At 44.3% G+C, this 288358-nt stretch overlaps 2 protein-coding genes across 2 annotated transcripts; one reads left to right on the top strand and one right to left on the bottom strand.

The window, feature by feature from the left end:
- Positions 1-48335: 48335 nt before the first annotated feature.
- On the bottom strand, positions 48336-229364 carry SYN2 (synapsin II). The gene is made up of 13 exons (XM_075550038.1): positions 228892-229364; positions 93039-93096; positions 91928-92019; positions 89825-89981; positions 84013-84102; positions 73749-73811; positions 73271-73413; positions 67134-67208; positions 66606-66708; positions 65742-65891; positions 55866-55926; positions 51281-51548; positions 48336-49156 (listed from the first exon to the last, which is right to left on the bottom strand). The coding sequence occupies exons 1-13, from the start codon at positions 229263-229265 to the stop codon at positions 49021-49023; spliced, it is 1770 nt and encodes a 589-aa protein (XP_075406153.1). The 5' UTR covers positions 229266-229364; the 3' UTR covers positions 48336-49020.
- TIMP4 (TIMP metallopeptidase inhibitor 4) lies at positions 76484-82417 on the top strand. The gene is made up of 5 exons (XM_075550755.1): positions 76484-76704; positions 77721-77818; positions 78225-78339; positions 80882-81006; positions 81600-82417. The coding sequence occupies exons 1-5, from the start codon at positions 76566-76568 to the stop codon at positions 81795-81797; spliced, it is 675 nt and encodes a 224-aa protein (XP_075406870.1). The 5' UTR covers positions 76484-76565; the 3' UTR covers positions 81798-82417.
- Positions 229365-288358: the final 58994 nt, after the last annotated feature.

The raw sequence follows: 288358 nt of genomic DNA, 5'->3' as shown, positions 1-288358 counted from the left end.
GAGCCCTTGGTATCAGCTCCTCATCCCACCTTCCCTGCGCCCCCTCCCTCCCTCACGAACCCTTCATAATTTATACATTATTATTATTTTTTCATGTCTTACACTGTCTGATGTCTCCCTTCACCCACTTTTCTGTTGCCCATCCCTGAGGGAGGAGGTTATATGTAGATCATTGTAATTGGTTCCCCCTTTCTCCACCACCTTACCCTTACCATCCTAGTATCGTTACTCTCATTATTGGTCCTTAGGGGTTTATCTGTCCTGGATTCCCTGTGTTTCCCGTTCTTATCTGTAACAGTGTACATCCTTTTGTCTAGCTGGATTTGTAAGGTAGAACTGGGGTTATGATAGTGGGCGGTGGGGGTGGGGAGGGAGCATTAGAGAACTAGAGGAAAGTTGTATATTTCATCAGTAAAATACTGTACCCTGACTAGGTTGTTTCCTCCCTGTGACCCTTCTGTAAGGGGGTGTCCAGTTGCCTACAGATGGGCTTTGGGTCTCCACTCTGTACTCCCCCTCATTGACATTGATATGATTTTTTGTTCTGCATCTTTGATGCCTGGTACCTAATCCCATTGGCACTTCATGATCACACAGGCTGATGTGCTTCTTCCATGTGGACTTGCTTTGTTGCTTCTGAGCTAGGTAGCTGCTTGTTTACCTTCAAATCTTTAAGACCCTAGATGCTGTATCTTTTGATAGCCGGCCTCCATCAGCTTTCTTCACCACATTTTCTTATGCAACCAGTTTGTCTTCAGTGATCGTGTCCAGAAGGTGAGCATCATAGAATGCCAGTCTAATAGAACAAAGTATTCTTGCATTGAGGGAGTACTTGAGTGGAGGCCCAATGTCCATCTGCTACCTTAATACTAAACCTATAAATATATGCTCATAGATCTATTTCCACATCCTCATATATAAATATATTTACATTTGTACATGCCTTTATTTAGACCTCTATAAATGCCCTTTGCCTCATAGTTCTTACTTCCATTTCCTTTTACTTTCCTCTTGTCCCACTATTAACATTCAGCCTTCATTTGGGTTTCAGTAATTCCTCTCAGTTACATTACCCTTGATAGAGCCCTACACCCTCCTCGCCATTGATTTTGGATCACTTATTGTTCCCTTGTCCCTGGATTTGTTAACACCACTTCCTTTTCAAACTTAAAAAAAAATTAATCATTTTATTTGGGGCTCATACAACTCATCACAATCCATACATCCATCCATTGTGTCAAACACGCTTGTACATTTGTGGCCATCATCCTCAAAACATTTGTTTTCTACTTGAGCCCTTGGTATCAGCTCCTCATTTTTCCCCACCCTCCTCACTCCCCCCTCCCTCGTGAACCCTTGATAATTTGTATATTATTATAATTTTGTCATATCTTGCACTGTCCAATGTCTCCCTTCACCCATTTTCTGTTGTCCATCACCCAGGGAGGAGGTTATATGTAGATCCTCTCAGCACTAGTACTGAAGGGATCATATGTCCTGGATTTCCTGTGTTTCCAGTTCCTATCTGTACCAGTGTACATCCTCTGGTTTAGCCAGATTTGTAAGGTAGAATAGGGATCATTATAGTGGGTGTGGGGTGGGGAGGAAGCATTTAGGAACTAGAGGAAAGTTGTATGTTTCATCATTGCTACACTGTACCCTGACTAGCTCATCTGCTCCCCACGACTTCTGTAAAGAGATGTCCAGTTGCCTACAGATGGGGATTGGGTTCTCAATCTGCATACCCCCTCATTCACAATGATTTGATTTTTTTGTTCTTTGATGCCTGATACCTAATCTCTTCGACACCTGGTGATCACACAGGCTGGTGTGCTTCTTCCATGTGGGCTTTGTTGCTTCTGAGCTAGATGGCCGCTTGCTTGCCTTTAACACCTCAGATATTATATCTTTTGCTAGCAGGACACCATCAGTTTTCTTCACCACTTTTGCTTATGTACCCATTTGTCTTCAGTGATCATATTGGGGAGGTGAGCACACATTGTTATGATTTTCTGTTCTTTGATGACTGATACCTGATCCCTTCGATACCTCATGATCACATAGGCTGGTGTGCTTCTTCCATGTGGGCTTTGTTGCTTCTGAGCTAGATGGCCATTTGTTTACCTTCAAGTCTTTAAAACCATAGATGCTATATCTTTTGATAGCTGGTCACCATCAGTTTTCTTTACCACATTTGTTTATGCACACATTTGTCTTCAGCGATGAAATGGTACCAATGTTATACAAAACATATGGGCAATTTGTCACTCTTTTTTCAGCCTATTGGTGATTGATTAATGCCCATCTGTTAGTCAGCAAAGCTTGTAGTTGTGTCATATCCTTGTTTCCCAAAGGTAAGTTATGTGACATTTTACTGAAAAATCAGTAATCCAAAGAAAGAATTGATCCAAATAGAAGAAAATACACAGAGAAATGAAAAGCAAGAGGCCTGGAATCAAGTTCTGATCTCATGTAAATGGAAAGACCATGGGGATGCTGGCATTGCCACAATGTGAGAAACACCAGTGATGCAGCCAAAGGAACAACGCGAAGGCAAATGAACCAACATAAATGAGGAAGGAGGCCGATGACAAGGATGAAGAGGACGGGAGAAGGGACACTGATAAAAAGCTTACACGAAAGGGACTCTTAGAGATAGTTCATGACATTGAAAGTGCAAAGGATGAAATGCTGAAGCTAATCTAGACGTAGAAAGCCCCCAACCAAGCCTATTGTTAGCGAATTGATTTCAACCCTCAGCTCCTCTAGAGAGGGCTTTCGAGATGCCACTTCTCCACAGGAGCAGAAAGTCTCATCTTTTAATCCACGATGTTTCCGATGGTTTTAATGACAGTACACAAAGGGAGCTCCCAAAAGTTCCTGGAGAGACTTTATTCTACTTTAATTTCATTTTTCACCAACTTTTTTGAAGACTTCTGGTTTCTCTAAAGGACATGAGGCAAGGTGTCACCATTCTTGCTTCTAAGGAACAGTCTGGCTGTACTTCTTCAAGGACAGCTTTGGTCTTCTGGCACCATATTTCAGAGCATCACTTCTTCTCTGGTCTTCTTTGTGTCACTGCCCAGCTTTCACATGCATATGAAAATACCATGACTGAAAATACCATGGCTTAGCTCAGGGGTAACTTCATCTTCAATGGACATCTTTGTTTTTTAACACTTGCAAGAGGTCCTTTACAATGGATTTGCCTCATCATCGGATTTCTTGACTGCTGATTTGGGGAGCATTGATTGTGGATCCAAGCAAGACAAAAGCTTTGGCAATGTCCATCTTTTCTCCATGTATCATGGATGCTACCTATTGGTCCAGTTGTGAGTATTTTGGTGTTCTTCACAAAGTTGTAACCCATACTGAAGGCTACCATCCTTGATCTTCATCAGCAAGCGCTTCAAGTTCCCCTCGCTTTCAGCAAGCAAGGTTGTGTCATTTGCACATCAAAGATAATAAGCCTTCCTCTGATCCTGATGCCAAGTTCTTCTTTATATAATCCAGCTTCTCTGATGATTTGCTCAGTATGCAGGTCACTAAGTATGGTGAGAGGATACAACCCCGATGTGTACCTTTTCTGATTTTAAAACCTGCAGTATTCTCTTGTTCTGTCACACAACAACCTCATGATCCATGTACAGGTACCACATGAGTACAACGAGGCACTCTGGAATACCTGTTCTTCTCAAGCCTTCCATAGTTTGTTATGATCCACACAATCGAATGCCTTGCATACTTGTTGAAATAAAACTAAACACTTGTCTGGTATTCTCTGCTTTCAGCCAAGATCCATCTGATGTCAGCAATGATCCTATGTTCCACATCCTCTTCTGAATCCAACCTGAATCTCTGGCATCTCCCTCTCAATGTACTGATACAACTGCTATTGAATGATCTTCGGCAAAATGTTACTTGCATGTGATACCAATGATATTGTTCTATAATTGGAGCATTCTGCTGGGCTACTTCTCTTTGGAATGGGTTCAAATATGAAACTCTTCTAGTCAGTTGGCCATTTAGCTGTCTTCCAAATTTCTTGGCAGAGATGAGTGGGTGCTTCCAGTGCTTCATCAGCTTGTTAATGGTATTTCATCAAGTCCTGGAGCCTTAGTTTTGGCTAATGCGTTCAGTGGAGCTTGGACTTCTTTCAGTACCATTGGTTCTTGCTCATATGCTACCTCTTGAAGTGATTGAATGTCAACTTGTTCTTTTTGATACAGGATTTTGTGTATTCTGTTTTCTTTTTATTTTACAGTTTTATTGGCACTTAATTCACATATGCAATTCACTAGTTCAATCATATCAAGAAATTATACAATCAGTACCACATCAATTTTAGAACCTTTTCTTCTTCATTGTACTCATTGTTATTGGTGTAATTTTTTAAATTGTGGCAAAAATATACACCATTAAACATTCTCCAATGGAGTCCTGGTGGTGTAGTGATTACCCGTTGGGCTGAGATCCGCATGGTCAGCAGTTCAAAATCACTAGCAGCTCTTCAGGAAAAACCTGGGCTTTCTACTCCAGTGTACAATTAGTCTCAGACACCCACAGCTGCTAGGGATGAAGAGTCAGCATTGACTCGATGGCAGTGAGAAACATTTTCCAATTCAGCAACGTCTACATGTATAATTCAATGCCATTGATGATCTTCTTTGTGTGTGTAACTCTTTAGATACCCTCTTCAAAATTATTCCAGAACCATGAACATAAATTCAATGCTCTCTAAGTAAAAACTCCTTTTCCACCTTCTTGTGTGCTTGTGGTGCTTCCTGCATCATTCAATATTTTTTTCAACTTGTTGCAACTTGAGGCTTGAATTTTTTTTGAGTCCTTTCCATTGAAGATATTCTGAGCATGTTCTTCCTTTTTAGTTTTCTTTTTTAAGTAATTTTATTGGGGGCTCTTACAGTTTGTATAACAATTCATACATCCATAGTGCCAAGTACATTCATACATATGTTGCCATCATCCTTTTCTAAACATTTTCTTTCTACCTAAGTCCTTGATATCAGATTCTTTCTGCTGAGTTTGCTAATTCTAGGTCTTTGCACATTTCCTTATAATATTTGGCTTTGTCTTCTCAAGCTGCCCTTTGAAAATTTCTGTTCAGCTCTTTTACTACAGCATTTCTTCCCTGTGCCTTAGCTACTTTGTAACAAAGAGTAAGTTCAGAGTCTCTTCTGACATCCACTTTAATCTTTTTTAAATTTTCCTTCTTTTTAATGAACCTTTGCTTTCTTCATGAATGATGTTTTTTTACATTACCCCAAAGCTCCTCAGGTCTTCTGTCAGTTATGTTTAATGCAACATATCTGTTCTTATGATGTTCTCAAAACTCAGGTGGGGTAGAGTCACGGCCACATTTTTTTCTCATATGGACTGGTTTAACTTACATAAGAGGAATTAATGGTCTGTTCCACAGTTGACCACTCGCCTGGTTTTAGCTGCTAATATCGAGCTCTTCCATTGCCCTTCCCTCAGATGTAGTCAATTTGATTTCTGCATATTTCATCTGGAGAAGTCCATTTGTATAGTTGCCGTTTGTGTTGTTAAAAAGAAGTATTATAGGTGAGCAGATTGGTTTTCTTGCAAAATTCTATCATGTCATCTCCAGCTCTGTTTCTATCACCAAGACCATGTTTCCTTACTAATGTTCTTTCCACTTTTGTTCCCAACTTTTGTGTTCCAATCACTAATAGTTATCAATGCATCATGATTGTATGTTTGATTAATTTTAGACTGAAGACTGATAGACTTCTTCAATATCTTCATCACTAACTTCAGTGGTTGATGCATCAATATGAATAGTTGTTTTGATTGGATTTGTCAATATTTGAACTTGAGGTGTGAATTTTTCTTTAGTTCTTTCAGCTTGAAAAATTCTGAAAAGATTCTTCCATTTGGGTTTTCTAACATTTCATTTCATTATAATAAGTTTATTTCTCTTCTCAAATCAATCTTTGAAATCTTCTGTTTAGTTATTTTACTTCAAATTTCTTTCTTTTTACTTTTTTTTCCCAGAGTCTCTCCTGACCATCCTTTTGGTCTCTTCTTGTTTTTGAGTGACATTCGCTTTCCTCGTGTCTGACGTCATCGTCCAGCTCTTCTGGTTCTCAATCATTAATGTTCAGTGGGTCTAATCTATTCTTGAGATGCTTTCTAAATTCAGGCGGGGCATATACTCAATGCTGTGCTTTGGCTCCCGTGGACATGTTTTAATTTTCTTTACCTTAACCCTGAACTTACATACAAAGCATTATTATGCCTGTTACACAGGTGGCTCCTGCCTTGTTTTGACTGATAATATAGAGCTTCTCCTTTCTCTCTGGTGTGTTCTATCCTGTGAGGGCTGGAACACTGATGATAGTAACAGGCTTGAAAAGGGACCTCTTAGCATAGCTGGAGACAATAGGCCCAGAAAAGGCCCTGCTGTAGAGTCAGTGGCAGATACAGGGCTGAGAGGAGGCCTCTCCAAGGTGAAAGAGCTACCCTGCTATAAAGAAGGGAGATTTTGCATACATGAGTCTTAATCTTGAACTTGGGCTGTAGCTTGTTGATCTCAATGTTGACTTGTACTTCTTTAATGAGCCACTTAACTGTAAGCAGGGTTGTGAGTCCTGTGCCTTGTTGCAATGGATTATTACATCCTTAAGAAGTAGAGTGCTGTAGAAAGAAGTGCTGGACTCAGAATTGGTAGAAAGGTTGGAAAATGGAAACATGTTTGGGCAGATCTTGGTTGTCATTATCCCCTCAGAAATTAGACAGGTTTTGACTCTCGCTACTACCACTGCTTTACCCGGAGCTCTTTGCTTATATATTTTAATAAGATAAATAACAAGCGCTTCTTCTTGTTCTTTTTATTGTTTTGCTATTTATCCATTTATACTTTGCAAGTTTCATGCCTGGATTGTGAAAGGGAAATTTTGGCAAGATGACCTCTGGAATCTTTTCCAATTTTAAGATTCAAATATTTGAGATGTACATGCATATTAAAAATTATATTTTTACTCTGGGTCTCACATCTAGATGGATTCCCAGGCATATAGGAGTAATGTCAGTCATATAGAAAATGTCTTAAGAAAAACGAGAGAGAGAAAGAGATTGCCTTTATTCTTAGAAGATATAGACTGAAACCTTAGAGGGTGAAGCATTGTTGATATCTATAATTTATTACAAAAACAAGTTACACATTCAAATGACAAAGAAATGGTGAATATGGTACAATGTTAACTATCAAACTTAAAAAGTGAAGTGCTTATAGGCATTTGTGGTACTTTTCTTTCAATTTTTTTTATAGAATGTTTAAAAGAAAAAGGAATAAAAATTAGCAAAAATACATGTTTCACTGAGTACAACGCCACACATTCCTTTAAGTATTCTCTCATAGGGATACATAGTTCTACATTGGCACCACATATTTGCATCTTATAAAAACCATATCTACTTTGCAAATATTCTCGATATTTGAAACTACCTCACATTATTTACCTTTCAGTGCTAATGTATGAATAGCATTATCTTACATATAAATCAAAACACGTCAGTACCTAGGTTAAATCTGAAACAGTTCGATGCAGGTATAAGGCTCAATGAAGCTAAACTTTTCAATAGCTTTTCAACAACTTCTTTTTTTCTTCTTTTTCTACAATAGCTGGTTTTAAACTTAAAACAGCATCATGAAATCCACGATTTATGTTTAACACTTTCTTGAAATCTCTCCAAAGCCTATCAAAATATCCTAGCCTACATAATATTAGCCCCCTATTATAATGCAGAGCTTCAAAATTGAGTCGGGCTTCTAGGGCAAATGTTTAATCACCATGGCTTGGTAAAACTCAACCAGGAAGCACGTCATTTTCCCCCTGTTGTTATATGCAGTAGACAGTCCCTGAGGGCAGCATTTGCTTCCAGGACCTGGCAAATGTGCGCGGTGTACAGCACCCCAGCCTCTGCACGTTCGCCTGTCCTGCGCTGATCATGGGCGAGTGGCAGGGTTGCCTGGCTTCCTAGGCCCTGTGGTCCAAAGTCCTGCTCTCATTGTTGAACGTGGGTTGGTTTCAGAGCGATTACAGGTGGGTCCCTGGAAAACAACTGGAAGGTACAGATGGCAAAAGTGAGGAAAGAGGAAATGCAACTCAGGTCGCCATCACCAACCAGAGCCTTTCCCGGCTCTGGGGCCTATGTTAAGGGTCACCTCATCACAGGAGAGGGGTGTGACACCAAGCAGGAGGTATCCAATGAATGCAGCCAGTATCCCAGTTGTCGTGAGGTGATTTATCATAACCGCATGTGCGACAGAGCAGGACTGCCCCATCGAGTTCTCTTGACTGTAACCTTCATGGAAGAAGATGGCCGGGTGTTTTCTCCTGAGGTGCCATTGGGTAGCTTTGGAATTCTAACCTCTGGTTCAGCTAGCCATCACAAATGGTTTGGGCAGCCCAGGCTCTTGGCACACATGTCCTCAGAGTCAACGTCCAGGGCTTTTGCTATTGTAGTTCAGCTTCCACACCGTACTCACCACACCGTTTTCTATCCTTGTTTTAACATGGCCTTCAAACACGGTGCAGTATAAAATAGGTGCCCTGGTGGTGTGCTGATTCTGGGTTGGGCTGCTAACCACAAGGTCCGCAATTCGAACCCCCGGCCACTCTTCAGGAGAAAGACAAGGGTTTCCAGTCCTGTAAAGAGTCATCTTCTACCCACAGGGACACTTCTCCCCTGTCCTACAGTCTCACTATGAGTTGGCATCAACTCCTCGGAAGTGAGCTTAGCTTGAGACATTAAATCATTTCCTTTCATACTGAGTTGTGTTGCTAACTCACTGCACTGATGCTTTTGAGAATTTGTTAGAAGGCAGTGGCACCCAGTAGGGTAAAGGCAGAAACTCCAACTGAACCCTACTTGTGGTTACAGCAGGCGACACTGGGAAACCACTAGTGCAGCGGTTCTCAACTTGTGGGCCGCGACCCCTTTGGGGGTCAAACGACCCTTTCACACAGTCACCCAGTTCATAACAGTAGCAAAATTACAGTTATGAGGTGGCAACGAAAATAACTTTATGGTTGGGGGAGGTCACCATCACATGAGGAACTGTATGAAAGGGCCGCAGCATTAGGAAGGTGGAGAACCACTGCATTAGTGAGAAGTTTGATTCCCAACTTGTGGTTATCTGCTATATTCTACTTTTTCTCTCATTCATTTCCATGTGGAATTTGGCAGGAGGAATGTCTCTTCCCACAATGCTATTCAAATGCTTATTCATTTCTAAGATCCCTTTTCCATGCAAGGAAAAGTATATCTATGTTGTCATTCAAGGTCTCACCCATGGAAAGCTTGGGCATCATTGTAGAAAAGAGAGACCTTGGGAAGGATGTTAATGACAAAATGGCAATATGAAACATGCTTTTAAACAATCCTTACCCTAAGTCTTCTTTGCAACCTTCTAGAATGTGGCAGCTATCACTTAGGGTAGATATTTTAATTAAAATGATATTTCAAATATCCAGCAGCCCCAAGGCTCAAAGCAATTGGAAGGAATACAGATCCTGCCAAGGAGCCAATCCCATTTTCCAAGGAGCTCCACCTCCCTGCCTCCCTCGGGCTGGAGGTCTCTGGCTCTGATCCAGAGAGACACTGAACCACTTTGCTCTTCACTCTTTGGATACTTTTGTAAATAGGATGTACGTAATACTAATGAACAGTCCCTAACTGACCTGTGAATTTCAATTTGAACAGTTTCCCCCTCATTTTGATAATGGTGATGATGCAAATTCAGCCAGGCATGGGGTCTAAGATCTTATATTTAAAGGAAAAAAAATTGCCTTCACACTGACTCTGACTCATGCTGACCCCATGTGCGTCAGAGTAGAACTATACTCCTATTTTGGAAATAGACTGCCAGGACTTCTTCCACAGCACCACCGAGTACATTGGAACTGCCAAGTGCCAAATGTAAACCAATGGTAGCACCCAGAGACCTCCCTGTGTGTCAAGCATAACTGCGCTCCACAGAGTTTTCAATGGCTGGTTTGGGGGAAGAAGGACACTGGCCTTTCTTCCCAGGTGCCTCGGGGTGGACTCAACCCTCCCACCTTTGATTAGCAGTCAAACGTGGTATGTGCTGCATCCCCTAGGGATTTCACAGTTAAGGATGGACCAGTGACATTGTAGATCTACACTGGACCTTGAATCCCTGGGTGGCAAGGTTGTACAAGACCAATGAGAAGTGCTTTTTAGGGACTTAGTATTTTTTTTAGGGATTGGAAAGGGTGCAGGGATCACTTCTAGGTAAAGAGACACAGAAGCTTACCCAGTATAGTACAGTATAGTACTTGGCCTGTGGTCCTGCTTTACGTGGACATTGCTGTTTGGATACATTGAGATTCCAAGCAAGACTTTTAAAATTTTATTGAATACCTTTATTGGAGGCGCTTACAACTCTTATCACAATCCATACGTTCATCCATTGTGTCAAGCACATTTGTACATGTACTGCCATCATCATTTTCAAAGCATTTTCTTTCTCCTTGAGCCCTTGATATCAACACCTCATTTTTCTCTCCCTCTCCCACAATCCCTCCCTCAAGAACCCTTGATAAATTATAAATTATCATTTTCATATCTAACATTGTCCACCTACTTGTCTGTTGTTCGTCCCCCTGGCAGGGGCTTATACAAGGATCCTTGTAATCGAGTCCCCCTTTTTCCCCTCCTGGTATCTCTATTCTCATTATTGGCCCTGAGGGGTTTGTCTGTCCTGGATTCCTATGTTGTGGGCTCTTATCTGTAGCAGTGTACATGTTCTGGTCTAGTCAGACTTTTAAGGTAGAATTGAGGTTGAGATAGTGGAGGGTGCGGAGACATTAAAGAGCTAGAGGAAAGTTGTATGTTTCATCAGTGCTATACTGCACCCAGACTGGCTTATTTCTTCCTTGTGACCCTTCTGTAAAGGGATGTCCAATTGTCTACAGATGGGCTTGGGGTCTCCACTCCTCACCTCACCCCCATTTCATTGGTATGATTTTTTGTATGATTTTTGTTCTGGCTCTTAGATGCCTGATACCTGATCCAATCAAACACCTAATGATCACACAGGCTGGTGTGCTTCTTCCATGTGGACTTTGTTGCTTCTCAGCTAGAGGGCTGCTTGTTTATCTTCAAGCCTTTAAGACCCCAGATGCTATATCTTTTTCTTTTTTAAAAAAAACATTTTATTAGGGGCTCATACAACTCTTATCACAATCCATACATATACATACATCAATTGTATAAAGCACATCCATACATTCCCTGCCCCAATCATTCTCAAAGCATTTGCTCTCCACTTAAGCCCTTTGCATCATGTCTTCTTTTTTTTCCCCTCCCTCCCCGCTCCCCCCTCCCTCATGTGCCCTTGGTAATTTATACATTGTTATTTTGCTATATCTTTTTATAGCTGGACACCATCAGCTTTCTTCACCACATTTGCTTATGCACCCATTTGTCTTCAGCAAACATGTCAGGGTGGTGAGCATCACAGAATGCCAGATTATTAGAACAAAGTGTTCCAAGCAATACTTTTTTGAACAGAAGTGTTTTATTACAAAACATGACTGGAGGCAACTGAACTAATGCTTCTAGTTTATCTTTTAGACCTGTAAGACTTGCTTTCCCTGTGTCAGGAGAATACCTGATCTTTACTGAAACTTAGGCTCTGGAAGGATTGCTTGAGCAGCAGTCATTACCTTATAAAGGTAATGTTGGGTGTTAGTATTTGTCCCTAAATTCTAACTAAATTAATGGCAGCGTAGTTAGTTAGCATTTTTGGAAATGAGTCCGACCTTATAGAATGGGCTTGAATGCAAAGTTTATCTATTCACCTTCTGCTCAAGTGATTCAGCAACTCAGGAAGTGATCATTATACTGTTCTCTGACGTCATTAAGTCAGGCAACACACCAAACCAAACCCATTGCTGTCAAGTCTATTCCAACTCATGGCAACTCCATGTATTACTGACTAGAAGTGATCTCCCCACGGTTTTCTTGGCAATAATCTAACAACAACAATAGCAACAGCCAACCTGTATAGAAACAAATGATGTCATTGCTGGGTGACTTTAAACCACAAGTTTCAAAAAGCCGTATGCCCTATTTCCACTGTCACAGTCGCGGGGTTAGAATGGCTTATAATTGCATTGGCATAGATAGCTTCAGGTTTGAAATGTGACTGGGGGTGGTGAAGGCTGAGGGTTATTTGGCTGAGCAAAATAGAAGTGGATAATATCGGTCTAGCCTCCTGAACGGAGGTGAAGAGGCGAGCGAATGTAGGTGTATTTGGTGAATAGGGAGTAGAGGGTTGATGTAGGGAAGTGCTACAGAGGTGCTTGGAGTTAGGTTTGTAGAGGCTCTGAGTGTAAGGCAGTTTGGCCTTTATGCTGTAGCCAGTAGGGAGCTATTCTGAGAGTATGAGTCAGGGGTATGTTAGGCTGGAAGTGGTATTTTAGGCTTTATCTAGCTCAGCTTTTCAGCACAATGGGAGAAGCAGGCCAATGCCACCTGGAACAGCAGGACTATAAGGAGTCTGTCAAGTTAGGGTACTTAACAAAGGCAGTTCTGTAAGGGCAGCATGTAAACAGCAGCATGACCCAGTTAAGAAGGTAGAAACCCAGGGCTTTGTTTTATGACCCTCAAACCATTCTTATTCATTGTAGTTAGTGCCCAAGGTTCAGTGGATTTTGTGGCGGGCATTCTCCACTCCATAGGAAGAGGTTCTTCTATGATTGCCCTTGATAATTTTTTATTTACTTATTTTTCTAATCTTTCCCCCCCAAAATCTGCTTACCTGGGTCATAGGGGGGAAACTACTGTATACATGCATTCCTGGGGTGAGGTCCAGGTACTATGGCAAGGCCAAACCCAATCCAGGGCTACATCCCGCAACCAATTAAACAGGAGGGGGAAATAAAGAGAAAAAAATAAGACATGGGCAGGGGGAGAGCAGGCCACTAACCCAGCCAAAAAGAAAGTATTGTTTATATCTCCAAAGGAGAGGGAGAGAGAGACCAGGCTTCAACCCTGTGTGCCAAGATGTGAATGCAACATACCAGCATGTACCAGGGAACCAATAGAAAGGTCTTTGGGGCTGGCCCCAACCCCAAATATGTGCTTCACCCCCTACCCCAAACCCCCGAAGAATGCACTTCAGAGGATAGCACTGAAACTACAGCTTGGGGAGAGGGGCATGTCTGATTAGAGCACACAGGAGAAACAAATAGGGATGGAGAGTGAAGGGAACACATCCTGGCTCACCAAGCCCTGAGGACAATACTTCTGCTCAGAGCAGACTATGCACAGAGAGGACCATAAGGCCAGCCCCACCATGAAACACAACGTCCCTCACTGAACCATAGCACTACGGGGGACAACACTGGAAACACGGTGCAGGAATTGTGCCCAATCTGACCCCATCACACTGGGGCGAAACACCAAGGGTATGCAACAGAGCAGCAAGGGGAGCATAGTGATGAAATCCCCAGGGAATACAAAAAGTAGACGTTAGAGACAGAGCGTGGCACCCCATCAGACTCAACTGGAAAATGCTCCTAAAAGTCAAAAAGCAGACCTGGAACTATTTATAGGCTTTTCCTTTTTTTGTCATTGGCTTTCTTTTTGTTGTTGTTACTTTGGTTTTGATTTTTGTTGTTGTTGCTATTGTTTTGTTAGTTTTGTATTCCTTGATTGTTTTCTTTGGCTTTGCCTGTCAACCACCCCCCCCCCCCCCCCCCGCTTATTGCGGTCTCTGCATATCTATCTAGATAAGATAGGCGAGATAAACAATATAGAGACAAAAACAACAGAACTAATGGTTCCAGGGGAATACGGGAGAAGGAGAGATGGGAGAAACAAGTGCGGAGCAACCTAGGGACAAGGTAACAACAAGTGAACTAAAATCAATGGAGAGAAGGGCATGGGCTGCCTAGTGGGGCTTAATCAAGGGTAATGTAACAGTAAGGAATTACTAAACCTGAATGAAGGCTGAACATGATGGTGGGACAAGAGGAAAGTAAAGGAACTAGAGGAAAGAACCAGGAGGCAAAGGACATTTATAGAGGCCTAAGTACAGGCATGTACATATGTAAATATATTTATATATAATGAGAGGGAAATAGATCTATATACTTATATGTGTATGTTAAGAATTAAGGTAGCAGATGGATATTGGGCCTCAATTCAAGTACTCCCTCAACACAAGAACACTTTGTTCTAATAACCCGGCATTCTGTGATACTCACCTCCCCAACATGTTCGCCGAAGACAAAATGGGTGCATAAGCAAATATGGTGAAGAAAGCGGATGGTGTCCAGTTATCAAAAGATAACAGCATCTGGGATCTTAAAGTCTTGAAGATAAACAAGTGGCCCTCTAGCTGAGAAGCAACAAAGCCCACGTGGAAGAAGCACACCAGCCTGTGTGATCATGAGGTGTAATGGAATCAGGTATCAAGCATCTAAGACCCAGAGCAAAGTCATACCAATGTGGATTAGGGCGGGGAGTGAGGGGCGGGGGGGGGGGGGAAAGGAGTGGACACCCAAAGCCCATCTGTAGACAATTGGACATCCCTTCACAGAAGGGTCACAAAGAAGAGATGAGCCAGCCAGGGTGCAGTTTAGAACCAATGAAACGTATAACTTTCCTCTACTTCTTTAATGCTTCCTACCCAACCCCAACTATCATGACCTCAATTCTACTTTACAAATCAGATTAGACAGGAATATGTACACTGCTGCAGATAAGAGCCCACAACACAGGGAATCCAGGATAGATAAACCCCTCGGGGCCAACAATGAGAATAGAGATACCAGGAGGATAAGGGGAAGGTGGAGTGAGAAAGGGGGAATCAGTCACAAGTAACAACATATAACCCCATTTCCAGAGGGCCGAACAGCAGAAAAGTAGGGGAAGGGTGGCAAAGGGAGATGTAAGATATGAAAATAATAATCTATAACTTATCAAGGATTTATGAGGGAGGGAGGGGGAAAATGAGGAGCTGATACCAACAGCTCAAGTAGAAAGAAAATACTTTGGAAATGATGATGGCAATCTATTTACAAATGTGATTGACACAATGAATGAAAGTATGGATTGTGATAAGAGATGTAAGAGTGCCCAAATAAAAGTATTAAATAAACAACAACAAAAATCTGCTTACCTATGTTTCTGTCTGTGTGAATATGTGTGTGTATTGACATCTATATCCTATTTTAAAATACATTTTATTTAGTTTCTTTCCCTTCTCTACATTTCTTTCTCTCCCTATCATCACTGTCTACTTCTTTAGGTGTGAAAAACATTTTTCTTGATTTTTTCTTTTATAAAAGTAGTCTTATACAGTGCTTGCCTTTGTGAGATTGACTGACTTCACTCAGCATAATATCTTCCATATTTGTACATGTCATGAGGTGATTGACAGTTTCATCATTATTCTTTGGGGATGCATAATATTCCATTGTATCTACCATGGGGTATTCCTTTACCAAGGGGGCATTTTCGTTGTTCTCATCTTCTTGCTATGGTGAATAATGATGCAATAAGCATAGGTACACACATATTTTTTTCTGTTTTTCTCTTTATTTCTCTAAGTGTATACTGAATAGAGCGATTGCTGTGTCATATGGTGTGTTGGGCCAGATTGGCTAGAGAAACAAATCCATTGACATTCATGTATGTATAAGAAATAATTTTATATCAAAGAGTAATTGGATATCAAGAAAACATCCCAACCCAGTCCATATCAAGTACCTAAGTCCAATATTAGTCCATAATTCCAATACATGTCCATAAATTCCTCTTCAGACTCATGCAGCACATGCAATGATGCCGACTGCAAGAAGATCACTGGCTGGTAGGTGCAAATTCTTGTGACTCCAATGCTGATGGAAGCATCTCAGTGCTGATGCGGGTCTCTGCGGATCCTTCAGCTCTCAAGATGACATGAAATTATGTCACTACCACATATGGTATTTTTATTCCTATTTCTTTAAGGACCTACCATATCACTTCCCACCATGGCTGTACAGTTCTGCAGTTCTACCAGAAGTTTATAAAGGTTATAATCTCTCCAAATCCTCTCCAGGATTTGTTATTTTCTTGTTTTGTTATTATTAACTTTGTTATCAATGGTGGTATAAAGATGTATCTTTGTTTTGATTTTCATTACTTGGTTACTGTTTGTGAACATGTCTTCGTATGTTTATTGACTTTTTCTTCCCATTTTTAAATTGTATTATTCATTTTTTCTTGTTGAGATGTTGGAATTTTTTTATAGATCTTAGAAATTAATCTTTTATTCAATGTATCATTGTCAAAAACTTTTCCCAGTCTGTGGGTTCTTATTTTATTTTTTTGATGAAGTCTTTGATGCATATGAATGTCATACTTTTAGGAGGTCCCTGTCCTCTATTTTGTTTTCTATTGTGGGGTGTTTTCAGTTATGTTTGGTAGGGTGTTGAGGTAAGGTATTAAGGCCATAGAGTTTGCCCCTATTTTTACATCGATGATCTTTATAGTTTTAGGGTTTACGTTTAGGCCTTTATTCTTCTTGAGGTTGTTTTTGTATTTGGTGTGAGGTATGGGTCCTGTTTCATTTTTTGCAAATTTTTCCAGCACCATTTGTTGAAGAGACTCTATCTTCCCCATTTATTAAATCCATAGATGCATGATTTTATTTTTGTGTTCTCTATTCTGTTCCATTTGTGTGGTAGTTACATAATCTCATGTCAGCTTAAAGATATTAAGAGTAAAAGGGTGGAGTATAGCCTGCCAATCAGGTCACAGCCTGATGTGGGCATGGCCTTCTCATGAGGATTCTGGGAACTTCCTCTCTTCCTCCTGGAGGTGGGACACACTCTGCTTCACCTTCCTGTGGAGGAGACGCTCAGAAAACTGGAGGAGCCAAATGGGACCTGCACTAGCATTGAGATTCTCTCACCACCACTGGATCCTGAAGACTTTCCACCCACTGACCTGTGATCTTCCTGCACTCAGCATCATTGCATGTGTTGCATGAGTCTGAAGAGGAATTTATGGACTACTAGCTGACATGTGGGCTAATATCGGAATAATGGACTTGATCTGCACTGGTCTGGAATATTTTCTCAGTATCCAATTGCTCTTTGATATAAAGTTCTTTCTTATACATATATGAGTGTCTCTGGATTTGTTTCTCTAGTCAACCTAATCTAACACAATTCATCTGAATGCCTATGGATGTACCCAAACCAGCCTGTTTTGGCTACTGGGCTATGTAATCAGTTTTTAGAAGTGAGAGGCTTCCTACTTTGTTTTTTTTCCTAGTAGTGCTTATTCATCATGACTTGATTTCTTTTTCATATAAAGTTGGTGACTAGTCTTCCATTTTTTTAAAGAATGATGCTGAGACCTGGATGAGAATTGCATTGTATTTCTAGATGAATTCTTTAGTGATTGGGGTAGTATTAAAATTTCCACTGTTTTAAGTTTTCCTACCCATGAACATGGAACATTCTTCCATTTATGTGGGTTTCTTGTAGTATTTTTTGTCAATTTCATCATACGATTTTTTTTTGTTTGTTTCTGTGGTTAGGTTTACTCCTAAGTATTTCATCTTTTTGGATGATTATAAAAATTTTTGTTATTTAATTTTTATTTTCAGAATTTCCTGCCATATTGCTCAAGAATCCTATTGATATTTATGTGTTGCTCTTGTAGCTTGCCATGTTGTCAAATTTTTCACTTTATTCCAGCAATTTTTGCTTTGTGAAACCTTTAGAGTTTTCTACATACAGAACCATGACATTTACAAATAGTTTTACTTCTTTGTCAATTTGGATGCCTTTCGTTTCTTTTTGTAGTCTAATAGCTCTGGTCAAAACTTCTAGGACTATATTTTAAAAAGAGTCGTGATAAAGGGCACCCTTGTTATGTTCCCATTTCCAAGGAGCAATCCTAAGTTTTTCATAGAGGATATTTGTCATCTGTAATGTTCTATTCTTGTAATGTCTTTGCCTGGTTTGGGTATCAGGGATATGCGTACTTCATAAAATGAGTTCATGCTTCCCATCTTTTTCTATATTCTGGAACAGTTTGTATAGAATTAGTGTCAGCTCTTCTCTGAATGCTTGGTAGAATTCCAATGTGAAGTCATTTGATCTTGGATTTTTAAAAAATTTTATAATGAATTGATCTATTTGTTCTTATGTTACAGGTTTGTTAAGGCTTTCTACATTAATCTACATTAGTAGATGTGTTTCTAGAAATTTAGAGTATTTCTTGAGATCCACCCATTTCTTCTAGATTTTCAAATTTGAATACAGTCCTTCAAAAGATTGTACAATTATCTTTTCATTTCAGTTAGTTCTATTGTGATATCACCCATTTTATATTCATGGTATTTGTATTTTCTACTTTTTCTTTGTTAAATTTGCCAGTGCTTCATCAGTTTGGTCAATCCTTTCAAAGAACTCTTTGCCTTGTTGATTTTTTCTATTGTTTTTATGATTCATTTGTTTCTGCCCTAATCTTTACTTCTTCTTTTCTCTGGTGGGTAAGGTTTATTTTGTTGCTCTTGTTCTAATTGTTGAATTAAAGTGTAGTTTTTGGTTCTTCTTTTATGATGTGTATGCTTTTTGCTATAAATATTGCTTTGCTTTTGCCCCCAAAGTTATGGTATGTTATATTTTCTTTCTTTTTTTGGTATATTTTCAATCTTATTTGTTTTAAGGACTTTTAAAAATTGTCTTTCTTATTTCTTTCATTAATCGGTAGTTTTTAATGCATGGTGTTGATCAATTTCTTTGTATTTCACGGGAGGGTTGTTTTGTTTTACATATTGATTTCTAATTTTATAGCATTGTGATTTGATAAAAATAGTTTGCTGTAGTGTGCAATGTTTTAAAAATCTATTAATTCTTGTTTTGCGACTTAGTCTCTTCTGGTGTATGTTCCATGTGTGCCAGAAAAATAATGTACATTATGTTGTTAAGTTGAGAGTTATGTATATGTCTAAAAGATCAAGTTGATTAGTTATACTGTTCAGTTCTATCTTTGTTGATTTTCTTTCCAACCGATCAATCTTTCCATCAGAGTGGTGTATTGAAATCTCCTACTATTATTGTGGTATTGTTTATTTGTCTTCAACTCTGTAATAGTTGTATTTTGAGAATTTTTAATTGGGTGCATAGATGTTTATTATGGTTATATTTTCTTGTTCAATTGTCTTTTTAATCATTGTCTTCTTTGTCTCTTACGATGCCTTTTACTTTGAGGTCTCGTTTTCAGAAACTAATATCGCCACTACTGCTTTTCTTTTTTAAATTGTTAGCTTGATGATATATTTTTTCTGTCCTTTGATTTTTAGTTGTTTTTTGTCTTTGTGTTTAAATAGGTTTCTTGTAAGCAGTATATTAATGGGTCCTGTTTTCTTATAATGATGCTTGTCTTTGTCTCTTGACTGCAGAGTTTAATCCATTTAATTTAGTGCTGTTATTGATAGATTTTATTGCTGTGATTCTGTTGGTTTTTTTGGTTATTTTATGTTTTAAGGTGCTTCTGATTTCTTTATTCATCATAATTTTCTGCCTTGGTTTCCTTTGTGGACTTTCTTCTAATTTTTCTTTACTTTCTTTGTTCTTGTGTTGATGTTTACTAGGTTTTAGTATTAGCCTATATGTCTGATACCAATCTATAAAGTCCTCTTCAGACTCACAAAATACATGTAATGATGCCAATGCAGGAGGTTCACAGGTCAGTGGGTTAGAAGTCTTGTGGATCCAGGAGTGTAGCAAGCATCTCAGCACTGGCAGGGGTCCCTATGTGGCTTCTCCAGCTCCAGAGGTCTGTTGGCATCAGGGTAGGTCCATGTTACTTCTCTAGATCCCAGGGCAGAGCACCATGTGTCTAGTCAGTAAAAGTCAATCAGGGAGTGAACAGAGAGAAAAAGTGTGTCTCCCGCCTCCAAGGAGGAAAATCCAGGACTTCCTAAAATTCTCAAGAGAAGGCCATGCCCACACAGAGACCTCATTGGCTATGGCCCAATTGACAGACTAGACCCCACCCCTTCACTCTTAATCCTCTCAAGTCCCAAATTGACACCAGATTATGCAACTACCACAATAAATCTTTCTAATGCTTTTATGTTTCATTTATTTCTGTTGTTATCGCTACTATTTATTTCATTCTGGTGGTGGTAGACCTATTTTGTTTCTCTTTTTCTAATTGCTGGAGATATTGTATTATGATGTTTAATTTGCTTTTTTTTCCTTTTAGGAGTGTGAGTTTATTGCTATAAATTGATACTTGAGTGCTGCTTTTGCTGTGTCCCAAAGGTTTTTGTATATGGCATTTTTTGTTCTCACTTGATTAACAAAGTTTCTTATATCATTTTTATTCTAGTATACAAAAATTTTAAAGTAGAGTGCTATTCAATTTCCATTTTTATGGTATCTTTACTCCTTCCCCATGATCTTCCTATCATTGATTTTTAATTTTATCACATTGTAATGTGAGAAGATCCTTTGTAGTATTTCAATGCTTTTAAATGCATTGCCTTCATTGTAACCTAATATAAAGCTTATTCTGGAAAATGTTCCATGTGTCCTGGAAATGAGTCTATATTTTATTGTTGTTTGTTGCTGTACTCTGTATATGAGTATGGTTGAGCATGTTATGTAGTTTTCTATGTCTTGATTTATTTTTCGTTGTTTTGTCTTCCATGAAAGTGATACATTAAAGTCTCCTATTATCATTGCAGTGTTGTCTATTTCTTCAATTCTGTTAGTTTAATTTGGAGGGTTGTTATATGTTAGCATCAACTCTATGGTAGTTTGATTTCTTTTTCAATTACTATGGTTCTGTCCTCTAATTCAATTGACACTTCAATCATTACATAAAGCTTTTTTTTGTTTTCATGCTGGTTTTTGCCTTAGTGTCTATTTTACCATAAATTAATATTGCCACTCCTGCTCCTTTTGTTTAAATTTGCTTGCTATATATATATATATAGAGAGAGATATAGATATATATCCTTTTGTCTTTAGTCCTTTTTTGTATTTGTGTCTAAGTTGTGTCTCTTGTAAAAATCATATTGATGGGCCCTAATTTCTAAAAATTCCTTTCTGCTACTCTATCACTTGACTGGTGCATTTAGTCCATTCTTATTCAGTGTAACTATTGCTAGGTGTAAATTTACTGTCTTTCTCCTATGTGCTCTACAGTTTGTTTGTGTTTGATTGTTTTTTGTGCTTCGTGGTGCTGCTGGTTTCTTCTGCAATTTTTTTGTACTGAGTTCATTGTGTGTGTGTGTGTGTGTTTGTCATTTTCTTTATTGCTGTTGTTTTGAGTTTACTAAATATGCTTTTTTCTTTTTTTAAATTTTATGAGCGTCCTTTTTTTTAGATTACCCAGTAATGTATTTCTTTCTTCCCAAGTTTAAAATAGTATGTTCTATTTTGAAATCTACTTGACTTCCTCACCATTGGGAAGTTCTGTAGCTACACTATTTCCTCTTTTTAGTTCGTAATTATCATTTTTACACTTTGCTATCTCTGGTTTTCTACTTTTAGTCTTGTGGGTTTATTTTATATGGAATACTTCTATATATGAGTTGACTTTTGAGTGTTGTTTCATATATGTTAATCTCAGGTTGTTGCCTGGAATTACTAGTTCTCTGTTCAAAGAATTCTCTTTTGTATTTCTTGTAAAGCTAGTCTGATTTTTACAGATTCCTTTAATTTATGTTCTTCTGGAAATTTCCTGATTTCTCTATTGTATTTGAGGGACAGTTTCTATGGGTATATAATTCTTAGTTTGCAATTTTGTTTCTTTCAGAGTTTCATATGCTATCCAATTACTTTCTTGCCTGCATTATTTCTGATGAGAAATCAGGGTTTAGTGTTTTGGGTTCTCTTTGTAAGTATCTTTTCATTTTTTTCAGGATTCTTTCCTTGCCTTACTATGTAAAGTTTAATTATACTATACTGTGTTAGTCTGGGTAGACTAGAGAAACAAATCCATAGAAACTCATATTGTATAAGAGACAGTTTTATGTCAAGGGTAATTGTACATTAAGAAAGCACCCCAACCCAGTACAGTCCAAGTCCGTAAGTCTGAAATTAGCCCATATGTCCAATACCAATCTATAAGTCCTCTTCAGACTCACAAAACACATGCAGTGACCCCGAATACAGGATGGTCACAGGTCAGTGAGTGGAAAGTCTTGTGGATCCAGTAGCGTTGTAAGCATCTCAGCACAGTCAAGGGTCTGTATGTGGCTTCTCCAGCTTCAGAGGTCTGGTTGCATCAGGGTCTCCCAGGGAGTGAGCAGAGAGTATCTCACATCTCCAAGGAGGAAAAATCAGATTTCCCAGAATTATTCTCAGGAGAGAACACCCACACAGAGGACCTTTCTTTTCTTTTTTCTTTTTTTTAAACAATTTATCAGGGGCTCATACAACTCTTATCACAGTCCATACATATACATACATCAATTGTATAAAGCACATCTGTACATTCTTTGCCCTAATCTTTTTTTTCTCCTCTTTTCTCTTTTTACATTTTATTAGGGACTCATACAACTCTTATCACAATCCATACGTATACATACATCAATTGTATAAAGCACATCCATACATTCCCTGCCCCAATCATTCTCAAAGCATTTGCTCTCCACTTAAGCCCTTTGCATCAGGTCCTCTTTTTTTACCCCTCCCACACCTCTCCCGCCTCCCTCATGTGCCCTTGGTAATTTATACATTGTTATTTTGTCATATCTTGCCCTATCCGGAGTCTCCCCTCTTCCCCCCTTCTCTGCTGTCCCTCTCCCAGGGAAGAGGTCACATGTGGATCCTTGTAATCAGTTCCCCCTTTCCAACCCACTCACCCTACACTCTCCCAGCATCACCCCTCACACCCTTGGTCCTGAAGGTATCATCCACCCTGGATTCCCTGTACCTCCAGCCCTCATATGTACCAGTGTACAGCCTCTGCCCTATCCAGCCCTGCAAGGTAGAATTCGGATCATGGTAGTTGGGGGGAGGAAGCATCCAGGATCTGGGGGAAAGCTGTGCTCTTCATCGGTACTACCTCGCACCCTAATTAACCCATCTCCTCTCCTAAACGCCTCTGTGAGGGGATCTCCATTGGCCGACACTTGGGCCTTGGGTCTCCACTCTGCACTTCCCCCTTCATTTAATATGGTATATATATACATACATATATACATACATATACACATATATACACATACATACACACACATATATCTTTTTTTTTTTTTGCATGATGCCTTATACCTGGTCCCTTGGCACCTCGTGATCGCACTGGCCGGTGTGCTTCTTCCATGTGGGCTTTTTTGCTTCTGAGCTAGATGGCCGCTTGTTCACCTTCAAGCCTTTAAGATCCCAGTCACTATCTCTTTTGATAGCCGGGCACCATCAGCTTTCTTCACCACATTTACTTGTTCACCCACTTTGGCTCCAGCCGTTGTGTCGGGAGAGTGAGCATCATAGAGTTCCAATTTAATAAAATAAAGTATTCATGCATTGAGGGAGTGTTTGAGTAGAGGTCCAAGGTCCTTCCGTCACCTTAATACTTAACCTATAAATATAGACACATAGATCTATTTCCCCATCCTCCTATATATATTTGCATGTACATGTCTTTGTCTAGACCTCCATAAATGCCCTTTGACTCCTAGCTCTTTCCTCCATCTCCCTTGACTTTCCTCCTGCCCTACTACCATGCTTCGTCGCCACCTGGGCTAGAGTATACCTCTTCTCTAAGCAACCTTACCCTTGAACATTCCCCACCAGGCCTGCCACTCCCCCCTCTCTACCATTTTGGGTCCTATGTTTTTCCCTTGTCCCACAGAGGACCTTTCACTCTTAATCCTCTCAAGTCCCAAGCTGACACCAGATTATGTAACTATCACATGTGTCTTGGTTATTATGGTATGTCTTGGTGATTTTCTTTGGGGTCTAACTGGTTTGCTCTACTTATTGAATGCATATCTTCTAATCTTTTATGCAATTAGGGAAGTTTTCATCCTACAACTCATCAACAATTTTCTCTGAGCTTTTATTGTGTTTCTACTGTTCTGACACACCAATTACACATGTTATTACTCTTAATGGTATCCCACATAAATCTTAGGTTTTCATTATATTTTTTGTTGCTCTAGAGCAGTGATTCTAAACCTTCCTAATGTTGTGACCCTTTAATACAGTTTCTCATGCTGTGGACCCCCAATTGTAAGATTGTTTTTGTTGCTCTTTATAACTATAATTTTGCTACTGTTATGAATTTGGTGACCCCTGTGAAAGGGTTGTTCAACCCTGAAAGGGGTCGAAACCCACAGGTTGAGAACTGCTGCTCTAGAGGGTTAGTATTCAGAGATTTGTCACCAAGATCAGTAATTTGTCATTTAATTGATCAAATTCTACTCCTTTGCCCCTTCAATGGATTATTTATTTCTGAAATTTTAGAATTAGTCTGATGGGGTTCCATACCCTGGCTCCTAAGTCTATTTTTGGTATTCCCTGGGGAATTTATTGCTCTGTTCCCCTTGCTGTTCAGTTTCACACCCTTAGTGTTTCACCTTGGTGTGGTGGGGTCAGACTGGGCACCGTTCCCATACTGTCATGCTGACCTTCCCGACACAATAGCCAAAGACAAAGTGGGTGCATAAGCCAATGTGGTGAAGAAAGCTGATGGTACCAGGTTATCAAAATCTGCTGGTTTTGTAAGGTTTCTAATTTTTTATTTGTTTTATCAGTTTGTTCTTGTAGTGTTTCCCGGAATTAAACCCCCCCACCCCCACCTCCAAAAATTCTTCTAGCATGTTTACCTTCATTTCATTTGCAGCTCTCTCCATGTTTTCCTCAATACTTCCAAAGTGCCCAAATATCATTCTTTTAAAATTCCTTATTAAGTAGTTTCAGTGCTATTTCTTCCTCAGAAAGCCTTCTTGCTATGCAATTTGGTCACTTTTATTAGACACTGTGTCTTGTTTACTTGTGTGGCCTGAAATTATCTTTTGTCTCCAAGACATTGTGGTGTGATTGATCTCAGTGATGATTGTCTGTTGTATTCTAAGGCACTCACCATGTATTGCCTAGTGTGGTCTGATAGATTCTGTGGATGTGTGTGTCATTCTTGTTTCCTGTTTGTGTGGCACAGTTGTGGGTGGATCGGTCAATGTTATCTACTGTTTACCTTAATCTGATGGTGCAGGAGTGGATGATTGCCCTCCCACAATTGTTAGGGTTCAAGAGGTGCAAGTATGGCTGCTCCTGGTGGATAATATTGCTGTCTCCATTTGGATGAGACAAAGAAAAAAAAGCAAATATAAAAATTAAAAGAAAATAATAAAAAGAAAACTGTGGAGTAAGTAGGCAAACAACATCAAGAATAAGTATTTCATGGAATGCCAGTTTAATAGAACAAAGTGTTCTTGCATTGATGGAGTACTTGAATAAAGGCACAATGTCCATCTGCTACCTTAATATCAAACCTATAAATATGTGCACATAGATATATTTCCCCATCTTCATATGTAAATATATTTACATATGTACAGACCTGTGCAGACCTCTATAAATTCCCTTTGCCTCCTAGTTCTTTCCTCTATTTCCTTTTACTTTCCTCTTGTCCCACTATCATGTTCAGTCTTCATTTGGGTTTCAGTAATTCCTCTCGGTTACATTACCCTTGATCACTCCCTACCAGGCCTCCTACACTCTCCTCACCATTGATTTTGGATCATTTGTTGTTCCCTTGTCCCTGGAGTTGGTAATACCCACTTCCTTTTGCCAGTCTCCCACCTACCATGTCCTCTCAGAACTGTAGGGCCCCTTGTTTTCTCCTCCAGATTGTTAATCCCACCTATCTTATCTAGACAGACTTGCAGAGATAATAATATTCACAAAAACCAAGACAGAGCAAAACAAAGCAACAAAATAAAACAAACCAATAGCAAAGAAAAGCCTGTAAATAGTTCAAGGTCTGTTTGTTGACCTTTAGGAGTCTATTCTGGTCAAGTCTGATGGTGGGCCACACCCTGGCCCCAAAGTCTATTTTTGGTATTCCCTGGAGACTTTGTTGCTCTGTTCCCCTTGCTATTCTGTTGCACATCCTTAGTGTTTTGCTTCAGTGTGGTAGGGTCAGATCAGGGTGCAATTCCTGTACTGCCATGCTCACCTTCCTGACATGATTGGCCAAGACAAAATGGGTGCATAAGCACACCTGGTGTAGAAAACTGATGGGGCTCGGCTATCAAAAGATATAGCGTCTGGGGTCTTAAGGCTTGAAAATAAACAAGAGTCCCTGTAGCTGAGAAGCAACAAAGCCCATGTGGGAGAAGCACACCAGCCTGTGTGATCATGAAGTGTCGACAAGATCAGGTATCAGACATCAAAGAACAAAAAATCATATCATTGTGAATCGTGTAGAGTGGAGACCCAAAGCCCATCTGTAGGCAACTGGACATTCCCATTCAGAAAGGTTGCAGTGAGGAGATGAGTCAGTCAGGGTGCAGTATAGCACCAATGAAACATACAACTTTCCTCTAGTTCTTTAATGCTTCCTCCCCACCCCTCCACTATCATGATCCCAATTCTACTTTACAAATCCTGCTAGACCAGAGGATGTACACTGGTACAGATAGGAACTGGAAACACAGGGAATCCAGGACAGATGAACCCCTCAGGACCAGTGTTGAGAGTGGCGATAGCGGGAGGGGAACGTGGAGGAGACAGGGAGACTCAATCACAATGATCTCTATATAACCCCTCCTTTGGGGGCAGACAACATACAAGTGAGTAAATTATCAAGTTATAAAGGCTCATGAGGGAGAAGAGGGAGGGGGAAAATGAGGGGCTTATATTAAGGGCTCAAGTAGAAAGCAAATGTTTTTAGAATGATGATGGCAACAAATGTACAAATGTGCTTGACACATGGATGTATGGATGGATTGTGATAAGAGTTGTATGAGCCCCCAATAAAATGGTTTTTTAAAGAAAAAAGTATTTAACGAATACAAGGAAAAAAGAAAAGGTAAATAAAGTCAAGAGAAGAGTAAGAGAAAAGGAAGTAAAACAATAAACAATATTACAGGGAGGGAGGAAAAAAAGAAAAGATGATAGCTTTAAAAGCTAAGTGAAAAATAAAGAAGAGATGGAGACAAGAAATGGAAGGAAAGGAAAGCAATGAAAAAATAAAAACAAGGAAAGGGGAAGAAAATAAAACAAAGAAAGGAGAAAATAGGGAGGCTTATCAGGACTCAGAAAGGAAAAAAATGTGGAGGGGACAGGGCACTGATGTGGGTCAGTGCCCTCTGCCAGTCAAAGAGCTCTTAGGGGAAAGGAGGGGGAGTATAGAGAATGTGGGGTGTCCAGTTCTAGAAGGAGTTCCTGCCACCCTAGGTGGTGTCTGGTTTAGGGCACCTGATCTGGAAGTGGTTTGTGCCAGCTCAGAGGGTACCTGAGGCCAGGGTACATGTTCCCAGAATGAACTAATTCAGGCCCCGAGGGCAGCTGTGGGCAGAGTGACTGCTTGTGGAAGGGTTTCTTGCCTGTGCAAGGTGTGTGGGGACAGTTCGTTCATTCAGCATGATGTGTTCTGATGATCTGGTGGGGTGGAGTGTAAGCACCCTCTGACATGGGTGAAGCACCTGGAGCTAGATCAATAAAAGAACAGCTCTGATCTCAAGCAGAGTAGGGGCTGGGAGAGGGGAGTGTGTGTCACTAGCTACTGGGTGGATGAGGGTGATGGCTGGTATCCTTCTGGCTACCAAGAGGGAGGAGGAAACAGAAGGAGAGGCAGATTTTCTGGTTGACTCCAGCAACCAGTGGGAGAGTTTGTGTTATCTGATGGGACCCTGTCCTGGTTGAATGCTGCTTGCCAAAGTTCAAAATGGCCATGCCATCCACTCACCCAACTGGCCTCCTCTCATGCTGCTTTTGTTCAGCTTCTTCTAATCAGTATTCAATCCATTTCTCTACTCATTTCTCAAAAGCTCAGCACTGTAGGATTCTCACCCGAATCTACTCCATTTGCTCTCTCATGTCTTGGTTACACACAGCCTGGGTAACCATGTCTGCTTAGTCCACCATTTTGCTCAAGCACCATTGTTTCCCTTCTTGATTGTTTTTTTTAATAGGAGTTGATTGTCGATCTAAGAAATATGAAATCCTTGTCAAATTCAATCTTTTCTCCACTTACTATGATGTAGATTATTGGTCCAGTTTGTAAGGATTTTTTTTTTTAAGTTGAGGTAGGATACACACTGAAAGTTGTAGTCTTTAATCTTCAACAGTAAGTGTTTTGGGTCCTCTTCCCTTCCAGTAAGCAAAAGGTGTTGTCTGCATATTGCAGGTTGTTATTGAGACTTCTTTCAATCCTGATATCATTCCTCTTTATATAGTCAAGCTTCCCAGATTTTTCACTCAGCCTATAGATTGAATAAGTACAGGGAAAAATACCTACTTGACCCTCACCTTTCCTGATTTTAAACCAGATAGGATCCCCTTTTCCTGTTTGAATGACTGCCTCTGGATCTGCATGAGCACAATGAATTTTCCTTCAGTTGTCAGTCTGTGCAATGTTATCCATAATTTATTATGATCCACAGAGTCAAATGCCTTTTCATTGTCAAAAAAAACCTCACAAGTAAACATCTTTCTGGTCTACTCAACTTTTAGCCAAGATCCATCTGACATCAGCAATGATATCTCTCATTCCACATCCCCTTCGGAATCTGGCTTGAACTTCTGACAGTTCTCTGTAGGCATAATGTAGAACCTATTTTTGAATTATCTTCTTCAAGTCTTTACTTGGTTGCGATCATTTTCACATTTTGAAATGGGCACACGTCCAGAACTCTTCTAGTCAATCGGCTAGGTAGCTGACCTCCTAATTTCTCGACACACAGGAGCGAGCATTTCCAGTATTGCACTGTTTGTGAAATATCTCAATTGGTGTTTCTTCAATTCCTGGAACCTTACATTTTTCCAATGCCTTCAGTTTAGCTTGGGTTTCTATCATCGTTTTTTGTTCATATGCTACCACCTGAAATATATGACAAAATTCAAAACCAAATTCACTGCCATTGATTTGATTCCCCAAAGCAAAAATTATTAATGGTTATCAAGGGTGGAAGAGGGGGGGGAAGGACATTTTTGTTGAGGGTGCATTGAGTCTATGTTGGTGGTGGTGGGGAATACTTTGGAATATGATAGTGAAAATAGGGGCACAACTTGAAGAATGTCATCAATGTCACTGATTTATGTTTCTACAAAATTGAGGTCGTTAGTTTATTGTATCAACCTGGCTGATAAACACATGTGGAGTTGATTGAAGGGTGGAGAGATAATGGCTTGGTGAACCTCACCTTTCTAGTTTTCGGGTCACTTGCTTTCTGATGGGTGGACCAGGGTGCAGGTGCCTTAGCCAGTTCCCTGCTTCAGCTGGCAAGGCTCACTTCCTGCAAGAAATCCCTGACAAGACGCCACATGGACCTACTCTGATGCAGCCCTGGGTGCTGTAGCTGCCAGCCCTGAGATGCTTACACGCTCACTGACTCAGCTTTCCTCCTGCAGTCGGCATCGTTGCATGTGTTTTTTGAGATGAAGGAGGATTTTGTGGTTTGGTGTCAGACATATGGGCTAATGTTGGACTTGTGGGCTTGGGCAGCACTAGGTTGGGATGTTTTTTTGATGAGCACTTAACCTTTATATAAAACTCTGTCTTATACATGAGTTTCTGTGGATTTGTTTTTCCAAAGTACCCAAACTATTTGAATGATCTTTTTGTTGTGTATATCTTCACCCAATAAATTTTCAATAACCTTTATATAAAACTCTGTCTTATACATGAGTTTCTGTGGATTTGTTTTTCCAAAGTACCCAAACTATTTGAATGATCTTTTTGTTGTGTATATCTTCACCCAATAAATTTTCAAATTAATTAAAAACCAATATCAACAGGTCAAAATTAATATTAGAACACAAAGATAAATTAGATACATACATTTAAAGAAAATTGCAAAAGCTCTCTGTAATTTTCAAGTTTTGGGCTGAAAGGACAGAGAACAGCATGAGCACTGGTGAGTGAAGGAAGACGCCATGGAGTGTCATCTTAGCTGGGTCTTGACGGAGACGTAAAGTGTGGACAAACAGTGAGACTAAGGAACTGTTAAGGGGCCAAGGATAATTGAAAAAGATAAAGTGAACATATGTCCGGAGCAAGAGCCCCCAAGCAAGGAGGGTAAGTTTAGCATCAGCTTAGTTGCCACTTAATTGGAGGTGATAGGCTGAAAGTAATAATGGATCTTCCTTATGTATATGAGGTGCCTGAATATAGCACTTTCTATGCGTTCTCTCATTTTATCTGTAGAGCCACCATGATGGGGACTATTGCTACTAAAAGTTTGAATAACGAGGAAACTGAGACTTAGAGAAATTTACTCATTTGCCCACCACGATCACATAGCTGGGAAGTCATAGAACCAGTATGACACCAAGCTGGTCTTAACTGATAGACATATAGCTAACTTGCTAAGTTGGAACTAGACTCTAGCCCAGTGGTTCTCAACCTTCCTAGCCACGACCGTTTCATACAGTTCCTCATGTTGTGGTAACCCCCCAGCCATAAAATTATTTTCATTGCTACTTTGTGACTGTTATGAATCAGGAGACCCTGTGAAAGGGTCGTCTGACCCCCAAAGGGGTTGCGACCCACAGGCTGAGAACCTCTGCTCTAGAGAGACTTAAATAGCCAATTAACATGTTTGGGTTCCACTGTGTTCATGGGGAACTGCAGAACGAGTTTGAACAGGTTGATGACATACTCAGAGATTTTAAGATTAGTGTATTTAGCAGAAATACACAAAAGTCTGGAGGCAAGAACTTAAGTATGAATAAAAGTTCTAAACGAGAATGATGGCTCTGCGGAATCAGGTGCATCCCTAAAAAGTAATGATGGAACTGCTGAGCACTGTGCGACACTGATAGATTAGAAAGATATTACGCTAAGTGACAAACACTGTATGAGACAATTATTATTAAAAAGAAATGTAAAAATTGGTTTTCACACTAAAAGAAGCAGACCATGATGATTATGGAGTTGCCATGGAAGTGGGGTCAGGGAAGAAAGGAAGCAGGAACACAATACATAAATTTTATTTTAAAAATTAAAATAAAGAAAGAATGGAAGCCAAGGGTGTCAGAGGACAGAGGTTGTCCTTCATAAAAAGGAATCTACTAATCTTCTCTTTCTACTACATAATGCTATACTACTATCCCCTCACATCGCTAGGGGCTGATCCCAGGACTCAACAAGTATGCCCAAATCTGTGGATGCTTAAGTCCCATAGAAAAAATGGCACCCTATTTGCATGTCTACCTCTTGTACACTTCAAATCAGCCCTTCAGACCCAGATTACACCACCTCACTCAACAATCCAAGCTCACTGCCACTGAGATGATTCGGACTCATGGTGACCCTATAGGACAGAGCAGAACTGCCCTCTCTGGTTTCAGAGACTTTAAATCTTTATGAGAACAAACAGCCTCATCTTTGTCTTGTGAGTAGTTGGTGAGTTCAAACCGTTGACCTTGTGGTTCATAGAAATTTAATGCACAGCCCGCTAAATCAGTAGCACCTTATACAAAGTCAATGCTATGTAAATCGTTCCCTTTGGCCACTTTAGGGTTTGTTTGTTTTTTAGCCATTTCTCCATACTTCCACCCCCATTCAATCTTCAATTGGTTGACTCTGAGGACATAGGACTTGTGAATACAGAAGGATGGCTGTATTGAAATTGTTATGGATTGAATTATGTTCCCCTAAAAGTTATGTTGAAATCCTACTACCCACTACCTGTTAATGTGACCTTGTTTGGAAATAGGGTTCTGGAAGATGCTGTCAGTTAAGCTAAATAGAGCATGTTGGAGTAGGTTAGATCCTAATCCAATATGAGTTGTGTCCTCTAAAAGAAAAGAGACACATAAGATATAATAATTATTTATAAACTATCAAGGGACCAGGGGTGGGATCAGGGAGGGAGGGGGATGGGGGGAAAAAAAGGGAAACCGAGCTGATTCTAGGAACCCAAGTGGAAGGTGAATTATGAGAGGGACGAGTGCAACGAATGTATAAGGGTGCTTTGCTCAATTGGTGTATGTACAGATTGTGATAAGAGCCTTATGAGCCCCAATAAAAAGATTTTAAAAAAAGAAAAAGAAAAGAGACACAGATGAACATAGAGCAGGAAAACACCATATGACAATAAAGATTCATGCAGCTGCAAACCAAGGAACTCCTGGGGCTATGAGTCTCTTCCCCCCTTTGAGTGAGCATGGCCCTAAGGCAGACTTAGCGCCTGCTGAACTGTGAGCCAATTCATTTCTCTTCTTGTAAATTGCCCAGTTTATAAGCTTTTGGAAACCTTAGAAAACCAATACAGAAATATATTGAGCAATTTGTTGCTCATATGTTAAATATTCAAACCAAAAATATCTTTAGAGCCAAGGACACAATAGTGCCTATAAATCTACTTGATTCTTTACAACCCTACAAATGTCAGGGAACTATACTCCAGTGGGTTTTCAATGGTCGGTGTTTCAGAAGTAGATTAGGGTTTTCTTCTGAGGAATCTCTGAACAGATTGAAGGATTGAACTTCCAACTTTTCAATTGGCAGTTAAGTGTGTTACATGTCTGCACACCCCAGGGTTTTCATCCAGCAAAATTCTAAATCAATGGAGAAGCTCAAATATCACCCAGTACACTGCTGAACCACATAGATCTCTAGACTGTTTTTAGGCTCCTCGCAGTGTCCCTAAGCCAGGATTTGCTGAACCAGCTATAGGACTCACTTATTTATCAATGCATATGGATTTAATGCTTGAGAATTTTCCAATGGCAAAACTGGTTTACAGTCTTAGATTTATTCATCTTTAGCATTTATTGACATGTAAATTTGAGTAATACTAGTTGTACTAACTAGTCTTCCTTATACAATTATGGACATCTGATCACTGACAGCTTTGCACTTCAAGTGGATCTTGAAATGTTCTTTTTGACAATGTATCTGATGCCATTCTCTCTCAATTTGTCTTTCCAGGCTGGTAGATTATATGAAAAGCCAAGTAAGTGAATTTAAAGAGAAATCTCTTAAGCCCAAACTACAAGAACAATCTATTTTTTAAAAAGTCAAAGAAGACCTAAGAATTCTATCAGACACTATCAAGAACAACTTACATTTGATGAACATTCTAGATCAGAAAAAAATGAAAAAATAAAGAAAAAATAGTTTAAGAAATACTTTCCTGCTAGCATCATAGCAGAACAGAAAACAGTCCTTTAATAAACTGAAAGAATGCCAACAGAGTTGACCCCAAAAGAAATTTATATATCATAGTTAAAGTTCTAGCATGAAAGAAAAGAATCCTGAGAGCAATGTGGGAAGAAAGAAATAAAGGTGAACCAAAAAGAATAAGCTTTTATTTTTCAATAGAAACCATGCAGACAAAAGAATAATTGAATAATATACATAAAACCTTGAAAGAAACAATTGCCAGTCAGGGATTCAGCAAAATTATTCCTCAGACATGAGGTAGAAACAAAGACATTTTCAGACAAGGAAAACTAGCAGAATTTGTAAAAACAAGACCAATCTTACCAAAAAAAATGCTTAAGGGAGATTTATAAACTAGAGATCAGGTCATTTAAAGACTCCTAACAACAAAGAATTAAGGATAAGATTATTTCATTGGGAAATCTTACCAAGCATTTAGAGAAGCGTTGACAGCAATTCTACACATATTATTGCAGAATATTGAAAAAGACACCAAACAACCAAACTCATTTTATAAAGTAAGTATAAGTTTTGATGCCCAAAACAGACAAAGACATCATCAGAATAGAAAACAATTGATCAGTATTCCTTGTGAACATACATGTAAAAATTTCAACAAGGGGAAGGGGGAGAAAGGGGGAACCCATCACTTATAGCCACCCCCCCAAAGGGGACGAATAGCAGACATGTGGGTAAAGGGAGATACAAAACAATAATAACAATATATAATTGATCCAGGATTCATGAGGGTTGGAGAATGTGGGAGGGAGGGGCAAAAAAGGAGCTTATACCAAGGGCTCAAGTGGCAAATGTTCTGGAAAGGATGATGGCAACATATGTACAAGTATGCTTGCTACAATCGATGTATGGAATTTATAAGAGCTGTAAGACCCCCCCCTTTAAAATGATTTAAACAAACAAAACATTTTTAAACATTAAAATAATACAACATGGCCAAGTGAGATTTATGCCAGTTATGCAAAGATAGTTCACTATTAGTAAAACAATCAATGTAATCCTCTCTATAAATGAAATAAGTCCTGGTGGCATAGTGGGTTACATATTGGGCTGCTAGCTGCAAGGCCAGCAGTTTGAAACCACCAGCCACTCCAAGGGAGAAAGGTGAGCTTTTCTCCTCCTGTAAAGAGTTACAGTCATGGAAACCCACAGGGGCAGTTCTATCCTTTCCTATAGAGTTGTTATGAATTGGAATAGACTCTGTGGAAATGAACTTTTCATAAATAAAACAAAAGAAAAGAGACATGATGATATCAATGAATACAGAAAGGGCACTGGACAAACCCAACGTTCATTTATGACCAAGCTCTCGAGAAAATCAGAATGGAAAGGACATTCTCAACATAATAAAGGACGTATATGCAGAGTTGATGGCCAGCATTTTGTTTGATGGAGAGAAACTGAATGTGTCTGCCCTTTGAGTGGAAGCAGTGTTGCCTTTGGCCATCACTCGCGGTCAATGCAGTCCCGAGTTATTCGACACCAAAAGAGAAATCAGAGTGCCAAAACTGGCAACGAAGCAAAAACTCTGTGTGTGTGTGTGTGTGTGTGTGTGTGTGTAAATGATAATATTTTATATATAGAAGACTCAAAGGCTCAAAATACTGAGACTGACACATTTAGGAATGTAGCAGGCTATAACATCAACATACAAAAATCAACAAGTTTCTTTTATATTAAGGACGAGATCTCGGAAAAAGAAATCTTAAAAAGCAGTATCATTTATGAAAACCATGGAAAGATGGAATATTTAATAATAAACCAAACCAGAGAAACCAGAGACTTGTACAAGGAAAACTATAAAACACTCGTACAAGAAACCAAAAGACATATAAATTGAAGAATTTTTCATGATCATAGATGGAAGGCTTAATATAGTGAAAATGTAAGTATCACCAAAAGCAATCTATAAATACAAGGCAATTCCAATCCAAATCCTATCACTAGTCTTCATAGAAATAGAAAAATTAATCCCTAATTTCGTATGGAGAGAAAAGAAACCGAGGATTAGCAAAAAGAAATAATGATGAAGCACAATAGCATCAATCAAAACAAGACCACGGCCAATTGTGAAATAGCCCAACAATTGCTCAAATGCAAATTCAAGTTGAAGCTGAAGCAAAGTAGAGCAATTCCACAAGAGCCCAAGTATGACCTTGCGTGTATTTCACCTGAATTCAGAGATCATCTTGATAACAGATTTGAGACTTTGAACACTAAGGACCGAAGACCAGATGAATTATGGGATTACATCATAAATGAAGAAAGCAAAAGGCCATTAAAAGAAAGAAAAAACTAAAATGATGGAAAAAGAGGCTCAGAAACTTTTTCTTGAATCTAGAGTAGTGACTAAATAAATGGAAGAAGCAATGAAGTAAATGTGCAGAAGACTCAAGAAGATAAAGTAAAATATTAGAATAAAGGGGCAAAGGTGTGTAGTTAGAAAATCAAGAGAAGAGCGTGCTCAGCATTGCTCAGGCTGAAAGAACAGAAGAAACTATTAAAGCCCCAAGTTCAATACTGAAAGAGCCTATGTGCAAAATATTGAATGATGCAGGAAACACTACAAGGAAATATAAGGAATGCATACACTCACTTACATTCGACCATTTCAGGAGTTTGCATGTGATCAAGAACTGATGGTATTATACGACCAGGACAGGACATCCCTCACTGAACCATAGCTCTACAGGGGACAACACTGGAGACAGTGTGGAAACTGCGTCCACTGTGACCCCACCACACTAAGGCAAAACACTGAAGGCGTGCAACAGAACAGCAAGGGGAGCAGAGCAAGGAAGTCCCAGAGGGAGTACCAAAAATAGACTGGGGCCAGGGCATGGCACTCCATCAGACTCGACCAGAAAACACTCCTAAAGGTCAACGAACAAACCTTGAACTATTTACAGGCTTTTCTCTCTCTTTTTGTCATGGTTTTTGTTGTTGTTGTAGTTTTGTTTTCTTTTGTCGCTTTGTTTTGCTCTGTCTTGGGTTTTTGTGCATATTATTATCTCTACAGGTCTATCTAGATAAGATAGACTGAATAAACAATTTGGAGGAGACAACAATGGACCGATATTTCCAGGGGGACGTGGGAGAGGGGGAGGTGAAAGAAAGGAAGTGGTGTTAACCAACCCAGGGACAAGGGAACAACAAGTGATCGAAAATCAGTGACAAGGAGGGTGTAAGAGGCCTGGCAGGGATTGATCAAGGGCATGTAACCAAGAGGAATTACTGAAACCCAAATGAAGGCTGAGCATAATAGTGGGACAAGAGGAAAGTAAGGGCAAGATATGACAAAATAACGAGGTATAAATTACCAAGGGCATATGAGGGAGGGGGGAATGGGGAGGGAGGAGGGGGAAAAAAAGAGGACCTGATGCAAGGGGCTTAAGTGGAGAGCAAATGCCTTGAGAATGATTGGGGCAGGGAATGTATGGATGTGCTTTATACAATTGATGTATGTATATGTATGGATTGTGGTAAGAGTTGTATGAGTCCCTAATAAAATGTAAAAGAAGAAAAGAGAAAAAAATGATTAGGGCAAAGACTGTACAGATGTGCTTTATACAATTGATGTATGTATATATATGAACTGTGAAAAGAATTGTATGAGCCCCAATAAATTGTTAAAATTAAAAAAAAAAAAGAAGTAGGAGGCAAAGGGCATTTATAGAAGTCTAAATACAGGCATGTACATATGTAAATAGATTTATATATGATGATGGGAAAGAAGATCTATGTGTATGTATTTATAGGTTTAGTGTTAAGGTAGCAGATGGACATTGGGCCTCTACTTAAGTACTTCCTCAACGCAAGACCACTTTCTTCTACTCAACTGACATTCCATGATGCTCACTTTCCCTACATAATTGCTGAAGACAAATGAGTGCATAATCAAATGTGGGGAAGAAAACTGATGGTGCCCAGCTATCAAAAGATATAACGTCTGGGGTCTTAAAGACTTGAAGGTAAACAAGTAGTCATCTAGCTCAGAAGCAAAAAAGCTCACATGGAGGAAACTAACCAGCCTGTGTGATCATGAGGTGTTGAAGGGATCAGGCATCAGGCATCAAAGAACAAAAAATCATATCATTGTAAATGAGTGGAGAGTGCAAATTGGGCACCCAAGACCCATCTGTAGGTAACTGGACTTCCCCTTACAGAAAGGTTACAGGGAGACGAGCCAATCAGGGTGCAGTGTAGAAAAGATGAAACATACAACTTTCCTTTAGTTCTTAAATGCTCCCCCCCCCCCACAGCCCCTATCATGATCCCAATTCTACCTTACAAATCTGGCTAGCCCAGAGGATGTACACTGGTACAGATAGAAACTGGAATACAGGGAATCCAGGACAGATGATCGCTTCAGGACCAGTGCTGAGAGTGGCGATACCAGGAGGGTGGAGGGAGGGTGGGTTGGAAAGGGGGAACCGATTACAAGGATCTACATATAACCTCCTCCATGGACGATGGACAACAGAAAAGTGGGTGAAGGGAGATGTTGGACAGTGCAAGATATGACAAAATAATACTAATTTATAAATTATCAAGGATTCATGAGGGAGGGGTGAAGTGAGGGAGGGGAAAAATGAGTTGCTGACACCAGCGGCTCAAGTGGAAAGCGAATGTTTTGAGAATGATGAGGGCAACAAATGTACCAATGTGCTTGACACAATGGATGGATGTATGGATTGTGATAAGAGTTGTACGAGCCCCCAATAAAATGATTTTAAAAAACTGATGGTATTGAAGGAAGAAGTCCAAGCTACAGTGCAGGCAATGGGCAAAAACAAGCCTCCAGGAAATGAAAAAACAAATTGAGCTGTTTCAATAAGCAGTTGCAACAAGGAAGTGCTCACTAGTGTATGCTAAAAACAAAAATGGTCAGATCTGTCTGACTGACTGGATGATGCCCCTATTTGTGTCCATTTCAAAGGAAGGTGACCCCCTAGGAGGCAGAAACTGCCAAACAATACTATATCAATACTATCACACATGAGCAACATTTTGCTGACGATAATGGAAAATCAGGTGCAGCCATACATCCACAAAGAATTGCCAGAAATTCAAGCACATAGAGCAGAGGACATTATTGTTCACATTAGATGGGTCTTGGGTGAAAGCAAATAATACCAGAAAGGTGTTTACCTGCCTTTTATTGATTATGCAATACTAGGGATCGAAACAAATTATGGGTAACATTGCAAGAATGGGAATTGGAGAAAACTTCATTATGTTCAAGCAGAATTTGTACATAGATCAAGAAGCAGTCAGTGTGGATGGAACAAAGAGATACTGTAAGGTGTAAATCAGAAAAGATGTGCTTCAGTGTTGTATCCTGTCACTGTATTTATTCAGCCTGGAGGCTTAGCAAGTAATCCTAGAAGCTGACATCTATAAAGAAGAACCTGATTGGATATCTACCCCCACAGAAGGGTTATAAGGAAGGGTTGATTCAACCAGGGTGTAGTATAGCACCGAGGAAACACACATCATTCCTCTAGTTCCTGAATACCCCCCTCACCCCCCCAACTACCATCACCCAGGTCTACATTACAAATCTGGCTGGACCAGAGAACACACGCTGGTACAGGTGAGAGCTCTCGGCACATGGAATTCAGGACAGATAAACCCCTCAGAAACAGCAGTGGGAGTAGTGATATCACGAGGGTAGAGGGATGTTTGGGGTGGGGGAAGGGGGAGAAAGGGGGAAGCCATCATAAAGTGGGATATATAGCCCCCCTGAAGGGAGACCACAGACAGTGTAAGATATGAAATAATAATAATAATATATAATTGATCAAGGATTCACAAGGGTGGGAGGGTGAAGGAGGGAGGGGGAAAAAAAGAGGAGTTTATACCAAGGGCTCAAGTAAAAATGTTTTGAAAATGTGATACAATCGATACATGGAATGTTATAAGAGCTCTAAGAGGCCCCAATAAAATAATTTTATTTCAAAAAGAAGAAGAACTTGGTATTAGGATGAGAGGTAGTCTCATCAACAACCTGCGATGTGCAGATGACTCAACCTTGACTGCTTAAAAAAAAGAACACAGAAATAATTTACTGAATGAGATCATCAAAGACCCCATTATGAATTACCCTGCGACACAAAGCAAACTCCACACAACGGGACCAGTAAGCAGCATCATGATAAAGACAGAAGAGATCAAAATTGTCAGGGATTTAATTTACTTGGATCCATAATCAATTCCCATGGAAGCAATAGTCAAGAAATTGAATGATGTATTGCATAGGACAAAGCTGCTGCAAACATACCTCTTTAAAATATTAAAAAGCAAAGATGTCACTGAGAATTAAGGTGCACCTGACCTAAGCCAGGATATTTTCAGTCACCTCATATTCATGCAAAAACTAGACAATGACCAAAGAAGAACTAATAGATTTGCATTATGGTATAGGTGAAAAATATTTATTATACCATGGACTGCCAACAGAAGGAACAAATGCGTTTTGATAGAAATACATCTAGATGAAACATAAAAGTCTCCTCTAGTTCCTAAATGCTTCCCTCCACTATCATGATCCCAATTCTACCTTACAAGTCTGGCTAGACCAGAGGATGGACACTGGTACAGATAGGAACTGGAAACGCAGGGAATCTAGGGCAGATGATCCCTTCAGGACCAGTGGTGAACGTGGCGATTAACAGGAGGGTGGAGTTGAAAAGGGGAACCAATTACAGGGACCTGCATACAACCTCCTCCCTGGGGAATGGACAATAGAAGAGTGGGTGAAGGGAGACATCGGACAGTGTAAGCTATGACAAAATAATAATTTATAAATTATCAAGGGCTCATGAGGGAGATGGGGTGGGCAGGGAGGGGTGAAAATGAGGAGCTGATGCCAAGGGCTTAAGGGGAGAGCAAATGTTTTTAGAATGATGAGGGCCACAAATGTACAAATGTGCTTGACACAATGTATGGATGTATGGATTGTGATAAGAGTTGCACGAGCCCCCAATAAAATGATTTTTTAAAATCATAACTTTCTAACAGAACAAAAAATTACAAATAAAAAATACATCTAGATGTTCCTTAGAATCAAGGTTGGTGAGACTTTGTCTTCTGTACCTGGACAAGTTATCAGTCCTTGGGAAAGAAGAAGAGGGAGACTTTCAGGGCAATGGTTGCAACAATGGACTCAGGTGGAGCAATGATTGTGGGGCTGGTACAGTACTGGTCCATGTACACAGAGGTGTTGTGAGTCAGAGCCAGCTCCAAGGCACTAACAAAAGTCAGTATGGTCAGTCCCAGAGTGGAGCCAAGAAGTCCAACCTGAATTCCCCCACCCCCAAGTAACAACTCCTGTGATGCTAGAGCCAAATGCCCCTTCTCCTAGGCACCTGAGCTAGAAAAAAGAGAGTTGGTAAAGTGGTCCATGAACTGAGGTGGCTGTGGCTCTCTGCAGAGCACTGCCCGGAGGAGTCTGGTGGAGAAGGGTGGGGATTTTTATGTGTATATGGAGGTGACTGAAATGGCCAAAGGGGTGGTGTTTCCTGGGGAGCTTTCATTCATTTACACACAGGGTGGGGTCCTGTAACAGATCTCTGGTGCTCCTGCCTCCCTCTCTCCCATGTTACCTCCCTGATAAGGAAGGAAAGTTGAAGACTAGGCACCATGGAGCAAGAGGAGAAAAGTGTTCATAGAATATAGACACATGGACAAACACATATGTGCTCACATGTACACTCCACTGATATCCAAGTGAGACAGGGAGCATGCTTTCAACGGTAATAGGGTATTATTGAATTAGAGGGAATGAATAACTGATCACCCCCCCACCCATCTCATCAATTTACAACCAATAGACTTAGAAGTCAGAGAAAAAGTACCATTCAAATGTGAGCCCACAATTCAGATACTAGCAGGCTACCTCTAATAAGGTACAGCCTCCTGGGTGTAACTGTGAGACCCAAACAAAAGGATAAATGAATCCGTGTTTGGTCGACAGTAATGTGCCTTCAAATTGCAGTGTTATTAACCCGTTTAATGCTATATGAATATAAGGGATCGTGAAGGGTGATTATTGGAGAGGAAACACTATTTGGAACGTAGTCTGTGACCTGAAAATAAAACAATGATAAAGTTGTTTTGTTTTCTTTTTAATATTTTATCTTTGGGTTGTTGAGAATACGCAGGGCAGAAACATGCAGCGCTTAGGGTTTCTGCACGTACAATTCAGGGACGCGGATTTCCTTCTTCGAGTTGGCCTCCCTTTCTCGCCCTCCCTCCCTGTGTCGTCCCTCCCTCATTAACATGAACTCACTGTCCCCGGAGCTTCCTATCAGCATCTTCAAAGCTGCTGTTGTCGGTTTGATCTCACACAGATAAATCTTCTTTTAAAAGAACACACACCGCTCCAGGCAGACATTCTTTACTTGTTAAGTGAAACTATTTGGTTTTATGAGGACTTCAGGGGATATTTTTGGTCTAAACTTTAAAGATCATTAAGAAACAAAACAAATCTCAAGGCAACCGTTTTGGGGGCTGATCCAGCTTCCATGACTCCAGAAAGTCTAGAGTCCATACAAAATTGAAATTTTGTTCTGCTTTTGCCCTTTTTGATCGGATTTCTTCCATGGGCTCTGGTCAAAAAGTTCAGTCATAGTAGCTGGGCATGTGACTATCGGGCTTTCTTATCTGCAGTACAGAAGAGCGACAAAAATCCAAGGCTCAAGAAAACAGTCTGAAGGACCAATGGGCCGTGTGAAGCCAGTCTCCACGAGCCTGCCCAGGAGGTGCCCAGCCACTTCGAAGCTCCTGGACAGGGCAGGAGGAAAAAATGTGGAGCAGAATTCCAAATCATACAAATGACTAAATGTAGTGGTAGGATAGCATCTAGTCGACCCCTAGAGACACTGGTCCTTACACATCCTTCAATCCTGGGATTGAGCACATCCTCAGACATCCCAGCAGTGTGGACATTAGCATCTGTGAAGGACATACCCCTCCCAGAGATCAGTGGATGAGCTAAACAGGGTAGAATTTGCCAAAACCAAACCCAACTTCAGGAGGCTGGAAGGGGCAGGAAGGAAGGACGAGTGGACAGGAGAAACGCAGAGAGGAAGAGTGTTGTTACATGGATTGCAACCAGTGTCACAAAACAAAATGTGTTACAACTTGTTGAATGGAAAACTAATGTGCTCTGTAATTTGTTCCCAAATCACACTTTTATGGTAAAAAAAAGTGGGCACCATCCAGTTTTTCTGGTCTGGTCTCAGACCTGGTCTGGTCTCAGGGCAATTGTTTACAAAGGCAATTAGGCATACATCTCATTTCTCTTCCTCTCCCTGACTCTCCTTCTTGGGTTGCTCCAGGTTAAAAGACTAATTGCTATGCTTTGGATGGCTGCTGGAGAGCTTAGAAGACCTCAGGCACTATGCAAAGAATCAGGAAGCAGAGCAGATGCACCGAGAATATCGGTAGGCCGACTAACTGGAATATTCCACTTTTCTGTTTTTAGCAAGCATGAGACTTTGAAATGCCTCTTCTTCCCTTTGAAACTGATCGCCTCGATAGATCTAGACGTTTATTTCAAAGAGAAACTTGTCAAAACAGATCGAAGGCTTGTTTTCTGGGATTTCTTTCCTTCAGGATCAGTTTACAAACCACACGGAATTCTCTCAGTAATTTACCCACTCCGTGTGTTTCAGATCTTCTAGATTCTTTCCTAGATTAATCATTCAATCTGACTCCAAAGGTATTTTCGGTGCTTCAAAAAAAAAAAATCAAACTTCATTCCCTAAGTCATGGTTCTTCACTGTCTCTGTGTTGGGAACCTGCTGAGATACATGGTCAGGACAGCTTGCCTGGGAGTCTCTGCAGTCCAAGGTGAAAAACATTCCCTCCCTTCCAAAGTTAAAGAAATTAAAATCCTCTAACACCGACCTAAGGAAGATGCTTTTCTGACCCAGAGCAGCAGCCGGTTGGAGTAAATGTTTTAACTTTCCAAAGGAATGGCTTTGAAGGAAACCATGCCACTGTAGCGTGCGTGCAAGGAGTGTTGAGACGCTGCTAGCCTTACTGCCACGCGGGGCGTGTGCTGTTATTACGACAGCTATGGTGGTGTTCTCTCTCTCTCTCTCTCTCTCTCTCTCTCTCTGTTCCCATTAATAATGGGATGCTCAGGAACCGTCTTGATCTTCATAGGGGTGCCCTTTGCTCTCCTCAAGAGTCAACCCTCTACTCAATTTAACCAATTTCATCCAAAGGAGACGCTCTCTTAGCTGCCACCCTGCTGGACCCTGACTCAGGACCGCCCCAAGCAAACGTAACCTGAACCGCTGCTGCCGAATCCTTTAGCATCTCCATTATTGGCTGAGAACCAGCCTGTTGGAACCCTTAGGTGTTCACTGGCTGATGTTCAGAAGCCGATCACCAAATAATTCTTCCTAGTTGTGCGTAATCTAGCTACACACACCTCTGCTTACAGGTAAGTGAACCCCGTCTCAAGAATGGAAGGTGAGAATTCTACCACTGACCCACCACTGGCGACTCATAGACAAGAGCAAAGGCACCCAAGGGCTTGAAGGTGCCCTAAAGGGCCTCCTGGTTGCAAAAGACCACCCGGTTGGTGCTTGTGCTGCTCCTGGAGGAGTCCTGGCAGAGGCAAGCTTAGCGTGGTGTTTTCTCTTGAGACAGAGTGTCCCTGTGACCCGCTCACTTGTCAAACACGTGAGGCTATAGGAACCAGCTCATTTCGTTCTGGAAAGCACCTCAGAAAGGTACTATTGTCCTCATTTGAGAGATGAGCAAACAGACACAGAAAAAGCAAAATGACTTATAATTAAAGTCAATCCACTCATAAGTGATAGACACCGGACTTGAACTCCGATGGGATTAGAAAACGCAGGCTCTTCTACTGCCTGCTTCTTCTTCCCACGCTGCCTTCTGGGAAGGGCTACTCCCTCCCCATGGCACTCCTGGGCATCAAAGTCATTTCATTTCTCTCATGGAGGACATGGCCCCAGATGGCCCATCAGACACCAAGGGTTGAAACTCGTTTGCTTTAATTACTTTCTTCATGACCTTGTCAAGCTCTGTAAGCTGTCTGAGCCTCCGGGTCCTTATCAATAAAATAATGGTCTAGAACTAGAAGAAACTTCCTCGTTGCCCAAAGTCTTCATCTCTGAATTCTGTACAGCCACCCCCGCCCCTCAACCCGGAAGGCCTTCTCCATCCTACTAGCTGCTCATCTCTGGGGTGCAGGCTTCTCCGGCGACCCTGACTGGAAGCGTACCAGACGCTAACGCTGCTTCCTGTTTCTTGTCCATTGTATACTTAATTGGCTGATTGGCTCCTGATATTTATTTTTCATTTCATTGAGTATTATGAACTGTTCTGAAGCCTCAAGTATTTTATTAAGTGCACTTAGCTCTTACCAAGTATCCCAGTTTATGAATAGTGCACAGTTCATGTGTTAAATGCCATGAAAGACAATTATGTATTTCCATTTTCATAACAGTGTCACAACCAGTATTCTTCTCCTTGGATGCCTGTGTACATGAGCAGAGGGGTGTCCAGAGTGGACTCCAGAAGTGGAATTGCTGAGTCCTACGGATAGGGTGTCAGGTATTGCAAGATGATCTCACAAGTGGTTGTACCAATATATGCTCTATGCGTGGGAGTCCTAGCTCCCACACCCTCAGCCCAAACTATCAAACTTAGTCACCCCCACCTCTCCTCCCTTGACCCCCCCAAGTGGGTATTTTAACTGCCTTAGTCTTATGGCACTAATCATTTTCTTCTTTATACCTGCGTATTTATATTTGCATATCTGCTACCTCCCCTACTGGCCTGTAAGCTTTGTAAGGGCAGTCCTTGCCGACTCCATTGTCAATGAGTCAACCCCAACTCAAAGTGACCCCATGTGGGCTAGAGGAGCCCTGTGCTCTGTAGGGTTTTCGAATGCCTGATTTTTTGGAAGCTGATCACCAGACCTTTCTTCCGTTGTGCCTCTGGGTGGATCCGAGTCATCAACCATTTGATTAGTCGTCGAGCGAGTTAAGTGTTAAAACCATCCAAGGACTCTTCTGTAAGGTCAGAATCTTTGTGTAATTCATTTTTACATTCCTCCCACAAAATGTATTGTGCTCGGGAAGTGCTTGCTAAAGAGCTGTGAACACACAATGGAACACACTATGCATCGCTAAAAAATAATGGTGAGACCACGAGGTATTTCGTGGCATGGAGGGACCTGGAGACCACGATGCTGTGTGAGATGAGTGAATCAGAAAAGGCCAAATGTCGTTTGAGATCACTTAATCAAGACTTAAGGTTTTTTTCATAGCAAAGGAAACTGGTGGGGTGGGGGTGGAAGTGAGGGGAGGGATGGAAGATGAAGCAGTAGCTAGAGAGGAGACAGGTGTTAATGTATGGGAAGGGGACGATCGTATTCCACAGAGGGAGAAATCTAAGGTAGGGATAGGGGAAGCTATTGGGGGAGGGAGGTGTGATAAATAGCTTTAGTTCTTGAATACAAAATTGATTATCTGAAATGTAAACTCAAAAGAATGTTTGTGTCCCTCAAACTCACTGCCATCGAGTTGATTGTGACTCCTAGCGAGCCTGTAGGACAGGGTAGAGCTGCCCCTTTGGGTTTCCAAGACTGTATAACTCTTTGTACAAGTAGAAAGCTTCTGTTTTCTCCAATAGAGTGCCTGATAGTTTCCAACTGCTGACCTTGAGGTTAGCAGCCCAATATGCAATCTCTACATCACCAGGGGCTCCTGAAATGTAACCCCCTACCTAATTCACAATAAAAAAGATTTTAAAAAATTTTCTCATAGAGTGGAATTTTTAAAAATCTGTGACCAAATGAGTAGATACACAGAATTAATTTGTTCCTAACACCTTCCCCCAAGCTGGTGAGTTCCAGGAGGGCAAGACTGAAGTTCTCTCTCTCTTAATTTGGGGTGAGGATGTGGGTGGGGAATCCCCTGGAGACGCAAAGATGGCAGCACTGTGGTCACAACTGGACTGCGGACCAAAGGCTTCGAGATCTACAGTGGACTGTGACCGACCTCGTGGAGACTCTGACTGTAGATTATCTTATCGCAGTATTCACTAAATATTGATCGATTGTTGTGAGTGGCTGATTTCCCAGTCTCTGAGGCCATGTTTACTAAGTAGCATGAAAGCTGTTTGTGAATGGAACTCCCAGACCCAGCCCCACCCCATTACTAAGGGTTGGCTGGGAGCCATGTGTCCTTTGGACTAGGTGCTGCATGACCTATGGTAAGTGCCTCCCCGTTTTTGCTGTCCCGAAGTTCCACGCTGACTCATTTTCTAAATAAGCCATTTGTGGTTTCTGGTCTGACATCACATGTGGAAGAATGAGTAATTTTTCAAGAACCTGAATTATATTTGATCAGAAGAAGATACATGTGGATGTTACTCATGACTCTGGGATCAATCAGGGGGCAAGTCCCCTAACTTTGTACCACTCTCTTTCCTTGGGGCCAACAGATAGAGAGAACGTGAGGGAAGGGGGTAGACTTGGGCGTGAATGCTTGTGTCCATCTCCTGCGTTATCACCTCTCACATAAGAGTCAACACAATTGCATTGTGTTGCTTCTGCTAAAGGAATACAGCAAAGTCGCTAAGGTGATGAGCTCTGCTGTTGCCCCGTTTGGATTCAAATTTTGGCGCAGCCACTTACTAGCTGGGTGACCCTGAGTAAGTCATTCTACCTTGGTGTGCCTGGCTCCTCATTGACAAGACGGTACCAGTGCCTGTCACATACCGTGGTGGTTGGGGAGAATCCACGCGTTGATGTAGGTCACATGCTTCAGACAGTGTCTGGAACACGTAGGCACAATGTAGGTGTTGGTAGCTATTCCTCTGACTCCGACACCATGCTCAGGGTCATAGGAAAGGGGGAATAAATGCGTTCAGACTAAATGAGTGTAGACTAAGAGTCCAAGCGGTTGGCAGTAGAAGGAGCCTTAAGATCAAGTACTTTGAGTCTGGGTGTCACTCTCTTTTGTTTAGTTCATTTGTTCCTAGGTCGTGTGGGCTGCAGCACGAGGAGACTGCAATGCCCACGTGTTTCTCCAAGGGAGTCTACTTCCTGCTTTTCAATTGACCCTTGAACCCTGAAAACATGGCTGAGTTCCTTAAGAAGGAGACCCTGATGCCCAATTCATTCTCTGACCTCTCAGCATTGTGGGGAGTTGGCAAGTCAGTGATATTTGGACCAGTCTTATTTTATTGAATTCATGAGAAAGCAGGAGATGAAGTGTTGGTGTACTGACTGCTTTTTATCAGCGTCAGATATGTACAGATGTGTTTTCTGTGAGCACATCATTTGTCGTCTTTGATTAGATAACTCTTGAATGCTCCAGAGTCCCACAGAAGCCCGGGTAAAGCCCCTGGGGCCCACCCTCAATTGCAATGCTTGGGGACAGGTGTGCTGGGGACCCCATTCAGCCTCTCTGACACCACAGCTGAGCTTCAACTGAAGAGCGAGCTTGGAGGACCAGACAAGTAGGTCCAGCTTGGGTGCTCATGGAGCACGGGCGCCACGCTGATTCGAAAGGCTACAGATGGCATCAAGTCAGTAGCCATGCTGCGGTGCTGAAGGATGTCCCACTGTGGAAACAGTCACAGGGGGGCATCTGGAGGCCCTGCATGCCAACAGCTTCCAAGGACCAATCGCCGAGATCCTTCAACCACTCGCCCAGCCAGCCATTCACCCGCGGTCTTAATGCCAACATACTGACACGTACTGACACCTCCACGCACCCCTGACACATACAGCTTCTCTCGTGGAAACGTGCCACGTGGCAAACACACGCCCAGGTCACTGACACAGCCTGTCTCCAGAGTGGCCTGAGGGAGCACTCGTCGTGGAAATGCAGAGCCAGTCGATGCTGCTGCTTTTATGACACCAACGGTCTGCACATGTATCATTTATTTGGAGTTGCACACAGAACCCGGCCGCCTGAGCTCACAGCGTCATGCATACTCCTGGACAGGCAGCCCCACGCACCCCCCAGCCCCCGGGAGTGGGGGAGGGACAGCTTGCTGGGAAATGCCTCCAGACGGTGCATCTGGTGCATCGTGCCCTCTTGACCATCTGCAGACTCGAGTTGCTTGCTAGGGCTGCTGTCTCGGTGGGAAGCCTGCGTGTCAGGCGGGTGTGCTTTCGCAGTTGCACAGGTGTGATGAGGGCACTGTGGGTGGCGCAGACGATTGGGGTGGGGGACCATGGGCATGAGGGCACTGCTTTGAAGCTAGGCTAAGTGACCAGGTGTCCTCACGATGGGGCTCCTGGTGTCACAAGGAAGAGTAAGACATGATGGCGCCGTCACAATAAGGCCACTAAATCAACTCACAGCTAACGAGGAGCTCAGAAGGAAGCTTCCAGAACTAGGGAAAGCAGCTCTCTCCTCTGATGCAGGTGCTGCTTGGCTACCAGGCCCCGGCCCTGAGCCAGCCACAGTCACGCGCCCATTCTGAGCTGCAGGACATCACTGAGCACGACGGAGCGGAGCAGGGGCCACACAGGGTCAAGGGACATCAATCGAGGGCTGGCTGCTGGCGAAGGCCCCCATGCCTCTGTGTTGAACGGGGGGCCCCGTGCGTCTGGGGCTAATCCGAGAAGAGGCTGGCGAAGGACTTCCTCAAGCTCCGGATGGTCTCCGCTTTGGCTTCATCCTCGTTGGTTGAAGACCGGAAGAAGGAGGACTCGGAGAAGCTGAAGGCATTTGTCAGGGACTGCGACTTGCTTGAAGATAAAAACCAGAGAGAACGTGAGAGGCTGGTGCTCTGCTCGCAGCCCGGCAGGGAGGGATGGTGGCAGGAGGACCAGGACTGCAGCCCCCCACGCCTACCCCAAGGAGGCCAGGAGAGAGCCCACCACTGGAGAGAACAGTGCTCCCCAGACTCTGGGAAGGTCCTGTCCTCACCACGGACAGACAAGGGAGACAGGGAAAGAAAGGGAGAAGAGGATGGGGTAAAAAGAAGGAGGGCTTGCTCAGGGGCTCTGCCATAGCTCATGCCAAGGGCCCGAGGGCTGAAGTGTAGCGACTCCCAAGGGGAAAGCGCTCATCTGGGAACCTCAGATGAGCTCTTGACTCTTGCCATCCGCAATCACGCGGTGCTCACAAGTCCCCGCTGGGTCTGCGCTCTGCCCCTTGCTCTTGTTGGGACTCAACCTCCCATCTATGGAATGCACACGTTTGGTGAGAGGGCAGCTAGGCCCTCTCGGCTCCGTTGGCTTGCTCTTCTCTCAGATTCCAGGAGAACCCTTTGCCTTGGCTCAAACCAATGCCCCGGCCTGCCTGTGTGTGAGATGAGAAGAATCACCCCAGGAGCTGTCCTTAGAGGTGCTCCAATATAGAGTCTGCCAGTTCCAGGGAGTCCAGGGGCCAAAGAAATGCCTACCGGGCCCCTGTGGGACCCAAACCGTACGCATTGTGGGGGCTGATTTTCCCTTTGGAGTCTAGGGCTAGGTGGAGAGCCACTGGGAAGGCAAGAGAACCCCGGGGAGGTGCTGGGAGGCAGAGCCCAGCAAGCCACAAGAGGACCGGCTCTCTGGGTCGCTCAGGTCACCCGTCTTGTTTTTCCCTCAGCTGCTGCTCGGCTTCTCTTGTTGGTTTCTGGCTCCAGAACGTGTCTTCGGCTGTCCTGGAACTCCTGATCCTTTCTTCAATGCTGGCTGCAACCCAGGAAACTCCCTCTTCCAGGACCCTGGACCGTGTCCCTCCCGCCTCATGGGCTTGTGAACAGATGCCCCGCCTTTCCTAAGGGCTGGGGACGGGCCTGCACATGCTGGCCTCGGATGAGGGCCTCAACGCGCGCAGAGAGAGGGCACTGGGTGCATGTTTCCAGCTTGCTGGTCCAAGCTGGCTGAGTTTAATTCTTCAGCTCAGAGGCTGTGACCAGTCAAAGACCTGCCCTCTGACAGGGGCAGGCAGGGTGGTGACCTCCCTTCCCACAGGAGGGACAACCCAGAGACAGCAGTCACTAGGAGCCCTGAGCCCTCACCCTGGATAGGCCTAACTGGCAGGGTAGCTTTGAGAGAAAACATTAGTCACAGTCTCTCTGAGCTGCGTGTCCCATTCGTGCCATGACTAGAGTGCCAAGTGGCTGTTTGAGCTTCTCCCTCCTTGAAGACTCAATCATCGCCCATGCCTGACACAGGACTGGGCAGGAAGGGCGTGAGGGGGTCTCTCCACCTCAGAGGCTGCCTCGGCTGACTGGGGAACCAGAGGGTGGCCACTCTGGTTCAGGAGGAGAGCACGTGGGATGGACCACCACCCACAGCCAGGTGCTGTCTCCCAGGTCCTCTGAAGCAGGGAATGGGTGGATGGGAAGGAGGGGCTTCAAGAGCACAGCTGAGATGAGGGGCCCAGGGGACAGGGCTGCTCTGAGTCCGGGACTCTTCGGAGGCCCCCATGGGAAGCTGGCCTCCTTTGGACAGAAAAGTTGAAATGGATTTAACTACTTCTCCCTTTTCCTTCTGGGCAGTCTTGCTGATGGCACCCCCTCCACTGTGAGTCACTGGCAGGAAAGAGGGGGAGCGGGAGGGAGAGAGCAGAGGAAGGCTGGGAAGAGTCGTGGGAGGCAGAGGAGAGGCAGGCCGAGCGAAGTGCTGTCCTTAGGGAAGCTGGTGCAGGAACTAGTCGGCCTGATGCCTCTCTCTGGGAAGAAGGGGGCAGGGTCTGAGCTTCCGGCAAGACCTTCCATCTTTCACTTCCCTCCTTCCGACGCCCCAGCCACCCCCACCATGCCCATTTCAAAAGCCCCACTCTGGCATCTGTAGGGTGCCAGCGGAAGGTGCTTGCTAGCAGCTGAGCCCAGGCCTGAGCGAGGAGCGGGAAGGGGCTGTGTCGTGGTCATCTCTTACTTGAGCTGTGGGTGAGGCTGGGGCTTCTGTGCTGGAGCGGCCGGGGCTGGCTGCGCCTCTGCCAGGGAGTGGCTGCTGGAGGGTGCATCTCCGTGGGTGGTGGGGCCGCCCGGCCGAGGTGGAGCCGAGAAGGAGGAGGAGGAAGAGGAGGAGGATGATGAGGAGGAGGAGGAAGAGGAAGAAGATGGCAGTGATGGTCCCCGGGGGAGCCGGCGTGGAGGCAGCACCTTGCCTGGGGGATGCATTCCTTGGGGTTGCCCAGGGCCCCCTAGGTTCAGTACAAGAAAAACTTCATAATTTAACCATTATCAAAAGGTTTCCTTATTAAAACCTATGTTTCAAAGGGTGTGGTTAGTTAATTATCCGCAGGATAAGCTCTGTTACAGGAAGCAAGCCACAGGGGCTCGGACGGGCTCTGTGGGCATCCAGGTGTGTTCACCCACTCAGACTCCTCTGCCGCATGCCCCGCAGACACGCACCACCCCAGTCCCAGCCGCAGTCAGAGGGCCGAGAAGACACCCCAGGGTGAACAGGCCTCCCTCCGTCAGAGGCCCCTCAGCCTAGAGGGAGTCCTTCTTCCCCAGAGGTTCCGGACACCCTGTTCCAGGGCCCACTAAGAAGCCCTGAGCCCGCAAAGAAGATGTAAGCTGCCGTCAAACTGCCCCGACTCACGGCTACCCTCTGTACGCTGGGATCAGACCATTGTGATCAAGAGAGTTTCTCACTGGCTGCTTTTCAGGAGATAGATTCCCAGGTCTCTCTCTTTTGTCTGCCTTAATCCGGAAGCTTCACCGGAACCTATTTAACATCATAGCACCACGCAAGCCTCCACTGACAGACAGACGGGTGGCAGTGGCAGCCGCCGAGGTGCACTGGCTGGGAACCAAGCTGGATTTCTCACCTGGGAGGCAGGATCTCTACCACTGATCTGCCAGTGCTCCTAAGATTCAGTACCAAAAACCGCAGCGTTGTGAAGTCGGTGGGTGCAGACTCAAAGGGATGCTATGGGACAGGGTAGAACTGCCCCACAGTGTTACAGATGCAATCTGCCTGGTCCTCCTCCCCCGGAACCAAGTGCTGGTGGGTTTTGAACCCAAGACGAGGGTGGTGGGAGGAGCATGGGGTTGGTACTTAGAAGACCCGAGAAGGGGTCCCTCAAGGGGCTTAAAGAGAAAGTCACAAAACGCTTCTGGGATTTGGTTTTCCCAACGGTGACCTTGTTAAAAAGTAAGTCCTCCGCTTCGATATTGTTCAAGACGGGCGCTAGGTTTCTAGGACAATCATGGATGAGAACGTGCTTCCAAAGCATCCCGTGCGTTACCATCCTAAGCTACCCATCCGCACGAGCTTCCCTGCCACACACCACACCACACCACACCACACCACGACCAAGCCTCTTTCCCAGGAACCCTTGTGCCGCTGGGTAACATCCTCAGGTGGTTCAGCAGGGAGCACCTTTCAGGTGTGTGTGGTGACAGTCCCCAGAAAGCCTAACCCCATTGGCCCCTGGGGACTCAGTGGGCACCCTGTGGAAAGGCAGAGCTCCAGAAAGACCCAGCCCACCTTCCCCCAGCAGGAGGCACGACACCATCTGGAGGCCACCTGCCCTCCGGGGGTTGGCAGCAGTTGAGTGTGGCAGCAGGTGGCTTAGATTTCACGGGAGTCCAAAGCCACCTCTATTAGCACGCTCTGGCTAGTGGGCCCGGTGTGCCACTGGCCAGGGAGACCTGCCTTCTCGGGGAAGGAGTGGGCTTCTGGAAGCTCAGCAGCAGCTAGAAGTGTGTCCAGCACAGTTTTCTGGGAACACCAGGGCACGTGGACCCTCGGTGACAGAGAATTGTACACCTGTACCTCCTGCGCTGTCCCTGATTGTCAAGCTCCCTTCCAGATCTGTGACTAAATCATACCAAAGTTAGGGACACGTAAACAAATGAGCGAGTACACAAATACATGGCATTTTCATGGTGAAGAGGTTAAGGTTCAAATGCTTAGTGAAGAGGGCTCTTGGTAGATGAACAGATTATTTCACATCTACTCATCTCCCTCCCCGCACCCCCACGTCCTCCCGAAGTTTGCCTCCGTCATATGAGGGCAGTGTTTCTTGTCAAGCACGCAGCTTGAGAGCACAGTCTCTTGTACCGAAATCCTGATTGCCTTCCCACTTGAACAGAGATACTTGAGTGACCAGAAACTTTACAACTTAACACTGAAGACAGATATAACTTTTCCTTTATTGCACATGAAGCTGTACAAGAGAGTCACAAAAGAGGAACTCCAATCACACTTCCAGCATCGGCTGGGGTTCTCCCAGCTGGATAAGGTACAAAAAAAGGGGACGACATCAGAAAAGAAATGGATACAAAACACCTGAACAGCAGCCCCAGACTGTGACACGGGAGTGCTCCAGGCCACAGAGTTGTCCCTTGGCATGCTGCCTGGGGGCATGGGACAGTCAGGACCTGCTGTCTGCTTATGTGTGGCCCTGGGAGCTATGGCTAGTGCCTCCCCCCACCCCCGCCTGAGAGGCCCTGGCGGGTGCCACACAGCAGCCTAACTGAACTCAAATGGCGACTTCTTATTTGTGGCTCACAGAGGTCACATGAAAAGCACCTGATGTTCACACTGATCACATGCAGAGAAGCAACACCACCATCAGCTCGCCACTGTCACTTGGACGAAAATAAAGTAAACAGAACAGAAGTCTTCCTCCAATTTAAGACCTGTTTCTCTAATCCTCTCTATCACTGCGTCAGACTGGGAGACCATTAAGACCCTGATTCTTTTGGAAGTGCATATATGCATCTATGTATATATTTACAACAGCTTAACTACCGTTATCCTCTATGGGAGGGACCACAGGTGAGAGCATTCACACCCTGTGCATCCCCTGCCTGCAAATTTTCCAACAGTCACCAGAGAGACCAGGGCACATGTCCCTGGAACTGTCATCCCTGTGACCTCCTGCTGACACTCATTACTGTTCAGACCTGACCCCCAGACCAAGTGACATGCCAAGACAGAGGTGAGAGGGAATGTAGAAGTAGAACCGGAAGCATTTCTTCTAAAAGGCAAACTGCTGGCATGAACTCCCGGAGGGCAGCTGGTGCCAGGAGATGGCGAGAGGAGGCCCTGAATGAGCGCCCCCCGCCCCCCGCTTGCTGGAGTGAGGAGGGCTTAGCGGGGAGGGCGCTCGCGGGCCATGGCCAAGGCCTCAGCCCCCAAACAAGACCCCACACAAGTGAAGGTCTGAGGAAATGCTCCCCAGGAAGGGCCCCGCTATTCCTCCTCCGGACTCCAGAGAGCTTTAGGAATGGCTGAGAGTAGAAGCCCCACGGAGTCCACCCCCAGGTTTGGTCAGCAGTGGACCCACTGGGGCAAAATGGGCATTCTAGATTTGGTCTGGAGTCAGGATGCCTTGGGAGAGGCCCAGAGCAGAAGATCAGGCCCTTCCCGGACTCTGAGTGGCTCCCTGCCTTCTAGGCCCGGCGTGGCTAAGGAGTGACTTCCACACTGGTGAGGCTTTGGGGTGAATACAAAGCAGTCTCGGTCCCACAGAAGCACACGGGTGGCCAAGTCAGAAACAGCAACGGAGGAAAAACACCTTGCGGGGGACAGAGGTCAGAACACAAAAAATACTCACATCTTTACTTGATATTGCACATCAGCGGCCCCACTTTTATATATATATATATAAATATCGTAGCTAAAGAGTCAGTAATAAGAACAAAGGGGTACACCAGAAGGTAGCGTTCGGAACATGTTCCTGGAAACGGCTTTGCTCGTTACGTTTCAAGTCATCACAACACACACAAGCGCTCCACGGACACAGCAGCCTCATCACGTGAACTCACACGGCACCACTGCGTAGCAGGAGGAGGCACAGGCGGACGGACGCAGGCCTTCAAATTCAACAGATGGAGCGATGGAAGCAAGACCTCACGGGTGTCTTAGACGTCTATCTATTTACCCTAGGCATGCAGAAGGACGCAGAAAGCACAGCTTGTGGGCGACCCCAAGCACACACGTGGAGGTATACAGGGCCAGGGGGCTGGGGGCGAGGGTGTTGATCTGAACCTGGGGAGAGAGACCCCGAGGGGAGTCTGGTTTTCTCATGGTGGTCCCACTTCTCCCCTCCCCACAGCCCCCTGACTCCTCTTTCACCCCACGTTATGTCAGACTTCCAAAGAGACGGTCAAGGCACCCCGCCCGAGCAGGGATTCACTCTGTCCTCGGGAGAGGCCCAGTTCTTTTGTACACGATTGACACACAGCCCTGGAAATCACAAGTTACACAGAGAAACGTCAGTGAGCGTTACAAGCACGGACAGGAACAGGTAAACGACCAGACAGAGGAGCTGATACCGCGTCAGGGAAACACAGTCCATCAGCATCGAAGGGGTGCAGAGGCAGGACCGGCAGGAGGCTCCCCTCCCCGCCCCGCCTTGCTTTTCGTCTTTTCTTTCTTTGTTTGTTTTTGGCTTAAATTTTCTGCTTTGAAAAATTAAACACCTATCGCTTTTACGAAGCTTGGACTTGTTTTGGCCCTACGGCCATGCCATTACAGTCGAGAATATACTGTAAACAACCTTGGGGGGGTGGCCGCTGAGGCGGGGTCTTGCTGGAGTCCGGGTCCTTAAGCGCTCCGCTCTGGAAGACAAAAAGGCAAGATGATCACAAGTCCGGCAGGTGAAGTCCCAGGAGAAACCCAGCGACTCTGTGGTCCAGCCTCAGCTCAGGGACTCAGCCAGGGTGGGCCCTCCTGCCTCCCTCCCACCAGAAAGGCCTCTGCAGGGGAAAGGAGTTTGGGGCTTGGGACCACCCTGCTGGCAGCGTCTGCCACCGTAGGGGCTTCAGTTTTCTTTCAGCTGGAGTCTTCTCCTTTGGCACTGGCCCAGCCTGGAGGTGGCCCTGCACAGACCGCGCAGGTTTCCCGAGGGGAAGGAAGAGCTACACGAGCTCCCAGGCTGAGTTGGGGGCATCAATGCTCCAGGGGGAGGCAAGGCAGTGGGGCTGGAGTTCACTGGGATTGGGTCAGTCCTGGGGCTGACTCGGGGGTCCCAGCCACTCGATGGGTTGTACCGCTGGGGTTCCCACAGGGAAGACCTGGAGGGAGGGACCAGTAGTGTGTTTCCCAGAACCCTCCTTAGCCAAAGGGCAGGTAAAAGATGCCAATGTTTGTGAAAGCACTCAAGGCCAGGCTGCTCTTCAAAGGGCCCGTACATGACTTTACCCAGCTTGAGCCCACTCCCCCATCTCCTCCCTCTCTCCTCCCAGTGCTGACTGATTATGCTCTGATAGCATCAAAGGCTCTGGCAACAACATCATTGGTGTGTCCAACATATTCGAGGCAAGGAGACTTGAGCTGAGCTTGCATTCAGCCAAAGGAAATGCTCTTGTACAAGCTGCCAAGTATGCCAACAGTGATGTCACGGGCAGGGGGGTGAGGCTGGGGGTGGAGGGAAGGGGGGCTTCCGAGGAGGGTGACCAAGTGGCATCCTCCCACTTCCTCTTCCGTGCTACTTGCCCCTTGCGACATGCCCCAGCATCCTTCCCCCCTCATCCTGCTCCCCTTTCCTGCTCCTTCTGCTGCTGTTCCCCGACCTTCAAGTCTGTCTAGACCTGTTTTCAGCTTCGCTCCAGAGATGTGGAAGTGTCAGTCTTTCCTGGGCCTTTGAATACAGTCAGAGCATGGCCTCAGCCACGCTATTATTGGTAAGGACCAGGGGCCCTTTGAAATGTCCTTGGAGCCACCAAATCACAGCCTGCCTTTGCTATCTATAACTCCAGCGCTGCTTCCCTCCTCCCTCCAAGCACCCTCTGACATAACCAAACCCATTTCACCCTTTTCCTGGCAAGTAAGAGACACCACCTTCTCTTGACTAATGTCAGTACCTGAATCACTTCTTCCTTAGACTATAAAACAGGCTCTAGACTCTAGTTTCTTCTCTCTCTGATCTGTCTTCTCCTAAGCGCCTCTGCTAACGGTCACTCCGCTGCTCTCGATCATTGATAGCTGGCATTCGCTGTGTGCTTCCCAGGTGTGGCGGGCTTACACACGGCATCTCCTTCACCCCACACTAACTCTATGATGTAGGTATTATTATGATCCACACCCCTCATATTTAGATAAGGGAATTGAGTAAGTCGAGGAACGTCCAAGGTCCTCCAGCGGAGCTAAAGCAGCTGAGCTGGAGCCAGGCTGTCGAACAGCATCCACGCTCCTCAGGCTGGCAATGGAAAACATCTTCAGCATGGTCCTAATCACCCTGCCAGCCTTATCTTTCAGGCAGGAGCCTGCATTGTTTATTCTCCTGTCTAGGCCACACCATTGTTTAGGCTGGGTGCCCTCTGGAAGGTCTTTCCTCCTTTCGCGGTCCATCCAACCCAATACATGCCAGAGGCCAAAGTCAAGCTCCACCTGCCTTGGGAAATCTTCCCTCCGATCACCCCCTTGACTATGCCTGCCCCTCCCTCTGAATTCCCATAAAGGTATCACACAAACTTGGGCCACCGAAGGGGCACCTGAAGACTTGTAGACCCTTGAAGGCAAAGAATATATCTCATCTTCTCACAGATGGCCAACAACGCACACTCCTTGCTTTTCCCCCACTCCCTCCTGCCAAGAAAAACTGGGATACTGATACAGGAAATGATTTATTTAAAAGATAAAATTTATGAATAAGTCCATGAAATGGGAAACGGACTGGATAAACACTGAGGTTTTCAAAGTTCAACCCTTGGGGGTGAAGTGGTTATGAGTTGGACTGCAGTCTATAAGGTTAGTAGTTCGTAACCACTGGCCACTCCATGGGAGGAAGGTGGGGCTTTCTACTACCGTAAACAGTTACAGTCTCGGAAACTCACAGGGGGAAGCTCTGTCCTGTCCTATAGAGTCACTACAAATCAGTACTGACTCGATGGCAGTGAATTTGTTTGTCTGTGGTTCCTTTGACCCTAAGCATCTATGATTCCAGGAAAATTCCGAGTTCAGCTCTAACTTTAAGACCCTGGCAGTGGGATGATCTCACTGGAGTGCTGGTAAGACTGCCACCAAGAAGACTGGCGACGGCTCTCTTTGGCCACCCAAATCATATAAAAGCCAGACCCCCAAAGATGACCTGGGTCCAAGGTTCCCTTCCACAGGCATCAGGAGAAAGGTTCCCCGAGGGGACAGCCTTGACTGGAGCCTGGTTACATGCCTGGACCATACTCGTCTGGTGTTCAAGGAGCTTCTCTTGTCCCCGGCTCCACAGAGGACTTCCCAGGAACTGTGGCAGTAGCAGAGGAGAGTCCCCAGGGACTTTCCCTTGCCAGGCAGAGACACTCCGGCTCCACCCACCAGCCTTCCGTCTGCTAGGGGGCCGAGGGCCGAGTCCCTGTGGGGCTTGACTGCCATGAGATCTGTCTCCAGTCACCACGAGCCGCCTGGGATGGCGAATTCCAAAGAAGTCTGGCCACTCTGGCGTCTCTATCAAAATCTGGCCTGTGGCCAACCTGCAGCAGGAGCTCATGGGCAGCCTCAACCGCAGAGCTTCCCTCTGAATGCTAGACTGACACAAACAGGTGACTCTACCACATCCAACGTGGATGTCCTGCTGCACACCCAAAAAGAACGGGTGTAAGTGGCATGATAGCTGCAGAGGGGAAAAACAATATCCTGGGCTTCTAAGACACCAGCCCTCTCCACCCTCCCCTTCCCTGTGGTCTGGTGGGAGTCCAGAAGGGCACAGTGCACAGTATCACAGACAGCTTCCTGAGTTAAACCCAGACCCAGGCTCAATCCTGACTCATGGTGACCTATCAGAGAGTAGAACTGCCCCTTGTGGATTTCTGAGACAGTAACTCTTTACAGCCTCATATTTTTTCCTTCAGAACAGCTGGTGGGTTTGAACCACTACCCCCGAAGTTCACAGTTCAATAAGTAACCCTCTATGCCATCAGGGTTCCTTGCTCTCTAAACTAGGGACCCAAAAATCCAGATTTCCTGATTAGCAACCTTGTGGCCTTGGAGAAGTTACTGGCATTCTCTCCATTGATACGTAAAGTAGAGATAGAAACACCAGGCCAAACCACCTCACTTAAAGGTTGTGAGGCTCAACATTATGGATACGCTTTATAAACTGTAAAATATGAAGCAAATGTAAGTGAGCATCACCATTATTTAAATAATATATTACCAGGCCAGAGGAATGAAGCGCTAATGGCAAAATCTCATGTACCAGGAAAGAAGAGATTGTTGCGTGGTTTCCTGTGACCTGGCATTTGTAGTTCAGCGTGTGGGGGGGTGGTGGTTAAACTAAAATCAGACAACTCAGATGGCTCAGAGCTGGGTTGTACCATGACCTCTAGATATCGCAGTCTTGGTCCAACCAAGGTCCCAGCAGATGCGGAAAAGTCCATTCGGAAACAGTAAATATTAGCTTTGGAGGTGATTGGAAAGGAAATCACTGGCTTGGAAGAGAAACCAAGCCCAGGGGTGTGGGTTTGTGGGTTTTTGTCAAAGGCACCTCTAATTCCCATCCTGCCGTTTTTTCAGCAGATAAGCGAGCAGAGGGGAGTGCCCATCTGAGGGCCCAGCAGCGTGGAAAAGTGAGGAAGTTAAGCCCGTGAGTGACTCAGTTCTTCAGGGTTGTTGGCCTGCGCCCAGCTGCCCCCACTCCCCTTGAGGAGGAAGGGCCTGTGCTTGCTTGCTCAGCATTTCTGAGACAGGAAATTGGGAAAGGGTCCCAGGGTCTGGCCCCAGGAAAGAGGCCAGGGCAAGCTCCTTGCTGGGCCGGGCCATGCCACGGAACTATTCTGATCAGCTCCCCCAGGCCCCATGGCCCCGGTCTGGACCCCAGGGGGAATGAGGCAGTAGGAAGGAATGTGCTCTGCAGGCTGTAGGGCCAGTCAGTGCAAAGGGGACAGCATGCCTCCTGGCACCTTGGGGTCTTTCTGGGCTCACCTCTGTAGTCAGCCAGGGCCAATTCCTTCCTCTGAGAGGTCCTGAAAGGTGCCTGAGGAGGAGCGGCTCCTCCTTGCTCTGCTCTAAGGACAGAGCTCATTCATCTCCTGCCCTGGGGCCCTCGCACAACCTAAGGACATAGGACATGTCCCATGGGGGCAGTGCATGGGTCCTACGGGGGCACAGAGGGCCAGGTCACCCAAGGTCAGAGTGTCAGCTTCAAGTGATTAAAGATGTCCTTTAAAAGTTAGGACAGCCCCAAAATAGTCAGTTTCCCTTAATAGTCTGTCGAAGGATCTGGTCACCAGTGACTCCATCGGAACCTGCCTCACATCTCCACCCATTCTCAGCCCGTGATCACTGGGGAACAAATTCCCCAATGTCAGCCACTGTGGGAAGCAGGAAGGCCTTTCATTTGTCCTAAATTTACCTCGTCACCGCTCTAGTGAGGCCCTCTTATTCCCATGTTTGGGATTTGAGGAACCATTGTCTTCCCCAGTCTACAGGCATGACGCCACTGAAACTCCTTTTTAACCCTTGCTCCCTCTCACCAAGGAAACCTCATTTTTAGGAGCCTCCGTGGCCGGAAAGGCCTGGCTGGGAAGGCTTTCAGGACTTCCTTGGGCCAGGAAAAATAAAAAAGCAAGAACAAAACCGAACAACTCAAGTCCGCTGCTACCAAGTTGATTCCAAGTCAGGGTGACCCTACGTAGGGTTTCTGAGATGGTAAATCATCTCGGGAGCAGACAACCTCACCTTTCTCCCATGGATCATCTGGCAGGTTTGAATTGCCAACCTTGCAGTTAACCAGGTCCATGCCTAACCCACGGTGCCACCTAAGCTCTTCCTTAGGCAGTGATGAGCCTTCTTTTCCAGATTCTGTGGTTAGCGAGCATACTTGCCCAGAACTTCTCAGAGCTGGGAGGGGATTTTAAAATGCGGGCTCCCGCTCCCGGTTCCACCTTCCCGGGGACTAGGCAGGGTGCTTCCCCGCTCTGCTGGAATGGCAGCCGAACAGTGGGAGGTGCCCACTCCTGGCCAGAGCAACCATTGCCCAATCTTTGGTCTGACAGTGCGTTCCTTACGCTGAGTCCAAGCCTGTTATTCAGAAGCTTTGCCTGTTGGTAAGGTCCATGCCAGTGGATCAGAGAGCTAGCTAGGTAAGCAACCTGTCCCTTGAGACCATGACGAATCAAAGGTGAGTCCTTCCCCTGGTTACTTTTAAGAAGAGATTTGCCAAAAGCCTTGTGCTCCCAGGAATGGCACTAGCTTTTCTCCTCTGAGCACATTGCAGTGAGAGCTTGTGCCTGCCATCCTCTGCCCCTCAGCCTGGAAACTGTGGTCCAGAGAGAGGAAGAAGCGCGGCTCCCCCTGGACGCCGGATGTGTGCTAATATACCCAAAGGCTCCACCTGAGTCGAACCCACAAACAAGCCAAACAGCTACCCACTCTGGGGGCCCTAGAGCCACCCCTCAACCCCCAGCCTAGCCCACTCATGCATGGGATTTCTACAGTAGCAATTAATCCTGTCTTTGCTTCTGGAAGACTCCACAGGAAAAAATAACAGGAGGAAATGGACCACGATTAGCCATAAGAAGGAGAGCATGACCTGGAAGCTTTGTCCACCTGCCTCCCCCCTGGTTCCTGGGACTCTCTGCAGCAGCACATCCCTCTCTAGGGCTCCCGGATGAAAGGCCTAGCTCAGATCCCTGAAGGCACACAGGGTCAGGGCAGCATGGGTGGTGGGATGGCAGAGCAGGGAGTACAGGGAAGAGGCTCTGTGGGTATTTAATCTGCAGGCTCTGGCTGTCAGTGGCCACCAGGTGTCACTGCCACCTTGAGAACAGTCTCCCCAAAGGCCTTCAGAGTCACTGGTGCAGAGGGTCACAGCATCAGTGGCCAGCTCTAATGGGGGGGGGGGGGAATGACAAAGTTGGAAGTCCAGCCAGGCAGTGGTTAAGCTGCAATCAGCCAAATTGGGCTTCGCCACCTGCCTCTGGGTTTGGACCTCTTACACCTCTGTCAAGGCTTCTGACACCTTGGAACCACTCCCAAACCGGTGCTTTGTTTGCTAATGAGAATTCATCCAGCTCAGGGCTGGTGATAGCAAAGTATGGTTGTGTCCACTTCCCTGCTTCACACCCCCGTCCCTCCCCACTTGATTGGTCTCTTGGTTCTTCTAGAACCAAAGGATACACGCTCTCATGGTGCAGTTGTCAGCTCGCATCTATAGAGAAAGTCGACAATTGGCTAATCATGTCTTCCCTGGTCTTGGGCAAGCAGCAGCTCCTAGGGTTTGTGACGCGAGCCAGGAGCTGCTTCTGCGTGAGTCACCAGAGATACAGAAGAAAGAGGCCACATGAGGGGATGAGGGTGAGGACTACTCCGGAGTGATGACCTCAAAGACATGCACTGCTGTGTACAGCGCTGGCTGGGGCCCAGGTCATACCCACGGGTTGGCATGAAGTTAACTCATAGGATCCCTGACACCAACTCCCACAGGCTGGTAGAGCTTTCAGTTAAAGATGTTCATTCAGATTGGAAAGCCGCGTGGCAAGTCTATATTTCAGTGGCACATCAAGGGGACAATGGGGGTGATAGTGATCCACCAGGGGGGGGGCAGGGCTTTTGATCACCATCATTTATATACAATTGGTAGCACTAGGTAGCGATGGAAAAAGTGCAGAGACTTCTGGTTAGCTTTATGATGGTTGTTAGAACATTCTCTGCAGATGACAGAATTTTCATCCAGGCAGACCACTCCCATGTACCCACCATGGTGCAGCCAGGATGCATTCCAGGTACTCTGCGGGCTCTGGAGACTCAGCAGTGAACAAGCTTCAAGGACTCAAGGAAATCCACGGGCAACAGTATTAAGAAGAAAGAGATGGTCGCCAGTGACTCGCAGTGACAACTTACAACGGGATGGTTGAGGAAATACTTGTCACACGGTTGGGAAGGAACCAGGCCCACAGGATAAGAGGGAGACGCGTGTCAGAGAGAGACCGCAGCTAACACCAACACCTTGGCCAGTGGGGCTGGGCTGTGTGGGCGAGAACTACAGCGAGTGAGGTAAGAACAAAGAGGCAGGTATGGGGCCTATACAAATTGCTTGGGGAAAATGGGGGCCTGGGGTGGGCGAAGAAGGTTTAAGGGTAAAATAGCCAAGAATTCTGCGTTGGCCTTGCTATATTGAAGATGCAGCTGAAAAGTGCTGCAAGGTAAGAGTGGACGTGACCCGCCACTGGGCTGGGTGGCAAGGCAGTGACTCTGACAAGAGCACCATCAGCAGAAAGATGGGTCGTGGCTGGAAGGGGCTAGGGGACATGTGAAAGGGAGACGATGTCGAGCGGCCCATGCAGAGGAAGGATGTTTGCAAAAGGACGGTAGTAGAAATCGTACAGTCCGCTTGACGAGACTGAAATATTGTCGTATCATCTGGACGCCCGCCGTGGCATGCTTCCCCCACATCTGACTGTTGCTCTGAATGAGAGGCTGAGCAAAGGATGCTGGGAGTTCTGTCTTTATAAAAACAAGGAATGTGTTGCCCAGAGAAGCTAATGTTCTCTGTGGGATAGAAACTATTTGCCCGGTATGTTTCTAATTGAACTTCACTTCATCCAAAGTGATTTCCACCCAAGGAGCCTTCACAAAGTTCATGGTGAGACTGCATTGTCTTTTAACTCCACTTTCCCACGGGCGTCTTGAAACCCTAAATTTTACTGCCAGAAGGGATCTTGGTAATGGCTTTGGTTCAGCCCCTTATTTTGTGCATGAAGATACTGAGGCTCAGAAATGAGAAGAAATGGCCCACGATTACCTGGAGAGCCAGGGGCAAGGGGCCACCTAGTTCTCAGCCCAGACTTCCTTCCAGGTCTGAACGGTTTCTCTTGTCGAGGGCTGAGAGTGTGTCGTCACCTTAACAGAAGTACTTCAGGGCCTCTCACAGGCTCCTAGAGCGGCCTGATTTGTTTTTGTTTTTTTTTTAATCTTGCCTGGGCAGTGTCAGGCTCTCTTACTGGGGCATGAATTGTTTATAACTGGCAGCCCTGTCAGTCCCAACTTGGACACCTGGACCATCAGAGCAGTTCCATTCATCCCCAGGTGAAGACACAAGGATCCTCCTTTGCAAAGAAATGTTTCGAGCTCAATAACTATTAAGATACCATTTCTTATCAGAATTGGGGAAACTGAGGTTCAGAGAGGAAGCTGACTTGTCAATGATCATATTGCTCTAGTTTGTGCATTTTTGATAAAAATATTTCTTATCTATTATGTTTCTAGCCCCCTTGCATGGACTATGGAGCACCGACTACAGTCTTAGTGCTTTCTTGGTGATTTCTTGGTGATTCGGGTCCGTGATGAGGAACCTCAACCACACATCTGTGCTATGGATCTGTGACAGTCGGATGATGAGATGGGAGACGTGAGTAACTGGCTTCCCTGGAGAATCCACACTGCGTTACTAATGGACACACACCCTCCAGTGTAGGGCTGCCAGCCTTCTCATCTTCGTTACTGGAGAATTTCTAGAATCCGATGGCCTTTGCTTCTGACTGCAGTGCAAATCCCTTAAGGTACTGGGCTTTAGAAAAGGGGGAGATCTCAAAGCCGAATGCTGTAAGGAGCCCGCACCCAGAGGCTTCTTACAGCCAGCCAGCCAAACATCAGTGTCAGGCAGTTGGTCCTGACTCACGGAGACAGCGTGGGATTCAGAAGGAATTCTCATTTATAAACTGATCAACCTCAAAGCCGAGCAAGGGTAGTCACCATTCTGCGCACACAAAGTTACACAACTCTTTGGGGGCAAAAGTAGACTGGGACTGTCCTTTCACTTGCTGTCCCATGTTCTTAGCATCTCATCACATAGATGTGCAGTAGAGAGAATAGTTAGGATATTGGGAAGTAAGATGGGATTAGAGACCCCTCTAACCCTGGGGCCCTCGCTCTCCCCCGAGCTTTTGGCGCTGCACAAGTTTCCCAGTGGATTCCCCACTGGCCTGCTGTGTGTCCTGTAGTGGGATCAGCCATGAGTCCTGCACCACAGTTCACTGGCATCTGACCAACCGCCTCTCCTTTCCCTCAGGAAAGAAATAATTTCTAATACGATATTTGCCTTGCTACTTTCTCCTACCACGAGGCACCTGACTCTCCCCTCAGTCTAGACTAGCAGATTCCCCAGGAAGGCCCTCTTTCTCTGTAAATTTGGCAGACCCATCCCGGCTTAGGCATGACTAGCTGGAAGAAGTCTGGCCCGGTCTGAGTGATGGGCCGGTTGTCAAGAGGGGCCAAACTGACTCCCACGCCCTGGAGAGTTCGAGTTTACAGGGAAGAACGCCAGCCAGGTCCCACTTCATCCCTGAACAGGGCAATGGCTAGAAGGGAGAGGGAGAGGAAGAGGGGGAGGGAGAAGACCCCATAGATCCTGTCCAGCCTGGAGGATGTAGAACTCTGTCCTAGCCCTAGTGGAGGATTCGGAATGGCTCTGGGCTTACTGTGCCACTTCCCAACTGCTTACCTGTGGCTGCTGAGTGGTTAACGGTCTCTGAGGAGACAGGGCAGGGGCCCTGGACAGCAGCTGGTTCATCTTGCTTATGACCAGTTCTGTGATGAGTTGTCTGTCCTCTGCCTGGTGCTCCCCGATCAGAGGCATACTGCAGTCCATGACCTGGTGGAAGGTGAAGTAGTTGAGGAAGAGACAGGAAACAGAAGAGATAGGAGTTAAGCTGGCAGAGGGGAGCTGAAGCTGGTGTTGTCCGCAGCTTGAAGCACGCTCCTGGGCCAGAGAATGATCTGTCTCCTCTCTCCTTGCAAACCTGTGCATTGGGCCTTCCCTCCAAGCTTCAGGACTCACAGAGACTGGTAGACCGAGGACCAGATGGATGTTGTGGGGAGAGGTAAAAGCAATGAGAGATGTGCTTCCAGGGCTGGGAGGTTTGTAGGCAGGGGAATGGGAAGAGAGGACACGTCCTTTATCCCCTCGGGACAGAGGAGGCAGTTTTCACCTCTTTGTGACTTTTCATCCACACAGTCTCTGTCCCCAAACATGCTCTGCTCACTAACTGGCCCCCTTCCTGCCTTGGCTCCGGATCCACTATGCTGCTGGCCTTCGTCTACCACCCCTCCTGATACCTCCTGTCCTGCCAGGCCCAGGTCAGTATTTCCCTCTTTTCGGAAGCGTCTGCCTCACTCAGATCGTAGGCGGTACAGTCTCTCTCTCTCTTGATTATGAGTACGAAAAGGGACCCCAGACAGAGAAGGGTGGTGACCACCCACAAGATCAGAGGATCAGAGGAGGATGGACAGGAAGGTGGGTCTCAGGGCTTCTCTCTCTCTTTCTCTCTTTCTCTCTGTGATGTCAGACTTTTGAGGTCAGACTTACCTCAAAAACGTAGTCTTTCCCATCTTTGCCATGCACCGCTTTGACAGCGCAGATGTCCAGGCCACCAAACATCTCAGAGCAGGTGTCCACCCAGAGCTTGTACCTGGAGGGAATGGAAGGCAATCTGAGCCTGGGACATCAGCTCGCATCGAGTCAGCTTGCTGGTCCAGCTTCTGGCTGCCTTCACTTCTCCTGTCCTCTCATTCTTTCCCCAGGAAGCTCATTTCCTTAGATCCAGTGCCTTCCCCTCTGCTCTCCAGAGCCTGTCTGCCTTCCGTCTTTGTAGGCTGAAAGCAGGCCTCACCTCCTCAAGGAGGAGGCTTTGCTTGGCTACTCCAACCCACCCGATGACTCCATCCTCAGGCGTGTGTGGTCTTGATCGCCTTCGTGCAGCACATGACCCAGCCCTGTCTGATCTTGTGAATGGGCTACTTGGCCCTGAGTGTCTTCTCCATCCTGTTAAATCGAGGCTCCCTTTGGAAGGGCTTTTCCTCTGGGGGAGCCTCCCCCGCTAGGCGTGTCACCCACCTGTCTGACATGGCGATCTGTTCCAGCATCGCTGAGCCCGTGTTTGTCTTCCAATTCCCTGAGATGGACGTCCTCCTGAAACAGAGTCCCACCAGGGCAGGACAAGACGGGCAGGCAGTGAGCTATACTGGCAAGAGGAAGGCATAACCACCCACAATTTGAGCTACTGGCTGCTGCCCCCACTCACTGTGCCAGCACAGTCCAGGGACCTCTGCCGAGCCCCTGCCTGCAACGTCCTCCTCTTCCTGACAAAGATCCATGGAGTCTTCCTTGATCTTTCCAACCAGAGGAGCTCGTGCTCTCCTTAGAGACCCCCACTCCCCACCTCTGCTTACGCCTCACTTACAAGCCTACAGACCTGTGCACGCAGAATTCTGTATTTTAGTTACTGAAGCAAAGTCCTATGTTCCCAGGTCTGTGAACCACTCAAGGATATAGACCGTGTATTCCCAGAGCTGAGCCGTTTGGGATCTGGTCTGTCTGATCGGTATCTAGAAACGGAATCGAATTGTGTCTAGGAACTCCCTTAGAATTTATGACTACCTCCCAGGGATCCTTCATAGGCTCACTCATCCTATCAACAATTTCCAAGATGCCACCGTGACTCTAGGTAAGTCAGTTCACATCTTTGGCTTAAATTGTCCATCGCTGAGCACATGTGGGAGTCTGCCAGCCACGGACTAGATCAGAAGCACACAGCCTGCTTTCTGATTTTAGATCTACTCTGACCTGACCAGGTAGCTTTCGGTGCCTCACCTTGCTTCTCTGAGGCTTTCTTGTTGCTCAAAACAGGGTGATCGTGAGGGCCAATGGGCAAAGGTTGTGCAGATAAACTGTGAAGCATCCAAAGCCCATCTTTTCAATGCTGAGTCTCCACACCCCCCCAGTCCAGATGAAGATCCTTGCTCACATTTCTGACAGAGCCAGAAAGCGCTGTCTCCATGCGGTTTGGAGACGGCTTGTCTCTCCGTCGCAGTTCCCAGGAATACGATCCCCAGAGATCTGACTCCAGGCAATGTGAAGTCTAGACATACAGCTAGGGAGCCACTGATGGGATAGAATCTGTTCCTCACACTTAAGCAGCACTGACAACTCTCCAAGTTCCTTCTCACCAAACCCCTCATTCAAGCCTTCCTGAAACCCCACTATTGACAGCAGGCTAGGGTCCCTGCCCCTAGCTGACAGGCAAGAAGGTCCGAAAGGTTAGAAGACTTGTCCAAGGTCATGTGTCTCTCTTGTCAATGGAGCTATGAGTTAAAACTTCAGTTCCCCCAACTCCCTCCGTACACCCCCCTACCTAGCTCAGAAATGCAAACGCAACAGGTGCCAAACCTCAACAGAGAAAGAAAACAGCACTGTCATCAGAACACTGATGGTTTACAGGTGTGCCCCTGTGACTGCATGGACTCCTCCAGAAAGGGACAGAGAATCACTCACTCAGCTGTCATAAGTAACAGGGTTTCACAAACTTTAAGTAAAGGGTAGCTCTATTCCTACATTTGCGTCGCATTTTATGCCTCACAAAATCTTCCAGAGTTCACTTTCCACCCTTTTCTAAAAAGAGGGACACAGATCCTTGAGAATATAGACACAGACCCAAACTAGCTGTCCAGGACATGCAAGGATCAGAGGGGCCACAGAGAATCACTCAACAAGAGCTCCCCAGCCTCCCCGGTGCTGAAGGTCATCTGCCCTTTACTGAGAGCAGAGGCTGGGATAGTGCCTTCTTCCCATGTGACATGGCATCTCCAGGGAGAGGAGAAGAATCCTAACCTTGCCTAGGCATGGCCAAACAATCCCCGCTTCTAAGAGCAAAGGTATGCCCAAAAGGTAGGGGAAGAGAAATGAGCGAGAGAAGTTGAGCGTCCTAAGCATTCTCTCAAAGAACAGACTCTCCTTTATACATAAAAAAGGAAGCAAATGTTTTCTATAGGTATTCTGTTCGCCAACCCCTCATCAATGTTTGCGAATGCCTTCTTTATTTTTAGACTTCATTCTCGATTGCTTTTGGAAACCCTAATGCTTAAAAAATTGGTGTTTCCTTTTAAGGATTAAGATGCTTTTACCCTACTGTCATCATCAAGAAATATTTTTAAGATGTGGTAAAAGTATATCTAACAAAATATTTACCAACTCAACAATTTTCCCATGGACAATTCAATGACCTCGATCGTGCTTATCTTACTGTATCGCCATTACCACCATCCATTTCAAAATCCTTCTACTGTCTTTAACAGTATCTCTCTTAAGCAATGACTCCTGTTTCCCCTCTCCCGCCCACCCCTGGAAATCATTCATCGACCTGGGTCTATTTCATATAAATGGGATCATAGATGACTTGTCCTTTTTAAAAAATCATTTCATTTGGGGGCTCATACAACTCTTATCACAATCCATCCATCCATCCATCCATTGTGTCAAGCACATTTGCACATTTGTTGCCATCATCATTTTCAAAACATTTTCTTTCTACTTGAGCCCTTGGTATCAGCTCCTCACTTTTCTCCTCCCTCTCTCCCACCTTCCCTCATGAACCTTTGATCATTTATCTTTTTTTTTCATGTCTTACACTGACCAATATCTCCCTTCATCCACTTTTCTGTTGTCCAGCCATCTGGGAGGAGGTTATAGTAGATCATTGTGATCAGTTCCCCTTATCTCCCCCCCATGTTCCCCTTCCCCTCCTGGTATGGCTACTCTCAATATTGGTCCTGAGGGGTTTATCTGTCCTGGATTCCCTGGTGATGACTTGTCCTTTTGCGACTGACTTGTTTCACACACAAAATGCTTTCAAGTTCCTTCCATGCTGTGGCATGTACCTAGAACTCATTTAATTTTATGGCTGAGTACCATTCCATTGTATGTTTGCTCATTCATCTGTCCATGGACAGGTCGTTTGCACCACTTTGCTAAATAGTGCTGCAATGAACTTGAGTGGCCAGGTCTTTGTTGTGTTGCCTGCTTCTGATTCTCTTAGGTACAGATCTGGAATTGGAAATGTCAGACCATAAGGCAGTTCTCTGTGTAAATCTGCGAGGAACTGTCTAATTGTTTCCTTAGCAGCTACACCATTTCACTCGATCACCAGCAGCCAAGGAGCGCTCTGGCCATACTGGCTCCAAGGCAGATATGTTTGCTCTTGGGGCAGTCCATGGTACTTCCAGTATTCTTCGCCAGCACCACAATTCCAATGCCTCCATTTGAATGCTTCTCTGAGCCCATACCAACACCTGCTGTTTTCCATTTGTTACTGTCTGTCTGTTTTTTATTTTATTCTAGTCATGCTAGGGGGGGAGGTGGTGTCTCTTGGTGGTTTTGATTTGCATTCCCTTAATGACTAGTGGTGCTGAGCATCTTTCCATGTGTTTGCTGGCCATTTGTATGTTGTCTTGGGTGAACCGTCTACTCAGGTTCTTCGCCTAATTTTTGATTGGGCTGTTTGTCTTTTTCTTGCTAGGAGTTCCTTATAAACTCTGGATATCAGATTTTGACAGATGCATGGTTCTATGTAGGGGGCTTTTAGAATGCAAAGATGGGGAAATTGCTTTCCTAGGTTCCTAAAAACATCTATTTTTCTGCTCGTGTGGGGAATTTTTAGAACAGTCTTTTAAATGATCCTGTTTTACATGATGTGTCTCTTTCAATCTCTTTCTGAAGCAGGAAGCCTATAAAATTGTAAACACACCTGAATCACGAGTCAAGTCAGTAAAGGTAAGAGAAAAAAAATCTATACCTCAATCTCTACAACGTTCCGGCCTGAATCCTTAGTGGGAGTGTGGGTAACGTGCCTGCAGCTGTACCGCATGGGAGGCGGCAAAGATGGCTCTACTGCTCTTGCCCCGGAGGAGGCCAGAGTCTGGGGAAGACCCAGTGAGGGGCACAGGCTAAAGGGCGGGTGGTAAAGGATGTTTGTGAGGAGCTCTGGGAAGGTGCCCCTCGCTACACCAGGAGTGTAGACACTGAAAAGAGGGCTGAGGGGGACAAAAGGGTCAACAAAGGAAAAAGGCGGTGCAGCCTGGGGGTCTGAGTGTCAACTTCATAGATTCACAATGCCAATGTCAACCTGGAACTTCCAGAAAGTGTTTGTTGCCCAAGAATTTAAGACTCCCATATAGTCGCTATTTTCATACTCTTTGCTTTTTGATGACAGGTTTTAGTCCTGAGGGCATAACTCTGCCTTGGTGAATGAACGTTATTGACAGTTGTGTTCTATCTCCAATCCTAAATAATGTCCAGACACGTTAACAGTCCATGCATCTTAGTCTGAGAACCTGCTGTATATAGGTATACTTTCCTTTTCTCAACAGTGCTTTAAGTGCTATACCATCGGCTAAATTAATGAAACTATTAATAGGACTGTCATATGCCTGAGGGGGATTATTTACAATATTCCCCAATAAATTGACAAGGATGTCTCCAAAATGGACCAGGGACATATATAAACTGTAGATATCTGGTGCATTATAAGCTTGCACTTAATAGTAAACTTTAATATGAGAACAATTAGTTCTTTTCACATGGCCCTACTCAATATTTGCCCTCACTAAGAGATCACTGAAGATATGGGTACTATATCAAAGAGTCATGAAGAAATCAGATGGTGTCTGGGGACTTAAAGCCTTGTCTTAAAACAAGCAGCCATTTAAGTGAGGTGTCAGCTAAGTCCACACAGAAGAAGCACACCAGTCAGTGTGATCTAAGGATTGTAAATTAAAAAATCCAAGAGCAGAGGAAGGAATTCTATTAGAGCTTAAATTCTAGGCTCTCCATTTACAGAAAGGTATGGATGACAGTGAAAGCCCAATATCCATTTGTCGGGTCCCCACTTGCATTAAAGTCTCTGATGAATGCCTACTCCTCATTCACCAGGGATGTGAATAATCTTACTATAAGACAGAATGTATTGGAAGGTGCATTACTCCTGATGTAGCTAGGTGAAAAATTAACACCTTATCATTTGTTCTCCCTTTTGACCTATTTCAAATTTTTTCTAGTTTTTATTATTTTTGGATTTCTTTTGGATTGATCTTTTCCTGTGTTTTATTTTGTTATTTCTGGTGGGTTTTTCATAAGACTTTCTTTATATAAAATCCAGGACAGGTAAATCTATAGGGACAGTCAGTGAGTTAATAGTTTCTTAGGGTTATGGCAGGGGTGGGTGCAAGAATGACGAGCATGTTCTAAGATTGGTTGTGGTGATGGTTGAACAATTCCTTTAAATATTGTATGGTATACGAATTATATGTCAACAAATGGTTTTGTTTTGTTTTTCAAAAGTGTGTGTGAGGAATGAAGTGCAAGATCTGGGATACACGATTTCTCAAACTGGAACTAGAAACCACTTGTGTTTCTTATGTAAATTATGGGTGGCAGGTGTCCTTACATCTTTCCTGTTTCAGAATTCTGATGGAGGAAACCTTCGACCTGTCATTCTGGCCAATGAGCAGCCAGGCTGAGAAGGCCCGCTACTTCACAACCACTGGGCTTCTGATGCTCTGCTGGGTCTTGAGACTGTGCGTTGAAGTCTGAGTTTCTCAGTGTTTTCTGTGCACTGGCTGTCTGCTGAAGCCTGGGGGTCCCTTCTCAGATGTATACAATGTTCACTACATACAAATGTGTTAAACAAAGTACACAGCATCACCCAGGAATTCCATGATTTAAAATACTTAAAATGACCATTGAGCCATGTATTAACATATAAGACTAATACCTGGTTAGCAATAGATATGCTTCTTGGAAATAATCAAATATAGTGGCAGCTCTAATACAACTACCATGATTTTAAAGGTGTGATGAGAGTAAGTGGTAAGTATGTGTGGCATCTTTAATGTGTTCGAAAATGGTCCGTGATTATTATTGACGACAAAGTCGCATGCACTGCTTTTACTACTCTCCTCTGCCGTCTATGTCTGTAATTGAGGGAGATGCTAAGTTTCACTTAGAGACTAATGAAACTGAATATTAATTTCTTTTCCCATCAAAGTTCATGGATCCCTCCTCCCATGTTCTGCAATCCTTGACTAAAGGGCACCTTCCCCCTGTGATCTGCCTTGTACGCCAAGAGGAGGTTCACCTGAGAGCCGGTTGCTACCTGGAGGCTCAGGAGGAAATGGGCTAAGAGCCCACCACGCACTCACATGTAAGCCTTGTAGTTGTTGCCTATCTTCTGGACCCGGATGTCGTACTTGGCGTCAATGAAAGGCTCTGCTGTGGCGTAGGTCTGGGTGAGGGCCACCACACTAGCGATGTCCTGGAAATCATAGTGGTTTTCCACTTTGACCTAATGTTGGAGGAAGACAGAGCGGGAGAGAAGGAGATCAAGATACACACTGAGGAGCTAGAAGAGCCCTGGGCCAAACCCATCAGGGTGCAACTGGCATATCACCTGCTCCCTTCCAGGCCCTTTCTCCTTGCTTCCCTGCTTAGGCCCAGAGACCACACCTTGCTGGTTTGGCAGCACCTGTGCCTCCAGGAGGGCCCAAAACATCTCCTTGGAAATCCTTCATCAGTGCCAGAGGAAGAACTGCCCACAGGTGAGCTCCCTCTACAGCTCTCTCCCAGAACCTTCTTGGCCTCAACCATTACCCGGGAGCTCAGCAGACTCCTCTGCCTTACCTTGCCCATGCCCGAGTGAGCATGGCCAATCTTCACCACAACCGGGAATGTGGGCAGTGTCAGCTGGAAGCAGAAGAGACAAGGAATGAATTGGTTAGAATGTGCCCATCTCTGTAAAATCGCACCAACATTCCTATTGGGAATGCCCTTGGAAGAGTCCTTTAAAAACTATTCTAATCTACTTACCTTACAAATGAAAAAACTCGGGCCCATAGCATGCTGCTATAGTCTAGAATCAACTTGGTGGCCGTGGGTGGGTACAGAGATCACACAGCATTTTAGTGGCAGGGCTACAAGAACTCTGCTCGCCTAGCTGGTACTCACTGTATCTTTACCACTCATGCTTCCATCTCTGCTTTAGAAAAAACCTGGGAAATACTGGCTGTCAGCCAGGAAAATCAAGAACAACAAAAACGCATCTTTAAAGGAGTGACTTTCACTAGATATAAATTATAACACAAAAGCCTCACTTTACAAAAGTCTGTCTTTGGACTCTTACCTGTCCCTCTCCTCAGGTCTCTCCCTGCCCTCCATATGTCCAGCTTCCCTGGCTTGAGCCTAAGCCTCCCCTCCGTCTTCCACACTTTCTTCCCTGCTCAGCAACTCCCAAAGCCACCACGAAACACAACAATATGCTGTGGCCTATTTTTGCCCAACTATGGGGCTGGAATGGGATTCCAGCCTAACCCCACATAGTGATTGTGGGTTAGGCTGCACCACAAGGTTAGCAGTTCAAAACCACAAGCAAGCTCTGAGGAAGAAAGATGAGGCTTTCTACTCCGTAAAAACTTAATCTCAGAAACTCGCAGGGATAGTTCTATGCTGTCCTATAGGGTCACTATGAGTCAGCATTGAGTCGATGGTAGTGAATTTGAAATGTTTTTTTAATTGGGCTGGCAAAGAGCTGATGTAAGAAGTCAATATGGTCATCATTCAAAAGAGATCCTTAAGGGACTCAGCTTTACCTCGAGACAGCCATGTGTTCGTAGAGAAGCAATACAAACTGGGAATGTTGGGCTAAGGTTAGGGTTAGGGTGAATGCTTTAGCCCCAGAGAACCACCCTTCCCATGGCCCTGCTACCCAGCATGTGCCGATCCTGTCAAAAGGACCAGCCTTCTAGGATGCTGCAAAATTCCGCGAGAGGGCACTAGGGTGGATGTCCAAACCAACTCATTGCCATTCAGTCAATTATGACTTAAAGTGACCCTATTGGACAAAGGGTCCACTTGAACTGCCCCTTTGGGGTTCCAAGCCTTTACAAAGCCTTATCCTGATCCCATAGAGTGGCTGGTGGGTTCCAACCTCTGACCTTGTGGTGAGCAGCCCAGCATGTAACCCACCATGCCACTAGGGCTCAGGAGCTCCTCTTCTGGTCCTCTCTGCCACCAACTTCCTGCGAGAAACTTCATTGAACCAACTGTACCTCCATCAAGGGAAGAGACGGACTGGCCTGGAAGCTTTCTATACTCTCTTCCAAGAACACATAAGGCTCGATCTTGGGCTGGTCACCAAATCTAGTCTCATCTTCCTCATCCAGGCTCGTCTACCTTTCAATGTCCTTCTTTCTAGGCATCATGAGCGCCATTAAAATGAAAAGACGTCCTTTGGAGGAAAGAATGCTGGCCCTAAAAAAGACCAGGGCCCCATGCGGGCCACTCCACTCTGCAGGAGAAAGAGGAGGCCACTTCTACCTCTGTGAAAAACTGCCTGGCAGGGGCCTTCTCCTCTGCCCTATAGGGTCCCTGTGAGTCGGAATTGACTTGATGACACGGAGTGTGTGACTGAGGCCAGGTGGAACGTAGGGCCTTGGAAATAATCTAGTTCAATCCTAGTTTATGGAGGGGGAAAAAAACCCAGGCCCAGAGCTAGCAAGTGCCAGCCAGGCTTGGAACCCTGCCTCCTATTAGACACTCCCAGCACTGTCCCAGGGTCCCATTCCCATCTGGAGTCCAGAACCCCAAAGGGATCCCAGCACCATTGTCCTCTGTTTTCCAAGCGGTCAAGGTTTCCAGAGAGCAGTGCCCTGTGATAGAAATCAGGTGTCCAACGACACGGAGAGGGCTTTGCGGTCCCAGGGTTTATTTTACGCCCCACCAGGAACACAGGCCTCGGCCATCTGCAGAAGCTGAGGCTCTGGGTATGGGAACGCATTTCTAAAGCCCTGGCTCCGTTTCTCTGACATCCCTCCCCACCCCCCTAGCAGACAGAGCCAAGACACACACACACACACACACCCCAACTTTCTCTGTCCTGTTCCATTACTGTTTGCTGTTGCTTTGGAGCCTCATAAATAGGGCATTGAAAACACTTCCTGCAGCTGAAAGCAGCCCTGAGTAGCCGTCTCATTCCCAGTGTGCGGCTCAGCGAGAGGTCCGCTCTTCTCAGTCACTGTCTCTTTTGCCTGTTGTCATTCTGTCTGCCTCTCTCCGACGCTGCTGCCTCCCTCTCTCTGCCTCTCCTCACCCATGCTCCTTCTGCCTGGATCACAAGCGCGGGGTCACTGCGCCCTCCTGCATTTGTCGTTGTCAGGATCTCTTCCGCCTGTGACACCATCCCCTTCAGAGCCTGGGCAGGGGAACTCGAGGCTGGGGGGCCTCCCTCCTGACTTCCCTCTTCATCAGCCCGCCAGGGTCCTGCAGCTTCAGGTGGCCTAGCGCCAGGGAGGGCGGAGCCCACTGGGGCGGGTTCGGTCCTGGAGCCGCCCCATCAAGTCTGGGGCGAGGGGCGAGGGGCGCGACGCGTTCCGGAGTCCTGGAGGGTCTTTTCGGTACAAGGGACCCCACAGGCTCCGGCGCCGTCCGGTGCTCTGCGGTGTCATGCCCCGGGGCCCCGGGGTCGCGCCAGGCTGGGCGCTGGTGCTGCGGTTGCTGGCCCTGCTCCGGCCACCCGCGCTGAGCGACGCGTGCAGCTGCGCCCCCGCGCACCCTCAGCAGCACGTCTGCCACTCTGCGCTTGGTGAGTCCGGAGGGGGTGCGGTGGGGGGGGGGGAGCAGTGGCGGACACCCGCCTGAAACAGGTGCTGCCCAGAGTCTCCATGGGGGTGGGGGAAGGGAGGGAACGCGGGGAGGCGGCCAGTGACTCCAGAACAAAGGTTCCCAGGAACTGGCCAGTAATGACTCTAAACCCCTGGCTGGAGGCTGGGGGTGCCTGTGGTGGCGGCGGCGGCGGCGTGCATCCTAAACACCCTGCCTGCCTCAGTGTCCAGACTTGCAACTGTTGTTCCCAGCACGCTTCCATTCCGAAGAACACCCTGTGGCATTCCTTGCTCCTCTGCCTGGCATGCCCTTGGCCCAGGCAAAAAAATCCTCATCCTTCAAGGCCCAACTCAGAGGGCCCTTCTCTCTTCCGGCTTCCTGGCTCTCTATTTACCCCTTGGCGCTCCTATAACACCTCTAACATCCTGTCCTCCTGTTGTCCCTTGGGGTGTTCTTTATACTGCCTTCGCACTAAGCTAAGTGTTCTGCAGGAGGGGGTCCTGTCTGAGGTCCATGACAAGCCAGGCCGAGAGGAGGACGGTCATCAACAACATTTGACGAATGCTGAAATGCCTCGGGATGGGGTGCTTCTGTGCTGAGTCAGCCTGTTTGTTTGTTTGTTTGTAACTCATTATCTATGCACTAACATCAAGTCTGAGCCTCTGAGCCCCCAAGAAGCTCCCCACCTACTAACCCCCTGCAGCACTGGGCCCTGGAGAACTTGAGCTCTACTTATTACTAGGTTCAAAACAGGCAGATAGCTGAGAGACTGTAGGGCCCTGGATAGGCTGTCGGCGTTTAAAACTGAGCTACCACTGCCATAGAGGGGGTTCCCAGACCCCATTCTCACATACAGCCCTCCTGCCCACAACCCAACAGAACTTAAGCCAACAGCTGCCCCACAACATCCTCCAGCGGCCCCAGTGTCTTGCATGACCCCCGTCCCAAATGGACTGCTCCCACTGGCTGTTGAAGGTGCCATCTTTCCCTATGCAGTGATCCGGGCCAAAATCACCAGTGAGAAAGTCGTGGCTGCAAGTCTAGCCCCTGCCGATCCCCACACGATGATCCGGTATGAAATCAAACAGATAAAGGTACATGGGGACAGCACAGAGCACTCACCCTCCGGGGCTGGTGGAGGGCCTGGGATCTGTGTTCTGGGAGAGGATGGGACTGGATGTCAGGTGTTGGGAACCTATGCTGAAATGGAGGCAGATGAGATCTTGGGAGCTGGGCTCAGGGAATCCGAGTGACAGCGCTGGATGGGGCCACCTAATCCCACCAAAGCCTGTGCATGGGGCCACTGACGGCATCTCCTCTCTCAGGGGAATGACCTAAGGTTGAGCGTTTTTTAAGGAGAGCAATGATCCAGCGGGGCCATCTGTATGCACCAAGCCCCATACTAGTTTTTTGCTTCGCTTGTTAGACGGAGAAATGAGACTATGTGGCTTGTAGAAATCTAGAGGTCACTCATTGAGACTATACTGTGTTGCCTTCCAGATGTTTAAAGGGTTTGAGAAAGTCAAGGATGTTCAGTATATCTATACACCTTTGGATTCCTCCCTCTGTGGTGTGAAACTAGAAGCCGGCAGCCAGAAACAGTATCTCTTAACGGGTAAGTTCAAGACCAGCCACAGGGCTTAAGAGAGCCTGCCCTGCGGAGGGCAGCCAGCAGCCTTCCTTGGGCAGCAAGCTGAGGCTGTGGCATTTGGTTAGGGATAGAAGGGAGCTTTGTTAGTGACAGGCAGGCTCCTGGCTGCTGGGGCAGACTTTGAATTGGGAGGAGCCTTGGGCACCTCCCTTCCAATGGAAGAGCCCTCAAGACAGTGACTTGGCCATGGCTTCTACGTTGTCAGGACAGGTTGCTCTCACAGCCTGCAGCAGCTGGTTCCAGTTCCAACACTTCTACTTGGTGTAAGTCTTTTGTCTATCTTCAGCCAAAATCCGCCCCTTTTAAGTCACCCTTTGTGGGTTCAACCCTGCCCTCTGCTCCATGATTGCACCCCTAAGCTGGTGGAGCCCCGCAAACAACAGCCACATCCACCCTAGCTCGAGGTCTGCTTTCTTCCAAGTTGAGCTCTTGCTTAGGAGGCAGGGTTCCCAGGCGCCTTCCCATCCTGCTTCCTGCAGCCCAGTGCCCAAAGCTGGACACAGTCCTGCAGAGCGCATCTGAGCCCAACAGAGTCAAGGAGGTCCATGTATGTGGACACACACTCCCTATTACTGACTGCGGCCCATGATTCCATTAGCGGGGTACAGCCACATCAGGTCACACACACTCTTGGCTCACAGTGAGCCTGTGTGACTGACTCGCAGCCCAGGCCCAGTCTGGGGACACGGCAAAGCACAGGATAATGGGAGCCTTCATGGTAACATGCTTCGGTCTCCATAACCTTGGAGAGAGAACCGTGTCTTCCCCAGGCAGAATTTCTTGGGCCCGAAGAGTTAAAGGCCCGAGCAAACACAGGGCTCCAGAGGCAAATGCATGACCTGCTCACGTGTTTTGGAATTCAGGGAAAGAAGGGACTCTGTGTGGTGGTGCATGACCAAGGAAGGCTTCCTTATGGAAGTAGGCTCCAAACTGGCCAGAAAGGGTTAAAAGATTTAGCAAGAAGGTGGGAGAACTGGCAGTGGAATTTCACCATTCCTCACTTATTCGGTAACCAGGGAGCCAGACCTGGAGCAGGAGAGTGGGGATTCAGGGAGGAGTCACATTCCTCAAGAGTCCACAGTCCAGTCATGGCTTTGGGACGTGGTAGACATTGGAGCCCACAATGATAGGGGTGCTCCAGCTCTTGGGATGGGAATTTAGGCTGGCCTGGGGAGCCTCTGGATGAACTGAGTGCCCAGTTCCTAGGACTAGCAGGCTGGGATTTTTCATGCTCAGTTATCCCACTTCCTTCCTTAGCACTGACCTCCTATGTCTAGTCCTCTGCTGAGCACTATGGCTCCTCAGTGGCAGCAGGAGATGGGTTCTCTGCTCTCAAGGACACTACGTTCTACTAGAGGGTAGGTGTGGGGAGAAATGATGAAATATACACCTACCAAAAAGTCACACGTGGCACCCAGGCCGCTCAGGAGAGGATACAAGCTCCTTCACCTTGTGTTGAAAGCCCTTTGTAACCTGAACATCACCGGCCTCCCTACATGTCCCCTGTTAGGGACACATCCCAACCCCTCACTTCTAAAGCTGAACAGAGCTGCTTGCTGTTGCATAGTGTCTGACTGGGTTGTGCTCCTCCGTGTTTGCACAGAAGGGTCCCAATGGCCAGGAGCACACATCCTCCCAGCCATTCCCACAAGGCCCAGCCTCAGCCTCTTCTCCTTGACACCTTCCTTGCTCACTGCCCTGTCCATACATTGAGAAAACGGTGCTGCCCTTTCTTCTTATTTCAGAATCATCCAAATAGTATACGTTTCGCCTACTCTTCTGTCTACCCTACTAGTCTGTAAGCTCCCTCAAGCAGAGAGCCTGGCCTCCTTATTTCTGTATTCCTCATTTGAGGCCATACTAGGTGCTCAGTAAGCTCAAAGGGCAGTGTGCCCTCAAGGCCAAATTGAGGGTCCAGCAGTACTGCCAATGGTCCTTGAAGGAAAGGATGGAGTGAGGTAAGTAAAGAAGGGCAACATGCCTATGAGGAATGGGAAAGACATCCGAGGAGTGGGAGACTGGCCGGGAAGAACTGGCAATGGGGAGGTACCTCTTATTTACGGATCATCTTCTGTGGGCCCAGAACTACGCTGGGAATCTTACGGAGATTCTCTCATTGAGTCCTCACAACTTTACTCTTCTCATTTCCAACTGACGAGGTGTCCAGGCATCCCAAAGGACACACAGTTAGTACATGATAGACGAGAAAGACGCCCTGACCAGTCTGCCTTCCAACCCTGTGCTCATCTCTTTCACTAAGGTAAAGGGAAGGGCTTGGCGTCATCCGTTCTCACAAGCCTACTTCAGGCAAACACAGTCTATGTCTTTTCCCGCTAGAGAGATTATAAGGGTTTGGCTGGTCCCTTCCTTGGGCTCCATGTGCCCATTGTCATCCACATGTCCATGAAAAGACTATCCTTTGGGGCTTTGCAAGGGCCTGGGTCCTTGGAACCACAGGGGCCAACGGTGAACCTAACAGAAGGCTATTTTCCATTTCCTCTCGAAGGTCAGGTCCTTAACGATGGAAAAGTCTTCATCCACCTGTGCAACTACATCGAACCCTGGGAGAACCTGTCCTGGCTGCAGAGGGAAAGTCTGAATCACCATTACCATCTAAACTGCGGCTGCCATGTAAGGAGCTGTCCATTCCCAAGGCCCTTTGTGGGGGGGAAGAAATGTCAAATTTCTTTTTTAAAAAAAATGACTTCCTTTAGTCTTTACAAGGAATTAAAGAGTTCCACTTAAAGGTGAAGGTATTAAAGCTCTGGGAAGGGAAGTGACCTACTTGAGGCCAGCAGTAGAGTAAGAATTCTTAGGTCTCTCTGACTCCAGAGGGGCCATTACCCAAAGCCTTTGAATCGATTTGGACCCAGAGTGAACTTATGAAGGATTTCCCAGCCTGGCAATCTTTCTGAGAGCAGGCAGCCTCCTCTTTCTCCTGTGGAGCAGCTGGTGGCTTTGAACCACTGACTTTACAGTTAGTAGCCTACTCCCCAGCACCACAAGGGGTCCTGGAGAGATGCCAGGAGTGGGGCAAAATGTCACGGGGGAACACAGAGGGAAGAGAAATCAGGGGACAGTTTGGAGACTCAGGCTTCAGAAACCAAGAGGCACTTGAGAGGGGTTGAGAAGGTGTTTAAACGTCTGAGAGGCAGTAAGGGAGAAGAGCACCTTCACGTGTAGTACACACTTCTCACTTGCATGTTGTGTGGCCGTGACTCTAGATCACTACCTGCTATACAGTGCCCTGCGCCATCTCGGCCCCCAACGAGTGCCTCTGGACAGATTGGCTACTGCAGCAGAAGCTCTACGGGTACCAGGCCCAGCACTATGTCTGCATGAAGCATGCCGATGGCACCTGCAGCTGGTACCGGGGCCACCTGCCCCTCAGGAAGGATTTGGTGGACATCCTCCATCCCTAGGGACCGGTATTCTGAAGACCAAGCCAGTCCTTCTCTGCAGATCTCTGGTGGTCACCACTGCCTCTTCACTGTGGATGGTCTGCCCTGGCTAAGGCAGGAAGATGGGGCGAATGACAGCTTGTATCCAAGACTTCAGCCTAGAACTTAACACGGGAAGGTCACTTGACCTTTCTGCCCTGTCTCCCCTGCCTTCCAGCCTGGTTTAGTCTAGCTTGTGCCTGTTACAGAGAGCTTCCCCTTGGTTCTGGCTCAGTGCATTTTGCAAAGCCAGGACCATTCCCTCTTCTCCCCAAGATCGTGTGTTTTCTTTTGACTGAACTGGTTGGATAAGGGAGAAATGGTGAATGTTATACATATGAGATGGTGCAGTCTTGAAATGCGCAGCATCAGAAGGTTCTGGACACGATCATCAGCAGGCTGATTTGGGGAAATGAAAAGAAAAACATACTATGTGTCCCCTGATGCTCTGAGACACTTTCATCTGTCTGGGGGAGTGACCTAGAGAAATAGAAGAATCACTCACTACACGATCTAGAAGGATCTAACCACCCTCCATCCCATGCTGGAGTCTCCCAACACCTTTCCTGGCAGAGGCCCCACCCAGTGAGCGCCCATCTTTAGACAGGAGACTTAGCTTTGGACTCTCCAGGCCAACTCTCCCCACCACTATCCTCAGCTGATATCCACATGGCTTGGTGCCTGTCTCGTTTAGACAGTAGGTATCTACTAGATTCCTGGTGCCATTGCTCCTACTGTTTAGCTCTTTTAAACACCCAAGCCTTCCTTTTGTAGAATTTTGAGTCTCCTTTATCAGCTTTTGACACTACAGCAAGATCTTTTAGGGCCTCTCTTGAGGTCAAAATGTTGGGTTGAAGACAGGACAGGAATAACATAAGAAACTGCGTGGGAGCAGAGGGTAGACTGAAAGGAGGGGTCATTATAATTGCATTTTTTCCCCAGCGGCCAGTGCTGTATATAAGTCCCAGCAGGAAAAAGTCAGCTCTGACCCCCCCCCCCCCCACCAAGGAGCCAAGCCCCCTTTCGGCCCAATCCCCTCACTGCTATGTCTTGGAGGCCCTGACGTCTCTGGGCAGAGGCCCCTAAGGGCTCCTCAGCCTCTGCATGGCTTCTTAGCTTGCCTGCAAGGGGAGGCCCTGATGTTGGCCTTAGGGATTCATTCCAGACAGGGGCTTAACATTCCATATTTTCTACTAGGTCTGGGGGTGGGGGTGAGGTGGGGGGCGCAGGTGGGGTGGGCCAAGGATGAAGGAGCTCATTCTTTTAAAGGTCCCAGGTTGTTATTAATCATCTGTGTGTGTCTTGCTGATGAGCAGAGCTGTAGCACATGAGGCAGGGGAAGTGGGCCGAGTGGAGGTCTCTTTTGGAGACGGGAGTTGGAGGGGAATAAAGATCATCTCTGTCCCAGCATGTAGCCCTTGGAACCCTCTCTTGGCAGAAAGCCTCCTCCCCTGGCAGGTGCCGCAGGATCACAGCTGGATCACACAGATCCTGGGGCAGAGGATGTGGGAAGGGGTGGGAGTGGTAGGGAATTAAGAGTCCCAAGTTACCATGGAAGAAAGACATCAGCAATAACCTCCTTCCCAACCAACCACAACCGACACCTTTCTGTGCTCTCCGGCGTCCTAAGGTGGCCTCGGAGAAGGCACGGTGTCACCCCCAAGCTTTATCACAAGCATGGGAAGCCAAGAAATGGAAGAGTCTGGTGAACAATAGCAGGAAGAACGCCTTCCACCCAAGGTAGATGCCTCACCGTTCCAGAAGGTTATTACTCAAGCATCCCCCTTGATTTTAGGAAGTCCCAGGTGAGATGCACTGTGAGAAGTAATTATGGCCACCTGACTCTCCTCTCAGAAAATGACACACGCCGATGGGGTTTCAGCAGGTCAGTGAGAGACAGCAGAGTTAAAGCTGGAACGTGCGTGCGTAGAGCTGTGGGAACTTCTATTTGTTGGTCCAGAGTGTTGTTACAATCTCTGCTGGATTTGCTGGCCTCGTTTCTGTCCTCCCGATTCTGTCTCCAGGTTTCGAAGACAAGCTCAACTCCAGCCACACGCTCCCTGGAAAGCAGCCCCACACGCCAACCCCACGGGGGTCTTTCTGGTTAGGATGCTGAGACCCCCGGGGGTCTCATCAGATCCCCATTGTCACTGTGTGGCCAAGCTCAGAATAGAAACCCCCCCACTCAGCCACTTACCATCTCTTTGTGGTTGGGGTAGTAGGTTTGCTCAATGAGTGGGAATTTCTCTCCTCCCAGTGTCTTGGAGATCGCCACCATCTGGGCAAACTGCAAACGAGAGGCACGTGTTCAGTGAATTTAAGGCAATCTTGGAAGCAGGCAATATAGCAACCCACCAAGCTGATATTCATGGAGCACGTATTTGCTCTGTTGGGGGCTGTGTGCTAAGTACTTTGAGGATATAAAGGAAGAGGAGCACAATCCCTAGCCTCAAGGAACCTTTGGTTTACTTAGGGAAAAGAGAAGAGGTGAACTAACAGTCGGGGAGGTTTTAAACCCACGTTTCATGGTATTGAATGCAATGAGATCACATCGAGGCATCAGGCGCTCTCCGATCTTCACTGTACCTATGCAGTGCAGAGAGGCTAGGTAACTTGTCTACAGTCAGGGAATTGCAAAGAGGTCAGGTGGCCTCAAAACCTGGGTCTCTTGACTCAAGAGATAATCCCCGGAGATGAGCTGGACCGGTAACATGGGGCCAAGTCCTGGCCATTCAATTGCCTGTTACAGGGACAGTAGCTTTTCTCCTGCACACAGTACGGTGTCTTCAGCGCTGGAGCACTGCTGCCATGGTTAGAACTGCTTATTCTACAGGCAGATTTAGAGCAGCAGGTTTAGAGCCAGTGTCGCCCGATTCATCACAGTAGCAAAATGAGAGTTATGACATAGCAACAAAAATGATTTTATGGTTGGGGGGGGTCACCACAACATGAGGAACTGTATCAAAGGGTCTCGGCATGAGGAAGGTTGAGAACCACTGATTTAGATGGTCATGGTAAACAGAATAGACAGACCTAGTGTTTCTGGAACTTTCGGGCTATCCAAAGACTCAACTCACTGGACCTTCAACAGGAGAAGGTCCAGTATGAGAAGGGTCAACAGTTCCACGGTGAGGCGGGGAAATCCCCGGACGTAGAGTGGCAGTGTTAAAATGACTTTGGTAATATCTCTCAGCCTCTGTCGCCCACTCCTTCTACCTCACTTCTATAAGTGAAGGCACTGAGACCCAGAGGTCGCATGCCCAGGGTCGCACAATAGCTGAGCTGGATTCTCTGTATTTTTCAAGTTGCTGCCTCACATGCACTACATACATCATACTCGTCCCACCAAAAATACCCAGGACTCCTGAAAACTCATTCACAAACCACTCACATCCCCGTCTCCAGCAGCTGGGCGGGGGTGAGGGCACGGGAGGGAGGAGTCCAGCATCATGTTTCTAGTGCTACTTGGGGTTCACACACCGAGCCACCTAAATCTGGAACCGCAGAGAAAAAATGATACCAACTCAAACCGGCCTCTATTTCCCAGCGAAAGGAACGTGAGAACATTTCCCCCAAAGCTCATGTCCTGGTCTCTATAATGGATGCTGGCCTGTGTGCTGGTGAGGTGGGCTGTGGTGGGTCAGTCAAATTCAGAACTGGGTGATTAGAAAACTGGTGGTGTCCTGGTTCTGGTTCAGCCGCTCACTTGCTAGGTGCCCATGGGCAAATTATCACTCCCTGCCAGCCTCGTTTTCTGTGCATTGAAAATGAGAGTTTGATCGGTTCCTCAACCCTTTTACACATTTGATTACATTTCTTCTCAAAACTCTATTACCAACCAGCATTTTAAGCGGTGACCTTTTATGGGCAGATGTAGAATTTTGTGATTATTTTTGAAAGGCTAGAAACCACTGAGCTTTCTTGAGAGACACACAATAGGTGGTCCTAGACCACTTGGGGCGCCTCCAAAGAGCCTGGCTGGCATAGTGCTGACCACGAGGCCAGCCATTTGAACCCACCCGCCGTCCTGCAGGAGAAGACGAGGCTGTCTACTTCTGTCGAGATGGAGCGCCTTGGAGATCCAAAGGAGCAATTGGACTCTGTCCCCCTAGAGTCTCTGTGAGTTGGAATTGACCCGATGGCCGTGGGTTTGGGGTGTTTTGGAAGACCTCCCCCAGGACTGAAGGTATGATTCATTGGCTCTCAAGCGCCAGAGATGCTGTTATTGGGAGCCTACAGAGTCTGCAGGCAGCCCCCCACTCTCGTTTTACAAGTGAAGGTGCTGAGGCCGGAGAAGCTGGGGGAGGGGAGGCAAGGCGCTCAGACAGACCTGGAGCTGAGCTGAGCTGGGATAGCACCCAGGACTGCCCAGTCAGTGAGTGCATCCTCCCGGGTACGCTGTGGCACACTGTTCTGGGATTCTTCTGCTGCTTCTGACAATCTCTAGCGCGTTCCTGCCTTCTCAGAGACCCTCCACCACCATCGCCCCGGTTAAATGCTGCCTGCTCCCCTTAGCCTGGCTGGGCTCCTGCTCTGCTTTTGGAGACCCTGAGCTCTCTAGCATCCCCAGAGTGCTGGTGCCAGCTCTGCCTAACGACCTCTGTCCTGCTGCGGCCCACATGCTGGCATGCCACCCAGCCACGTGGAGCCCTCTCACCCGAGCATGTGGGTGGGTTACACAGACGCTTGGAGATATGCCCAGAGAGCCTGAGGGGGACACCCGGAACTCTGGGGCAGCCAAGATCACAAAGGCAGCCAGTTCCCAGGTACCAGTTGAGTTCCTGGGACTCACCTACCCCCCTTCTACCCAGGCTCCCATGATCGATGCCTGTTCAAGGTACTAGACTTGGCTGCCAACCTTCGTCTCCTGGGAAACGCAAAGGCACACAGGAAAAGGTGCAGGCACCTGGCCACTGGTGAAGTAAAAGTAATATCTGATAAAGTTTCCTCTCTGCACTGACAAAAGAGTGACTTTGGAAGCTGATTCTGGACTTAGCACGAAGGAGGAAGACGGGTTCGTTACCGTCACTGATCCAATGAACCAGGTGTGACTTTGTTGAAAGAGACTGCCTTTCAAGATCAGTTTGAAGAATACACATCCTGAAAATAGAATGCTCTCATTCTGCCTTAGTCTGCAAAGGACCTATGAAGAGTGGCGGGCATTTCGGATGCATCTGTAGCGATAAGGGGCGGTGGTGGGCTTACTTGTTTTGGCATGCTGCTTTCATCGAAAAGTCGGTCCACTTCGGCTTCGTAAATTCCTAGTGGGCCTACCTGGCCAATGTCATCTCATGCTGTGAGCAGTCGCAGTGAAAACATGGAGGGAACATGGGCCACAGCCCTCATGTCTGAGAGACCCTCCCCTCACAGACACCATATGTGCCTGCTCCCGTGACCAGGCAGCGAGAGCAATATGAAAAATGTTATTCCCGGCAGCTGCTTAGTGAAACTGAAGGGACTCGGTGTCTGGCCAGAGAGACCCTCTGTTCTCGTGCAGTGCTGAAGGCCATGTGCCGGGACTGTGAGTGGGTGAGGGTGCGGGTGCCCCCCAGACCCCAGATCCCAGGAGGGGCCCAGGCCGGTGTGCCTCCTCCCTGGGTCTCTGGCATAGGTCAGAAACAGAGAGCAGGGAACTCGCTTCTTTAGACCCGCACATACTAGGGCACCAGACTATCCGAGCTGGTGTTGCAGTGCCCTTGGCCTACAGACAAAGAGCCCCGGCATGGAGAGGTTGAGTTCGTCGGGCTGGTGAGTGAGACCACCCCCCCAAAAGCGATAGCGGTAGAACAGCCCTGTGTGTCTACAAGGGGCCCGATGGGAGCAGGCATTAGAAGGTGGGAGGGCAATGGGAGCAGTCAGGAAAGGGTCTCAGCAAAGGCGGCCTACCTCGCATTCAGTCTACCACGAACAACACACAAAGCACACGATTCTTTGGGTCTCTTTCCAGCCAAACTCTTAAGATTCCAGGCGCCTCCGGCCACACAGAAGGGGAGGCTCAACCAGAGGGCTCTGGGACCCCTCTCCCCCTTGATTCCAGCAGCTCCCAGGGCTTCTGACTCCTTGACTCCTAGTTATTCTCTCTGTTGCAGTGGTTCTCAACCTGTGGGTCGTGACCCCTTTGGGGGGTTGAATGACACTTTCACAGAGGTCTCCAGATTGCTAACAGCAGCAAAATGACAGTTATGAAGCAGCAGCAAAAATAATGTTATAGTTGTGGGGTCACCACCACATGAGGAACTGTATTAAAGGGCGGCGGCATTAGGAAAGTTGAGAACCACTGGTCTAAGAGTTCCCTGGCATCCATGGGAGCCAGGAAAGCTGTTTAGATGTGTGTGGGGGGGGGGGGTGTTGGGAGAGGAGGATAGGGGAGGGAGGTGATGCAGAGGAGTCCATAGATCCATTTAGTTTAAAAAAAAAAAAAAAAAGACCTCCTCCAGCCCTAAAGGGTGGGGAGGTTTGGAATCCAGGAGCTTCAGGGAACTTTGCTAAGCCCGTGTCAGGGCTGCTTTGTGCGTTTCGCAAAACAAGATGAGGATGTGATTAGGGGCAGATGTTTCCTTCAGAGAGGGCCAGCCTGGAGCAGCAGCATCAGGGAGCCGGATCCCCCCGGCTGTCAGAGGGGAGATTAGACTGCCCGTCACCACCACAGGGCCCAGTGCCCATCACACCTTCTCTCTGCATCTCACTGGCCAAGGAAGTGGAAACCAGCCCAACTTCTTCCCATCCAGGCCGGCTTCTCTTATATACTGTAACCCAACTCCAGAGATCTACAGAAATCCTGACTCTCCAACTCTGGCAAGTTACTTAGCTCCACCGGACCTCTTGTTTCCGAAGAAAGTGATAATAATGGAAATCCAAAACAAAAGCCAACCTTGTAAGATTGTTTCAAAGATGAGCGACATCCATGGAGAAAACTCTCCGAAGGTGAGACCAGACAGTGAGGACCAGGCAGTGAGGACCAGGCAGTGAGGACCAGGCAGTGAGACCAGGCAGTGAGGACCAGGCAGTGAGGACCAGGCAGTGAGACCAGGCAGTGAGGACCAGGCAGTGAGACCAGGCAGTGAGGACCAGGCAGTGAGGACCAGGCAGTGAGGACCAGGCAGTGAGGACCAGGCAGTGAGGACCAGGCAGTGAGGACCAGGCAGTGAAACCAGGCAGTGAGGACCAGGCAGTGAGGACCAGGCAGTGAGGACCAGGCAGTGAGGACCAGGCAGTGAGGACCAGGCAGTGGGACCAGGCAGTGGGACCAGGCAGTGAGGACCAGGCAGTGAGGACCAGGCAGTGAGGACCAGGCAGTGGGACCAGGCAGTGAGGACCAGGCAGTGAGGACCAGGCAGTGAGGACCAGGCAGTGAGGACCAGGCAGTGAGGACCAGGCAGTGAGACCAGGCAGTGAGGACCAGGCAGTGAGACCAGGCAGTGAGGACCAGGCAGTGAGGGTTTCATACTTATGACTTTCCTTCACTGATTCTCACTCTTCTACCCGAGGCGGTGGGCGCTGATGAACTCTGAGGCTCACTGCACCGTGGGCTCAAACACAGAGCTGAGTGTGAGGATGGCGCAGGACGGGGCATGCGTCCTTCTGTGACACGCAGAGCCACTGTGGGTCGGAACCTGCTTGCGTACCTGACAACAGCGAGGGCCATGCACGCTCATGACGTGTCTGATTTAGATGTGTGCTCCTGCCTTGCCAAGAGGTAGACCGTTCTAAGAGACAAGAAGCAGGCACTTTTGTGTGGCATGCCGTGGTCGAGGGCAGAACATACGGACCATAAGGGTTTCTGCACAGAATCTTCGTAGGACTTTGCTGTGAGGCCGAAGGCATCCAGCTCTGGACATGTGATGATCGGCTACTGTAGTGAGTCCTGCCCCATATCCCGGCTGAAACTCCTCTCTGATGCTGAGCTGGCGACTACAGCCTCTTGCTCCCTCCTGGGCCTGGTCCCTCCTGGGGGATGACACAGAGCCTGGATCCCACCCTTTTCCCTTGGGGCAGGGGCACCCACTTACCACCCATGGCTTGTCACAGAAGTTGTAAATGGATTCCAGAGAGTTGATGCTGGGGAGGCCCGCGTACTGCATGCCAATGATCAGATGGCGGAAGTCTTCATTGTCTGCCATGCCGAAGGCATGCTGCCGGATAAGCACAAAGTCTGGCCGGAAAGATCTGGTAAGAAGCAGAGACAGGCTTGCTGGGAACCAGCACCTCAAGCCAAACACCATCTTGTTTCCCATTTTCGAAGTCAAAGACAGAGAAAGAGTCTCAGACATCACCTAGTCCACACCCCCCATGTTTATAGCATTGTTCCTTTATGGATTGGCAAGTGACGTTTTACGCCTTTTCCTAAGGTGCAAATAACCTTGGGAGGAAAAAGACATACTCAGGCCCTGGTACCTCAAGTGGAAAAGTCTGTGTTGTGTGTGCATGAGGAGCAGGAGAACCCGAAACTCCAGAGTTGGCATCAGAGTCAGTTCTGGCAGACTTTGAAGTCAACACCCTTGGCTGATGTCACCACACTGCCACGGGGAGATACCTGATCTCAGTGTCCTGTTCTGAGTCCTTAACGCTTCCCCCATACAACCAGGGTCCAGGCTAGCTGAGGACAGATGCCAGACTTCCCAATGCTATTCTTCTAAAGCGGACGCTCAGGAGGGGGACAAATATTTTTTGCATAATTGAGTTTGAGCAATGGATACAGGAAGCGCTGAGAGCACAGAATGTTCCCTTGCCTGGGAAGACTCCTGCCGGCTACCTCTAGCCAGCCAAACTTTGTGCAGCTGCTCCCCAGGATCGGGGCCCCGTCTTCATGCCTTGACTTCATTGCAACCCACCTTCCCAAAGAGGAGATATGTGGCAGTATCCAAACCCCCTCAACCCCCTACCCCACCCCCGGTCACAAAGTGCTAGGGCTTGGTTGTTTTACATCATGTGCCCAGACAGCCCCTACAGACACGACCGTTGGCCCCACATCAAACTACTAGGATGGCCTTTTAAAGTGGGGCCCTACTCAGGGGCTTACTATAGGGTCAGCATAGCATCTGCTACAGAGACCCTGCCCTCCGTGTGTCCTGATTTCAAGACATTGGCAACAGCTGTATTCCTGAGATCAAACTCTAACATTGGGTCCAAGTTAAGGGATTTGAGGCTCAGACTATAGCCAACTCGGTTGCTGATTCTCAGAAGAAGCTACCTGATCCGTGCCAGTTCCCTCCAGGAGCCCTGCAGCCGCACCTGCAGGCTGTCACCACCTGCTGGGTGCCTGGAACCCCCTGGCTCACTGTCCACTTTCTCTCCTCCTACCTCCTTCGAGTACACCTCACCGGGAGGAACGCCTTGTGTTCTGTTTTCTGCTGAGTGGGCGAGCTCTGACTTCTCCTTGTTCAGTCCCAAACACACCCCAGCCTTGCTTTTGCTGCCACTGACCCACCTGTAGACCCTGTAGGCCTCAGGCAATTTCAGAGGGAGGTGGGGATGAGGTGAGGTAAAGAAGGCTCCGTCTTCCTGGATACCTGAAGCCATGCTGAACTCCTGGGACTCCCTGCACTGGGAAAACCATATTCCCACATCTGGAAATCGAACCACTTCTCTCACAGAAGTCTGAGCACCCGGCACGACCCCAAGGAACCCTGGCAGGGTGTTGGCGATGAGCCGAGCTGCGAACCCATCGGCAGCGATGAGGCTTTCTCCGCAGCCTGAGCTCTCAGGGGGAGGGACCAGCACGGACTCTGATGCGCACTTGCTGGTGAATCGAGAAAATCAACTTGAAGTGGGTCACAGGCTCTCACACTTGGTTTTAAAGCTGTGAATTGAGTTTTCTCAGAGGTTGAAGCAGAGAGCTGTGTGGGCTGGGTGCATGGGCAGGGTCCAGCATCTCGCTTCCAGGAACCCGGTTACCTCGAAGGGAGCTCTGAGTGGGTGAAAGCCAAAGGCCCGTTCTCTCTGCCACTGGACATAATTAAAAGCCCCATCCCAGGGCAGGTCCTGGCCTCCTCCGCACACCCTGTGAAGTCCTCCATCCCACCCTAATCCCTGACTTTGAAACTAGCCCCCCCCCCTTATAGCAAGGAGGGGTAACTCCGTACCAGTGGCCCTGAGGCCAGAAAGGACCTTACCGGACCACCTTGGTGCCATTCCGCAGCACCTGCATGTCCACAGCATAGGTCCCATCTGCATGGGCCACCAGGTTGAGCTCTGAGAATTCTGCCTGGAGAACAACAGGAGAGGAATAAATCAGCAACCGACTTCGCCGACCCCTCCCCACGGGCGCAGGAGCGTTCCTAACAGGAATCCGTTGACTTCCACGGACTGACCTGGTTCTCACAGCAACCCCTATAGGCAGGTGGGGCAGAAAGAATCACCCCACTCACCAGAGGAGGAAACGGAGCCCCAGAGCGGCCCAGTGACTTTTCTAGACGAGAAACAGGTCGCTGGCCGAGAGGAGAGTACAACGCAGGCTTGCTGACTCCAAGCCCAGCATGCTTTGGGCAGCCTCTCTGCACAGCCAAGATGCTCCTGGGGCAAACACCACTTTGTCAGGTTTTGCACAAATGCACTAGGTGACAGTTTAGGGAACTGAGTTTGAGTGAAACCCCGACTGGCTGCCTAAGATGTTAGGCAAGCTACTTGTCCTCTCTGGGGTTCAGTTTCCCCCCATCTATAGACTGGCACTCCTTTGCCACCCTGCCCATCAGACGTTGCTTTAAGAAGTGAATGAGAGCTGGACAGGAGAGTGCTTTCTCAGTCGTGCGCGTGCGGTGTGATGGAACCTCATGCAATGTCAAGTGGACACCCCTACTCAACTGGCCCAGGAAGACAGGAAACATGCACAAAAACTGGGGGGTGTTCTTTACTAAGCTCCACGGAATCCACCTCAGGGCCCAGGTTAAGGGTTGCTGGGGTAGCTCACCTGAGGGCACTACCTGGGCCCACCCCTCTCACTCCACCAACAATGTGGAAGGATGACCAGGGCCCTAGGGAGACATCCTCTGAGGTTTCCCTCAGCCTGAGAGCCCTGAGAGCCACACTGCTGGGGAGTGAACCGAGGAAGCCTGCAGAACCGGGCAGCACAATTGGGGAGAAAAGCCCTAGGGGGAGCAGGGAGGGGTGGCCCAGGGCCCAGGGACAGACACTCCACACTGTGTGGCACAAGGAGCTGATTCACTCTGGGATGCCAGGAAGAGGCAGTGATGTCAGAGACACTACCCTGAGCTTCAGGCCGATTACCTGTTCCACTTTGATATCAAAATCTCCAAGGACTTTTTTGCCCCGAAAGCACTTGGCCCTGGAGAAAGGAAACACAAAAACAAAAACCCACACACAGGTTAGTTTTGTCCAGGTGTGTGAGGCCAGAGATGCATCGCCACTAAAGAGAGCCCAACTACAGCAAGCAGAGCCTCCAACTCAGGTTCCATCGCTGGGAGACCTCATACAGCCTGCCTCCTCTCTTCCCGCCTTCATTTACCCACCGAGAAAGACCCCGGGGTGGCACAATAAGCGAGGTGCTCAGCTGCTAACCGAAAGGTCAGCGGTTCCAGCTCAGCCACCAATCTGGAGGAGAAAGGTAAGGCCGCCTGCTTCTGTGGGATCTAGAGCCCCGGGAGCCCTGTGGGCGGGGCTGCTCGGAACTGGATGGTTTAAGTGGAAACCCACTCAACAGCAAAGAGTCCGGTGGGGCCGCTCAAAGAGCGATCCAAGGGGGCCCTTTCATACTCAGGTTCTGTGACGTTGCAACAACATCTCTCGTCTGCTGGCTCCAAAGACAGATGTAGACGGTGGCTGATGCTCTTCTTGCTAAAGGCTAGCTCAGGCTTACAAATGTGTCTGGTTTCCTGATCCCTGACCCTGTATCGATCGCAAGGTCTGCTTTTCCAGTTAGTTTCGTCCTGCAGACAAATCCGAGTCGTATCCTGGCTTTCTGAGCGGCCGAGAAAATCAACTGAGCCGAGTTACAGGTCTTCCCATCTCCCTACGTGGGCGAGGGTCCACAGGAAGCCCACACCGATGGCTGCGCAGCCCCTTTGGTGGGACTGTGCTGACGCCGATCCTCACTCCTACTTTGCCCCTTACCAAGCCCACCGTCAGGCTTGCTTATCTGGTTCTTCCTGAGTATCAAGGGCCTGGGGAGGCTGCACCCATGAGCTAGGTCGGGCTTGCTTGTCCCGTGCTTGACTTTTCAAACGGCATTTCACTGGAGGCTTCCTGGTGGCCCCTCCTATGAACAATCGTAAATACAGGTCACCATTAGGAGGACACCAGTCTTTCTGGGAATTCCATGCCAGGTGCCTTCAAGAGCGGCTCCTGTCATCTCTGTCACAGTTGAAAAGGTGGAGAGAGCAGTATTCGCTTTAAGGACGAGGAAGCCCAGATGCAGGAGTCACGTGGCACAGTCAAAGCCAGACGGCAAGTTGGTGGCAGAGCCAGATGACACCCTCAGGCCGACAGGACCCAGAGGGCAGGGCCCCTCCCGCTGCACAGCCCGGGCTCCCTCCAGGATGCATCCACTCCATCCTCACTTCCCTGCTGAGAAGCTGGGTTGCTTCCCAGCCTCGGCCCTCCTCCCCCTCCATTTTCCCTCATCTGTCCAAAAGGAACTGCATGATTTTGTGAGCACCAGCCCCACTACACTTCCTACCCTGGTTCCTGTCAACTGCCCAACCCAGGCCAGGCAATTTCCTTTCTTTTCTCGGTCTGGAACAGTTCGTTCCAGGAAGCTGTCATTTGTCCTCCCCAAGTCCCTAGTCACCCTCAAAGTGCTCCTCAGAGGCCCTCAGCCTGCTTCTCCAACCCCTACCTCTGCCCCAATTCCTGACTGCGCCCCGATGGCTTGCTTCCAGGACCCTGATCACCATTCACAGATCAGGCAAGCCCCTTGGGCCCGGGGGCCTGTAGCATTTCCCATCCCTCTGGCTGTTAGGATCTTATTGAGGCTTAACTCAGGGGTGGAGAATGTCCGGTGGCCCGCAGGCCGTCTGAGGTCCACCAAGTCATCAATCGCAGATAGCATCGCCGCTTCACCAGAGAGAGGACATCCAGTCCTCAGGTTAGAGGGAGTTTAAAGCAATGTCTGACCACTGTGATGTTATAAACATTCGAATGGCCCTTGGCAGAACAAAAAGGTTCCCTATCCCTGGATTAATTGAAGGCACTTGGTATTGCTACCTGGTATTGGCACCGTTTTGCGATCTGAGGCTCTTTGTAGGGGGCTCATCCACAACCGGGCAAAGGAGGGCCGTGACTGTTGGCCTAGGGATTCCCAGGGCTTCCTGGGTTTGGCAAGACTGTCTTCACCCAAATATGCAAGGCTTATTTCCCAAGGCTTTCTCCTCCCATTACCCTGCCTCAAAATAGCTCCTTCTGTGAGGGAAATCTCAGCGGTACTAACAATGGCCTCCCATGCCATCAGTGGCTCTGTGTGTTCACCACACACCCTTCACCTGGTTTCTCACCACCCTGTGAAGCAGGCAGGTCAGACAGTGCCAACCAGCATTGATCAACAAGGGGAAACTGAGGCCCCGATAGGATCAACAGCATACGCAGATCACAGGAAAGCACGTGGGGCTGGGGCCTGGAACTCAGAGTTGACCCTGGTTCCTAACAAGCTGACAAGTTGTCCAATTCCCCCATTTTGTTTTGAGGGCTTTGAACACCAAGAGTTGAGTGTATTTATAGATGCTGGCTGAGCTTAGCTGCCGCTTCCTGCACCTGCCCAGTGACCAACTTGGCGAATGAAACTGTTTTCATGGTTTCCCCCCACCCCCACTTCTCCAATCTCCTAATGCCTTTTCCTTAAGGTAATTTGTCCTGTTGGAAATCTTAGTCTGTGTTTCCTGCCCCGGGTCACGGACCTCTCCTGGCCATGCCACAATCTCACCGAGAAGGAGCCAAGATGGCAGGCAGATGGGGCACAGAGCCCTCTTCTGGCGAAGGATTACATTATTGAGACATTTTGATTCCAAGTATTGCCACGAAAAAAACTTGCCACGAAAAAGCAAGCGGCAGAAACACTTCCTGGTAAGGAGAGGACCCTGGCCGGAGACAGTGAGGGTGCTCTGGGATCTCAGTGCCGGCCTCTCGGCTCTGTCCTTTGCCGGCGGTGTGACTCTAGGCAAACGGTGGGGACTGCACAAACAGTACAAAAGTAGTCTCCCCTATGGCTAAACCAACCAGTCTGCATCTGCGAAAGTGTTTAGAGGACTAAAGTGAAAAATGAAACGTTTCTTCTTCCTCACTCTTTCTCTTATCACATATCTTCTCTATGATCAGTTCCAGGCTTTTCTCTGCATTTGGGGGAAGAAAAATGTATGGCAACATATTAGATAAACTTCGTTTTTAAAAAGTGATATGTAGACACATTTAAAAATACGTCTTAGTGGCATGTTTTCAGCACATGTCGCCAGGCCTTTCTTGAACAGTGGCAGACAGTTCCACTTCAACCATACACATGCGAGTTTGACCAATATTTTATCGGTGGACATTTGCACTTGCAGCTTTTTTACTGTGTTTTGCATTTTGCAATTACAGACAGGGTTCTGATGGCTTACATTTAAGAATCTCGTCAAGGAGAACATATAACGACGGTTTTCACTGAGATTATCAAACTGCCTCTCTCTCTCTCTCACACACACACACACACACACGCACACGAGAATGAAGAAAAGGGCGGTGACACCCCTCTCGCTGGTGGCTGAGTTTGGGAAAGTTACTTCCCCTCCTCTGTTTCCCCCACGGCAGCTTGCACATATTGGACACACAGAAGGTGTGCACTAAGGACTTTCTGACCAGCAGCCTTGCGCTGGTGCTCAATCCTAAACAAGATGTACATCCTTGAAACACAGACTAAAAATATCTATGGTGCCTGTGTAGTCAATTTCCCCCCATTGTAAACTTTTCTTAACAAGCCTAGCAGCTGAAGATCTCAGTGACTTTAATGGCTTGTAGCTTCCTTGATGGACCCAGGTAATAAACCATCTCCCATCTTATTGCTGACTGAGGAGAGGCTTCTAGATTTAACTCTTCCTAGTCATGTCAGGCGGGGACGAAGAGGGGCCCTGCTCCCATCAAGAGCTGCAGTCGTGGAGACTCACAGGGGCAGTTCCACCCTGTCCTGTAGGGTGGCTGTGAGCTGTAAGAGACCAGGTGGTACCGAGTTTGGAGTCCTGGAGTCAGAGCAATGGCCACCTTCATCAATTCCCATCCACCGGCCGGCCAATCAGGAGCAGGATTCAAGCAATTTTTCTGTTCAGGCCACTTCTAAACCTGGCTGTACTCAAGAAATCCCAGGTTAAATCCTCTCCTTTTCCATATGGAAAAATGGAGACAGAACTCTAGAATCGAATCCAGGAGTACTAGGGTCAGTCCTAATTCCACCACTTCTCAGTTGGATGATGTGGGCAAGTAACTGTCCTTCTGTGCCTCGGTTTCCTCATGTAGAAATAGGGGACATCCTCGTCTTAGGAATAGCCATCATCTCTGTTGGAGCTTTCTTTTCAATACTCGCAGTGGTTGTAAAGGCAATGAACCCCTAGGAGAATCATTGATATAGAAATGCTTTGAAAACTCTTAAGTATTACGCAAATATGATGTGTTTTCAAGTAAAATTCAAGAACTACTGAGGTGCCAACTATTGTGCTTCTTACTGTTGACACAGCCACCCCACGTTCTTTCTCTTTAGGACCTCAATCCTATTGATGGCTTTGCGTGCTTTGGCTCAAAGCACCATCATTTGATACTGCTTCTCCACGTCCATTGTCTAACCCTCTCTGATGCCCTGCTCCCCAGCCCTGGCCACCACAGCATGGCATAATGCTTGTGAATAAGGCCCATGCCGTATGTGAAACCCTAATTTCACACGGCAGTTTGATTCTTAAATATTGACTATGTCCCACTGGGAAATGACACTCTTTGAGCTAAGGTGCCCTGGTGGTGTAGTACTTAGGCATCGGGCTGCTAACTGTGAAGTTGGTAGTTTGAAACCATCAGCTGGACCTCAGGAGAAAGATGAGGCTTTCTACTCCTATAAAGGGCTACAGTCTCAGAAACTCACAGGGGCAGTTCTACTCTGTCCTATAAGGTTGCTATAAGTTGACATCAACTCAGTGGCAATAAGTTTGATTTGGGGGTGATGGCGGCGGCTTTTTTAAAGAGCAAAGCCTGTGCAAATAGTCATTGCAGTCATACATTTCCAAACCCTTCACTGGGCGGTGTCCTGGGTAGGCTTGCTTACTGACTGGAGATGTGAGGATAGACAAACATAGGGAACAAGAGGGAGCTACCCTCAGACTTGGTCAATGAGGCCTGCCCTGCAGCTCAGCCATCTTCTCTTCTCCTCTGTGCAAATCCCAGGCTGGGTAGATCTCTTCTCAATTTCCTTTATCTACACCAGCGCCAATGGACTGGTAAACAGCTCAGAGTTTAAATCCTCCCTAGGAGCCTGAGATTTGTACAAGGGCCAAGATCTCTACCCAGGTGCTGAAGGGACTCACAGGGCACATGCGGTGCCAGGGGCGCCGAGGGAGAAGAAAGCACTGTACCCCAACCCCAAACCAAACCAGTTGCCTCAAGTGCATTCCTTCCCACGATCACCCCATGTGTGTACGCAGGAGAACTAGCCTTCATAATGTTTTCAGCCGCTGAATCCTTGGAATTAGATCATGCCCAAGACGGCTGATGGAGTAGAAACCTTCAACCTTTGGGTCAGAAGCTGGGCTGGTGAACTGTTTGTGTCGCCTGCCTTCTTGTGAGACCTCCCAAAATTAGCGTAGCACCTGTGAAGATGCCTGGTTCCTGGCTCTCGCCCTCTCTCATGCAGGCTTTGTTCTTCCCACTAAGAATCTAGAAAACAAACGAGAAAGAAGGAGATTCCTACTCCCAATACCTTACCCTCCAGGTTTAAAAAAACAACCAAAAAAACCAGGCCTGCTGGTGCTGGAGAGTTTGTGAGTGTCTACCGCCACCCACTGGCAGGATGGGTACTGCGGCTTCACCATCCAGAACCAGCAGACTGCAAAGGATTCCAGGGTCTGAAAGACACCCCTCTAAGTGCTGATCTGCTGCTCTGACAAGCCTTGAAGAGAGATTAAGAGTCTCTTTTTAAAAGGGTGCACTCACTCGCACCCCAAGCTGGAAATCTGGCATCTTGAGGCCTACGAAACGAAAGGCCACGGTTTGTCTGGGAAAGAATGGTCATTGCTAAGGTCCTTTTGACTGCAAGTTTTGTAAGGAGGATTCACATTCCCACCTTCCAGCCTTAAAGAAATAAAATATTTAAAGATACACACTTAAGGTTACAACAGTACAGTGAAAAACAAGCGTCTTCTAAGAGCTCACAGGTCAGCGGAGAAGACCCAGCCATTGCCAAGTTGATTCAAACTCAGACTGACCCAAAAAGGCAGCATTGAATGGCTTCTTAGGTTATCTGAGGCTGTTAATCTCTACACGAGCAGACAGCTTCACCTTTGCCCAAGGAGTGGCTGGTGGGTTACGACTCCTCGCTGTTAGGAGCCCAGCGCTGGACCCCCAGCCCTTCAGTGGAGAAACAGAAGCATCAACGATGGAGCGCCATGCAGAGTGTGCAGCGTAGCAGGTGTGTGGACACAGAGTGTTGGAACCCAGAGGAAACAACAATTCTCTGTGCTTGGACACGCCTTGCACGGCTCCACAGAGACCTGGTTGAGTCTTAGGGGTTCAAAGGAATTTACTCCAGAAAGGAGGCGGTAACAGCACTGGAAGGTGATTGCCGGGCCCTCAGGGAGCACCCAGGGTCTGGGACACATGGCTGCCACCAGAAGACTGCTTCAACCTTAGACGATGTGCGGACAATGCTGTCCTCAGAGGTGATCGACCATTTTGCCAGTCCTCATTCATTGACTGTGAGCCTTGTTTTTCTTGTGAGTGTGGGAGCATTTTAAAGCAAATCTAAAATGCCATGTCATTTTTCCTACAAAGACTTAAATGTCATCTCCAGTTGATAATGATTTTTCCAAATAAAAGCACAATGCTATTATCTCCCCTAAAAAATCAACAATCATTGATATTAACACCTTTACTGTGCCAAGTTGTCCCATCTTCAAAAATGTGTGGAAAGATCTCATGCAGAGAAGTGACTGAGGCAGGTGTGATGAGGATCTGAGAGACCACCTCGCCTGGAAGACGGAGGGCGGCGGAGGGAGCCAAGCAGGGCTCCGGGGAATCATATGGGAAGCTGGCACAGTATCATGGACTTCAGGGGGGCTACTTTCCGGGAACTTCGCAGAGGAATAGCTATTTCATAGTACTGGCCTGGCTGCTCAAATCAATCCCTTAAGGGCTGAGAACATCAAAGCGAACTTCGAAGTGACAGATCAGAAAAACCAGGATTCAGTGAGGTGCTAGACCTCCTGTTGTGGACATTCTCAAAGCAAGACACAGGGGAGAGCTAAAATAGTCAGGTGGGACCTTGCATTGGGGAGAAGGCTTGTGGTCCTCATTTGGACCTGTTATCTAATTTAAGAACCGTAAGATTGCCAGTCAGCCCAGAGGAAAATTTCCGTCACGGACTCATGGACCACTGTTTAGAAACAGGAGACAAAGAATCAGGAGAAATGAGCCCTGCTCTGATCAGGGCAGAGATGCGTGGCTGGCCCTGGATCTTTTTTTTTCTTCAAGTGGAATCTCATCATGACAGGCCCTGGATCTTATTAATCGAGTAATGAAGTTGTTGAAGTATGTGCTCAGCAGCCCCACCCTTCTCTCCGACAGGGAGCAAGCTGCAAGGTATCTTTGTTAGCATTTCTACTGAAGATCTGGAGGAGAGAGCATGGGGAGGGGGCCAACTTGGCAGATGGCATCCAGGGATTAAAATGCCAAGTTGATGAGGGACAAATGAGAGAAGAAGTGGATGTGGGCAGAAAGTGGCAGATGAGTTTTAATGTGAGTAAGCTAAGAAAATACTTGCAGGGGAAGTAATCTTATCAGAGGATCAGGAACTGGCACATTCCACGAGCATCCAGTGAAGAAAGTGGGAAGGACAGAAAACCCTTCCCTTCTTAAGACATCGGTCCTGGGAACTGTCACAACAAACGAAACAGAGGGGAAAGAAAGGTGGGACCGGGTGGCTAGCAGCAGGCGCAGCGTTGCAAGTTGAACAGCGCCCGTTTTTCTCTCTGCGGTCTCCTAGGGTGTTCATTTCTGTGGGACGGGGGATCAGTCTCCCTCATCAAAGGCTCAAATCCAGGAGGAAAGTGGAAACAGTTGTAAGAACGAGGAACAGAATCTTCAGTCTGAGAAGGGCCCATGGTGTGGGGAGGGGAGTAGAGGAGGAAGGCGGAGTGCTTTCATACACGGTCACACGTCCTCTGACAGCGCAAACTAACGGAGCCTATCTCAATTTCTTTCATTTTATAAGAAAACAGGGCCGAGGGAGATGACGCTAAATTCCGGTTCTTCGGCTACTCTTGTGCAGCGATCGCGTGGGTCTTTAAATGGGACCTGCTCTATTTATCTACGCGTTCCCGACAATCGTCCTGCTATGTGGCACATAGTAAGTGTATGCTCAGGGACTATCGACAGAGGCAGTGCGTTGAATGAAATTGCACAGAGGTTAATCCCAAAAGGGCCACCATGATCAATCTGATTGAGTCCTGGGCTTGAACAATTTTTGCTTAAAAGAACCCCTCTTTATTGATTGCGATTTCAGGTAAAGTTCGCTGAGAAATGTGGTTTTCCATCCAACAACCCGCATGCCTTTTGTTTCGCGATATTCGCCGCGATCCCCACGCTGTAATAGCACTCTCCCCGCGTCTCCTCTTTACTGAGCCCCTTCCTTCTTTCCCGCGCCTTCCTGCCTCCTGAGCCTTGTTCCTGGGCAAACAAATGCTGCCCTTTGGCTCCCTCACGGTTGATGATTCTAAGGAGCGTGCACCTCCCAGGCCTTAGTTACTGTTTACCTTATAGGTCCGCCTACGCTTTGGCTTCTGTGTCAGGCCTGAAGAGCGTGGAAGGGCTATAGTCTCCGGAGGGAATCCCCACTCACCTTTGGAAAATGATTTTGAGTTCTGGTCCACATTTTTCCTCCCCTGTGTCTATGAGGGAGCATCAAACGGTTTATGGAGGACTTCATTATCTTTTGCTTCATTTTTCCATAAACAGTTTGAAGTCCCTGCCTGTGGCGACAGACCCCTTTCAGAGCATCTGCAATGGTAGACTAGGTGCCTTCTGCTTCTTTGGTTCTCAAGACCACAGAGGCTGGGGCTCACAGGGTCTATTCATTGTGTCACCTGTTTCCACGTGTCTTTGATGATCTGCACTCTTCTTTGCTCTGGATAACAAGAGACCCAAAGGTGCACTTGACAGGGCTGCTCTTGAGCCTGGAAGACAGCTCATCCAAGCAGGACATGGAAGAACACTGTCTGTGCGCTGTCATGCCGACCGACCTCAATGTCCCCTGGGATTGTGGTTCTGAGTCTCCAAGCCTAGTGACCCATTCCCTCGGGGTGTTGTGTTATGGCCAAGGAGTTTATATACCTTTACCCTTATTTACTCTGTTATATACATGGATATACACATGTGTATGGAGAAATATCCCCTGCCAACCTATGACGGTCATGAGTATTGTCTCTTTTGCCTATGGATACCCATGCATCTTGCCCATTGGCCTATGTATCCATCATGTTTGTTCTTACTGGTGTTGTGGGACTGGGAATGTACTGTTTACCATTGTCTGTCACTCTTCTTGGGCACGAGGGACTCTTGAGGGTACCCGCTTAGTCCTTCACCAGAGTAGCTTAGGAGATTGCAGCAGGGCATCAGCAGCCTTAGGTAGCAGATGAGACCCCCTTCAGGAAAGCCACAGTCCCAAAGCTCTGAAAAGAACTAATTTCTGAGTAAACATCCCAGCTGTGACTTCCGCTGGGAATAGCAAATCAGGGATTTCATTCTGAGCAGACTTTCTGAAGATCCCTAATTTAGGAAATAATTAAATGACGTCGTATCACAGATAACAAGATTATCAAATACAGAAAAAAAGGATGCTATCGCTCAGGAGAACACATGATGGGAAGATGAGAGGCATCTGTCGGTAATTGCAGTGAAGGTGCAGATCAGAGTGGGTTAGGGGCCTGAGAAAGAGTCTCTTTTCCATGACTAGCTTACACAATTAAATCAAGCTGATTTGATATTGAAGTAAAAGTGGGTCAGTTATAAAGTTTGCTTTGAAGAAAACAGCAGGCAACACAATGTTCCGAAGACGGGGATTCATTTTTTGCCAGATAACAGTGCTCCTAGCCTGGACCCCGCCCTGGGGTTACCTCCAGCAGATGGTGACAAATTACACGCACAGCCACCACTGCCATGAAAGCCGCATGCTGCTACCCTTTCATGAGAGTGTGGCCAACACGGACGTGTCCTCCATGATCTGGCCCCACCTTTCTATTTCAAATTTCTCTCCCTCTATCCCTGCCCCACCCTAACCCCAACACACACACACACGCACGCACGCACGCACGCACGCACACACACACACACACACACACGCTGCCTGCCTACTGCAGAGTCTTTGTGTAGGTGCTCTGGCTGGACATACCCCTGTGCTTGGGCACTTGGCTGGTTTCTGTCCCTACTGCCCCCCTTAGCCCAATGCGCCTGCACAATGAACAAGCTACGCCGACATCTACAGTCCTCTCCCACCCCATCTCCCATTCGGACAGCTTCCAACTGCTTCCCCTGAAACTACCGGCCCTGTGCCTTTGTTCACTTAGAAACCACTCCCTCCCAGCCTTTAAAACAGCGGTTCTCAACCTGTGGGTCGAGACCCCTTTGGGGGTTGAATGACCCTTTCACAGGGGTAGCCTGATTCATAACAGTAGCAAAATGACAGTGATGAAGTAGCAACAAAAATAATTTTATGGTTGGGGGGTCACCACCACATGAGGAACTGTAGGAAAGGGTCGTGGCAGGAGGAAGGTTGAGAACCACTGCTTTAAGCGCTCAAACAAGTTCTGCCTCCCTTATGGAATCTTCCCTGCTCTCCTCACCTGCGCTGCTTCCTTCTTCCTCCTGAAGTCTCCTATTTACCTGCTACTCTAAGTAGCCACAGCTTAGCATCATCACCTGATTTCTCGTGAGCGTGTCTCTCCTCCGCTGTAGCAGGAGCCCTGAGAGTGGGCACTGATCCCCATACTCAAAACTACCATTTACAGCGCACCCTTTCAAAGAAGACCTGTCCGAGGGCCTCTGCCCACCTGGAACTTTCAGGAATGAGGAGCCCAGTATATTAAAGTATTACATACGTATACACAATCTGGCATCTTAATCAAATGCCGATAGCAAAGGGAGAATTGCACCTTGTGGCTGGGTATATGCTCCCTGGTTCAAAAGCAAGAAAGAGCATCTCCCTACCAAACCCCCATGGAGTCAACACTGACTCCTATCAGCAGGGGGTCTCCGACTGTAACTGGTCAAAGGCGTAGAAGACCTAGTCTTTCTCTTGAGGAACAGCAGATGGATTTGAACTGCCAACCATGTGGACCACAACCCAACACATAACCACTAAGCCACTGGGGCTCCCATTCTCCCCACCAGGCTAGACAGAAGCAAGCACTTCAGGCCAGCTCAGAAACACTGCGTCTTCAGTCACTGCTGAGCACAGAGGACAGACGCTCAGGTTTTGAGGCTGGTTCACCTGGGTCCTCGGCTCACAACCTGAACTTGGGTTCTTTCACCTCGCGGCATCTTCTCAGAACACCTACATGCAAAGTGTGTTAGGGCTTACTGGTCGGCTGGAAACTGGCAGAATGCTCCAGCCAATGGACCCTCAGTCACCCTTCGGGTCTGGCAATGAATTCTCTCCCAGGGCCTAACTTTCAGAAAAACGACAGACAGGTTGATATGGGAAACAGTAATGCTAGTGAGGTCCACACACTTTACAATAACCAACCATTTGAAATGAACACGGCAGCATGTACCAGAGGAGAATGCCCCAAAAGATCAGGGCAAGAGGAGGAATGGAGACTGGAAGCAGAGAGAGGGCGTGGGATACTTGATGTTGCACTGAGGGAATCCCCATCAGTGATACAAAACAACACTGTATGATTTGTTGAGGGGAAAACGGATATGCTCTATAAACCTTGACCCAATTCACATTTTAAAAATGTGTGGTTTTTTTTTTTAAGTTTGCTAGAATTAAAGGACTGTCTTCAAACATGCTAAACTCCACTGTGCCTTCTGGCGTACCTGCTTGCTACCTTGATACAGGCTGCTCCCAGATCTCTGCAGGTCTTCCTGTCCACGCTCCGGCCTCAGCTCCAACCTTCTCTCCTCCCGTGACTGTTTCCCTGCTGACTGGAGCACCCCTTCCCAGGCCTTCGCTGGAGAAAACTTTGACAGGCATTACTCTATACTGCAATCCCCCTGACACCCCTTCCCAGGCCTTCGCTGGAGAAAACTTTGACAAGCATTACTCTATACTGCAATTCCCCTGGTTGGTAGCCTGCCCCTGGCCGTGGAGGCTGCTGGGGATCTAGCTCACGACCGGCTTCGCGATCATGCCTGACGCTGTGGAGGAGCTCAATGACATTTGATGGATGAATAAATGGGCTTAGTAAAATATCTGCTAGCCACACGCTCGCCCATCCCCTCCTTTTTGTTTTAAAATCCTGAGTTGAACGATATCCTTTGTGCTGATCAGGAATTTATGCACACAGACAGCCACAAAGTCACTGACATGAGACCGTCCTCCATCCTCATGTTGAATTTGGGCTACAATGGTTTCTGAAATGTTGATTCATTCCATTGAAATGTGCTATTTTGGCTATCATTGTGAGAAATTAACAACAGACCATTCTGTTTGGGAGAAGGAAGAGGCTGGCTACTCCTGTAAAGATTTAAGGTCTCAGAAACCCACTCTGTCCTACAGGGCGCTCTGAGTCAGAATTGACCCCCCCCCCATGGCAGTAAGGTTGGTTTTTATTTTTGCTTTTTAATATTCCATTTTAAGAGGACAATTTTTGCTTGAGGCCATTTTACCTCATTTATCATGAGGAAACTACGTCCAGAGAGAGGAGATACTTGACTGGCACCAGGACAAACCCCTCGCTGGAGCAGAGCACGTCCCTTTCAATTCCACTAGGCCTCTCAGAGCACGCAAGGGAACTCCCCAAAAATGAGAACGAGTAGTACTCAACCTGTAAACCCACTGCGATCATGTCGACTCCAACTCAGAGCGACCCTAAAGAACAGAGAACTGCCCCCCCGGGTTCCCAAGCCTGGCATCTTGGTGGAAGCAGACTGCCTCATCTTTCTCCCACAGAGCGGATAGTGGGTTCAAACCACCAACCCTTTGGTTAGCGGCTGAACACTTCGCCACCAGGCCACCTGATCTGCTTTGGTATTCAACAGAAATTCCTAAATGGATAGGATGGGCTCTGGGAACCACGCAATGTCCTCGCCAGGTAAGAAGTGTAAACAGCCTGATAGAAACTGGTTGTTGAAATGCTGGGGTTCAGTTGCTGGTAAGTCCATTCCAACCCAGGCAATCCCATATGTGCAGAGCAGAACTGCTCTGTCCCTCCTTCCGAAGCAGTCCACCAGGCCTCTCTCCTGAGAGGTGCTTCTGTGAGAGTATGAACCATCCATCTTTTTTTTTTTGGCTAGCGATTCAGCGCTTAACCATTTGCACACAGACATTTTATTCATTAAAGAAATTATTTTAGATCCCTACTGCACCGCTGTACATCCTCTGGTATAACCAGGTCCGCAAGGTAGAATTGGGGTCATGATAATTGGAGCAACACCAGCGGTGGGAGTGGCGACACCAGGAGGGAAGGGGGGTGTAGAAAGGGAGAACCGATCTCGGAGATCTATGTGTAACCTCCTCTCTAGGAGATGGGCAATGGGGAGGCGGGTGAGGGGAGATGCTGGGGAGTGTAAGATAAGATATAATAATTATTTATAAACTATCAAGGGACCAGGGGGGGAGCGGGGAGGGAGGGGGAAGGGGAAAAAAAGGGAAACCGAGCTGATTCCAGGAACCCAAGTAGAAGGTGAATTATGAGAATGATAAGTGCAACGAATGTATAAGGGTGCTTTGCTCAATTGATGTATGTACAGATTGTGATAAGAGCTTTATGAGCCCCAATAAAAAGATTTTTTTAAAGAAATTATTTATTTTTTAATTTAAAAATTTTTATTCATTTATTTATTTTTAAATCGTTTTATTAGGAGGTTCATACAACTCTTTTTTTTAATTTTAACAATTTATTAGGGGCTCATTCAATTCTTATCACATTTCATACATATACATACATCAATTGTATAAAGCACATCTGTACAGTCTTTGCCCTAATCATTTTTTTCTCCTCTTTTCTTTTTTTACATTTTATTAGGGACTCATACAACTCTTATCACCATCCATACATATACATACATCAATTGTATAAAGCACATCCATACATTCCCTGCCCCAATCATTCTCAAGGCATTTGCTCTCCACTTAAGCCCCTTGCATCAGGTCCTCTTTTTTCCCCTCCCTCCCTTTTCCCCCTCCCTCATGTGCCCTTGGTAATTTATACCTCGTTATTTTGTCATATCTTGCCCTATCCGGAGTCTCCCTTCCCCCCTTCTCTGTTCTCCCTCGCCCAGGGAAGAGGTCACATGTGGATCCTTGTAATCAGTTCCCCCTTCCAACCCACTCACCCTCCACTCTCCCAGCATCGCCCCTCACACCCTTGGTCCTGAAGGTATCATCCACCCTGGATTCCCTGTACCTCCAGCCCTCATATGTACCAGTGTACAACCTCTGCCCTATCCAGTCCTGCAAGGTAGAATTCGGATCACAGTAGTTGGGGGGAGGAAGCATCCAGGATCTGGGGGAAAGCTGTGTTCTTCATCGGTACTACCTCGCACCCTAATTAACCCATCTCCTCTCCTAAACGCCTCTATGAGGGGATCGCGTTGGTTCTGTAACACTAGAAACTACTTCACGTAGCAAATTGCTGGAAGGAAACAACAACAAACCAGCTCCCCCACGAACTTTTCTCATTAGCCAAGGAGACCTGACCTTTTCTTGGTCCAAACTGTCAACTGCCATGGCTGACCTTGTCCCCCACTCACCCTCAGGGCTCGGCAGAACCCTCCTTGGGCCTAAAGGCAACAGCACTTTGGATTTCCAATCAAAACCCAGGTGCCACATTCCATTCTCCAGCGTTCCAGCTGGCACCAATTCAAGCGTGGCTATTATTCACCAGAATAGGCACTAACAACCGGATTTTGGCAGCTGGGGAAGAAACCGGGCACTACCCAGGAAGACGCAGATGCTCCTGACAAAATGGAACCACTGCTCAGGCTCTGGAGGAGACCCGGGCCTTAGAGGTTACCCACTTGCTTTTATCGGAGAAGACCCGGGGGCTTAAGAGCTTAAGACCATACAGTGGGAACCTGTGGGTCTCCTGACCCCTCAATCCAATGCTGTCTTCTTTATATCAGTTTAACCCAGTGTGGATCTGGACAGAAGGAGCCCTGGCTGTACGATGGTCAAGTTCTCAGCTGCTCACAGAAAGGTCAGCGATTCAAACGCACCAGCTGCTCCGTCGGAGAAAGATGTGGCAGTCTGCTCCTGTAAGGATGACAACCAACTTTGACAGTCTGCTCCTGTAAAGATGACAGCCTTGACAGTCCTAGCGGTCACTATGAGTTCAGATGGACTCAGTGGCCATGGGATCTGGATAGAGTCTCAAGCCTTCCGAGGGAAGTGCCAAGACGAATGGCCTGGTTCGAAATCCAATGCTAATTCCACTGTATCATTAGAGCTCCTTCACTGAAGGCTGTTTCCCTCAGATTCCAAGCACCACAAAGATAACAACTACAATAAAATTAACAATGGTTAGTAGTTGTTAAACACTGAGCACCGGACATATCTTATTCCCATCAATCAAACAGAGTAAGTAGCGTCTGTCTATCAATTTTACAGATAAAGTAACTAAGGCACAGAGAGATGAAGTCATTTGCTAGGTCTCACAACTACGAGCGCGTGGATTAAGGACTCAAAAACGGGTCCATCTGACCCTACAACAAATCGTATGAATCACTTTGCCCTACTTCTAAAATATGGAAATATTCAGAAAGCATTTTAATGAATAACTATAAAAAACTCATAATTCACTAAGGATTTCCTCAAATATTCACTTTTATGCATGCTTTTCTATTTTTGACTCTTTAAATTAAATACAATTTTGGACTTAAAAACACAAAGTGAACATACTTATTATCAGTGAGTTGTATCTGTAAAAATGTTGAATGGCAAGGTTTGTTTTATATATGTGTATCTAGACATGCACATATATACACTACAAGCTTTTTAAAAGTCAAAAGATAATTTGCCATATTAAAAAAACCCCACTTGGACATAATAATTTTTATGATTCATTTTAAATGGTTACTATTTTAAATACTATTTTTCCAAGAAGTATGATTTTTTTTAAACCAAGAATTAAACTTTTACTGGTTTGAAATGAAACGACATGTTGCAAGTTGTATGAATCCACAGGATCGATGCAGGAGAATTCCCCTAAATGGGTCATAAGTTCAGTAACCTAGTGCTGACGTGAGTGCCTTGAAGGTCTTCCTGTTCCAGAAAGAGATGAGAAGGCATAGCAGTGAGTGTTTTATTTATTAGTAAAAGCCCCCTGCTCAGGCCAACAAACTTATGCTGAAAAGGTTGTAACTTCCGTTGGATGTCAGTTGACAAAGTAGCTCCTAAAATATCTATTGGCTAACGTTCTTGGCAGTGCTCCCAGAGGGGCACTAAAGCTTCTGTAGGTTTGTTGTAAGGATTTTCTTTAAAATATCATTGATCCAAATATATGCCAGTCAACACATTTAGCCATCTTCATTTGGAGGGGTGTGTCAGCCGTTTTTTCTCTCCTGTCTGTAAATAGGATAGAAAACGCTAGACTATATTCATTCTTCTTTGCTCCATCCTACACTCTGGATTTGCCTGGGATTAGGGAGGCAGTGACTAGGATGATGGCAGACTGTACTGCTCCAGACTGCTCCAGCCCTGCCTTGTTAGAAGCCCCATATTTAGCCTACCCTCCACCCAAAACAATGTCCTGAGAGCATCAAGAACACCACTCGAACAAATAGAAAGTTACCCTTCAAAGAGAACTTATGGGAAAAAAATATTTTCTGTGCCTTCTTTTTCTTTGAAGTCTGAAGAGCATTTTGCAAACGACTTTCAGGACTAGCAGTCTGCAATGGGGCATGCCCATCATTCACAAGTTTCACTGAATAAATCCCTGTTCTGTCGCTCTGAGCTCTAGAGCTATTCCTGAACTCTCTCCTAAGTCTATCTGAAGCTTGCTCGTACCCAGACATGCACCACTTGGAATCTACGTCTTAGATGGACTAGCCGTGGAGACTGCTTAATGGTTTCTCATATTGGCAAACGTTCTTTTTAAAGTCCTGGATCCTCTGATTTCCCTCACTCCCCCCTATCCCCCAACCTTGAACCCAGTGACTCAAGTCTCTTCCAGCCCCGCCCCCTTGCCCTCTTTCACATGTGAGGTCTGAAGTAAGATTTTTGTAATAAAGATCAGCTTTTAAAATGGGTGCTTATGCAAAATAGTAAAGTCAAGCTGCACTTTGGTACATTTCTATTAAAATCCATTCACATCGTCAATGTTAACCCTTTGTTTGTCCTAGAGTGGATTTCAAGACAAACATCTTTAAAATCTTTTCTTCACTAGGCTCCAGTGCTTTGAAATCAAGGTTTCCACAGGCTCTTTCCAACTAAGACATATATCCTTACAAGAAGGCCTGTTTCTTCTATCGTGGTGATAAACTGTCTTTTTTAAGTTCACTGTGCTTTCGTAGAGTTAGCACCCTCAAAGTTAGAGTATGATTAATTTAGAACAGATAAAGTTACACACACACACACACACACACACACACGAGTTTCTAGTTGCGCTACGGTGCAGAAAACCATCCATTCTGATTAGGAAATGTTCCTAAGTGGCCGGCACTTGGTTTCCTTTCACAGCTGGAGTTCACGGACTGCAGTCTCTTCATCTGGAAATGTGGGGTTTCTGTCCTTTCTAAAGGCATTCTAGGGCACTGACAACATGAATGAATCAGCAGGACTTAAATATAGGACACAGACTCCCACTTCCCATTCTAATGCAAAAATGTACAATGTTCATAACAAAAGGTCTTCAGAGAAATTACTATCTCTCGGGTTCTAGGAGAGAGAGAGAGAGAAGTCTCTGTTTTCAGACACATGATCTTTAAACTGGGGTGAAAATTTTCACTTTCATTGTAGTCTTTCTTACACAGGCTTGCCGGGATGCTACTGCCCTATTTTCTTGAACATTCCGCACGTGACATGCCTTTGTGTTCCTGCGGCACGACACGTAGAATTTGAAGAGACTCTCTGGACTGGTCGGATCTAAGTTGACTGAGAAAATACTGAGCCAGTCTTCCTTGGGGGAATGCAGGGTCAGGTTCCTTTGGGCCTCTGGACACACTTTCCCCAAACCTTCAATATATAGCCACATTGTGTGTGTGTTTCTGTGTAAGACACCAGAAAAGTGGGTGAGAGGAGACGTCGGACAGTGTCAGACATGATCAAATGATAATAATTTTTTTAATTATCAAGGGTTTGTGAAGGGAGGAGTATAGGGAGGGAGGAGAAGAATGAGGAGCTGATACCAAGGGCTCAAGTAGAAAGAAAATGTTTTGAGAATGATGATGGCAACAAATGTACAAATGTGCTTGACACAATGGATGGATGGATGGATTGTGATAAGAGTTGTACTAACCCCCAATAAAATGATTTAAAAAAGAAATGCATATATATGTAACTTTCCAGTCACAGAGGGGAATTTAAAGACACTGTGAAACTGTCTGTAGACCCATAGGCAGTAAGCCAACCCCCTCTAAGTAGTTAATCTCACATCTCACAATGGACATTGTTTAGTATTTATTGATAAAATGTTAATTAGAAGAGCCTACACTATCTGGAAACTAAAGATACACTCCATGTAATGAATTGTATTTTGCATTAAAAAGACACTTTCTTTATTATATATTGCTGATTCGATGACCCTGAGCTCATGGCCAACAGCACTGCAGCCCATGCGTGAATGAAACTTAATCTAACATGTATCTTCTCCATGAGGCAAACCACATCAGCACTATGTTTTGAGGCCATTTGAAATAGCTAAATCACCAACAAAAAGCACACAAATAAGGAGAGGAAGAGGAGGAGGAGAAGGAGGAAGAAGAAGAAGGAGAAGAAGAAATGTGGCCCACGCAAGGACAGTTGTTTACGACAGGTGATCTAACACTTCAAGGCAGAGCACTGTTCTGTTTTACCTCAGCTGGGACTGTGTGCACCTGGAAACCCCAAATTCTCGTGATGCGGCTCATGTTTGCAAAAAACTACAGAAGTGCGGCAAGCCTTTGGGGCTACAAATCAATTTTAGCAAGTATGCGAATTCACAGATCGAGAGTCCATGAATCAGGATGCTATCAGCAGTGAGGATATTGGAGCTCCTCTTTCCGTCCTCCGCGTCTTGCTTTGCTAGTTTCTCCTCTTTGTTTCTTTGCATGGATTGGGTAATTTCGGCTTTATCATTCAGTTCAACTGTTTTCTCTTCAGCAGTAGCCAATCTTTTCTTTAAACGAGCTTTTATGCTTTTAATCCCAATGACAACATTTTGCACTTCATGACAAATTCTATTTGTCATATCTGTCTTATTTTATTCTTGGTATCTGGTTCTCTCTTCATGTTTTTAATTCTTTCATAATTTTAAACATAGTAGTTTGATAGTCATGATTACATTTTTTATCATCTGTTAAAGGGTTTTTGTTTAGATATGGTGGGTTCCCAATGCTGTCATTGGCTAGGCATATTTTTTTAAAGTCTTATCGGCGCTTCATCTGGCATACTTTTTGTTAGTTAATCAACTTGCCAGGACCTCAGGCACATTAAGTAATATAAACCTGAACTCCAAAACCTAAGTGAAGATAAACTGTGGATTCTCACAGGAGGTTTTTTCCTACCCAGAGCAGAGGCTGAGGCTGAGGGAGACAACTCCCTTGGTGGTCGTTGTTAGAGGTCACTGAGTCCGCTCCAACTCCCTTGCACCCTATGTTACAGCAGACTGAAACTCTGTCTGGTCCTACACCCTCCTCACCAGGACTGTGGTGGGCCCATTGTTGGCGCCCGGTGCAAATCCCTCTTTTCTGCCGCCCCTCTACTTTACCAGCATCATGACCCTCTCCAGGGACGGCTCTCTCCTGACATGTCCAAAGTACGTGAGGCGGAGAATGGCCATCCTTGCCTCAAAGGAGCACGCTGGCCGCCCTTCTTCCAAGACTATGGATTACTGAGGAGTTTTTCGTTTCTATTCATTTCATTGAGGCTTCTGGCCTCACTTGCAGATCTCAGCTTGCTTCCTGGCTTTTGGAGACCCAGGTCTCATTTCCTTTCTTCAGTGGGTATTGAAGCCCTGAGCCCCAACATGTCCCACAGAGCAGGTAAGACATAATCCTACAGGTTTCTCACTTGTTTCATCTTAATGTTCAGCCTCTCTAGGTTCTCTTCCTGATTTGCAGGCTCCGTTTGTTTGTTTTGTTTGTTTTAAGACTGCTGTTATTTTTTATTCCAAGTTGTTAGGAACTTAGTGGTGGAGAATTTCAGGTTGTCGAATTCAAATTATTGCTGGGAACAGAAGTCTGATTGTCCTCATGAACACCCCAAGTACCTAACACAGAGGATTCAATTCAGCCAGCATGCTGGGTCCCTTGCTATAAACACAGCCCAGAGACAACCAGAGACAAAAGGGGCCCTGGTGGCATAGTGGGTTACAGGCTGGGCTGCTAACCACAAGGTCAGCAGTCTGAAACCATGAGCCACTCCTGAGAGAAAGATAAAGCTGTCTACCCATCAAGTGACCGTCTCAGAAAACCACAGGGGCAGCTCTACCGTGTCCTTCAGGGTCGCTAGGAGTCAGAATGGATTTGCTGGCAGTGAGTTTGGGTTTGGGATCAGGGACAAAAAGTGTCCTAGGATGCATTCCTCTTCCCTGCTCACAGAGCTTGTAATCTAGTGGTAGACAAATACGTGTAAAACGTGTAGATTATAACTCACACCTTGACACTCATACAAAACGGCATGCGTTCATTCCTTCCGCAAACATTTATTAAGCTTCTCCCATGAGTGATCCCTAACTAGAGAGACAGGGGCAGAGATGTTTCTCTCTAGGAACAGCATCGACTGTGGGAGTCAAATGCAAACAGATAAAATAGAGTGAGTGCAAAGCTAGAGATAGGCATACCCTACTAGGCGGAGCATGAACCAACATGGAAGGGTCCAGAAAGATCTGAGTCCACCCTAGATGCTAAACAGGGAGAACCTGACAAAAGGGACGGAAACGGCTGGTGCAGGGGGTCCTGGACAAGTGGGTAGCCGAAACCAAGGCTGGAAACTGAGAACCAACATGATGTGAGCCAAAGTGCAACACATCCAACACGAAGCAGGGGACAATGGGAAACGAAGCACAGGAGTCAGCGCTCAGCAGAGGCAGGTTGCATACGGTGAGAAATCAAGAAAGGCTTGTGGAAAAGGTGGCACTGAAGTTACAGCTGCAAGCATGAAGAGGATGTTAACAGGTGACGACGGCAAGAAGGAAGGGGAGAGAAAGACACGAACAGGACCCAAAGAACAGGATCCAAAGGTGGGAAAACACAGTGTGTCCCGGGCCCAGGAGAAAGCAGAGGAGGCGTGAAGGGGACTCAAGGTCGGCAGACCACAGAGACGCCCAGAGCAGAGGCTGCCATGTCTTCCCCCAGGTAGTGGTTAGAAGCCTGTGAAAAACAGAAGCTAATGAGGAAATTGTGATTATAAACACCTACCCCCTCGGAGGGCTTGGAAGGTCCTGAAAGGCACACCTGGCCATGGCATTCGGCTGCCTCTCAAAGACACAGCCAGACTGGCCCAAGGGACAGGAAACATCTGTGCCACCCGGCCTGCCTGAATCCGCTCTCTCCCTATCCTTCTTGGCATTCAAAAAACTGGGAACAGAACAAAGGCGAAGGCAAGCCCTAGCCTGGGTCCCAGAGGAAAACAATAACAAGAGGAAGCCAAGTGGGCTTACCAGTGGGGAAGGGGAGGTGGGCCCCATCAGGTCTCACCAGGAGGGCAGATATAAAAGCCTCATTGTTACCGGCTTCTCCCCTTTGGGAACTAAGGCGCTAAAGCGTAAACTGTGGTTAAAAGAGCGCTGGGCTGGAAAGGAAACCTGCGTTCTGATCCAGGTCCTGTCAGTAGCTTGCTGTGTTTATCTGGTAAGTTGCTTCACTCCCTTAGGTCTCTATGTGATGTGTTTCATCACATGTGTTATGGACTCAGCTGGTGGCTCTCAGGAGCACTGGTGGCGCAATGGTTCAGTACTTGGCAGCTCTCCAAGAGGTCACTGGTTCAAAACCACAATCTCCGATCCGTGGGAGAATGGTGTGGCAATCTGCTCCCATAAAGATTTCGGCCTCAGCAACCCTCAGGGGCAATCCGATTCTGTCCTACAGGGCCACGGTGAGTCAGGTTCACCTACGCAGCAACCCGTTTGTTGAAGAGCTGAGTGCTTCTCAGACATGTTTTCTGGAGCCCCAGAGAACCGCAGGGAAACCTCAACTGCGTCCTTCCCATGTTTTATATGTAGAGTCTGCATAATAGTTTGCGTGCAAAAATAAATTCAGTGATTTTTTTTTTAACATTGAAAATCCCTGGATTTACTCTCTAAAGACTCCTTTTGGCTTCAGCGGTGTTTGAGTTTGTGATTTTGTGATAGGTTGTTATGCGGACACCAGCTGGGAGTTCCCACCTGGAAGTCACCTGGAGCTGGGCTCACATAAGGAATTCAAGGGGAGGGGGTGGCCCAGACAGAGAAAGAAAAGACCAAGACGGAGAGGCTATGGGCTGGGAGAGACATCTGGAATCAACATGGAGACAGTTCGGGAGCCAGGCCTCAATTAGACCCCAAAGGCTCTCGTAAAACCAGCTAACCCCAAGGCCGCCTGCAAAGGCACTCCTGGAAAGAACTGAGGAACAATGTCCAAAGCTCTAGTTATGTGTTTCCCTGCTAATAACTGACACCACAGTGAACGAGGGTTACCTGTATGGGCTATGTCATAATACCCCCAAAACCCCACTGTCACTGAGTTCATTCCGACACAGGAGGACCCTACAGAACAAGCAGGACTGCTCCAGAGATTTCCCAGGATGTGAATCTTCATGGACGCACACCACCACGTGGCCTCCAGCAGAGCAGTGGCGATCACGTACTGCCCCACGCAGCAAAGTAAGCAGCAAAAGCCAGTGTGAAGGGAGGAAGACTGCCGGTGAGGGGCGAAGAAGAGCTGGTTGCGATAACCAGAAAAGCTTATTAAATCCTTTGTTCAATTATTAAACGTCACATTTCTGCTGTCAGCCAGGAGCTAGGCTGGGCTGCCGGGGATACAGGAATGAATCGAATGCTCTCCTTCTCCTGAAAGAGCACAACGTTTCAGTCATAGAATACAGAGATGGGAGCTCAGTTCAAAAGGGCTGAAGATCCAGAGAAAAAGAGAGTCCAGGGGACACTAGCTGGTTTCAATAAGCAGCTGGTGGAAAGGGTATTTACCAACAGCCCCACCCCCGACCACCCCAGTCAAATTAGGACACCTGAAAGCCAGCCAGAAAGAAGCTTGCTTCTCTAGGGCCTCAACCAGATCCACTGTGCCATCAAGTTGATTCCGGTGCATAGAGACCTTATATTGGATTTCTGTGCCCGTAAATCTTTATAGGAGCTGACAGCCTCATCTTTCTCTTTCAGAGAGGCTAGTGGGCTTGAACTGCTGACCTTGTGGTTAGCAGCCCAATATCTAACCCACGGCACCAGCAGGTCCTCTTCTCTAGGGCCCAGAAAAGGAGAAACTGAGCAGATCCATGAAAGAATCTGGAACGGAAGTGAAGGCTCGAGAGCCAGACCTAAGAGATGGGGGCAGGATGATTGTGGAAGGCTGAACACTGTGGTCAACGTGCACGGTCCAATGCAGTAGCCACCGGACACGCCTGGCCATTGAGCCCCCGTGGATGTAAATGAGACGTGGATGCAGCGCATGGAACCACATGCCCGGTTTCCAAGATTTGGCAAAAGCATGCCGAACACCCCATCCATAATTGTTTTAAATCAATAACCTGTCGAAATGAGACTGACGTGGACATGTGTTAAACAGAATAACTTCGCTGGTTTCCCTTTCCTTTTTCTTTGATCTTACTGCGGCTGCAGAAGCTCACGTAATATTTCTACTGAGCAGGACTAGGTTCCATCGTGGGAGCGATAGTGGCTCGGTGGTCGTGTCACATGCCAGTGCTCTCCTGGGCAGCCACCACCTGTCTGTCAGCGGAGGCTGTGGCTGCTGAACGGGCGTTAGTGGAGCTTCCTCCAGACGAAAGCTTGACGATCTCCTTCAAAACATCAGTCACTGGAAACTCTGTGACCCACAGAGGTCCGACTAGGGAGATGGCGCAGCTATGTCCCCAACTTCCTTCCGTGGTATGTGGGTTGCCATGACTGGGGCTAACTGGCTGGCAGCTTAAATGGAGAAGAAAGCCAGCACTGCGTGGTACACCATCCAGGGGTGCATCTAAGGAAATTGCCAGCATTTCTTTGTAGGGCCTGAGACCAAGTGTAAACAGGGTACTCTTTTTCCTGCTGATTGGCTGCATCTGGGTAAGGGTAGAAACGCAGTCCGCCTATATCACCCTGAATTGACAGCGTTTAGCCAACTTGTAATACATAGGTGTATGCTGAATGAATCAGTGGCCATGGCTGAAAGAAGCTGCCTTGTAGTTTTCTATGGGAATAACAAGTAGATTCGATGTTCCCATACTTGGAAGCTTTGCGAGCAGTACGTCTTAACTGGGTTTTGAACACAGTCATGAAGGTGGGGTAAAAGGCATGCATTTGTAATGAGCGGTACTGATGTTATGCAACTTCTACCCCATATGTCTACTTCACAGAAAACTCTTGCATGACACTAAAAGGGCGGTAACCTTTGCTTCCACCCGAGGTTAATGTCCAAACAGAATGCCCTGTGGTTGTTAGGTGCCCCTGAGTCTGTTCTGCTCAGGACTGCCCTATGTCCAGTAGGACCACGCACTGCCCAGTCCCATGCCATCATCCCCAGGGTGGTGGTGCTTGAAGCCATGGCTGCAGCCACTGTGTCAATCATCTCGTCAAAGGACCTTTCACTGCCCTTCTATTTTACCAAGCTTTACATCCTTTCCAGAGACAGGTCTCTGTTGGTCACATGTCCAACCTATTTGAGATGAAGTTTCACGGGCCTCGATCCTAAGGTGCTCTCTGACTGTTCCAAGACGGATTTGTTTATTCTTCGGGAAGTCCTTGTACTTTCAATATCCCTCACCAGGACCATGATTCATATGCATTGATTCTTCTTGGTTTCTTTATGCAACTGCAGTTCAGTTCCTCAGTAAATTGAACGGCACTGCCACAGACTAGAAAAGGGTTGGGAGGGTGGTAACTGCTAACGCTAACCCTAAGACAGTGGGTAGGTACCAGGGCCGCTCTGTGTAAGCTACTTTCCTGCAAGAAGATTTTTTGCCACCCGATCTTTGGCCTGTCACCAACCAGGGTGAAGCCCCAGGCAGGACCCTCTCGGGACGCCTTTTTAATTTCTGTGTAGACACTGTGAATCACAAAACAAACTCTCTCTCTCTCCCCCGCCACCCCCCCCCCCCCAAATTTCAAGTTCAGAAATCTGACGACAGAGGTTTTGTTTTATGTTGTTTTCTTTCCCTGTCTCTGGAGTTCAGCAAAAGTTTATGGATTTTTCTGTCTGGGTCTCGGGGCTCACTATGATCAGTCTGATCTATCTAGGCCATCTCCTCCAAAGACCCAACATGTGGTCCCCCAAACGAGCTAATAACCTCAGTCTGTCTTTCCTGGGCTGTCGTTAACCCTGTGATCCCAACACCGATGAAGCATTCAGTGCCCTGAAGCTTCCGGCTGAAAGAGACCTAGTTGAAAGGGTAGTCACCTGAAAGAGAAGGAGCAGTCTCAACTCAATTCCTTAGAAAAGATGCGTGAATACCATTATATCTAGGAGATGGAAATACAAAGATGAGCAAGTCTAGACCCTGCTCTGAGGCAGCCCACAATTACCCAATTCATCAACCATTCACAGAAAGCCAATTACATGCTACGTGCTGTGCTGCGGAAGGAAGAGTGGTATTCACTACCATACACCAAACACAATCTCCCCCCAGTGTAAAGCGAGGGGTGCTATACCAAGGAAGCTCAGACGGAACCCTCAGGATTCCAATTACTGTGTAAATTTAACTCGTAATCCCTTGTACATTTTGCTCCTCTTAAACTGGTTGAGGAAGAGCCTTAGAACGGGTTCTTAAAAAAAATACTGAATGAATTAAAGATTAAGGAAGATATTAACATTGGGGATTCTTGAACCTGAATGGTTCCCTCTGACACATAGCCTAAAAATTCATCTTTTCCACAGCCAACTTTCTGGGAGTGCTTTCTGTAGATAAAGTAAAAAAAAAAAAACCCACAATCTAAATATTAGAGGGCTTGGGACCATTATATGTAACTAAGAACTGGCTAGGGCCTCTCTTTGCCCAGAAGTTGATTCTACATGCAGGGCTAAATTCTAGAGGAGGTGGCTGGCCCTGCAGCAGGATTTGAGGTATAGAATGTCCCTCCCTCCTAAAATTCCATCTTTTAGGGCCTAAAGAGCATAATCAATTGGCATGGGGTCCAAATTCTAGCTCTACCACATACCAGTTGTCGGACCTTGCACAAGTCACTTACCTGATGGGATCTGTTCTAGAAGGTAACCCTCCTGCCTGCTATTTTGAATATTTGGATGCCTTTGTTCACAAGGAAACTAGGTCATTATTGGGAATGATAGCTGTGGATTTTTTTCTCAGAATAAAAAGGCATCCCTCCACCAGAGAAAAAGGTCAATAGTAATAAAATTGGGGAGTCGGAGGCATTTTTCTTAGCTATATATTATCGAGGAGAGAGCACCTGGGTGACAACGTAGGAGCCAGGGCCTAATGGCATTAACCCCAATCAAAACCCACTGCTACTGAGTCGATCTGACTCCGGTCGACACACATGGCAGACTGCAAGCGCTTCCTCTGGTTCCCAAGGCTGTACCTCCTGCAGGAGCAGGTGGTCTCTTCTTCCCCCACAGAGCAGCCAGCAGGTCTTTAGGTGAACAGCTCCATGCGCCCCTGGGCTCGTCGACATTGTCATGCTCCAATGGAGTCTGCGGAGTGAACTCCTGTGCATCGTCTTGCTGTCACTGACTGCCTTTCCCTCATCTTGTGCCACTGAAGCGAAGGTGGGCAGGAGAGGTGCTCACAGATGTACAAATCTCTATTCCACCATCCCCACCCCCGATTTTATGGACATTTTCAGACATAAAGTTGAGTTGAAAGAATTTTACAGTGAACCCACTCCCTAAATGCTACCATTAACATGATACACTATTTGCTTTCTCACAAATCTGTCTGTTGACCTATCTATGATGCCATCTTATTTTTGAATGAATTTCAAACTGCAAACATCAGTGCATTTCCCCTAAACACATCGGAACGCATATCATTGGGTTTAGTATTTGATTTATTTTCTCTTCTAACATGAAGTGTATTTATCATGAGATGTACTCATATATTATGTGCATTTTCTGGGTCTTGAAAAGAGAATGACCTCATGCTACTAAAACCCCTGTCAGCATCTAGCGCATCCAGAAAGTTCCCGCACACCTCTCCTCCCAGTCTCTGTCCCTGCTCCTCCAGAGGCAAGCAGCGCTGTTGTGATCTTTTCCGCAGCCCGTTCGTGTGCCTCTCTTAGAACTTAGCACACAGGCCATCCCGGTCAGGCTTTTCCTCACTCGGTATCATCCTTTTGAGACGTATGCCTGTCGCGCTCTGTCAGCGATCTGTTCCTTTCTGTTGCTGAGAGTCCAGTCTTCGTTGATGGGCTCCCAGGCTGTTTCCAGTTGGAGCTATTGTGAATTGTGAAAGGGACTATTTTGTGTGCAGTCTGTGTCTGTGAGCCACAGGCAAATGAACTTTGTGCTGAGGACCACTTCTTGGAAGGGATGAGCGCACGGGCTGGCTCCTTTTCTAGGATGCCTTGACCCAAAACACATCCCATAGCAGATGGTAGCCTAGCCTCACATCGCTCCCCTCCTTCCCTGAGGATGTCAACATTGCCAGAAACTGCTTCGCTAAGCAGGCTTTTATCTGGCACCGGGCCAAGCCCACTTCTGCTTCTGTTCCCCGCAGGGAGGGAGCAGGGTCCTTCTCCTGCAGCATCAGACCCTCTCCTTGCACTGGCTGTGGAAACAGACCCGTGGGCTGGGGACCAGCTCCTCACTAACAGCCAGCCTCGCTCCTGTAACTTATCTTTAGGACTATAGCAGTGTCTGATCCAGTGCCGCCATGAGCTGGGTCTTTCCTGGTGAGCCCAAGCAGAGTAGATACTCTCCCCATATGATGGAGTGGCCCTCACAGTAAGTAGGTGGTTACAGGTGTCACTGGCTCGATATAAATGAAGCTTCAGTGAACATTCTTGTACGAGTCGTCTTGTGAACACATATATGTCTTCTTTTTTGTTTTACTCCGTATTGATCCTAACCACAAAATAAGGTGTGTAAGGCTGTACATTTTTATAGGAGCAGATCAAAATATCTTTCTCCTATTGGAGTGGTGGGTTCAAACCACCAGCCTTCTGGGGCATTCCACCACGGAACCACCAGGCCTCTCAAACCTCAGGTCCATCAGAAAGGGCCGTGGTGCAAGTTCTACTGACGACAGCAGTGAAACGGGGACATTGCTGCTCAATGGAGAAACAAACGGCTCTGTAGCCCGAAGACCTCAATTCTCATTTAGGCTGTGGGAGCTTTCAGTAGGTTATTAAACTCTCTGACAGCCTTGGTGTCTTCATCTGTAAAAGGAGAGCATGCTGTCTACTTCGTTACCAAAGGGATAAAAGGAGAGGGAAAGCGCACTTTGCAAATTATAAAGCGAAAATGAAAAAAAAATCCGATTATAAAGACTGTGTTTCCCATACTGGGCCTAATGTAGACTCTGAAGGATGATAGAATGACTTTGTTTTAAGAAAGGATGGGTAATTAACAGATGACAACATCTTAATATAGTAAAGCCTGAAGAACCCACCAAAAGACCTTCACAGCTAGTAAAAGAAAGCAGCAAAGTTGCAGGATACAAGTTTTACAGCAAAAAACCAGTTATATCTCTATACATCAGCAATAACTAATCTGGAAGGAGGAAATTAAGAAACCTACTCCACTTATAATAGCATGAAAAAGAATGAAATACTTAGGAATATATCAAACCAAGGAGATATAAGACATGTGCATTTCAAACTATAAAATATTGCCGAAAGAAATAAAGACCTAAATAAGTGAAGGACATAAATTGAAAGACTTAGTTCATTTTTCAGTTAAGATGGAAATACTACTTCTTTTTAAAAAATTATTTTATTGGGGGCTCATACAACTCTTATCACAATCCACCCATCCATTGAAATACTTCTTATAGTGACGTACATATCCAATGTCATCCCTGCCAAAATCTCCATGGCTTGTTTTCTAGAAATAGAAAACCCAACTCCAATATTCAAGGAACTCTGCAAAAAGAATAAGAACAAACTTGGAAGAGTTTCATAACTTCCTACAAAGCTACAGTGACCACAATATGTGGTAATGGCACGAGGATAGACATATATCAATGGAATAGGACCCAAAGTCCAAACAAAAGCATAAACATCGGTGGCCAACTGATTTTCATCAATGATATCAAGACAAGTAAATAGGAAGGAATAGGCTTTTAAAACGAATGGTTCTGACTATATTCAGAAAAACCAAAAAGGTAGACACAAACGAACATTTGTTAAGTGCTGAATGGATTAACAAAGCATGATACAACTCAGCCATAAAAGGAAAGGAAGTCATGAGTGAACCTTGAGTACATGCTCAGTGAAAGACATGAAACAAAGGATCACATGGTAAGTGGTTTGGTTTACATGAGCTATTCAGAATAAACAAAAGCACAGGGAGAGAAAGCATATCCCTGGTTGCCAGGGGCAGAAAGCAAGGAAAACGAGGACTGACTCTTCGATGACTCCAGGTTTCCTTCTGGGGGTCATGGAATGTCCTGGAACTAGTGGTGGTGAATGCACAACATTGCGAATGTACTACATGCCATTGAACTGAGTTCTTTCAAGTGGTTGAAATGGTGCATTTTCTGTCAGGTGAATTTTATCTCAATTAAAAAGAAAGTAGAGGTAAATATGGCCTGGCTTCGCAAAGCATCATTTTTACTAACGGTTTTCCCATTAGTCAATTACAAATATGAAACATAAATTATATACGTACATATATGAAACAAGAATTCAAAATATTTCAAGTTTAAAGCCAGCAGTTATTAGGTTATGTAGGTACTCTCTCCTTAGGAAAGCAGTGGTAGAACATAAAACCAAACCACGATGATGTCATGCGCAGAACTAGGGTGCCCATCTAAGCCACACTCGTGCCTAGAAAGAGGAAGAGAGTGGAATGCTTCTTTGGGATACCATACAGACTATGTCTAACTTGTTATGAGCTAACTCGTAAAGTGTTTGCTTTATGTTTAAAGTGCAAGGCAAAATAGATAAGGAGGTGGCTGTGATACAGCACAAGGAACTTCTGCTTGGGGTCAGAAAAACACGGGTTCATGTTTTAACTTCAGTCTGTCATTCATTAGTGGGGTGCTGGGACCCTGGCTGTATAGATGTCTCCTCTTCTGGACTTTGAACCCCCACATAGAAAATGTGTGTCTTATTTCACCAGGAAAATAGGAGTCACTGTGCTCATGAAAAGGATATTCTGTGACGTCATTTGCAAATAGACCCCAGTTGTGAGAGGTTAATAGTGCTTGGTCACTAGGAGTCGAAATCAACTCAGTGGTAGTAAGAATTTTTGAAAGCACAGCCTATCTATGGGTGTGTGTCCTTCAGAGTTGTCGCACTGTTCTGAGCTCAGGGTGGGGCCCCTCAAGCAGTAGAGTGAATTACTATAAAAACCTAAGTAGCCCCTGTCACTGTCCCTTGTCTAGCTGACACAGGCAGGTAGACAGTGAATTGATGGGCTCTGGCCCTAAGCCTGACAGGGATACCTTGCACAGGACAGCGCTGGTCCATGTTGTGGACTCAGGTACTGCACTTTCTGAGCCCATGCAAAAGGCTAGGGCCTCTCCTTAAATTGTATTCTCCTGTGTTTTCAGAATTAAACACTGCTCTTATTGTCTTAGCAGAGTTTCTAGGGCTACAAACCATACGGAATGTTGATTAGGGGCCCTAAGTAAGAGTGCCCTCCTATTTCTTAAGTAGTTTTTGGAAGTAGCATTTGCAGAAGCCGCCTGGCACTAAATGATGCTAAACCTCAGGTGTGATTTCACATCACCAGGCACCATGTTGCCTCCTTCCAGCCACATAGGGCATTGGGCTCCCAAAGTGATCCACAAGAGCTCCTTGACCAAGGGTTCTCTGATTCTTGAACGTGGGGCGGTGGCCAATCTCCCAAGAGCTTGCCTGAATCCCCAGTGCAGTAAACTGATGGCTAAGGAGTTTCAGGTTTTTCTTTTTGAAAAAATAAGTAAATGAAACCATGAGCCAGGCTTGCTCAGGAGAATGGTAAAGTGGGCAACAAACCGACACTAAAAGCAAATTCAAGGCTTTTGAGTCGGGAATCTGTTTAAAATTAAAAATAGGAAGATCTGAAAAGAATGATCTGTTAAACGCTGAAGAGCCCTTTGTCCGAGGCCCACTGAGGACTTCCTTCTTTACACACGGCCAGGGCCTGAAGGAGTCTGGGTGGTATTCGGTGATGATGGTAATGGCAAGTGACAGGGATAGGAGGTCACACTGTGTCCGACAGTATGCTAAGTATACGCAGACCACACGCCATGAGATAAGCGTGATAAGAGCTGCCAAAGGAAGAAACACACGTTTCGTTATAGAATTTCCCTGAGGTCACTCTGCTAGCACATGGTAAGAGACAGGATACAAAGTCAAGCTTGGTCTGTCTACTCTGTTTCCTCTTAGAGACATTCTAGCCAGTGTTTCCCAGAGCAGCAAATACCGCCCCTTGGTGGGTATTAATCTAGGAGCAAAAGCAGATACCTATACTTTATCCTGAATTCCATAATGGATCACAGAAAAAAAATTTTAATTGTCAGAGAGCTCGGAGATTTTACTTTTCTGAAAAGAGATTGATATGCCAAATAAGTTTAAGAACCAATGGTCTAGATGGAGATTCTTCCTCTCACCCAAATCTACATCAAACCCAGGAGAGACGTTCTCATTATGGTTGAACATTATTCTCCTCCTCCACAGGGCAAGAGCAGGTCTCAAGAACAACCACCAAGGAAGTTCATAGGTGGGGGATGTGTGGGGAAAGAGAAAAAAAAAAAAGAGGTGAAAAGTGAACTAACATTTATTGAACACTTACTAGATAGAAGACAGACACCTCACATATTTCCCAGTTTGTTAAAGTGAAAATATCTTTACTCAGCTTCTTGTTCTATATAATCACTGGATGCATTGCAAACAAAAAAGGGAAAGTATAAAAATATTCTCACTGCCCAAAAGCAAGCTCTGTAATCAGTCTCATGAATATAATCAACTGACATCGCAAATACCCATATTTTGTTTTACCTAATCATCATAACCCTGAAGATAGTAAGATATGATGTTACCTTTACTTTGAGATCAGGTAACCAGCCAGAGAGATTTACTACCTCACTCAAGATGGTACAGATCAAAACCAGGGAGTCTGTTTCTTCAGATTTCAGAGTCTGAAGTCTTAAAACCTAAACTTCCTGCCATTGAGTTGATTCCAACTCAGCGACTCTGGAGGACAGGAGTAAAAAACCTCCTCTTTCTCCCGAGGAGTGGTTGATGCCTTGAACTGCTGACCTTGCAGTGAGCAGCCCAATGCATAACCATTACGCCACCAGGGCTCCTCTATATGGGAGAGTGAGAGAGGCAGTTAGAGATGGCTGAATGCGCCATATTGTGACAGTCTTTAAAATGCAGTACTGTCTTCCACACGGGGCACTTGAGATGGGAATGACCTCTCGAGATGACCATTAGCAACGGAACTGAGCAGCAAATTGCATTATGCAGCCTGACTGATAACAGTGACAGGCACCAGAGCAGCTTTCGGATGGGATAAGTATCTGCTAATCTACTTTTTGAGCAGATTGTCAATAAGGGTTGAGCAAATGTCATTATACTGCAACAACACCAGCCATCATTCAAAACTGTACCTTAAAAAGCTACTCCAGCAGGAAGGGAAATAATAGCATTAGATAGTCCCAGGATAGTAGGCTTTCAATTCTAAAGATAGATTTGTCTTGGAAACTACTGTTAGCCTCCACCTACCAGGAAGACATGCTTAACATCAAGGATTTATTCTTTCAGTTGGAATCTATTTGCTGAATACCTGGAAACAAAATATGAGGGGGACTTCAAACAATTCATGGGGGGGGGGGAAATGGAGTTCAATTTTAACTTTTTTTGCATAAACTTCGGAGTCTCCTTGTGTACAAAGCACATGGTGATGAAACAGATAGGCCACTGGCATCCAAAAAATGACCTAACTTATCCTAACCTGTAAGTATGTATGAGTGTCTGTGTGTACACACACACAAACACACACACACACACACACACACACACCATCCCTAGATAAGCAGTGGCAAGGCCAACATCGGAACATCCGAATTCAAGTTTCATCTCTGATATCACTGTTCGTTTCTTTATACCAGGAACAAACATGGAAGACATTAATGTACATAAGCAACATGCAAAGCGGTGCTTTTGAAGTAGCAAGAAAAACCGAACCAAACTAGAAGACCCTATCAATACTCTATGATTTTAATAAGACTGAGAAGAAATTACTAACAGAATCACATGTGCTTTTAGAAAACTACATGTGCTACATAGCGTAAGGAGCCCCGGGGGTGTAGTGGGGTGCAAGCTGGGCTGCCAGCGACCAGGTCAGCAGACCACCCTGCCAGGCGCTCTGAGGGAGAAAGATGAAGGTGCGCACTCCAAGGAAGACTGGCCATCTCGGGAGCCCCTTGGAGGGTTACGATGAGCCCGAAGCAGTTTGATTCTGCTCCATACTGTTCCTCAAAGATTGTGTTAGACTCTCGGGATATGAAAATGAGCAAGATCACCTAGAGCGACAGAGGGAAAGGGGACTCGGGAAGAGGGGCTATGGAATGTGAGGCTCAGTTTGTCCCTATGAACAACGGCTGCCTTTGCCATGAGACCAAGAAAACTGGATGGTGTCCAGCTACTGCGACTGAACATTTTGGTAAGTGCTTGTATGAAACTCTTCATATATACAGAATATACAGAATAGAATATACAACATAGAATGTCTCATTCTCATGACCTCCAGACCTCCTGGAGCCATGCAGGCTGGATGAGCCCCTGAAACTGTGTCTCTGAGATGTCTTTAAACCTAAAGTCCCAAACTACTCTTAAGTCTTCTTAAAATCAAACAAGAGCTTAGCTTAACTAGTTAACCATGTCTTCCTGGACCATTCCCTCCGTCTAGGAACCATCTCCATGGAGTCAGTGAGCCATGGTGGCCCAGTGGGTTAAGCATTGGGTTGCTAACCATGTGGTCAGTGGTTCAGACCCAGGAGCTGCTCTGAGGGAGAAAGATGGGGTTTTCTGCTCCTATAAAGATGTATAGTTTCAGAGACCCCCAGGGCAGTTCTATCCTAAATGGTCGATATCAGTCAGAGTGGACTTGATGGCAGTGGGTTTGGGTTTGGCATATGGATATGGGATCAAATTGACAACAGGAACCCAAAGATTGGATTGGGGACAGTGTATTTACGTTAATGAGAGGGAACAGCTCAAAAAAGGAGGGTGAGAATGAATGTCATCAATGTCAGTCAATTGTACATGTAGAAACCATGGAACTGATGTAGGTTTTGTTGTATCGATTCTCAACAACATCAACAAAGTAATTTAAATTTAGGGAAAAATGAATAAGATTGTGGGTCACATACAGTGGAAGCAGACTGTCAGATTATTTTCCTACAAAATGTCTAGCTGGCAGTCAAGTGCTTCCTTCAGCCACTATTGCCACTAGGGCTCTTTATTACCTGGCACAATCGGCCTAAAGTTGAACAGGTTTTATGGGCCTTCTCTACTCACAGAAGGACCAGGGAAGAACCGTTGCTCTAACAAGGTTCTGTGAGTAGAGAAGGTTCCCATGAGCCATTGCTGATTGAGGACCAAGAGGATTATGAGCATGTCTAGGAATTTGAACAGCTTCTAGATCAGTGATTCTCAACCTTCCTAAAGCCTCGACCCTTTAATACAGTTCCTTGTGCGGTGGTGGTCTCCAACCATAACATTATTTTCGTTGCTACTTCATAACTGTAATTTTTCTACTGTTATGAATCATAATGTAAATATCTAATATGCAGGATATATTTTCATTGTTATAAATGGAATATAACTGAAGCATAGTGATGAATCACAATACAATATGTAATTATCTATTGTGAAACATTTATTTCTAGTAAAAAATAAATGAAATTTTGTCCTGGAGCATGGTGTAGCATGGGTAACAGTCTTCAAGTCAGTTTCTCACATGTGGGTGTAGCTGCATGTGGGCGGACGCACCTGGAGATGGATAGAGGAGCGGTGTCTCGGTTCCTAAGACCATCAGACATATGTGTTTTCCAATGGCCTTAGGCGACCCCTGTGAAAGGACCGTTTGACCCTGATGCTGAGGGTGGCCCCTAGCTGACACCTAGCAAGGAACTGCATCCTGTGAATAACAAGAACAATATGGAATTGAAGTTTCCCCAAGAACCTCCAAATGAGAACTCAAGTCTGGCCAACACCTGAATTTTGGTCATCTGAGATCCTGGACATTGAATCCACCCATAGGGGATCAGAAAACTGACCCTCAGGTATTGCCGACTAATAAGGGGGCATTGTTTTAGGGCATTACATGTGTGATCATTTGTTATGCAGCAGAAAAAAACTAACAACAGACAATCACCGAGTGTTGAGATCATAGGAATGATGAGACTAGAGTGTTCAAAAGATGACAAGATGGGCCTAAGATCATATGCAGCTTCCCTGCAAGCCAAACTCAACATAATTTCCTGATAGTGTAAGAGTTCGTGTGTTCTTGGGAAATCATAAGAAAACCAAGTGCACGAGGCATTTTGCAGCAAGTAGTCTTTGAAAATACTGTGGATTGGGTTCCTACTTGCTGTGCCTGGGGCGTGGTGCAGAGAAGCGCCTGCAGCCTGAGCACTGTGTAGTCGGCGCGCCCAGCAAGGGCCAACCTGATAAGCTATCCCGAGATGTCCAAGCAGCCAGACTACAACCTGGGAAAATTGAGAACAAAGCAGAACCCGCTGTAGACCTGCTTCTCAATTACCTGCAAGCTTTCAAGAAGGCCCTGGACCTGGTCATGCAGGTGCAAAGCAGACCAACAAAGGAACCAGAAGCAAGAAAAAGCCCCAGTGATGACTCTAACAAATCTGAAAAGAATGGAAGTTTCCCACAAACTTTTTGAAGCCCCCTCGTATCTATCTCACAACTTTTGCCTGTTGAGTTATTTACAGGTTTAAGCCTTATGGACAGCTATTATAAAAATCTGTTTGCAAGCTAAAAAGAAAATACTGTGGATTGTTTCACTGAGATTTTTGATGGTTTGTGCCTTCTTTACCCCACAACAAGATAGTTCACGGATAAGTCAGATTCCCTTTTCTTTCCTGGGGCCACCTAAGTGGGCAAACAATATGCTTTAAAAAGGCATTTAAAAATTCAGTTGCCTGTAAGTGGATTATATTATCCCATGTGTCAGCAAAGAACTGTGTTTCCTTGCTTTTTCAGTGGTTGATTTTGGAAGGAGAATGATGTCAGGCTTTTATTCCCAGGCACCTCTGAGTGGACTCAAAAAGCCAAACTTTTGGTGAGTAGTCTATTAACAGTTTGCAACTCCCAGAGACACCTTAAAAGATTCCTTCTTCTCTTGCTATTCCACCATCCCTTCATTGCAATATTTGTTAGAAGTCCACTATGCGCCCAACACTGTGCATAGATCAAGGGTTATAGCAAGTTGGGGCAGGGGTACCTCTGGCTGGTTTGGGCTACAAACCATGTCACCAAGCTTTTGGATAAGCAAAGAGATCTTAGTTCAGGGATCGAGAATGCTAATGCAAGGATTTGGCATTAGAATTTTTGAATCTTCATTCCTTTTCCTCCAGTAAACAAATGCAGAGAAAGCTCTCGCCTAATGCTGCAGCCACTACATGAGTTGGCATTCTCCTAATTTATCCTTCATGAACAGTTGAAATCAGATTGCTCATACAATTCAATTATGTTATCAAAGACAGAAGCAGTGTCCCAATCAACTCATGGCAGTGTCTGCAAATGGAAAAATGGAAACATATCCCAGGGATGGTTGAGGCTTCAGAAACACCAATTACATGTATTGAGCTCACTTAATACTGGGCATGCTCAAAACCAAGAAAAGATTAAAAAGGAAAAAACAAGTTAATATTTATCTACACCACCACCATCTCTTCCTTCTGAGTTGGTTTAAAATGTGCTTAGGTAATGTTTGACATATACATATGAGGAAAATACATGTTCTAGTTGGTGGCTGCAGGATCTGGATGTAGGAAGGTAAGTAAAAAGGTATTGCAAAAAAAGATGTGTAATCCTCAGAAACCCAATGGATTGGAATTGACTAGATGGCAGTAGGTTTGGTTTGGCTTATTGTGTAGGTCACTCGGTGCTCTAATATGTGAATGAAGCAGGGAACCAGTGAAGAAGTCTGAGGGGCCAGCCCCAGTCCCAACTACGTGGACAGCTGCCCCTCCTCCCAGAAAAATGTACTTCAGAGGACAGCACTGCAGCTACAGCTCAGGGAGGGACAGGTCTGATCAGAGCGCACGGGAGTAAATGAAGGGGGAGGAAGAGAAAGTGGAGCACATCCTGGCCCCCAAACCCTAAGGACAATATTTCTGCTCAGAGTAGCCAATGTAGCCATAGGGCTGGTCCCGCCATGAGACATGGCATTCCTCACTGACCTGCAGCCCTACAGGGGACAACACTGGAGACAAGTGTGGGAATTGTGCCCAATCTGACCCCACTACACTGAGGAAAAACACTAAGGGCATACAACAGAACAGCAAGGGGAACAGAGCAACGAAGTCCCCAGAGAATACCAAAAACAGACTATGGGGCCAAGGGGTGGCGCCTCATAAGACTAGACCGGAAAACACTCCTAAAGGCCAACAAACAGTCCTTGAACTAACTACAAGCTTTTCTTTTTTTGTTGTTGTCATTGGTTTTGTTGTTGTTGTTTTGTTTTGTTACCTTGTTTTGCTCTGTCTTGTTTTTGTGCATGTTATTATCTCTGCAGGTCTATCTAGATAAGATAGGCGGGATAAACAATCTGGAGGAGAAAACAACAGGACCAACAGTTCCAGTGGGACATGAGAGAGGGGGAGGCAGGGGAAAGGAAGTGGGCGCTAACAAACCGATGGATGAGGGAACAAGTGATCCAAAATCGGTGGTGAGGAGGGTGTAGGATGCTTGGTAGGGCACGATCAAGGGTAATGTAACCGAGAGGAATTACTAAAACCCAAATGAAGGCTCAGCATGGTAGTGGGACAAGAGGAAAGTCAAAGGAAATAGAGGAAGAACTAGGAGGCAAAGGGCATTTATAGAGGTCTAAATACAGGCATGTACATATGTAAATATATTTATGTATGAGGATGGGGAAATAGATCTAGATGCATATATTTATAGGTTTAGTATTAAGGTAGCAGATAGATATTGGGCTCCACTCAAGTACTCCCTCAATGCAAGAACACTTTGTTCTATTAAACTGACATTCCATGATGCTCATATTCCTGACACGATTGTTGAAGACAAAGTGGGTACATAAGCAAATGTGAAGAAAGTTGATGGTACCCAGCTATCAAAAGATATAGCATCTGGGATCTTCAAGGCTTGAAGATAAACAAGCAGCCATCTAGCTGAGATGGAACAAAGCCCACATGAAAGAAGTACACCAGCTTGTGTGATCACCAGGTGTTGAAGGGATCAGGTATCAGGCATCAAAGAACAGAAAATCATATCATTGTGAATGAGGGAGAGTGCAGAGTGGGGACCCAAAGCCCATCTGTAAGGCAACTGGACATCCCCTTACAGAAGGGTCACGGGGAGAAGACGAGCCAGTCAGGGCGCAGTGTAGCAATGATGAAACATACAACTTTCCTCTAGTTGCTAAATGCTTGCTCCCGCCCACTGTCATGATCCCATTTCTACCCTACAAATCTGGCTAGACCAGAGGATGTACACTGATATAGATAGGAACTGGAAACACAGGGAATCAAGGACAGATGAACCCCTCAGGACCAGCAGTGAGAGTGGCGATACCAGGAGGGTGGAGGGAATATGGGGAAGGTAGAAAGGGGAAACCAATCACAAGGATCTACATATAACCTTCTCCCTGGGGGATGGACAACAGAAAAGTGGATGAAAGTAGACGTTGGACAGTGTAAGATATGATAAAATAATTATAATTTATAAATTATCAAGGGTTTGTGAGGGAGTGAGAGCAGGGAGGGAGGGGAAAAATGAGCTGATACCAAGGGCCCAAGCAGAAAGCAAATGTTTTGAGACTGATGATGGCAACAATGTACAAATGCCCTTTCACAATTGATGTATGTATGGATTGTGATAAGAATTGTATGAACCCCAATAAAATGATTTTTTTAAAAGAAAAACAAAACAAAATGATATCGATTTTCTTTAGTATTATTTTAAATGTATCAAGAAAATCATCAATAAAATTGGAAATCAAAAAGTATTGCTACTCAGGTTTCAATTCATACATGCTGGGTTTATTATAAAGAAACCATGTTTAAATATGACTGCCATCAGTAGATGGCTGCAGACAAGTTTTCTCAATTGCACACTAATCTAAGTCTTGTAACAATACCTTCAAAAGAAAGGACACTAAAAAAATGTTTGGGTGAAGACCAGCTAGCTCAAGTAGCTGATCTCTCATCAGTCTTTTAAGCAGAATGGAGGTCATTCTAGGGGGTGTGAAGTGGCGTCTGCTTATGATTATCAAAGACATTTTTCATTTCTGTTACAATATGTCTACACATATATATTTATTTTCTCAAATTCTCATTTGGCGTTTAGAATTCCCAACTCTGTGCTTACATTACCTGTGTGTTCTTGGATCTTGCTCACTTACTCCATTAGAGTCTTTTACACTTTACCCATTTTTAACATTTAAAACTTTATCTTGAAAATTGTTCGAAAGCATTACATCAACTATTTGTTTTTTTAATTCTTCTTGAGGGATCGTTGGTGGTATAGAGGTTATAACTACAAGGTCAGTAGTTCAAAACCACCAGTGACTCCAGGGAGGAAGGTAAGGCTTTCTCCTCTCATTATAAAGAGTTACAGTCTAGGAAAGCCACGGGGGCGCTTCTACCCTGTCCTGCAGGGTTGCTATAATCAGAGTCAACTTGATGGCAGAAAGGTTTTGTTTGTTTGTTTTGTAAATTCTTCTTTATAGCTACATGATACTTTATTGTTTTTCTGCCATCAGAAATCTCCCCTGATCCTTCAAAGCTACTTGCTCCTTCAGGACAAGGTTCTTATCAGCCTCTGGTGCCATCCTACCTGTTATTCAAGAGAAAGGTGAGGTGTTCTACTTTCATAAAGAGTTACAGTCTCCTCTGTATCCTGCCCTACAGGGGCACGCTGAGCCAGAATCAACTTGATGGCAGTGAATTTAGTTTGGTTTTGTCACCTGTAGTCTAGTGTGACCTCTCTGCTATTTTTATTAGCTTTTAATCTTGCTTTCACTCCATCTCCTAGTTTCACTTGCATAAATATCTTACTCCAGTATCTATTAAAAGTTGTCATAATACCAAGCTGAGCATAAAGTGATCTGAGTTCCATTACTTAATTGTTACAAAGAAGAAGCTGTCAATGGTTATAATGCTCAGCCACTGACTCTAAAAGGAAGAAACAACAAGCCCAAGATCATTACCTGAATGGATCATAATATTGCCAAGATCTTGCATCAAAAAGATAAAGCAAACCATTGTTTTGAAGTCCAACATGGAAAAGGAATGGAGCTCTGGAACTAAAAATCAAAAATGAATAACAGAATTATTTAAGATCGGTTTAAAGTGGGGCAGTCAGAGAATAAAAGAATGAGCTTTATTGAGATTTTCTTTAATTTTGAATATTAATAATCCTTGATTGATGACACATTGTCATCTTCTCTTATTCTCTCATTAGTTACTAAAAAAAACAACATATGTAGTGTCCAGGATGCCTCTGGATCCTTGTGAAAACTACACTGAACAACACTGCCATCTGTGAAGGATATTTAGAATTTCTAATTGGCCTAAGAATGGCAAATGAATCAGTAATGATAAGCTTTTAATAGGTCTTGAGCATGACTCAGAATTTGGCTACTGATGATATTTCAGAAACAAAACCATTGCTATACCTGCTCAGAGAACCTCTTCTGGCACCATTTTCACAAGTCCAAATTCTGCCTACTCTTTAAGCTTCAAATAAAGTTCCTTATGTTACTCCAGAAAGCTTTCCTGGTTATTCAATCACACACATTTATCTTCAGCTTTCAAAACACCTGCATCATTTGGTCATATTTGATCTTGTAGAATTGTGTCTTAACAATTAGTTGCTAAGCTAGATGGCAGAGATTGTATCATGGCTCACTTTTGTATCCCGGAAGCACTTAGATCTACTTGTTACTTGTTAATTAAGTGCCTTCACTGTGCATTGTCCTAAGTAGATTTAATATACCCTCATAGAGATCCATTCAATTTGTTTCCATATCCTCTATAAGGATCCCAAAACCATACTCTAAAATGTTTGCAGAACTGCACAGGTAACTTATCCTCATTCTCAGAGCCCTGCACTGTGCTTCATTTTCTTTTTTTTAAATTAAGATATAATTCACAAACCTTAAATATCACCTTTACTGTGTACAATTCAGCAGTTTCTAAGAGATTCACAAAGTTGTAGAATCATTATCACTAATTCAATCATGTCAAACTGGTGGTTTGTGTGTTGACGTGATATTGGAAACTATGTCACTGGTATTTCCAATACCAGCAGGGTCACCCAATGTGCACAGGTTTCAGCAGAGCTTGCAGACTAGAACAATGAAGAGAGGATAGGATACCCACCTCTGAGGGATTAGCCACTAAAATCCTCACGAGTAACAGCAGAACATTGTCAGAGATGCACCAGAAGAGGACCCCACTCAGGTTGGACGGTATTCAAAATACAACTGAGTCTATTGACTGCTTCTGTGGCTTTGTCTATTCTGGACATTTCACACGAGTGGAATCGTGCAAGAGGTGGCCTTTTGTACCTCGTTTTTCACTTTGCCTAATGTTTTCGGGGCCCTTCCATAGTACAGCATGTACCCCTTCCATGACTCCATGATAAGTCCACTGAATGAAGACAGCCCATTCATAAGGCGATGGGCATCTGGGCTCACTTCACTCTGGGGGCAATATTGATCATGCTTTTCTGGGCATTTTTTTATGTACAAGGCTTTTTTTGTATGGATATGAGGTTTTACTCCTCTTAGGTCCATACGAAGAGAGGAACTGTTGCATTCTAACGGCTGCAGTAATTGAATGGATAGCAGTCTATTGCATGTTGGAACACACCTTCAACGCTCAGCCAGACGGTGTACAACTCTGCCCTGGTCCACACACTGTGCTTGGGCAGATCCTGAAGTCACCAGAGGCTAGAGAGTGTCCTTCTTAGGTCTGTACTAGGTATGTGGAGAGACCTACACATATACATGGCCTCTCGGAATCCCAGGAATTAGTCAGAGCGTCTTAAAAAAAACACTCCTTTGAACAACTTATGCTCCAGATTTTCCTTTTAAGCTTCCACTGTCTTAGGCAGACATGACAATCAAGAATTACCAATGATTGTTTGGGGGCAAATGTCCCCAGGGAAAAAGGGCTTTAGGCACTGACCCAGTCTCATTGATAATGGCAAGCCTTGTAAGGGAGGTATTCCAGAGAGCCACCAGACAGGACAAAGAAAGGCAATCCTTCAGCAGCAGAGGCTTCAAGCAGCTCCCGCCCAATTCTGCCCTCTGCAGTGGCTCCGGGTTGAATGGGGCATGTGGGCTCGTCAGTGATGCTAAGGAGATGGATGGAAAGGAACTAGGGTACATTACTATGCCCCTAAGCCTGCCATTGAGAAAAACATATGCCCTCTGAATCGCGGCAAGCACTTTGTTCACGTCCAGGCTTCCACTTTGCCAGTGTTTCTGTTGCTTTGATGCAGAGGGCTTTTGAGGTCCTTATTTCGCCGTTCTCATTGTAGTCTTGCTTCTTTTTCTTATCAGACAATTCTTGGCGTGTCTTGATCTTTTTTGGTCTTTCTTTATTCCTACTCTGTTTTCTAATGCACACTTTCTATCCGTGTGGATGTAGGATCGCTGCGTACTTTTAGATAGTGTGTACATATTATTTTCTGATATATTTCCACACCTGTGCTCAGGTTCCCTTCCAAAATATCCTCTCTCTTATCTGGCCAGCCCCTGCTTATCCTTTATATTCTAGCGCCTTGTTAAGACTTCCTCACCCCACTTAACCCTGGGCCAAACCCGCACTCCTACATCTTTTATTGTTGACTGCTTGACTCACATGTATTACCGCCGATGCTAAATGTATCTTATTGGAACCCTGGTGGCATTTGGTTGTGATCTTCAAAGTCAGCAGTTTTAAAAACACCAAGCTGATCCAGGGAGGAAGATGAGGTTTTCTACTATTGTGAGAGTTACCCTCCGAAACCCGCAGGAGCACTTCTACCTGTCCTATAGCGTAGCCATGGGTTGGAATTGACTTGATGGCAGTGGGTTTAGTTTTGTTGTTGTTGTTTATATGCCTTATTGGATTGCAAATCTTTGTGGGCAGATGCTGTGCCTTATTCTTCTTTGTACACGGTTTATCTAGCGCAGAGCAATGCTGTCTGAATGGGTTCTCAGTAAAGAAGCTGCTCTCCCATTAGGATTAACAGTCAATATCACCAAAGGCTCTGAGCTTTCAGGCATGAGCAGAGGCTCTTGTTACAAGTGGGTTTTCCAATAGAAAATAACAGCAGACGTCTTCTAATAGAGTACACAGGAGTGCCATGTGTTTTCCTCTTCTTTAACTTGGAGAAGATGTCACTTGGAATCGGAACAGTGAGAATGTCCTTCTAGAGTTGTGAAGTGATTGTGAGGACACCTGGGTTCTTCTCCAACCACCCCCTGATCTGCTGTAGGATTTGGAAAGAGCCTACAAGAACCCTCCCTTAATGCGAACATGCTGAAGTTCATCATTAGCTCACACGTGCCTGATGAATTTATAGTTGTAGAATACTCTTTTCCCTTTCCACGTGAAAAATCATTGAAGGAAGGGAAGACTGGAGCAGAGAGCGCAACTAGGAAGCTACTTTAAGAGTATCAGTGAAAGTTGATGTAGTCTGGGCTAGAAAGAAATGAAATTATTCTAGGTGAATTCTGGAGATAGAACAGACTTGACTGGGTATTAGATTATTCTGTTAGAAAGGTGGAAGTAAGGAAACTTAGAATGACCCAAATACACTTCAAAGTTCTCATCTGACTGGGTGAATGGTGGTTCCTATTAATTGTGATGGAAAAAATGTTGAGGAGGTTAAGTTTAAAGGAGTAAACACAAACAAACACACACACACAGAGTTCTGTTTTGAGCATGTATATAAGACATCTAAGTGAAAATGTCAACCAGATAATTGACCCTCACAGGAGGAGCCTTAATGTAGAATTTTTTAAAATCTTATGTTATAAGATCAAGATGTTTCAGAACCCGTGGAATGGTTGTGATTACGTTAATTATTTTTTCTCGGAGCGAAACCAGGACTTTGGTGTGCTCTCTGAGGAACCCACCATGTATGGATAAATGAGTGGGGAGAAGGACCGGGGGAAAGGTCCTAAAAGAAAGAGGCCGCTGACATGGGAGAAAGGAGGAGGGAGGACCAGCTGTGCTAAATGCTGAGGAGACAAGCTTGATGAAGATTTCGAAATGTTCACCAAACTTGTGCCGTTGAAGGCCACGTCCTTTGAAAAGAGCCACTTTGGTGCAGTTGAAAGGGCTTGGTGTAGAAACCAGTGTCGCTGGTTGAAGAGGGAGCGGAACATAACAAAAAGACATCGTGTGTAGATTTTTTTTGTCTTGAATATTATCTTCCTTTGGCTTCAGTGATCCTCTGCTCTTCAGGTTCTCCAACGCATCCTACCTGTCTCTTTTCAGTCGCCCTTTGATCTTCTGATTAGCAGCCAAGCTACTTTACCCACTGTGCTACCAGGTTCCAGGGTCATTCTTTCCTGACCTTTAAGTGGTGGAGGCATCAGACCTCCGCCATCCTGCTTGGTTCTTTCTATGAGGTTCTGTTCGAGCAGCTAGAATCTATACTTAGAGTCTCAGCAAAGCAGAAGAAAGGACTTTGATGTGGAAAAAGGACACACGTCAGGGGTAGCAGCAACCCGAATTCAGCACAAGGTGCTTCTTTTTCCCACCTTGGAGGGTCTTTTCCTACTAAATGTCTTTGTTACTGTTGGACGTCCCAACAAAGCAAAGGGAAAATAGGAACCCATTGTTAAGACCACATGTCTCCGGCAGGCAGAGCCCTCGTTACGCTGCCTACCCACCACCTTCCGGGGGAAGGGAACAAGATGAGATCAAATAACACAGATGCTGTGTGTGCTTTGAAAAGAATCCTACGTGTGTCGGAATGGACCCAATGACGTCAATCACCTGTTCCTAGCATGTGTTTCTCAGCTGTTGCTGCTAACCCTGACAGACATCACAGTCCCTATAGTCAAAGTTTCCTTTGGATGAAAATCCACATCAATACTAATATGCCGACTAATGCTGGAGCTTAGATGAAGAAGGTTTCATCCTCTTCAGCAAGCCAATTTGACTTCTGTAACAAAGAAACATGAAACCACCATTCCATCATTCCGCAAAGCTTCTAGACAGCGGCATCATACACTATTAGAGCTGGAAATTAACTTAAATACTACTTTAATCTTATTTGCTAATAAGGATACAGAATCCCAAAGGGAGAGAGTAATAAACTCAAGTTCAAAGGGGCTTTGCAGAGAGGGAGGTTGATCAGGATGGCTACCAGACCCCGGGGAAGAAGCAGCACCGAGGACTCCTGATGAGAGAAATAATGAAATGGATAAAAAGAAAATGTTGCCGAGCTGCTCTCAGGGCTCCAAAGGCTCGTTGGTGCTGAGAAAGAAGTCTAAGCCTTTACTTCAAAGTCGTCTCAGTCTCTAGTCAAGCATTCCCTACTTCCATGTTTGTGATTGGACACAAATAGCAGAAATCTCCCAGATACTCCAGGTGTATCAATAATGAAAAACATTCTGAAGCGTTGCAGAATGCCATGCTGTGTGGACCATAATGCCTGAGCCAGAGAAGCCGACAGTCTAGATGAGAACATATGAAAAAGTGAATGTAAGATGAAATAATTAAGAGTGGCCCAGGGATGTCAGCTCTGTGGGTTAGCTGACCCATGCCCTGAGTTCAGAAGAACTTAGAATGATCTAACTGGGTAGGAGTATGGTGAGAAGGCTTCACGGGGTACCAGGGCTTGGCTAGGATATGGATTTCACTAGGAGAGAAGATAAAGGCTTGCCTTGAAATGTGTATATCTCATCTTTGATGAAGAGTCACTCCACTCGGATGAAAATCTAAACAAAAGATGAGAGCAGCGAACACTATAAAAACACATTATATATATATATATATACACCATAGTGAATGAAGGGGGAAGTGCAGAGAGGAGACCCGAGGCCCAAGTGTTGACCACTGGAGATCCCCTCATAGAGGGGTTTAGGAGAGGAGATGGGTTAATGAGGGTGTGAGGTAGTACCGATGAAGAACACAGCTTTCCCCCAGATCCTGGATGCTTCCTCCCCCCAACTACCATGATCCAAATTCTACCTTGCAGGACTGGATAGGGCAGAGGTTGTACACTGGTGCATATGGGAGCTGGAGGCACAGGGAATCCAGGGTGGATGATACCTTCAGGACCAGGGGTGTGAGGGGCGATGCTGGGAGAGTGGAGGGTGAGTGGGTTGGAAAGGGGGAACTGATTACAAGGATCCACAAGTGACCTCCTCCCTGGGAGATGGACGGCAGAGAAGTCGGGGAAGAGAGACTCCGGATAGGGCAAGATATGACAAAACAACAATCTGTGGATTATCAAGGGCTCATGAGGGAGGGGGGAGCGGGGAGGGAGGGGAAAAAAAAGAGGACCTGATGCAGAGGGCTTAAGTGGAGAGCAAATGCTTTGAGAGTGATTAGGGCAAAGACTGTACGGATGTGCTTTATACAATTGATGTATGTATATGTGTGGATTGTGATAAGAGTTGTATGAGCCCCTAATAAAATGTTTTTTAAAATTTTTTAAAAGAAAATGATTAGGGCAAAAAATGTACAGATGGATGAACTATCTGGAGGAAAAACAACGGGACCGACAGTTTTGGGGGGACTTGGGGTGGGGGGGAAGGGGGGGTAAGGAAGTGGTGTTAACAAACCCAGGGACAAGGGAAAAACATGGGACCCCAAATGGTAGAGAAGTGGGAGTGGCAGGCCTGGTGGGAAATGATCAAGGGTAAGGTTGCTTAGAGAAGAGGTATACTCTAGCCCAGGTGGCGATGAAGCATGGTAGTAGGGCAGGAGGAAAGTCAAGGGAGATGGAGGAAAGAGCTAGGAGTCAAAGGGCATTCATGGAGGTCTAGACAAAGACATGTACATGCAAATATATATAGGAGGATGGGGAAATAGATCTATGTGTCTATATTTATAGGTCAAGTATTAAGGTGGCAGAAGGACCTTGGGCCTCTACTCAAACACTCCCTCAATGCATGAATACCTTCTTTTATTAAATTGGAACTCTATGATGCTCACTCTCCCGACACAACGGCTGGAGCCAAAGTGTGTGAACAAGTAAATGTGGTGAAGAAAGCTGATGGTGCCCGGCTATCAAAAGAGATAGTGACTGGGGTCTTAAAGGCTTGAAGATAAACAAGCGGCCATCTAGCTCAGAAGCAACAAAGTCCACATGGAAGAACACACCAGCCTGAGTGAGCGAGTGGTCCCAAAGGGATCAGTTACCAGGAATCAAAGAACAAAAAATCATATCATTGACTGCACACCTCCATGATAGGATCGCTGAAGACAAATGGGTGCATAAGCAAATGTGGTGAAGAAAGCTGATGGTGCCCGGCTATCAAAAGAGATAGTGTCTGGGGTCTTAAAGGCTTGAAGGTGAACAAGCGGCCATCTAGCTCAGAAGCAAATAAGCCCACATGGAAGAAGCACACCGGCCAGTGCAATCACGAGGTGCCCAAGGGACCAGGTATAAGGCATCATGCAAAAAAAAAAAAAAGATGTAAGTGTGTGTATGTATGTGTATATATGTGTATATGTATATATGTATGTATATATATATCATATTAAATGAAGGGGGAAGTGCAGAGTGGAGACCCAAGGCCCAAGTGTCGACCAATGGAGATCCCCTCATAGAGGGGTTTAGGAGAGGAGATGGGTTAATTAGGGTGTGAGGTAGTATCGATGAAGAACACAGCTTTCCCCCGGATCCTGGATGCTTCCTCCCCCCAACTACCATGATCCGAATTCTACCTTGCAGGGCTGGATAGGACAGAGGCTGTACACTGGTGCATATGAGGGTTGGAGGTACAGGGAATCCAGGGTGGATGATACCTTCAGGACCAAGGGTGTGAGGGACGATGCTGGGAGAGTGGAGGGTGAGTGGGTTGGAAAGGGGGAACTGATTACAAGGATCCACATGTGACCTCTTCCCTGGGAGAGGGACAGCAGAGAAGGGGGGAAGGGAGACTCCGGATAGGGCAAGATATGACAAAACAACGATGTATAAATTACCAAGGGCATATGAGGGAGGGGGGAATGGGGAGGGAGGAGGGGGAAAAAAAAGAGGACCTGATGCAAGGGGCTTAAGTGGAGAGCAAATGCCTTGAGAATGATTGGGGCAGGGAATGTATGGATGTGCTTTATACAATTGATGTGTGTATATGTATGGATTGTGGTAAGAGTTGTATGAGTCCCTAATAAAATGTAAAAGAAGAAAAGAGAAAAAAATTTAAGAAAAGAAAAAAAAATAATAAAATAAAATCTGCCTAAAAAAAAATGTACAGATGTGCTTTATACAATTGATGTATGTATATGTATGAATTGTGATAAGAGTTGTATGAGCCCCTAATAAAATATTTTTTTTAAAAACACAGTTAAAATAACTTAGATCTCAAGATTCAGTTCTGTTAACAAGTTAGTTCCGTGATCATTAAGCGAGTTATCTAACTTCTCTGTGGAAACAGGAATAACAATTTGCACAGGGTCGTTTATAGAATTATAAAATAAAATATAAACAGTAAGTAAGGACCTAACAACACCAGGGGTACAGTGGAAAAGAAACGGTCGGGGCATTTTTGCTGTTGTTAGTACATGGTGTGTGGGCAGGGGTGGGTGTCTTACTTAGGTGTGTGAAGAGAAGTCCTGGCATAAGAAAATGTTACAGTGAGGGTGAGCTGAGCTGAGACTAAGATGTGAGCAGAGAAGGACACAAGAAAGCTGAAAATGAATATTCCATCTTGCTGCAGAGGCTGGAGAGCTGGTGGGAGCTGGGTGAGAAGGAGGATTCGTCTCAAACGCTGGTCCACAGCTCTGAGGGGTTGCCTGAGAATCTTCTGGAAAGGAATCATCTGTTCGTTTGTTTATTTGTTGTTTGAATCTAGGATCCCAACACTGAAGGGTTTTATTAAAGTTCTACATGCAATCCTAGTGCACAAGAAGACCTAATTACAGCTTTACTAGATACCTCTTAAGGGGCCCTTCCAATCCTAAGAACCTCTGATTCAAACTAAGCGGGGAACTCTGAAGGTCTGGAAGTACTCGCCTTGGAATCCAGGATGTTGTAAAGACTTGGGTTATTGCAACCTAGCCAGCCGTACCACTCGCTTGTTCCGCTTGTCTTTCATGATCTTTACAGCTAAGGCCAAATATCTCTTTCTAAGCTAACCTCTGCCACCTCCCCTCTAGGTAGCCTATACGCAAGTCATACCACAGACCTGCCAGTTGAAATATGCATTTCCACACTCCTGTGCTTTTACGTATGCTATTCCTTCTGCCTGGATTGCTCACGCTCCTGCCTCACTTCCACTGAGCCCTAGTTGAGCTGGAAACTTTTTCTTCATCTTTCAAAGCCATCCAGGTGTGATTTCCCCAGAAAGAATGATTGGTATCATCCTGTGTGATCCCACACCGTCTTTCTCTCATGTACTCCCTGCTGGAGTGAGCTCAGGGAAGCAGGGATCATGTCTTCTCCACCTCCTGAAGAGAGTCGAGCACGCTCATTTCTTTCTTCTACACTTGCATCTCAACAGCCATGATCTTTAGAATTTCTGCTTAAAAGTAGAATGGAGAAACTATGTACTTTGGTACACTGCTCAATAGCACAGGGATTATCATTTTAGACTGTTTTCATGATTTTGTCATTAGTGACTGTATAAAGTTAAGATCCTAAGAAACCTGTGATATATGATCTTAGACATATAGGAAGACCTATAGATAATATATGTAAGAGAGAGAGAGAAAAAGCTCTTTCTTTGAAGATAGAATAATGGCGGATCTGCAGTCATTTGCCCTATGGACTAGTCGATATTTCCCTCCACCAATAGTTAATGCCTATTGTGCAAATTTTTTAAATTTTCCAAAGTAGTTATGAATCATACTTGCAGAATTTTATATTCGTAGATATGATGCTTATTTGGTTATGCCACACTTGCTTCTAAATGTCCAAGTGAGATTTCAAAGGAAACTCTTTTATATAGATTGCTGCCTTATGTTTATCTGATGGCTGACTCTCTATTCCAATAGAGAGCCTGCAGAGATGTAGAGTCAAGCAGGAGCGAGACCACCTTTAAATTTATATATATAGAACATATATATATATATAGAACATATAGTGTGCATATTATATATGAATTATATACACACACATTCATATGTAATATGCACACTATATGTTCTATATATTATTCTCTGGGCTGCTAACCACAAGGTCAGCAGGTTTGAGACCAGCAGCCACTCCTTGGGAGAAAGATGAGACTTTTGACTCCCGTTAAGTTAGTCTTGGAAGCCCTTAAGGGTCACTGTGAGTCAGAACCAACAAGAAGGCAGTGTGAGTTTGAGAGAGAATACACACACACACACACACACACACACACACATTCCCTAAACGTAAATACAGAATAAGAGCCTGAGACAAGTCAACAACTTTAGCTTTTCTACTCAAGCCGAATGTGATCCCAGATCAGCCAAGTTCCCTCTCTGGGGCTCGCTTATAAGGTAAGGAAGGCATGAGTTGAGCTGTAATGGTCACTATAGACCTCAGATAGGAAAACACTCTGAGAGAAGTAAAGTGCTTCTCAACAAAACAGAGAGCAGCAAGGAGAATCATGTTTATTAAGTATTTATTCTGTGCCAAGTGCCATGCTGGCACTTCCACATACATTATCTTACTGCATTTTCACAACAACCCTCAGAGGTGATAGAAACTGTTGCTAAAGAAGGTCACCGAAGCTGAAGTTTAGCAAAGTGTCCTAGCTTACCTAGGTCTCTTAAATAATAAACAGAACCCAAGTTGTTTTGATATTTGTTTATTTCCTGTCTTTTTTTTACTCCAACACGCAGTCCTTTTCTACTACAGCGTGCATGCTGCCTCTCAAAACACTGCCTGGTTGAGCTCCCACAGAAGAAATAATCAGATTTGCCCATAACAGGTTGTAGCCATTACAGCTGAGAAATACCAACATTAAAAACTATCACTCATTCTACAAACCATCAAAAGCCTTCCGACAGGCGATCAGGCCAAGATTGTCATCTTCTCTGAGCTCTGGCTTCTTATATTGGGTCATGTGTCACTAAGGACTCAACCCCACAGGATAAGCACAGACACTTCCCGCTGACACTTCAGTACTGATTTCACTCAACCAAATTTAAAAAGAAAGTATGTGTGGTTAAAAAAGCTCCTTTGAAGATTATATCCTTGCAATCAATTCAAGTAAGATAAAAATATAAATTTAAATGGAATCCCTCTTAAAGCTCCCCTCTGAAATAAACCACTGTAAATAGTTTAGTTTTTATTATTTGCTCAGACTTAACTCCACCATCCATCAAATTTATGATGGGAAGAGGCAGAGAAGGGTTTGATTTTCTTCTCCCCGAAGATAACAGAAAACATGATACTGACATTAAAACACATGCAAATATATTATGGAATCAAATGAAAGATTATGGCATACAATTTTACCTGAGTCTTTCCTAGTAGAACATTGGAACATAAATTTAATTGCTCAGCTTGCGGTAAACCTTTCAGTGCTCTGCTGCTCCTCTCTCCTGAATAATAAGCTCACCTTCTTCTGTCACTTGAGCTATCTGTAGGCGGGGGTGGGGTAGAGGGTGGTACTGTGGGATATTGGAAAAGCCATCTTAGCCAACCTGTAAGGCAAACATACAATGTAGCATGACTCCAGTTAAGCCAAGGAACAATCACAAGGAAAATGCAACGTGTGATAGGTAGGCTTATTGTGGCAACCTAGTCAATGAACACATGCGGGATCAATTGACAGGTGGAGAGATAAATGGCTTGGTGAGGCTCGTCTCTCTTATCGCTTGCTCTTTAATGATCAGACCAGTATGCGGCTATCTTAGCTGGTTCTCTGCCTCAACTTGCAAGCTACACTACCTGTGGGACACCTAACCCGTGGACTGGGTTGCCGTAGTTTGAGTTTCCTTCAAGACCTGCTCCGCCACGCTACTGGAGTGTACATCGCTTTAGTTGGGGACCGTCGGACGCGGTCATCTGGCTCAATGCCTGTGGCTGTATTTCCTGCATTGCTCTACAGAGGACTCAGCTGTCTGCTTCCTTGACTTGCACCCAGCAGCCCTCAAGACTTGAAGGACTGCCAGGGTATTAGCTGTCTCACGGAAGTGAGCTGCACTGAACCATTTGTACTGCTCTGTAGATTAATTACCTGTTTATTTCCTATATTATATCTAACTATATAAAAATATATAAAAGCATAAGTGTTCTGGTTTTGTTTCTCTAGAGAACCCTGCCAAACATACAGGGTGAAAAAGTATGGGGTGTTGCATGGGACTTCATGCATAGATATATAGTTTGACAGTGAATATTTCTACATATATATTTATATGTGCTGTAAATGTATCCAAGAATATAGTAAAACCTACAGTGGACAAAGTTATAAAATCTCCTTAGCCATAAACACTTTGTAGGAATGACTTGCTGAGTGTGTAGGTTCAGAACCATCGTTCACAAAGATAATGTTCTACGTTCTACTTTGGTGGGTAGTGCCTGGGACTTTAAAACATTATTAAGTGACAATCACAAGGGCAACTATTGGTCTCTCCCAGTCCAGGCAAAGAAAATTGGACAGAGACAATTGGACAGCCCCTCAGAAAGATGATCTATCCAGCGTGCAGTATTGCACTGAGAAAACGCATAACTATCCTTTAGCTCTTTAATTATTTCCTCCCCCTACTATTATGGTCTTAGTTTTACCTCACTAATCTTCTTAGACCTGCATGCGTTCATTTGTACAATTAAGTTCATTTGATGCATGAAATCGCAACAGACAAGCCCTTCAGAAACAGTAATGGGAGTAAGGATTCTCTGAGGGCTCTGGAAGTGAGAAGGGGGAACTGATGGCGATGATGGCTGCATAACCCCACTAGAAAGAAATGAATAGCAGAACTGGAGGTGCACGGAGACATTGGATGGGATACGATATGGAAATATATATATTTATATAATAAGATAGAATACTAAGGGTTCCTGGAGGGCAGGAGAGGGGAGGGAGGGGTTAAAGGGGAGCTAATATTGAGGAGTTCAAGAAGAAAGAAAATGTGTTGACAAAGATGGTGGCATCAATTGTACAATTATGCTTGATCTAATTGGCTTGTGGATTGTTATCATATTTGTTAAGAGCCCCCAATAAATTATTTAATGAAAAATAGAAAGAAAGGAAAATCAAACATGCATGGAAACAATTAGTTCGAAGGACTAATGGACCAGCCTTCATGACCCTGGGATCCGTACCAGATGGGGACCAGCTAGCACTGCCAGCTGCCCTGAAAAGGATCACAGGAAGTCCCAGGTAGGGTGGAAGGAAAATATGTAACCAAATTCAGAGTCACAAAAAGACCAGGATTATGGTTTGGTACGCAGCCCTTCATCACCCTTCAGGTGTGTACCGGAACTCACTACGGATGCCCAATTTTCAGTCAAGCATTAGACAGACCTATATGATAAATAATAACATCAAGGAGGTGTTATTGAATAACCAAACATACAACATCATAAAGGCTGCATTTATCCAGGGATAAAGCTCAGAAGGAAGAAATGGGTCAGAAAGAAGCACAAGTGAAAATCGTACTTTGGAACTGATGGTGGTAGGGAATGTATAACACTGCTTGATATGATTGAACTATGAAATGGTATGTCTGGATTAGCTCCTAATAAAATGGTTGGAGAGAAAATAAAGAGGAAACAGTAAACATGGGGAAGAAATGGGAAGATTTCTATTACATTGTACGGATTGTCATCAATATCATGAAGCAGAATGTTAAATGGCAGCCCCATTTGGTCTGTAAACTTTTACCTAAAGCACAGTAAAAAAAGTTTGGTTTTTAAAGTCTACAAGGTCTGCCCTAAGTAGGATTTCTGAGCTCCAGGAGTAAGGAGAGAGATGTTTGGGCAGTCACGTTCCCAATAATGTTCTCTTCCCACCCCAACCCATGAAACACTACATAGCCTCAAAGGATGTCTCTGCTTCCCAATTTTAGCCATTATCCACTTGGTAGAGTTGACGGTGTAGAGGATAAAATAGAGTTGTAGTGGTAATTTAGCTAGGCAGATGGAGGAATTAGACTTCCTTCAACCTCAATGGGCTCTTGTTTCCAGACAGACTAAAAGTAGCAGATGGTCAGGCTCTGTACCATCCTCACCAGAGACCACTGGGTGGAAGACGTGCTGAAGGGCCATCTTCAGTGGGAGGCAGCAGCCCACACATAGGCTCTTTATGCTCAAGGAGAATCACGACTCTCCACAGAGACAGAAGTTTTAGGGACACAGGAGTTTCTGGAACATTCAAACATGTCTAGTATTTTCTGAGTGTTTTCCTAAACTTGAAAGTTGTCCAGTTTACAAGAAAAATTTCAAGAGAAAAGAACAAGGATTTCTACCATCCTTAACTCTTCCCTTGAATTTTCCCAACTCTTATTGCCTGTCACAGATTGAATTGTGTCCCTCCCTCCAAAGTATATGTCTTAGGCGGGCCATGATTCTAAGTGATTTGGCAGTTATGTAATAATGTATATGTGATGACCTGTTCATCTTTCATGATGTGATCTGATGTGCCCAGTCCTGGTCTGATGTAAGGGGGTTGAGATGGGGTACCAAACCCTTAATAATATCACAGCCCTGATCCAATGTTAGAGGATTTTCCCTGGGGATGCGGCTTGCATCTTCTTTTATATTACAAGAGATCAAACGAGAAAGCAGGGAGGAAAGCTCTATGACCACCAAGAAAGAATAGCTAGGAGGGGAGCTTATCCCTTGGTCCCAGGGCCCTGCATTGAAAACCTTCTGGATCCGTGGTTCCCAACCTTCCTAATGCCATGGCCCTTTCATACAGTTCCTCATGTTGTGGTGAGCCCCCCAACCATAAAAGTTTTTTTGTTGCTACTTCATCACTGTCATTTTGCTACTGTTATGAATCAGACGACCTCTGTGAAAGGGTCGTTTGACCCCCAAAGGGGTGTTGACCCATAGGGTGAGAACTGCTGTTCCAGACCAAGGGAGAGAATGAGGCCAAGACACATGGAGCTCTCCAAGGTACACGGGACACACAATGTTGAGAAGAGTCCAGATAGAGCTGGTGCTCTGAATTCAGACATCGAGTCTCCTAAATGCAGGGAATCACTTCTGTTTGTTAAAAACCATCCACCTGGGGTATTACTATCACAGCAGCACTAGCCACCATCCTAGGAGAAGAAGACAAACTCAAACGTTTGTCTGCAATCTTTGTTGGCACCATTGTCAAGAATGGTGGGATTCTTAGTCTGGGCAAAGGTATCCAAGGTGAAAGGTGAGGCAGATTTGATTGGAATGTCTCCAAAAGACAAAACCAAGGACAATAGGAATGGTTAGGCATAGTATCTCTTACTTTTCCCCCCATTTTTATTGTGGTAACATATACTCTTATCACATTGAATTTGCCATTTTAACCATTTTAAGTGTACTGGCATTAGTTATATTCACAATGTTGTACAACCATCATTACGACTTATTTCAAAAATGCTGTCATCACCCTATCAAGAGCTTTTAAAGTAACCCAATGCACTTATTCTCTCTGGGGGCAGAAAGAAACATTCAAGAAAGAGTCCCTGAGATAAAGTATACACAAATTAAGAAGACAGGCACATAGTGACAGCATGAACCACACCCTGGGTCTCCTGACTCCTAATACATTGCCATGCTATTGAATGATGAGAAAAGAAACCACAACGCAACACATGTCATGGCACTGAATGATGCGTTGAGGTAGTTAGTTTATTGTGCCAACCTAGCCAATAAATACATGTGGGGTTAATTGAAGGGCAGAGGGAGAAATGGTTCAGTGAACCTCGCCTTTCAAGTTCTCAAGTCTCTTGCTTTGTGATGGTCGGACCAGGGTACAGCTGCCTTAGCCAGTTCTCTGCTTCAGCTGGCAAGGCTCATTTCCTGCAGGACATCCCCAAGGAGAAGCCGCATTGATCTACCCCGATGCAGTCCTGGGTGCTGGAGCACTTGTGTGGAGACCCCTGCCAGTGCTGAGATGCTTACATGTTCACTGATTCAGCTATCCTCCTGCAGTCAGCATCATAGTGTGTGTTTTGTGAGACGGAGGAGGACTTTGTGGATTGGTATTAGACATAAGGGTTAATATTAGACTTGTGGGCTTGGACATCACTGGGTTGGGATGTTTTCTTGATGTGCACTTAAACTTTATATAAAACTCTCTCTTATACATGAGTTTCTGGGGATTTGATTCTCTAAAGTACCCAGACTAACACATATGTGTAGAAGTTGTTGACTTGGAGAATGCTTTGTTTTGTCTACTTTGCACAATTTTAAAAATAAAAATAATTATAGGAATAAAAATGAGCACATGGAAGAAGAAAATGTGCTAAAATTGATTGTGGTGATGACTGTACAACTCTTCTTGATACGACTGAACAACTGAATTGTATGCTATGTGGATGAAGTGCCAATATAACTTAAAAAATTTATAACCATTGAAGTCCCAAGGCTGGATAATCACAATGGATTTTTGTCTCTAACACTTTTCAGGTAAGTTTTTATCCAATTTAGTTATAAATATTTCTTAATAACAAGGCGTTCATTACTCTCTAAATTATTCTATTCACTCTGACAGCACTTTGGGAGGTTTTTCCTGATCCCACACTGTACAGACAAAAGTACCTAGCAGGTAGGAGATTGCTACTCTTGGAAAAGCCTACTTGTAAAGTTGGTCCTAGGCTGGCATCTGAGAACTAGGAGTTAGGATGCAATCATCATACCCAGAAGTGATAACAGTGGTTCACTGTTGGCACAAACAATATGGTTCACATGAACGCCTGCTTTCCTTCTGGAAAGTCAGAAATCTTGGTGTATATAAGGTAGAGAGTACCTGCATGCGTAGCTCCAATAAAAATCCTGGCATTGAGGCTCGAATGAGTTTTCCTGGTAGACCACACATCCCAACTTGCTGCTGAAGCAACTCAGTGCATCTGGAGTGACTCCCCTGGGCGGGGACTCTAGGAAGCTTGAGGCTGGTTCCTCCAGGCTTCGCCTCATGCATCTTTTCTCTTGGACGATTCTGCCTGTGTGCTCTTCCACTTAGCCATGTCTATGTCTGTCTGCTGAGACCTGGACAGACATGAAAGCTAGGGGCGGTCTTGCAGCCATGCACAGATTGAGCTGATTCTGTCTCCCGTAATTTCTTCCCATTGTTCCTTCCATTTTACACCTCTGAGCAAATTGCTAAAGCTAATGAAAAACCCAGCAAACAAACTTGTACACAGAAAACCAGTGTGAGTTATGAGAAAGCTTCCTAAAAGAAATAGTACCTTAGTTGGGACTTGAAGGAAAGTTGGTATAAAAGCATACTGACGGGGAGGGAGAGCCAAGAGCTTACTGATCAAACTGTTTAGATACTTAGGCAGGCAGTTTGAACATAGGAAAGAGTTGGCAGTTGGTGAGGGGGCACATGTGGTAGCAGAAGGACAGAATAAATAGCTACTGCGAGAATACTCCTGTTGAGATTTTGATATGCTAGCTCTAAAGCACTGCTGGAAATCATCAATTCAATTAGAGAATATTTACAAACTCCAGGAATGTTCAGAATAACATTATTTTGAGTCTATTACAAAGGATTGGTAAATTTCTTTCTCCAGTATTCTTTTAGAACTGCATTGGGGTGTGCACACGCGCGCACGCACACACGCACAGGGGCTTCAAAAGTTCTTGAGAAAATCCATTATCTTTCAATTCCACTTCCCCACAAACTTTTTGAGGTCTCTTTGGGTGTGTGTAGGCATGTATGTACACATGAAAGCATGCACACACATGCTCATATGCACAAGCACAGGTGTGTCAAAAGTACTGCTACAAAATCAAAGACGCCTTATTAACCCTGCCTCCATCTAGGCCTATGACATTCTGAAGGTGGTGTTCCCATCTCTCCCATCCTGTCCAGAATTCTGCACTCTTAGATTTACACCATGTCGAATTGGCAATGTGGGCATACTTGAAGGACCCAATTGTATTCCTTTAGGTGTTCTTTGTGTTCTGGAAACAAAAGGAAGTTGATAGGAGCAAGATCAAGGCTGTAGGGTAGATGGGATAAAGCTTCCCAAAGAAATTCTCTTAGGACAGCCCTACTCCTACCACCCTCAAAAAACTAGTCACCACGTTCTTGAAATGGGGGAAGGCGGGAGTCTTGGTACAACTTTCCTTGTCTTTCTCTTACTAATGTAGTTTTCAATTTTCTTAAACCTTCTTCATAATAAGCCCCTGAGATCATTCTGTGTTCCTCAGGAAAATCTATTAAGATGTCCTTTAGGAATTCAAAAAGAGTAGACATAAAATTCTGAGCTGACCGCTCTGCCTTCGATATAAGTAGCGCAGCAGATTCTCTGGGCAGTCACTGTGTGGGTTTGCCCTTTCAGTTAAAGCACCTCATGAGACAAGGACGAGTGGATTTCTGAGAGAACTTGGTTTATCAGGGATGGGGGTGGGGAGGGTGAAGAGAATTGGGAAGCAAATAGTGACAGTGGGAGAGGGAAGTGATCGTTAGAACTGACTGTGATGATATATATGCAACTCTTTTTAAAAGCAACTTAACTATGGAAGTGAATGATTTGTGGATTTTATATCATTAGAATTACTAAAAAGGAATCTGTGGAGCAGTAGAAACATAATACATAGGGTTTTTATTTAGCCTTACTTTAGTGCAAGATGAGTTTGAAGCCTTTTCAATTATTTAAAAATTGCATGTTCAGCAAGAGAATGTGACTGTGATGAAGACTCTGTTTAAAATAGGAATTGGTTCAATCGTTTCAGAGTGAGGGCAAATTTATATAATAAATTCCAGGCAATTTTGAACTGAACAGCACTGCCCTGCCCAGAGATAGCTGCAGACCACCAGAGATTTTGAATGTCTTTGGTTCTTCATAAAGAAGTGTTGGTAGCATTGTTGGTATTGGACAACTAACCTCAAGGTCGTTGGTCCACACCCACCGGGCTCTCCAGGGAAGATGAGGCTGTCTGCTCCCATAAAGATGTGCTCCATGCAGCGTAGCTGTATGCTGATGCATGGGTGAATGTGGTCCTGCCAGTATTCCAATCTCATGCATCAGGCTCCTGAAAGGGCTCGCGATGCTTCTTCCAAATCTCCCATTCCAACCTGTCGTTGTTCCCATGCTGGGAACCATGGGAAATCACTCAACTTGTGAAAAATTCAGGTCTGTTCCTGTTTAGCTTCACTGTCCATGTTTAAAAGACAAGCAGGAGCTGTACGTTAGTCAGAAATTGGTAAAACCCGGGGACTGCCAGGATATCAACACACACACAGATATCTACGTGGCAAGTTCAAGGAGGAAACTAAAAGCTCGAGTATAGAAAAAATCAAACCTGATGATATGAACTAAAATAAGGAATGTTCACAAAGAGAAAGGAAAGAAGAAAGAAACGCGCTGCTACCTTCTTATGGTAGACTTGCAAAAGCCTGCAACAATAGTGCATTGCTTTGAAATCAACAAAAGGTAACATTATATATTCCATTTGCCTTTCAGTTGGGCTTTCTTTTTTTGTACTTGATATTATGAGCATACTTACAGCATTAGAAAAGACCATTCTGTGTGCAGAAGTAAAGGCAGCTTTTAGCTTCATAATGCAGGGAGCGTTTAGCAAGCCTTTAGATGCCAAGCACTGTAAGAGGCCAACAGCGCAGATTAACCTTTGACTAAAATTTGTTGTTCCCTGTCTAAAAAAGCTGTGCGTGTTAAATCTAGCGATGCTTAATCCTCTCATAAGTGAAAAGATATCATTAGGTAATGCTATTTCCTTTCTTCATACTACTTAGCAATGAGATGATATTTTTTCTTACAACCAGGCTTCACTTGCCTAAAGTTAACTTTTTTTTCCTCCCACCACAACGGAGGCAGCAAATACCCTGAAAAACATTCTATGCACGCTTTGCTTGAAATCTGCATGAAGCCTTTGTGATATTCTACATGGATTTTCATAGGCGAAATATCCCAGTCAACCCGCTCCGGCTTTCTGCCTTACTCTATGCCTTAGAGTCGAAGGGATAGGAACAGCGAGGGAGGACGGAAGAGGGGTGGAAGAAGAAGTAGGTCCTGTGAAGGCCACAGTTTGGGGAGTGCATCCTTCTCCACTGAGTCACTGGCAGCAAACGCAAAGATCAGTCTAACCAGGTGCTTGCCTCGCTCTGTAGATTAGATTACAGAGGAGACATGAGAACAAAATTATCTGCAAATCGAACAGGGAAATTAATCAGAAATAACTCGATGAGGAAACTGTAAGTTCACATCCAACACCCTCCCTTGTCTGTCATCTGTAAGACAGACACGATGTCCTTAGGTAACAAGAACTGAGGTAGAAGACCTTTAGTGTGAGATTTTATGTCTATGTGGCTAGGAGTTAGGCTTTATTTACCATTTGCTGTAGGTGGTAAGAGGGGCCCAGGTGGTATAGCAGGCTGCTAACTGCAAGGTCAGTGGTTCGAAACCACTAGCTTCTCCATGGGATAAAGATGGGGCTTTCGGCTCTCATAAAGAGTGGCAGTGTTGGAAACTCACAGGGCAGTTCTACCTTGCCCTACGGGGTCTATGAGTTGGCATTGACCACTCAATGGCACTGTGGGTTTCATTTTGGCTACAGGTGCAAAAGGAGCCCGGCTCTGATGGCATAATGGTTAAGTGCTTGGCTGCCAGCTAAACGTAGGCTGGCAGTTTAAACCGACCAGCTGCTCTGAAGAAGAAAGATGTGGCAGTCTGCTTTCTTCGAGATTTACAGACTCGAAACCTCGGCGAGGCCGGTCTACTTGGCCACGATTAGTCCTTCTCCACTTGAATGGAATTAGGAGTGTATATCCACTGTCGCTGAGTGAATTACGGCTCATCGTGACCTTACAGGGCAGAGCAGAACTGCCACGCAGGGTTTCTGAGGCTGTAAATCTTTACAGAAGCCGAAAATGCCATCTTTCTCCCTCGGAGTAGCCGGGGGATACAAACTGCTGATGTGGTTAGAAGCAGAATGAGTGACCCACCAAGCCACCAGGGTCCTTGGAGTTATGAGTAGCTATAGTCGTAGAGGAGCCCTGGTAGCACAGTGGGTTAAGTGTGGGGCTGCTAACCTATAGGTCAGTTGTTCAAAGGCACCAGACGCTCTTTGGGAGAAAGATGAGGCAATCATCCTCCGCAGAGACTTGCAGCCTCAGAAATCCTGGGAGTCATTCTACCCTGTCTGGTAGCGTCACAATGGTTTGAAATCAACTCAAAGGCAGGGGATCTGGTTGGAGTTTTGATAGGTATTCGAGGCTAAAAATCCCTCTTTTGTCTCTGTTTGTGTCTCCCCTGCCTGTCTGTGGGTCTCCCTGATGATGGGTGCTGATTCTGACTCCGAGGGACTCCAAGTGAAACAGGAGGCGTGCTCCCAGCATGTCCTAGGCTACAGTCTTTTCGAGCATGGTTGTAGGTTTGTTCTCCCACAGAGGCGCTGGTGGATTAGCATCACCGCCTTTTCCGTATCGGGACTGTGTCTTGGCCTTCTCTTGGGCTGTAATCCCCTCCTGTAGTGTAATCCCCTCCTATGGACGTGGGGAAGGGGCAAGCATTCTGTCAGGTTATGACAAATCTGTTTCTTTGTGGACCTGTGCCTTTGGGCTGTGCCCTGCACAAGTACGTCTCAGCTCCTTTGCCAACCGGCCCCCTGCCACACACACACACACACACACAGCATACATACACATGGAGGCAGAAAGGCTAGAGGGTGTTTTCCCTTCTCCCATCTGGATCACCAAAACCAAACCCGTTTGCTATCTATAGATATAATTTTCCAATTTAAAGAAAACGGCAAGATTAAAATTTGCTAATTTAAATTTGCAGCACCCATAGTCTATTTTATGTCCCTGCCCTGGTGGTCCAGTCGTGAAACACTTCACTGCCTACCGGAAGGATGGAGGTTCAAACCCGCCAGCTGCCCCGCCCCACTGGCGAAAGACATGGCCGTCTGCTTGCCTAATGGTTCCAGTGCTGTCAATCCTGTGGGGAAGGGTTACCTGGAGTGGCCCTGGTGGCAGCGGGTTGGATTCTGCTTTGTCTAGAAAGGCAGGGCATCCTTCCATAATCATGGTCCCCTCTGTTGGACACAAAAACCCATATCTTGTTTCAGTTGATTTCACATCGGTTGTACCCAAAGAATTTTTCTCTCAACTAGAGCAACAAGTTTATCAATATATGTAGCTAAACACTTAGTGAAAAAAACCTTTCCTGTGATCTCAATTCTCTTTATTTGGAAAAGATGAGGATGTCACAAAGGCCAGCTGGATGATAGACTTGGGCTTATGTAGAGGTGGGACGATGCCAGAGAACGCCTCTGGACTGAAATAAAACCCGGGTTCTCATGTGGCCCCATCAGTGATGACGTGGGCAGGTCGCTTCATCAGTTTAGTCTTAGGATTCCTCATTTATCAAGATGAGAAAATATTGTCTAACTTAGAATGGAGTAATTAATGGCAAGGTATTTAGTATTAAGTATTAACTTAGTGTTAAATATTAAAGCTCTTCTGCTAACAAGAAGCTTACTTGACAAACTAGTTTGACCCAAAAAAGGAAAAATTATTAAAAGGATACAGGAATAGCCCAGAGACTCCCAAAGCTGAGCCACTTTTCTTTCTTTCTTTTTTTTTTTTTTAAGCTGAGCCTCTTGAGGTACTGGACTCAGAAACAGCCGAGTCATCAGGAACCAAAGGTGCTCTAGCTTGTATCTCTCAGTTTTCACTGCTTACACCTGAAGCCCTGAGGCCCACTCTCCGTTTCCAGAGGTTAGTCTGGCTTGGTCTGGGTGTCCACCCCCTGGGCCTATCAACTGAGCAGAGACGAGGAGTTCGCAGAGAATACAGCATCATGAGCCGGGCAGCCACAGGCAAGGTGGAAATATGTCGACTAACGCTGAGGAAAAGGGGCTTCTCTACCTGATTCTCTCAGGTTTAAGGTCACAGCAGGGTGACCCACAGAGACCAGGAACAGGGGAAACGTAAGCCTCCTGAGAGGCAAATTACCTGTAAACAGTAACATAAGTTTAATATCACACTATCCTGACAGCCCAGAAAGATGCATCTAGTTTTTTTAAACTTGGAGCTCTGCGTGTTAAGCGATTTCCAGCCTCATCTTTCCCAATTACCTAGCTTCCTAACACACTAATTATAATCCAGCTCAGCCCTGTGTATTACTCAGCACCCATGACATCCCAAACATTATTCTAAGCCCTACACAAGCCTGCAGAGAATTTGCGTCTGTGAATAAATAAGGGCTGATACTGATAAGAACTAGGAAGAAAGTAAGCTCGCCAATGTGGGAGGATGGCGCAGTGGGGGGTAAGATGTCAAACAACTGAGTCCCGAGGATAAGAAGGAAACAGGCAGAGATGTGGGTTAAAGGGCACCCCTGGCAAATGAAATGCTAGTTGCAAGCTGAGAGGTTGAAAATGGCTTGGCATGTTCAGAAAATAGATGAGATGTCAGCATGGCAACCGCATAATAAATTAGCGGAACGGTGGACTTTTAGAGAGTTAGAGAGAGAGAGACAAGAGTCAGACCATGAAGGTCCTTAAAGGCCAGGGAGGGCTGTAAAGTACAGGTGTGGCAGGTTTTAATTTAGGCGTTCAAAAGATCTGGCTTATGAATATGCAAAACATGGAAACATTGAAGGAGAGCCAAAAAGCCAAAGGTAATAGGAATATCCTAAAAAAGGCTATTGCAATCGGTTAGGCAAGGAGCCTTATCTCTCAGCAGATGCAAAAACTAACTCAAGGTGGATCGAAAGCCTAAAACCACAGAGATCATCAGAGAAAAACTGTGGGCAAACTTAGGATCCACACTACATGGCATAAATACACTATCAAACATCCAAAAACACACGAGCAGCAGAAGATAAATGAGGCAATTTAAAATTAAGCAGTTATGTGCATCAAAAGATTTCACCAAAAGAGTAAAAAGAAAACCTACAGATGGGGTGAGGCAGGTTTGGCAACTATTTATCAGGCAAAGAATTGATCTCTAGACCAAGAACAGACCTCTAAAGTATAGAGAAAACTTCAACACATCATCTGCCACAACGATAAACCCAATTTAAAAATGGGCAGAGGACATGAACAGACACTTTATCAAAAACAAAACAAAACAAAAAACATTCAGTCGAACAACAAACACAGGAAGAAATGCTTGTGATTATTATCCATTAGAGATATCAGCACACATAAATATTAATAGCAAATGTCAAACAATACGTATTTGCAAAAATGTGGAGAGATTGGCATCCCAATACGCTGCTGGTGGGGCTGTAAAAGGATACAACCGCTATAGAAAATGGTAGGATAAAAAGCTGGAAATTGAAATTCCATATGATCTAGCAGTCCCACTACCATATGGAACAATGTAGCAGAGCATAATAAGAGTCAAGGGGCAAACAAATGCATGCATACTCACACATTATTGACAAGAGCAAAAAGATGGAAACAGGCTATGCGCCTACCAATAGATGCGTGGATAAACAAACTATGGCGCACACACAATGGGATCATCTTCAACATTAAAGAATAACAATGACTTGCACAACATCCCAGGGATGAACCTAGAGGACATTCTGCTGAGTGAAATGAGTCCATCTCCAAAGGACATGACCACTGCTGTAAGAAATCAAGAAAAACACTTACAAAGAAAGAAACATTCTTGGAAGGTTACTAGGTGGCGGGAAACAACAACAACATCAAGTAAATTCTGAAGCTCTGTAAGGTTTCTGAGGTTGGTGGGTTTCAACCATTGGCCTTGGGTTTAACAGAGGAGAGTGTGTCACATCCACAAAACTGTGGCAGAGCAGTGGGCTGGTTTTCTGGCCACAGAAGCAGAACCCAAGGGACCAAGTCACTGAAAGGCCGAGGACTGACAAGAGACGTGGCTACTGGCTAAGTGTTGCTGTGGACCCATGACAGTATCCTTACTGTTTACTGATGCTGACTTTTGGTAACCTGTTAACTCTCCTACTAAAGCTCCTTAATCATGAGTATTGTACCTGAGTACCTTGTGGCCATTGCAGCAGTCTATGAAACCCAGCAGACAAGCAGAGTGTCGTGGAAGGAATAGTTGCTGTCAGAATGAAGAATGAAGGGCGGAAGCATGCCTGATCTCTGCCCCGTGGCACTAAGCCTTTGGCTGGTGAGGATTTGGGTTCTCCTTCTCTGGTGCAGCCAGATGTCAGGGTACATCCTGCTTACACATCGCTGCTTGTACATGTCCACAAATATAAGATCTGATGAATGGGTAAGCAAGATATGCTCTATCCATAATGATGAAATATTGTTCAGGAATAAATACTGATAGATGCTGCAAAATGGAGGAAACTTAGAAATATTATGCTAAGTTGGAGATGTCATTCACAAGAGACCACATATTGTATGATTCCATTTATATGAAATGTTCGAAATAAACAAATTCATAGAGCTATAAAGCATAAAGTTGATTGCTAAAGACAGGATGTTTCTTTTGGGGGTAATAAAATGTTCTAAAGCTTATTATGAGGATAATTATGTAACACTGAATGTACTAACACTCGTGAATTATATGTCTACACTTAAAATGGGAAGAAAGTTTAAATGAGAAAAATATGTGATAGGACAAAAAAAGTCCATGGGAAAGCTGGAAGAAATGTATAGGAATTCCTTCTAAAATTGTAGAAAAGTTATAATGTGTAAAGCACTTGAAATCATCAAGCCTATCCTCCTGCAACAACTAAAAATGCTGGAAACTATCAACCAACAACTCCTGTTGGATCCATCAAATAATTGAGATCACAGGAGAAACCACCACCACCCCAAAACCAGACAAAGAGACAAGCTGATGCAAAGAATCATCACTCACTAGAAGCAGAAGCCAGCTGTACTGGACCCAGCATCAGGCCGAAATATTTAAAGTGTATGGATGTGCTTGAAGATAAAAACAAACAAATGAAAACCTGGTGCTGAACAGCACCATCTCTCATTCATCCAGCAACAGCAGAACCTACATGCTTCTTTTTAAAAAATCATTTTATTGGGGGCTCATACAACTCTTATCACAATCCATCCATCCATCCATCCATCGTGTCGAGCACATGTACATTTGTTGCCATCGTCACTTTCAAAACATTTTTTTCTACCTACATTCTTCTTACGCTCACATGGAACATTTACTAAGGCAGATCGTATCTTGGGCCATAAAACACATACAACAAATTTAAAACAATAGATATCATAAAAAGATCTCAGGTCACAACATACTTAAACAAGAAACCATTAACAGAAAGGTAGCTAGAAAATCCCCCAAATATTTGAACTACATTCAACTGATGGGTCCAAAAGTCACCCCAAGGATAATTAAAAATAATACATCTTTCAAAAACTCAAAGATAGAAAATGAGAGGTACATTTTCAAGAAAATTATCTGAGCAAGTTCAAATAATAAATAGTACTACTCCAAATGGAAGGTTGGAAACAATGAAGAATAAAAACTTTAAGAATTCTCCCTTGGGCTCTGCTCTTCTGAAATATAAAACAATAAACCTTTCTGAAGTCTTATTTTCATTTACTGGACTTTTGGTGAAATTTTTCATGTACTTGAATTCTGGGAAATTTTGTTTTATTCTTTGTTGATTTTCCACCTTCCAGTTGGAGTGGTATAGCCATCCTCATAATAAATTTTAGAAAGTTTCACTCTTCATTTCTGGAACTGTTATTTGAACTTGGCAGTAAACAGATCACCTTTTAATGATGAGAACTCCAGGTGGAGCCAAACTTTCCCAGAGCAATACCGGAATCAGAGGAGAGCTGAGCAATGCCTCCAGCATTCTAAGGAAAAACGACTTCTACCCTAAAATGTAAAGTCAGAAAGCTACCCATTAAGTACAAGGGTAACATAAAAATATTTACAGACATGAAAAGTGGATTAAAAACACCCTTTGGTTGCGAAGTAGATAAAGATGTAGAGAGATCGTCAGTTTTACATTCGATAGTTCATACACATTGTCTCAACATACATACACATTGCAATTCCCTCAAGGTGCCCTCACGTATCCTACTTCCTCCCCATGCTTCCCGTTGCCCTTCTTCCTCCTTCCCCAGCCCTCTGAAAGTTGTCTGTGGGTAAATGCTGCCCTTTTTATCTTTAATGGTTGGGTTTTCTCGCAAAGGTATGAGCTCACTTCTAGACCTAAAAGGTGATGAAGGGTCTTAATCTTGGAGGTCCCACTTGCCTCTATCCAACCAGTGAGATAGGTGGATTTTAAAATATTTCCAAAAGAGAAAAAAGGTTGATAGCAAATGTGCTTTTTACATTCAAGCTCATTCCCAATGAAAACTTAACTTACAGGATGCTTAGGAGGCGAAAAGAAGAGGACAAATTGAGCTTGAGAAGTTTATAACCAGGAACCCATTGACGGTGACACATAGCAACCAAGAGAGCAGAGTAGAACTGCTCCTCGGGGTTTGCAAAACTGCAAAGCAACGGTCCCCACCTTCCTCATGCGTGACCCTTTCATCCAGCTCCCCACCTTCCTCATGCTGTGACCCTTTCATCCAGCTCCTCATGTGGCAGTGACCCCCCAACCAGAACATGATTTTCATTGCTACTTCATCACTGTCATTGTGCTACTGTTATGAATCATAAGGTAAATATATTATATGCAGGATGTTTTTTCATTGTTACAAATTGAACATGACTAAACATCATTAAAACATAGTGACTAATCACAAAACAACATGCAATTATATATGGTGAAACATTTCTGTGTTTTCCGATGGCCTTAGGAGAACCCTGTGAGAACCGCTGCCGCAAATCCTTAAGGGAGCAGACAGTCTTCTCTTTCTCCTGAAGACTAACTGGTGGATTTGAACCATCAACCTTGCAGTTAGCAGCCTGAATCCCACCGTGCTACCAGAACTCCTTTTTCCCTAGTCAGAGAACAGGAAATGTGAATGGGAGCCATGGAAGAGAAGGGGGTCAAGAGAGCTTGGGTTTTGCTTCTTTTTTAAACAATTGCTTGGCTGTGTCAGAGGAGTGATTCTGGAGCATGTAAAATGCTGATAGGGTGGACTCAGTAGAGGGAGAAATAGGTGCTTCTGAAAATGCCTCCTTTTTCATCTCCATGAAATGCATGATGCCAGCTGAAGCTTTCTAAGGAGAGGAACAGACCGCCTGAGAATCTTGGGCAATTTTCAGAACACCAGCAGCACCAATCCCAATCAGGTCCTCAGGCTGGGCCTGTGCACCTTCCCATAAGTCTGGCTAGTGAATCTGTCTGGGACGTAATCTTGCTTGATAATGCTTGACAGGCCTACGAGAAGAGGCAGCAGGAGCACTGTCTGAGAAAAAGTATTGATTCTCTCAGTGCTCTGGGCTCTAGTCATAAAGGTGCTTGTAATTCTCAAGGCTTTTATCGCACTTTGGGAGCTCAGGCGAAGCCTGATCTTGCCATCTTAGTACTCAGACCATGCACATTTTAGGATGCTGCTGCAGGGGGAGCACTTCCTCAGTGTTATAGAAGTTCCTTGGGGTGAAGATAATGAGAGAGAGGATGATTCTAAGGAACTGAGAGAACGAGGCTCCCGAAGTGAAAAAAAGATGGGAAAAAATGTACAAAGGGTTTGAGATCAACAATGTTGGGATCAGATCAGATACAACTTCTCTGTTTCAGTGGGCAGAGGGGAGCAGGAGAGGGGATATCAGAGAGAAGGCCAAGCTTAACATGTACAAAGCCAAGTTCAATGCTTCTACGTTTCCTCCTATGCTGCCTTTCATCGACAATAACTCATTTTCACACTTCCCACCTCCTCTCTCACTTCCTGGCATGATTTATTACTGTTATCAATATGTACTACAGAGGTCGCAATACTCAGCTGATAAATAAGCCAAATAAAAAATTATTTGGCCACAAGGGCAGGCACTTATTGACCAAGCCCCTACAGAAAGCCTCAAATACCTTTGCAAACAGTTCACAACATCTGCAGCATGGAAACATCTGCATTCCTGGGTGTTATAGGAAATAAACGTACCTTTCTATCTTTTAGTAAGAATGACAGATCTGACTTGCAAATCTTAATTAAAATGACTCTACATGTAGGAACAAGGGCTAAGAAAGTTCTTCAACCAAAAAAGAATGTTTTAAGATCCTAACAGGCCCGCATACCAGCTATGTGGACAAATGCCCCCACCCCCCGAAGAATTTACTTTAGAGGATGCAGGACAACACTGAAGCTGCAGCTAGGGGAGAGGGACATGTCTGATCAGAGCACACAGGAGCAAATGATCGGGGAGGAAGAGAGAGTGGAGCATATTCTGGCCCAGAGTGGAGGACGATATCCCCACTCTGAACAGTCAATGCACAGAGTGGAACATACAGCTGATCCCACTATGAGACAAATCGTCCCTCACTGGCCCAGGACCCTATGGGGAACAACAATGGAGACTCAGTGTCAGGACTGGCCCAGATTGACCCCGCAACAACGAGGCAAAGCACTAAAGGCATGCGGCAGAGCAATGCGGGGAGCAGAGCAGGGGGCTCCCAAGGGAGTACAAAGGACAGACTTTGGGGCCAGAGCATGGCACCCCATCGGACTTCACTGGAGGACACGCCTAGAGTTCAAAAATCAGACCTTGATCTATTTACAGGTTTTTCTCTCTTTTTTTAATGTTTTCTTTTTCTTTTAATTAATTTATTCTTTTATGGGTCATTGGTTTCCTTTTTTGTTGTCATTGCTGTGTTCTCATTCGTTGCCTATCTTGCTATGCCTTGTTTTTTGGTGCATATTATTATCTCTACAGATCTATCTAGATAAAATAGACTGGATGAACGGTCTGGAGGAGAAAACAATGGGAACAATGGTTCTGGGGGGACATGGCGGGAGGGGGGTAAGGAGGTGGTGTGACCAACCCAGGGACAGAGGGGTAGGGATTCAGCAAGGGCAATGTAACCGAGAGAAATTACTGAAACCCAAATGAAGGCTGAGCATGATGATGGGACAAAAGGAAAGTAAAATAGAGGAAAGAACTAGGTGACAAAGGGTATTTATAGAGGTCTAAACACAGGCATGTACATATGTAAATATGTTTATATAAGATGGTGGGGAAATAGATCTATGTGCATATATTTGTAGGTTTAGTATTAAGGCAGCAGATGGACATTGGACCTCCACTCGAGTACTTACTCAATGCAAGAAAACGTTGTTCAATTGAATTGGCATTCCATGATGCACACCTGCATGACACGATTGCTGAAGACAAATGTGTGCATAAGCAAATGTGGTGAAGAAAGATGATGGTGCCTGGCTAACAAAAGATACAGTATCTGGGGTCTTAAAGGTTTGCAGATAAACAAGTGACCATCTAGTTCAGAAGCATAAAAGCCCACATGGCAGAAGCCCACCAGCCTGTCTGACCACAAGGTGTAGAAGGGACCAGGTATCAGACATCAAAAAACAAAAAATTATATCAGTGGGTGCCTACCTTCCTGATATGATCACTGAAGGCAAAAGTGTGGTGAAGAAAGCTGATGGTGACCAGCTATCAAAAGAAATCTAGCATCTGGGGTCTTAAAGGGCTGCAGATAAACAAGCGGTCATCTAGCCCAGAAACAACAAAGCCCACATGGAAGAAGCACATCAGCCTGTGTGACCATGAGGCATCGAAGGGATAAGGTATCAGGCATCAAAGAACAAGAAATCATATCATTGTAAACGAGGGTGCGTGCAGAGTGGAAACTCAAAGCCTATTGGTAGGCAACTGGACACCCCCTTACTGAAGGGTTGTGGGGAGGAGATGAGCCAGTCAGGGGCCAGGGTAATAATGATGAAATAGATAACTTTCCTCTAATTCTGAAATGCTTCCTCTCCCTCACTATCATGATCCCAATTCTACCTTACAAATCTAACTAGACCAGAGCATGTACACTGGTACAGATAGCAACTGGAATCACAGGGAATCCAGGACAGATGACCCCTTCAGGACCAGTGGTGAGAGTGGCGATGCCTGGAGGATGGAGGGAATGTGGGGTGGAAAGGGGGAACCGATGACAAGAATCTATGTATAACCTCCTCCCTGGGGGCTGGACAACAGAGAAGTGAGTGAGAGGAGAAGTCAGACGCTGTAAGATGTGACAAAATAATAATAATTTATGAATTATGAAGAGTTCATAAGGGAAGTGGTGTGGGGAAAATGAAGAGCTGATATTAAGAGCTCATATAGAAGGCAATTTTTGAGAATGATAACAGCAACAAATGTACAAATGTGCTTGACACAGTGAATGTATGTATGGAATGTGATAAGAATTGTACAAGCCCCCAGTAAAATTATTTAAAATAAATAACAGGGGGGGAAATCCTAACAGGCATTCGGCCTTAGCAACATGTTTCCCAACCTATAATAAGGACAATTTCTGCTGTCAGGAAGTTTATAAGTAGTGGGATCAGACTGATATACACAATTAAAATACCTGTTAGCATTCTCATCTTGATTCTGACTCGGTGACCCTGTGGGACAGAGTAGAACTACCTACCCCCTGTGGTTTCCAAAGCCGTAAATCTTTTCAGGAGCAAAAAGTCTCATCTTTCTCTCGTGGAGTGGCTTACCTTACCATTCACAGCCCATTTTACAAGTAGGGAAATGGAGGCTGGTTGGTGGTCTAGCACACATAACTTTCTAATTAGTGCCCATATCACACTGCCTACCATTCATTCACAAAGGGTTTTCCATTGTTTACATCCTTTTATGAAGGATTCAAGAGTGCTTTCCAACACTCCCACAACAGAGAGGAATGAAAAAACATGATCATTCATAATGTTAAAGCAAAGAATCCCTGGAGGGGCGATGGGGTCAGCATTTGGGCTACCAAGTGAAAGGTCAGGACCTCAAACCAAGCAGGCACTCCTAGGGAAAAGACGAGGGAGTTTGTTTCTGTGTGAACTTCCATCTCGGAAACTGGTAGGAGCAGGTCTGCCTGCCCAGGAGGCCCTCTGTGAGTTGGAATTGACTCAATGGCAGTGGGTTGTGTGAACTCAAGGAAAAAATAGACGGAACAAACTGAACGCAATACACATGTTTGCTAAAAGGTCTGGGACAGCTGCTCTGGATGGATGACAAAGTTAGCACTCGGTTTCCTTACAGTAAAAGAGAGAAGCCAAACAGACCTGCAGTGTCATTAAATGAAAACAAACCAGTTAGTTGGGAGAAGCCTAACTATGCCTCATTATGAGAACTAAGGGGATTTCTCGCATGTGTTCTCATTAAAAAGAAGCTATACCTATGGTATGCAGGTGTTCCAGTAATCCATAAATGTAATATGTGAACAGGTGAACAAGGTTAAGAACAAAAACTAATGCCAACTACATTTGTCAGAGCAGTTCAAAACAGAGGGACCCTGGTGGGCAGCTAGCCACAAGATCAGCAGTTCAAACCCAGTAGCTACTCTAAGGGGAAAAGTCGAGGCTTTCTACTTCTGCAAAGAGTTACTGCCTCAGAAATCCAAAGGGGGTAGTTTTCTCTGTTCTATAGGGTCACCAAGAGTTTTTGGAGAGAAAGATCTCTTGCAGAGAAGACATGAGACTGTAGACTAATAAGAATTTTCACCAGGAAAGCTAGAGAGACCTATTAAAGGAATAAGCTCCCCTCTGTATCACTAGATGATTGAGGTTAAAACCTTAACATGGGCTTGTTCTGTCGCTTCTCCTTGTTAAAAGACGAAGCCATCCGGTCTTCCTCCTCTCTGGAGATGTGAAACTGAATTGAACAAAGCTCCTGCAGAGGTTCTTGAACCGAAATGCTCTACACATTTGGAATGTAACTACCATAACACCCTGTGTGATGCTGCGGTTCCAACATATTTGTTTCCATACTCTACTTGACACAAGCCTTCTGATGTAAATGCACGCATGCTGCAGTGGAGAGAGGAAATTCTTTGAAACACTTACTAGCTATGCAAATATAATCTCCAATTTACACTAGAGCTGCCAGATTTCCTGCCCATCTTCCAAGAGTTTGGGTGAACATACTCAGTTCATGCGTTGCAATTTGACTAGATATTTTTCTCCCTCAGGATCATTTTTCTAAAACAACTGCTTCTAATTATCCCTCTGTTTTCAGAAATGAGATTCTGTTTTCATTTCTGATATTGAAACAGCTGCTTTCATTTTTTGTAAATAAACTACTTTTAAAAGCAGTTTCAGATATACAGGAAAAAATTGTAAGGAGAATGCAGAGAGTTCCAATAACCCTAAACTCCTGGCATCTCTTATTATTTACATTTTGCAGTAGGATGAACTAGTAATGATACCTTATTAATTGATAGACACACTTGACTCAGATTTGTTGCTTTGTTTTTGTTGAGATACACAATTCCCACACCACAACATTTATTTCTATCAAACAGAAAAATTAATAACAACTCACTGCTACTGACTTGAAGCCAATTCTTAGTGACCCTAGAGGACTGGGTAGAACTGCCCCTGTGAGTTTCCAAGAGTGTATTTGGGGAGTAGAAATTCCTGTCTGTCTCCTCAGAGCGCTGGTCATTCCAAACTGTCGGCCTTGCAATTAGCAGCCCAACTCATAACCACCATGCCACAAGGACTCTTAAAAATTTTTAACGGGCATCTTAATTTTAACTTCTTACCCACGAAATAAAATTTTTATCTGCTCAGACAGAAGCTATCTGTTATCAGCTGGTCCCCGTAAAAAGAGGACCAGCTCCATCAGTCATGCTAAGGTGCGTTAATGGCTGAGCTTCTATTCTTCTCTTTCTTCTTCTCTTTTTAAGTCACAAGATTTCTTTGAGCTAACTGCTTTGTTGCTGTTCTTTAATCAGAAAGTTCTGATGAAAGGCTCAGAATAAACCCTGCATTTCAATGTCTTTGACTTTCGAACACCCTTTTAAAATGCTGAGTACAGTGTATTCAAAAGATCATGTAGCCATAACTACTCATCCCAAAACATTTTTATCTTTGTACTTACCTTACTCATCTATTCCTGCATATTGTCTGCTTTTTCCCATTAGAGCTCTTAATGTATTAGTCACACTTATTTTAAATTCCCTGTCTGATCTTTCCGAAATCGGTGTCACATCTGAGTCTTGTTCTGATGCTTGCTTTGTCTCTCTGGAGTGTGGGGGGTTTTGGGGGGGGGATTTTTGGGGTTTTTTGCTGTTAGCTTGTTTGATTGTTTTTTGTGAGAAGCGCAATATCAGAAATAAAAGTTGAGATAAATAGGCCACTAGTATGAGGAATTATATTAATCTGGCTAAGAATTTGGCTATGCTTATTCCGCGGTCCTTGTTGTCTCCCCTGTTTTCTTGGGCTCACCTCAGAACTCTTCCTCAGTCTGCATCTTGCAGTTCTTGCAGTTTGATCCGAAACTCTTAAGCTGGAGCCCAGTTGGTCATAAAACGTGGAGTACAAGATGTGCTCTATAATCTTGACACTAAATGTCAACCTTTTAGCATGCCTGTGTCTTTTGCCTCTTCTTAACTCCCTCTCCTCTTTAAGTGAGACAGGGAGGTGAGGCTAGAGGGAAGTGAAGCCATAGAACTGCCTCCCCACTTCTTCCTCTGGGATAAGGCTCTGATAAAGTCTCCCCGTAGAGAGCAGGCATTTGGTATGGGTTGTTATGGAGAAGTCTCTGATTCCATTCCATAGCAGTTGCTCTTGGATGAATCGTTCTCCCTCTTCACCATGAGCATCTGATGATGTTCCTAAAAGTAAAACTCACAAAGCATGGGGGCTACCCTAAGACCACAGCCTCTGGGTCTGGGTCACACTCGCGGTACCTCACACTCAACCTCCAGCCATGCATCAAAATTACTCTTACAGTGTTTCTACCAGTTGGTGGATCTAGCAGATTCTGTTCCAGGTAAGCAGACCTCAGCTGTAACTCTGGATTTGCCTGTCTCTTCAAATTTGGGGTAGGGCAAATGTGCAGGGTTGGGGATGTCATTGCTCTAAATCCTCAGCCCTTTGATGGGTCAAAGGGGGGGGGATATTGTTTAGTTTTTCCTCATGGAAAGGATGGGAATGGTGACTTCCAAACTCTTTCCATGTTGGACCAGATACCTCTTGCTTTCATTTTCATCTTTGTGGCTAATCAATGGGCCTCTTGGGGCATCATCCTGGTAACGTATTGCCTAGTGTGCATGCAACTTCCTAACCAAGGAGGCTTATTCAGAAACACCTCAGTGGTGGGGGACAGCTGATGAACAAGTGGCTAGGGAGCGGGGCTCAAGGGCTTTTCCTAGAGGTTGGCTTTCCAAGATGAGAAAGTGGTGGGAACTCATATGGAACTGGAATGAGAAGGGACCCTCAGAAGCTGGGCGAAGAGATGGTGGAGGCGAAGGTTTCTTTTAAAGACTCAAACAGAATCCTTTGACTAGATCCAGGAAAGCAAAATTACCAAATCCATTTCTAGCATTCATACTTCTTTCTGGGCGTTTCTCTATTTTGTTTCTCAGTATTGGCTTCCTACCCCACCCCCCACTTTTCGGTATTTTTATCTTGCATTTTTCACTGCGTACTCTTTGAAATGCTAGAGGTTATTATGCTATCAAAACGGCTGATGCTGTAACTAATGAGTGGAAATAACAGAGGCAAATTGTCTCGCACTGGAAGGAGCCATTTGTCTCAGGAGAGGCTTTCCTGCCATCGGCACAGTTAAAGAGATGGAACAATCTCTTGTCAGGAAAATAAGTAAATGAATGTTATCTTACCCCCTATGGGCTCACTAAGGTTAATGCCTGGAGTAACTGATACTCTGGGAGAGGAGGGGGAGTCCCAAGTTCTGAGTCCCTTTTCAGTCCTATAGCTACACAGCATAAAAATATATCTTAATTTAATGTCTTTGACAAAGCAGCTGGGAATGATTAAGAAATCACTTACTATCATTAAAAGGATCATTAAATGCTGAAAAGAAAATGTATTTAAGATCTCCAACTTACAACAGAAACCCATCGTCTCAAAAACATGCAAATGGTCTATCAAAATCAACCTCCAGATGGCCTGCTGATATATACAATGTATATAAGCAATTCAAACAAAATAAAAAGTAAATTGGGAAGCTGAAGAAATGATAAAGATCAAATTCTAGGCATGTGAACTGTTTGAAAATGCAGAGATTCTGATTTAGGAAAGCTGAGTAAGACGTAGGGAACAGGCTTTTAAAGTAAACATACTGGGTGATTTTGGTCCCATTTTAAAAAGTTATGCTATCACAGATCAAAATAAAGAATATGTCTCGAGTATCTGTCTATTGAATTATTTTTTTTTAGTTTTAGACTGCTTTTAAAATTACTGAACCAACTCAATGTATGTGGTTGCATTTATATTTTCATGACATTTTATTATAAAATCTTTTCTGATTGTCTCAGAGAAACAGCTGAGCAATGCAAAGGAGTGGAAAGACAGAAAGACAGAAGGTGGAGGCACCTAGGTCCCTGAATATTTAAGAGTACAGATAGAGTTACTACATGGAAAAATATGCTAAAAGCCGTAAATCTGAGTGCAGTTCCACAAATATATGTGTATACATTACATATGTGTATATATATATACACACACACTTATCTATATTCAACAGAGGATATTTGTTATGTGTTCTTACCTTTGCTGCAAAAATATCATAAATGTAGAGGGGAACACAGAGGACAAAGTTATGAAACCTTCTTAGACATTACCAAACACCTTAAAGGGATGAGTTGCGGGTTCTGGGGACTCAGGATCACCGTCTTGGAGACACCAAGGTCAACTGATAACATTGCTCACAAGGGCAATGTTACACATCCTACTTAAGTGAGTAGCAACCAGAGTCTTAAAAGCTCATGAACAGCCACCAAAGATACAACTATTGGTCTGTCCTCATCCAGAGGGAAGAAGAATGATGAAATTTGAAAGACACATGGAAACATTTAGTCCAATATCAGCCCTACAACCCTGAGACCCAAAGAACTAGATAGCGCCTGCTACCACTACACTGCTCTGAAGAGGATCTCAGTAGAATGTCCTAGATGGAGTTAGGAAAATGTAGAACAAAGGCCCAAGTCAATAAGCATGGCTTACTACGTGGATAGAGACAGGTGAAATCCCCAAGACTATGTATGGCTCAGAGTCACCCCTCAGGTCTGGAAGTGAATTCACCCATTGTTAGAATAATCAACCATTTAAGATCAAAAGGACAAAATTTACCCCAGGACAAGGTTGAGAAGGTCAGGAAAGGAGGAGGAATGGGAACAGGAAACACTAGGAGGAAGCATGGACAGGATTGTAATGGCTGAGTTGAGACAAAATGTGTATGAACTACTGAATGTAAAACTGGTGATGTCTGGGTGTTTGATAAGTAATTTAAAATTCTTGAATTCAAAACTGATGGTCTGAACTGTAAACCTCTACCTAAGTCACAATTTCAAAATTGCTTAAGAAGACATACAAAGTCCATGAAGAGACACACAGGGCACAGGTAGTGCTAAAAGGATAGTCTTGCAGTAAATGACATCTTACCCCGCCCCACCCACCCAGCTGCACCTTAGAACTTGACATTTTCTCTCCTTGTTGTTGCATGACGTAATCAAACTGTTTGATCTTCTATCATCCCCATGATTGGCTGAGGGCCTGATCATTGTGATCCACAGGATTTTCATTGATTGATTTTCAGTAGCTCCCCAGGCCATTCTACCTAGTTCGTTTTATTTTGGAAGCTCTGCTAAAATCTGTTGTGTGTCCTACCAACAGAAAAACCTCCACTGAAGGTGACTGGGCAGGAGCTGGTGCATTGGCTGAGAACTGAACTCAGGTCTACCACACAGATAGAAATAGTCTACCATTAAGCCACCATTTTTCCTCTCCTTAGAACACTCAGAAGTGTCACAATGAATCAGAATTGACTTGATGACAGTGGGTGAGTAGGCAGAACACTTGATTTCAAGACACCTCAATAACTGGCTCCTCTCTTCATTCCCAAATGGGGACCTTTACTGGCAATTCTTTCAAAAGTAGTGCTTCCTCAAACGATATTTCTTTTAATTTTAATCACAATCTCTTTCTTTCACTTTCTTTTAATTTTAGTCATAACCTCTTATTAAATATTTAATTTTTAAGACTGATGATCACTGTGATCACTCATTCACAATAACAAGTTTTAATATAATTGCCAAAAATAGTGACATTCTCATTTTTTATGCAAAAGGTGGTTTAATGTCTGTGTCACAGTAACCAACAAACAAAAACAAGTTGAAAGAATAATACCACCTTTAATAGCATTAAACAAACAAGGAATACCCAGGCATAAAGATGACAGAATATGTGAAAGACTTCCACACTGAAAACCCACAAAGCCTATTTGAGGATTTTGCTGAGGAGAAATTAAATAAGTGGTGAGATATACCAAGCCCCGGAATTAGAATGTTCTCATGACCAAATATGCCAATTCCCCCAAAATCCATCCACAGAGAACAGAAAACGGTACATTCATTTGAAAGTTTTCTTTATCTAATTCGAGGGTACGTAAAAAGTATTACTACAGAATCACAGAAACCTTTAGTAAACACAAATTTCAAAATGTGAACTTGTTTCTTGATATGGCTGTGGGGCACGGGTGTACAACTGCTAGAATCAGCAGAGTAAAAGTTAAAACAGGCTGTATGAAAGCCTCGGTTTCAGTTTCGGTTTCAAGTTCCTGGTCACTGATGCAATACATCACCTGATCCACCTAACCAATGGGACATCGCCTGACATCGCCTGATCCAACCTAACCAATGGGACACATCGCCTGATGATGCCTTAGCCAATAGAGTTCGAGTGACAGCCCACCAGTGACCAACCAATCAGGAAAGCACGCGCGAACCAACTCACCAATCACCGCTGGACAATGCTGGCGCCAGAAGTTTTTTCAAATAAGTTTAAAGAACTGCAACCCTGAACTGTCCCATGTCCCGCCCCTTGTCCCTGGCCCTATAAAAACCCGGAGAACAAAGCGCTCGGGGCTGATTCTCTTTTGGATCCTGGGTCCCCGAAGCGCAGGGCAGCGAGGGAGGAATCCCTAGCTCGAGCTAGCAAATGAACTCCATTTGCCGCTTTTGCATCTCAACTGGTCGTATTCTTCCATGCGCCCAAGGTAAGCTCGCCTTCCTTCCCCCAATCTAACATTGCCTCATCTTCTGCAAATATTGTTCCCATCTCTCTAGCCCTTCCCTGAAGAATTCTGCATCCTTCTTGCTGTGAAGCAGAAGCCGGTGTGGTAATCCGTCATCCTGCCTTTGCTTCCTTTCATCTTCCTGCGCCGCTTCCCTCTGCTCTCATGCTTTCCGCTCTATGACGGCATTTCCCAGGAAAGCATTAGCATTTCATCCTTGCCTCAAACTCTGTTTTCTGTGGAACATGGATAGGCCAATCCCAGATGAACAGTGAATTCTGATGAAACTATAAATTTTTTTTCATTTTATCCACATAAAAAGTTGAGGAAGCTGCTAACTCTAAGAGGGGAAAATTCATATGAGGTAAGAATTGCCATCAGAGTACAGATGCAATGCGAGACGGTAGCGTCATTGCTCACCTAACTTCAGGAAGAAGGAGAATCATCATCAACATCAGTCCAAAGCTGATTTCTATGAAATGGAGGTCAGATATACTTTAATTCTCCAACCTTTTTTTTTTTTTTTTAACCAATTCTGACACCATCTGTCCTCCTCCTGGCACTCTGCTGAATTTAATTAGTTGCAGAGCATACAGTCCATACTCAGTTGTATTATTTGTTAGAAAATAACATCATCAGGATTAGTAAAGGGAGTAACTTAGGATCTAGATCTTTGAGCAGAAAAGCTTCTTCTCAGCTGCTGCCACTGAGACTCCCACCCCCCAGGCTCATGCCTGGCATCAGCCCCTTCTCAGGCAAATGTTAAAGCTTGGGAGCTCCACCCACAAGTGCCCATAGGCCTCCCACTCCAGCAGCATGCCCCCTTTGAAAGGCACTCAGCTCTCTCACGCTGTAGCTAGTGAGCTCCTTGAGCTCCACCAAGTGCCCAAGGCATCTCACCCCACCAGAAATCCTCTGTTTGAAGGCAGTCACCTCGCTCTTGTTGTGGAGATCGGCATTCCTGCTGTAGCTGCCTCATTCCGTGGACCCCAAACCCCACCTCACTGTCTCAGGAGGCTCTCCTGTTTCTGCTGCCGTCACTCCAGTGTTGTGCAGCTGTCTCCTGGGTCAACAAGTTCTCAGGAAAGTGTCTCCAGGTCCAAAAGATGCAAGTTCCAGGCTCTGCTTGATGATAGTGTTGTTGTTAGGTGCCATCAAGTCACTTCTGGCCATAGCAACCCTGTGTACAAGACCAAAAAACCCAAACACTTGTCTGGTGCTGTACCATCTTCACAATTATTCCTATGCTTGGGCCCATGAGTGCAGTCACTGTGTCAATCCATGTCTTCTTCACTGCTCCTCTACTTTACCAAGCGTGAGGTCCTTCTCTGGGGGCTGGTCTCTCCTGACCACATGTCCAGAGTACAAGAGATGAAGTTTCACCATCCCTGATGCTAAGGAGCATTCTGACTCTACTTCTTCCAAGATAGATTCGGTTGTCCTATTGGAAGTCCAGGGTACTTTGAATATTCTTGACCAGCAATGCAATTCAAATGCATCTATTCTTCTTCGGTCTTTCTTATTCAATGTCCAACTTTCACATGCATATGAGGCTATTGAAAAATGCCACAACTTGAGCCTGGTGCATCCTAATCCCCAAATGAACATCTCTGCTTTGATAGGGAGGTGCCCCCCAAACCTCCATGGCATGCGTTGCTTATTCAGACAAGTGACAAATTTTACACAGCCCATTTTCCTTATAACTGAACAATATCTACCCTGGACTAAAGTGGTCAATCCCCTTATAAGTGGCTCCATCTATTAGCATAATAACTGACACTTTCTTCAACAGCGACTTCTTCTACAGTGAAAGTAACAAGCTTCTCCAAAGGACTAGGGCAACCATAACAAGAATAACTATAACAATTCTTCAAGGCCTAGTGGATAAAAACCTCCCAAGCGGTTCTTTTTTCATTCTGCTTCACAGAACTGCAGCAAAAGAAGCTCATTTCACCACCACAGTGCATCCCTGGGCTCTGCAGAAAGAGGTATTTACATAGTTATAATCATGCAAAGGCAGCCCTAGGTGGTGCAAACAGGAATGCTCCACTGCTAATTGAAAGGCTAGTGGTTTACACAGACCCCTGGCATCTAGAAGAAAGGTCTGGCAAACTACTTCTGAAAGATCAGACATTGAAAACCTATGGAGCACAGGTCGATTCTGACACACATGGAGTCAAAATTGACTCTGGTAAATGGTTTTGTTATAAGCATGTAAACAACCAACCGCTGATATAAATACAAATTGGAATAATTTTATTTTATGGCTGGGATCAAAAGGGACAGTGTGAGAACTAAATTCACATCTATCAGGTACTGAGAACAAAAGTCACCAATCAGAGCCCTCCCTGTTCCTAGCTCTAATGTTTCCCAAAGTGGACAATACCATCCCTGGTGGCACTGGAACAATCCAGGGGGCCGCAAAAGCAGACACCTACACTTTATCCGGGATTACAGGCTAGAGTGTAAAAGATTTAAATTGTGGGGACACTGAATTTTTTTCTGGAAAGGGGGAGGTAACCCAGTTAAAGTAATTAAATGTATGATATTGGACAAGCAGTTCAATTTATTTTCATTTAGCTGTTTAATTTTCTTGATTTCTTAAATGGCAGTAATGCCTCCCATGTTGCAGCAGGCTTACTATAAAGGAAAAATGAAACAATATACATGGGAGTACAGAAAAGCCATCTTGCAGAAGAGGAGGGGCCCAGTAGCAAGTTCAAAGTAACATTTTAGGTTCTTTGGTTCACTTGGACTTTTATTATTATGCCCTTTTCTAGTAGTGCACGTCATTTCCCCCCTCATGCACCTAACAATGAACTCTTAATACTTGGTCAAATTCGACCCAGTTTGTCAAATGTTGGCTCCTTCAAGTATCCCATGAGTTGTAGAGAACAAATACACATGATTTATAGTTCCCCTAGGAACTAAACACAATACTAATCACGTGGTGAGTATGTTAAAAACAAAACCGCAGAAATAGAGCAAAATAACCTCTTTGAGAATAACTTTAACCTCTTTGAGCTTCCGGCTTCTCTTCTGTAAAATGGTAATAATACCGTACAGAGATGCTTTGAGGCATTAAAAGATGATGCAATATCTCCGCTTTGTACACAATACCCTCTGTTCATATTTCAACAACAAAGAAGACATAAGGTCCACTGAAAGCCATCAAGAGCAACTAAAAATATTGGTCCTACACGTCCCCTAGCCACAACCCTACTATGTCATCTTAATTCCTTGTCATTCAGAGAGTTACTAATTTTTTGGCTAAAAATATTGTTCAGGGCTCATTATTTCTTTTAATTTTCTAATGTAAGCAGGCTTAATTGAGAGGAAACGAATTAAAGATGCGTAGGTCCATCATCACACACAAAGCACTGGCCTGCCTGAGAGTCAAAAGAGTTGAATTGTTGCCCAGACTTTTCTAATGATTTTCCATGGTCCCTTTGGCAAGAGACTTACTCTCTCGTCGTTCTTCAGGTCTCTGCTTTCCCTATATCCAAAATAGAGAAGCTACGAAAGAGGTTAAAAATATCTTCTAAGTTGGCAAGTCTATGAAACCATTATCCCAAATTGCAGTCATCACTGTTAGAGTATCCACACTCCACAGAAAGGTTTAAACAAAACAAAGTTCAGTGGTCTGCTCTGAAAAACCCCAACATCCTTGGATTGCAAGGATTACAATCGATCGTGGACAGCCAAACAACTGCTGAGCAATAGCTTCTGACAATTCCAGCGTTTGCTTGGAGCTCTCCAAGGTGCTGACTCCACCTCTGATTTGGTCCTCCAAATCAGAATTTAAGGAGCCCTGGTGGGGTGGCGGTGGGGTGCGTTACCAGTTGGGCTGCTAACCGCAGTCAGTAGTCTGAACCCACAGGAGAAAGATAAGGCTTTCTACTCTTCCTGTAAAGGGTTACAGGCTCAGAAACTGCCCTAGTACAGGGTCATTAGGATTCAGAATTGATTCGCTGAGTTTCTTTTATGAGTTTAGAGAAGTCAGAATCTTGTCAGAGCAGATGGTCTCCTCTTTCTCCTACACCTGATGGGTTTGGAGCACCTGCTTGAGGTTAGCAGTCAAGCTTGTAATCCACGGCACCACCAGGTGTTACTCCAGTAGTGTTCAATACATGTCTGTGGAATGACCGAGAAGGGTGGGCACATGAACAATGCTGAACTCGAAGTGCCTCCAGTTTGCAGTGTATCCACAACATCCTAGCACTCCTGTCTTGCAGGAATTTCTATCTTGCAAAAGACTGATTATCAGATTTATGGACTTGCATATGATTGCAAAATTCACAAACAAGGTGACATTGTGGGGAAAAGTGGACTCTGTTCTACTGAGCTCTGCAGTTCCATTATACTGATTATGGCAAGGATTCCGGAGTTAGACTAACTTGGGTTTAAGCCCCAACAGTTACTAACTAGCTGAAAGGCTTGGGAAAATGACTTAACTCATATAGGCCTCATTTAAAATGGGGGAAATATAGTTTATACTCTTACAAGATTGCTGAAAGGATTAAATGAGATAGCATAAGAATGTACTTACTAAGAAGGCACTCCGTAGATTGTCTTATTCATTAAGTACCTGGCACAATGCTTGACACACAAAAAATGCTCAATAAATATTAGCACCATTTTCATTGTCATCATCTTTATAGAAACTCGGGTGGAGCAGTGGCTATGTGCTGGGCTGATAACTGCAAGGTCAGCAGTTCAAAACCACGCTACTCCAGGAGGGAAAAAATGGGACTTTCTTCTTCCATAAAGAGTTATAATCTTTGAAACCCACAGCTGTAGTTCTACCCTGTCCTATAGGCTCACTGGGAGTCAGAATTGACTCGATGGCAGTGAGTTTGGTTGGGCTTTATAGAAAGTCACTGGCTTCTGTAACTAAAATAAAGGCTTTGCATATGGCAAGCAGCTCCAAAAAACTTCAAAGAACTCTGAGACAAGTAACACTGCCTAATTTTGAAAGGTACAGAGAGATTAAATTGTACACTGAAAATGGGTAAAATGGCATATTTTATATCACCTACACATGAGAGCTTCAAAAGGCTCATGGGAAAATCAATGATCTTTGAATTCCATTTTCCATGAATTTTTGGAAGCCCCTTCATATGTATGTACACATATGTATATATGTTAGCACAGTTTAAAAAACAATTCTAAGCAAGACGAACAGAGGTTAAATCTTTCAATTGGGGCCACTAGAGACAAAAATGGGCATTTTCCATTAAAGTCAGATGCAAGAGGTTGGAATATACACAAGATGTGACTTGTAGATAGTCTAACAATCAGATACCAAGGAAACCAAAGTACCCTCATATACAGGGTTACTTAGTAATTTACTGAATCACTTTAAATCTGAACAGCTAAGTCAGGGCAAAAGTCATATTAATAGCTCGCTTCAAATGAAAGAGAACATTCACATGCTGTCTCCTTAATACTAACAGAACTTTTCACCCTGTTTTACAAATGAAATCAATTTTTGTTTAACAAGCCCTTCATGTGAGGTACACTAGAGTCTGAGAATCATTGGCCAATCTATCACTCCCTTCTTGCCTCTTTATTCAGTTTAGATACTATCACTCATATTTCAATAACCTAAATGTCCTCTCCCTTTCATTCTCTCCACCTGGTAAAATCTCTTACAAACTCAATGAGCTCAGTTAACCCCCTTCTTCAAATGTGCCCCATGCTGCTGAGGATTGAAAACAACAACAATAATAACAGCAGCAATTGGTCACACTGGCACCCACCTCCGCAGGGCTCTCGACTCTCAGTAAATCATGTGTCAAAATTTGGTTAAAAGACAAAATTGATTTAAAATCTTACTCATTTCATTCAAATAGATTTCCCTCAACCTTATTCCTCATTCTCAGCCGATGATTTAGCACCGCGTACTTCACAGAGAAAATAGAGACCACCAGATGGATGCTTCCTTGATTTCCTTCTATCCGATACAGCACTGTGTTTTCACGCACAGCCTCTTCCTTCCTTTCTGTTAAAATAATCAATTAATCAGGTGCCTACTACCCCCTGATCTAACATCAAAACTCCACTTGTGAGCTGGACCTCATTTCCTTCCACTTTTAAAGGAAACTCATGTCATTAATTATCCTTGTCTGTCGATGGTGTTTATCTTTTCCTTAATTATGTCACATATATACAATGAAATACCCTGCAGTCAGGAAACATGAAGAAAGCAGTTGTTTTTGACTTGGGATGGAAGAGTTATAGAGTACAAAATAATCTCTTCCAAAGTTCAACCCCATATCCATACTCCTTACTGCCCGGTCCTATGCTATCTTCACAATTGTTTTTATTTGAGCTCATTGTTGCAGCCACTGTGTCAAACCATCTTGTTGATGATCTTCCACTTTACCAAGCATGATGTCCTTTTCCAGGGACTAGTCTCTCCTGACAATATGTCCAGAGTACATAAGATAAAGTCTCTTCATCCCAAGTTTTAAAAAAAATCATTTTATTGGGGGCTTGTACAACTCTTATTACAATCCATACATGTATACATTGTGTCAAGCACATTTGTACATTTCATCCCAACTTCTAAGGAGCAGTCTAACTATACTTCGGAGAGAGATTTATTTGGCTGCATTTGGAGTTTGTTTGTTTGTGTGGCTGCTAGTGGTACTTTCAATATTCTTCAGCAATACCGTAATCCAAATGCATTGATTTTGCTTCAGTTTTCCTTACTCATTGTCCAACTTTCATAAGTCTAAGAAGTGATTAAAAAATGCATAGCTCGGGTCAGGTGCACCTTAGTCCTCAACGTGATATCCTTGCTTCAACACTTTAAAGAGGTTATGCAGAGCAGATTTGCCCAATGTAATCATTGTTTGGTTCATAAGTTGCTGTTTCTATGAGCAGTGACTGTGCGCCCGAGTATGATGAAATTATTGACAACTTTCATCTTTTCTCCATTTACCATGATGTTGTCTTTGGGTCCAATTTTGAGGATTTGGGTTTTCTTTACATTGAGTTGCAATCCATACTGAAGGCTTCAAGTCCTCCTCGCTTCAGCAAGTAAGGTTGTGTCATCCACAAATGGAAGGTTGATATAATTAAAGTTTATTGTGCCAACCTAGCCGATAAACACATGCAGGGTTAATTGAAGTGCAGAGAGATAAGTGGCTCAGTGAACCTTGCCTTTCTAGTTTTCCGGTCTCTTGCTGTGTGATGGTTGGACCAGGGTGCAGCTGCCTTAGCCAGTTCTCTGCTTCAGCTGGCAAGGTGCACTTCCTGTAAGACATCCCCGAGGAGAAGCCGCATGGACCTACCCTGATGTAGCCATAGGTGCTGGAGACCCCTGCTGGCGCTGAGATGCTTATACACTCACTGACTTGATTTTCCTCCTGCAGTCGGCATCATTGTGTGTGTTTTGTGAGACGGAGAAGGACTTTGTGGGTTGGTGTCGGACATGTAGGTTAATGTTGGACTTGTGGGTTTGGCAGCGCTGGGTTGGGATGTTTTCTTGATGTGCACTTACCCTTTATATAAAGCTCTATTATACATGAGTTTCTGTGGATTTGTTTCTCTAATGTAGCCAGACTAACACAAAGGTTTTTAATAAACCTTCCCCAATCCTGATGCCATGATCTTCTTCATAGAGGCTGGCTTCTTGGCATACAGACTGAATAAGTACAGTGAAAAGATACAACCATGATGAACAGCTTTCCTGATTTTAAATCATATAGTGTACCCTTTTTATAGTTGCCTCTTGATCAGATTCCACATGCGCATATTGAAATATTCTGGAATTCCCATTTTCAATGCTATCCATAGTTTATTGGCAATCCACATAGTTGATACCTTGCATAGTCAATAAAATACAAATTTTCTTTATCTCTGATTGTGTTAGCCTTGGTAGACTAGAGAAACAAATCCAGGGAGACACATACATATGCATATAAGGAAGAGCTTTATATAAAGAGTAACTGTACATTAAGAATATGTCCCAGTCCAGTCCATAAGTCCTATATCAGCCCATCTGTCAAATACTAATCTATAAAGTACTCTTAAGACTCATGAAATACATGCAATGATGCTGAATGCAGAAGGGTCTCAGACCAATGGATTGGAAGTCTTGTGGATCCAGTGGCATTGTAAGCATCTCAGCACTGGCCAGAGTCTCTACATGGCTTCTCTGGCTCCAGAGGTCTGGTTGCATAAGGGTAGGTCCATGTGGCTTCTCCCGCTCCCAGGGCATAGTACCAAGTTCCTTGTCAGTAGAGCATCTCTCAGGGAGTTAGCTGAGAGAGTCTCTCCCGTCTCCAAGAAGCAAAAAACAGGACTTCCCAGAATTATCAGGAGAAGGTTATGCCCACATAGAGGCCTCGTTGACTATGAGCCTCATTGGCTATGACCCGATTGACAGACTAGACTCCACCCTTTACTCTTAATCCTCTCAAGTCCCAAATTGACACCAGATAAAGTAACTACCACACTGGTATTCTCTGTTTTCAGCCAAGATCCATCTGATGTCAGTCATGTATGCTTCATGCCACATCCTTTTCTGGATCCAGGTTGAACTTCCAAAGGTCCTTGTTTATGTACTGCTGCAAATATTGTTGAGTGATCTTCAAAAAAATGTACTTGCATGTGCTATCAGTAATTTTGTTAAGTGATTTCTGAATTTTCTTGGTTCATTTTTCTTTTAAATGGCACAAATATGGTCCTATACCAGTCAGTTGCCTAGGTAGGTAGCTGTCTTCCAAATTTCTTAGCATAGACAAGTGAGTTCTAGTGCTTCATCAACTTGTTGAAACATTTCCATTGGTGCTCTGTCCATTCTTGTAGCCTTGTTTTTCACTAATGCCTTTAGTGTAGCTTGGACTTCTTCATTCAGTACCCTTGATTCTCGAACATATACTACTTCTTGAAATGGCTGCATGGCAACCAGTTCTTTTTGGTACAGTGACTCTGTATAGTCCTTCCACCTACTTTTGATGCTTATTACATCTTTCAATATTTTGCCCACAGAATCCTTCAATATTTCAGCTTGAATTTTTTCTTTAATTTGAGATGTGCTGAGTGAGTTCTTCCCTTTTGGTTCTCTAATTCTAGGTCTTGGAATTTCATTATAATATTTTATTTTGTCTTCTTGAGCTTCCCTTTGAAATTTTCTGTTCAGCTTCCTTACTTTGTCATTTCTTCCATTTGCTTTATCTTTTCTATGACCAAGAGCAAGTTTCTGAGTCTCTGACAACCCCTTCTTTCTTTCCTGTTTTTTAAATTATCTTTTGCTCTCCTCATGTATGATGTTACTTATGTCAACCCACAACTAGTCAAGTCTTATGTCACTGGTGTTCAACATGTCAGATCTATTCTTGAGCTGTTCTTAAGAGTTAGGTGCTGAGATGGTTTATTGTGCCAGCTGGCTGATAAACACAAGTGGGATTAATTGAAGGGCGAAGAGATAAGTGGCTTGGTGAGCCTCGCCTTTCTTGTTTCTCACTCTTTAACCAGTGTGCAGCTGCCTTGCTTGTTCTGTGCCTCAATTTACAGGATACACTACCCGTGTGATGCCTAGCCTGTGGACTGTGTCGCTGTAAGTTGAGGTCCCTTTAAGACCACATGATTGAAATTTACATCTCCGGAGCTGAGGACTGACTGTTGGTGACCTGGCTGACGGTTGGTGACTTGCTTTGCTGTTTGCTGCCTGTGCTGGGATAGCCTAGTTCTCTCTCTCTCTACAGAGGGGTCTACCTGGCGGCCCTCAAGACTTGAAGGACTGCTAGTGTCTCACAATTCTCTCACAGAGTGAGTTACACTGAGCCATTTGTACTGCTTTATAATTTAACTGTTCATTTCTTGTATTATATATCTGTTTATAATTTAACTGTTAATTTCTTGTATTATATCTACCTGTATATAATTTAACAGTTCATTTCTTGTGTTATATATCTAACTATCTTTATAAATATATATAAAATTATCAGCAATCTGGTTTTATCTCTCTAGAGAACCCTGTCTAATACTGGTGGGAATATACCCAAGGTAGTATTTGGGCTCTCGTGGACTTTGTAAAATGGTTTCCAATTTCAACATTTATGTATTTAAAGAATAGTCATTTATATATTTAACCCAGAAAAAAAAAGACAAAGTACAGCAAGGAACAAATTAACTTATGTATTTTACTTTAGAACCACTTAATTTAAGATAAAACTCTGACACTTTTCATTTCTTATAATCACATCAGTCACTAAAATTGAAAAAAAAGTAAATATATTAAACTCAAATCCAAACTAAACCCATTGCCACTGAGTTGATTTTGACTCACCATATCCCTATAGGGCATAGTCGAACTGCCCCTTGGAGTTTACAAGGCTATAATCTTTACAGAAGCAGACTGCTACCCCTTTCTCCTTGTCACATCTTTCTCCCGCAGAGCACACTGGTAGGTTTGAACCCCCAATCTCTTGCTTAGCAACCATGCAGTGAACCTCTGTGCTACAGAGCTCCCTTTAAAATATACCAAACCTCTTTAAATGTTTACTTGAGTACAGATTTTTTGTTACAGCATGTATAAGGCCCTCTGGTGGTGACAGAGTGAAAAGGTGCTGAATTGAGAAGGACCAATGGCCACTTCTAGCGTTACCAGCCATCCAGAAGCTGCCAGGATAGGAATCACTGGACCACAGGCTTACAATTAGAGTTTTTGAAGGCTTCAAGCCCTGTCACTTAAAACCTTTGTGAACTTGGGTACATTTCTTAACCTTCTAATCTTCGATTTCCTCATTCATAAAATGGGACTGATAGTTAAAAACAAAAACACTGCTATCAAGTTGATTCTGACACAAAGTAACTCAATGTAGGGCTTCTCAGACCATAAGTCTGCATGGAAGCAGACACTCATCTTTCTCCCTCAGAGAGACTGGCGAGTTTGAGCCACCAACCTTTCAGTTATCAGCCAATACCTAACCCACAGTGCCACGAAGACACAGAGTAATGGTGAGGATTACATAAAATATATAAAGAGATTAGTACAGTACATAGTACACTTACATACTCAGAATCAATGTATAGTTGCTATATTATTCTGTATATTTTCTCAATAATCTCTAAAATACTATAAATTCTACAAAGCAAGTGCCATGTTGTTGTTGTTGTTCTGACTCATCACGACCCTATGCACAACACAACAAAACACTGCCTGGGCCTGCGCCATCCTCTCATAAGAATAACCAGCAGTTATTCTCATGCTTGAGTCCATTGTTGCAGCCACTGTGTCAGTCTATCTGGTGCAGTCTGTTTGTTGCCACCCCTTTACTTTATCGAGCCTTCTCTAAGAACTGATCTCTTCTGACATGTCCAAAGTACATTAGATACGGCCTCGCCATGCTCGCCCCTGAAGATCATTCTGGTCCTACTTTTTCCAAGATCTGTTTTGTTTAGTTTTTAGCAGTCCATGATACTTTCAGTATTCTCCGCCAGCACCATAATTCAAATGCATTGATTCTTCTTTAGCCTTCTCTCTTCAATGTCCAACTTTCACATGTAGATGAGTCCAATGAACAGACTATAGCTTGGATCAGGGGTACCATAGTCCTCAAGGCAGCATACTTGTTTTTCAATGCCCTAAAGAAGTCTTGTACAGATTTACCCAGTGCAATGTGTCACTTGATCTATTGACTGCTGCTTCCATGAGCATTGCTTGTAAATCCAAACAAGACAAAATCCTTGACAACTGCAACCTTTTTTCCATTTGTCATGATGGTCCAGTGGTAAAGATTTTGTTTTTCTTTACATTGAGTTGTAATCCACACTGAAGGTTGCAGTCCTTGATCTCTATCAGCAAGTACTTCAAGTCCTCCTCACATTCAGCAAGCAAGTTGTGTCATCTGCACCTAGAAAATGCCACAGAGCAGACCAAAATACAGAGAGCCTGGATTGTACGTGCTGTTCTTCTCTCTCAATATCCGGAATGCAGCACAGTTCACAAGTCAACAGTTAAAAGGGATGCCAAGTGCTCATCTAGAAATCTAGGGCCACCACATGTCCATAACATTAGATGACCAAGACCCAAGGAAAATTGAGAAATAAATATCTACCACTCATCTGGCATTTGTCGATCATAATGTGGCAACTTGTATAATAAAGTTTTAAAGGAGCTCCTGGAAAATGATGGGTTAGAAAGGAAGGCCTGGCAATCTACTTCTGAAGAGAAGCCAGTGAAAAACATGGATCAACACTGTCCAACTCTCTTGCTTTGGACACATCATCAAGGATGGAGCAATTGCTAAAGAAGGACTTCATCCTTGGTGAAATAGAGGGCCAACAGTGCATGGGAGACCCTGGGTGAGATGATTTAGCAATATAGCCGAAACTGTGCACTCAAGCACGGCACCTTCTAAAAATAATGCAGGACTGAGCAACATTCTCTCCTGTTGAACATATGGTCACTTTGAGTCAGAGTTGACTGATGGCAGCTAACAACATTGTTTAATTAAATGTCTTAATCCAATTACAAATATCTCATAACCACTCTCCTCCTCCTTCCCTCTAAGAGAATTGAAAAACATGTTCAGAATTAATTTGACCACAGAACAAAATAACTGTAAACAGCTGCCAAGTTCCCTGCCATACTTCTAAAACCATTTACTTTTTCTTGAGGTTGTTACTTCAATCTTTCCAGTATCCTAGTTATTCATGAAATGGGAACAAATAAATGAAGTTATCACATCCTACTCAGAGGAAACCATACATGGATCAAGAGGCAGTCATTTGAACAGACAAGAGAGCACTACATGATTTAAAATCAGAAAAGGTATGTACCAGCTTTGTGTCCTTTAACTCTACTTGTTCAATCTGTATGAAGAGTAAATCATGAGAGAAACTGGATCATATGAAGAAGAATGCAGCTTCAGGATTGGAGGAAGACTTGTTAATAACCTTCAGTATGCAGATGGCACAACCTTCCTTGCTGAAAGTGAGAAGGATTTGAAGTCTTTGCTGATGAAAATCTAGGATGACTGTCTTCAGTATGGGTTACAACTCAAAGAAGACCAAAATCTTCACAACGGGACCAATTGACAACATCGTGTTAAAAAGAGAAAGTATTAAAGTTGTCAAGGACTTTTTTCTTACTTGCATCCATAATCAATGCTCATGGAAGCAGCAGTTAAGAGATCAAAAGCCATACTGCATTGGGTAAATCTGCTACACAAGATCTCTTTAAAGTGTTGAAGACTAAGGTTCACATGATTCGAGCCATCATGTTTCCAATTGCTTATGTATGTGAAATGTGGGCACAGAAGAAGGGTGGCCAGAGTGTTCTGTTCCTTAGAGGCAAGGATGGCAAGGCTTCATCTTAACATACTTTGGGCATATTGTCAGGAGACACAATCCCTGGAGAAGGACATCATGCTTGGTAAAGTACAGGGCAGAGAAAAGAGAAAAACCCTTGACAAGACAGATTGACACGGTGGCCACAGCAATAGGTTCAGATTCGGGAAAAATTGGGCGGATGGTGCAGGCCTGGGTAGTGTTCTGTTCTGCTGTGCATGGGGTCATGAGGGGTCAGAACTAACTTGATGGCATCTAACAATAGCAACAACTCCTTTGGAGGAAGGAACTACAAAGCAGGCACTCAAAAGGCTCAAAGCTCTGAATTATCTGGTTTAAAGGGTTTTACTGGGTCTCTTTAAAATTATATTCATAAAAAGGCATCTCCACAAAGTTCTTCATGACACAATCCTGTCCATACAGAAGGCCAGGATCACCTCTCAAGATGATCAGGGTCTAACGAATGATTCCCATCGAAGGCAGGATCAGACATACCAAATAGTGGCCTACAAAGTCAAATCTGATTGATTCCCATCGAAGGCAGGATCAGACATACCAAATAGTGGCCTACAAAGTCAAATCTTAGGACACTCAAAAGGCTGCCAAGCCAGCATTTGCTTCTTTTTCTAGTACTTTTACCACCAGATTCAACTGATTTGGAAGGCCGACTGGACTTGCTAGGTTAAGTGTAGACATATCAGGAAAGAAATCACCTTTGAATTCATATTTACTGACTATGACACAAATAGATAAGCATGTTGAGTGTAAAAAATGAGCAAGGAGTCCTTCCATTTGAGGATCTGCAGCTTGATTGGAGAAGCAAATATGTAACATGATTATAATGCATGCTGCAATAGCTATCATAGGTCTCTTTATAAAGTGATATGGAATAAACTACAACAGTCATGTTGAATTATGTGATCAAGAGCAGACAACAAGGCCCAGAAGAGTGTGGCATACACTCTGAGGGATGGAGATGTCACTAAGAAAAAAAAGGATATATCAGAACTAGGCAAAATGAGCATTGCCTTCCAAGGATTCATATTGGAACCTAGAAGATAGAGGCGAGAGCAAAGAGGAAAACATAGGGATTACTGGTATGTAATATGGAAAACATAAAACTGAACAAGAAAAGACCCCTCATCCTCAATCAGAAAGTTGAGAGAACGTGACTCCTAGCTGGAGATCCAGAGCAGAGTCCTTGACTTCTCTTGACTGGATACCAAGTTGAGCCAGTTTCTGAGTACATCCTCAGCAAGGGCAGCAAGGTGATCAATCTGCCTGCCCTCGCATCCCCTTCCAACCCCAAACATCAGAATTACAGCCCTGAAGGTACAGGAGCAGAGGTGAGAACTGATAGCATGGTTGCTGTATAACCCCACTCAAGGGGAGTGAACAACAGAATTGTATGTGAAAGGAGATAGTGAATAGTGTAAGATCTGGCATAGATAGATAGATAGATAGATAGATAGATAGATAGATAGATAGATAGATAGATAGATAGATAGATAGATAAAAGGTTCCTGGGGAGGGGGAGCTGATATCAAAGAGCCCAAGAAGAAAGTTTTGAAACTGATTGTGGTAGCATTTTTACAGTACTGCTTGATGTGACTGAACTATGAACTATTATGACATCTATAAGAGCTCCTGTGGCAGTTACATAATGTGGTGTCAATTTTCGACTTGAGAGGATTAAGAGTGAAAGGGTGGTGTCTAGTTTGTCAATCAGGTCCTAGCCAATGAGGCCTCTGTGTGGGCATGGCCTTCTCCTGAGAATTCTGGGAAATCCTGTTTTTCCTCCTTGAAGGCGGGAGACATACTCTCTCTCTCTGCCCACTCCCTGCAAGACATCCCTGAGGAGAAACCACATGGCCCTACCCCAGTGCAGCCAGAACTCTGGTTCTGGAGAAGCCACATGGAGACCCCTGCCTGTGCTGAGATGCTTACAATGCTACTGGATCTATAAGACTTCCCACCCACTGGCCTGTGATCTTCCTGCATTCAGCACCATTGCATGTGTTTCATGAATCTGAAGAGGATTTTACAGATTGGTATCAGACCTGTGGACTAATATCAGACTTATGGACTTGATCTGGACTGGGTTAGGATGTTTTCTCAATATTCAATTGCTCATATATAAACATCTTTTTTATACACATGTGCATGTTTATGAATTTGTTTCTCTAGTCTACCTGGACTAACTCATCTCCCAATAAGATGATTTTTAAAAGAAAGCAAGAAACGACCCTCATCTTCAAGAGGTCTATAATACACCTGAACAAAAAAGATCAAAAGAAGAACAATGTATATTGTTGAATACAGAAAAGGTTATTCAGAGGAGAGTTTTCTATTTTATCTTTCTGAGCCTTATTTTCCTGATCCATAAACTATCAGAAGTAGCAAAAGGTTGTTGTGAGAGTAAATAAAATAACATATTTAAATGCCTAGCGATGCTCTGTGTATAGGAGAACTTTAGTATTGATGTTGCTTTCCTTTCGTATTCTTTTCTTATGGCTGCTATAAAAATTACAAGAAACCTGCTGGGTTGAAATAATAGGCTCTCACGGTTTCTGAGGTTACACGTCTGAAACCAAAGTGCTCACAGGCCACACGGCCTCCCAGGCTCTGCTGGTCTCTGGGAGTTGCTGGCAACTGCTGACCTTCCTTGACTTGGAGTTGTGAAACTCCAATTTCTATGTCCGTTTTCATATGGCCTTCTCCCCCTGGTATCTATCTCTCTGTGACATCTTTTCTGGCTCTAAGGACATGAGTCACTGGATTCTGGACCAACTCTAAATCCAAGAATGATGTCACCTCTAGGTCTTAGCTAATCACATCATAGGGGGGAAAACAAACAAACCTATTTCCAAATAAGATCATACTCCTAAGTTCTAGGTGGATATGGATTTGTGTGGATAATAATCAACCCATGACACCTTTTGACTCTGAAATACCCACAAGGTCTCTTGAAGGGTCTAGTTCACACAGAGACTAGCTTCTCATTAAGTTTTCAGCATGATTCTATGGTCACAAGCAGCAATACCTACGCAACCCTCAAGGGTAACCAAGCTTTGAAGGAAAACTGAGGCAAGTTAGCATTTCGACAGAACCCCAAACTTGAGCCCCCGTCATATCTCTGCCAGTTACCAACTGTGAGACAAAGTATTCCAACTACTGGGGCAAATTATTTCAATTCTTTGAAATGTAATGCCTTCATCTTGAAATGAGAACATCACAAAATCTGAGGGAAGATTAAATGAGACGAATATGAAGCACTTTAAAACGTATAAAATAATGTATAAATATTAATTCTTGTCATTTACCAAAAAGCCAGTCCTTAATTGTTTCACAAAGTATACTGCTATGTGCCATGATGCATCTTAAGTATCTTGGGGCAATAAGAACAGAAAATAGGATCCATTACTTCAAAATTAGGAAATGATTGACCACTAAATTATCTGGGAAATAGGAAATTACTATGTACATTTAGGAGAACTGAGAAAATTGTGGTGATCAAGGCTAACTTCGGGGAATAGAGATTGAGCTAAATTTTAAAGGACAGTAAGATTAGCTAGAGAATCGAGGGACATGCGTGGAAATGAATACCACAGTTTGGAGGACAGGGAGAGGATCAACCTGACAGGAGCAGATGGTGAATGCTGGGGAGGAAGCTAAGACATGAAGCCCTATATAACACATTCCAGAGCTAGACAGTATGCCTAGACTTGATGCAGAGACGCAGCTACTGGGGATGTCTGAATGGGGAATGTCATGAGGAGAGCAGGGTTTTAGGGAAAGGAGTCTGGCAACATGTACAGCTTCGATTGGCAGCAGAGAGACTAGAGGCAACGGTACCAACCAAAAGTCTGTGGCCCGAATCCAGAACATGTTCATCTTCCTGGTGCTAAAATCGTGACTAGGACTAAAATCTGAAACTTCTGGAAGGCTGGTTACTTCTGTTTTTTTTAAATAAACTTTCTTTGTCTTTTCAGTGAAAGTTTACACAGTAGATTAGCTTTTCACTTAATTTCTCTACATGTTCAATGACATTGGTTACATTTTTTTCAATAAAAGGGCAGAAAGTAATTTTTAAACAAAGCAAATTAAAAATGGGTTAAAGGGAAAAACAAGTGATGTGGTATTAGATTTTAACCTACCTATATCTGCAATAATTCACTTTGTGATGGGTCTGTGGCCAGGGCTTTTCACATTGTTGGTCAATGGTCCAAGGGTATTCAATACAGAGCAATGGTTCTCAACCTTCCTCATGCTGCAACCCTTTCATACAGCTCCTCATGTGGTGGGGACCTCCCCTACCCCAACCATAACATTATTTTTGTTGCTACTTCATAACTGTATTTTTGCTGCTGTTATGATTCAGGTGACCCTTGTGAAAGAGTCGTTTGACCCCCACAGGGGTCGTGACCCACTGGTTGAGAACTGCTGATATAGAGGCTTATTTCCTGTGCAATCTCTATAAATGGATTTTGGTCTTTCAGTGTCATCCATAGCTCTCTGAAAACTAGGTGCTCAGAATCTAGGCTCTAATACAGCTCCTCTTCTGATGATGGACTTTGTTATTTACAATCCTTGGATCATACCAGCTGATTTGCTACTTCTGTGTGGGCATAGCTGTCACCTCACTTAGATGGCTGCTTGTTTAAAGACAAGGTTGATTACTTCTTGTATAGTATTTCTCAGCCTTTGCCAGAGTCGTCCCCTGCCCTGATCTTACTAATCACTGGACTGCACACCCACTGTGATCAGGTTTATTCTGAGTTATAGCCACTCTACAGGACAGAGTAGAACTGCCCAGTAGGGTTTCCAAGACTATCGCTCTTTATGGAAACAAACGGTGGCATTTTTCTCTTGCAGAGCTGCTGATGGGCTGAACAACTGCACTTTGTGTTAGCACTTGGGAGTGTGAACCACTGCACCACCAGGTTTCCTTATTTTTCATGCTCCCAGGGGAGAAAAAAAAAACAAGCTCCAATCCAATATAAAAGTCCTCCCTAATACAACATGGATTGAGGGAGCCATACAACCTTTGTCTAAACACTTCAGCCTAAATAATGGCCATTTAAAAGATCACGTGTCCTGGGAAGCTATTCTTCTGGGAAGATTAGAGTTAGCCACTAGTGGAGTGGAAGAAGGGGTGGCATTTATCCTGCAGCTTTAGCTGAGATTGAGGCCAGGCCCAGTAGTGGCTGGCTGCGGGGAAGCAGGTCTGAGTCAGTCTGTCAGGCGATGAAATGCTCACTCCATCTGCTCAGAAGGAGTTGTCTGCCAAGGCTGATGCCTGGACATATGAGTTCCCCCTCCCACACACGCCCCTTTCTCCTTTGAAAAAGCAGAAACAAAATCTGTTCCAAAGCTGCATCTTTTCTCTTCTTCCCAAGTCTTACTTCAAAGAAATTACCTCTTGATTACAGGTTATAGAAGAAAATGGGGGGCACGTATTTCCATAACAACTCCAAATGGGCATGATAGCTATAATATGACCTACATTAACCAAAAGCTACCCGGCTCTCTACCACTAGCACAACAGTGCCATGCTGAGCTGCAATCCCCTCCCCTCATCCCTCCATCTTTCTTTATCCCCTCCGCCTTTTATTAATGAAAGACTGGGTGTGTATGTAAAAGGTGTAACATATATGGCAGTTAGAGGACCTAATAGCAAAATGAACACTCATGGATTCACTACTTGCTTTAAGAAATAGAACTTTCCAGTACCACTGAAGCTCTAGCAAACCCTCCTGCATCGCTCCTTTGACCTCCATCAGGGGCAACCAATATGCCTCCTGCGCTATTGAACATCATTGTCTCCTGTTCACCAGAACTAGCTTAATCAATAACCCATAGACTTCCCTCCTCTTCTTTCCCCCCTCCAAAGTGCACTTGCACCTGCTCTTTCTGCTGCAACTCTATACTTGCTAGCTCTCCCCCATTAAGTTCCCGTGCTCATTGTGAAGCTGACTCTGTGTCACATTTGGTGATTTAGAAGATCCGTGTCCATGTTTGAGGAGGAGGTCATGAATAGCATACTTGTGTCCCAAAAGGACATACTGTATTCCTAATCATACTATGCTTCCTTACTACTAAGTCCATTGTACTGGAGACCCTTACCAGGATAATTAGGCAAGAAAAAGAAATAAACAGCATCTCGATTGGAAAGGAATAATTAAAGTTATCTTTTTTTGCATACAACATATTTTGACTATAGAAAGCCCTAAAGAGCCCACACTAAGATAAATGAGTTCAGTAAGTTTGCAGCATACAAGATCAATAGATAAATCTGTATACACTAGCAGAAATTGATCTGAAAATGAAATTAAGAGAATAGTTCCACTTACAATAGTATAAAAAAGAAAAAATTATTGGGAATACATTTTAAAAAATAAGTATAAGGATTGTACACTAATAACTAACCATCCTTGAAAGACATTAAAGAAGCCCCAAACAATGTAAAAGGTATCTTAATGCTCAAAGACTGGGTGACTTGCTATTAAAGACATTGATTGTACAAATTCAAAGTCAATGTTTGGGTGTTTTTCTGGCAAATACTGACATGCTGGTTTAAAAACTGTATTAAATTTGAGGGACCCAGAATAGCTAAGACAATCTTGAACAGGAACAAAGTTGGAAGACATACACACTTCCCAAGTTTAAAATGCATGGTGGTATAGTGGTTATGTGCTAGGTTGTTAACCACAGGTCATCAGTTCAACATCACCAGCTGTTTCATGGTAGCAAACAAGGTCTCTACTCTCATAAAGAGAGATTGTCTCGGAAACCCACACGGGCAGTTCGACCTGCCCGCAGAGTTGCTATGAGTCGTAATCAGCTCGATGGCAGTGAGTAAAAGGACAGACATGCAGGTCAATCTTATAAGACTGACAATCCAAAAATAAGCCCATGTGTCTATCGACTTCTAACAAGGATTCCAAGATAATTCAGTGGAAGAAAACCAGTCTTTTCAACAAATGGTATTAGGAAAACTGGATATCCACCATTCTAACAAATTAAGGTGGCCATTAACCTCACACCATATGCAAGAATTAAAGAGATCAAGATTTAAATGCAAGGTCTAAAATTATAAAATTCTTAGAAGCTAACAAAGGTGTCAATATTTGTGACCTTGGATGAGGCAATCATTCTTTATAAATTTACCTAAAACAAAAGAAAAATAGGTAAATTTGACATCATCAGAACCAAAAACTTTTCTCCATCAAAGAACATTCATAAAGTGAAAAGATAAGCTATGAATGGAAAAATACTGCAAATAATTATATCAGATATTGGAATACATAAGAAATTCTCATTCTTACAACTCAATAACAAAATGCCCACTTTTAAAATGAGCAAAGGTATGAGTTGTTGAATTGGAAATGAATTTGGTCTGTGGACTTTAACCCAAACCACAATTTTTTAAGTAGACAAAGGGTGTGAATAAATATTTTTCCAAGGGGTATATGCAAATGATCAATAAGCACGTGAAAATATGTTCCACTTCATTAATAATTAGGGAAATACAAGTAAAATTGAGCTTTTGCTTCATATTCACTAGGATGCCAATTAGCAAAAAGATAGAAAGTAAAAAATGTTGGAAAGTAGAGAAAGTTGCACCTTCATACATTGCTGGTAGAAATGCAAATGATCCAGCCGCTTTAGAAAACAGTTTGGCAGTTTCTCATAAAGCAGACAGGAAGTCATCATATGACCCAGCAACCCACTTTTAAGTGTACCTCACATAGCCAAGAGAAACCAGGTTCACACACAAATATTTCTATGCGATTGTTCATAGTACCATTATTTATAATAGCCAAAATGCAGAAAGAACCCCAGCATATAGTCAACTGATGAGCAGATAATGTATAAAGTATAATGCAGCATACTTCTATACTGGTGTATTTTTCAGCAATAACAAAGGAATAAAATACAGATACATGCTACAACACGGATGCACTTTGAAAACATGCGGATTAAAGAAGTAGACACACAAAAATTACATGTTGTACATCCTCATTTATATAAAATATCAGTATATGTATACTCAGACAGTGGATCAGTGGTTGTCTATAACTGGCAGCTGTCCATAAGGTTTTTAGTAGCTATTCTTCAGATGTAGACAGCCTGTTCTTTCTTTGTAGTCTGATCTTAGCCTTTGCTGAAATCTGTTCACTTGGGGTGACCCTAATTGATGTTAATTGAAATACCAGTGACATAGCTTCCAGAATCACAGCAACACATACGTGAGTCACCACAGTACAACAAACTGACAAAAAGTGTTTTATTGACTGCAGAGGCATTCCACTGTGGGGATCATAACAAATAATGTTATGAGAATAATGGGAATTCCAGAACACCTTGTTGTGAAAGCCTTGTACAGGGATCAAGAGGCAGTTGTGTGAACAGAACAAGGGACTACTGCATGGTTGAAAATCAGGACAACTGCATGTCAGACTTGTATCCTCTCACCATACCTGGTTCAATCTGTATGCTGAGCAAATCAGAGAAACTGGAAGAAGAATGAAGCATCGGGATTGGAGGAAGACTTCTTAACAACTTGGGAGATGCAGGTAACACAATCTTGCTTGCTGAAAGTAAGGACGACTTGAAGCACTTGCTGATGAAGATGAAGGATTGCAGCCCTCAATATGGATTACAAGTCAATGTAAAGAAGACCAAACTTCTCACAACTGGACCACAAGGTGATATCATGATGAATGGAAAAATGTTTGTCAAGGATATTGTCTAGTTTGGATCCACAATCAATGCTCATGGAAGCAGGAGTCAAGCACAAGACCTTTTTAAAGTGTTGAAAACAAGGCTGTTGCTTTGAAAACTAAGGTATGCCTGACCCAAGTCATGGTGTTTTCAATTGCTTCATACACATGTGAAAGTTGGACACTGAATAGGAAGACTAAAAAAACAATGAGTGGATTTATAGTGCTGACCAAGAATATTGAAAGGGTCATGGGCAGCCAAAAAGACAGACAGATCTGTCTTAGAAGAAGTACAGCTAGAATGCTCCTGAAAGCAAGGATGGTGAGACTTCATCTCACATACTTCAAATATGTTGTCAGTGAACACAGAGAAAGGTGCTCAACAAGATGGACTGACTCAATACAACAATGGGCTCAGTATAAGGATAACTGTGAGGATGGTGCAGGACTGGGTAGTGTTTCATTCTGCTGGAGATAAGGTCGCTATGAGTCAGAACCCACTCAATAGCACTTAACAACAACATAGAACTGCAATGATATTGGGTTCCTTTGGGAGGGAGAGTAAAATGTTCTATAATTAGACCGTGGTAATGTTTGTGCAATCTCATGAATATATTAAAACCCAATGAATTTTCCATTTTAAAGTAGTAAATCTTATGACTGTGATTTCTATCTAAATAACAAAAACAAAATGCCTCAACTACATATCACATCGGTCTTACTCCCTAGTCTCCTTCACACCTGAAAATCACCTAAGCTCACACCGTTCACAGCATAACCTGTTTCACTCTCAAAGTGAAGAAAGTACTAAAATTGCAAAGAATTCTTGACTCTGTATGTTTTTAATGGCTATTTTTATGACTAAATGTTGCTTTCCCAAAAGGGATTTTTTTCTGACCCTGATGCCTAAAATCCTTCCCCTAAACTTTTTCTACTGAACAACAAAATTGCTAGAATTCTAACAAGAAAAGTATTCTGCTTTCTGAGTCTGAAAGTGAGGAAAACATGAGTTCCAAATTCAGGCTCACAGTTCAAATACTTACCACGTCTTACCGATATGCAGACTTTGGGAAGGTTACTTTACCAACCAAAACCAAACCCACTGCCACCAAGTTGATGCAAATTCATAAGAACCATATGTAAAAGTTATGAGATCGTAACTCTTCGTGGGAGCAGACAGCCTCATTTTTCTCCCATGGAGTTGTGGGTGGATTGAACTATCAACCTTGATGTTATTAGCAGTTCAATGCTATGTATCTACAATGTCTGGTCATAAGAACTTTTCAATCATTGTCAGTTCAGTCTTTCTCATGCTTTTATAAAATAGATGACACTAACATTGGCCCCCAATTAATCAGGTATTAAGGAGCCCTCATGGTGTAGTGGGTTATTTTTTTCAGTTGTGAATCTTTAAGGTCAGCAGTTCAGACCCACCCACCACTCATTGGAAGAGAGATGAGGCTGTCTGCTCCCATTAAGAGTTAGTCTCATAATATATATATATATGGTTGCTATGAGTTTGAAACCACCAGCTGGTGGAGAAAGATGAAGTGTTCCATTCCCATAAAGATTTACAGTCTCAGAAATCCACAGGATAGTTCTACTCTGTCCTATAGGGTCATTATGAGGGAATCCGGTATTGTGAAATCTTCCAAGCAGAGATGCTCATAAAATCTAGACAAGGTTTTGAACAAGTTGATTGTTATAGATTTTAAGAATCCCACAGTATCTTATAATTACCTGGAAATCATGTTAAAAAATACATTGTGATTCCGTATCTCTGGGGTGGAAATTTGAATTCATAGCTGGTGGTGGACTAGTTTGTAGCCCTGGATCCAGGGACATTTCAAAGGTCATATGTGTGTGTGTGTGGGGGGGGTGGTGGAGAGGAGAGTACTCACATCTTTTAGATGTGTTTAATTGAGGACCAGTTTCCCACCCTAATACTCCTACAATTCCCAGGCTTATTATATCAGGCTCAAAGCGCTCTGGGCAGGGAGATGGGTTTGACAGGAAAATGAAAAAGCACCCAGCTCTAATTACCACAATGGAATGCATTACAAATAAGCATATGTCTCAGGGACAGAATGAGGAGGCCCATTGTGGGAAAGAGACGGCTAAGGCACAAGACCAAGTCTAATTTTTCACTCGGGAGGCAAAATTACAATATTACGACTCATCTCGGATGATGTGTTTCAATGGCAAAGCACCACTGGGTTTATTACAGTGTGAGACCGTGTGCTGCCCGTCAGCAGAGCTCTCCCACGCCCCTTCCCTTAGGAGTCACAGCAGCGTTACACATAGTCAATGCCCTGAGCCAATTAAGGAGAAATACGTGAGGATCTCAGATCGCCAAGGTTCTCTTGAATCAAAATCAGCTCTCAATTCATAGCCGTTGCCTGTGCTATGGGTACCATCCAAATCCTACTGGATAGATACAGGATCCTGAGTCCAGGGGAACCCAAAATTCTCAGAATGTGGCAGTGCCAATTCAAATGATAGTTCATTAGCTTCCATGATGCTAACATTCAGCTGCCTTTACAAACTGGCTCCGTGCCCTCGTGCCCTCGTTCTTTTCCTTAAGAATGCAACGTTTCCTGTCGTACCCTGTCCGACGTCTCCCTTCACCCACTTTTCTGTGGTCTGTCCCTCAGGGAGGAGGCTAGATGTAGATGCTTGTGATTGATTCCCCCTCTCTCCCCCACCTTCCCTCCACTCTCCCCAGTATTGCCACTCTCACCACTGGTCCTGAGGGGATCATCTGTCCTGGATCTCTGTGTTTCCAGTTCCTATCTGTACCAGTGCACATCCTCTAGTCTAGCCAGATTCGTAAGGTAGAATTGGGATCTTGATAGTGGGGGCGGGGGGGGGGGGCAGGAAGCATTCAAGAACTAGAAGAAAGTTGTATGTTTCATTGTTGCTTATCTCTTCCCCACCACCCTTCTGTAAGGGGATGTCTAAATAATAGTAATTTATAAACTATTAAGGGTTCATGAGGGAGGGGGCCAGGGAGGGAGGGGAAAATGAGGAGCTGATACCAAGGGCTCAAGTAGAAAGAAAAATTTTTGAGAATGATGATGGCAACAAATGTACAAATGTACTTGACACAATGGATAGATGTATGGATTGTGATTAAAGTTGTATGAGCCCCCAATAAAGTGATTTTTTAAAATTACAGCCAATGATCTGATACCAAGGGCTCAAGTAGAAAGAAAATGTTTTGAAAATAATGATAGCAACAAATGTACAAATGTGCTTGACACAATGGATGGATGTATGGATTGTGATAAGAGCTGTAAGAGCCCCCAATGAAATGATTTAAAAACAATTTTTAATGGAAAGTTTCCAAAATAACAATGCCTTTCTGTGCCTTTCTACCTGAAAGGCCTTATTTCTCCAATCTCCTTATCCATATAGTGAAGTTTTACTCTGCCTTGTAAGTCCAACTAAAATGTCTCCTCCTCTATTACTCTTTCCCCAATTCATACCCTAGACAGAATTAATTACTCGTTCCATCCCTCCGTTATTGTTTGAGGGTTGCATGAAAGTCATACACATATGTGTGAAGAACATGCTAAGGATAAAAATTGCTCATTTTTTGTTTCATCATTCATATTTCACTAAGATGATAGGGTCATTAGTAGAGCTTGGCTAGTCTAGTGGATTTCAAGCATATATTTGTCATATACTCTTTGATTTGGCTAAACACTTCGTAGGGAGTTTAATACACACGTAAAACGAAACCAAAGTTCTTCTCTAGTTACAATAAAATATAAGGGACCCAAGGTATCTTCTACTTGTTCAACACCCTGCCCCTGGGAGGACCCATGGAACCACGGATTCTATCCAACCAGAGATCCCATTCTTTTTATAGATTAGAAATCCCAGACCATGAGAAAGGAAATGAAGTATTCAAAAACATACAACAATTCAGTCATCAGGATATAAATGTCCTGCTTTCCAGCTCTCTCTGTTACATGTCATTTCTGGCTTCCAACTGTTCCCCAGTGTAAGAGAGAAATAAGACGCTTGAATAGTCTTAAGAATTCAAATAGAAGTTTCTTCCAGCTTTCCAGCTGGAGCAGAGAATGTGCCAGTGTAATATCTACCTTGAGACAGTTGTAATGACTGGCTGCTAAGAGAGTCACTGGGTCCACAAAGAAGCCAGTGTAGGGGGGAGGTCCCTGGTTGGGAAGCGGCTGTTTGCAGGGCCAGCCAGCTAAGCACTCATTCTCAGGAGGGTGTGCCATCATGCTGTGGCTTTCAGCTCATTGGGAAGAGCCCGTCTATCCTCCATGACAAAATACAAACACCTCACCCACAAACTGTAATAGCGATGGTTTGGACCTGTGTTGATTCTGGATGGAAATTATGAGCTGCCTGACTAATAATTAGGGAGTCTTTGTTTTCTGGCATGTAAAATCATGAATATTATCAGGATAAAAATGAAATAATGTAAGTAAAAGCACTTGGGTGATGCTGGTAGAGACCAAGTAATCAATACCAGCAGTCCCATTTTTATTTTATGTATTACAGCCCTCTCTCTTCACGTTGACTATAACATAAAAAAGCCTCTGAAAGGCACAATGTTGACAACGTCATCCACGTAGGGTCTCATGATTGCTAGTAAGAACGTGAACAGGAACATCTACTCTGCAACTTGCTTGGTTGTCTCTACTGAAACTGAACATGCATATGCTCTATGACCTAGCAAATGTTATTCCTGGGTATATACCCAACAAAAATAAGAGCTTATATCTAGCAGAAGATATGCACAAGAACTGTTCATAGAAGTACCATTCATAATAACCCCAAACTGGAAACAATTTAAGGATCCATCAAAAAAATCTGGATTAAAAATTGCGCTATATTCATACAATAAAATACAAATCAGCCATCAAAAAACATAAACTAATGTTGCATATAAGAAAACAGATACATCTCATGAATGTAATGTCAAATAAAAGAAGATGGACACAAAAGAGTCTATAATGTACAATTCCATTGATATGAAACTCAAAGCTAGGAAACATTAGTATAAGGTAGGGACAGCCAGCAGAGTGAGTACCTTTTGTGAGAGAAGAAGTCATGAATGAAATCAACGGCACACAGAGCAAGCTACACATTGTGGTCAGTAGGACTCATACTAGAAATGCAAGGGTAAGGTTCAACATCAGAAAATCAATCAATGTAATTCACATAAACAAGGAATAGAATCAGATGATCATCTCATTTGATAAAATCCAATAGCTCTTCTTGATTAAAAAAAACCCAACTCATCAAAATAACAATATAAGGGAACTTCCTCAACATAATTAGGGGCATAGATGCAAAACCAATTGTCAGTATTATTCTCAATGGAAAAATAATAGAACGCTTTCCCTGGAGAAAAGGAATAAGATAAGATGTCCATTATCACCACCACTGAATCAATATTGTGCTGCAATCCTAGCCAGAACAATGAGGCAATAAATGGAAATACAAAGAATACAAACTAGAAAGGAAGAGATAAAATGATCTCCATTCATGGATGATATAATCCTCTACATACAAAACCTCAGACCTTCCAAAAGAAAGCTACTGAGTCAAACAGAAGGATTCAGCAAGGTGGGAGGGTACAAACACAACATACAGAATTCAGTGGTGTTCTTAAGAAAGAGGAGAAAGTCAGAAAGCAATATCACTTTACAATAGTTCCCAAAAGGATAAAATGCCTAGGCATAAACTTAATCAGGGATTTAAAAGACCTATTCAATGAAAACTGTAAAATACCATTGCAAGAGTCTGAAACAGTGGTCCTCAACCTTCCTAATGCTGTGACCTCTTAATACCTTTCCTCATGTGGTAGTGAACCCCCAACCATAAAATTATTTTGTTTGCTACTTCATAACTGTTATTTTGCTACTGTTATAAATTGGGCAACCCCTGTGAAAGGGTGCTTCTACCCCCAAAGGTTGAGAACTGCTGATCTGAAAGATATCCATGGAAGAACATTACATGCTCATGGATGGGAAAACTTAACATTGTGAAAATGTCAATACTATCCAAAGCATTCTATAGACATAATGCAATCCCAATCCAAATTCCAACATTCTTTATTGAAAAAAAAATCACCAACTTTACATGGAAAGAAAAAGTCCCCAAATAACCAGTGCATTATAGAAGAAGAAACAAATAGGGGGCCTCACTCCTACTTCAAAATGTACTATGCAACCAAAGTAATTAAAATGGTCTAGCACTGGTTCAATAGTAGACATAGACCAATAGATTAGAATTAAGTACCCAAGAGAAAGTCCATCCATCTATGGGCAGTTGATTTTCACCAAGGGGCCAAAGTCCATTAAATAGAGAATGAACAGTATCTTTCATAAATGGTCCGTGCAAAATTAACTACCCATCTTCAGAAAAATAAATAGGATCCATAGCTGCAACCATATAAAAAACTAACTCAAAATGGATCAAAGAATTAAATGTTAAAGCTAAAATTATAAAGTTCTGGAAGATAATATGGGGACGTAACTATGGAACCAATTATTTTTCAAAAATAGATTTTGAAACACACTCCAAATGCATGAACAGAACACAAATTAGATACCTCCTAAAATATAAACCATATGCTTATAAAAAGATTGTATTAGAAGAGTAAAAATAGAACCTGCCAACTGAGAAAAATCATTGGAAATAACCTGAAAATAATCTAATCTAAAATATACAGAAAACAACAACAAGGCAAACAATTCCATTTTAATGTGAGCAGAGGAAATTAACAGACACCAAAAAGTATCTTCAAGCAGCTACAAACGAATGAAAGGACATTTGTGGTCTTTAGCCACTAGAGAGATGCAAATAAAAACTACCTTGAGCTATCATCTCACCACTCACTTCCCCTGGGCATAGCCACCCCTCATGTTACGGTCTCTCTCTTTTCCTGGGCTTCACTCTCCTTTAGGAAGAGGGCATAGACAAAAAGAAGGTATTCACTTGGAAAACTTCTGTGAAGCTTAATCAAGTCTATGGCATTCCCCAGAGCTACCTCCCTGTCCTTCAACCTTCCTCACTATTTTCTTGAGGGAAAGTATTACTTTAAAAACTCCAATTTCATCTTCAAACAATGAAGACTGGCTTTAAAATGAAAATAAATAAATCTAACTCCTGCCCCCCCCAAAAAAAATCATTCCATCTATTTCTAAATTTCCTACATAATGCCGACAATACGCTTTTGTTTGTACACTATTTGTGAGTTTACGGAACACTTCATAATCTAATTTATTTCAATAGCCTTACAATCCTAGAAAAATAGGTATTCTTATCTACATATAAATAAGGACATCAAACTCTATCACTGACTACTGTTAAGTCTTAATACTCCTAGAATTCTCTGAAGTAGATAAGGTTTATTTCTGACAACTATCACTTTTCTAATTATCTCTCTCACTTCATTTCCACTCCTCCCACCAGGCATCTAGACTATATGCCATCCCTGTAGAGTACAGCCATCATACTGCAGTAGTAATAGCCATCGCGTTGCCTACAGCTACCATACTTATTTTTCCACACATTAGTAATGGTCTCGATTACTCCAGAATGAGGAAGTCTTTCAAGGCCCAAAGAGTGATTCTTTGGCCAAATGGTGAAACTATCTGCTATGCAAGAACATGTGGAAAGGATACTTAGAGGAGACTAGCCAGTGCCCCCAAGAACTTCATATCTTCAACAATTTTCCAGGGTGACTGTATGCCATACTTCTTAACACTAAAGCAAAGAACTCAACATAGTCCTTGTCCTGAAGGCACTCAGAGTCTAGTGTAAGTATGCAACCCACAGAGGGCAGTCCCACATCGAGAGTCAACTCTAGCTCAAATAATCTGATTCTTTTTGGAACTTGTTTTTTTATATTTCTGTTTAAAACATCTTTTATCTATACTAGATACATGAAACAGATAAACAAAAAACACCCTTGAACAAACAAATCTGACATTGTCATTGAGTTCATTTTTCAGAAGCAGATAACCAGGTCTACTGAGGCACTTCTGGGTGGATTCGACACATCAGCTTTTTAGTTAGTAGTCAAGTGCTTAACCAATTCTACTACCCAGAGATGCTGATGTACTTGATGGTTGTTGTTAGGTAGATTCTAATTGATTCCAATTTCAAGTGGTAGAAAGTGGCAAAGTAGAATTATATGTACTTGGGATTTTGTCATTGTCGATATTGGGAATGTACAGAGCAAATATCAATTCAAACATTGCTACATGTATAATCCAGTAACATTGATTACTTTGTATCATGAAACTACTCTCACCCTCCTTTTCTAAGTTGTTCCTCCCTCATTCATACCCACTCGCTGCCCTAGGTCCCTAGCGAATCTTCTGAGTTGCCGTGGCCACTTTGATAGCATATAAAGTTCTCATACGAGCACAGTGTTTGGGGCAGACATGTTTTATTCGTTAACCTGGTGTTTGATTTTAAGAACACTCAGAGGATATTTTTGGTTTCAGTTTAAAGACCGTCTGAGGGTGGTTCAACAATCTGAATTCTCTTCATGCTGAAGAGAACACTGGCATGCAAGTCTTCATAAAGTCCACGGGAATTTGAAATTCCTCTTCTTCATTTCCCCTCTTTAAATGGGATTCCTCTGGAGAATCTTTTATCAAAATGTTCAGCAATGAGCCAGGCGCCATCCAGTTTTTCTGGTCTCATGGCAAGAAAGACAGTTATTCGAGGAGGCAATGAGCCACATATTCCAAATTCTCCTTATTCCTGACTCTTCTTCCTTACTCTTCCTATTCCTCTGTTGCTACAGGTGAATAAAGATCAATTAATGCACCTGGTATGGCTGCTTGTGAGCTGTGGAGACCCCAAATACTATGCAAGGGACAGAAACGCGAAACACAACACGAGGCCAGTTCATCAGGATGTCCCACGAAACAATTGTGAGGATGGCGCGGAACCAGGTAGGGAACCGGGTATGGCTTCGCTCTGTGCTACATGGAGTCGCCATGAGGTGGAACAGATTCGACGGCACCTCATGCAATGTGGAACATGGCCCTAAACCTCCACACCAAGAAACCCAGTCCCATGGGGCTTTTGGTTTTACAGACGCAGTCTCAGCAGCTGCTCTTTTTCTCTTGCACCATTGTCCTAAATATATAGATTACACCACTTTGCCAATTCACTGCTCACAGATGGACAAGTTACTGGCAGAAATGACAATGATTGGCTGTCCAATCCTACCCTGATTCTAGGTAATTTTTCCATCGTCTTGAACCGCCTTCACCCCCTGGGTAAACCACTCATGAATTTTAATCTGTCCTTTGCTTTTCCTTTCTGCTTTAGTCACTATAACAGTGGTTCTCAATCTGTGGGTCGCAACCCCTTTGGGGTTGAACGGCCCTTTTACAGGGACTGCCCGATTCATAACAGTAGCAAAATTACAGTTATGAAGTAGCAACGAAAATAATGTTATGGTAGGGGTCACGACCACATGAGGGACTGCATGAAAGGGTCACAGCCTTAGGAAGATAGAGAACCACTGCTCTATACTTTGCTTTTTATATAAGTAAGGCCACACAATATTTGTCCTTTGGTAATTGACTTATTTCACTCAGCATGTATACCTTCAAGCTCCACCCATACCGAAATATGCATCAAGACTGTTTTTCTCCTATTAAAGCTTTCGAGTCAATTTTGACTTGAAGTGACCCTACAAGACAGGCCAGGAACTGCTCCATGAGGTTTCTGAGGGTGTAGCTCCTTATAAAGCATATCGCCTCGTCTTTCTCCAACAGAGTAGCTAGTTATTTCAAACTGCTGACCTTTCCGTTGGCAGCCCAATGCTTAATCAATTGTACCTCTATGGGTCTGTTTGAGTCCTTCTTCCAAGTTTTGTGGGTCTAGGTTTCTGGAGCCCAATGCTTAATCAGTTGTACCTCCATGGGTCTGTTTGAGTCCCTCTTCCAAGTTTTGTGGGTCTAGGTTTCTGGGGAACAGAGTAGTTCTATTTTTAGTTTATTACAGAACTGCCACATGTGTTGCTACAATAGCTATACCATCTTGCATTCCCACCAGCAATGGATTGCAATTTCTGCCACATTTCCACCAAGATGTGTTATTTTTTGTTTTGTTTATCTTATTTATGCTAGTGAGACTGGGATGGTATCTCGTGGTGGGTCTGATTTGTCTTATGGCTAATGAGCATCTTTCAGGTGTTTGATGCCCATGGGAATGTATGTCCTCTTTGGTGCAATGTTCACTCAGGTCCTTTGCCCATTTTACGATTGGCTTCTCTGTCTTTTTGTTGTTAAGTTGTCAAGAATCTGATTCTTGACTACAATCACTGAAGTTTTTTGCCAAGTTGGAACAAATCCTCAAAAAGATAATCTAGTCATTCCTTCCATTCTTCTTCATGGAGAATGAAGGTTCCATTCACAATCAAATCACCATGATGCCAACCAATAAACTGCTGAAAGACAAGAACAGATGTTTCACAAAACATATTTATAAACAAATACCTTATATTAATATTTTAAAAATTAATGTCACGAGAGGCATGTGAAGTTAAAATGGTTATACAATTTTAGAAAGCAATAAAGCAGTATTGCTACATAAAGCATCATAATCGTTGATCAAGTGTTTTGCCTCCTAAAAACTAGTAATGACTATGGCTGACCTGTGTATAATGGAGAAAAATTAGAAATCAATAGAAATATAACTGACTAAATCACGGGATATCAGTCATGAAAAAAATGTAATCATTAGGATGATGTAACAACACATAAAATGATTGACAAGCAGAAAAGCCAAAATATGAAAGTATAGCTAGACTACAGTTACAATTATGTAGGAACAGATTTGCATTGGGGCCAATATTAAAAGAAAATATGAAAAAAAAGTGAAGACAGCTGTTCTGCTTCTTTGGTGAAATTATGAGAAAAATGTTTTCTATTTAAAATTTCTTTACCTACATCCTTTGTTTAAATGCCTACCTTCCTTCTCCACTGGGCCACAAGCTTGAAGCCAAGATAGTGTGCCTTGTACTCAGTCTGATCCTCCCAGTTCTAATTGAATCATGCATGATAGGATGAGTAAAAGCTATAAGAAACCTTAAAATAAATACCTCCAAGAAGGGGACAGGTAATGGATCATTGAAAATAAACCACGGGCTCATCTCTAAGATCGAACTCTGAGAAAAATCAAATCAACTCATTGGAGAATTTCTTTGGGAGTCTTTCCTAGCTCTGTGCTCCTAAAGGATCTGGAGAAAGCTGAGGTCCTGGGATGTGGGTGGAGCAGCAGAGTATCCCCAGGATGCTCTGGGAACTGAAGGAACAGGAGCTTCAGGACCTTTCCCTACCCCACATTCACTGCCCTTTGACTCTCAGAATCTTCCAGATAATGATGAGCGTCCAGCTGCAGTTAAGTTGGGTGTGTGTGTTAGGGGCAGGAGGAGAGACACTCTATGTAAGAGAAAAGAGAGGAAAAGGACACAATAGATCAGACTTTTTTCTTTTTGCGGGGAGAGGAGGTAATGGGAACTCAAGGCGGATGCCACCCTGAGCTAGTGTCTCTCTCTCCTCCCTGCCCCCCTCTACGCCCCTCTGAGCAACTGGTAGGTCCTGACTGCTGACTTTGCAGTTCGCAGCCCAATGCATAGCCAGGACACCAGTTCTCTAAGAAATCAATCCCCAGCCACAAAGAAAAACAAGAAGCTCTAAAGGAATTGCGCTCTGGAGTGAAAGCCTCCTTTCTGACAACTCAAAGAGGCACTGGAAGTATCCGAAGCCACGACAGAGTTCTAAGCATTAACAAAAACACACAGGAAACGGAGACCATCTTTAAGTTATTTTTCAATCAACCTACGCAGCACCTGTCACAGACTGTGAAGGCAATTTTTTAAAAAATCCAATCTTGGTGTTCATGTGCAAGAGCACCATCAATTGACTAATGCCGAGCTCAGAAAGGAATTTAGCTGCCTAGAGAGAAAGGGAACGGAGAAAGGTAAAAAGGCGCAGGGTAAGAATTTCTATTTTTGATGCAGTTCTGTTTTATTTCAACTAAACAAACCCAAATCTCTCTGAGCCTGGGTTTACTAATCAAAGCAGGAATTGATACCAATTTTCCGTTCAAGGTCAAGGTGGCACTTAAAGATGATACAAAGCAACTCTAAGTATCTAAGAATTATAATGCTTTACTTAAATACGGGACCTTATTGTAGAATTATAAAGACTACCGTTCATTTCCAGAGAGTGATAGCTGAGTGCATTTCTCCACCAAACCCAAGTCAGCTGCAGTTAATTCTGAATGAGAGCTTAAAATCAGAGGTGCTTGGTGTATATGAATAGTCTGAAAGCAGAGCCTCACCTCCGTTTTAAAGTCCTGACTTGAGTTTAATATCAGTGTTGAATTTTAAAAGCTACTTTTTCTAAAAGCAGTTCATTCTTGATGCTGACCTAACCACACACAGACTTCAAAAAGTTCATTGAAAGGAGTCCAGTATCAGTTCCATTTCCCACAAACTGTGAAGCTTCCTAGAATGCCCTAAGGAAGACATCCTTTTCCCTGAGCCCTGGCAGGTACAGCAGAGCACCATGTATTGTCAGAGGGTCTTGCCACGATGGCCACACAGATGTAAGATGTGACAGAAGGGTATTTTGTTTTCCCACCTGAAGAATCTTGATGCAAAGCATTATCACTGAAGCTTCACAAAAGGCCCCCAGAAGCACATGTTTAGGAAGCAATTTGACTAACAGGTCCCCAGGACAACCTGCACTGTCACCGTCTAGTGACATCTAGTGATAAACAGAAGGACATGTACCTTTAACCAACCATGTCACCCTACCTCATGTGTCATATCCACCTATCTCTACCAAAGTCCCACTTTCAGAGAGCCCATATTTCTCTCCTCATTGTCTTTTGTACAATTATGATTTTGTAACTTTTAGTTCCTCCAACTGTCCAAAAAATGAATTTTTCTTCATTGTCCCGTGGAACATCCATCTTCATTCACTCTGTGAATTTGGACGTCTTCCTAGCGAGACCATCCCCCTCCCTCAATATACCTCCCTGTTCCTTCTTTCAGCGGACGCTGTATTGTTGCTGTGAGACAATTCTTCCAGAGCACATGCTTCATGTAGACTGGTAGCCCTAAAAATGGACTCTCCTTTTCACCCAATCTTGGTGTCCATTATGGCTCTAATCCAAAAGCTAAAATCATTACCTTCATGTCCATTCCAATCCCCAGTGACCTTGAGTAAGATTTCCAAGACCGTGAAATATTTGGATATTGAATAAGGAAGAAAATTGAATTCTTATATTGAATAATTGAAGAAAAATAGATGCATTTGAACTATGGTGTTGGTGACACAGATTGAGAGTACTGTGGACTGCAGATCTGTCTTGGAAGAAGGACAGCCGGAATGCTCCGAGAGGCAAGGATGGTGAGACTCCGTCTCACAGACTATGGACATGTTAACAGGAGAAACCAGTCCCTGGAGAACATCATGCTTGGAAAGCAGAGGGGCAGAGAAAGATGGACCGACACAGTGGCGGCAACGATGGACTGCAATGTAAGAACAATGGTGAGGGTGGCGGAAACGGGGCCGTGCTTCCTTCTGTTGTGCATCCGGTTGCTGGAAGTCGGAACCCACTTGACTGCACCTACAATGACAACAAAATCTTATGGCAGCAGGCAGCCTCATCTTTCTCCCACAGAGCAGCTGGGGGTTCAAACTACTAACCTTGTCAGTAGCAGCTCAACATTTAACCCACAGCACCACCAGAGCTTCCTTAGGGTTGGCAAAGCTTGTATGCTTTATGGTGGTTCTCCAGTCAATGCAAAATCGCAACAGGAATTGCCAATAATCATTAACAACTCATAGTTGAGTCAAGATTCACTCACATTGCTGAAAAATAAAGGAGAAAAGCAGATCTGCCAACAATTTGGCCTACATTTGCCCAAAACCTGTGGATTTCCAGTTTTTTGGTCTCCATGAAAATTCCCTAAATGTCTCACAATTTAGCATCTAAAATGCCCCAGACTATTTCTTATGCTGGATAATTAGACATCATGTCCCAATTTTATTTCAGAAAATGTGTTCCCCTCTGCAACGGGTCCCAGGTGATAGCACATTTGTGTGTGGACAGAAGATGAGAAGCGTCCCTGGGCACAGAGAACATGGAACAGCAGGGACCTCCACAGTTCTGACCAGGATCCGCAATCCCGATCCAAACCTGCTTTCTCCCCCATGCTTACTCTGAGTAACTAGAAAAATGGCCAGTGACAATGCTTCGAGAATTAAACGGGAACTCTTCTTCATATCCATCTTCAACCCACCAGCTGCTTTGATGTCAGCCCACCTATGCTTAAGTCTGTAGAGTCTGCTACAATTTCAAGGCTCTCTCATGGACATTGTCTCATTTGACCTCACAGTAATAATGCAGCCATTGTTACTCTGATTTTAAGGGTGAGGAAATTGAGGTTCTGAGAAGAGGCATGACCATTTGCATACGGTCTGAATTAAACCCAGATTTTCTGACCCCAAATCCCTTATGCTCTCCAGAACACCAGGGTACTTTTACTGTCATTCATTGGCTTTCTGTCATTATCTAGAAGATTCTGCAAGTGAACCCCAAGCTATCACAGAAGTACCAAAAAACTAAATCGCTTGGAAATGCCTAGGACAGCGGTTCTCAACCTGGGAGTAGTGACCCCTTTGGGGAGTGGGGGGCGGTCGAAGAACCATTTCACAGGGGTCGCCCGATTCATAACAGTAACAAAATGACAGTGATGACAGAGCAATGAAAATAATTTGATGGTTGGGGGGGTCAGCACCACATGAGGAACTGTATGAAAGGGCCGCGGCATGAGGAAGGTGGAGAAGCACTGGCCTAGGAGAACTGAAATTCTGGCCCACTTCATATACCTCTCTGGTTAGATTGACTAAATGCTTCATAATTTCGTTTAGCACCTCTAAGACTCCCTCAGAAGTCTGTAGAAATACACATTTATGTTCTATCACTGCCTGGCTTTGTGAGCCTGGATGACCAGCCTAATCCCCTTGATCCTAATTCCTTCAGATGAAAATAATATTCATGACTGCCCTGCAAATCCCATTGCAGAGAGGATTAAACGAGACAATATGTGATAGTGCTCAAAGCAGTTTCTACAAATAAGCCAACTCAAAACATGTCTTCCTTGGAGACTGTTTTTAAAACACCTGTAATGAATGTTTTCTAAATTATGTGCAAACAAACTACTGTAACCAAAATGAAAAACACTCATCAAGGTTTCCTCTATTTTTCAAAATTCTCTACATTGTCATGGAAATCTTTTCAAATTATTATACTTGACATGAAGAGGCCTATAAATACGCACATCGTAAGTTGTCTTAAAGCTGCTATGGAAATCTGCTTATTATGATAAAATATTTCTTGAACATTTCTCAGGTGCCAGTCACTGTGTTAAGACATTTTCAGGCTTTATTTCAATTGATTTTTATGAGACTCCTTTGGAGTATTTACAACTTCTTCTTTATAGATGAAGAAACTGAAGTTCAGAGAGAACAAGGAATTGCCCACGGTTAAGTATTTCGTCTTTGACATTGAGGAAAGGAAAAGAGATGTTTAGGGGCAAGAAATTGAAAACACTGGGATCCAGGGATTATGAAATGGTGACTACAGACATAAATTTTGGAGCAAGCTTACCTGGATTCAAATCCCAGATTTGCTGTGAGCTTAAACTTTGCTTATCTGTATAATAAACTTAATAAGAGCAATCTATTTCACAATCTAGTTAAATGAATTAACACATCTACTTGCTGCTGTTCTCATTAGTCACTGTTCAGTTGGTTTCAACGAATAGCTACGCAATGTGTAACAGCACAATGTCGCCTGGTCCGGTGCCATCCTCACAAATGTGATTGTGTTATCCCACTGCTGTAGCTACTCTGCCAGTTGGTCTCACTGACCACTTCCTCTTTTTTGCTGGCACATTAAGGATGCCATCTTTCTCCAGGGACTGATCCTCAATAAGGTGCCTAAGGTACGGGAGCTGCTGCCCACTACTCTGAAAAGAATTCTATTAGGAGGTCCTGGATAGAGAGTGGGAGATGTGGAACAAAATTCAAAATCATGAAAGAGACGAAGCTTACTGATTGGATAGAGATGGGTAAGGCAATGGCCCTGGACTCACCCCCTTGTTAGAATAACTCAACCCTTTAAGGTCAACAGGGCAACATTTGCCCCAGGAAAACATTCAGAGGGTTAGGGAAAAGGAGTGATGGAAACAGGAAACACAGGGAGGAAGCAGGAAAAGTGATAATACTGTGAAGGTATTGAAATGGATGCGTTGAAACAAAATGTGTATAAATTGTTAAATGTAGAATTGACTATCTGCTGAGTAAACCTTTGCCTAATTCACAATAAACAGTTTTAAGAAGAAAAACGCATATGCACAAATGTGCTTAACACAATGGATGGATAGATGGATTGTGATAAGCATTGTACAAACCCATAATACAATGAGTTAAAAAAGAAAAAAATAATAAACATCATCCTTCCACAAAAAGAAAGAAAAACGCACTTGAGACGAAGTCATGTAATCCTAGAAGGAGCATTTTAACAGTGCTTCTTCCAAGATGGATTTGTTTATTCTCCTGGAAATCCAGGATATATTCAATATCCATGATATATCCAATATTCAACACCATGATTCAAATGTATCATTATTCCTCAGTCTTCCCTATTCATTAGCCAGCTCTCCAATGCTTGTAAGGTGACACCTTAGTCCTCCAAGTGACATCTTTGCTTGTTAACACTTTAAAGAGGTCCTTTGCAACAGATCTGCCCAATGCTGTATTTTGTTTGATTTTCTGGCCTCTGCTTCCAAAGGCATTGATTGCAGTTTGATTGTGTATTTTACATTTACTTAGAATACGTTAAGTGCTCCACACTTAGGTATTATGACCATTATTTCTCCCACTATCCGAACGACTCTCCCTCCCCCATCCTGAGTTGTTTTATTACAACTAGCCTACATCTACAGAAGCCTGGTGGCATACTAGGTTATGCATTTAGCAACTAATGACAAGGTCCACAGTTCAAACCCATGAGCCACTGAGGGGAAGAAAGATGAGGCTTTGTGCTCCATTAAAGATGTACTGCCTTGGAAACCCAATGGGACAGTTCTACTCTGTCTTATGTGATTTCTTTTTTCTTTTTATTTTATATGATTTCTATGACTCAGAACCAACTCATGAGCAGTGAATTTTGAGCCTAAATCTCCTCTAACCATCTTTCCTGCTGCTGCTAAGGCGTCTGCTCTTTCTCTTCATTTGATCGGAAAGTCCCTCTCCTGTTGCACTAATCTAAATCTCACCCGTCATCAAGCCCCGCTCCCATCTACCCCTTCCACGAAACACTTCTCTATACTTCTCCAGCTCACAGTGATTTTTTTTTTCCTTCTCCAAACCCTTCTTGATACTGTTAACCCAAACTTGAGAAGTCAACTGTTAAAAAGGTCTCTGAAAATAGACAATTTAGTCAAGATTCCTAATTTTGGAAACAGAAAGCAAGGTTTTAAAGAGTCATATTTCATAATGATGCAAAACAACTAGTTGATAGAATCAAGATTTGAATCTAGATGTTTGAAGTGTCAGCACTGATCTTTCCACATTGTGGGTGGTGGTGGTGGTGCTGCGGGTGGGTTGATTCTGACGGAGAGGGACCCTGTAGACTGAGTAGCACTGCCCCATTGGGTTTCCTGTCCTAGGTGAGGCGTAATTTCTAGGAGAGGAGATCACCTGGTCCAATATCCTATCCTAATTTTGTTTCCCTCGAAATTCTGTGGGAATTCTACAAAAATCAAGACAAGCCAGGCAGCTATGGTTTTCTTCCTCCCTCTCCCTGCTGGCATCTTGAGGCCTCCAAATAAACCATTCCCTGTTACGGCCTGATGTTTGTTAGCAAGGTTAAAAAGACAATTCTGTGCTACCCGTCCCTCCCCACCCCTACCCCCATTCACCCACCAGAAAGTCAAGGGGGCGTAAGGTAGTAGGATGTTTGTTAGCAGGGTTAAAAGGATATAATTAGTCACTTAGGCTGGGGGTATAAACTAGCTAGGAAAGACTGTTCTCATAGTATTCTCAGCTATAAACCAAGTGGGGCCCACAGAACATAAGCTCAGTCCTCTCAGTGGGCCTACCAGGCCAGGGAGAGACTGGCAGCAGTAGGGTCCCATTTAAGGGCCTCAACCATGACACAAAGTGATATGTACAAGGAAGCGCTGTCCTCTCTACCCAAAGAGCTTGGGAGGTGGGGAGTGGGCGGGGAGGGGAAACTGCTCACAGTAGAACTTCTCCTATTGTGTGCTCTCTGGTTCGTCTATGGTCTTTTCCATTCCAATCCTCCTAAGCACAACTATAATCCCTTTCCCAGGGATATTTACTTCTTATCTATTTCTCCATTTAAGAGAACTTTGTACGGTAATTTCAACCTGAATTGATCCTGTACAAAGAGTTTGGGGCTTCGTGTGATGAAACTGAGGTCCCCTTTCTAAGTTAAGTCGTAAAAGTTATTTTCCACATGCTGAGATACACGGAGGCTCTGATCAGAAGGGCATGATGTTTCTGGGGCAGTCCATATGAATTGTGCTGTCTACTAGCTTCCTGGACACCAGGTACAACCTCTGGTCACTGCAACAATTGGGAGTGTCCTTTAAAACAGAAAGCTTCTATCCTAGAATTATGTGAGTCCAAGTATTTCACTGGTTTGGCAGCCATTGTGGCAACTGTAACACTATCACTAATAGAAATCTGCTGATTGATTAACTGATCGATCTTTTGTTAGTGTCCTTTCATGTGATAGTTCAAATGTTAATGAGATGCGTTTGTAGATGTTAATTTCTTAATTTCTCACTATCAGCTATGCACCAGAGGAGACAGGGCAAAAGTGAAAAAAAAAAATCATTTATATCCCTAAAGTCACCGCACAGGGGCAAACAAAACAAAACAAAACCTAACTGCCATCAAGTCGATCCCAACTCATAGTGACCTAGGTAGGACATTGCAGAACTGCCCCTGTGGGTTTCTGAGACTGTAATTGTTTATGGGGATAGAACACCCCATCTTTCTCCCAAGAAGTCGCTGGTGGTTTCAAACTTCTGACCTTGAAGTTAGCAGTCCAACACCTAACCACTCAACTACCAAGGTTCCTCCCTGGAACATAGAGGCATAAAACAAACAATCTTTAGTTGTGTTGCCATTAGTATGAATTGTGAGACTGTCCAATGATTCACGCCCACACCACAGAATCCATGTTCTGCTGTCAGGTCGATCCAAACTCGGAGTCACCCTGTCTAAGGTTTTCAAGGCTAGAAATGCTTATGGGGGTGGAAACCGCATCTTTCTCCCTCGGAGCACTTAGTGGGTCCCAATGGCTGACCTTGTATTAGAAGGGAGATCTCAATTTCATCACACAAAGCCCAGGTGTCTTTGTGCAGGATTAAGTCAGGCTGAAATTGTTGTATAATGTTGTTTGATACTTTAAATGGAGAAAACCTACGCGATTTAGAGCCTGGAAAGGGGATTGATTATAGCTGGGCTTAGGAGGACTGGAATGGAAAAATGGTCTTAAGTTGGAAGAAAAAAAGGATGAACAGACCCTTCAGCCTCAGAAAGACTGGGGTTACGTGAGGGAAGGCAGCACAGTGCGGAACAAGCAAAGAGCAGAGAGTACAACAGCTGTTCTTCAGAAAAAGCAAGCATGGAGAGCTCACGCACATCAAAAAACAGAAGCACAGCCCACTGCCATCCACTCCACTCCAACGCACAGCGAAACTAGGAGGCAGACCAGAACTTGCTCCTTTGGGTTTTCCAAGGCTCTAAATCTCTATGGGGGCAGGTTCCCTCCTTTTCTTCCTCATCTGATGGGCTCGAACCCGACCTTGCAGATAACAAGCCAACATTTAACCCAGAGAAAGATGCATATCAGAGAAAGATGGATCAAAGAGAGGCAGAGGGGAAGTGTGTCTGACCTTAAAGCCTATGTCCTACAATAATTAAGGCTGTTAGCGCCCTTCACCATTTATATACAGATTTTAATATGCCCTACGTCTTGACTAATGGTTTCATTTAAGGTATTTGTCATTTGCTTATATCTACAAAGAAATGAGTTATTTTAGCTCATCATTTGTATTTTGTGGTTTTTTCACTAGTCATTTATTCAACAAATAATTCCTGAAAGCCTTCTTTGGCACACCAATGGTTAGGACAACAGAAATACAAGTTGCCACCTTTGTCCTCAAAAGCATCTTAGCATTGCCAACGGTGAGGAGATGAGACAAACAGAACCTGATTTTACAACACTGATGAGCAGCTGTGAGAGCTTAGCAAGTTTGCATGTAGGGGAGGTTCACAGCGTGCCTGGACAAATGGAGTGAAAGGGAATGGATGTTTCCACAGATGTTTTGAAGTCCGCTGGGATTGTCGTTTCTAGCATAAAGTAAAAGAATGAAGGATGAGCTAAAAACGGGCTAAACTGAACAGTAAATAAGTGAATTGTGTTTTAAAGATGATCAATAATCATCCTGACAAAAACACAAGAGAATGAAAGCTTTTTAGGTAACGATAACCAAAACCCCAGGGGCCTCCCACATCCTGTCGATTCTAAGTCCTTTGTCCTGGCTATCAAGAAAGGGAGGGGGAAGTCAAAGCGCGGTAAACCAACAGACAACAGGTCATGAGGGTTTGCAGTTCCCGTTGGCCTTTTCAGTCATAATCCTGGTGTAGCTGTCCCAGACGCTATCCCGCTTTCATATTTGCTTACAGTCATTTAAGGGTCGCATGTTTGTGTTTTCCCTCTTCTTAATACACAAAAATACTGTTTGTGGGTGTTTTGAAGAGGCCTTAAGATTGGCCATTTAAATCATTCTTCACTCCCACTTCACAGTTGAAAACAATAAGGAAGCTCTTTGGATGGCCTTAACAACTGTGCAGAAGAAGGCACACAGATCTTCGATGAGGGTGGGCAAAGCAGTACCCCAAATGAACTTTCACCAAAGAGAAACAGTGGGCTGGGTGGATTTTTTCCACCAGTAGAGCCAAATTCCCATGTAGCCTAGGAAAGAGAAACTGTCCCCAGTGCTATGCCAGCCGGTCCCTGCTCTGCCCACAGCTGCTCTGGACACAGACACCCCCATCCTGGGCTGTCTGGTTCAGTCTCTTACCCAGAGCTAACTCTGTATAAACAATTATAAGCTCCAGTAGGTGAAAATTAGTAATTAAGATGTTGGCAGTGCAAAATATGACAAAATAATAATTTATAAATTATCAAGGGTTCACATGGGAGTGGGGAGCGGGGATGGAGGGGGAAATGAGGAGCTGATGCCAGGGGCTTAGGTGAAGAGCAAATGTTTTGAGAATGATGAGGGCAATGAATGTATAAATGTGCTTTACACAATTGATGTATGTATGGATTGTGATAAGAGTTGCATGAGCCCCTAATAAAATGATTTTTTAAAAGAAAGAGCAAAAGCATTCTAAAGCTTATATTTAAAGTGAACGAGAATAACTTCTGACATCATGAGATACACCTCTAATCCTAGAACAGTTCTCTCCCTTGTTCCTCCTAACTTTTTTCTCCTTCTCTGAATCTCTCTCTCTGCTCAACTTGGTTTGACAAAGATTTGTTGTTACTGTTGTTGGGTGTTGTCATAGCAACCTCGTGGACAACACGGTACCCAATCCTGCACCATCCTCATTAATTGTTACATTGGAGCCCATATGGCAGCCACTGTGTTGATCCACTTTGCGGGATGTGTTACTTTTTTTAGCTACCCCTCGACCGAGCATGATGTCCTTCTCCAGGGACTGGTCTCTCCTGATAGCATGTCCATTTACTGACCTCTAAGTGTTTGGCCCTCTGCTGGATACAAAAATGATGAAAACACTTAGACTGTCCTCAAAGAACACACCATGTAGTGAGGAAGATAAGATTATTATGTTGAGAAAAGGAGTCACTGAATATAGTGTTAATCTGTCTTACAGTCTTACTGCACACTGATGTCGTTTTTGGAAATGACGGCCGTTGGGTGATAAATACCAAGGCCAGTAGGCATCCTCCTATGCTGGCTCTAAGAAGCCCCAGCAGTGCAATGGTTAAGTGCTCCACTGCTCACTGAAAGGTGTGCGGGTCAAACCCATTGATCATATACAGTCAAGAAGGCCTGGTGGGACAGTTGTATCAGCCTGAAGTGTCCCTGTGAGTCAGAATTGACTCGACAGTATCCAGCAACCCCAACTCCTGGCCATACCGCCAAGAGAATTCATAGCGTTAAGGTTTTTGTTGTGTGTGCCAACCTTATCCTCTCCTTGGGGAACCTGCTCTCCTATAAGCTACATGTTCCTGCTGGAGAGAAATGGTACCTTCACCACAGAAACATCTTCTTGATCATCCTCTTCTTTTCTACAGAGTGATACTTAGCTTCCAGCACTCAAACGAATCTATGTAGGAAGCTAAAATTGACAGTGCCACCCAACAAGCATTCAGGAAAAGGCTTCACACCATATTTAGAGATACACACAGAGTATGCATGTTACTAAGCACACACACACAGCCAAAGTGCAGCTCTCAATCCTGAAGACACTGCGTTTCACCACACTTTCACCCCATGCACAGATTGTGATCTTCAGAATGCACGTGCATCATTGTCATTGGTCTCATTCGTGATCCAATCTATAATTGCTCCAATTTCCTTGCTTTCTGCTTTGTTTTCAATTGAGGTTTTTCTGTTCCATTCTGTTGTTGTTATAGGGCCATTTGTGTTTTGTCTTGATTTATGGATGTTTTCTTGCCATATATGAAACCCAGATTAGGTAAATCATTGAGACAGCAGCTGGATTAATAGATTAAAAGGGACATGGCTGGGGGTGCTGGTGGGAAATGAGAAGCTAACAAGTACAAACAAGAAGAAATGTCCCCAAAATGATTGTGGTGGTAGCTGCACAACTATTGCAATGTATGATGTCTGAATTATGTATCAGTGAAACCATTAAAAATAAACTAATTTTTAATGATGTGGCATATCAACTTTTTAAGTTGAGTAATCTCAAAAGCAGTGGGGTGATTACTATGTAAATGAATCCTATGGCAAACCACTTTGCCAAAAACAAATATTTTTATATGAAAAAGAATTCATCTCCTAATTTATCTGTTGGCAAATTTGTCAATAATCTACATTAGATCCTGACACCTCTGCTTAATAGCCCCATAATCTTGAAACAAGTGCCTTCATATTCCTGTGTCTGTTAATTCATCTAGGAAATGAGAATTTTTAAAAATCCTTTTATGCATCTATGAAATAGGAATACCTTCCTACTGCTCAGGATCATTGTGCATATGTGAGCTAATGCATATGAATACGTTGTATAAGCTATAAAGTCTGGTGCACATGGTAGGGATGAAGAAGGCAATCCTGTTAGCCAGCCGTTCAATATAGGTGTATGTTCTTAGTCCTATTGGAGGAAGAGGAACCAACTGCAAGCCCCAAGAGGGCACACCAGCAGGTACTGGTCCCTTTTCCCCAGAGACTAAACGGTAGCAATAGTGTAAAAAAGAAACACTGAAGGAGAAAGGTGAACCTTTCATTCGAGGAGATATTATTTATTGATATATCTCTCTTCTTGCCAAAATTTACGAGTGATGCTGCATAGAGAAAATCACAGGGAGCTAAAGTTTATGAATGAAAACAGCACAAAAACTGTACCACAGAAATGATGTCATGCTGAAAAGGATCTTAGATAATATTTATTCCCATTCTCTTCTGGGACAATTCTATAGGAAAAGAGTCCAAAGAAGCACTCAGGTTTACTTAAGGATACACAGTGACACCATCTTATTGAACAAACATCTTCATCCCCCGGAATAACCCATCTCTGTGTTCCCACACACCTTGTGCATACTTATCCTACTATATTAAAATTCTGTTCAAGTGCCTGTACTTGCCACTATTTGAACTGGAAGCAGTAGACAAGGCTTATGTCCAATTCATCTTTACCTCCCTAGCACCTGGCTTGTGATAGACTCAGTTGCACTGAGCTATGCTGTTCGTAGCCGCCGTCAAGTCCACTCGAATCTTGGTAGCCCGTGCTATGGGGGTGGAGTAGAGCTGTGCTGTGGGGGTGGGGGTTTCTTGGCTGTAATCTTAATGGAAGCAGATCACCACACCTATCTTTGGAGCTTCTTGATGCACACCCTGTCAAAATGGCAGCTTCAGCATCCTTAGGGTGGGGGGAGGGGCACTCTCAAAGTGTTCCTTTTAGTTCAGGGAAGAAAATGAGGTCTGAAGGGACAAGATGAGGGCTATAAGGTAGATGAGGTAAGAATTTCCAATGAAATGCTCACAGTACAGCCCTTACAACTACCAGGGAAGTGAATTATTTAAGGTGGCTCTGCTAGCCAAAGAAAGTCTCTAACTCCCACTAAACTTCTCGTGTGGGTCCAGTGAGGTGGGGAAAAACACTGATAGGATTCACCTGTGAATAGCTGCGAGCAGGTGTCCCTGGAATGCCATCCTGCTGTTTACAAAATGAGCCCTCGGGAAGCGGGAGGACAGATCACATTAGGAGCAAGAGCCAAGGATGCAGTGTATCTTCTGCACCCGAGATGCCTGCACACTGCACCTCCTGGATCGAGAAGACAGCTATAGCATCAGAGGAGCCACAGTAGAACCAGGAGCCAGAGCATGGACTAGAGTGGTGGACTTCTCAATCCAGGGAGCAAGTAAAGCTGAGTGACTGTGCAGGAAGCTGGTGGGGTGCCTCTGGGTGCTTAAATGGGGAAACTGGGCTTGCTAACCACCAAGTGGACCTGAGTGCCTTCAGCTGAGGCTTACTGAAGTGGTGCCTCTGGGCACTTAATTTAAGGAGCTGGGTTTGCTGACCCACAGGGCTTCAGCTGAATGCCTTTGGGTTAAGGCTTCCAGAAGAGTTTCATGTCCCTTTGGGCATTTATTAGCACACCTGAAAGAACTTTGTAACATGTCTTGATAAATAACTCAACCCCGAACGTTTCTCATGCATTATAATTTGTTGACTTCTTTCATAAACTCTTTAATCGTCAATTTGCTGTGGCTTCCATGTAGCCATTGTCATAGATATAAGCCCTGACAGATAAAATAGAGAATATTAAAATAACACAACCCTCCCCCTACTAATGAACCAGTTAGTGCATTTCATAATTGGGGGTGGGGGATCCTTGGTGTAACCTTCCTGGATGTTTCCCGCCATTGCAGTTTTCACTTTCTGAAAACTCCTTCCTAATAAGCCCCTGTGACTATCCTGTATCCTTTGAGGAGATCTGTCAAGATTTTGGAATCCCAAAAGACAGGTGCCATAACCTTCAGAACTGACCTCTCTACTTTTAATTCATCTTTGAGGTCCTCCCAACCTTAATTAAATAGCTCGATCCATCTAAATACTATTGGTTTATGTGGGGCACCATTTCCATACACATGTTGGAAAGCTTCAATGATTTGGGAAAATGTCCACTTGAGTTTTGGTTTTTAATGATATTAGCCTTGACCTCAAAATCATTTTATCCTATGGCACAAAAGGCATCTTTTTAAGGCACTCTAATGAGACTATAAGACATATGTTACTAAGAGAATTTGCCTGCAGCTATCCACTGGTTGCTGAAACCTATTCAAACACATCTCGTTTGGAATAAGCCTGCTTATGTACAGCTGGCACATTAGTAATGTGTTTTTACTTACCCTCGTATACTCATAAATATAATAAAACACACAGGGGTACAATTATGGGTTCTTCCTAGACACAGCCACCTTGTGGGAATGGTTTACTGAGTTTGAAGGTTAGGACAATAGTCTCATTGGACAGCTTGGTCAACTGGCATAATAACGTAACATAATTCATTAACTACATGTCTTATATCCCAGTTCAGTAAGTAGCATCTCGGGTCTTAAAAGCTTTCAAGCAGACATCTAAGACACAACTATTGGTCTCTTCTCATTTGGAGCAAGAGGGAAAGGAGTAATCCAAAGACTCAAGGAAGAATCCATTCCACAGGGCTAAACACCTGCACAGACCATGGACTCGTCTGTCCTGCCAGCAGGCAAACTAACTGATGTCCAGCTACCATTACCCATCAGCGATGCTAGAGAAGGTATAAATAAAATTGGAGTTAACTGTAAAAAATACCTCAAATTATTTTTTAAAAGCTAGACTTATTGGTGTAGTGGGAAATGAGAAAATGGTTCATATTTATCCTAAAGCAAAGATGAGGGAAGCCAAACTGATGGCTACACCAATGAGAGGGAAAATAATGAGAGGGTTGACACGACGAAAAGTGTAACCCATGACACTGCACAGTGTGCACAGAAAGAGTTCGATGGAAACCTAATTTAGGATGTAAAATTTCATCGAAAATGACATTATGCTTAGACAATTTTAGAGGAAGGTGTACAGTTTGGATACACCTTCTATTTAGACTTTCATTACTTACTTTTTGTTTTCTCTTGAAGGGAGTGCAGCACAATACCTCAAAGGCCACTGCCATTACAGGGCTGAACTTGGGCACCCACCCACAGTAAGCAATCTTAGGCAGACAGGGGCATTGAAGTCAAATGAGCCCCTGAAAGGAAAGTCACCATTCCAACACAGGTCCATTAACTTTCTCAGAGGGTTGGATTGTGATGACCAGGCAGGCCTCTAAGAGGCTCCTTCCATCATGAGTAAGTGAGTCCAAATGGAGGCACGTGGCATTACTGAAATGGTTGACCCAGATCTAAAATGAACGTTCACTTTTAATCAAACTGCAGCTGGCCTGAATAAACACCCTGCCCTGCAGCTCTGAAGGGACGATTCGGCTTCTTGTAAAAGTTGAACTGCCTGTAGTCTACAAGGAGGAAGACCAAGATTTTAGCTTCTTCGAGGAATCGTGTGCTAAAATCGTTTGTCAAGAATGCTTGCATGGCTTGCTCCCAAAAGAATGCCTTAGTCAACCTATTCCCAGAGGTTTAAAAGTAGAAACGAAAATGTGAAGTAGAAATGATCGTGTTTAAGAACTGGAATTTAACAACCCCTCTGTAACTTCTTGTCATGCACCCCCTCCTACCTGTGAGCAGAGTCCTTTTTAACTCCACCCAATAAAAACCTCACTCTCTCCTTGCCGTTAGGAACACCACTCTTAGCAACTGTCTGGGTGCTGATGTCTCCTGATTCATGCCTCTCTCTACCTTTCAATCAAGCTTTGTTTTCACCTCTAACAGAATGTAAGACTAGTGCTTCACTGTCACAATTTCAGAATGACTAGGTTGATGCAGTGGAGCTTTGGTGATGCAGTGGTTAAAGCACTTGGCTGCTAACTGAACGGTTGGAGGTTTGAATGCGCCAGCCGCTCTACAAGAAAACGATGGGGGAGTCTGTTTCCATCAAGATGGCAGCTTCGGGAACCCCAGGGGGCAGTTCTCTGTCCTAAAGGACCCCTGTGAACTGGAATCGACTCGGTGGTAATGGGTTTGCTTTGGCTGATACTAAAACAATAACACTAATAAAAATAGTGAAATTGCTAGTGTGGTAGTAGTGTGGTTCATGTGGGGTTATTTTTTTTAAGCCCCTACTGCACATGGGTCTTTAAAAAAAGACTTAAATAGTAAACTTAAAAAGAAATGAATAACTTTCAGAGCTCTACTAAAATAATGACCTAAAAGTAGAATCAGACCCTAGAAAGAATCAGAAAATGTGAGTTTTAGTCCCCTTTCTCTTATTAATTTGTCCCTGGGAGATTCTTTGAGAATCAGGGATGGAGAAAGACAAAAGGGAGAAAAGCAGAAAGACAATGAGAAGGCAGATACGGTGGTGGTGGTGGAGGTGGTGGTGGTAGTGGTAGAAGTGGTGGTGGTAGAGGTGATGGTGGTGGTAGAGATGGTGGCGGTGGTAGAGATGGTGGTGGTGGAGGTGGTGATGGTGGTGATGGTAGAGGTGGTGTTGGTGGTGGTGGAGGAGGAGGTGGTGGTGGTGGTGATAGTGGTAGGTGCTGCCAAGTCAGTTCCAATTCATAAGGATGTTATCTCCCCACAACAGAATGAAACACTGGGCAGCCTGGCAGCAAGGCACAATCCTTGCAACTGTTGCTAAGTTTGAGGCCAAGTGTAGCCAACAACATTGTGTCAATGTTGCAGTCACAGTGTCAACCCAGCTCATTATGGGTCTTCCTCTTTCATTGACCCTCTGCTTTACCAACCACAATGTCCTCCTCCAGGGACTAGTCCCTCCCGATGCCTAAAGGATCTGAGACTACGTGTCATCCTCCTCACTCTTAAGGTGCATTCCAGGTATGTGCCTTCCAAAACAAATTTGCTTGTTCTTCCTGCACTCCTCACCGACACATGGACACCATAATACAGAGGTTTCAGTTCTTCAGTCCATGCTTTTGAGGTGACTGAAAATACCAGGGTTTGGGTGAGATAATGCAAAAAAAGCTTAGTACAGTGACTGAAGTTCTGGTTTCTAGCTCTAGTTCTGTTATTACCTAGCTGTTATTAACTCCTCTCTCCACATTCATTTCCCCAATTGTAAAGTAACTCCAATGATTTCCCAACCGTAAAATCTAGTGATCTAAAGCTGAGGTTACTGCTGCAATAAGCAATGAAATGCAACAGAATCAGAAAGCTTGTTAGTAAAAAATAAGGATATTTAGCAAAGTCCCAAACCTCACTTGACCTGCACCCCAAGTTCCAGTCAATACATATTTTTCTAGAGTCACTAATAAGTACTGATCCAAGCTAAATTTCATACGTTGAAGTCCCTTAACCTTAATGAAATGTCCAAAGGCTGACCAGGAAGAAGAAACAGACAACAGAGCCAGGTGCTGCTATATAATGCTAACACATAATAGTTGTCTCCCTCCTTTTTGCCACTATATTTGCCTTATGCTTTCCACTATCTCGGATGAATCAACCCTACCTCTTGAGATCCAAATTAATTAAAAGCTCAGTTCAAATCTCCGTTCTCCCATAAAGCTTTCCATAGCCCACATCAATATCTTATCCATTTAAACTTCTATAGTACTTCCTATATGCGCTGCTACTGTAAAGATGAATTGGGATTTGTAAAGAGCCAAATACATCCTCGAAGGATCCCTGGTGGGTTTATGGGAGAAGTCCTGGGCTAAGGTTGGCAGTTCAAACCCATGAGCTGCTCTGGGAGAGGGATGAGGGCATCTGCTCCTGGAAAGAGTCAGTCTCAGAAACCGTAAGGAGCAGTTCTCTGTCCCATCGGGTTGCTGTGAATCTAAATTGACTCTTTAATTGCAGAATAAATGACAGTAGTTGGTGGTGGTGCCACTCTTTCAGCACTAATCACATAACTTTTGGTCAGTGTATTTTAAATTTAATGTGTATATCGATCTCCTGGAGATCTTGCTATGTTGCAAATTATGGTTCAACAGATAATGAAGTGAGGCCTGAGATTCTGTTTCTAACAAGCTCCTAGATACCCTAGCACAAATGACTAAAGCACCCACCTGTCAACCTAAAGGTTGGGGTTTCAAGTCTACCTAAAGCCCTTCAGAAGAAAGGCTTGGTTATTTACTTTTTAAAAAATCAATTCATTCTACTCTGACACACATCAGTTGCCATGAATCAAAATCAACTCAATGGCAACTGGTCTTTTTCAAAAAGCTAGCCCTTGGTTGATACCAACACTTAATGCTGCTGATCCAAGAAGCATATTTTGAATAAAAGGAGCTCGTTTTTATGGGAAAGTGTGTGTGTGTGTGTGTGTGTGTGTGTGTGTGTGTGTGTGTCCGTCCCCACCTGGACCTATGAGTAGGGACTAGCAGTGGATTTGGCTTTAGGTATCCACTTGGACAGTAGGTTTCTACAAGGTAGATATGACATCTCCTATTGCTTGGTGTAGCTACCCTACACAGAGAAAGTACTCAGTAAACATCTACTGCCTCTAGGTGACCAAGGAAGCTTGTGCTGTGGTGATGTCAAGAAGAACAAGGGGTGGGGGGCAGGATGAAAATGCTCACTTGGCCACAGGAAGCCAAAACAGGTGCCATTCATGCATCACTGGAACAGAGGCAGAGGCAGCTGGGTGCAGAAACCTACCTCTTCAGTTAAAATACCTAGAAGGAAAAAAAAACAGCATACACACACGGATGCCTGTTGCTTACTCAGGCATGAAGATCATTAACGTGAAGTCTTAACTGAACTTCAAATTTAGGTATGAACTTTACAAGAAGACATGAACTTTCAGGTAATTTTTTTAAATCACATAACAATTATTACTATATGAGTTTGAGTTCATCTTTTAACGGCATAGCTGGATTTTTCAACGATTCTTTACTGTGCAATTACAATCTAAAGATCTGGGGCATCCCATGAAAGCTCATTTCAGAGTAGAAAGAACAGAGAACAGTCTCCCGTGTCTCCATCAATCTAAGCAGGTTCCACCTCCCTCCAAAATAATCACCAGTTGTCACTGGGTAGAATCTGACTCATAGCTTTGCCCTGTGTGTCAGGGGGCTGTGTGCCATAGGGCTTCCATGGCTCGTGCATTGGGAGTAGATTACCAGGCCTTTCTTCCTCCCAGGCAATCATAGGTGGATTTGAACTACCAATCTTGCAATTAGCAGCCCAGTGATTGGCCATTTGTGGCACCCAAGGACTGCAATTTAATTGCCCACAACTACACAGAGGAAAATTCAAAATACTCTGCCATGTCTTAAAAGGCTGCTCCAAGAGGCAGCCTATTTGAGTCCTTCTTTAAATGACCAGTTATTTAAATGCTTGTTAGTCTTTACCTTAGCATACTAATTTCAGATGAGACCAATATTCTTAAATTCCAATTGTGGCTACCCTCTGATTTTCTCTTTAAGAACCAGGAAGACAAAATTGCCAGCTATTACACCTGATCGTTGAATATTATGTAGGTAGCTTAAGCTGAGAAACAAATTAATCTAAAATTCAGCCCAGCCTTCAGAACAAAAAACACCTTTTTAAGTCACAGTATCTGTCATCCAGAGGCACCTGCTTCTTAACCCATAGTGATCTTTCAATAAAACTGGTCATCAGTATTTAACTGGGATGTGTTTAGCAGGTTTTAGATACATGTTGGAAGAACCTAACTATGCATTTCTGGGAAATGTTATCAAGCACAGACACACAGAACTGTTGTCAGGCACTAGACTCTCGGTTTTAATAAATCAATGTTATTGCTACAGAGAAAAACAGAAAACCATTGGGAAAAAACCCATAGGAAAAGAAGCTTCTATTACTTCCTCTAGAAGGCAAGTCTCCAGGGCAAAATAAATTCTTGAGTTCATGCCTAGCAGTCTTCCTAGAGAATACTATCCAGAGTTTCAAAGCTCATACCACTGAATCATTTAGAACTGAACACAAATCTGCAGTAGCCACCTTGTACCCATACAAATGAGTATCTCCCTCACGGCAGCAGCCCCTCAACAGGTGATTAGATCCCCCTACACACACCTTCAAAGGGAGAGGCAATCAGGACAAGGCACAAAAGGGTCAGATTTCTAGTACAGACAAATAAAGCACCACTCTCATTCCCTGTGCTCCTTCCCTTTCCTCAGCCATTCTTCAAGAATCAATTTTCCTGAAGAACCTCCCTACAACCCAGACTCATGTCACTAATTACTCCTTTATCTGAATGCCTGAAACACTGGCTAAATAATTTTATACTCATTTGGTTAGTTGTTTCATATATCCCTTATTGATTCCCAGAGTATCTTCTTAAAGCCCCTACACTGCCCAGCACCTAGGGGGAGTTTGTTATTAATCTTTCTAATAACAGGGAGGCGATGTAACAGAGGAATGGCAACAGTGGAATCAGAAAGGCCAGAGTTCAAATCCTGGTTCTGTCATTTACCGGCTGTTCACTGTGAACTCTGCACTTACCTTTTCTAAGCTTCAGTTTTGTGAGAATTCATTATGTTGAGGAAACTCTGGTGGCGTAGTGGGCTCAGTGTTGGGCTGCTAATCACAAGGTCAGCAGTTTGAACCCACCAGTCACTCCACTGGAGAAAGAAGAGGCTTTCTACTCTGGTCAAGAGTGACCCTCCCAGAAACCCACCAGAGCAGTTCTACTTTGCCCTAAAGCGTCATTTAGATGACAGTGGGTGCTAGGTTGAGAGTGCCTACAGTGGTCTTTCCTTCCTCCTTAGGAAGTACTTGTTGATCTGAACTGAAGGAATGTTAGAGGGTCTGCCTACAGTCAGTTTTCCTTGTGTCGTTGTCATTTCCCAGCAAAGGCCCCTTCGGATCTTCTACTCTACTCTCTGGATGAGAAAAGGTCAGCCACTCAAGTCTCCCAAATGACCATTAAAATGGCCACATTGGCAGGCCGTGGGCGGATGTCTCCACCACGCCATCACACCGGCATCAGCCCCCACCCCTCCCAGTCCCAGGGTCTCCCAATGAGAGAATGATCTTGACAGTGAAGGAGCCAAATGAGGAAATGAAAATAAAGAGCTCTTGGGAGGGGGCGCTCAGACCTCACCCCCTAAGAGGAAGAAAATCAAACCTCTTCCGTGTATGACTGAAGAAAAAGCAGCAGGATGCGGCTCCTGCTCATTTCTTCAAGCCATTGATTTGCCTATTCACCAGTCAACTCCTCCTTCATCACCTCTACCTCTACCCCTTCCTCCCCATCCTCCTCTTCTTCACCACCACCACCACCAATACCCCTAGGGCAACTTCCTGCTACACAATATAGATCGTAATAGTTAATTTGTTTTAAATGGACCTCATTCATGCTCTCAACGACTAGAGGTGGCACCCTTACCACCACCACCACCACCACCCTCCACCTTCCACCCACCACCTTCACCATTTTAAGTTGGAAAAATGCCCTGAAAATCAGGTGTGGGGGTGAGGGTGGGGGCAATACTCCTGCAATTCCCTGTTGACTGCATTCAGGCAAATGTTATTTGTGCCCCTTGAATGATCCAGAGTATTTTATCTCAATCTTCTTTGCAGCTGGGGAAAAACAAAAACAAAAAACACCCCCAGAAAACACACACACACAGAGAAAAACAAATCAAAAAATTTTCACAAGCCCCTCCCTGCTGCATAAAATACAAACATTTTATTAATCTGACACGGCCCTCAGCCACGTTTCCTGGGGGCAATCTTGGGTCCACTTGGGCAGCCACATGTCGTTGTCTCAACCTTGAGGTCAATGCTTGCTGTCAGCCTTCAGAGGTCCTGGTGAAAAGACACCACGGCGCCCTCCCCTCAAAAACACCCACGGCCGTGCTGCTCCGCATCTCGGAGAGTGGATCCTCTCCATTGGCCAGGACCCCTCTGCAGGGCCGCTTTCTCCTCTGCTTTTGGTGTCTGAGCTGGAAAGTGAGCACCCCGACCCCGCCGCCCTGCCCCCCCCCCCCCACACACACCCCACCACTCGGTTTCCCAAGACCCTTCGCTGCTGCATGAACTAACTCTTTCCTTGGTCTGTCTTGGCGGAACTCAGGTAATAGGTGACCCCGGGCCACCCTTTACACCCCCGCCCCCAGACACGCACGGCCACCCGCCACCTCCCCCCGCGGGCCCGCGGACCCTCCGTTCCGTGCGTGCGTCTGGAGCGCCGCCTCGGCACCCCGGGGCCATCTTCTCGGGGCCCGGGGCGCGGGCGGCGGCCGGCACCTACCAGTCGGTGTGCGGCTCGTCGACGACCAGCAGCACCTTGGCCTTCCTGGCGGCGGCGGGCGCGGGCGCGTCCACCAGGCCCGCCGAGGCGGCCGTCTGCTTCACGGCTTGCGACAGCGAGCTGAAGAAGCTGCTGCCCACCGACGGCGCCGCGGCCGGCTGCGGCGCGGGCTGCGGCTGCGGCTGCGGCGCGGGCAGCGGCCTCCGCTCGGGGCCCGGCGAGGCGGCGGGGGGCGTCGAGGCCGAGGCCGCCGCGCCCGTGCCGGGGGGCGGCGGCTGCTGGGGCTCCGGCCGCTGCAGGTCGGTCATGTAGCCATTGGGCAGGTTGGCGATGAAGCTGCTGTCCGACAGCCGGCGCCGCAGGAAGTTCATCATCTGGCTTGAGGGGCGCGGGGCCGAGCGGCGCGGAGGGCGAGACCCAGGGGCGGCCGGGGCGGCGGGGTGCGCTCCGCGCGGCTCGAGCCCAGCAGACAGCCGCGGCGGACTGGGCCGGCGGGCCGGGCGGCGCGGGGTTCGGCGCGAGGGGGCGGGCGGGGGCGGCGCCACGGATCGCCCCGCCCCGCGCCGCAGAGCTGGCCCCGCCTCCGCCCGCTGCGGGCGCGCTGCACACCTAGGCTCGCCTGCAGCCCTCTGAGAGCCATGTGGGGGCCGGCGGGCTGGGGACGGGGTCCTCTCCCCCGGAGAGGGCACAGAGAGCGGAACGGCCTGACAACGTTTGGGTGGGAGAGAAAACGCCATTTCACAGCCCCACTCCCCTTCACCACCACCACCACCCGCCTCCTCCCCCCCGAGGTAGAAGCGAAGGAAACATCTCTGCCCGCTTCGGAGGGAAAAGAAGCGTCAGCTTCCCTGCTGTGCAAGTAGCCCTCTCACACACGCGTGCACACACTCACGAGCGCGCGAGCCATCACACACACGAGTCATCTCACACACGCACACCAGCCACCGCACACACATAAACCATCTCACGTAGGAGCCATCTCTCTCATTCACACACATACACACACACTCACACAAGCACAGTCACACACAGGAGCCATCACACACATATGAGCTATGACATACACACAAATCAACACACATCCCAGAAATCACACACACACTAGCCATCTCTCTCTCTCTCTCTCTCTCTCTCACACACACACACACACACACACACACACACACAAATAAGCCATCAAATATACTAGCCATCTCACACACAGACAGTCACACACAGGAGCCATCACACACATATGAGCTATGACATACACACGAGTCATCACACACACATACACACATTGCACACACACCAGAAATCACACACACATAAGCCATCACACATATGAGCCATCGCATATACTCACAGTCACATACACACACAGGCACTGTATTAAAAACCAACGGCCACGGGGTGAATTGTGAGTCATAACATCCCTGTATTTCTGCCTGGGTCGACAGAATATCTCCTTGCTTCCTTCCCTAAAGCGGAGGAGAAAAGAGCCATGCCCCCAACAGCAGGTGAGAAAGGGATTACCGCCCCTCTCCCATGCACATACAGATGGTGAGAGGGGAAACCCAGGAGCTGCCCTGTCCTTAATGTGGCGAGTAAAGGAGACATCTCCCCACTCCAAGTTGAGGGAGTCAGGTGCCTCCGGCCATCCTAGCAGGGACTGTCGCCTCTACTTTGGGGTGGGATGTAACAGATCCAGCCAAATCTCAACACCCTGTCTTGAAAGAGGATGTGGGGTTTTTTTTATGATTCCTGCACTTCATGCTTGGCTCATCTGACAGTGGTATGCTTCACTGTGCCTGCTTACTGACCAGAGAGGAAATGTGGGACAGGCTGAAGCCCCCCTGCCCTTGCAGGTACCCCAAGTGGGATGTCGAAGACTCATGCAACCCTCCTGAGTTTGCTTCCTGTGCGCACTGGCGGGTATCCCGTGTAGCACCAAGAAGTTCATTTCTTCAAGAGCTTTGCTGTTCAGAACTGCTTCCACCTGAATCTTGTGTGACCCCTGAACCTCTGTTTCCACCTCTCATGAAACATCCTTATTTTCGGGGTGGTATTGGAGCACGACATGGCAGACACAACTCGGAGTCAGGTTTCCTGGCAAATTGCCCCTCTTCCCCCCCCCCACTGCTAATAGGGGACAAGTAACTTTTTTCTATGTCCATCTATATAAGATAGGCAGGATAAGCAATCCCAAGGAGAAAACAAGAGGACTGACAGTTTGGGGGGCATGGGGGGGCAACAAACTCAGGAACAAGGCAGCAACAAGAGATCTAAAATTGATGTTGAGGGGGGCATAGAATGGCTGGTAGGGCATTGATCAAGTGCAGTGTAGCTGAGAGTAATTGCTGAGAACTGAATGAAGATTAAACATGATAGTGAGACAGAAGGAGAGTAAAAGGAAATAGAGGAAAGAATTAGGAGGCAAAAGACATTTATACAGGTATAAATATAGGCATGCATATATGTACATGTATTCATATGTAACGATAGGAATATAGGTCTATGTACATATATTTTTATGTTAAGTATTAAGGTAGCAGATGGACATTGGGCCTCTACTCAAGCCCTCTCTCAATGCAAGAACTCTGTTCTAATAACTTGGCCTTCAGTGATGCTCACTTGCCCAACATGATTGCTGAAGACAAAATGGGTACATAAGCAAATGTGAAGAAACCTGATGGTGCCTGCTATTAAAAGATATAGTGCCTGGGCTCTGAACGAGTTGACGTTAAATAAGCAGCCATCTAGTAGGGTAGCAACAAAGCCCACATGGCAGAAGCACACCAGCCTGTGTGATCACCAGGTGTCAACGGGATCAGGTATCAAGCATTAGAAAACCCAAAACAAACAATCATCTCAATATGAACAAGTAGGGTAGGAGTGGAGACCCAAAGCTCATCTGCGGACAATTGAACTTCCCCTCTCAGAAGGGTCACAAGGAAGGAATGAGTCAGCTGGGGTGCAGTATAGCACCAATGAAATATACAACATTCCTCTAGCTCTTTCATGCTTCCTCCCCCCCCCCTCACTTTCATGATCCCAGTTCTACAAATCTGGCTAGAGAGGAGCATGTACATTGGTGTAGATAAGACAAACGGACTCCGGGACTGATAAACCCTTCAGGAATAGTAATGGGAATAGCAACACCATGAAGATAGGAGGAAGGTGGGGGAAGAAGGGGGAGAAACGGGGAACTGACAGCAATGATCAACATATAACCCCCACCCCAGGAGGCTGAACAACAGAAATGTGGGTGAAGGGAGATAGCAGATGGTGTAAGGTATGAAAATAATAATAATTTATCAAGGGTTCATGAGGGTGGGAGGGAGGGAAAAAAGAGGAACTGATGCCCAGGGCTCAAGTAGAAAGAAAATGCTTTGAAAATGATGATGGCAACATATACACAAATGTGCTTGATACAATTGATATAAGGATTCTTATAAGAGCCCCCAATAAAATGATTTTTTAAAGTGGGGGTGGGGTGCGTGCAAGTAGCACATTTCAAAGCTGTTACCTTGATTAAGTCAAGCACCTGGTACACAGTAGGCAGGAGAGTTGTGCTTGCTGATTTCTTTCATTTGAATTGGTTTTCAGGAAGTACTGATTGGGCTGAATGGAATCAATGAGGGGCTCATCATTTATACTGACAGACAGATTGTACTTCCTACACCCCAGCTGGCACTCAATTTGGGGCCTGGAGATGCACAATCCAGCTCTGAGTCAGAGATGCTGTGGTGTCAGAGAGGCCTCCAGCCAACGATTTTTATGCAGCTGCCTCCCAATCTGCCACAGGCCAGGCACAGTGGTAAGAGCTGGGAAAACAGCCTTGAATGGGAAGTTGTCTATGCCTCTGAGCAGCTCACAATCCATATGAACTGGGCAGGCTCCAAGGACAAGAAGAGATACCAAAACAATGGCCCGCACGAGGAAATACAATATAGTTGGGTGAGGGAACACCAAGAAGGGAACAGGATGACACAATGGATGGATGGATTGTGATAAGAGCTGTGTGAGTCCCCGATAAAATGACTTTTAAAAAAAGAGGGAGCAAGAATTAGAAAAGGCTCCTCTGAGAAGGCATTTGAGATGGGTCCTGAGACTCCTGCAGGAGTTTGTCAGTAGAGATGACATGGAGGTATTCATGTTGATGATTTCTCTAGTATGCCTGCCCTCGACCCTCCTAAATGGGCTGAATTCCATGTCCTGTGCCTGCCTTTTCCATACCCTCCCCCAAAAAAACCCACTTATAATAAACTATTAAGATGACTCATCTATTTCTCTCATTAGAAAATAAACTTTTCGATGATAGATAACATCAAGCACATAGTAAGGGCTCAATTATTTGAAAACTGAATTGTATACTAATAACCAATTCAGTTCTTGTGTCTATTGGATTAAATAGTTGATAAATCACTAATAAGTTAATATGAATTAATTTGCTGTGTTGCCTTGTCTAGGAGTATCTTCCAGCAGATGAGAGGAATCATATGCAAAGACATAATCTCTAATGCTGGGGTTTCAGGCGTGCGTCACTTCAATTTTGGGGGGATTTTGTTTTTTCTCTTTTTATATTTCAATAAGTAATTCTATCCCTAAGCATTAAGCTTATAGTGTATGTATTATAGAATTAAAAAATCAACTCATCAACAATGCCTAATATGTGCCAGGCACTGAAGCGGAGATTCAAGCACAAATGAGGTCTAAATTCTGCCTTTTGAAGACAGCTCATAAACAAGTGACCACAGCACACAGCCAGACCAGAGTGTGGAGCAGAGGGAATGTCAACAGAGCCCGGGGAAGAAGTCTCTGGAATAGAAGACTTCCCAGGTGGGGAAGGAGTTATTGCTACCGTCGTTGTTCTCCATCCAACTTTCAGAGACCGGAAATAGAACAGAAAGAAGCCCTGCCTGTCGTTCACCATCCTCACCATGGTTCTCAACTTTGAGCCCATTGTTGCCCCCATCTTGTCAAGGGTCTCTCTCTTGGTCACTGCCCCTCGACTTTACCAAGCATGGTGTTCTTCTCAAGGGGCTGGTAACATGTCCCAAGTACATGAGACTATCTTGCCACCCTCACTTCGAAAGAGCATTCTGGCTGTGCCTCAAGACAGATTTCTTTGTTCTTTTGGCAGCCCATGGTGCCTTCAATATTCGTTACCAGCAAGTAAGGGTTACGTTCACTGCTACGGAGTCGATACCAACTCATAGCAACAGACCCCCATCTTTCTCCCGAAGATGGCTGGTGGTTTGGAACTGCTGACCTTGAAGATTGTAGCCCAACAGATAACCAAGGTAAGGGTTAGGACTTATAAAACGAATGGACTTCAGATAGACAAGAAGAGTGGAGATAGTAACCAAGGCAGGGAGATAACACGAGAAAGTCGGTGTGTCTGTGTGGGGTGCGGGGGGTGGGGGGGATGGGGTCTGCGCTTTGTCAGCTACAAAGACCTTGCCTGTGTTGTTTCAGCCTTGCAATAGCACCTGGCATGTAGCATGCACTCAAGCACTTGTAGGGGAAGCTCTACTACATTGTATTTATGTATGTGTTTATATGTATGGTTCGATTTGTATCTTTGCTAGTCAGGAGCCCTAGTGGTGTAGTGGTTTCAAGTTGGGCTCAGATCGACATGATCAGCAATTCAAAACCACCAGCACCTCCATGGGAGAAAGACTGGCCTTTCTACTCTTGTAAACAGTGACTGTTTACCCACATGGGGAGTGGCTGTGAGTCAGCACGAACTCTGTGGCACTGAGTGTTTGAGTTGTGTCTATCGAGCTTAGTGTCTTGTTTTGTTTTTTCCAAGAAATTCAAGGTGTGGGATGCTGCCTTCTGCCTTTCTTAGAATAATCCACAAAGCCTGGTATAATGTCCACATACAGTTTAGTGTCTCATTCTCGGGAATGGGAACAGGAGAACTGCTTTGCTTTATATTTCTCCATGGAAACGATGGAGGCCCACAAGACTATTAAAAATCTTTATCAAATGTTCCATTAAATTATTCAGTAGTTCTCTGGTAGGTTTTGATAATAATATTGCTCTATAGAAGAACAGAATATACTATCGAATGGTCTTTAATCACTTGTATATTACCTGAAGACTTTCATGAGTTAGTACAACTGTAAATCTCCCAGAGTTAGAAAACCAGAACGGACACATTCAGTGTAATTTAAACTAAAAGAACTTAAAAAAAAGAAGAATCAAACTTCTAGTTGTAATATTGAAAGATTCGAGGGGCTTTTAGGGAGCTGCCACCGGTTCAGAGGACATAGAACAAGGAATTTCCTTGCTGATGTCAGATGGATCTTGGCCGAACGCAGAGAATACCAGAAAGATGTTCACTTGAGTTTTATGACTATGCCAAGGCATTCGATTGTATGGACTATTGAAAGCTGTGGATAGATAGCCTTAAGAAGCATAGGACGTCCAAATGCTTCCTTGTGCTCATGTGGAACTCATACGTGGATCAAGAGGCAATGGTGTGAACAAAATAATGAAATGCTGCATGGCCCCAAATCAGGAAAGTGTGGGTCAAGATTGTATCCTTTAACTTTACTCATTCAGTCTGTATGCTGAGCAAATAACCTGAGAAGCTGGGCCATATGAGGAAGAACACAGGCTCAGGATTGGAGGAAGGCCATATCAACAACCTGCAGTAGGCCGATGACACAGCATTGCTTATTGAAAGTGAGAAAGACTTGAAGCTGATGGAGATCGAAGATGGCAGCCTTCAACATGAATGTAAAGAACACCAAAATCCTTCCAACTGGACCACTAGGTAACAGCATGATTAACAGAGAAAAGGTGGCTGTGAACAAAGATTTGATTTTGCCTGAATCCACATTTGATGCTCAGGGAAGCTGAAGTTAAGCAATGAAATGACGCATTACATTAAGCACATCTGCACAAGATCTCTTTAGCGTATTGAAGAGAAAGGATATCACTTTAAAAACTTCAGTGCACTTGACCCAACGCGTGGTATTTTCAGTTGTCTTGTAGGCATGTCAAAGTTGACGATGAACACGGAAGAGTGCCGAAGAACTGGTGCATTCGCAGTACGGTGTTGGCAGAGAGCATTGCAAGTACCATGGACAGCAAACAAATCGGACTTGGAAGAAATACAGCCAGAACAGTCCTGACTCGGGTAGAAGGTGAGACTTTGTCTCAAGTACTCTGAACTGTTGTCAGGGAAAACCAATCCCTGGAGAAAGAAATCATGCTTGATAAAATGGAGGGGCAGAGAAACAGAGGAAGGCCCTCAATGGGATGGATTGACACAGAAGTAGTATGAGGATGGGGCAGGACGGGAACGGTGTTTCATTCTGTTGTACAGAGGGTCGCTATGAGTTGGCCCCTACAGACAACAATTGTATCTGCTAAAACCAATACCTTACCTGTTCCGGTGAATCCTCACCCAGAAGGGTCTTTGCAGCATTTCTTTGCCATGAAAACCTCTCCTGTATCCTTACCTAGGGTTCTACCTTCCAAATGCAAGAAGACTAGTACAGCAGGGTTGGCCAAGGCACTGCATGGACAGCCACCACCTGTCTACTAGTGGAGACTTGCAATTAGCTAGGATGCTGAGCAGGTCTCAACAGAGCTTCCAAACTAAAGTGGACAAGGAAGAAAGGCCTGACAAACTTTAAAACTCAGCCAATGAAAACCCTAGGGACAACAAGGTTCTGATCCCCCAATCATGGGGAGGGTGCAGGACCAGGCAGCAGTTCATTGTCTTGCATGGGTCACCCTGAGTTGGGTGCTCACTCAACAGCAACTAACAGCAGTCTGCCCTACCCTTTGCTTGGTATTGAAGAAGAAACAGCATTTGGATCTAGGACATTGTTCAAAATATAGAATTCCGAAGCAGTCAGGACTCATGGCTCTGAGATCAGCCGGCCTTCTCTGGTCTCCACATGGAAGGTGCTTCTCCCAGAGAAACCACTAACAGGGCCTGATCCACCTTTCCCAGTCACTCAGCCACCGCCTCAATTAGCTATCACAGTCTCTGTGGTCCCTTCTGGAAGCTGAGGACACGTGGAGATTCTTCCCCTGGGATTTATCTTCCTTCTGAATAGAAACACAAGTAAACATCTGCAGATGAATGAACACTGCTAAAATCGGGAATCCATTTACATGCTTTAGCTCCTCTCTGATTTCTTTTTTCCCCAGACCAACAATGCTCTGAGGACAGCTCACAGGGAGAAGGCTGGGTGCATCCTGGACATGAAGCGTCCTCCGGTAGGCAGAGCTCAAAAATCCTTGTTTAAAGGAAAACCTGAGGCTCCAGGCCACCTGGCAAAGTGTTTGTCTGGGTTTCCTGACAAACAAGGAAGTTTGCTGGCACCATGCCATCCTCGGTCCATACCCACTTCTCAGGATCAGGCACCCCATACCGATTTACTTGCCCTAATGAGAAATAGAAGGAATGCAAGCATCAGGAATTGTGGATTCTAATCCTAATCCATTTTTCAGTTAATGACAGGGAGTGTGTCTGCCTTGGAGTCTCTGATGGTGCCAATAAATTACGGGGCTCAACTGCTAACTGAAAAGTTGGCATCTGGGACCCATTTAGAGGTGCCTTGGAAGAAATAGCTGTACATCTTCTGGAAAAAAGGTAATAACTCCAAACTTGCTGCCATCAAGCCGATTCTGACACATAGCGACCCTCTAGGACAGAGTACAACTGCCACTGTGGGTTTCCAAGATTGTAGCTCTTTGGGGAACCCAAAAGCCTCTTCTTTCTACCAATATGCAGCCGGTGCTTTCAAACTGCTGAGCCCAGCTCATAACTCAGGCCAGCACCAGGACTCCTCAACTTTGTGGGACACAGTGCTGCTCCGGGGCACCCTGAGTCTGCCGAGTGGACTTGTCAGGAGGTGGTGTTTATTGTCTGCCTTTCAAAGCACTTTCGGAGGACACAGCTCTATCGGAAGAGGCATCGTGATTGCCTTCCACCCCAACTTAGTCCCCGACATTCTGGAGAGCCTGATAGCCATTCGGATGGGTCTTCTTGACAGTGCTGCAGTCACGTGTGCATAGGGTCAACATCAAGTCCGTCAGTAAGGATGCTTGCTCTGGTTAGGAAACACGCAGATGCCCCGTTCCTAAATCTGTGGCTTAATAACTCTGCGATTTTGAGCCCAGCCACTCTCACCCGCATTTTTCCCACCTGTAAAAGAAGGCTAATTATTACAACTACTTTGAAGCACCATTTGGAGGACGAAAGAACATGGCACATGAGTGCATTTTAAAGCTGGAAAGTGCTGTACAAATGTTAGCTATTCATTCCTGTGGCACCAGGGGGATGTCAGAGCTCACTGGCCCCACAGCTAACAGCACAGAAAAGGACTCTCCCCACCCACACGTGCCTCGGCATTAAACAGCCCCGAGAATTCGGGCAGGCATGAGGCTGAGCCTCATCAGTGACTCCCTGGCTTAGTCAGACCTGCTAAAATAAACCCAACAACCATTTCAACGGACATCTTCTGCCTTCCTGGGTGACCTTGAAGAAGGCATTTAACAACTCTCTCTAGGCTTCCATTTCCGGGCCTGGAAAATGAGGGAGAGAGAGCTGTGCTGGGTGATCCCCAAGGTCTGGAGCTGTGAGGTTCTCTGGGCGGAGCCCCTCAGGGGAACACACACACCTGATGTCACCAGGCTCCACCGAGGCTCACGGGCCCAGTCTGGAAAGGAAGCCTGGGACACTAACGGACTACACGGGTTTGGGGAGCAGAGAGAGACACAGAGGAAGCCAGGAAAGACACTGAAAAACAAAACTCTGTCATCGAGTCAATTCTGACTCATAGTGACCCTGTGAACAGAGCAGAACTGCCTCTGTGGGTACCTGACGCTGTAAATCTTGACAGGAGCAGAAAGACTCATCTTTCACCCACAGGTGGGTTTGAACTGCTGACCTTGTGGTTAGCAGCCTAACATGTAACTCACTAGGCCACCAAGACCCCTTAAGAAAAGTACAGGTGACATGAATTCTGATTCTGTGTCTTCCTTTGAATGAAAAGAGTTAAGCTGGGTGGTCTCCTTGCTAAATGATCATGTCTCTGACAACCGTGTGGACAATGCTACTGATTGCATGCTAGAAACGGCCCATGTGTTATCTCATGGTGTCTCCCATAGGCAGGGGTTAAATATCCTTCCACTTAAAAAAAATCATTTTATTGGGGGCTCTTACAGCTCTTATCACAATCAATGCATATATCCATTGTGTCAAACACATTTGTACATAAGTTACCACCATCGTTTTCAAAACATTTTTTTCTACTTGAGTCCTTGGTATCAGCTCATTCCGCCCCCGCCTCCCATGATCCCTTGATAATTTTTTTCATATCTTATACCAACCACTAACCACTGTCTCCCTTCAGTAACTTTTCTGCTGTCTGTCCCCTTTTGGGGGGGGTATATGTCAATATTTGTGATTGGTGCACCCTTTCCCCGCCTCCTGGTATCACTCCTCTCATTATTGGTCCTGAGGGATTTATCTGTCCTGGATTCCCTGTGTTGCGAACTCTTGTCTGTACCATTGTACATGCTCTGATCTAGCCAGATTTGTAAGGTAGAATTGGGGTCATGACAGTGGAGTTGGGGAGGAAGCATTAAAGAACTAGAGGAAAGTTGTATGTTACATTGGTGCTATACTGCACCCCGACTGGCTCATCTCTTCCATGTGTCCCTTCTGTAAGGGGATGTCCAATTGTCAACAGATGAGCTTTGGGCCTCAACTCCATCCTCCCCCTCATTCACATCGATATATTTTTTTTGTTTTGGGTTTTTGATGCCTGATACCTGATCCCATCAACACCTCATGATCACACAGGCTGGTGTGCTTCTTCCATGTGGACTTTGTTGCTTCTCAGCTAGAGAGCCACTTGTTTATCTTTATGCCTTTAAGACCCCAGATGCTATATCTTTTGATAGCTGGGCACCATTAGCTTTCTCCACCACTTATGTGGTGAACTTATGTACCCATTTTGTCTTTAGCGATCCTGTCAGGAAAAGTGAGCATCACAGAATGCCAGGTTATTAGAACAAAGTATTCTTGTGTTGAAGGAGTACTTGAGTGGAGGCCCAATGTCCATCTGCTGCCTTACTACTTAACAAATAAATATATGTACATAGATCTGTTTCCTTATCATTATATATAAATGTATTTACATATGTACATGCCTGTATTTAGACCTCTATAAATGTCCTTTGTCTCCTAGTCCTTTCCTCTATTTCCTTTTACTTTCCTCTTGTCCCACTATCATATTTAGCCTTCATTCCGGTTTCAGTAATTCCTCTCAGCTACATTGTCCTTGATCAAGTGCTCCCAGGCATCCTCTGCCCTCCTTGCCATCAATTTTAGATCACTGGTTGTACCCTTGTCCCTGGGTTTCCCTCCCCTCCCTTTCTCCCACCTCTCCCTCTCCCATGTACCCCCGGAACCATCAGTCCTATTGTTTTCTCCTCTGGATTGTTTATCCCACCTATCTTATTTAGATATACATGCAGTGACAATAATGAGCACAAAACAAGACAAAGCAAAACATAACAACAAAAAAACAAAACAGTTACAATAACAACACAAACAAACAAAACCAGCAAAGAAAGAAAAGCCTATAAATAGTTCCAAGTCTGTCTGGTGAACTTTACGAGTGTTTTCCAGTGGAGTCTGATGGGATGACACACCTGGCCATACCCCAAAGTCTACTTTTGGTATTCCTCGGGAGCTTCATTGCTCTACTCCCCTTGCTGCTCTGTTGCACACCCTTAGTGTTTCGCCCCAGTGTGGTGGGGTCAGATCGGGCACAATTTCCACACTGTGTCTCCAGGGCTGTCCCTCATAGCACTGTAGGCCAGTGAGGGACATCATGTCTCGAGTGGTGGGGCTGGCCTTATGTCTTCTCTGTACATTAGCTGATCCGAGGCAGGGGATACACATGGCAGCCAACTTAAAGGAGGGGAAAAGAAAGAGGGAGGGAAGGAGGGAGAGAGAGAGAGAGAGAGAGAAAGGACATGGGCAGCAAGGGAACAGGGCATTAGCCCACCCAAGGGGAGGGTATTGTTTATATCTCCATAGGAGAGGAAAATGGGGACCAGACTTCAACCCAGTGCACCAAGACACAAATGCAACATACCAGCATGAAACAGCGAACCAACAGAGAGGTCTGTGGGGCTGGTCCCAATCCCAACTGCATGGTCATCCCCCTCCCCCCAGAAGAATGCACTCCAGAGGACAGCACTGAAGCTACAGTTCAGGGAGAGGGGTGCATCTGATCAGAGCACACAGGAGCAAATGAAGAAGGAAGGAGAGAGAGTCGAACACATCCTGGCCCACCAAGCCCTGAGGACGGTATTCCACCTTTACATACCTTTACATACACACACGCATGTGTGCACACACACACACACACACACTAAGCAATTTAGACTTAAAGAGGTTATTCCAACAAACACGAGATCTGAGAACTAAAATGTTGCTGAGCTGGAAGGCGGGTCTGGTTGCTGCAGATCCCATGGAATTCCCCATGAGGACAAGCTGACAGCCCCTCAGAAAGGTGCTGTCCGTCAGCAGCTTATCTAATGAGCACATTTATCAGAAGCCATAGGAGAAATCATATACCCTCTAGGATTCTCCTTGGAAATTTTCCTGCCATATCTTCTTGCCAGGAATCCCACAGACACAAGAGACTTGATGCAGTGGGGACCCTGCATAAACATGCCTGCCCCAAGAACAAGCTGGCTACAAACAAAAAGAATCTAGTGGATGAGACACCCCATCACCACCCTACTCCTACCCCACCCAGCTGGGACCACAGCTCCCCACGGAACAGCTTTGGTCTCTTGCGGGACGTGGGTGTATTGGCTGTTGCCATGGTGACAGAGGAACCTCTCTGTCACACAACAGGAGCAGCATAGAGTGGGTTTCCCCTGTCTGGGAAGCTCAGAGGATTTATTTGACTGTTTTCCAGCAGCAGCAGCAGCCTCACACCCCTTCAAGGATGAGTGAAAGAGCATCTCCTCTACTCAGTGTTTGATGCGCCCCAGGGACATTGCTGCGCTTTCTTCCCAAGTCTGCACAGAAGGCAAGCCCCTCCCTCCACCTCTGCTCCTCATTCTCTCCAGGGACAAACCTTGCAGGCAGCAGCAGGAGGTTTGCTGGTAGCTAATACATGAGCTGTTGTGCTTCCGGAGTCAGTGGACAGACCCTGACTCCCCCACTCTCAGATTTGGGGTCACTGAGATTTTTTTCATGTCAGGCCCATGTGGATCTCTCCCTGCCTCAGCCTCTCGCTAGCAATGCAACTGCATGAAGTTTCTTTCATGAGGCTCACTTTTCAGATCCGTACAGTGGAGGTTAAGCAGTTGTTGTTTTGAGAGTTGTCAAAGAACAGTAAATGTGATCATGAGTAAAAAGTACCTTATCCCGTTACTGGTAAATGGTAGATGCATATTCTTTTTACTATAATTCTTAATCATTTTATCAGGGGGCTCTTACAAATCTTATAACAATCCATCATTCAATTGTATTAACCACACTTGCCATCACCATTTCCAAAACATTTTCTTTCTACTTGAGCCCTTGGTTTCAGTTCCTTTTTTCCCCTTTCCTTCCCCATCCTCCCACCCTCTTGAATTCTTGATCAACAATGTATTATTATTATGTGTTATTATCTCCCTTCACCCACATTTCTGTTATTCATCCCCTTCCAGGGGATAGGTATATATTCTTGATAGCGATTTTTATTTTTTTGATAGCGATTTTAAAACTAAAAAAGCATAATGAAATATATCTTCTAATTTGTCAATAGGTGTATTTGAATCTCTGATTCGCCACTTAACAATAATTTTTAGAACGAGTGACCATTTGGTCAACTCTAACCTAGAATGACCACATATGTATCAGATTAGAACTGTACTCTCCCTTGGACTTTCAGTGGCCAGTTGTTTTTGTTTGTTTGCTTTAATAGATCACCAGGCCTTCCTTCTGAGGCACCTCGAGGTTGAACCTACAACATTTTGGTTAGGGGTGAGCACAGGGACTCGGCTGTTACCCAGGGACTCCCACCAGTTGATAACTATGTAATAGTCCAGAGTCAACTTTATTTTGAGTCTCAGTTCCCTCCTATGTAAAAGGAAAAAGTTGGAATGACCTATGAGATTCTCTGTAAGGACTTTATTTTAAATGTATAAATATAACATTTCTGCTGGGAGGCAGATTTGGGAGAAAAAGAGAGAGAGAAATGAGTTCGTCTTCATCGGTGAATTGGCACACAATTCAAGCAATAGCCATCTTCATTAAGTGCTGACTAGAAGTCCTGGTGGTGCTTGGTGATTGGAGCACAGCCAGTAGCTCTGTGAGCAAAGGATTTGGCAATCTGCTCCCAGGTAGACTCTGAAACAAGCAAAGCATCGTTGCCCTACAGTCCACTCCAACCCTTAGCAACCCTAAAGGACAGAGTGCAACTGCCCCTGGGGGGTCCCAGGCTTTACGTGTGGAGGTTTTTCAGGCTGTAAATCTTTCGGAAGCAGACTGCCATACCTTTCTTGCCTGGAGCAGCTAGTGGGTGTGACCACCAACCTTTCTATTAGCAGCTAAGTGTTTAACCACTGCACCACCAGGGCTCCTTTCAAAAGGTTACAGCTTCAAAAAGTCCGGGTGACAGCTCTACTCTTTCACAAGGGGACGCTATGAGTGGGAATTGGCTCGAAGGCACCCAACAGCACTAAGCTCTCAACACTGGAATAGATAGATACCTTTCTCTTCATGCTCCCAACAACCCTCAGAGGCCCGAGGCCACCCACAAATGTCCAGTGGAAGGAAGCACAGCCTGTTAGTAACAAACCAGCTCTGTCCTCACCCTCGGTGTAAGCAAACACTTCCTCTGCACCCACCCACTACGTCTCTCACTGGTGGCCCTGGGGACAGGTTCCTTAGTGCCAGGACGAGCTCTGGGCAGATGGCCCCGTTTCTTCTGCTCTTGGAAACAGCCAGCTCCAGGGATCTGAGAGTTGTTGTCCAAGGTCAGGTAGTTGACTGGTAGCTCACTGAGTAGAATTCTCCCCAAAAGCCATCAGCACGTTCTCTCCAACCCCTCAGCCTTGACCCTGAACCCTTACAGCCGTGCTGAAGACACCTGGCAGCCTTGCTTGCCCCTGTTCTTGCACAGGAGTGAATCAGTATTCCTATCCCCTGGTTTTTATCTTTTCCCAACACTGCCAGTATCAAGAGAATGTCTATTCTCATCTCCGAAATAGCATCTGGTCCATTCGAAGCAAGCTAGCAGCAGGCTTTCCGCCAGCAGCCTCATTTCTTGGCGGATGGAAGGCATCCCCCATCCAATTATCTAAAAGTCCCCTGGCTTGATAATTCAGCCAACCCCTGCATCATGTGCCAGCCCTGGGTATCCTAAAGTCACCTTGAGCAGATCCATAGCAATGCTTGCGACATACCTTGCTTTGAATTCTCACAGCTTCATAAGGAAGCAATCATATTCTGATTCAAAGATGAGGAAGCTGACTCAGAGAAGGACAGAGACACCTCAGGGTCACAAGGCCTGTGCAGAAGAGCCAAGAGACACTTTACTTCCCAACTTTTGGCGGAAGCAGTAGAACATTCACTGACTACTTACTTTCCCCAGAGGCTGTCGTGGGAACTTGGGGGAGTACAGTGGTTAGAGCACTCAGCAGTCAAGGCTGCACAGTGGAACCACCACAGGCTTTGTGGGAGGCCAGGCTGCTTTGGAATCCTGAGCACCGAACCCCTCTATGACCTCCAGTGACTCATCTGAACTCCCCGAAGCTTTCTTCTCTCTGGGTAAAGTAGGGCTGACGACCACAGAGTTCTCGAGGCTTGGAGCTGAACGGGCCTAGCACGGTGCCTGATAGCAGCTGCTCCAGACTATATCAGCCCAGGTGCCCTCACCTGTGAAGTCTCCCCTGCCTGCGCCTTCCTCCTCCCGACTAGAACGTGCATTCATTTTGTTTTTTTTCTCTGATCATGTAACAAATATTCATAGTCAGTAAAGAACTCAGTCATCGTCATCGGTACCCAATTTTGTAACTCTTGTTTAATATTTTGTTTCCAACATCAGTCTGGGGTCTTTCTGAGAGCAGAGGATTCTTCTCCGTCAACTCTGGGCAGGGCAGGTGGGAGGAAGGGAGAAATAAAAAGAAGGAAAGAATAAAAGTAAAAGAAGCATTGCAGGGAAAGAAAATCAGGCACAGGACTGCTTGTCAAAACGTGCTCTGACAAATGCCCCATCTCTGTCCCCAGACAGACATTCGGGCCTTCTCTGCCAAGGTCTTCCAAGCCTCCCATTGACCGGAGACAACAAAAAGGCAGGAAAATGAATGACCACGGAATGGGAAGCGTCTGATGCGCACACAGAGAGAGTAGAGACAGACCACTGGGTGCTTAGCTGCAGAAGGAAAATTCCTCTGCTCAGAGGAGGGAGGGAGCAGCGGCCCCAAGTCTGGGAACAGGGTGGCCGCCTGTTGGCTGACCTGAGCTCCGCCCACCTCTAGCAACTCTGCCGCAGCCCAGCAACAGCTCAGCTTGGCAGGTGACTAAGCTACAAATCCAGCTGCAAGGCAGGAGGCCAGCTGGGCTGGGGGTGTCCTGAGCCCCAGAGCTCCGCAGAGCTGGAGCAAGGTGCCGCAGCCTTGGACAACTAGACTGGGGAGGAAAAGAGGGTCTTCCTTCCCCCTGCTCCTCCACCAAACCATTGGTGGACTTGTTACAAAATCCTCTTCTGGTCTCACCACCCCTCCTTTCACAAGTGTAAAGCCACTTGTTAACAAGGCCTTCACGCTTCTCCATCCTGTCCTCCCGTCGCCCTTGCTCATCCCACGCGTTCCTTTGCTCTGCAGTCAGACTCAACTTCTTTCTGTCTTGCAGTCCAAGTGCTGGTTTCCCCGTTCTGGAATGCGCTCTGCCCACACTTTGCTGCTTTAGGACACAGACCGAAAAACTAGGAATGGGGTGCCATTTCCTTGAGAGGTGATCCCAGGAAGCCCCACCACAAGGACATGAGAGGGGGAAGGGAAGGAAGCCAGTACACGGTGTTTGGGTGAGCTCTTTGGGCCCTGGAGCTCATTCCCACCAAGCTACCTATGATAGAACACGTCTTTAGAGGTAGCCTCTTTTGAGTTAGGACATTTATTCACCAAATCCCATTGAAGCTAAGTTGAGTTTTGCTCCTTGGGAAGATGTTAACTCCCCAACAGCTTGCCACGTGCAAGGGTCAAGCACATTTCTTCACCAGAGCCCTGGTACCATCTGCTGCCCTTGCCAATCCAGATAATGACTACCCATGTCTCAGAACCCAGCTCAAGAGTCACCACTTCTAATCTCAAACGAGCTTCACAGCTTCTGCTCTGCATGCCCGGGGCCTGTGAAGCACACCTGCTCTCTTGGGTAGTTATCCTAGTGCATGATAGTGACTTCCTGCCTGATTCTCTGACAGTGGGCTCATCTAGGAAAGAAAGTGTGGCTTTATTCACTTCTGTGCCCTCAGCTCCCAGTACAGGATGGCACATGATAGCAAGTGCCCATTCCATGTTAGTGATGGGTGGAAACACTAACATCTAATTAGACTAAGATCTCATTGCCTTTCCTGATTTGAGGAGAAAGTAGTGTCCTGAATAAAATAGCATCAAATATAACATTAAATGCTGCCTTGGACAATCAATCGTCAGGACATGAAGACAAGTCTATCTAAAGCAGTGGTTATCAACCTATGGGCCGCGACCCCTTTGGGGGTCAAACAACTCTTTCACAGTGGTCGCCCGATTCGTAACAGTAGCAAAATTACAGTTATGAAGTAGCAACGAAAATCATTTTATGAGGAACTGTATGTAAAGGTCGCGGCATGAGGAAGGTTGAGAATCACCGATCTAAGAGTCTCTGTTTGAAGGAATATGAGCTTTAATTTGTCATCTCTGCCCTGGTGTGGATGGCTCATGGCAAAATAGTACTAAGTTCATACAGATATTGTTATCTATAATATTCATAACATCATCTGTTTCAGCATCCATTTTACTTATTCAAGAGTATTTCACAGACTATCCCTTGTTCATAGAACAAGAACATCAAGAGGTCTTGCCTGTAAGATGGAAGCAGGAACCAGAGCCCAGGTCAAATCAGCCTGGAAGTTACCCAAGACACCCTAAAGCAATACAGCCAGAGTGGAGAGTTACAATTTTTGTCAAAACAACATTCATTAGCAAGTGAAATTTTCATAGTTGTAATAAAAAAAAGATCCTTTACTCAACAATAAACTTAACAAGATGTGTACAAGTTCTATTTTGAAAAATAGCTACAATTACTAAGGGACATAAAAGAACAACAACCAAAAAGGCACATCATGTTCTTGGATAGGAAGACTAAGCCTCATAAAGATGTCTTTTGTTACAGAAAGTCTCTATAAATTTAATGCCATACCAATCTAAAATACCAGCAGATCCTGGGAGCAAGTGAGATCATTTGACTCTGAAATTTATATATTAAAAAAAATACAAGTAGGAATAGTTCATTTTGAAACATAAGAGTAGAAAAATGAGGGAATAGCTTTATTAAATATTAAAACATGTTATTAAGCTCCAATAATTTAAACAGCATGGTACTCTCACATCAAGCTATAAACAGACCAATAAAGGAAAAGCTCAGAAATAAACCTAATATAGCTAGAAATTTAATATAAAATAAAAGTGAAATATTAAACTTATAGAGGATAAGATCATTTTATGAGTATTGTTGAAGTAACTGGATAGTTATCTTGGGGGTGGGAGAGCTAAATTGAATCTGTATCTCACATATTACATCAAAATAAATTACTGATGGATCAAAACAGACAGTAATAAAGGAAAACGTAGAAAATTTTGTTTTATCATTTAAAGTAATAGCTTTCTAAGAATGATATATTCATAAAAAATTTAAGTAAATTTTAGTGCCATAATATTTTTCTCAAAGGGAAAATACCTTCACAAAGTCAAAATAGAAAAGACAAAACGGGAAACATATTGGCAATTCACACCACAAGATAGCACTAAATTCTTCTTAGGAGATGAAAATCTCCTGCATCATCAAGAATATGAAAAAACCGACAATACTATAGCAAAATAGGCAACAGATGTGGGGAAAAATGAAATACAAAGGGTTTCTAAACCTTGTGCATAATAAAAATGGGTGGCTAGGGTATAGTCGATTCTTACATGCTTTTTAGGGCCTTTAAGTTTAGTATCATTGTGCATATTATAGTTATGAGCTGCTGATGAGTCAGCCCCCAGCTCATAGTGACACATGTACTGTTATGAATGGTAGGATTTTCATGGGCTGATTTTCAGAAGCCAATTACTAGGACTTTCTTCCTACTTCCACTTAGTCAAGAAAGCTCCACAGCATCACAGCCACCTGCAAGCCTCCACCAAGAGAGAATAAGGTGAATTGACTGGAAATCAGATCCTGGTCACTGGTCTCTGGAATGGAAAAAGAGAATCCTACCACTGAACCTAACTGGCTATTCTATATTCCTAAGTTTGAAAAAATGTAAAGACCATCTCAAGAAAGAACAACAACAAATCATTTTTAGCAGTAGTCATTAAGATTCAGAACACCAGCAGAAAGGACAAGTGTGGGTATCAGACAGACATGGGAAAGCAAGCAATAAAGCTGATAACTGAGAGAGCTTAAAGGAGGATGAAGGAGTAAACTGGGATGATTAATCACATGGGCTTTGGTGTTCAAGTTCTACACTCGCTTTTTGCTAGCTCAGTGTGACTTTGGGTAAGCATCATCTCTTTTAACACGCAGAAAAACCCTATAAGGTAGTTACTATGATTATTCCCTTTTTATAGATGGATTAGGAAATTGAGCATCATAAAAGTGAAGTCAACCACCAATGTCTAGCACATAATAAGTGCATGCGCATGGTGTCTGTCATGTGCTCTGAGTGGGGGTTGTGACAGCTCAGGGACTGTGCAGGAAAGTCACTGGGTCCTAGACTCCTGACCTTCATAACTTGAAGCCTTTTAGGCTGCAGCTGCATTTGTCTCAGGTGGCAGGCACAAATGTCTCCTTGGAAGACCCACATGAAACAAATATTTGAAATCTCCCTTTTCAGTTATCTTATTTTCCAAACTCTCCAATACTCACGACTTACAGGTTCCTGTGTGGGGCAGTCAGGGCTCTGCAGTGCTGAAGTCCTCTGGAAATTTCCATTAAGGCTGCAAATATATTAATCTATAATTGCGGCTCAATTCAGTGCCCAGTAAGAGTCCAAGTATGCATTTTGCACTGTGCCATGGCCATTCCACCCCTGCACCTTTCAGTGAGCCCATCCCACCCACTCATCACTTTCTGCCAGATCTTAAAAGCAAGCTATAAATGGTAGTTCGTACTTTGGTACTTCAGGTAATCCCTCAAGGTCAGTCAATCCCCACTGCTATTTGATCCCAATCCACTCAGATAGCTCTTGTCTCCCTGCTCTGAAATCCTGGCTTTATTTGACTTGATCCCGGCCTCAGACTCCTATTGAATTTGATTAATCTTTTCTTCCTTCCTGCCATTTGGACCTCCAGTCTCCTGAAAAAATTTTTTTTAATATGTAACCATTTTCTATATTATTATCCAGGATCCCTGATGGCACAGTGTTAAGGTATTTAGCTACTAACAGAAAGTTTCAGGGTTCAAACTAACCAGTTTCTCAATGAGATAAAGATGTAGGAATCCACTTCCGTAAAACTGCAACCTATTAAACCCTATGGGACAGTTCTACTTTGTCATATAAATGTTATATAAGTCACTATGCATCTCAACAACATGCAACAATAGCAACATATGTTAAGTCAAAGGAAGTAAGGTAAGTCAAAAAGTATTGATATAAAACCCTAGAAATACTTATTAGACAAAAAGTACAAAATGTGAACCCATTGTCTCTTACCATAGCCTCATCCAGGTGTATGTACTTCTGAATATGGTATTTCCATCTCTGTCACCCTTCCCCATAGAATTCTGTGCTCTTTGATGTAGACCTTAACAAAATGGAAATTTCGGTATCTTCAAAGGCCTAAAATTGTGTTCCTTTTAAGCTTTCAAAAGTTCCTTGAGTTTTGAGAACAAAAATAAGTCTGGAGGGACAAGATTAGGTCTGGAGGGTAAATGGCATAGAGCAGTGGTTCTCAACCTTCCTCATGCCGCGACCCTTTCATGCAGTTCCTCATGTGGTGGTGACCCCCAACCATAAAATTATTTTCGTTGCTACTTCATAACTGTCATTTTGCTACTGTTATGAGTTGGGCAACCCTGTGAAAGGGTCGTTTGACCCCCAAAGGGGTTGAAACCCACAGGTTGAGAACCACTGACATAGGGTTTCCCAATGAAATTCTTGTAAGGCAGGCAGCCCATGCTACTCTGTTTTGACTGGACTCTGTTTTTTTAATCACCCTAATGAAACAGAAACAAATGTATGAGTGAGAGAACTTGGCTGCAGTTCTCATACAAACATGTTTACACACTTTTATTTGGGATAAGCCCACGCATCTTTAAATCTGGACCCTAGTATCAATACTTTTTTTTCTTACCCTTGTGTGTGTGTGATATTTTCATCATTGTAAGGTTTCCAGTGTATTATTAAAGCAGAGGTGGGGAGGGAAGGGAAGGCTTGTCCCAATAGAATTGTGAAGAATATATACATTTGGGTCTATTGTTTTCCCAGTATCACTCCAGAGCCCCTGGCCCAGGCCTTATGCTCTTCCCTGAACGTTCTCCATACGTTCTTTTTAAAAAAATCATTTTATTTGGGGCTCATACAACTCTTATCACAATCCATACATCCATCAATTGTGCAAAGCACATTTGTACATTTCTTGCCATCATCATTCTCAAAACATTTGTTTTCTACTTGAGCCCTTGGTATCAGCTCCTCATTTTCACCTCCCTCCCTACTCCCCCTTCCTTCATGAACCCTTGATAATTTATAAATTATTATTTTCTCATATCTTACACAGTCCAACTTCTCCATTCACTCACTTTTCCATTGTCTGTCACCCAGGGAGGAGGTTATATGAAGATCCCTGTAATTGGTTCCCTCTTTCCACCCCCCCCTCCACCCTCCCAGTATCACCACTCTCAGCACTGATCCTGAAGGGATCATCTGTCCTGGATTCCCTGTGTTTCCAGTTCCTATCTGTACCAGTGTACATCCTCTGGTCTAGCCAGATTTGTAAGGTAAAATTGGGTTCATGATAGTGGAGTGGGGGGGAGGAAGCATTTAGGAACTAGAGGAAATTTGTGCATCATCGTTGCTACACTGCACCCTGGCTGGCTTGTCTCCTCCCCGTGATGCTTCTGTAAGGGGATGTCCTGTTGCCCATAGATGGGTCTTTGGTCCCCACTCGGAACTCCCCCTTAGTCACAATGATTTGATTTTTTGTTCTTTGATGCCTGATACCTGATCCCTTAGACACCTCGTGATCACACAGACTGTTGCTTCTTCCATGTGGGTTTTGTTGCTTCTCAGCTAAATGGCCACTTGTTTACCTTCAAGCCTTTAAGACCCCAGATGCTATATCTTTTGATAGCTGGGCACCATCAGCTTTCTTCACCACATTTGCTTATGCACCCATTTGTCTTCTATCGGGAAGATGAACACACAATGATATGATTTTTTTTCCTTTGATGCCTGATTCCTGATCCCTTTGGCACCTTGTGATCACACAGGCTGGTGTGCTTCTTCCATGTGGGCTTTGTTGCTTCTGAGCTAGATGACCACTTGTTTAAATTAAAATCTTTAAGACCCTAGATGCTATCTCTTTTGATAGCTGGGCTCCATCAGCTTTCTTCACCACATTTGCTTATGCACCCGATTTGGCTTCAGTGATCATGTCAGGAAGGTGAGCATCATGGAATGGCAGTTTAATAGCACAAAGTATTCTTACATTGAGGGAGTACTTGAGTGGAGGTCCAATGTCCTTCTGCTACCTTAATACTATAATTCTTTGCTCTGACTTGACTAACATCATTAACCTCAAGACATTGGTAGATAAGATTTAAGAATGATTCCCCTCTTAGAGTCATGGATTTTCCAAGCAACTCTGAGAATTTTTTATGATCCCATGACCCTGTGGGAAAGTTTGATTCTATCATCGCTAGCATATTCTCTTGGGAACTTTCTCCCACACTCTATCCACCTGACTGCAATGTTTTCACATGGCTCACTCTATAGAAGATAGTTGGCTATTCACCTAGCCAAGGCAGAATCAATCAAAGACTTATTATTGTTGTTTTTAGTAGAATGAAGATACTAACAGGTCTTTTTGATAATGGGAGCCATAAGGCAAAAACTCAAAACTTTTTCCCACTCTGTCAGTTCAGGTCTTCTGCCTGCAGACACCAAGATGGGATTAAACAAGCAAGAGATTTATTAGGGAAGGACCTGTAAGGATGAATGGGAGAGAGCAGGAGAAGGACAAGTCTGAGACCAGGGAAAGGAAAGTGGGAAGCAAGGAAGATTGGTTAGCAATTGACCTTGACCAGGGGATACTCTGCCCAACTTCTTACTGGGGAATTCCTGCCTGTGCCTGGGTGCATAAGGCAGCTCAGCCAACATTCATCAACATTCCAAGCTGCTGCAGGAACCTGTGATCAAGCTCCACAACACCAAAGCAGCAACCCACCAACCTTCTGGGGCACTCCCCTGAGAGGGAAGCCACAAGAGGATAAAGTGGTAGGTTAATTCCATAGTGAAATTAGCTGTAGGCAATTCGAAGAAGCATTCCTACAAGTCTCTGAGAGAGCGCCAGTGTTCAACTCCCTGGAAAATGGCACATGGTTCGTCTAAAACAATGCAACCCAAACAGCCATCAGCAACAATGACCTCAACGAAAAAAACAGGAGAAACAAAAGGCAATGGCAGAAGACGTCCCAAACATAACGACATGCATAGAAGAAGCAGACATTGAGCTGCCACAGAAAGAAATTTTCAGAATGCTTCTTGGTGTCATACAGGATATGAAGGAAACAATACAGAAAAAGGAGGAAATGATAGAAGAAATAAAGGCCATGCACCAAAAGGAAATACAGGAGCTTAGGGGGGAGATAACAAAAACAAGTAGCAGAAACACAGACCTCGAGAATCAACTGGAGGAAGCAGAGAATCACACAGTGATTTGGAGGACTCCCAAGCAGAATTTAACAAATGCAAACAAACATCGAATAAGATCATCAGAGAAGCTGAAGAAAAAACCTAAGAGCTATGCCTAATACTATGAAGCAGAACAACACTAGAACTATTGGCTTACCGGAGGTCGACACAACAAAGAAGTCATCTGCAACAATAGTGAGAGAATTCTTGAAGGAAAATTTCCCCAGCTTAATGAATGAAAACCAGGAAACCATTCAGGAGGCTGAAAGAACACAAGCTAGCCAGAATACCAAGAAGAAGTCACCAAGGCACATAATAGTTAAACTATCCAACTTTGAGGAAAAGGAGAAAATCATGAGAGCAACTAGGGAAAAACAAGCAATCACATATAAAGGTTCCCAAATAAGAATATACTCAGACCTATCAGCAGAAACTATGAAGAAGAGGAGAGAGTGGAGTAACATATTTCAAAAATTGAAGGAAAACAATGCAAAACCACGAATACTCTATCCAGCCAAATTATCGATCAATCTAGATGGAGAAGTACGAGTCTTCCCAGACGAGGAAAAACTCAAAGAACATGTTAGAAGAAACCCAGCCCTACAAAAGATTATTGCCAACCCAGTATGGGCAGAAGAACAACACTCACTAAGCATAAATAAGAGACCGCCACATAGAACAACCTCACCCAGAGGGCAACAAAGAGAAAACAGACCCCATAAAAGCATTGGCTTAAGGATGGAAAGAAGTCAAGAATGATACACACACACACACACACACACACACACATAAAACACTTATGAGAAAGGAAAGTAGGAAAACACCGTATAAGATGACATCACAGAGTCCGCAGATGGAGATAATAACCCTGAATATCAATGGCTTGAACTCAGGCATTAAAAGACTGAGACTAGCAGACTGGCTTAGAAAACACAACCCATCAATCTGCTGCCTATAGGAGACATATCTCAAGGCTACAGACAAAAATAGACTGAGAATCAAAGGCTGGAGTAAGGTATACCAAGCAAACAACAATTCAAAAAGAGCAGGGATTTCAATTCTAATCTCAGATAAAATTGACCTCAAAGTGCAAATCATAAATAGAGATAACGAGGGATACTATATAATGCCCAAGGGAATGGTAGATAAAGAATCACTAAGCATTGTAAACATATATTCCCCAAATGAGAGACCTGCTGAATACGTCAACCAAACACTCCAAAAGATGATAAAAGAAAGTACAGCCTCAACAATTATAGTGGGTGGTTTCAACACACTGCTCTCTGAGAAAGATAGGTCACAGGAAAAGAAACTCAACAAGGAAGCTAGAGATCTAAACACTACAATTAGACAATTTGACCTGATAGATAGTTACAGAGCTTTTCATCCAAATATAAAATATTCACATTCTTCTCAAGTCCACATGGCACATATTCAAACGTAGACAACATGCTGGAGCATAAGGCGAATCTACATAAATTTAAGCACATTGAAATAATGCAGATCTCTCTCTCTGACCACTGTGCCATAAGGCTGGAAATCAACAAAAGGAAGACTAAGAAAACAAGAGCAAACAATTGGAGGATGAATAAAACGCTACTACAAAAGGAGTGCAAATTGGCACAGATTAAAGATTAAATTAGGAAATTTCTAGAAACCAAGAATGCACACATGACATACTAAAACTTATAGGACACAGCAAATTTAATTATCAGAGGAAATTTCATAGCAATACATGCACACCTGAGAAAGGAAGACTCATGGCGGATATGCTGGCACAAAATTACAACAACTAGAGCAGAGTCAGCAGGACAATCCTACTAATAGCAAAAGGAAAGAAATAAATATCAGGGCCGAGATTCAGGAGAGGGAAAATAAGAAAACTATGGGGACAGTAATGCTGCTAAAAGTCGGTTCTTTGAAAGGATAAACAGAATCAAAAGACCACTGGCAAACCTAACCAAAGAAAGGAGGGAAGAGATTTCAATAGCAAGAATAAGGGATGAAAAAGGGGACATTACAACAGACCCTAATGAAATCAAAAGGATAATTACACAGTACTACGAAGGATTGTACTCCAATGAATTAAAAAATTTGGAAGACATGGATAAAAATAATCCCTCCCCCCAGACTATCCTCAGTGGAGGTCAAGAATCGCAACAGATCCATAGCAATAGAAGAAATAGACAAGGTGATCAAGGGATTACCAACAAAAAAATCCCCTGGACCAGATGGCTTCACTGGAGAATTCTACCAAGCATTTAGAGAAGAACTAGCACCAATCCTAAACAAACTCTTCCAGAACATAGAAAAAGATGGCAAACTCCGGAACTCCTATGAAGCTAGTATAACTCTGATACCAAAACCGGGCAAGGATCCCACAAGAATCGAGAACTAGAGACCAATAACCCTAATAAACATCGATGCAAAAATCCTTAACAAAACTAGCCAACAGAATACAAAAGTATATAAAACAAATAATTCACCATGAACAAGTGGGATTCATACCAGAGATGCAGGAATAGCTCAACATACGAATGACTATTAGTATTATTCATCATGTTGATATGAAAAACTATAAGAACCACATGATAATATTGATAGATGCAGAAAAAGCATTTGACATCTTCCAACACCAATTCCTGTTTAAGATACTTGAGAAGATAGGAATGAAAGGAAAATTCCTCAAGACAATACAAGCTATATATGAAAAACCAACAGCCAACGTGGTAGTCAATGGAGAAAAGACTAACACAATCCCACTGAAAAAGGGGACCAGACAAGGATGCCTCTTGTCCCCACTCTTATTTAATATCGTGCTGGAGGTTTTAGCTAACAGCATAAGGCAAAGAAGTGACATCAAAGGTATTCATCTGGGGAAGGAAGAGGTAAAACTATTGTTATTTGCAGATTATATGATTTTATATAGGGAAAGTCCCAAAAGGTCCACAAGGGGAGTACTGGAAGCAATAGAGGAGTTTGGCAGAGTGGCAGGATACAAGATCAACAAACAGAAGTCCATCGGACTGTTATGCACATCGGATAAGACCACAGAAGAGGACACCAAAAAGGTGGTGCCTTCACAATAGCCAAACACAAATTGAAATATCTAGGGATATACCTGACTAAAAGAACAAAAGATCAATATGGGGAAAACTATGCACACCTGAGAAAGGAAGACTCATGACGGATATGCTGGCACAAAATTACATTAAACTTATATATTGCTGACTCTGCTCTAGTTGTTGGCAGAACTGACAACTTGACTATATTGAGTCTTCAAATCCACAAGTATAGGATAATGCAATCCCAATACAATTACCCTCCTCTTTCTTCAAAGAAATGGAAAAACTGATTACCAACTCCATATGAAGAGGGAAGAAGCCCAGAATTAGCAGAGAACTACTCAAGAAGAAGGACACCATGGGAGGGCTTGCTTTACCTGACTTTAGCACATAATATACAGCCACAGTTGTCAAAACCGCATGGTACAGTGACAGATACCCAGACCAATGGAAAAGAACTGAAAACCCAGAAATAAAATCATCAGCATACAGACAACTGATCTTTGATAAGGGCCCAAAAAATATCAAATGGGAAGCAGATGCCCTCTTTAACAAGTGCTGCTTGAAAAAATGGATATTTGCCTGAAGAAAAATGAAGCAAGACCCTTATCTCACTCCATGCACAAGAATAAACTCAAGGTGGATCACAGACCTTGAAGTAAAACCCCAAACAATTGGGGACATCAATGAGGGAATTGGGACCAACTTGAGAACTTTGGCACAGATAATACATAGGCTATCAGAAATAGGGTAGGACACAAACACAGAGGAGGCACAAATTGAAAAGTGGGATATACTGAAGAAAAAACACCTGTGTACATCGAAAGAATTCACCAAGAGAGTAATAAGAGAGTCCATGGACTGGGAAAACATCTTTTGCAATGACACATCAGACAAAGGTCTTATTACTAAAATCTACAATACTCTGCTAGCTTCCAAAAAGAAAAAAACTAATTGCCCACTTGAGAGGTGGACAAAGGACCTGAACAGAAGTTTCACAGGAGCAGAAATCCGAAAGGTCAACAAACATGAGTAAATGTTCCCGATCTTTAGCCATAAGAGAAATGCAAATTAAAACAACAATGAGGTACCACCTAGCACCCTCGAAGGTAGTCCAATTCAAAAAATAAGAAAGCAACAAGTGCTGAGGGGTTGTGGGGAGACAGGACCTCTCATCCACTGCTGGTGGACTTGTAAGTATATACAGCCACTATAGAAAGTGATCTGGTGATATCGAAAACAGATGAAAATCGAGTTACCATACGACCCAGCAATCCCCCTACTGGGCATATACCCAGAAGAGGCAAGAAACAGACCAAGGCCAGATATCTGTGCTCCAATGTTCATTGTGGCACAGTTCACAATTGCAAGGAGTTGGAAGCAACCCAAATTTCCATCAACTGATGATTGGATTAAAAAACTGTGGTATATACATACAATGGAGTACTACACATCACTAAAAAGCAGTGATGAACGTATGAAGCACATTGCTGCATGGGATGAACTGGAGGAAATCATGCTAAGCGAAGTAAGTCAAGCACAAAAGGACAAGTACAACATGAGTCTGCTGAGGTAAGCTTTTAAAAATAAATGCAAAAGGGACGTAGGGAAAAAGCTACTGTATACAAACATTCCTGGGATGAAGACCAGGTAATGTGGCAGGGACTAGACCAAATACAGGGATACACATGGCAGACAACTAAAAAGGAGGTGGGGAAAGGGAAAAAAATAGTAAAAAGAAATGGGTAGCAGGGGCACAGGGCACTAACCCACCCAAGGGGAGGGTATTGTTTATATCTCCACAAGAAAGAGGAACCAGACTTCAACCCAGTGCTCCAAGATGTGAATGCAACATGCTGGCATGGAGTAGGGAACCAGTGGAGGGGTCTGGGGGGCTGACCCCAATCCCAACTACTAAGTGGATACCTGCCCCTCCCCCCAGAAGAATTTATTTCAAAGGACGGCATTGAATCTGCATCTCCGGGAGAGGGATATATCTGATTGGAGCACACAAGGAGCAGATGAAGGGGGAGGAGGAGAGAGTGAAGCACATCCTGGCCCACCAGGACTTGACGATGTTCCCGATTAGAGCAGCCAGTCCACCGAGAGGACCACATGGCCGGCCCCACTATGAGACATGACACCTCTCACTGACTCATAGTCCTACAGGGGACAACACCGGAGACACAGTGTGGGAATTGCACCTGATCTGATCCAGCCACACAGAGGCAAAACACTAGGGGGTGTGCAACAGAACAGCAAGGAAATGGAGTGGCGAGGTTTCCAGGGAATGCTGAAGATGGACTTTGGGGCCAGGGCATGGTGCACCAACATACTGGACTGGAAAACACTCCTAAAGGCCAATCCTTGAACTAAACTACAAGCTTTTCTTTCCTGTTTTGTTTTGGGGTTTTGTTTTTTTTTTGTCATGGGTATGTTGTTGCTGTTGTTTTGTTGTATATTGTTGCTTCGTTTTTCTCTGTCTTGTTTGTGTGCATGTTATTATCTCCACAGGTCTGTCTAAATAAGATAGGCTGGATGAACAGTCTGGAGAAGAAAACAATGGGACCAACAGTTCCAGGAGGACATGGGAGAGGGGAGGTGGGGGGAAAGGTGGTGGTAACAAACCCAGGGACAAGGGAACAACAAGTGATCCAATTGGTGGTGAGGAGGGTGTGGGAGGCCTGGTAAGGCATGATCAAGGGTAATGTAACTAAGAGGAATTGCTGAAACCCTGGTGGGGACTGAACATGATAGTGGGACAAGAGAAAAGTCAAGGGAAATAGAGGAAAGAGCTGGGAGGCAAAGGGGATTTATAGAGGTCTAGATAAAGGCATGTACACATGCAAATAAATTTATATATGAGTATGGGGAAATAGATCTATGTGCATATATTTATAGGTTTATTATTAAGGTAGCAGCACATTGGGCCTCCACTCAAGTACTCCCTCAATGTAAAAATATTTTCTTCTATTAAATTGGCATTCTATGATGCTCACCTTCCCGACAACCGCTGAAGACAAATGGGTGCATAAGCAAAGGTGGCGAAGAAAGTTGATGGGGCTCAGCTATCAAAAGATATAGAGTCTGGGGTCTTTAAAGGCTTGAAGGTAAACAAGCAGCCATCTAGCTCAGAAGCAACAAAGTCCACATGGAAGAAGCACACCAGCCTGTGTGATCACGAGGTGCCGAAGGGAGCAGTTATCAGGCCTCAAAGAACAAAAAATCAGATCATTGTGTGCTCATCTCCATGATACGATTGCTGAGGACAAATGGGTGCATAAGCAAATATGGCGAAGAAAGCCGATGGTGCCTGGCTATCAAAAGATATAGCATCTGAGGTCTTAAAGCCTTAAAGGTAAACAAGCAGCCATCTAGCTCAGAAGCAACAAAGCCCACATGGAAGAAGCACACCAGCCTGTGAGATCATGAGGGGTCGAAGGGATCAGGTATGAGACATCATCAGAACAAAAATCTTATAGTGAATGGTAGGGGCAGTGGAGACCCAAAGCCCATTTGTAGGCTACTGGATATCCCCTAACAGAAGGGTCTTGGGGAGGAGATGAGCCATTCAGGGTGCAATGTAACAACAATGAAACATACAACTTTCCTCCAGTTCCTAAATGCTTCCTCCCTCCCCCTGCCCCCACTATCATGATCCCAATTCTACCTTGCAAGTCTGGCTAGGCCAGAGGATGTACACTGGTACAGATAGGAACTGGAAACACAGGGAATCCAGGACGGATGATCACTTCAGGACCAGTGGTGTGAGTGGTGATACTGGGAGGGTGGGTTCGAAAGGGGGAAGCAATTACAAGGATCTACATGTGACCTCCTCCCTGGGGGATGGACAACAGAAAAGTGGGTGAAGGGAGACATTGGACAGGTCAAGATATGACAAAATAATAATTTATAAATTATCAAGGGTTCATGAGGGATGGGGTAGCGGGGAGAGGGGAAAAATGAGGAGCTGATGCCAGGGACTTAAGTGGAGAGCAAATGTTTTGAGAATAATGAGGGCAATGAATTTACAAAAGTGCTTTACACAATTGATGTATATATAGACTGGGATATGAGCCCCTAATAAAACGATAAAAAAAGAGTTGTATGAGCCCCTAATAAAACGATTTAAAATAAAGATTAGTTAGCAAGAATCTCAGTCTGAAGCACAGATCTAAGAAAGTTGTGGTCAGATCAATAGGCATTCCGAAGTCAAAGTCATCCATGAAAAGAATAGACCATCACCATGCTTTCAGTTATTGCCTGGGAGGAACAGGGTATAGGTAAAGTGTGGCCTCATCGAAACACTATTGAGAACACGGAGGTCACAGGTAAGCCATTCAGTCAATTCTGTTCCCCACAGCCGACTCTCTTGAAGGGATGTGTTGGTTTAGTCCTCTAAGAAGCAGACATTAAGACAGGATTAAATGTGCAAAACTTTTTTTTAGGTCAGTCCCTTATGAGAGAAAATGGATAGGAAGCTTGTCAAGGCTGGGAACATCATTAGACTACAATGCAAATCTGGCCCCGCGTGAGAGTATCCTTGACGATTGTATAGCCCAAGGCGGGTTGGCAAGGTTGTTCGGGAGTCCTTAAGCCAAAATTAGTCATCTGGGGTCCTGGGTCTTTCAGGAATTGACTTAATATGTTTTCACACTGGTAGCGGGAGTCCCAGGGGTAGTGTAGCCTCAGAACAAACACAGGCAAGAAAATTGTGCGCACGGCAGCTCATGCCCTTGATGAGTGAAGCTCTTTGCAGTTGGGAGTGTCCTAATCACATTTTCATGGTCACCTCCAGGAGATCTCGGTGGCACATTTATAGTCTCCAACACTGCTACACAGAGAAAGCCATGAGAATGATGTCAACATCCTAAGAAAAGGGAGAGAGTGAGAATCCTGAAGCCAGTTTTCCCTGAAATCCCTTTTTCCCTACCTTTCACATAATTTGGTTGCTCAAATTTTCCTTGGATTTGGCAAACCAGTAAATACCTCCAATTGCTTACCCCAGTTAGAACTGGCTTTATGTCACTCGCCACCAAAAGATAAATATTTGCAGCAGTACATAGACAAGCAGCTGCCAGAAACTCAGGCCAATTCCGAAAAGGACCTGGAACAAGGGATAACTTCCAGACATCAGATGGATCTTGGCTGAAAGCAGAGAATATTAGAAAGATGTTTATTTGTCTTTTATTGACTATGCAAAGGCATTCAATTCTGTCGCTCATAACAAACTCTGAATCATATTTAGAAGAATTAGAATTCCAGAACACTTCATTGTGCTCATGCAGAACATAGATATGAACCAAGAGGCAGCATTTGAGCAGAACAAGGGAGCTGCTTGGTCTAGAATCAGGAAAGCTGTCAGGATTGTATCCTTTTGCCATATTATCCAATCTGCATGCTGAGCAATAATCTGAAAAGTTCCACTATATGAAGAAGAATTAGGCATCAGGATTGAAGGAAGCCTCATTAACAATTTGCAATATGAAGATGACTCAACCTTTCATTGTGTGAGTGAAGAATACTTAAGGCACTTACTGATGAAGATCAATGAAAATCAATGCAAACAAAAATCCTCATAAGTAAACCAATAGACAACGTCTTGATAAATGGAGAGATTAAAAATCTCAAGGACTTTATTTTACTAGGATCCACAATTAATACCCATGGAAGCAACCGTCAAGAAATCAAATGTCGTATTGTACTGAGTAAATCTGCTGTCAGTGACCTCCTGAAAGTGCTTAAACTCCAAGATGCTACTTTGACACTTAAGGTATTCCTGACCAACCCATGGAAAACCTCACATATATGCAAAAACTGGGTAATAACTAGAGAAGACAGAAGAATTGAAAGTACCGTGAACTCCCAGAAGAGCAAACGAATCTGTCTGCAAGAAGGACAGCTAAAAGGTTTCTTAGAAGCAAGGAAGGTGAGGCTTTGTCTCATGTACTTTTTAATGCGTTTTCAGGAGCGACCAAAGATATCATGTTTGGTAAAGTAGAAGGTAAGTGAAAGAGTGGGACACCCTCAATGGGAGGATTGACAGTGGTGCAGCAGTGGGCTCAAACCTAATGGTTGTGAGGATTTCCCAGGACCAGGTAGTGTTTTCTTTCGCGGTACCTAGTGTGACTCTGAGTCAAAGCTGACTCAACAGCACCTAACAACAATAACCACAAAGGAAACAAACTGGACGATGAAATTTTAGCCTTGGCCCCCGCCAGCCTTTAGGGGAAATGATTTTGGTTATGAAATTCAAATCGAGTCAAATAACAGGGACTAGGTAGTAGGAATACACTGATAAATGAGGCAGCTATTTCCATAGAACAATTGTCTATTTGAATTGTATTTGATGGATAAATAGCTACTTATTTACTAAACTTTGAATTCCTTAAGAGTACCCACTGCCATGAAATTGATCCCAATTCATAGTGACCCTACAGAACAGAGCAGAACTTCCCCTGTGGGTTTTCAAGACTTTAAATAGTAATTGAAGTGGCCGGTGGGTTTAAACCACCGGCCATATGGTTAGCAGGGTTCCTTTCCTTGAGAATAGGAAACAATGAATAAATTTTTGGATAAAAAAGACACAGTTCTTGCACTCAGTCCTTCTCAGAAACCCATAAGCCACCATCATGTGGACACCACTCATGACAACCACCCCCCCCCCCCAAGTGTCAGAGGATAACTGTGCTCCATAAATGTTTCATGGCTGATTTGGGGGGCAGTAACTCATCAGGACTTTCTTCTGAGATGCTTCTGAGCGAACTTGAACCTCTAACCTTTTGGTGAGTATCTGAACTCATTAACTGTTGGCGTCATTCAGAGACTCCAACAAAATAGAAACACCCCATGCAATAAATGCTATCTGTAATAGAAGTGTATACCAGGTGCTGTGGAATCCAAGAGCAGGGAGCACCTAATATTGCTATAAAGGGTCAGGAAAGTATTTGACAAATGAGATGGAATTTAAGGGAAAAAAGACTATACCAAGGCTAATGTCTGTTAGGCAGCAGGAAGAGTCCCTACTAAGAAATGACAACATAAAAGTAAGAGAAGCAAACTAGCCTGTCTGACCACAAGGTGCAGAAGGGACCAGTTATTAGACATCAAAGAGCTAAAGTCCATATCAGTGGATGGCCACCTCCCTGATATGACCAATGAAGACAAACGTGTGCATAAGCAAATGTGGTGAAGAAAGCTGATGGTGCCCAGCTATCAAAAGAAATAGTGTCTGGGGTCTTAAAGGCTCGAAGATAAACAAGTGGCCATCTAGCTCAGAAGCAACAAAGCCCACATGGAAGAAACACACCAGTCTGTGTGACCACGAGCTGTTGAAGGCATCAGGTATTAAGCATCAAGGAACAAAAAAAATCATATCATTGAAAATGTGGGTGAGTGCAGAGTGGAGACTCAAAGTCCAATGGTAGCCAACCAGACACCCCTTACTGAAGGGTTGTGGGGAGCACATGAACCAGGCAGGGTGCAGGGTAGCAACGATGAAACATATAACTTTCTGCTAGTTCTTAAATACTACCCCCACCCCACTATCATGATCCCAATTCTACCTTACAAATCTGGCTAGACCAGAGGATTTACATTGGGACAGATAGCAACTGGAAACACAGGGAATCCAGGACAGCTGACTCCTCCAGGACCAGTGGTGACAGTGGATATGCCTGGAGGGTGGAGAGAGTGTAGGGTAGAAAGGGGGAACTGATTACAAGAATCTACATATAGCCTCCTCCCTGGGGGAGGGAAAGCAGAGAAGAAGGCGGGGGGAGACGTCAGACAGTTTAATATATGACAAAATAATAATAATATATGAATGATGAAGGGTTCATGAGGTAGGGGGAGTGGGGAGGGACGGGGAAAATGAGCGGCAGATATTAAGGGCTCAAGTAGAAGGCAAATGTTTTGAGAATGATGATGGTAACAAATGTACATATGTTCTTAACACAATGGATGGATGTGTGGATTATGATAAGAATTGTACGAGCCCTCAGTAAAATTATATTTTTAAAAAGTAAGGGAACGTTAAATAAACATAACCAGACCATGAACTCCTGTGCCTCATCAACTGTCTTCTTCTTTAGCAAGTATCTAGCACCTGGCAAAAGAGCTACAACAGTGGTTCTTAGCCTTCCTAATGCCGCGACCCTTTAATACAGTTCTTCATGTGGTGGTGACCCCCAACCGTAAAATTATTTTTGTTGCTACTTCATAACTGTAATTTTACTACTGTTATGAATCATAACAGTAACATATATGATATGCAAGATGTATTTTCATTGGTACAAATTGAGCATAATTAAAGCATAGTGATTAATCACATGGCAATTTGTAATTATATATTATGAAATATTTATGCATTTTCCAATGGTCTTAGGCAACCCCTGAGAAAGGGTTGTTCGGACCCCAAAGGGCTCACAACCCACAGGTTGAGAGCTGCTGCTCTAGAAGGTTGTAGGTTCTCGATACATTTCAGGGTGTCCTATTTCAAGGAAGTTGAAGCTTGGTGTCATGGAAAGATGAGCGGAAGGGGATACGACTGGACAAACCAGCTGGAACAAAGTGGTCATAACATAATAAAATTTTAAAATTAGTAATTACAAAATTAAATAATACTAAACAAATTAAAAATCATGAATAGTAACAACAGCCAACATTAATCACAAGCTTGACGTGTGTCCAGCCCTGGGCTTGACACTTTATATGTATGTATGTCATTGAATTCTTTTCAACAGTCCTATGAAACAACCATTATTACCATCACCGTTTTTTACAGCTGAAAAACCTAATGCTCAGAAAGCGGAGTGGTCCCACAGCAAGGAGGAGACAGAGCTAAGGACCCTTCACCACAGTGCTGCATGCCTGCTTTCTGATTCAGGATTCTCCAGGAAATCAGAATCAAGAACTAACCAGAGAGGGAGGAACTGATTTTTAAAACCAAGCCAGGTGGCAGGCAGACTGGAAACGGCAGCAGGATCTCTATTGTACCGTTTGGAAGTAGAGTCCTTCCTGATTTTGTTCTTGTTTTCAGGAGCCATTGAGTGAGTTCCAGCCCATAGCGACCCTGTCCACAACAAAAGAGACATAGCCCGGTCCTGTGCCGTCTTCACAATTGTCCCAATGGCTGAGCTCTTTGGGACAGCCATTGGGTTGGGTTCTTAAAGCCTTCAAATGATTGGATGAAGCCCACTCACCTTTTGAAAAGAATAATCGGCTTGCACGATGTTAACTGGTTTAAATATTAATCACATCTACACAATGCCTCCATGGCAATATTTAGACAAATATTTGATCAAACAATTGGGTACCACGGCTAGTCAAATTGACATAAAATTATCTGCCACCCTTGCTAAGGGCTAATCATTCTGCGGCTATAGAGAGCCACCACCACCAATTAAGACCCACATGGTGCTTCAGGAGACACTACAAATTGACTTCTTTCTCCATCTCACTGGACGCTGTTTCCGAAGTTAACTCAGGCATAGCCAGTGTGAGATGACAGCACTGAAGGAGAAAGTCCGATCAAAGTCAAGGACGAGATTGAGCATAGATGCTGGAAAAGGAATTTAAGAGCTATTCTCACACCCAGTTGAGGACTTGTTCTGCCCAGGGCCATGTGTTCTGGAACATTTTAGCTGCATGTTGTTATCCAATCTGCTGCCATCCCCTTTCTGCCCCCACCTCCCCAAATACACATGAAGCCTTGGCAGCCCGGAGAAGTGTAGGGGCTTGCCTTCGAGTGTTTCAATGGTAGAATGCTCACCTCCCGTATGGGAGACCCAGGCTGGATTCCCAGTCAATGCACCCCATGTGCAGCCATCGCCTGTCTGTCAGTGGAGGCTTGTGTGTTACTGACATGTTGAGCAGGTTTCAGGAACATCTAGATTAAGAAAGCTAGGAAGAAAACTACTTACAATCTGTTTTTCGCAATCAGTCCATGAAAACTATGGATTACAACCGTCTGGTTCAAGGCTGTTCATAGGACGGCAGTTTGTTCTACCGAGCGTGATGTCACCATGAGTTGAAGGCCAACTCAGTGGCAGCTAACAATAGCAACAAGCAAATCAAGGATCCCAACACAGGTCTTTCCGACTCTCAAATCAAATACCTTGCACGTTGTTTTTATCAACCTGTCCATCCTGACTAGCATGGACACGTAACGGCTGGGTACCAGCTATCTTCATGTTTCAGGGATTATGTCGGAGCTTTGGTCTCACCTGGGAAGACGTCTCTCAACCACCCAGAAACCTGTTCGCAGCCAAGGCCCTGCACACCTGTCAGACTTTCCTTTTGACCACCTGCGCCAAAGGTCTGTAGCTGCTCGTCTAAAGTGAGCCGCAATCCGAAGGAAAACCTTCTTGAGAAGAAATCCCCGCTGAGACGAAGCGGGGGCCTCCTCAAACATTAGCATCTCTCCCAAGCTTCCTCAAAAGAGGACTCGATTTCTTCCAGATCCCTGTCTTTGATGGAAACGATTCCATTATCTCTGTTTTTAAAATCAGAAGTTGTCTTTAAATGTATTCTGTTGAGTTGTACTCGGAGAAGCGTGGATCTGGGACTGAAAGTTCTCTTGCTGAAAAGGGAAAGGACACCAAGTTCTAAACCAGCTGTCAGAAATGCAGTGATTAGAGAAAAACAAGCTTGAGGCAGGAGTGCCCTCACACCGTTCAGTAAACTGTTTTCTTTGGCCTTCTGCTCCATCGTCCAGAGGAGAGAAAGGACACCCCTGTGATGAGAAACATGGGGGAGACCGCCCTGGGGCCAATAAGACTGCTAAGAACGACCACTTAGACTGCTCCACTAAGGAAGGCTAGCAGGAGAGAGAGAAGACAAAGAGAAGGCCCTGGAGACTGAGAAGTCTCTGGAAGGGCGTCTCGTGTCAGCCTTCCTTGAAGCAGGTTAGTCCTCTAGGAGAATGCATGCTAGGAATAATGCAGGGCATTGAAAATATCATTCTCAGTTTGGGCCCTTCCTGTCTTACCTCATCTGAAAGGAAGTCATGTTAAAGGATGGTGGGCTGGAGGGTGAGTCGGGTGGAAGATTACTTGCTCAAGGTCACTCACTGAACAGGTTGGTGGTACATTCAAGGTTCAGACGCAGATGCTAGTCTCCAAGTTCTTTGTCGTTATGGTCCCATCTGTATTATATTTGGAGGTGGTTTTATTTTAGGAGGAAAGCCAGCTTGTCGGGCAGTTAAAAACGAAAGCTTATCATTCACTCTGAGAGTCCCCCAGTGACAGGAGTGGTTGGTTATATGGTGGAATTCTCGCCTTCCGTGTGGGAAACCTGGGTTCAATTCCCGGGCCAATACACCTCATGCACAGCCAACATTGGTTTGTTGGTGCAGGCTTGTGGGTTGCTATGACATTAATTGAATGTCAGCAGAGCTTTTGGACTAAGATGGACTAGTGGAAAAGACCTGGCGATCTACCAATTAATGCAAACTGCATCCAGCCCAGTCCTGTAATCCCTAATCCATCCTGGGGGATGGCACTGGGCAGCGTTTCATTCCATGGTGAATGGGTCCCCCTGACTCACGAACCCACTCGGCAGCAGCTCACAGCCACAACAGCAATGAGAGACCCCTTCCGTCTCAGTGAGCATTTCAGAAAAGGGACTGAATAGGTAATTTTTCATGTAGATGGTCAAATGACCCATTTTCCACCTTTTTCTTTTGTTTTCTTTTTCAAATATCATTTTATTGGGGGCTCTTACAGCTCTGATCACAATCCATCCATCCATACATACATACATACATACATTGTATCAATCACATTTGTACATATGCTGCCATCATCATTTTCAAAGCATTTTCTTTCTACTTGAGCCCTTGGTATCAGCTCCTCATTTTCTCCTTCCCCCACCCTCCCTCCCTCATGAACCCTTGAAAATTTATAAATTTATAACACCCCCCATGTCTTACATCCACCGCTGTCTCCCTTCACCCACTTTTCTGTTGTCCATCACCCTAGGAAGGGGGTTCTATGTAGATCACTGTGATTGGTTCTGCCATTCTCCCCCCACCTTCTCCTTACCCTCCTGGTATCTCTACTGTCATTATTGGTCCTGAGGGGTTTATCTGTGCTGGATTCCCTGTGTTGCAAACTCTTATCTGTACCCGTGTCCATGTTCTGGTCTAATCAGGTTGTAAGGTAGAATTGAGGTCATGATAGTGGCAAGGCATTAAAGAAGTAGAGGAGAGTTGTATGTTTCACCAGTGCTATGCTGCACCCTGACTGGCTCATGTCTTACTTGTGACCCTTCCGTAAGGGAATGTTGAATTGTCTACAGATAGGCTTTGGGTCTCCATTCCGCCCCCCTCTCCCCTCCCATTCACATTGATATGATGTTTTGTTCTGGGTCTTTGATACATGATACCTGAGCCCATCGACACTTCATGATTGCACAGGCTGGTGTGCTTCTTCCATGTGGACTTTGTTGCTTCTGAGTTAGATGGCTGCTTGTTTATCTTCAAGCCTTTAAGACCCCAGACACTATATCTTTTGATAGCCGGACACCATCAGCTTTCTTCGCCACATTTTCTTATTCACCTGCTTTGTCTTCAGTGATTGTGTCAGGAAGATTTCCACCTTTTTCTTCTTCTTCCTCTTCCTCCAAAAACTCACCTTAGTTTGTTCTTGTTTTTCTTCCTCATTTCCTCTCTCCAAAACCCATTCTCAGGAAAGAGTTCCCATATCCACTTTGAAATCCTTGAGTGACAGTGTTTGCTTAACATGGAGTTAAGAATATCTTAAATTAAAAGACTTACCATTTAATGGTAGAATTTCAGAAGCCATCTAATGGGGAAAAAGCAGGTCTTGGGAAAACAAAGTCTTTCCAGGCACTCCAAAATCATTACAAAATGGAACTGCCTACATATATTGTGGTAGAGAGATCACTGTCCCCAGCTTTATGGATGTGAGTCTGTTTCTGTAAGAGGCAGTATGGTGCAGCAGAAAACCCACTGGTCAAGTAATTATGAAGCTTGAGTTCAAGTCTCATTCTGTCACTAATTCTCTGTAAGTACTGATGGTATGCTTTCCTTCCCCGAGCTTTGCTTTTCTAATAGGTAAACACTGGTGTTTGCTTAACATTCCAGGATTCAGTGGCAGGATTTTAAAGCATGTGGCTCTGCATTAGGGCTCAGATTATAGTGCTCCCTCTAGCTCTCTGAGCCACCTTATCCTCATCTGAATAATGAGAATTTAAAATGCCCATTGCAGAATGTATGAGTTCAACAAGCTGTGTGGTACATGTAAGGGCTCAATAACTGTTCATATTATGATCATTGCTCCTGTTAACAACCAGCAGCCTGTCATCTGATAGTTTAATATTCTTTCAAGAAAGTTTAGGGATTAACTTTCCATTATTTTCACTGAATTCTCTAGCTTAACTTTAACGTGAAATTTATGTTCAAAACAATAGGAAGTATAATGAGAAAAAGGAAAACAATTTATTAGACAAATGGATCTTTAATGTTCTAGTTTCTCATCCTAGCATTTATGAGTCACTGAAATTAATTGGGTTTGATTTCGAAAGAAGCACATTATCATCTGTATGTTTTCATAATCATTTCCCTGGCAAGTTTTTTTTAAAGAAAAATCAGTATGTCGTACCTAGTCAGCATCATAATATGCTCTGTTCCTAAATTAACAAGGCGGAAAAAGTATCACATTTCATTAACTCTTGGAATAAAGTTGGCATTCTAGCAACTCAATAGTTTGTAGAGGATGGAAAGTGAGGGAAACACATCCTGGCTCACCAAGTCCAGAGGACAATACTCCTGCTCAGAACAGACAATGCCCAGAGAGGACCATAGAGCCGGCCCCACCATGAGATACCACATCCATAACTGAACCATAGCGCTATGGAGGACAACACTGGAGACATAGTGCAGGAATTGTGTCCAATTTGACCCCATCACACTGGGACAAAACACTAAGGACGTGAAACAGAGGAGCAAGGGGAGTAAAGTGATGAAATCCCCGGGAACACCAAAAATAGACTTTGGAGACAGTGTGGCACCCATCAGACTTGACTGGAAAACACTTGTAAAGGTCAACAAACAGACCTTGAACTATTTATAGGCTTTTCCATTTTTGTCAGTGGCTTTCTTTTTGTTGTTGTTTTGTTGGTTTTGACTTCCTTTGTTGTTTTGTTTGACTTTGCCTGGTTTTTGCACTTATTAATGTCTCTGCATCTCTATCTAGATAAGATAAGCAGGATAAACAACTCAAAGACAAAATAAACAGGACCAATGGTTCCTGGGGGATAGAGGAGAAGGGGAGGTGGGAGAAAGGAAGGGAGGGAAACCAAGGTGAAAGGGAACAACAAGTGAACTAAAATCAATGGAGAGAAGATGCCTAGTGGGGCTTAATCAAGGGCAATGTAGCAGCGAGGAATTACTAAACCAAATGAAGGCTAAACATGATGGTGGGACAAGAGGAAAGTAAAAGGAAATAGAGGAAAGAACCAGGAGGCAAAGGCCAATTTGTAGAGGTCTAAATACAGTTATGTACATATGTAAATATATTTATATATAATAAGAGGGGAATAGATCTATATGTTAATAATTAAGCTTCCAGATGGACATTGGGCCTCAACTCATTACTCCCTCAACACAAGAACACTTCATTCTAATAACCCAGCATTCTGTGATGCTGACCTTCCTGACATGATTGCTGAAAACAAAGTGGGTGCATAAGCAAATGTAGTGAAAAAAGCTGATGATGCCTACCTATTAAAAGATATAGTGTCTGGCTCTTAAAAGCTTGAAGATAAACAAGCAGTCATCTAGCTGAGAAGCAACAAAGCCCACATGTAAGAAGCACATCAGCCTGTCTGATCATGAAGTGTTGATGGGATCAGGAATCTAAGACCCAGAACAATATCATACCCAATGTGAAGGGGGGGGCACGTGTAGTGGAGACCCAATGCCCATCTGTAGACAATTGGACATCCCCTCACAGAAGGATTACAAGGAAAAGATGATCAAGTCAGGTTTCAATGTAACACTGATGAAACACACAGCTTTCCTCTAATTCTTTAATGCTTCCTTCCCCCCACTATCTCAATTCTACCTTACAAACCGGATTAGACCAGAACATGCACACTGCTTCAGAGAAGAGCTGGAAACACAGGGAATCCAAGACAGGTAAACCCTTCGGGGCCAACAATGAGAATAGAGATACCAGGAGGATAAGGGGAAAGTGGGGGGAGAAAGGGAGAATTGACCACAAGGATCAACATATAACCCCCTCTCAAGGGGACAAACAACAGAAAATTGGATGAATGGTGACAGAGGACAATAGAAGACATGAAAATAACAATCTATAACTTATCAAGGGTTCATGAGGGAGGGCAGGCAGGGGAGGGGAGGGAAAATGAGGAGCTGATACCAAGGGCTCAAGTAGAAAGAAAATGTTTTGAAAATGATGATGGCAGCATATGTACAAATGTACTTGACACAATGGATGAATTTATGGATTTTGATAAGAGATGTAAGAGCCCCCAATAAAAGTATTTAATAAAAAGAAAGAAATCACGGTCATGAAGCATGCTGGAGAGGAGTTTTCACTCTCTGAAACTTTTAGCATTCAATAAAGGACTATTTTAATATATGATTTCTTTAAGATGTTGACTATCTTTTCAAGTTTGGATTTTTCCTTCTTGACAAGATACTCAACCCACCTGACTGTCCATGGAAGCTTAAGTTTTTAGTATTAAGAAATAATTTCTACTGAGGTAAAAAAAATGTATTTCTTGAGCAAAGGATGACTGTTATTAAAATTTTACCAATTTTTCAAAAAGCTAAAAAAATTGTAGCAATTCTAGTCCTTTCCATAGTTTAAAGCACATTGCACTCAAGAAACACGTTTTGCTCATAAAAAGTATAAATGCTTACCTTATTTTTAAATCTCTCTTACAGATGCATTTATTTATATTCTGTCCCTCTTTCTTTTGGCCCAAATTGTTAGCACTACACTGCTGATCTAGATGTTGGCAATTCAGAGCTACCCAGCAATGTTGCAGAAGAAAGACCTGACATTCTGCTTCTGATAGGGATGTGGCCAAGGCAGCTCTCCGGTGTGGTTCTACTCTATAACACATGAGATCACCACGAGTCGGAATTAATTCAAAAGCAACAAGTTTTCCTTTAAAGTACAAATAGGTGCATGGTCTTAATAATACAAACGAAAAAAATGGAAGGAGCGTCCTCTGAACACTGACACCCAGTTACTGAAACCAGAAACCTAGGCACACGCTTGCATTCTCTACCCCTTGAAGCAATCGCCCCAATAGGTCCGGACCTCAGTCCTTCTGCCACTAATGTAGACCAAGCCCTCATCTGTCCACCCTCAGTCTTCACTTCCCAAACTTGTCCCTGGGCCACAACATTACGCTCACCTGCGAACTTGCTAAGAGTCACAGAATTGCAGATGCTACCCTAGACCCACTGAAGCAGAATTAACCATTTTCACAAGATCCTTGGGTGATTCATATCTACCTGAAAGTTTGAAAAGCGCTGAACCAGACAAGGTCAAAGGAATCCTGGTGTGTGGGTTACATGTTGGCCTTCTAAACAAAGGCCAGCGGCTCCTCTGAAGAAAGATGAGACTCTAGTCCCATTAAGGTGTACAGTCCCGGAAACTCACAGGGGCAGAAATACCCTGGCCTACAGCATTGCTGTGCGTCAGAATTGATTCCGGGGCAGCGAGTTTGGGGTTGGGACCAGGTCAGGATTCTGCTTTTCGAACAAGGTCCCAGGTAAATCCTCATCTGGCTCTTCCACAGACCACACTTTGAGTGGTTCCCAACTGTTTTCCCTCTTCCTAGCCAGGTCTTCTTTCAATCGAATCTATACTTTGTCAACATAACGATCCTTCTAAACTATTTGAATGTGTCACTTCTCCGCTTAAAACGCTGCTGTGTGTGGTTCCTGGAACAAACACATATTTCCATGATAGTCATTGTGAAACCCAAACTCACTGCCACTGAGTCCGTTCTAACTCATAGCAACCCCCTATAGAAAAGGTGGCAGTGACCCTGTGGCCTTCAGAGACTATAAATCTTCAAGGAGGGAAAAGCCTCCTCTTTCTTCCATGGAGTGGCTTATGGTCTTCAGTGGCTGCATTGTGGCTATCAGTCCAACGTGTAACCACTAGACCACCAGGGCCCCTCATATGAGTAGTAACAGCAACTACGGATTTAGATTTTCGTTGTTTTGGAGGGGCAATTAGTTGACCACCTTCCCAGCCTGTGAAATTCCCCATTCTCAATGGAAAGTGAACCCCGAATGTAGAAACCGTAGAACACACAGAGGCAGTCTTTTTCTGGCAGAGTCAAGTTCAGTCGCAGTGAAGGACCGACTTGGGATTTTTCATCGAACGTTGTTGGGGAGAAGATGCGAACACAGTGTAGTAGTGTCCAAAGCCAATTTCTAGGGGCAGCAGTGCCATAGCTGTTCAGGGCTAGCGGGGTGAGCCACGGAAATGGGAACCTCCAGGGTCTATGCTCTCATCTGTCGGTGCTAAAGTTCTGACTGCATAGCCTCCTTTTGTTCCATCTTAATCACTAATCCTGTATCCTTAGACCTGACTGGCAGTTCATTGAGTTACTCAATGCCCTTTCAACCAATGCCTTTTACTTATATAATCCAGAGATTGTTTCTATTGCTTGCAATTTTGACCCCTAACTGGTGATGTACACAATCCATGAAAATCAAGCCTAAACTCCTTAATCTGGGTCACAAAGCTGTTCTCTATTGGAGCCTTCATAATTATTGAATGTAATTGTATCCACTGAAGCACATCACCCCTTTGAGTCTCAGAAGCTTCATATAATCGATTGCTTCTATGTACATTTAGTTCAACATGGATGGCCCTGATTGTTAGGTGGTTCTCCTTACGTGGTAGTTCAAAACCTCAAGCTCTTTCCATCTAACAGTTCTTGCATCTTCAGCGTGACCTTCAACACGCTAAAGGAGGAAGAATATAGCAATCATTAACCATAATTATAATTCACTTAAAGAGTCTGTGAGAGGATATTGTGATGTCTGTTGAGATGACGGTGAGAGGATAGAGCAGGAGATGTGGAAACATAGGGCAGAAATCGGCCTAGCCCAGTGAAGGATTCTTTGAGTTACAAATGCAGAACCCTCTTTAAATCCATCTTAAGATGACTCAGAGCAACACATACAATGAACACCTATTATATTTATCACCCTGGATCTAGTTCCCTTCCCCTGGTGGCTCATAGTGACCCTATAAGTCAAAGAATGAACTTGAGAGCAATGAGTTTGGTTTGGTTTTTGTCCTCTGGTGAAAGTAATATAGTTTCCTTTGGACATCCACCTTTCTCCATTCTTAGTGTGCTTGTCTTCAGTGGAATTGACCCCAGTTCCTGGAACCACATCTAGCCAGTTCCATCTCCTTCAGCACAGTGATTGCTTCTGATATGGCCATCTAAGCCAAGACAGCCCACTGGAGTGAACTATGAGAACTCTCTTGAAATTTTTGTGAAAGAAATGCTTTCTGCTGGGGTAAAAATGTAATATTCTATGCCTGCCCATCTACCACTTTGAGGAAAGAGCCCATTGAAGACGATTGCCAACCTAGAAGAAAATAGAACCAAAGAATAGAGGTAGATTCCTGACAACATTGGATTCAGCTACATGTGAAGCAAGTGTTTTTCTTAGTCAGTGGAGTCCTTCTAATTTAAACCAAGAGGAGTCAAAGCTCTATCATTTTCTTCCAAGAGTCCTAACTAATACAGGGAAGAAGTATAACTGTGAAATCCAGGGTATGGGCCTTTTTCTCACTTCCTCTGTCTTCAAAGGTAGATTTCTCTATATATATGTGCGTGACTTGTTTTCTCTTTACAGAATGGCATTTCTGTGGCTGTTGTGACCATCCTATAACTCTTAAATTTACATGTCTGCAGTTTGGGTGGCTGTGTTAGGCTGGGTTGACTAGAGAAACCAATCTAGTGTCACTCATATATGTGTAAGAAAGAGCTTTATATCAAGAAAGAATTAGATATCAGGAAAACATCCCAGCCCAGTCGAGCTCAAGTCCAGAAGTCTGGTCCAGTCCATTAGTCCCTTATGCAGCCACATGCAATGAATGGTGCAGAATACAGGAATATCACAGAGCAGTGGGTGAAAATTCTTGTGGACCCAATGGCAGTGAACACATGTCCGAGGCTCTGGCAGGAACCAGGGTCAGCCAGCAGGAAGGTGAAGGCAGAGAGCGAAGGGGGGAGGTTCCCAGGACCCTCCTTATGAGAAGGCCACACCTACAAGGAGGCACCATCAGGCTGTGGCCTGATTGACAGACTAGACTCCACCCCCACACTTTTATATATCTTCAAATTGACATGAAATTATGTAACTACCTCAGTGGTCATCAGAGACTCAGCATCTCTGTAATTCAATTCCATTTCCGGGAGAGAGATCTGAGGGATCCTGTCAGCTGTCCAAGCTTAATCCAATCAGCTATGGCTCTGGCAGGTGACCTTACTTTCTTGGGTCTCAGTTTCCTCATCAGTAAAATGGGGGTGATAATGTTAAAACGATCCCATAGCATCATGCATGTAAGGCTCTTAGCACAGTACCTAGGGTGTAGACAAGGCACGGTGACTGTAAGACAAGAAAGTGATGCTTTGATGAAGATATGATGATGCTCTGACCTACCTCTCCTCCGATTCTGGTCAAGGAGCTATTGAGGTCTGAGGGGTAATGAGTATCTCAGATGTGGACATGATGATTTTGAGACAGGAAGCTCGGTAGGTGATTAGAGAGATACCGGATTCCAGCCAGAAGGCAGCTGAGAGCGTGGAGAGAGAATGCTTGATACTCAGCCAGAACGCTCCTCCCTCAGGCCAAAGGCGGCTCAGTGAAGTGAGTTATTTTCCTCAGATGAATGCTGCTGCCTTCAGAGAATTTCTCCATCAGCTCAGCCTTGTCATCTGATTTTTCCCTCAGGCTTCTTTATATAATCAGCCAGAATGAAGTATTCAGAAATATCTGAAATAGCTAAAGCAATACTGAGAGAGGAAAACAAAGGCGGTGGACTCATACTTCCTGATTCAAAACATTCTTTTCAGCTACAGTAATCAAAACAGTCTGGCACTGGTATAACAGTAGACACATAAACCAAAGGAAGAGAACTGAGAGCCCAGAGTAAGTCCACACATCAAAGGTCAGCTGATTTTTGATAAGGCTGTTAGGTCCATTTGATATGGAGAGAAAAGTCTCTTCAACAACTGGTGCTGGGGAAATTAGATCTCCACATACAGAAAAATAAAGTAGAATCTATGTCTTACACCCTTTGCAGAAACAAATTCAAAATAGATAAAGGACCTGACTATGCAAACTAAACCCATAAAAATTTTAGAAGAAAATTAGGAGCAATGCTAATACTGGTAGGCCTAGCTTTTAAAAATGGGTAAACTACAAACAAAAATACAAACAGCAAAAGACAAGATAAATCAATACAAATTAAGAACGTTTGTTCATCAAAAGACTTTACCAAATAAGTGAAAAGGAAGCTACCCACTGAGAGAATAACGTTGGAAAACAAATATCCAACAGAATGCTCATATTTCTAGAACTTGAGCCTTCCTGGTTTTAAAACTGAAAATTCCACATTTCAGGAACCCCCTTCCCACTGCCATTAAGTCAATTCCAACTCACAGTATATATAGGCTTTCCAAGGCTGTAAGTCCTTAGAGAAGCAGCCAGCTTCATCTTTGTCCTCCAGAAGGGCTGCTGGTTTGAACCAGTGACCTTTCAGTTAGCAACCCAACACTTACCCATTAGGGCCAACAGGGTTCCTTCTCTTTGTCATCTAGTTGATTTCAACTCATAGTGACCCTATAGGACAATGCAGAACTGCCCCTGTGAGTTTCTGAGACTGCAACTCTTTATGGAAATAGAAAGCCTCACTCTTCTCCCATGGAGCAGCTGGTGATTTTGAACTGGTGACTTTGAGGTTAGCAGGCCAGTGCATATCTACCATACCATCAGAACTCCTTATTCCAGGACAAACTTGTCACCTGGCCTGTAGAATACCTCGTCTGTATCCTGCACAGTTCCTCACCAGGTGCGAGTGTGCCAGCTGCCTTCCCCCTGTTCCTGTCCTTTGTATAGAGACACAGAAATCAACTCCACTCAGAACAGCAGGCTGGACTTCAACACCGTCTTACAGGAGTGTCCCTGATGGCAAGTAGAGTAGATGTACTCCAGTTCTTTCACTTCTTGGGATAATCTGCAGTGAGTTTTACCCTAGCTCCCACAGCTTCCTTAGTGGGCCTTTATTGCTTGCCTTGTCCTGTCGCACCCCCCCCCACTCTTGAATCTTTATTTCAGGGCTTAGCTTCTGGCCAAATCTAGCTAAGATAGTCCCCACTTCCATTCCAAATTCTAGAAACAAAAAATGAATGCTTTCCCAATCAGTTGTCATGTGTTATGCAAATGTAACTTCAGTTCCCTTCTTCCAATCAAACTGGTACACATAATGTTCCCATACAGGAATTCTCTTCTCCCTGTTGCTTCTTGGGTCTTTCAAAGCAGGAAACTTTCTATTAATGACTGGCTGGCCTCCATCTTAAGGCACAAAGCAGATCATCACATCTGATCTCTGTTTAATTTCAATGTCAGATCTTTTTGGCAGACAAGATCACAGCCTGCTTGCCAGTGGTAAGATCTGTCCAAAACTTTGGAGAAAAATGGATTGTAAACTAATTGCAGTAGAGCAGAGACAAGCAGAAATATGAATGTATGAAGGTGGGGCAAAGCAACCTCAGAGGAGCTGATCCAAGGGCTCAAGGAGAAAGCAAATGTTTTGAGAATGATGATGGCAACAAATGTACAAATGTGCTTGACACAATGGATGAATGGATGGATGGACTGTGATAAGAATTGTACGAGCCCCCAATAAAGTGATTTTTTTTTTAAAAAAAAGCAACCTCAGAAGGAAACGGATCTGACTGAAGCCACACTCAGAAGGCCCCCTCGCCAACCCAAAATCTGTCCCCATGGGCCTGATTTGCTCATAAATCTCACCATTAGGTTGCTGTAGTGCAACATTCTTCCACTAAAAGGTTTATAGCAACTTCCCCTTGAAACTGGGTAGAAACCAGCCAAAGCAGTGGTTCTCAACCTTCCTAATGCCGCGACCCTTTAATATAGTTTCTCAAGTTGTGGTTACCCCCAACCATAAAATTATTTTCATTGCTATTTCATAGCTGTCATTTTGTTACTGTTATGAATTGGGTGACCCCTGTGAAAGAGTCGTTCAACCCTCAAAGGGGTCGCAACACACAGGTTGAGAACCGCTGACCTAAAGGGTCAACAATTGTGGATCAATAAAAGGAGACAGAAAGGACATTGCATGAACTCCAAGACTAGGTCATGAAAGTCAGCATGAGCTCTGTCTGACTCTCTCTTGATATGCTTGCCCTGCGATTCACACGGGTCGACCTTGAATAAGTGCTGCAGGAATAGCCAGCATCGGCCATGAGGCATCTGAATGATTCCTCCTGCATGATTCCTGCAGCTGTGGATTCAGACATCTCTATGCCCTGTCCAAGTTCCTATCAAACCAAAAGCAGTGAGAGATTGTGGCAGTTAAATAATCTCCCGTGGAGTCTAGCCTGTCAATCAGGTTATAGCCAATGAGTCTTCTGTGTGGGCATTGCCTTCTCCTGAGGATTCTGGCAACTCTCCTCTTCCTCTCTGGAGGCGGGACACACACTCTGTTTCACCATTCTGTTGACAAGCCACATAGAGCTATGTGGATGGCAGCCAGAACCCTGGAGCTGGAGGAGCCATATGGAGAACCGCGCCAGTGCTGAGATGCTTCCACAAGACTTTTCACCCACTGGCCTGTGTTCTTCCTGCTTTTGGCATCATTGCATGTGCTGCCTGAGTCTATAGAAGAATTTATGGACTAGTATTGGACATGTGAGCTCATATCGAATGTATGGGCTTGATCTGGACTGGGCTGGCATGTTTTCTTAATATACAATTATTCTTTAATATAAAGTCTCTCTTATGCACATGAGTGTCTCTGGATTTAATTCTCTAGTTGACATGGAGATAAAGGATTCTTGTTGTTTGAGCCACTAAGTTTGGGGATGATTTGTTAAGCATATAGATTACTAATATAAGAGTAATATATAGTATAGATTACTAATATAAGAGTAAATAGATTACTAATATAAGAGTAAATCCCTTGATTACTAATATAAGAGTAAATCCCTTGATTTCACTAGAAAGCAATTGCTCTAAATGTTAACATGGGGAAACATAAAGGTAGGCATAATTATTCACACTTTAGTATGAATTAAACTTTGTAACCATCCTTTATAAGGTGTGTGTGTGTGTGTGTGTGTGTGTGTGTAAGAGAGAGAGAGAGAGAGAGAGAGAGAGAGAGATACTTTCCTATGTATTAGGAAATGGGATAAAACCTTCTAATGGTATGATTTAATACACAAGTCTAAGACTGTGGGGACAGATTTTGGGTGGAGAAGAATTCTCTAGGATGTGTCTCCAGCCAATCCCATTGCTTTCTTTGCTCCAGCCACAGATTCCCAAACTTAATGTGGCCTTTTCCTTTTCAGAAAAAAAAAAATTATTCTGAAGCCCATAATCCAAAATAAAGTATAGGTATCTGTTTTTTCTGCCCCACCTACCCCCAATTATTCCAGTGTTTCCCAGGGAAACACTGACAGCTTCCCATATTCATAATGCCGCTTTTATCTGCTCTTCATTCATACTTAGGACTTGAGACACTAAAGAAGCAGAATTTGATGTGAGGCACTTTGGGGGAAAGGATCTGGATTTTTTTTTTTAAGTAGCTTCTATGCTTGCTTATGTATAGACAAAGGGCCTGTTTTTATGGTTTAGGGACCTGATTTCATGGGATACTCAAATTAATTGGCTTAATATTGTGTTTGATACTTTTGTTCTACCTCCTAGTTCATTGAGTATTCTCTGGGGTCCTAAAACTTGCAAGTGAAAAGACCCATCCAAGACTCAATCATCAGTTTCTATTCACCTAGAACAATAGAAGGAAGAGAGTTAGGAATAGGAGGAGGATATGGAATATGTAGCTAATTGCCCTCCTAAACAACTGCCTCTGCCCTAAGACCAGAAGAACTGGATGCCTAGCTACCATTACTGAACATTTTGATCAAAGATTCCATAGAAAATCCCAGTAAAAATTCAAACTCAAATGAAAATTTCACATTCTCATGAATTCTAGACTTCCTGGCATCACAACGGATGGATGAACCTTTCAAATTATTGCTTCGAGATAGACTTTACACCTTAAATACAAAATATCCCTTTGAGTCTTCCTAAAACCAAACAACAGTTTCGCATAAGGGTCATAAATGTGTGCTTTGAGCATTGGGGGGGGGAGCAAAGTGACAACAGCAACTGGAAAGATCAGATGGGATTCATGTTAGTGATGGGGAACAACTCGGAAAAGGAGAGTATGGCACTTACATAATCAACTTGCAAAGGGGTGGAGCCTAGCCTGTGAATCAGGTAGCAGCTTGATGACCTCATTTGGAGGCACCAAGGAGATAAATAGTTCACTGGAGGCCAGGTACTCCCTGAGAGACATTGCTGCTGACAAAGACACATGGAGCTATGCTAGAACCCTGGAGCTGGAGGGGCCACATGGAGATCCCTGCCAGCATTGAGATGCTTCCACTGTCACTGGATCCACAAGACTTTTCACCCACTGGCCTGTGATCTTCCTGCTTTTGAAGGCATTGCATGTGTTGCATGAGTTTGAAGAGGAATTTCTAGATTGATATCAGACATATGGGCCATTATTGGACATATGGACTTGACCTGGACTGGGCTGGGATGTTTTTTAACATGCAATTGCTCTTTCATATAAAGTTCTCTCTTACATGCATATGAGTGTCTATGAATTCTTTTCTCTAGTCAACCCAGACTGACACAGAGGGTGAGAATGTTTACACAACTCAAAGAATGTGATCAGTGTCACTGAATGGCACATGTAAAACTATTGAAATGACAGTGTGTTGTTGTGTATATTCTCAAAAACAACAACAACAACAATATAAAATTATATTTTAAAACATCAGACAAGATAGGGTTCTGATCCTAACTATGCACCTTTCTGGCAGAATTTTCTCTGATGTGTGCAAAATGATCTGACACTTACTAGTTAGATGATCTTGAGCACAGCTTCAGGTTCCTGATTTATAGCACACTCACAGTAATACCTGCCTATCTCCCTACAAAAAGGACCACTAGCATGAAGATACAGTGTCCACTTAACTTAAGACAATATGGACACTGAGGCATCCATCCACCTTCAGCTCTCCATTCCAGTCAACAGATCTGGATTCAACTCCAGATTTTGTCAAGAACTCACCCTGCAGGGCTGGGCAAAGTCACTGCTCTTGGCTCCCGCAAAGCTCACACAAATCTAACAATTATCTCTACACTCAAAGCATCCCTTGGTACAGGAAGACCTTCAACAGTGCCAGCCCAAGGCTTATGAATCTCAAAGTTACCAACCAACCAAAGAAGGTAAAATTAAGATCAAAGTAATGTTAAACTGACAAACTGACCAGATGAAAAACCTTTCATCAAGCCAGGGCTAAGTGGGTCCAAAGTGACCCCTTTGTTTAAACACACCTTTATATTTATGAGAATGAGGGACCATGGATGCAACTGACAACTGCTAGTAGGGACCCCGCCCACATTGATAGCATAATATAATAAAGAGCTTAGACGCTGGAGGCAAACACTCGAGCTCCACATTGCAGCTCTGCAACCTATTAGCTGCAGGGGCCTTGGTCATGCCAATTAGTCTTTCTAAGCCCCAGTTTCCTCATCTGTGAGATGGAGGTAGTCACCACAGCCCCATCCTCGTGGAATTCTTGTAAAGATTAGGTATGTGTGGTAAGAGTTCTTCCTCCTACAGGAAGCTGCCCTTCAGTATGTTACAGACATACAATTTCAGGAGGTAAAGTCGCATGCACCCCCACCCTACCCCAGCATTTAAAAAAATAGTCCTTTGAATTCTCGAATTCTCTTGTGACCTTCTGACTAGCCCAAAGAGGAAGTCGTTTGTCGTTAACAGCTTTGGGTTGCTTCTAACTCATGGAATAAACTCTATGTGTCAGAGCAGGACTAGGTCCCATAGGGTTTCGGCGACTGGGACCTTTCGGAAAGTAGATCACCAGGCCTTTCTTCAGTAGCACCTTTGGGTAGATTCAAAACACTGACTTTGTGCTTTGGGGTAGAGCTCAAAGGTTTGTGGCATGCAGGACCAAAACATCTCTCCAGCATTTGCTAATCCCCCTCTCTAGCAATGCAAAGCGCAAGGTCTGGAGCTCGAAATCTTCCCAGGCAACATTGCCTCGCTGCAACTTAATCACCTCTTCCTTTTGTTCTATTTACTGATACAGTTCCTTTCTTTTATACCAGGTGATGCTGGCTTCCATTTATAGCGGCAATTTAAAGTCAAAGTAAGGTATTTATGGAGTGCTTTTTAAAGTACATCAATTTCAAGTATTAGATGCATTATAGGACAGATGGTACTTGGAGGTGGGAAAAATGTTGAAGGTGGTCCTCAAACACTGGCAGGTTGGGGACTGCGGAGTTAGGTACAAGGGACAAATATGGATAGCATCTCTCTCTCTGGAGCTCTCCTGACAACTGAAACCCTAGCCACACTTCCTAACCTCTGAGTGGGTCCCTGCAGTCCCCTCTTTTGACTCCTCAGGACCCCAGGCCTCTGTTGCTTCTGTCCCCTTTGAAAGGTTGCCAGAATACAGATCGGCACAGACCTGGCAGGATAATTTGGCATGGACTCACTTTGTAAGTCAGCCATTGCATTTCTAGGAATTTATTTTAATGAAATAACTCTGGATGTGTTCAATGACACGTGGCTGGGGATATATGCAGGCACATTACTGAGGACAGAGGGAGACTGGGAACTTCCTGAAGGACCAGTTAGCAAATTATGGTATTCGAGAGAATGGAATGGTCTTGGGACTAGAGTGTTCCAGATGCTTCACACCAAAAGTGTCTGACACTTTTCTAGGCACTATGCCTGTGCTAACTCCTATAATACAATTGTGCAGGACAGAGACTAGTATGATTGTGATCTCCCGGATTTACAGGTGAGGAAACTGAAGCATAGAGAGATTCAATACCTTACTCGAGGGGGCTCACTTAGTAAGTGGTGAGCTGACGTTTGCACTCAGGGCAGTGAGAGCCAAATCAGCTCAATCTAAAATCAAGGTGCAAAAGAGTGCTTTTAGTCACTACCCAAACCTAAAAGCCAAACTCACTGCCATCATGTTGATGCTGACTCATAGCAACACTCCAGGGTTCAGGAGAACTCCCCCTTGTGAGTTTCTGAGGTTGTCATTCTTTGTGGGAATTGATAGCCTCATCATTCTCCTGGGGAGCAGCTGGTGATTTTAAACTGCTGAGCTTGAAGTTAGCAGCCCAACAGCAAACCAGGGTTCCTTTGAGTCTTGTTGTGGTTCGTAGGTGTCCAAGTGGGCTCCAACCCATAGCGACCCTATGCACAACAGTACAAAACACAGCATGGCCCTGTGCCATACTCACGATTGTTCCTATGTCTGAGCCAAGGGCCTTCCTCTTTTTCACCGCCCCTGCACTTTACCAGACATGATATCCTTCTCCAGGGACTGTCTCTCCCAACAATATGTCGTGTGTGTGTGTGTGTGTGTGTGTGTCCTCGCCTCTAAGGAGCACTCTGGCCTTACTTCTTCAGATTTATTTGTCCTTTTAGCAGTCCCTGGGGCTTTCAGTATTCTTCTCCAGCACCGCATTTCAAATGTGTCTGTTTGTCTAATGATATTACAGATGAAAATTTATTGACATGGGAAAGTGTTCCCTATGTAACAGTATGTGAAAATGTAAGCAAACAGAGTCTGGAAAATATACTCCCTGTATCAAAGAAGCCCTTGCTGGTGGTCAACCACAGATGGTTTTTGGTTTTTCTTTTGTTCTTATCTGTGTTTCCTAGGCTTTGTGTGTTGAATGTTTATGAACTTTTTAATAGCAATGTAAGTTATGAAAATAAAGCTTTTCTCTGCAGTGCTCCATTCCTTGCTTCTGCTAAAAAAGCAATTGATTCTTTCTGATGGTAATGATAAGAATGGTCAGTATTCAATGAGCTCTTCTGATACCAGACAACTTACAAGCAGGATCTCTTGAGTCCTTAAAAGGCTGGACCCTTGTATGTGACCTCCCAGGCTGTGCACTGCCCAACTCCAGGAATCCTGACGCAGATGTAACTGCAGTTGTCCAGTTGATCCCAACTCTTGGCTGCTTCAATGTCTCAGAGTACAACTGTGTTCCATGGGCTTTTCAGTGGCTATGATCTTTCAAGAAGCTTGCCAGGCCTTTCTTCTGAGGTGTTTCTGGGTGAATTAGAACCTTTAACCTTTTGATTAGTAACCAATTTTTTAATTTTAATAAATCATTTTATTGGGGCTCTTATAGCTCTTACAACAATCCATGCATCAATTGAATCAAACACATTTGGACATATGTTGCCATCACCATTTTAAAAATATTTTCTTTCTGTTTGAGCCCTTGGTATCAGCCCTCTTTTTTCCCTCCCTCCCCCTGCCCTTCCCACCCTCATATACCCCTGGTAAATTATAAATTATTTTCATATCTTACACTGCCCGCTGTCTCCCTACACCCATGTTACTGTTGTGTGTGTCCCTGGGGAGAGGGGGGGAGTTATACGTCTGTCATTGTAGTTGGTTCCCTGTTTCTCCCCCTTCTCCTCCCAATTCTTATTACCCTGGTGGTATTGCTACTCACATTACTGTTCCTGAGGGTTTATCTGTCCTGGATTCTGTGTCAAGAGCTTTTCTTTGTGCCAGTATATATACTCCGGTCTAGCCAGATTTGTAAGGTAGAACTGGGGTCGTGATAGTGAAGTGGGGGAGAAAAAGTATTAAAGAACTAGAGGAACGTTGTGTATTCCTTTGGTGCTATGCTGCACCCTGGCTGTCTCATTCTTCTCTTGTGACCCTTCTGGAGGGAATGTCCAATTGTCTGCTGATGGGCTTTGGGTCTCCACTCCTACCCCATCATTTGCATCAATATATTTGTTTGTTTGGGGTCTTCCGATGCCTGCGACCTTATTCCGTCAACACCTCATGATCACACAGGCTGGTGTGCTTCTTCTATGTATAGTAGCCAACTTTTAAAACATTTTAACTATCTAAGACACACGCACGCGCATACACACACACACACACACACACAGACCCACTGCCATCAAGCCAATTCCAACTCATAGGAACTCTATAGGACAGAGTAGTTTCAGCACCTGTAAATCTTGATGGCAGCAGGTAGTCATATCTTTAAAAGGCTCAGACTTGTAGCCCTGATGGTTAGCACCACCAGGCCCTCTTTCCCTGTGTAGTTACTATGATACACCATCCCATGGAGTTACTATGATACACTATCCCATGGAGTTACTATGATACACCATCCCATGGAGTTACTATGATACACTATCCCATGGAGTTACTATGATACACCATCCCATGGAGTTACTGTGATACACTATCCCATGGAGTTACTATGATACACCATCCCATGGAGTTACTATGATACACTATCCCATGGAGTTACTATGATACACCATCCCATGGAGTTACTATGATACACCATCCCATGGAGATACTATGATACACCATCCCATGGAGTTACTATGATACACCATCCCATGGAGATACTATGATACACCATCCCATGGAGTTACTATGATACACCATCCCATGGAGTTACTATGATACACCATCCCATGGAGTTACTATGATACACTATCCCATGGAGATACTATGATACACCATCCCATGGAGTTACTATGATACACCATCCCATGGAGTTACTATGATACACCATCCCATGGAGATACTATGATACACCATCCCATGGAGTTACTATGATACACCATCCCATGGAGTTACTATGATACACTATCCCATGGAGTTACTATGATACACCATCCCATGGAGTTACTATGATACACCATCCCATGGAGTTACTATGATACACCATCCCATGGAGTTACTATGATACACCATCCCATGGAGTTACTATGATACACCATCCCATGGAGTTACTATGATACACCATCCCATGGAGATACTATGATACACCATCCCATGGAGTTACTATGATACACCATCCCATGGAGTTACTATGATACACCATCCCATGGAGTTACTATGATACACCATCCCATGGAGATACTATGATACACCATCCCATGGAGATACTATGATACACTATCCCATGGAGATACTATGATACACCATCCCATGGAGATACTATGATACACCATCCCATGGAGTTACTATGATACACCATCCCATGGAGATACTATGATACACTATCCCATGGAGATACTATGATACACCATCCCATGGAGTTACTATGATACACCATCCCATGGAGTTACTATGATACACCATCCCATGGAGCTGGGCAACACAGCTGCCTTGTCAGCAGCAACACTGCGACATGGATATTCTGCTTATCTCCATCCCAGAGAGGAGGAAGTTGAAGCAGGGAGAAGTGAATAAACTTGGCCCCGGGCACACACCTAGTGCGCTGGAAACCCAGGCAGTCTGACGTCAGAGGCTGTTTTCTTATTTTTCCATTGCAGGGAGGGAGTACATGGGGCATGGCAAAAAAAAGAAGTAAAATCTGAACACGAAGACAGATTTCAGAACACGCGGAGGCCTTGTAAAGAACCTTGGTCTGAGAGACAGGAATCCCTCCTCACTGCTCTGTCTCTATCTCACTGTGTGACCTTCAACATGCCGTTCCCCTCGCTCACTGGGCGTGGCATCCCCATCGGTGAAATAAGGGAATTAGACAAGATGCCCGTTCAGATCCCTCACAGCTCCAAGAGTCTTTGATTACAGATGGCATCGCAATAGGGCCAGAAGTGTGCCCCTTCCACTCAGCGCAGCCATCCTCGCTCCGGCTTCAGGCAGGCAGCAGGCAGCATCTCTTACACTGACCTACTTTGGATGAAGAGGAGAGAAATAGAGAGAGGAGGGGGTGAACAACCAAAAGTTCTCCCCCTGAGAGTCCAGCTGCTCCCCAGCATGCCTAGGGTCAGACAAGGGCCACCCCCCACCTCCTCTAGTCCCTCTCCTGAAACTCTGCAGCCTTGAACCTCTGAGGAGGTGGCGGTGCTGCATGAATGCCCTGCTTTGGAGTCTTCATCAACGTATTTCTCTGACTTTCCAAACATGCTTTGTTAAAGGTATTCTTGCAGACTGTTTTATTCAATAAAAGAGCCAGGTGCAGAGCAGCATGTGTAGGGTGAGAAAATAATTTAAATGCACAATTATATTTGTTTGTGAAGTGGGAAACAGAGTGGAAATCTCTGGAAAGAAACTTGAGAAGTTGTACCATCTGCAACCAGGAGTGAAGGTGGGTGCAGGTGAGGATGAGGCTTAATGCCTTTTGAGGGTGCACATAATAACCCAGCTATTTTGTTTTGTTTGTCTACAAAGGACACTCTTCTTCCATTCCAGGAGCATTTATATCCAATCTTCTTTCTCAGATATCTCTGGTCTGTCTCCGTGAACTCATTCCCTCAGACCAGTGGCTCTCAGAGGAGCAGTTGCAAGTTCTTCATCTTTATTCAACTTTTTAAAAAATCATTTTACTGAGGACTCATACTACTCATCACAATCCATCCATCCATCCATTATGTCAAGCACAATTGTATATAGGTTACCATCATCATTCTAAAAACATTTGCTTTCTACTTGAGCCCTGGTATCAGAATTCATTTTCCCCCTCCCTCCCCTCTCCCCTTCCCTGATGAACCCTTTTCCTTTTTTATTGCATTAAATACTTTTTATTTTTTAACCTAGGAAAAGACAAATGTAGGTGTCGTATGGTTTGGGGAAGATGATGAACAATTATAAAACTTTATGCAGATGATATGACTAAACATATGGGTGTCATTCTTTCCCCTCCCCCCTCCGTACTTTTATTGGGGGCTTTTACATCTCTTATCACAATCCATACATTCATCCAGTGTGTCCAGCACATTTGCACATATGTCACCATCATCATTTTCAAAGCATTTTCTTCCCACTTGAGCCCCTAGTATCAGCTCCCCATTTCTTCCCTCTCACTCCCATGCCCACCCTCCTTCATGAGCCCTTGATAAGTTA

This window comes from Tenrec ecaudatus, chromosome 5 (genome assembly GCF_050624435.1).
Source record: "Tenrec ecaudatus isolate mTenEca1 chromosome 5, mTenEca1.hap1, whole genome shotgun sequence".
Classification (NCBI taxonomy): Eukaryota; Metazoa; Chordata; class Mammalia; order Afrosoricida; family Tenrecidae; genus Tenrec; species Tenrec ecaudatus.
Note: the sequence above shows the minus strand (reverse complement) of the source record. Positions and strands in the feature narration are given on the sequence as shown.

Excerpts from the sequence above, each read along its gene's own strand:
- TIMP4 (XM_075550755.1), top strand. The coding sequence starts at position 76,566 with ATGCCCCGGGGCCCCGGGGTCGCGCCAGGCTGGGCGCTGGTGCTGCGG. Across the intron at positions 76,705-77,720 it reads CGTCTGCCACTCTGCGCTTG|TGATCCGGGCCAAAATCACC; the intron begins GTGAGTCCGGAG and ends TTCCCTATGCAG. Across the intron at positions 81,007-81,599 it reads ATCTAAACTGCGGCTGCCAT|ATCACTACCTGCTATACAGT; the intron begins GTAAGGAGCTGT and ends CCGTGACTCTAG.
- SYN2 (XM_075550038.1), bottom strand. The coding sequence starts at position 229,265 with ATGATGAACTTCCTGCGGCGCCGGCTGTCGGACAGCAGCTTCATCGCC. Across the intron at positions 93,097-228,891 it reads GACGAGCCGCACACCGACTG|GGCCAAGTGCTTTCGGGGCA; the intron begins GTAGGTGCCGGC and ends TCCTTTCTCCAG. Across the intron at positions 51,549-55,865 it reads TCAGCGGCCACCCCCCCAAG|GGGGCCCTGGGCAACCCCAA; the intron begins GTTGTTTACAGT and ends TACTGAACCTAG.